Source organism: Melopsittacus undulatus, chromosome 1 (assembly GCF_012275295.1).
Source record: "Melopsittacus undulatus isolate bMelUnd1 chromosome 1, bMelUnd1.mat.Z, whole genome shotgun sequence".
Lineage (NCBI taxonomy): Eukaryota > Metazoa > Chordata > Aves > Psittaciformes > Psittaculidae > Melopsittacus > Melopsittacus undulatus.
This window is the reverse complement of record NC_047527.1, coordinates 18,524,393-18,792,743: the sequence shown is the minus strand read 5'-3', so window position 1 is coordinate 18,792,743 and position 268,351 is coordinate 18,524,393. Positions and strand designations below refer to the sequence as shown.

Sequence of the window (268,351 nt, the reverse complement as noted above, 5' to 3'; positions counted from 1 at the left end):
TCTCTTTTCCTAGGAGACCTTTGTAATTTTTAGTTTTCATTTCAAATTCAAATAGAAGCAAATGTCAAACCCTCTGGCAGTGGGTTTTCTTGTCTTTGTCCAGTTCTGTTTGCAAGCACCAAGAGATTTTTTTAGGCTGCACTGTGAGAATATAGCATTTTCTTTGGCAATCTGTTAACCACAACCAAGATATTGTCTTTGTAGATATCAGTTTAGATGCCTACAATTTCAAACTACAGTGTGTTTCAAACATATGTCTGCTACAGAGATGCCAGTTCAATATATATAATTCCTTTGGGATTTATTGTTATTTGCAAAGTACTTTTACAAGAAGCACATGAAAAGAAGGCTGAATAAGAGTGAAATGAACGAACTGTGGAGAACTGGATATATTAACTGAAACACAGAGAGCTAACTCTAAAATACAAGAATGTTTTACAGACTAAGGCCTTTGCAGAAATGTGGTGCATGTTAATCAAATCTTATGGACACTTCTCATGTAACTAATTGTGAAGATTTTTTTTTTTCTGTATGAGTATAAAACACCTGTCATTAAATTTGCATACAGCTGTACAGGTGCAGCTGTACCAAGAAAGTGCAAACTGCTAAGGTCTGAAATCAATCCTGTCCTCAGGAATTTTTTCTACTCTAATAAGATTAATGCAAATCCCATTTTTCAGCATAAGTGTAAATTTAATTTTGTTTCTTTACACTCTAGATAGCAGGAGATTCAGTTATGGATTGGAAGTGCATAATTGTTTTTCTAATCTACTAGTTTTATGTTTTGATATTATTGAATATGCTTATTAAGAAAGAAAAAGAAATTAAATGGGGAAAAATTCAGATTAGTGTTAGTTTTATTTTAAGAATAAAAAATTATCATCTCTCTTTTCAAGCTCTAAAATTTTTAAAGGTAGAGCCTTATATTATTGGGAAATCAAAATCATAGAAATTTGAGTTTTCTTAAAATTTATATAATTATTCCAGAATTTTAATAAAAATGTAATAGTATTGAAAGGTAAAGCTGGTGAGTTGCACCAGCTCCCAACACTGTTCTCTTTCTGCCAATAAAGTTGAAGTGCTGTGAGTTCCTCCTTTCTTTTCTGTACTCATAAAGATGCACATTTATCATTTATTTATCCAGTCAAAGGAAGGAATAATTTAAGCCTGGTGTCCTGAGCTACTCTTTGAATTAAACCTCCCACTCCACATCTGCCTGGGTGACATAAACTCTGCTACAAATAGTGCCAATTCTGAGCGCAGCAATCTAGAAACAATATCCTGTTTTTCAGAGTTCCTTAGCAAGTCTGGGAAAGAGTGATGACTCCTTTACAGGGCAGTGACACTTTTTTTCCCCTGGAGTACTCCTTTCCACCTCAGAAGATATTTTTCATGCTCTAAAGTATGCCTTGCCATAATTTCCTGGAAGTCTGCCATATCTAACAGGTTAAAACCTTTAAAGATTGTCCCATCTGCAGGATTTTTTAAAGAGTAGGAATAGCTCAAGTATGATGTGAGTCCAAATACAGAGTTTAAAATACTAGAGATATCTAAATATAGTGCTTAACAGCAGCAGAGAAATGTTCCTGTGCCTCCTTAATCTCCAGATTCACCATGGGATACCAGACACTGGTGATTTGTGTGCATGTAACAATTGAATAGGTATTAGAACAGATCTTCGTGGGAAGAAATGATTTGGACAAACCAGTAAAACGATAGCTATTGGTCTGGTGTAAAACCTAATCCACCAGGAGAAAGACAGTGCAGACCTACTCACAGATCAGGGAATGCAGAATTATGAAAATATTCTTACTGCTTCTTTTTGTATGTAGAAGCTTTTCATACCAGGTCTACACTATCATTTATAGTAACACACTGTACAGAGACTCAACTGGCATGATAGGAACAGGTTTGTGGAGATGGCATCCTGTACTGTCATCTTCTATGCCTATACCTTATTTTTCTTCTACTTAGTACTAGGTTAAAAGTACCACTTGCTGTTGGCCATTGCTAGCAGTGCTTCCTTTTTTTCTCCTCAATTTACTCCCCATGTCTTGCACATTCCTCTCAGTTTCTCTCCAGTAGCCAGGTTTGACACTGTTTCTATATTGCAGCATTCTTGGGAAGCTTTTAGTCTGACATGCCTTATAAATCACAAGAATATGGTCATACAAATTTCTCTGGCTCCACTGTAGGTTAAAGAGTTTCCACTACTGCAGTTAGAGAGCAGGAATGAGAAGAAAGTTCTTAACTTTGGTGCAGCAGTTGTGTAAGACCCTGTTGAAATGCTGGGCTACCTCAGTACTAAATTTATCTAAATATCAGTCTAATTAAGAAAGTATACACTCCCAAGGCCTCTCAAGACATAATTTTCATTAGCTGTTACTTATAGCTTGATTTGATGGAAAGCAATGAGCCAGATTTTCTCTAAACCATCTGTTAGATAATAATGATGAGGTATCATGACATATGGCCATTTAGTGAATATATTCCCAATATTAGAGCTATGTAATGAGAAAGAATCCCTTGACATAAAAAAATCTTCTTTCAAGGAGGTCCTGGGAAAGACTCCAGACACAGACAGATTCACAGATGGAGTGTCACAGTGTATCATATATTTGTTTCAGTAAGACAGTTAAAGAAATAAAGCACAGCCATTTGAAGTAATGTTTGCAAAGTTCCAGCGCTCTCATTGCTCTCTATCTGAAAACAGGTTAATCATGTCCATGCATTTCATCCAACCATTACCTATCTCTATTACAGGGGAGACGCAGTAGACAGAAACAATAAACACTACTAATTGTAAGTTTAGCTTGTGCTATATATTTTCCTTACTTCATGCCAGGTTCCATGTCCTATTCATTCATACTTCATACAAGCTGAAAATAAATAACATGCATCTCACACAAAGAAGAAACACAAATTTTTATTCTTGTTCAGATATCACTAGCACAGTAGCACTAAAATACATTGATCATTATGTTCTAATAGATGAGCATCTCAGCATTTAGCACTTAAATACTCAGGTTTAAACACTTCAAAAGGAAACAATTTTTTATGTATCTCATATGTTTGTTAGATAATTCTAAATATCTGTTAGAAGTAGCATTAAATCCTTCAGAAGATGTTCAGTAATGCATAATTAATCTGTTTGTAAAAAAGTAAAATCAATCAGCCTCCTATTTCAGAGGAGACTCCCCCACGTATTTTCATATGGTTTTTAATAGCAACTAAAACCTATTTCTTATCCTACCAAGTACTGCTGAGGCAGTTGCAGAGAGACAGTGAAAGGCTGTTTGTAGAAAGAGCAGATTATTTTTCTTTCTCTGGCTAATATAACATTTTAATTCCTTTAGCCCTCAAAGTTATTTTTGGTGGAACCAATAGAACCAGACACTGTTACAAAGTCTCATTTCACAGTCCTCCACTGTTGTAAAGGTTAGCCCCAGTTTTCATCTTCCGTAAAAATGTTAATTAAAAAATTTTCCCTAAAAAAACTTATCCCCACTCATCTATTCCCATTGCTATCCAGATGTTGAATTTTCTACACACCTCAAAGCCATTCTTTGCATGAATAACTAAGAAATCTTAATCACCGTAAAAATTATGAAAACAGGGAACTGATCTCTCATCATTCACTGATTAATCACATTCATGTTTCTCTCACATCTGCACTTCTGGGGTCTAGGAAGAGGCATACCTGTAAGTTCCCTGAAAGCAAGGAAAAAGCCATTGGAGGGGGCATACCATAATCATAGTAAATCAAAATAGAGTAAGTGCAGTTTACTACCTGAACATCAGTCATTAGAAGTGAATTGCTATATTTTGGGTGACAGCCAGAGTCTGTAATTTTTTTGAGTAATAATTGTGAAGTTCACAGCAACATTCCTTGCATCTGGCAAAACCTGCTCAGCCCAGCCCTCCCAAGATGCTCGCAGAAAGGCACACAGCCATGTCCACCTCCATTAGCTTGCAGCACTAATCAGATTACAAAGTGCATCTCTGGGCGTACATATGTGACTCCATGTATGGAGACTCGTGGCAATGGAATGGAAATGTTAAATCAAGGCTTCTAAAATAGTTACATCAGTGTGCTGTTTCAAGACAAGCACAGTTAGTAGTGATGGATATTTATAATGCTGCCAAGATTCAGCTGGGACAGGTTCTTAAAAAGGACAGAAGGATAGATTATGTTTTCTTCTACTGAAATTGAGCTCCCATCTACATTGCTACAAACCTCAGACAGCTGACATTTCAAAATGTAACAAGACTGTTGATTTTAAGGTGGAATATGTTTTGAAAGGGTTAAGAAAACTGAAGAGCACCATGAAGTCGCTCTTCTTTACTAATATGTTACCCTTTTAGTGCTGAGGACCAGAGGCATGAATAAAATATTGTTGAATTTACATAAAATCTTGAAGGTGTTAATTTATTTTTACAAAATCTCTGTGAAGAACATTATATATCATGAGGTGTTTATTGAAACAGAAATAACAGATAGCTTAGAACCTAAACAGAAATAATCAGAACAGTATCCTTCTTTCCAATGGTGTAATGCAAATATATTGCTCCACTTAATGATGGCTACATTGGTTATGCAAAATGAAAGATGTTTTCTCAGAGCAAGTGGAGCCTGTAGTGTACAGAAGTTCCACTGACATAAGGAAGCACTAGATCACACATTTAAGACCAGTAAGTTTTGACTTCTGTTACTGATGTAAAGATGTTTCAACATTCAGGCTCAATAAATGATTGAATATGTTTCTTTTTTAACTTTTCCCCTTTAAAAACAAGCAAATCTCTGCTGCCTGCAACAAGTAGGGGGTACATTATCATCACTGAAGTGTGACAAAAGTATTTACTAGTACATCCTAAAGCAATGACAAGAGTAAAAGCAGGGATAACTAACGGCAGTATAGAAACACACAATAAGAAAATATGTATTTCTATACATCTATAATATTACAAGAACTAAAACTCTCTTGGAATAGAGAGATGGACATTGAGTGTTTATCATATATGAAATGTAGATAAAACATTAACTTGATTTCTTTCTTTAATACTAAGCCTGATGCCATTTTTTAAGCATTGTCCAGAACCTCAGCTTTAACAGTATAATTATTAACTAAAAGACTAGGAGGAGTAAAAATGATAACATTTGGTTTTAAACAGTAGGATACCTGTGTAAACCAGTGAATTACCTAATTTTGAAGAAGAGTGATCCTGAAAGGATTACACTTGCATTAAAGAAGATCCCAAAGGCTTGAAATCTTAGCACCACTCAAAATGCAGAGACCTAAGTGACTGAAACAAAAATGTTTTACTGTTAAACACACCTCCTGTAATGAATCACACACAAATCTGACTCTGCCTAGGCAAAATATTTTCACTTCAGAGACTACTTGAAGTGAATAAAATAACTTCATAGTAGTGCAAATACATTCCGATGCAAGCAAAATGTATATTTATTGGATATACCTTCCATGTTACACTTTTGTAAAGTGATTAATCTGAAATACTATTAAGACTGTAGTGATGGCAAAACAGTAGTCAGGAAAGCCCTCTATTGTGTTAGACCTTCTCACCACTGTATGAAAATCTCAGGTTTTGGAACACAGAACCATTCGGGTGACACTGGCTTTATGCTGTCCATAATTTTCTTTTGATGAAAAAAAGCAATCTGATGTTTTCAGTGAAATAGGTAGGAAACACAGAGACAAGCATACTCTACCTGTCATATGGTGTCTACTAGCTCAGCTAATATATAGCTCCATGCTGTAAAGCTCTTAATTGATTGACATAAATGGGCAGAATTACATAAATAAAGTAATAACCTTGTAAGTTTACACTTTCAGTGCTCATTTTCCCTCTTGAGAGTTGTGAAACACTATATAAACACAAGAAGAGAGAATATAAAACCTCAGTCTAACCTTATAGAATCACACTAAAGGTGCAGAAAAAGCACTAGGAGGTTTAGTGACTGGCCAAACATTCGTTATCAAAGCTGTGACAGTGCCAAGAACAAAACACCAAACTTCAGGTTTTAAATCTTTGGTTTTAACAATTAACATCTTCCTGAGAAGTCTTCGTTACACCTTTAACTGTATCACATCTATGTTGGGTATAAAGTCAATACAAATCATTCTGATTTAAGCAGTTTGCGGTCTTGTTAATGTGATTATATTCATGTCGTTGAATGATACCTTAATGAAAAGTAAAACTACCAAATGTACTGAATCAGTATTGTGTTGAATCCTTGAAAATATATGTTAGAGGGCAAATTTTTAACTCTTACTCCTATGAGACCATATGTTTAGCTGGGTCATGTTGGTGGTTGGGCCTTGGGTGAATCAAATGGCACTCTGTTACTCGCACACATAAACACACATGCGTGCACATCCCATTTTTTTCAATGCAAGTAAGTTCATCAAGTATGATTCACCCCACTGAAGCACAAAAAACCTGGATGAAGAACCATAGCATTACTGGGATTCCTTTTGCAGAACCAGATATGGGTGAGTCATGCCCTGATAATATACAACCTTTTATAAAGCCATAGCAACGGATCATTTCATATCTTGGTTTCTTTTTAAAAGTTTAAGGGATTTAGCAGGGTTATCCCTGAATACATATTTCTAAAAAGACTCAGGTGCTTTACTGAACTTGGATCCAAAATACAAAAAGATATGGGTTTTATATCAATGTTGGAAAAAAGCAATTTTTATTTACACTTTAGAAATTAAATGTCTAAATAGTGAGAAGAATATTTTTTCTTAATCAAAATCTGAATGTCCAGTAAATTTCACAAAGGACCACAGTCAGCTAGGAAGACAGATAGATTCTTCATTGAACCTTGCATCCTCCCAAAGGCAATCTCTCTTAAATGGTCAAAAATTATCTACTTACATATGTATCAGCAGGTAGTTTTCTTGAGGGTTTTTGCATGCCTAAGGATCCAGAGTAACAACGCCTGAAATATAGAGTATAAAAGACTATTATACATCAGTCTAGAATACTGAATATCATGATACTATCTCAGAGCTGCCTGTTTTGCTGCTGTTAAATAAAACAGGGAAAGAACTTTATTTATTGTTCCCCACTATAGTTTTCATAGTCTCTGTAGGTTTTGGGATCATTCACAAGTCTGCCCAACTATCACAAGCTGCAGAAAGCAATTTTGTCTTTGGCTGGTCCAAATAGTTGTTAGCAAACTAGTTTATTTATGCAGCTATTCAGTTTCCTCTCAGTCAAAAAGCAAAGGACTAAAGGAAAGTCCTCATTTTTCTTCACACTGAGTTACCATAAAACAATCAATGGTTTGTTTTCTCCCCAGCTACAACATTCAGAGGAGCTGCACATCACAGCCCGTAACTGCATCCTGTCAGCTCTCAGTAACAAGGCTTTCATAATGTGGACTTTGAGGGACTATAATGGCATCTGACCTTGGAAAACAAGGCATCAGAGAAGCTGTTCTGCAGCTATTTCAACCCATCACTGGTGTTTCAACTGAGACAGCTACACATTAGAAATATTTGCTGAAATTAGCTGATTTGTCACCTCAATTTCCTTCCTCCTTCTTCCCATGAAAGCTATTTACAAACTCAAAAAACAGCTCACAAAATTAAGCACACTAAGAAGCCTTACAAAATACACTTAAAAACAAAAATATGCTTGGACTTGAAAGCACTCCAACTGAGAGCTAGCAGCAGTGCACAATTCATCCTACCACTGATTTTACTGAACCTGCCTTGTACCTCTCTTAAGAATAATATGTACATTTCAGATGCAGTCCCTTTTATAACACAAAATTCATTCTAGAATATAAGTGAAAGAAATGAGGAAATACAGAATTTGGAGCTGAATTAATTCTGTCCCTGGGAAAGAATTTCTACCCAGAAGCATTGGTTTATATATAAATATTTGATAGGTAATGACAAACTACCTAATGATTAGAGAAGCTGTCAACACCATAGATTTGTCAACAATAGAAAGCATCTGGAGCCTTATGTGGAAATAAGTGCCACAAAACCAGATTTTAAAATTAAATGTGCCAACCATGCTTACCTCATTGCATAAATTCTTGTTGCACTTCTGAAATAATCTCATATTTATGTTTTAAAAGATAGGAAAGTGATACAACTCAAGAGCTGCCATCCTAAAACAATGACCAAACAACAGAGTGTGAGAACTTTAACAAGCAATGATAAGTCACTTATAGAATGTTCTCTAAATAATATCACTCACAAGTGTACTGAAAAAAGTGGTAATAATGCATGAAAGACAGGAATGTACTTTGTAATTTCAGAACAACTTTATATGTCAGACTACCAGATAAATATTTACAACACACTCCAACATAGCTGAACTTATATGACTTCAATCAGGGGAAACTGCTTCCAGACACGAAGGTCATGAAATGTGTTATCAACTTTCCAGAGCCTCCCTTCAAAATCACATTGAAAGTGGAGAGCCACACGGCTGTCTAGTGTTATGCAGACTTAGAAACACTGATAAAGAAAAGATTGTACTGCTATCACACTATTTAATAAAACTAAGGAAGATTGTTCTTTATGTATGATCCTTATAACTATGCCTGGGAACACCGACCTGTGACATAGGAAGTCATGTAGATTGCTGAGACTGAACATGGATGGTAAGAATCACTCTGACAAGTGAGAACAAATGCATAGAAAGGCTGTGCAGCAGGCACGTAGCCAGATCTGCAGTGTTTAATTGTCTTCTTTTAAAAGAAATGTTACTAGTGCTATGCAAGAATTGAAAGGGAAAGCATAGCAGTTAGAAAAGACTGTGAATGAAGCCAGAGACCAGCCAAAGTTCTCACTTAACAGCCACAGTCACAACTGGCAACAAATTATTTGATGTGAAAATCTTTTAGATCATGAAGAAAATGTGAAGAATAAACAGTGTTTCTAAGGAATGTCACATTCTACTTGACATCATTATTATTCTCTTATTAATAGGTTAATTCATTGTATAAAATTAGCATGTAAAGGACCTTTTACCCTGCTAAACTGAAGACAGAGAGAAGAAACCTATTCCAGGTATGACAGAAGCTTGCAATTTAGGCATTAGGTCACATACAACAAATTCTTCAAATTGCAGTTAAAAGGAGCATTGTGGTGTCAATTACTATTTTGAAGCAATACTAACAGTGCTGAGAATTGAAAAAAATCCCAGTCAGGAATCATTTCTCTAATTAAAATGTTCAGTTTCTTTCTATATGCTTTCAGTTTTCAGAACCTTAGGCACATCAAAAATACTATTTTCTAGTTTTTTCAAATGATAAGGAAAGCTAGAAATTACTTTTGCTTCATTTATTTGGACTTTTTTTTTGTTAAAGTAGAAATTACAATACTAATTTTCTACATTTGCTTCATCAGAAATTTTTGCTCATCTGGAAAAAGCAGAAGGAAAGGATTAGTCTCTTAACTATTTTCTTGCAACACTGGTGAATTTATTACTTCTTTCATACGCAATATTACCTCTTGCTGCTCCTGATGTACACAGAATTACAGAATGGTTTGGGTTGGAAGGGACCTTAAAGATCATCCAGGTTCAACTCCCTGCCATAGGTAGGGACACCTTCCACTAGACCAGGTTGCTCAAAGCCCCATCCAACCTGGCCTTGGACGCTGTCAGGGATGGGGCAGCCACAGCTTCTCTGGGCAACCTGTGCAAGTGCCTCAGCACCCTCACAGAGAAAAATTTCTTCCCAACATCCAATCTAAATCTCCCTTCTTTCAGCCTAAAGCTTTTTCCCCTTGTCCTATCCCTAACATGCTCTTGTAAGAAGTCCCTCTCCAGATATCTTGCTGGCCCCTTCAGGTACTGGAAGCTGCGCTAAGGTCTCCCTGGAGTCCAGGCTGAACAGGCTAAATAAGGTTCCTGTTGGATTCACCTGCATGCACTGAAATATTCATAGATATCAATTTGCACACACTACAGAATACTGTTAAATACTTCTATTACTATTAGATAGTAAAGTTGATACTGAAAGAAAGACTGTAAAACATACCAAAAAAGTATTAATACCTAGTATTTTCTTGGCCAGTTCTCACAGGAAGTAAGAAATACCATTAACATCACCATATGTATGATGCATGCACAAATCAATGAGTTTAGATATGTTCATGTGACAGCTTAGTTTTACCCTACTGATGATGTGTTGTTGCAATAGTAATCCTGCTCAGTATGAGCAGAAACACAGGTTCAGACGCCTCGTGCATGCACTTGGCTGAGGAGCCACTGGCACAAGGCTATCATCTGTGGGTTTATGACTGAATGCCTCTAAGTCAGAATCCCACCTAGACGTTTGATGTTGTGCTTTTGCATCATCGGTCGCATGAGATTGACACAGGAGATGTCAGTCTTGTTCAGAATGTGTGGGTTAAAGCCCTTCCCGAATCTCCATTAAAGAATACAGGCCCTCCTTATAGGAGAAGGAAAACTCCTATCCTCAGACCCAGGCTGATGGATCTTGTCTACCCTTGTATGGTCTTCCATGTAAGAGAAAGACACTCTTACAAAACCTAGGACCTGCGGACTTTGCTGTCACCATCCTAGCTCATTAGGCTGTTGCAGTTAAACCTCAGGTGTAAAGGGCGAGGCCAGTTCTGCACAACCTGCGCCTCACCTAAAAAATCCACTGGGCAGGCTGGAAGCGCTTGCTCTCACTTGTCAGTATGGACAGGCAAGGATCAAAATGGCAGGTGACAAGGTGAATGGGAAGCTGCAGATCCAGTCTCACATGCGGACGGATCAAGGCACTGGTCACTCGAGATTGCCCCAGGAGTTGACAGTCCTGGTCGGAAACTTCCTGATTGCCTAAGCAGCCTTTTTTCCAACCAGATTTGCCTATCCCACGTTGCCCTTAGTCATTGTGCTTGCAGTAAGCATGGGTAAAGCCCTTCCCAAATCTTCGCTAGCAAAGCCAAGCCATCAATCGATGTGAAATTTGCTCACCATGTCCTACAATAATAATGTGGACTATCAATACAGTGAATATGTTAGTTCTCAGCACATATGACAATGCATGCAGTATACATAAAGGAAAGAAGCAAGAAAATGCAGACCCACAGAGTATTCCCCCACTTTGGTGAACTTTCTGTCCCTAAATACTTTTAAATAAAGCAGAAGCATTGTGTATGTTGTCCACAGCAGGCTTATGAAACCTTTGCCAATATTCAGCCCATGGATCTGAGAAATACAGATTAAGATGACTGCAATTTAGACCTCCAGGTGAGACCCAGACTGAGTTCTGAAATGCTGCTGCTGATGCACAGTATGAGAAGCAGCAGATAGGTGACAAGAAGGGCTAAATGTATCCTTTTTCAGAGGTGACACAGGAAAGATTTTCCATCTGTATTAGACTCATGAATCACATCCTTGGCCTAATGAAAGCATGGCCAAGTTGTGATATTTAGCCAGCTCATTAGGCAATTTTCTTGACATTCCTACTTGGCTCTCACATAAATTAAATTGACTGATTTAACTTACAACATTCCAAAGAAAAGGACAGGGGAGGTACTTCAAATTCATGGGGAAAATCTGCATGTTCTTTTTTCCAAAAACAGTCCTGAGAACACAAGACAACATATGTAGTCTAAATCTCCGCAACAGCAGTTCAATGATCTTCACTATTATTTAAGCAGGAGCTTATCACCGAAGCTAAATGCACTTACCATGTCATTAATCAGTTTTAGAATCAGTTTAGTTTGAGTTTGCTATAGTCACATCTACAGAGCAGCCACAGAGATCTGACAATTTTTTAACATTTGAATTTCTATGTCCTGTAACATGTTTTATTTTAACACAAACTGTCAGAAGAACAAGATACTGTGAAACCCTATTGCTGTCCCTTACTGGGGAGATAATCGATGTTGCAGGCCTGTTGCTCTTATCTTTGGGGAGTGTTTAACAGCATGATGGGAGTTCCATTTGATTTGTGACTGTTTCAGCTGGGTGGCCCAAGCATCCTGTAGAAGGTGTGAACAAGCAGACAGCTGCTGTTTTTATAAAGTGAAGAGTTTGTACTGAATGTTAGGTTTTATTTTTGAGGCAAGCAGAATGGGAATTACAGTAAGATCTTGCGATCAAGCTGTTGTGTACACATCTGATAATATGAGATTAACACATGCAAAATCAAGTCTGTCTGGAACTAGTTCATCTAAAGAATAATACCAAAAAGGAAGCACTAGAAGATGTACTTCCTCTTGTAGCCTAAGCAGCATACCATATGCTGGATCATGGGGTATTCCAATGGCACTTCACAATTCAAAGCAAAAAGAAATTTTCAGATGTTTGGCCTCTCTCAAACCTCTTTTTAAAATGTTTGCCTTTCAAGCATGGCATCAGTCACTGTTGCTTGTAATGTAATGATGTGAAAAATGCAATTAAAAGAATACCTGTTTATATAACAGGCCTTAGGTTACTGAAATATTTCAGGCACAATGTTATGTTTAAATGAGTTCAGACATATTGAAGAAGGTGGCAAGAAAATTACCGTTAGGAAGCTCCTCTGGATCTAGAAAGGCATCACGTCTACTGGTTGTTTAAAAAGATATGTGCAACCCTAACATCATTTATTGTTTTCTACTAAAAAGAGAAACAAGTTATGTCTGGTTTTGATTGTTGGGGCCATTATTTGATTAAGTGTATTTCAGCTGAAGGCTTTAAGCTGCAAGATAGTTAGAAAAGTTGGTGACCTACACGAATATGTAGAGTATGCATGGTGCTGAAAGGCAAGAGAGTGAAGTTTGACTCTATTAAGATGGATGTGGAGTGATTGATAACATGTGTGAGAATGTAGATAGGAGTCTTGAACACGGAAGCAGAGGAGACAGGGAGTGTATTTTTACTCATTTCTAAAACTTCATTTCTAGAGTCAGAAGGGACAATATGCAGATTATTTGTACTCTCCTTCAGTTTGCTGTGGTAAACATGATTTTTTTAAAATCTGTGGAATCACAACTAAAAATAGAACACTGTAAACCTTATGAGTCGAAGAAACATTGGGCAATCACAAGGTCTTCCTATTTGGTCTATGAATTGTGTTCCTATTGCACACAACCACAAAAAAGCTCTCAACATCCATTAAGAATATTACTTGAAACATAAACACTCATGAGTGCTCTTTTGCTTTTTACAGAACTATCCTTTAATTTTCTGTGCAGCTTGAGAACTGAGGAAGTAAGCTGAAAAGCCTGACATAAGCACCCTTATAAAAAACTGACTATCTCCCTTCTAAACTTCAAAGTGGTGCTTAGAAATACTTCTGTAACTACTCCTTAAGTGTGAGTTGTGCCATTTAAAAATGTTGGGTCTTCTGCTCATAAATAAGTCACGTTATACATGTTTATCCTAAACCCACTGGTTTTAATTTATTGCAATTAGTAGACTCTCAATCACTACTCAATGATGATTTAACTATTTTAAACATTAAAAGTCATATAAGAAAATATAATCTATGCAATCCAAGTCAGTCAAACATTCTCAAACTTCTATTTATTATAGCAACCCATTTTCTGGACTTAATTTTTCAATGCACTATTAAAGCTTTCATGTCAGTTGTTACCCCTTTTCTTCATTATCTTTATTTTTTCAGTAACATGCCTTTCCCTATGAGCATTTCCAAAATTCACCAATATGTCTTGAAACAGCAGTCTTGTAGCTAGGATGTCCTAAAGCAATGATGACTCTAACATATTTCAGCACACAGACATACTCACCATTTCAGCTACTTTTCCTGTTCCCTTGCATTGTGACAGCATGTACACAAGCAGGCTGCACTTATGACAAGAGAAAAATAAGATGCAGAAAAATCTTTCTGCATCTTACTGATAGTTACAGAGTGGATGCTGTTATTCAAAAGGGAAGAGAGGATAATCACCTAAAACCAGGCATTCATCCTTAAGCACCATGATCTTCCACTCAGTGCTGCCTCTAAACAAATCTGTTATTTTTAATTACTCTTAATGTTTTCCTCCAAGTCATAAATTGACAGTAAAAGAAATAGATTCATAAATAGGTTTCAGCAACTTTTTGCATTTCACACCATGAAAAAAAAATCTCTGGAAAATGTCTTACAACCATTTCCCTGCTTTGTTCAGACGGGTCATCCAGCAGTTCTCAAGATCTCACCCAGTATTTTCCATTTTATAACTACTGCTCCCAGTGAAAATGTACTTTAATCTGCTTTCCATACATCAGGAACTTTTCTTTGAAAGTTAGTAAATATTATCTCTATTAAGCAAATGCAAAGAAGAGAAGAATCAATAGCTTTGTGAGCTATTTTTACACATCTAACTTCAGACACACTGTGGAAGTGAAAAGAGCAGTGATCCATTTGTCTGAAAAATCAAACTTTTTAAATTTGACATTGAATAGCCTGAGTTTGGGGATCACTTCGAGTGTAAACTCAACACTTTCAGGTGTCTTCCATATTATTTTTTAACAGTTTAAGTGTGAGTTTAGTAAAAAGGAGCTCCAGATTCTGTCCCCTCATTTATTAAGACTTGAGGAAACCTGTTCTTTAAACTTTTTTTTATTATTACTTTTTTTTTTAATGTTTAAAATGCTTATCTATCACTGTCCTTATTTTGAGGTGAGTGGTTTTGATATTGCAGGAAAGGGCAGCTTGATATGCTCACACTTGTCATCTCACCGCTACCGCTCATCTCTCTCTGCTCATTGCTGGGCCTTCACCAACCCTTCACTTTCCAGCTTCTTTCAGCAAACTGAAGAAAGCACCATACATCTCACAATAAAGGCCAGCACACAAGCATTACCCCGGGACAGTTTCTAGCTCACTGTGATTACATTCATCATCTTTGGGGTATGTTTAGATTTGATAGTGTTTACTTCTTTCCCTTAATATGATCATTTAACAATGAAGCTATGCCATGTTTACATGTGCAAAATATTGACTTGTTATACATGAACAGGCCTCTAATTTGTTGCCTTCATCTTGACACATGATTGTAGATCCGTGAAAACACTTCTTGTTTGGTCCTCATGAATTCTTCCCCATCTGAACATTATTTTTATGCTTTTTCATGTTTGGCTTAAGTCATAGTACATTATGTTAAAAACTTTTGGCTCCCTTTCATAACATTGAAGCAGAAAGGCTCATAATAAATTGATTTATGATCTGTAAAAAAACCTTACAGAATGTTCAAGTCCTTGCCCTCATTTCAGTGTGCATATACAAGAGAATATATGCATGTATGTGCATTTTTATGTACACGTATTTTGTATATACGTGTATAAGTTATTATTACAGTGTGGCAAGTGTCCAGTATCTGAAGGTTTCCAGCTATGTTATGGTTTAGATCCTTAGCCAAAATAGAGTGATACCATGTATATCAATAGCACGGTCAGTAGAAACACACTTTGCAGTAAATGCCTCTTACCTCTGATAATATACAGATATTTCCTAGTAGAACTTATGTGCGGCACTACCTTGCTGAAAGAGAGAAACAAGGGGGGTGGAAAAGACAAGTAGAAGGAAAACTGCATGGTGTTCCATCTAAGCAAATCACTACAGAACTCACTACTGATTCTCACAGATTTCACTAATCTTTTTAGAGGAGAAAACAGTTGGCACATATTTGTCAGGGTGAAATAAACAGAGCGTTATTTTAAGGAAAGAGTATATACATATTTTTAAAACCCCTTGGCATGATGAGGAATGGGACATTGGGGAATTAGAAGTGTCTGTTCTTTGTACAGTTCCTCTGGTTCCTACAGAGATCCTCTCTGCCTACAAAGGTTTACAAGAGAAAAGAAAATATAATGAATTGTCTCATAACTGCTTAGGCCTCAGAGACCAGTTTCTGTAAGTATGTCCTGATTCTTAGATAAGGTACAATGTTTTTTTTTTTTTTGCCTAGAACCAGAAGGACTTACTTCATGAAAAGTAAACGACAAATTTGACTAAAAATAAGTAGAAAGCGTTAGGACTCAGATATATTACTTTTCCCCCAGATGTAGCATTTAAGTTTAGTTGTAGAGGACCTGAATGTTACTTTGTTTATCTGAAATTTTTGCTGCCCTGTGTTTATAAAATTGTGGGAAAACTGGATGATAACTTTGTTTTTCACATATTTTGAGTGAGGATTTTAGAGCAGTGATATTGCTTTTCTAATGTAAAGCTCTTTGTGCCTTTTACTCAATCAAGTCCAGCCTTTATCCCTGCTTTCTATACCTTTCCTTCTTCAGTTTTACCATTCTTCAAAACCTTTTAGAAGGTGGCTAACCCTATGTTCAGTTTTACATGTAAGAATGCAAAAAGTTCAAGATTACAGACCACTCAGTCTCACCTCTGTGCCTGGCAAAACCTTGGAGCAGATTCTCCTGGAAGGCATGCTAGAGCCTTGGATGATACAGTTTAGTGTGAGGTGTCCTTGCCCATGGCAGGGGGGTTGGAACTAGATGATCTTAAAGTCCTTTCCAACCCTAACTATTCTATGATTCTACTGTTAGGTTTGTGAGGTGCTGGAATGGTTTGGCCAGGGAAGTTGTGAATGCTCCATCCCTGGCACTGTTCAAGACCAGGCTGGACAAAGCATTGGGTGGTATGGTTTAGTGTGAGGTGTCCCTGCCCATGGCAGAGTGGTTGGAACTGGATGATCTTGAGGTCCTTTCTAACCCTAACTATTCTATGATTCTATTACAGTAGCTGCTCATTTTTTGCAACAAGCAGAGAATGGTTTAATATCTGTCCCAGATTACATTTTAATTATTTGAAGGAGATAAATCTGATACATTCCAGCTATTACCAAAATTACACTGTAATGATGGCTTTGAAATCTATATCTGAATATTTATTATACTGTAATGCTCAGGACAGAATATAGAAAAATAAACTATTCCTGGGATAGTCAAAACATCTTAAGGCTCTAGGGATTTTAGCCTGAATTTTGGAATAAGCTTCATTTAGAAGTGCCATTTTGATTGGACTTAATGGTAAACCAGCATCTGTTATTAAATCTTTTATATTTCTGAATTAGGCCTCTATGTATGATTATTTTTGACAGACATGAGTCTATAATCCCTGTAGTTGTAGGTAATTACAGTGCTAGCTCTGTTAGTAGATCTTCTGTATTTATTTTATGCATTCCCAAGGAAGTATTGATAATCTGAAATGTAGAACCAGTTAAAGTTGACGAGGCAGAGCTTACTTTCATTACCAAAGCTGGAGCTGAACTTAAAAGTCTGGGAGGAAGCTAACTAGGAGTTCACTGCTCTCCTGAGAAAGTTTGTGAGTTTCCATCAAAGGATGAAACAATAAGTACACAGATTAAAAGTACTTTTTTTCATACAGGCAATCTACACATGTGCCTGCATTGGTAAAACTACCCATGATTAATGGACAAGTATATGTCCATGGGGTAACTTAAAACCATGTAAAGCACAAAAAAGATTTTGAAATATAGTTTTGTTTAAAATTGTTCTGGCTCTTCCCCTCCTCTCCATAAATAATGAGACTTTTTTTCCTGAAATCTTTGTGTACATTTGTCTCAATCAACTATGACTAGGTTTGATAATGAGGACAACTGTACCAACCAACCTAAATCTCTGGTAGAATTGGGTTTGTCAGAGATAGGTGTGCTGGGTACTAAATTTGAAAAAGATTATACTCTGGCAATGCAAATGTTCTAACAACAGCCTTGGCACAGCCACACACATCATTAATTTAACTTGTCAGGCTCATCATGAAGTAAACTGCATGCATTTTATTTTAATTGAGTATGTTGCCTATAGAAAGCAAGACCAATTCTACATGAGAAACAGACAAAAGAATGGGGTAAAGCACAGTTGCATCATCAGTCACTTGGTTTGAGATTGCAGCCCACACATTTCCCCACCCGCTGCTTGCAAGGATAGGCAGTAAAAAGGATCCAATTTACTATGACAGAAAAAACAGGTAGGATTCTGCTCAAGCAATTGCATTTGCTCAAGGTTAATGCTTAAGCAACAAGAAAGGGGGTTCAAGTCCTATTGAAATATGGATGTCCTACATACAGACTTCTGTGTGATTTCTGTAACCTATGTCCATGGACTCCATAGAAATCATTTCAGTGGATATATACCACTAGGTTTTATCCATTGATCATTTTCTGACAGCAGTGTCATGGAGACTTCATACTAACCTCTAGGAATTATTTAATCACTTAAACCAGGATTTATGTGCCCTAATTTGGCCATGTGTATATAGATATGGAAGCATGACATCTACAGGATCCCATTATATAGACATAGATCAAAATAAGCACTTTTACCACATCATTTCATGTTGAGATACCTTTGCCGAAAGATGTCTCCCCACCACCCTACTGTTTAAAGTCTTCATTCCTGCAGTACCTCTAAGAAGTATAGAAACACATTCAGCAGTAGGGCAGAAAGATGCTGCAGGTAATGTTCACAAAGGTATTTAGACAACTGCTCTTAATCAGGTACCTAATTTCTTCTGAAATTCACCAACAGTTTGCATTTACATAAGGTTAAGCTGTAAACCATAATCATCTTGTAATACCTGGCTTTAGCAGTTTGCCTGTGGTCATATACAAAATTTTTGGCAGAGCAGGAAAGCAACATGACTTTGGCAAATTTAGACCACCATTAAAGCTACCAAGTTATCTGCCCTCTACATTATCTCTCAGATTTGTCTAGCTCGTGCTCCTTCCTCAGTGTTTATTCATCTAGTTTTTGTCTCTGTATCTCACTGAACTCACTCCAGAAATTGCCGTATATATTATCCTTAACAAAATCGTTCCTACAGCAAAGAAGTTGTTAGGAAAGAAGTATAGATATCCCGAAAGAGGATTAGCAGAGCCTTCTTACAGCAAGCTGACATGCTCTCCTTTGTTTCCTAGTCTCTTCTTCCCTGGCACCACAATCCTTGCTGAATTCAGACACCCTAGAAGTATCAACACTCATCAACATGAGGGGGTGCCAGCTTCACAGATAAAAATCCTGAAGCAGGAGGCATCCAGGTAAATGTCAAAGCAGACCAGTCTCAAAAATTAAAAAAAATAAATTAAAAAATATATATATATATATAGCTTGTTCCATTTTAAGAGAGAAGCAGCTGATAAATGAACAGACCATTCCCAAACCTCACACTCGTATCCCAATCAGCCTGCTAAGTGCTCTGAGGAAAGAGCAGGGAATTGAGGAATAACTCATACCATAGTCTTCAGTTCTCTATGTCGCAAGATTGATATGAATTGCCCATCAGATGAGACATCTCTGGTTTAGAGCTGAATAGATGTGATACTGCAACAAGCAAATATGTTTGTGTTCTGAGTGGAGCTTGTTAGCTCCAAAATGTGGTGTGCAGCTAGCTATGTGCTACCTGAAATGGCTGCTTTGTGTCTGACTTGGCGCACAGGTAAAATTTTCCTGCATTTACAGACACCAACCAGTAAACACTTTTCCATGGGCTAGTCACTTCCTGTGTCAGTCCAACTGGCTGTTGCCCTACAGAACAGCAGACGTGTGAGGGGTCAGGTCCAACAGACCTGCTGCACTTCCCAAAACCTGAGAGGAAGAGAAGGCTCAGCCATACTTCCTAGTGCTCACACTTAGGATTCATGAAGCCAGTAGCCCATGAGAGGGACAAAAGATCTATCAAACTGTCTCACACCTCTATGTGGCCAAGTGAAGATTTAGTTGCTCAGAAATAAAAACCAAGTTGCAGAGACTCTGTGTCAACAATGATGTGTACAGAGGCTTCAGGTATATATATACATAAAAGGTGAGAAACATTTGAACTCAGAACTTTATGAAGCATAAGCAGCTATTTGGAGTCCAAGTACTGGTTTAGCGACTATTGATACATTTCCTGATACCATATATTCAGAGAAAGACATTTCCTGTTTTTCTAACAGGATTATCCATTCTGTCAGAAAAAAATGCCAAACAGCTGCTTATCCTTTAAACCTGGATGGATACTTTCCCTGTTCTGCAAGAATAACTATTTGAAATTAGTTATAATGACATTATAAAAGCACACAGTGTTTTATAATTAACTGCTAATGGGTAGCTACATGATTTGAAAAGGTTTAATAGATTTATTTAACCTACTTAAACATTTACATTGCTTTAATCAAGTGCTAGGAAACGAGCATGATACCTGGCTTTAGGATTAATTTCAGAAAACTGTTATGAATTTAAATAGCCTTTAGGTTGAAAGCTATGTATTTATTAGTAAGTGTAAAAGGTGAATGCTTGCACACCTTATTCCTTAGGAAATGAGTGTGGTTTCTTTAGATGTTTACAATAAATGAAGTAAGCTCCTGCCTGGCGAGAGTTTTACAGAAACTGTAGTGTATTGAACTTGTATGTTTAATTTATATGTTTAAATTTTTATTATTATTATCTACCACAATTACACTTAACAACAGGTCAGGTTATACCGGGTGCTGTTAAAGAGCTGCACAATCAAACAAGATTTTCCATGCCTGAACCTGGGGACTTAACTTTTGGCCATATACCACGTCTTCAGTAAGCAACTGAAGAATAACTAGTTTCAGAAACTGGCCTATGACAGAGTAGGAATTTTGAAGAATTGACTGAAAAAAAGTAAAGTAAATTCAAAGTTAAAAAATGACTGAATATTCAGAATTACTCATGATTCACTTCATTTGTCTTTAGGTAGAACCATGCAGTGTGTGTGGTCTTAGCAGGCTTTGATGGGTTTACCAGAGGGTTACTGTTAGAAGAAGTATATGATAGAGAGATTTTAAATACAAATTTAAAAACAATTACATCAACTAAAAGGAAAAAACTCTTTAGAACTAGATAATATAATAAAACATTTTATATGGATAAGCCAAGACATTTCTACCTGTCAGCTGCTTTGAACCTATACTGTTTCATATTAATAAGTGTATTTTGTACCACAGTGCTAAATTTAAACCAGGCATCATACAAGTTGTTATGCAAGCACCCCCATTCAGCTTTGCCAGCAAATGTCAGCACTGACCCCACAACACCCCATGCCTAGGGCCTCTCTATCACAGAGAATGCCAATTGTACTGAACTGTGGGAGCACTTGTACTGTGAAGAACAGAGGCTAAAACAAGACCCACCAAACTTATTTTCACTTGAGATCAAAGACAGAATGTGAGTTCAACTCTCCAGACATCAAAGACCAGCACAGAAGCCCACTGTGCCACTTCGACCTGAAATTATGCCCTTATTATGTACAGTGGAAAGTTTACAGCTTTTATCTCAAAGTGCAATGCAAGAAATTCAGTTAGTTAAAAATAAAAGATCAATGTAAATAATAATAACAGTGGTAATCACCACCATCAACATCACCATCGTCAGGACTTGATTGGTAAGAATACTGCTAATTAAAAGACTTGTTTCTAGTCTGCCAACATTTCACATTAATTAGACTATGAATATGATTGAGTAGAAAGACCTTATCCACATACAATGAAATCAATATAATTTCCTTTCTAATAGAATTTGTTTACACTCTGACTTAAGCGTCTCATGGTTTTGCTTTGTTTCATGAACAAAGACATCAGAGCTGGCTTCTAGTTAAACCTCTCTTACTAAATTGGAGATCATTAGCCACTGCAGTTCTGTTTCCATACCCTTTGAAACCATCAGAAAGGCCACCTGCTGCTTCAGGAAAGTGGGGAAGCAGAAGGTTCCATTGATGTAGGTAAGGTTAGTTCTGTTGAACATTCACATGTTCTTATAGGTGAGCACATTGGTAACAATTAGTGTGAAGACTTCACTAGTGCCACCAAGGCAGATGAGTGTTAGATTTGCGATGCTTTGTTGTTCAGTAAAGAAACAGAGAAGAGATTATATAGACAGATAGTTTCCTAAGTTCCAGTAGGTAGCAAAGGTAGCTTGTTATGTACTTGTGGATTGTGACTAAAGTTGTGGATTTTGACTAAAGTTGTGAAAGGTAAGCCTAGACTAGATGGCAGGCACGCAGGGGTTATGGACCCTTACAAGTACATACAAAGGATCTGGTCAGAGCAAGTTACATCTTTCCAGGGAGCAACTTGAGCTTCCTTCTGTGGAAACAAGGGTGTACAGGGGAGACAAGGTGTGCAGCACCTACTGAGGTCCAACAAGAGTGTGGTGTGTGGAAGTGCTCCAAAACCCTGAGGCCTAAGCCTAGTGACACGATTGTCTCTCTCCATCTGCAAAAGCTTTTCACTTGTTAACTGTACAATAAAGTTTTGTGAAATATCAGCAAAGTAAAACTAGTGTACCTGTAGCACTGTAACAATAGTAGCACCATAGCAGAAAGCCCATACATGAACTGAAATTTTTGATTCCGGAAAAGCTGCAAAACAGAAGACATAGTAAACACAAATACATTTACACTCTTGATCACGGTAAATCTGTGCTACAACATGTCAGCTTCTTTTCTGACATTGTAAGCTGATGGTGCAAGAGTCTACTCGCCTTGTGTACACCTGGCCAGTCAGTATTGATTGCTCTTGACTGACCACTCATCCATCATCCTGCACCCAGGTTTGAACCAAGGCCATAAATCAATGCCCTTAGCTCAGCTCCTGTTGAACAAGTGAACACACAGTGCAGTGTGACAAACACTTGTAGCTAATAAAAGATATAGGACTAAATAAGCATAAAAATTTAATTGTCCTTTGACCAAATAGGAGTGTAGCTTCCCAAGCTGTGAGTGAGGAATGTTTGCTATCACATGATGCCCACCCACATTTTATCTAGACCCTGAACATATTTATATATTAAGAAAAAATTATTTGAGCGTTCTACTATATAAATTTATAAATACAGAAGGAAACAGTATCTTCGATATATTCTAAAGTACTAGAATTTCAAAAAGAAATTATTCAGCCTCAGTTTTGGCTTCAGGATGTTTCTATTATTGTATTTTATTAAATTTTTATATTGCAATATGCTTAGAAAACTAAATATTTATAAGAAGGTGCCAGTGAATAAAGACTCCACACAGAATTTCATTTAAAATCTTTGTGTTTTTCCTGTCCTATAAAAATAAATAACCTTTTCTTCAACTGACCAAAACACAGTCATTTTGAATAAGAGTACAATTCATCATCCATCCAACTTGCTCTTTAACAGTACCTTTTCTCTCTCTGATATAAATCTGTATTCATTGTTTTTTGAAAATTTCCACTCTTAAAAGCCTGTAAAATTAAAAACATGTACTGAAAATACTTCGGATGTTTCTTCAAAAATACATCTCAAAGAATAATGAGACTTAATTTCAAAATAGCTGTTTAATAACCACAGGGTTCTAAATATTCAGCCTGAAAGTCTTGAGAAGTTTTAAAAGGTAAGGGCATAACTTCAGTGTGAGCTGCGTTATGCAGTTTGAGCAGACCTATATTCCACATTGGATCACAGACTAGCTAGGCACTGTCACCGTCAATCATGGCTCTCAAGACTACAGCTAGTGTAGACCCTCTGGATATTCAAGGCAAGATAATGGAGCAACTGGGTTTCTTGGGGAAAAGGACAGCCTGTCAGATCCCTGTTGACACTGCTTTTTGGGGCAGTGGTAAGGAGCAGAAACTGATCTTGCAGTTACCATGTAGCGTGGTGTTTCTTCCCACCACAGTGGAAGGCAGTTCTAGGCAGTCACCATCAAGACATATGACTCAGAAATAGAGCATAAAAAGGTTTACATGTATAAAACCTGTATCTGCAGCTAACAGCAGGTAAGACAGACTGAAGTTAGATAAATTGTACCAAAGTCAACTGGACATACCAGCAAATAACTTCCCATCAGAGAATTGTTAGGTGACAGTAACACACAATATAGACAAGACTGCCAGAAGCTCAGCTAGAATAAACACAGTGGGACAACAACAGATTAGCTGTGGTCATAGCACCTTTGCTAGCTTAAAACACAAAAAGCCAAACAGGCCTGGAGTAGCTCATTCTGAGCACATTTATAAAGTGGGTGTAAGAATTCTTGGTGGTCATAATGACTACAACTTCAACAAATGAAAGCAAAGTTATTTTAATCTCTCACGTTAATCCCTCACTCAGTTTTGCTTTCTAAGTAATATTATTTTAACATTTGTGCCAATAGAAGCCTTGCCAATATTTTCACAGAATGTTGATAGGTTTTGCCAATATTATATTAAGAAGGACATCTAAGAAATGCAAACATTTAGTAGACTTTTATGAAAAGTGATGTCTGTCCAGTATCTCATACCACTGGATAAAAAAGAAAACAAACTCAGAACTAGACCTCTGGAATACATTTGTATCTCATATGACCAAAAGACATACTCTTTGTCCTGTCTTTATTATGAAACTCTAACAGCCTACAAGACAACAATGAAGATATATGAATATACAGAAAAGGAGAAATAAAGAAAGAAAAAAAATGGGTGATGATACTGAGGTCATGAGACTTGATTTCTCCAGATTTTCATTAGTATTAATCACAACAATAGGTAGGTTGATTCTTATATTTATAGCAAATTATATAAAAGTATTTGGTTGAAAAAAAATAATAAAATCATAGAATCATAGAATCAGTTAGGTTGGAAAAGACCTTTAAGATCATCAAGACCAACCATTATCCCAGGACTGCCAAGTCCACCACCAAACTGTAACAGCCTCGTCTACATGGTTTTTTAATGCTTCCAGGGACAGTGATTCCACCACTTCCCTGGGCAGCCTCTTCCAACACCTGACCATCCTTTTGGTGAAGAATTTTTTTTCTAATATCCAATCTAAACTTCCCCTGGCGTAGCTTGAGGCCATTACCTTTTGTGCCATCACTTGTTACTTTGGAGACCAGCCACGTGGTAACAAGCTGATGAGGAGAGACACTGGCAGAAAAGGCATGGATTTACAAGCTCAGAATCAGTCAAGAAATAGCAAGGGTTTCAATTAAGTGCCATTCAATAGAAGAGAGGCACTTTGTGTTTTGTGCCAAGAGAAGGGGAAACTACAAAATAAGAAGGTGTAAAATGTATTACAGACCAAGTTCTGTGTAACAGCACCATCTTAAATGATGTAAATTGAAAGTTTCAGAGCTATGATAGTTAAGATTTGCTTCTACATGGATAAAAAGGAAAGATTAGTCCCAAAGATGGGACCTATAGCTCTGGAAAGTAGGTTGAAGTTGACACAATCCCCATCTTTCAGGCATCAGGCCCAGGGAGTACAGTGATGATTCCATGGCAAAGATAACAAAAAATGTAAGTATCACTGAGAAGACAGAAAAAGAATGAATTTAACTTGGAGTGGAGGAATAAACCTGTCAGCCACTGGCATACAGATGACAGCTGGTGTTATGTTTGTAAAGAAGATCCACAGAGGGGAAAAGCGAAGTAGGATAAAGGATGAATCCCATGAAACCTCAGAGAAACTTAGAAGGCATGCAGGCTCCCCAGGAAAACAGCAACAGCAAATGTTCTTTGCACTTATTATTGTAACTTGTGTTTGAAAATTCATACTTTTGTTTACAGAAATGCAATTAAATACAGCTAAATAGAAATAAGCTCTATTATATAGTGACAGGAGGATGATTTCCAAGTTATAAAGGATGGCTTTTGTCAAATAAATTTGGTGCAGTATCTGTATCAGGCTATGAGCAACAAGGCAATCGCTGCTGCCAAGTACTCATGATATTTAATATTACACAGGTTCTTTTCTCTTGGGTTCTCATATCATGTCTTCTGGTGTCTCACTGTCTCTTAAATGTATTTGTACTTTTTTCACTAAATTTAATAAAGCATAATAACACTTTCAACAAAGTTTAGACAAAGACTGTACAACTTCCTTAAACTGAGTATGTTATTTCAAAAACTCTACAATAGCAAGTAATGCAGAATTTATACTCATGTCTGTGGAGGTAAACAGAGATTTATAAGACATGGTCAAGAAATGTCTATAAAAATTGATAACAGTTCTAGATATTATACTAGTTTTACCCTTCCTTTAATTCCAGGATATTTCCATAGGATTTTATTCTTTCTGTGGTGCCATTTCTCCATCTATACTTCATAGAATCATAGAATGGTTTGTGTTGGAAGGGACCTTAAATATCATTTTCCACCTATTTGCAAAATTTATTTTGCAAATGACAGACTATTCTGTGTATGGGAATCTGAGTACATTGTGATTTTTTTATTGAGATCTCACAGTCAATTGACCTAGAATGAAAAGTTCAGTTTGTACTGACAAATATAGAAATATATATATTAAATACTGAGATTATTTATTATTAATTTAATGAGCCTTTAACTGGTAGTAACATTTAAACCCCCAGATTTACAGAATCTCAAACTGGAGAAAGTTAGGATAGTCATGTTTAGGTTGCCCTCTACTGTTTAAGATTATCAAGACAAGGCGTGTTTTTACAGGACTAAAAGTTTGGGCGAGGAAGGTAGTTCTGGGACTAGAATACGAAAATAAAGGCTTGCACAGAGGATTTGTATCTTTATTAAAAAATACATTCATTTTAAAAGGTAACATCAGAGGAACTCTCTGAAAAGGAGTTCATGAAAGAGCAAATGCAGAAAGTTCAGTAATGTAACTTGATTTCTGTGAGATTGTAAAACTCTTACTTTTCCTGGAGAACCGCCAACTATAGGAACAAATCCTGCAGTTGTAACACAATTTCCCATTAAAATCAATGCCACAAATCTAATTCTTAGAAGTTTGATCACTCAGCTGAAATTCCTGGCTTAGAGATTTTGACCTGTGAATGTGGCAAGAAACACTGATTTTTTTTTACATCTGCATTGAGGTACTATTTTTCAGCATCATATATATCAATTTGGAAAATACAGGGGTTCTGATACCCAAATAATTAAGCCAAACTGGATCCAGGTGCTTCCTGAGCTTCAGCAAAGTTCAGTGCTAAAGCACTTGAAGGGTGGCCCTGGAATGACAAGCCTTTCAAGAAATCAAAGTAAAGATTTACTGGACAGTGAAGAAGCCCTCCATTCTAGACAAATAAAATCATGGCTTTCCTTACAAAATCATCATGTCCATCCCTTATATAGGGCTTTCTTCACTAGCTTTTCTCAAAATAGGACAAAAGACAGCTGTAGCATCTAAGTAGATACCCACATTCCACTATGACTTTGAGAAAGACAGGGGTAATGGCAACCCATAAGAGCTTCACAGATTTTTGCTTGCTTGCTAATTCAGCTGATCTTTAGCAGTGCAACAAGGGCAAATCAGATTTATTTGGTCCAAAATGAAGAGAGGCTGGATGAGCTTGATTTAACCGGAGCAGGAGGGTAAGTAGGTTTGTTGCTTGGCAGTGGCTGTCAGGCATGAGGTAGGCCCAACTGCTGGCCCAGTAAAGTGACTGTTGACCTTTAGAATGTGCTTTTGCTCTGGGCAGGTGAAGAAGTTTCCAAATAAAGGAGGTTTCTTGTTCAGTAATGCTCACAGGAAAATGCAGTGGTGTTTGCTTTGGATGCTTTATATGGACATGCTGATCTGCTGATTATGCTGTTTGTTTCTTTCCTTCATGAACATATAAAACAGTCAAATTTTTGTCTAAACAGAGAAGGTAACGAGAGAGGGTATAGTGTCCATTGGAAATGGAGGAGTAACGGGAAAAAACTTTGGTAATTTGGATGATTCAGTTCTGCTGGATGGAACCATTAAAGGGAGCACATTTCTTTAAAAGAGTTTAAGCATATGAGGGCTGCTATGAAAAAATCTAATTATTGCCATATGGCATCACTATGGAATATGGCAGGAGTAGGGGGAGGAGGGTTGGTGGGGACTTTAATGTCTTTCCTGTGCATTTTCTGCATCAAATCCATCTAGGTTTCTTACATGGCTCTGTATTTGTTCTTCATGCCCTTTGGATATCTTTATTACTCCAAATTATAGCTGTATCTTGTGACCTTAACTTGAGTTTAGCATAGTTTTTGTCAAGGTTTGTGTATATTTAGGGTCACTACCAATTAACTTCTATATAACGTTGAATTCACATAATAAATTCAAGAGAATACAGTGTGTAGAGAGCTCTCATTGCCTTTAGGGACAAGATTTTCTGTCTGTAAAAAAACACACTGAACTGACCCAGATGTGCAAGAACAATACTCACTGACTACACAGAACAGGTTCCGGGGTCCTTTGATCTTAACCTACCCATTTCTTTTCTAAACATCTTCAAAGGGCAGCCTTTCTGAAAAGAAGTTCACTCGTCCTTATTTGCAGACTGAACAGGAAGGGCACGTGAAAGCTTTTTTTATTTTATTGTTTGATTTATTTAAAAAACAAATGTAAAAGGTCTGACATATGTGACATTTGGATCCAGCACTCATCAACACACAGCTCAGCTCTGTATCATGACAAATCCAGGGGAGTAAATAACTACAGAGACACACAAGGATTATTTAAGCGAGTCAGTGTGAAAGTGAGTGTTTTTACCATTTACACACTAGTCTAATGCTACAGAATTTCAACATGGTTAAAGCCTGTCTCAAGTGTCCCTGTCATTTACAAAAATATGAAATACAGACAGATCTTGGAATATAGAAATGTTCTTGTTCATCAGAAATGGCAGTTCTCTGATTTTTTAATTCAGACTATTTGATAAACTGAAGGAAAGTATAAGTAAGTGGCTTCTTTAGTATTAGTTATAGACTGACTGACTCAGATCTCTCAAACAACATTGGGTTTATTATTTAACTCTAACAAGTAGATAAGAAAACAATTATTTAGACCATTTCTCCAAAACTGACAGAGTAGAAATCAGTACCAAGACTGAAGTATGAAGCAGGATCACTACTCTATGTACTTCTTAAAATAGTTCAAAGCAGATGTGGTCATATTTTTATGGTGTAAGGCAGTCCAGAGACTATTTCATTAATACTTTAGAGTGCATCTATTTCTGCCACACCAGAATCCTAGAAATATTAGTAATTATTTCAATTGATTCTCTGTATTTTCAATTCTTTTATGAATAGGGAGACATGAACTTCTCCATCTTCCAAGGTGAGGACAGAAGAAATAAGCTTTGAAATATGCCTCAGAGATATTAAAAAACAGATTATAGCTGTCTAACTATGCTACCTTTCTGATTCTCAGAAGGGTAAATAAATATCATGACAATGGCAATTCTCAGAAATAAGTTTCTGGAAGTTCAAGTTTCATATGAAAGCAAATCCCATTGATTTGTGAAGTTTCTAAATATGGGGACTTCTGAAATAAGACTTAATTACCTAAATACAGAATAAAGTGGATGTCTTTATCATCTGTCCAATAGTTTCTCCACACCTGGAGTACTGTGTCTGATTTGGAGATCCTCAGTACAAGAATGCTGCTGACACACTGGAGCATGTTTGGTGAGGAGCACTAAGCCGATGGGCCAGAGAACATGATGTGTGAGGAGAGGCTGAGTGAACTGGGCCTGTTCAGCCTTAAGAGAAGATTAAGGGAAGATCTTAGAGTTGTCTACAGCTACATGATTAGAGGACAGATATAATTAAAACAGAACAAGACTCTTGCAAATACACAGTCACAGGAAGAAAGGCAAGAGACACAAATTAGGAACATGGAAAAATCTGATTAGAGCTTAGAAATCTTGCTTTTTCCGTTAAATACTGGAACAGGTCAGCCAGAGAGGCTGTAGCATCTCCATCCTTGGAGATACTCCACATAAAGCCCTGAGCAAGCTGCTTTAAGTAGACCTGCTCTGGATGATCTCTGGAGGTCACTTCCTACGTAAATTGTGCGACTGTGTGAATCAGTGAGTGATGTTCTTCCCCCACTAATGTCACTGTCTGAGAACCTAGGTATATTCTTGTGGATTTCAATCCTAACAGGCTGGAAAAGCATCTTGATTGTATGACTCCTACTTTCTGGCAAGAGCTCCAACTGCTTTAATATTACACAGAAGTCAGAAAATACACTGTCCACACAACATCTTGTCTCTAAATTGGAGAAACACCAATTTGATAGGCGGACCACTCGGTGGATAAAGAACTGGCTGGATGGTCGCACTCAAAGAGTTGTGGTCAACGGTTCAATGTCCGGCTGGAGACCAGTAATGAGTGGTGTCCCTCAGGGATCGGTGTTGGGACTGGTCTTGTTTAACATCTTTGTCGCTGACATGGACAGTGGGATTGAGTGTGCCCTCACCAAGTTTGCCGATGACACCAAGCTGTGTGGTTCTGTTGATACGCTAGAGGGAATGAATGCCATTCAGAGGGACCTTGACACACTTGTGAGGTGGACTCATGCCAACCTCATAAAGTTTAACGATGCCAAGTGCAAGGTCCTCCAGCTGGGTCAGAGCAATCCCAGGCACAGCTACAGGTTGGGCAGAGAAGAGATTCAGAGCAGCCCAGTGGAGAAGGACCTGGGGGTGTTGGTTGATTAACATGAGCCGGCTTCAGTGTGCACTTGCAGCCCAGAAAGCCAACTGTATCCTGGGCTGCATCAAAAGGAGCGGGACCAGCAGGTCGAAGGAGGTGATCCTGCCCCTCTACTCTGCTCTTGTGAGACCTCACTTGGAGTATTGTGTGCAGTTCTGGTGTTCTCAACATAAACAGGACATGGAACTGTTGGAACAAGTGCAGAGGAGGGCCATGAAGCTGATCAGGGGACTGGAGCACCTCCCATATGAAGACAGGCTGAGAAAGTTGGGGCTGTTTAGCCTGGAGAAGAGAAGGCTGCATGAAGACCTTGTAGCAGCCTCCTAGTATCCGAAGGGGGTCTATAAGGATGCTGGAGAGGGACTATTCATTAGGGACTGTAGTGACAGGACAAGGTGTAATGGGTTAAAACTTAAACAGAGGAAGTTTTGATTGGATATAAGGAAGAAATTCTTTACTGTGAGGGTGGTGAGGTGCTGGAATGGGTTGCACAGGGAGGTTGTTAATGCTCCTCGCCTGGCGGTGTTCAAGGCCAGGTTGGATGAAGCTTTGCATGACATGTTTTAGTGTGAGTTGTCCCTGCCCATGGCAGGGGGGTTGGAACTAGATGATCTTAAGGTCCTTTCCAACTCTATCTATTCTATGATTCTAATAAATCCTCTACTGTCTGTTCTGCAATAAATTAAACTCTACTGTCTTCTGTCAAAGAAGAGATATATAATCTCAGGAACTTCACATTCTGGCTCCTAAATAGACAAAAATGCCTGTCTATAACCATTATAAAAATCTATGCAAGTGCTGCCAATCAATAGTTCCTCAAAACTCAAGGTTTCTTAACCATCTTTTATAAGATCTGACCTTCATTTACCACAATTTGCCCTCTTTGCCTTAGACTGGTATTATGGACAGAACATACAACTCTTCATATTGTTTAATTACTAACAAGGTTTCTGCTATTTTTCTTTTTTCATGTCAAAGCGTACCCTCTCAGACAACATGAGAAAACAGTTTGGGGATGGCAAAGAGTATAGGAAAAAGAACATTTAGCTATAAAGACATAATCTGTGGCATGACAAATTCCCTAATGTCCCATTTTAATTGCATTCACTGATTCAAAGAAGCATTCTAACTCTGAGGCTTTTGGCTCCTTTCTTGGATATAGCTTGTCATCCAAATTACTTACCCATACAAAAAGCAGTGAAATTACTTTCCAAACTCTACCTAAGTGTTTATCCATCTCTCTCTTTTACTCCAGAAAGCAGAACTTAGAAGAAACTAGTCAAATTCTCTGAGAATACCATCCCAATGCAAAATGCCACAGCAGCCTACTTACACCATACAACCATCAGAAGGGTCCTAGTGCAACACCCCCTACAGACAGCAGAAAAATTTCTACATTGCTAGACACTGGATTAAGTTCAAAAAAAAGCAAGAGAAGATTCAAACTAACTATATATATACATGGAATTCAAGAAATATCATTCAGGAATAAAGCAAGCAGTGATGATACTAGAAGCATGCATCTAGATAGGAAGCTTGTCAAAGGCACTTGAGTAGAAATTCCTCAACAAAACTTTAGTTGAGAGCCAAAGAATGTGGATTTATTTCACTAATGATGACAAGTTCAAGGCATTTACAGAAAAATAAGACAAGTGCTGAAAGATGAACTGACACAAGCTGTGCACTTCATTGGAGGAGTGCAGATACTGTTCTTACAGGAGGATAGAATCATTCAGAGCACAAAATTATTATAGACAGAACAATGACTGTTGTAATGAAATGATGTACAACAGGTCAGAGGCATACAAAAGCTCTTTCTTTCAAGGGGTTACTTGAAGGCTTTTTCTAGTTTAGAACTGATAATAAAATTTTCCATATTGAGAAACAGCTGAGAATTCCCAAGCACAGTTTTGTTATGCATTTTATCAGTTCCTTCACCACTGAAGAGAAGAATGTTGCAGATAGATAGAAAAAGTTCCCCTTGCACAGGTTTATTTTCAACTTAACATCGTTTCCCTCACTGTATATAAATAGTGTTCATCTTTCTGTGTTTAGAAACTGTATTAGTTAAATTCACTAGGGAAGTGAAGTGTTTCCAATTGGAAGCATAGGAAATTCCACAACTTCAAGATAAAAGTAAGCACTATTATGCACTAAATATCCATTTATAAACTGCTAGATGGCTTCAGCTTTCCATCTGGCCTTCCAAACAAAGGCCTGATATGAGACATTTGGACACTGAGACAAGAAAAATTCATGTCATGAAGGGAGCAGGAAAGAGTTCTACTTGTCAACAATAGCTTTGGTTTTTATTTTGTAGATAAAAATGTAGCTATATCTGGAAATGTTCTTTAGATTTAAATGTACTTGTATAGCTATAGGGAATAAAAGTCATTAAAGAACTCTGTAAACCAAAACTATCAGGGAGTAAACTGACCTAATGAAGATCTAGTTCTTACAGGCATGTTACACTGGCTTAGTGAAATGAGATCTTAAAAGGCAACTTTATCATTATCATTTTGTTTTAATGATGGTTTCTTTCACTTTAGGTTTAGGTCACACTTAACCTTAAAGAAAACTGATTTCTTTTGGAGGCATGCTTTTCCAAATGTACAAAAAAGCCAAAACAAGGCAAAACAAACCAAAGGCTGTTCAGCCTGGAGAAGAGAAGGCTGTGTGGAGACCTCATAGCACCCTTCAAGTATTGGAAGGGGGCCTACGGGGATGCTGGGGAGGACTCTTCATTAGGGACTGTAGTAATAGGACAAGGGGTAACAGGTTAAAACTTAAACAGGGGAAGTTTAGGTTGGATATAAGGAAGAAATTCTTCACTGTGAGGGTGGTGAGGTACTGGAATTAGTTAGCCAGGGAGGTTGCGAATGCTCCATCCCTGGCAGTGTTCAAGACCAGACTGGATGAAGCCTTGGGTGATATGTTTTAGTGTGAGGTGACCCTGCCCATGGCAGGGGGGTTGGAACTAGATGATCTTGAGGTCCTTTCCAACCCTAACTATTCTATGATTCTAGAATCACAGCCAGGGATGGAGCATTTGCAACCTCCCTGAGTAAACCATTCCAGTGCCTCACCACCCTAAACAGGAAAGAATTTCTTCCTTATATCCAATCTAAATTTCCCAAGTTTTAACCCGTTACCCCCTGTCCTGTCACTACAGTCCCTAATGAATAGTCCCTCAACAGCATCCCTGTAGGCCCCCTTCAAATACTGGAAGGCTGCTATGAGGTCTCCACGCAGCCTTCTCTTCTCCAGGCTGAACAGCCCCAACTTTCTCAGCCGATCTTCATACGGGAGGTGCTCCAGTGCCCTGATCATCCTCGTGGCCCTCCTCTGGACTTGTTCTAACAGTTCCATGTCTTTTCTGTGTTGAGGACACCAGAACTGCACACAATACTCCAAGTGAGGTCTCACAAGAGCAGAGTCCTTCAACCTGCTGGTCACACTCCTTTTGATGCAGCCCAGGATACAGTTGGCTTTCTGGGCTGTAAGCGCACACTACCAGCTCATGTTAATTTTCTCATTGACCAACACCCCCAAGTCCTTCTCCACAGGGCTGCACTGAATTTCCTTTTTGTCCAACCTGTAGCTGTGCCTGGGATTGCTCCGATCCAGGTGTAGGACCTTGCACTTGGCATGGCTAAACTTCATGAGGTTGGCATCAGCCCACCTCACAAGCGTGTCAAGGTCCCTCTGGATGGCATTCCTTCCCTCCAGCGTATCAACCAAACCACACAGCTTGGTGTCATCGGCAAACTTGCTGAGGGCACACTCAGTCTTCCAGTTTGCTATAGTTTTGGTTTTATGCCGAACGCCCACAGAACATGACTTCTCTTACCATATCCACTCAGCTATAGCCATTTACAAACATTAACTTAAGATTTTTACGTTAAAACTTGCACTACGTATATTGACAGATATCTGGGATAAAAAGCAATCTAAACCTAAGAAAAACTATTTAACCAATACCATTTCTTTGATATATTTGAACACTAACTATAAAAAAAGAGAAAAAAACTTAATCAGTGTGAAGAATATTCTAGTCTTTTACTATTTAGACTAGAGATGGAACAAGGATGAAAGACATGCAATATTATGGTCACGTAGTCCATGAAATCTTGTATCATGCCAGATCTGTAACACTACATTTAATTTCATATTCTTAATCCCATTTCCATACAACGGAGGAACATAGATAGATATATACACAGAGAAAACAAAACCGTTTTACACAGCCAGCCATCCTGATGAAGTAGGTCCATCTGCTTATTTTATGAACCATCTGAAAGCTTGTCTAGATTAAGTCTCTAAATGTTAAATTTAACCCCACAGAGGGAGATTCAAAAACTCAGCAGGGCAAAGGAATTTTGTGCACAAGAGTGTATACATTAAAGATGTTTTGTAGACAAGATGGAAATCCAAGCCTAAGTTTAGAATGTTTTATAGCCCTTCATAACTAAAGAAAGCCCATTTACCTGAAAGTGCCATAGTAGCAGCCCACTTCATGGAAGTGTACTCCTGTTATTAGTAACAGGCAAATATGGTACTTAAGAGCAACTATCAAGCTAAAGGGGTTCAGAAAGTGTCATCAGCTGAGAAGGTTTAAGTAGGATGAAATCCTCACATGGGATAGTCCTATTGAGATAGACTGAAGTATCTGATAGTCTGATCTTTTTTTCTTTCATTTCCATTCGTTGAACAACATTGCCTATTCTGTTGTGTTGGGTGACAATAAACTTATTTTTGAATTTTAGACTAGTTTAATAAGAAGTACAGGAAAACAAGCATTAGAAATGTCTTCTTTCGTTATCAGGAACAAGCTTTCAGACTAAGAGGAGGACATACACATTAAGTTGATGCAGAAAAATACCAGGTTAAAAAAGCATTCAGTAATGCATTTACTTAAAAACAAATAATAATTACATTAGTAAAAATTATAGCCTTAAATCTCATGTACTCTACTATATTAAAAATAAATAAACACATGGTAAAACCAATTTACAAATGGAAGTTGGGGCTCTTAAATCATCCCTTGCTGAGAAAAGGGAAGCTGAATATTTAAAAAAAAAACATGGAAATATTAAAAAATGAAGGACAGAGAAAAAAAACACAGTGTGTTTAATGAAATCGTAAGAGACACAGATATGTATTATTTATGCTTACTCAGGAAAAAAACAATAAAATACAATATTAATGTTTTTGTTTACATAAGCAAACACTTAGTGGAATGAGACAGCTTGAAAGAATATATGGAATATACTTTGAAACCTCACTAATATATTTATACTTTGTGTTTCTTTAATTAAATTCTTACTTATTTTCCAGTTCTGGAGCCTTACCTCACCCTTAAAAATATTGTACCTAGGTAGTAAAGTAATATGAATAAATGACTTTGGTGCAGTCATTGAAACATCAGCAATATACGACAATGACTCATAGGATTAACTTCCTATGCAGCTGTTTGTAAAACATGCTTAAATCTTTAGAAGAACTACTGGAGAAATACAAAATATTATTATTAGAAGATGTTACAACAGATGTTCCCCAACAATTTGCCACAAAAACTTAAATTATTTTAGAAAGAACCTTTGGTGTTTCAACAGTCTTTGAAGTACAGAATAACATTTTCTAAGAGCTGTGATTTACAGGCATACTGTTTTATTTGGATTTTTTTGTAAATCATGTGGTGTTTTTTTCTCCTCTTATAATGTGACAGCTTAACTCCTCTCTTATGTCAAAACAAAATGAAAAAAATTCCATAAACAAAGGAAAATCTCTTGGGACTTGTAATTCATAAAGTGTACTTTGTCATGATACATATCAGAAGAAAGCTGTAGGCAATTTCACACTTGCTTTCCATTTCAAAGCCGGATGACTGGAATTTTATGACTTTGTCAGAAGGATCATACATCTCGTTTACACTAAACTTAAATTAAACATTGGAATGTGTTTACTCTTGATATCTAACGGAACACGATACACTTACATTACACAAAAATTGTCCTAGAAGTCATTATGTGGTCCTGCATTGGCTAGAGGCACAACCCAGACAATTAACAGTGGTTGAGTAAGTTTGAGAGCCAGTCCTCCTGACACCTCTGAGTCTAGAAGCAGAGGATAAGAAGTAGGATAAGTTTTCTGAGATGAACACAGGTATCTCTCTAACACGCTGCAACATCCACTCTGGACATACCTATAGCTCCTGAATCATGTTCATTCTTCTTGAGCATTTCCCCTCTTGGTGAACCATAATATGCTATAGCAGCACTAGAACTAAATAGCTTTTTAGTAGCATAGCGTTCCTCATGCCAATAAGAAAAATCATTTGTCTCATATTGGAAATACAGGAAAAGTGCTCCAAAAAGATTGCCTATTCTTAATATTTATATTTTGTAATATGTACTTTGACTATTTTTATTACTATTAAAAATTGCTTTAACTGTTGAAAATCCCCATGATATTTTTTTATTCACAACATTGACCGATTCTTAGAATTAAACTTTTAAATAAACTTAGAATTGGGCTGCTTCTCAAAATTGTTATATTTTGTCCCCAAACATGACGTTTATTCACAGAGCTCTCATTAACAAGGTCTGAGTTGAACATATGCAGTGAATTATATAATAAATACACCATTTACCAGAATTAGTAAAATCTGTGGTAAATCTCATGTCTTTTCCATCCCCAGTTCCCTTAATTTGTAAAAGAGAAAAATACAGATGACTGAGCAAAATATTTGTTTTCATGAGTAACATAAAACAGCTTAACCATATCTTTACAGAATTACTTGAGCATTTTCTCAGCTTTTACAGTATTTTTTTTAAAAATGGTTGAAGATAGTACTGTATCTTGTATTGAACAGGTCCCTGCATTGCTCCTGAAGTATGGATCAGCAATTTGTGCTGCAAAGTTACCAGAGTAATTTGGATTATTTCTATCAAGCAGAAGTCATGAGCCCTAACAAGCAATGATAAACAAAATCTTGGTCTGCTGCTCTGTAAACCAAAGAAAGAGCACAACTCTTTTAATGACTTAGCGGTCAGTGGAGATCACAATATTAATACCTGTCAGTAGCTAATTAAATGAATAGGAATACAGAAAAGGCTGAAGATCTGTATTTGCTGAAAGCTTCACATAGCTGTACAAAACTAATCTTATTTAGGCAGGTACCTACAGAACCACTAGTTATTCAGAAGCTGGGAAGTTGTGAGAGGGAAAAAGTTTCTAAGTGCAGGAGAAAGGCTCTAAGTGCATTTCATGCTCATGCACTGTTCTGAATTCAGAATACACTAATCTGGAAAATATGTCTAGAAACCCAAATGGCTGACTACATTCATGTGTGTCTGTCTCTCTGAGAAAGTTCATTAACATCAGGGAGGAATATAAGAAGACCAGAATGTGTTTAGATGCAATATTGTTCAACATCTAGTTTAAGTTGTAAGGGTGCACCAGTATATGCCTGAAAAGGATTAACTTTCTTAAGACCTGTAAGAAACGTTGAACAAAACTGTAACTGGAAGATCCCAAGCCAACTGCTGACAGATTTAACCCTGAAAACCAAAATGCTGAAATATGTTTGGTGATTTTATGAGTAATCATAAAACTGTTGCTGTGTTTTACATTCTTAAATACTACTTGTTTAAAGGGTCATTTAAAATATACACACAATGAATTGTACCACTAATAGAGATCTCCTGTGTCAGTCTAAAATTCATTCTAAATTGTACTCTTTCCTTTCTAGGGGCTTTCCCTCCAAAAAGCATGTTTCTTACAATTCTCAATGTTGCTTTAAATGAGTCAAGTATATGTGCATGTTCCAGTTTGATCTGTACATCTGGGATTTCTTTAATCACTAATTTTCCTGTTTGGCCAGGTGGAGAAATTATACGCTTGCTCACAGAATTTTGCATCAAAAAGAATGCATGCATTTGCTTGATGAAGAGAATTAAAAGAGTCTAGGAGGTTGGAGTTAACTGTATGCGCTGGTTACTTGAGGCTTAACAGTTCTTGTTATTCACAGCTGTCAGTATTGCACATAAGTGTTAGATTCCATGTTGTCTCTCAACTTTAGGACTTTTTGTAAGATTAAAACTGCTTGAAGAATTATGTAAGACATGCATCTGGTAATCAACAATCTACCATTAAAGCAGTTTCAAAATGTGCTGGATATTCTAATCCCTTTAATTTTCCATTTGTATAAAAATTTGTCTTCTTTTTTTCCCCTATGGAGTTTAAAGTTCTAATCTAAGAAAAGAAGAAGCAGATCCATTTCTTCATTAGAAGTTTCCATGCACTTTAATAGTAAATCTGAGGTTGGAATCATTTGGCCAAGTATTAGCTGGTGCATAGGGAATGAGGAAATTGCCCAAACGACTCTCAAACAACTGCTGCTTTGAAATATCCATTCCCTACCCTTGAACATCAGCATCACTTTCCAAAGAGAGAATGGCAAAAGAAAAGGTGGAGGGTCCTGCATATGGAGGAGACATTGGGGCATAATGGAGACCTGAGCATTTTTTTCTCACAGTATCAGTTTGAGGATAAAAGGGAAAAACAGAGATTCCAACCAGCATTCATTAGCAGGCGTCCTTCTCCAAATTGTCAGACTTCATCCTGGAATGAATTAGTGGGTGGGTGGACAGATGGATGGATTTTTTCAACAGAAGTCTGTAATAGAAATATCAAAAAACTAGCTAAGCTCTAATTCCATGGTAAACAAAGATGAGAAGTGACAGCAGCTTGATTTAACTTACTCCGTTGTCCGGTCTGAAATTCTGATAATGAGTTTGAATTGTAGGATAATAAGTTTTGGCACAATATATTGTTTTCCAGTGTTCCATATTATGCTCTAGAAGAATAATAGTTTTTTCTTTAAAAAAATAAAATTTAACCCCTGTAATGAGAAAGATTGCTGCATATTGTTCATCAGATTTTTGATGCATTATCTGCCAGTGTTTGAAGTCCCAGAAGATAGTCTGAAGCATATGACTTTTCCCATTTGGGTATTAGATAATTCACAGAAGTCAGGAAAGAAACCCCTTGTAGCAAATAATTGCATATATTTATATTTTCCCTTAAAGCTAACAAGGAGAAATAGGAGGAAAAAGTGTGTAACTGTTCCTTTAACCACTGCAAAAATGTCAAATGCTTTTCATTTAGCATGTGACATTTCCAGCTTTTTCCACTGTTAAACAAATTACCTAAGAAAAAAAAGATTTTCTATGAGTAACATCTCATTAAAGTGAGTCCTTGAGAATTCCTGACTTTTATAAATGAGAAAAAAAAAAAGAAGGAAAAAGGAAGCAAATTACCAAAGCTGAACACAATCCCAAGCTAGAAAAGCCAGACCCCAACAGACCAGCAAGAGATTTGAGCTCTGAAAGTCAGCATGTCAATAAGGACTCACAAAAACCTTCATGTAGAGCTGTCAGAGCACACCACTGCAAATGGGTCTTACATCACTTGTGCAAGAGCTATATTATAACCCAGTACTTGCACTGGGGCTGGAACATTAGAAATATCACTTCATTCCTATGTTCATTTGGTCTCCACTCCATTATCTCTGATCCCCAATTATATTATAAGTACAATATTGGTCATGTGAAAATTATTTCATACCTTGAAGGCCTATTGAAGAGCACAATTTTTTATTTTCATTTACTCCTATAAACACAAAAATTAGAGTCAGCTGTCAGTTTAATTGAAATTAAAAGGGTAAATATTACTTTAAAGTTAAAATTGAAATCAGATTACTTTTTAAGCAGCAAGATATGCATTGAAGAGTTTGTAGATTTATTGCAAATATGAAAACCAAAATAGTTTAATACAACCACAGCTAAGATGCAGTATATATTGTTGTATTTTTCATACAGCTAATTCTGACAGATACTAATTACCCCATCCCAAACCAGCACATGTATTTAATTATCACTTTGTCTCTAAAGCTGTTTTAAATACCAGTAATGTAACATAATCTAAACCAATTTAAATATATTGCATTAGTACTGGGAATTACACTTTTTCTTCATTTTGTGTTTAAAATATAATTTGACTGTTCTTACCATTTATTCTGAGATTGTCTTGCTTGTCTTGATTTTTCCCTCAAGAAAAGGACAGCTTAGTACTGTTTTGTGAGAGCAGGTGCACTATTAAACTGGAAACACAGTAGAATGCAAAACTGATTGAAGTCAATGAAAACAAAATTAGACAAAACAAATGCAGTTTGTTTCAGCTGACATTGAGTAGGATGCTGCCTCCTCTGCATGTAGCTACAACATTGAGAATCTATTTGCGAGTAAAATCTGGTAGCAATAGACTGCACCAATGCTAGCTGCATTCTAGAAATGCAGTAATCTTTCTAAAGCACTTATCACCCTGCTGTCAACAAGGCCACACCTGCAGCAGTATCTTCCTTACTCGGCTTTGTAAGGGCTCTCTAGCCTGCTAGGCTTCGGAGTTTTCACACATACCTACTGCAATGACCTCAGATAATCCTACTCTCACCACATAACTTGTCTTTCTTCTCGTAACTTCCAGCTGTGTGCTATTTTATGCTTTGCAGGTATGGCTGTTTCTCTAAGTGGCAGAATGACAGCATGTAGCTGCCAACTGAAGAGTTCTGGTGAAGTATGACAGGAGGGATGCTGCCTGCTGCAGGAAAAGATCTTCCCCTGCTGTGTGGTACCTGACTCTGTTATAGTCTACAGGGTACTCCATAGGGTGCTCCTGAGCCATTCATCAGTATGATGTGCTTCCTGGAAGTGATCTCTTCGAGGTTTCTGGAATATTTCAGAGAACTGCCTGTGTAAGGGAGATGAACCAAGCACAATACTCAATGGTCTACAAACCTGCCAATGATTTTATTATGGTCAGTTTGCAGGAGAGTGTCCCAAACTGTAGAAGCATCCTATAATTCTGGTGAATAACAGGGAGCTGGGGATCTTTGTTTCCTTTCTCTTACAACATTTTAGCCTTTAGCACAAAGAGTCTGCAGGACATCTACTCTGATTACAGAGTCAGGTTGCATTGCCCATTGCTGTCCTATGAAGTTTGTCTCCTGTATTCCTGACAGCAAGAAAGGGACAAAGACCCTGTCTTACTCTTCTAATGGATGTCTTCCTGAAAGTTCAGTGCTCTGCGACTCTCACCTGCCTGTAACTAATGGAAAGGTATTACCTGAGAGTCCAACCTGTCTCTCATTTGTCTCAGCCACCCTTCTAGCAGAGCTAGGAAGCACTTGTCAATCTATAAGAATAACAATATTATAAAGAGGGAAAGAATGGTCATATCTGTACTTTCTAATGGGAGATGGGTGAAGGGCTCTGTTGTGACTCCATTTCCTTGAAATGAGGAAGCTAGCCAGTGTACCTACAGACATTTGCTTGACATGAGACATGGACCAAAATGTGCAGGAAATGCAGCTTCCATTTTTCAAAATGTTTCTTTGTGTGCTGAAAAGAGAGATTAACAATGTCCTCTGATTTTGCACCTTGGTGCAATTTATCAGCCAACTGCTTCTCTCTCAAAATATCACATCCCATGAACTATGTGACTATAAGAATTCCCAGGTTTGACCAGTGTCTTCTCATTCAGGTTATACATAAGCTTGTCTCTGAAGTAGATGGTGTATTTGGAACATTTATTTTATCCTAACCTCTAAGAAATCCTGTTTTGAATCCTGAATCTTAACATTTAAGTGTACCGCCCTTCTCTTGGTAGCTGCCTGCTTGGAACAATGTTGTCTCTCTCTTCTCTAATAGTTACAGCCCCTCTGCTCCCCACCTCTTTGGCACTTCACTGTAGCAAATTTCCACATCTCTGGAAAATCCCTGTTGTTTTCTGAGACTTTGGTAACAATCTCCTTGTCCAGCTGTTCTTAGACTCCTGATCTCCCTGGGTTCTGGCTTTTTATTTCTGTCTCTGGCATGAGATGGGAGGAATTATCTTCTCTCCTCAACTTTATATAAGATTTTGAAAAGGAAAATGTGAAAGAAGCATTCTTAAAGTTTTTTTCATTGTCTGCAGCCAGCCTTTCCCTCCTCTCCTCAATGACTTTCTTATGTCCTTGACATTAAAAAAAAAGAGAGGATAGAAAGGAATTTTTTAACTTCCTTCTGGCACTTTTCTACTACCTGAAGTACATTTATACGTGCTTGTCCAGGCAAAAGGAAACAAATCTGATCAGTATGAACTAAAACTTCAACTTTCCTGTTCTCCACTGGTACATCATTGCATATCACAATTATTTCCAGCTACTTAGAGCAGTCAAATCTGCCTGTTCTGGCCTAAGTTGAGAGAACAAATTTATCTAGTGTGTATGTATATGTGTATATATATATATAAAACATGTATATGTATATATATATATAAAACATGCGTCCCCTCTGGACTCACCCTGAGTTACTGCTATGAACAAACCGCAGGTTTTGGTACTAGTCAAGAGCGTAGAAAGTGAGGTAAAGTATCAACTTCAGCTTTCCATTGACAGCTCTCAGTGTCAGGCTGCCAATAGTAAACAGCACTTTAAAGGGAAAGGCAATCTTTTTTTCTTTTACATCTTTATTGGGGGTTTGACTTTTGATATGAAATTGAGATTTAAGTAAATAGGGGTGTAAAATTATACAAAAGGAGTCCTTCATCCATCATTTACCATGGAGGTAATTTGTTTTCCTTTAATATAATGGTCTCATTAGCTAGAACTAGGATATCTGGACTGCAGGTGAATCACAGATCTTAAGCTAGACGGATCCTGAACAAAAAAAGGAAATATTACTAGTTTGGTACCATACATTTGTCCAAAAACCAGCATAAGATCCATCTTCTCTAGTGTGTTTTGTTTCCATAGAAGAGAGATCAAAGTATAAAGCAGGATCACACAATGTAATATCACAAGCCTGGACTTCATGAGAGCAAACATTGGCCTTTTCAGGGATCTGCTTGGAGATATCCCATTTGATACTGTCCCAGAGGGAAAAGGAGTCCAGGATAGCTGATTATTTTCAGGAATCACCTCTTCCAAGCTAATGGATCATCCTCATGCACAAGAAATCAAGCAAAAGCAGTTTATAGAAGTCCTGCATGAAAGAACAAGAAGGTCCTGACAAAACTCAAGCATAAAAGGAAATCATACAGGAGGTGGAATATAAAAACTGTCTGAGCAAACAGGGATGTAAAAGACAAATCCCTCTGGCCTTACATCTTGTGAGATATGTGAAGATAATGAGAAAGGATTGGCAACTTGTGTTAAAGACACGTAGCTAAACTGAAAACAGGCAAAGAAAGGAAGTTATGCTTAATTTATATATTTTATATATATATTTATATATAAGTATGCCAAATTTATATTGTATTTTTGAAAAAAAAAAACCTGAATTTAGCTATAGGGCTTTTTTTCCCACACAGTAATGTAGGCAAAAAAAATTAACTGCACTACTTTGAGGCATGACAAAGACACTCCCTTTGTCTTTGATAATGAAATGTATCAGAATGGACCTACATATAATTATAGATTAAACAATGGGCAAGATTTGGAGGGCCTTATATTTTTCATTAAATATTGTCGTCCCCCCCCGAAAAAAAAATCCCTGCCAAGTATTGGTATTCATCTATTTTATCTATTGCACTCATGATATTTGTGCATATAAATATGACAGGCAACATCAGCAGGGCAAAAATAGAGTGTATATGACAAAGCCATATCTGTACATCCAGAGAAGCTGTGACCATCCTATGTCAGATGAATCTTAATATGCTAGTTCCCATTTGTCTATAATATTAAGAGGAAGAAAAGTCAGAAAAGTCAAAGTTAAGACTGGGAATGGATCTCCTGCTTGAATCCAATGTGAACTCAGATTAAAATATATCCATTTACCTTCCAAAGAATATTAAACTCAGTTCAGCCTTTTAGGCTGGTTTTGCTTTCCCAACAGAACACAAAAGAACAGCAGACCCACGACCTTTTCGCATCCCCGCATAAAGATTTCACCGGGATAGTAAGGGATGAAAACCCTCCGTCAGGCTGATTCCGCAGGAAGTCGCTGACAGCGCGATTGCGGATTGCCCTGCGAGGCTCTCGCCGCGACAGCAGCAGCAGCAGCCGCAGCCGCAGCCCTCCTCCGCGGCCTCGGGGCGGCACTCGTGCTCCGCGGCCGGCAGCAAGAGGGCTCCCTGGATCTGGAGCTTTTACTCCTACCCGGCAAGGGCATTTCCCATAAGAAACTAATCCCGTTTTCTTAGAACTACCCCTAGAAAACTAAAGGTGAGCTATGCGGTGTCTGTGCAATAACTCTCACGCTTGGCTCTGGCCAAAGTGGAAGTTCCAAGAGAACAGCAGCCCCTAATAACTCAGTGTTTCCAATTCTGGGTGAGAATATTAAAAGAAACACACACACACATATTACTGTTCTGATTTTGTTCAGAGATAAATCTGAAGGATCAGGCTCCTTTTTATTAAAAATGCTCTTACTCTAATCCACAGGAAAAAAAAAATAGTAGAAGGCATGAACGTGCAATTTGAGTTTTTTTTGTTTGATTTCTTGGATAAAATTCCTTAGATGAGGTTTCTTGGGTTTTTTGTTCAGGCAATAAACCAAAAATCTGTTCAGATTTCTTTGAGAACTTTTCCAGGTTTAGTGGATCTGTGTCAGAACGGTTTTGGAAGTGAGACACTTTTTTGTTACTAAAAGCTATGATAGCAAAATCTATCACTTCTATTTAAGCTGCACACCATTTTTCTTCAGTCAAATAGTACCTAATTAGCAAGGTAATGTTTAATATGAGGGAAGATAAACTTTCCTTTATTTTGTGCATAAAATGAATCTGAATTAGCAAAACATCCAAGTCTAAACCACGTTTGGGATATTTAGCAGCTGTCTTTAAAATATCTTTTATAATGTGATAAACAAGGAAAGAAGTGTTCTGTACTTATCATTACTTGCACATTAAGTGCCTTTTCTGCTGTGAATTTAGGCAGAATTAAGTACTTTAAATTCTTTATTAATAGATAGATTTTCATAAAAAATATCAACCTCGCTGCCTCCAGAAGATGCCTTTTACCCAGAAATCTTCATTTGATTACTTTCAAAGGAGGCAGTGGTCAATTTTGATGAATTGTCTTACATTCAGAAAGTGTTTATTTTGGTTCTTGCTCCTTTGAGGAGATGTTTTGAAGATTTGTGTGATGTGGGTTCTTTGTGAAATCTAATCTGTTAATCTTCTTATGCAAAACTGTTAAGCTGTTAGCAAGAAGTCATACATGAACATAATAGTTGGTAGATAATAGGGTTCTATGAAATCCTGCTGAATATTGACAGACTGTTTAGAGATTACAGATGAGATGAAAATGATAAAGCAATTGACTCCTCTTGACTAAGCCTGAAAGAATAGAAAAACCAGTACTAGTGTCTTCGTCCACAGTGCTGCTAGTCTTGATATATTGCTGTGGAGGATAACAGCAAATCAGCACAGTGGATCTGGGGAGAAACTGATCAGAAAAATGTATGAAGAAAGGGTATATAGAGAAGCAGAGGAGTTAAATGAAAATGAACAGGACAGTACTATATCTAATAACATGGTATTTCAAGAGCAATGTAGAGCTGGCATTAGAGCCCAAGTCTACATGGCATGGACACAAGCCACTTTAGGCAACCTTGAAGATATTCCAGAAAAAGAAAAGTTGGTAAGCTTTGTCCTTCAGCAAACACCTGTAAGTGCATAAAGCACAATGTGTAGAAGAAAGTTTATCACTGTATCTTCCATCTATGCTTGAATAAAACTACATGGCAGGCAAATAACAGGAGGTGCCCTGTCAAAAAAAGAACCCTTACTAGGATGTAACAGCAACCAAGCTAACAAGTCATAAATGCCAATGTATACATGTCCTAGATCCTGATGATCTCACATTTTGGTGTGGGCCAGAAAATTGCCTGATATTCTTTTGTCCCTTTGTCCAGTGTACAGTGTTGGCAAAATCTAAGTTTACTGTTACGATGATCATAAATATTAGCACATCACAGTTCCTGCTCTGTGATACCCAGTTTCCACAGGAAACTTAGGCAAGGCAGTGGAACATTTTGTCTCTTTGTGCAATGGTCAGAAAAACATTGGAGCTATTAATGGGTAATGATAATATTTTATGAAGAGATAATATGTTTCTAAATAAGAGCCTTGTATGATAGACAGATACAGCAGTATTTTTCACAGGGCTTGAGACAAAGGAAGAAATCCCAGGCAATCAAAAATACTGAGTGTTTTCCTACATAAGCAGAGGTGACTATGTGTAAGGAACATACTGTATGGAATATCCTTGCTCAGACTGGAAAATAATAGTAAGATGTTGAACTTTTCAAACTGTTCTTTCAGCAATAGAATACTATTGCATTAATACAATACTGGCAGGCAACTGATTATTCTTGAAACAAAAGAGCGATAATTAAAGTTATGGTAAAATTTAAGATTAGAGGAAGTGAGGCACAGTCAGACAAAGAGGTATTCAGAAAATCCTAGGAGGTGAAGTGCTCAAAGCAGTCCTTTTCTCCATCTCTCTGAAGGCAACAGGGGAGAATGTTATGGTGAACACTGTTATTAAAAATGAATCATTTTCCATGTTTCTTGGAGGCACCATTTGACATTTGCAACAGAAAGGGCTCCAGCACAGCTCTTTGCTGCTACACTATGTGCATCATGCCCCAGTCAAGTCACATGCTCCACCAAAGTCCCTGGACAATTTGTGGCCTTCTGCAGGGATGAGGCTGAAGCCTCTGTTCCCTTTCCAGTTTTCTTTCAAGACTTGTCAGCCGCTCTCTGGGTAACAGTTCCCTTCTTCATATGGGCTGTAGCTCTGCTGTTGCTAAGGGAAATGATAAAAAGCCCAAGAACATGTTGGGCTGCTCTTAGTTTTCATGCTAAGAAGGATGAAAATGTTTCTGATCACAGTTTTGGAATGCTGCTGCCCTCCCTCTCCTCTGGGGTGGCTTCTCTTTCAAGGGGCTTGTCCAGAAAGGTCTGGACAAACTAGAAAGAAATGAAGTGCTGCTGTTCACTTGGCAACATCTACTACAGGCATGGAGGGCAAACAACAGTCAGTCAAGCCCTCTAAGCGCTGCTTTGACTTCCAATTTATACAAAAAAAAAAAGAAAAATATCTTCTTTGGCTTCTATTCAGTTTTATAATACACAGAAATCTGCATAAAGTTAATGTAAATTTTAGCATTTGCATTGCCAAACTCTGTTCAACAAAACACTCCATAGTTCCCCAAAGCTTTATACAGTTTGAGCCATCTCTGTGGCTTGATTTAAATATTTACCTCTTGAAGGTTCAGCTTTACTTAACATTAAATTTATTAATGCACTGTTGAACTAATATATCTTTGTTATTGTTTTAGTTGCAGTCTTGGTACCTTCCATCATCATAAACATTTTTGTTGTGCCATGCCTGAATATTTCCACTGGTTTTGTGCAGAGAGCTTGAGTTAAAGGACAGCATGAGGTAGGAGGATTTTATGAACAGACAGCTAGTCAGGAAAAATGCATGAAGGCAACAAACATGAGCTGTAATTTAGGACTTCATGCAAAGCCTGAAAATTTCAAAAATCTTAAATTCTTTGTAGTTGATAGCTTCTTGAATATGTGGCACTAATCCTAAGGAAGGATCCCAGCTTTACTAAGTATTGCATCAACCTGCTGATATCCAGAAAAGGGTAATTTTGATGTCTCCTGTGCAGAAGTAAACAGAACAAAGGATTCCTTCTGCAGCACTTCCATAGTGTCTGAACTCCTGGTGCCCAAGTGGCAGGCTCCTCAAACGTACCTTGTTGCTTCAGTAAGTGTCATCCTGTCTAGATCTCCAGATCTCATGGAAGAGAGAGGTAGAGATTCAGTTATGAAAATCACTGCCTGGGACATTTTGATGACCTTCCACTTCCCCTTCACAGACATGCAAGAATACACTCCAGTTTATCCTTGCGTGGGAAGACAGCAGCATGACCAGAGGTCTTGATCTGGTTTTTTCTCTTGAAGGCATTGCTGCCAGTGATCCTTTCATTTGATTTAGTATTGAGGACAATTTTGTCTCTGCCTTTTCTCTTTGCAAGTGCATGGCAAAAAAGTGTCATGATGATCTTAAAGGCCTTTACCAACCTGGTTGATTCTATGATTCTATGTAGATATGGGCATTCTCTGACAGTTCTCCAGCTAGAGTTGAACTTGTGTCTCTCCCTCAAAGGCACTAGGCTAAAGATCTCAGAAGGGTTCCCCACAGAAGTAGCAGAAGGCAAGGGAATGGTTGCAACACTATTTGTGTGATGTTAGGATTTCTTAACATCAAGAAGAGAAAAACTTATGTCTTCTCACCAGTTTTTAATCAGAATGATGACATCTAGTCAAAGTGATCCACACACAGAGGTCAAGCAAGCAGTTGGAAGAGTGCTAGAGAACAATGCTTGGGACGCAGCCATGTGAATCCGTAGGCCCCTTCTTCTGGGTTTTTTTTTTTTCAAAATCTCCCCCACAGGGCAGAGGAAGAAAGCCAATTGTGAAAATCTTGATGGGAAAACCACTTTCCCCTCATATGTTTCCCTCTACTGACACACCTCTCACTAACTGCTTTCTAATGGAGACGGTTAAACAAAATGCCACCTCTATGCAAACAGGATTCCCTGCAGAACACCATGGCCTCAGTGCATACTCGAGTGGCTTATTTTTGAGAAGAGGATTAACACTGCAATACCCCACAGCTGTCACAAGTTAAAATAATTCCTACTTGTTGAGCCAGCAAAACCTGAACTATCAACTCATCTTCAAATGACTGCCCGCTGACTGCAGAAGCACTGATTTGGACTAGCTCTGCTGTTCTGTATGCCTCAAGTACATCATGTTCAGTCAAGGGCCCCCTAAAAACCCAGGCTTATAGGTTAAATGGATTTGAATTGACTCTTACCTAAGAGACAGAAGGTTAACATTAGAGATTCTGTAACACGGGGCATTTGAGAACACCAATTTTGTGAAGTGAACCATCTGTTTCTATTCTAGGCCTCCATTACTGTCTGCAAAAAATATTACTAGCTACCGCTTGACACAAAGTATGAGACAATGAAATGGAACCACTAAGCAAGTTCCTTATTAAGACTACTCTAATTCTTCTCTTTTTAAAGTGTTGCTGTTACAGTTCCAATCAGAGCTTGAAACTAATTTTTTTCTGCAGCACTCTTGCTAAGTGCATCCATTTAGACAGTATATTACCTGGCAATATTTGCACACAACCTCTGATACGATTTCAAGGAAGCAAACAACAAAAATAAATGTTAAGCTGCTGACAAACCCAACAGAGTTCATTTCCTTTACTCCTTCCTTATAAAGTTCTAATGTGTTCAGGACCAATTTATTACTTCTCTAACCTGAATGCTGTTAACAGTTCTGTCAAGTTGGCACTGTTTCTCATGCCAAACATCTGAGGACAGGGAGGCTTTTTTAAATTAAACTTGCAGTTGTGCTCAGTTCATTTGAAATCTGACTAAAACATTCCACAGTGATTCTCTCCGTAGCATCATAGTGTTAGCTCATCTTGCCTTATTTCTCCTGCTGAAGACTTTTTGATATATATTTCTGTTTCTTTGATCTTAAGTGAGAGACCATGCACTACAGGATCATTCCCAAAAGTTCTTCCAGGCTGACACAACACCACAAGCCAGAGGTTTATGAATCTTTTTTCATCTCATAGGCACTAATTGTTCTACATAGACTGCCTTCATCATTTCCCAACAGGACTCCACAAATGTGAAAAATAGTTTTCATGGATATTACAAAACAAATACTGCATAAAGAAGAACTTTGCCTGTGAAATTTGGACCTCAGCACTACCAGCTCTATCGGTCTACTTCAGCCGGCACTGTTGTGGGCAAAGCAATCTGGCTTTGAGGAAATTTGCTGGAGTGCCAACAAAAAAAATCTCCACTTAACAGGTTTGGCATTGAGAAGAACACACACACACACAAATCTACCTTCATATAAATCCCTATCCTCCTCCATCTTCAGTCTCTATTTTAATTTTTTCTGCTGTGGATTACACAAAATCCATCAAAACCCATCCAGTGAGACAGTAAGCCACAGATCCCATGCATCAGTCACCCACAGCTGCAGTCTCTCAGAGGTGTATGGACCCCCAAGTAGACCGCCCACAGACCCATCAGCATGTTCATACCCCCTTCAACATGGAACACCTCCCGCTCCAAGGGTGTGTCTCCAGACCACAGTAGTTGCCATTGTCCTTCTAGAACATTTTTGAGTAGCAGCACTGGGGGTTTCTGGGTTCAGCTAAGGATCAGGGATGGGTTTTCCTGCTGTTGACAACACTTGTTTCAGAGCCAGCTGGAAGCAGCTGTGTCCACCACAAGGTAGTTCATGGCCTCTCTACACTGGTCCCCACTGCCTCCCCCTGAGACTTGAAACCTGTAACTTTTGTACACTATGCCACCATAACAAATAAAACTTCAGAAAATAAATAGTGTGTGCTGAAAAACAAAAAGGTTGCCTTTGACAAGGTATTGTGAAAATAGAACTGAATTTCTAATACCTCAGATATTTATGTTGTACTCTTATGCTTCATACCACCAAATATCTCTCCCCAAAAGAATCCTTTGAACTTATTATTTGTATGTAAAGTAGGCATTTAAGGTTTGGGTTTTTTTTATTTAACAAGTAGTTTTGCCAATTGACAGGTACCATTCATCCCTCAATTCTGGTTAGCAATGTGCAGTCATCTCCCTTTGAATCATTTACTGAAATAAACAAATGATTTTTTTTTTCTCCAAACAAAAGAGCATTTTCTGGCATTGAATATGCAAGACATTGGGTCCAAGCCAATAGCTCTCCATGTTGTTGAGAAGTTCATATTTGCACACATGCTTTCTATCTCTCTGAGGATACAGAGATACCAGAGTTGGTTAAAATAATACTCTTGGAAGAATGAGGGCATTTTCAGAATTTTGAGAGCTTATTAAGCTTATACAAGTCTTTTAGTTATTGCTCTCCCTCACTGATGAAAAACTGCCTTTGCAGTCATACTTTTTCATGAAGACCAGAAAAATTATATTCTCCGGAAGGCAAGAGGTTTGGCTACACACACTGAATGGGAAGAGGTAAAGAAGGTCTTACCTATAAGGCTGGTTTTTAAAAATTAAATCGTATTTTTGTGTTCCCATTTACAAAAAAAAAAAAAATACTGCCCAGATTCATCCATGTATCAGATCTTCACTACTTAACCAAATGTGTCATATGCTATCCCATGTGGCATATAGTTTTGAACAGCTCTACAGCTGGTCATAGCCTCTGAGGTGACCTCCTTTCCTCTTAAGATCTGAGTCTTGTGCATCTGCCATTTTTTAGTTTAATATATACATATACACAATATCATGTCTTTATTACTGCTGTTAACAGTTATTAAAGGTATACATACAACAAACATTTTAGACATACTTTGCTTTGAAAGCCTGAAACTGAATAATATCTACCCATGAACAGACTTCACAGCAAATAGCTTTTGTGAGCCTATGTTTCTGATTGCATCTGATGCAAAATTGCAGAAAGTTTAAGGGTAGTATTCTTGCTAATTTAAGATTACCCTGCTCTTCATCTTGGGCAGCGAATTTCTGGAATGTGCTTGGTTTTGTTTTTATCTGCATCTGACTCAAACCAACATGAATTTTCTCAAAAACAAACAACAAAAAAAAAGGGTGACATTTTAAACACTAGCCAAGTCTGTATTTGTACAGATCTGTGCCTGCTCAAACTCGTGGTGATGCACTTAAGTCTTTATGGGCCTTCTGGAGGCTCACAAACAAGAGGAAAACAGTTGTGTCTGACAGCTCAGCAAGACCTACAAATTCAGCTGCAAGGTCTAGTGAAGCTCCAGCACCTACATGTTTGTCTCAGCTCCACTCTGAAAATTAATGCAACATAGCAGTATATTACAATGCAGAATTCTTGTTTCTGGGTAGTTGTAATTTATAAATTCCTAAATGCAGATACATTTCCATCTCTTTCAATTTAGATGAATATGCATGTTCTTAACAAATATAGCTGAGAAGAAGGCTGGTGATGATGACCCCTGTCAGTCAGGTGGGAACTCCAAAGTGCCTGGCTACCACAGCTAAGTTAAGGAAGGCTTGAGAATCCTCAGCAGTACCACCTCAACCATACAGACATGTTTATACAAGAATTAAAAATCAGTTACTGGCTGTGCACTGCCCTTCTCTCTGGCCGTATGCACATCTAGTCCTTCAGAACCACAAATGCATGCAGAGCTATCACATACTCTTTCGAGGTAGCTATTCTCCCTTACAAATGGCTTAACACGCACTTAGTTGGGTTTATATGTCCAAGAGATGGAAAAAGTGCTAACAGGGTAGGCCAGGCTAAGCAAAGCTTTAACAAATTGGGATTGTATATATATGGATCTTCTATTAAGTCTCACTTGGACACGTATTCCTCATCTCATACAGAAGCAACTGGATAACTTTAAGGTTTTAAACTACAATTTGCAAATCTAGGTGCACTTTGCATAACAGATGCCATGTGGAAAACATATTGGTGTCATATTTAGAACATTTCGGTGCTGTGTGAGATCTTTCGTCAACAAAACTTTCAGTGAAACTTTTCTTCAGTGAATGCTTAAGCAAAAACATTTTAACAAACAAAAGATGGCAAAGAGCAACATCGGAGAACTTTCAGTTAGTGTGAGGGAAGTGAACTAGAATAGCACACAACGAACAGAGCAGAGGATGCATGAGCTTAGCGTTGAATCTAAATTATAAATGAAAAAGAAGGCCACTAAAACTAACACCACCTCTGCCAAATTTAGAATCTTGGTCACTCCAGGTTTCTCCAGACATTTCAATCTGTACACACAACACCATGTACAAAAAAGACCCCTTTGCTGTCAGTCAGCCTCAGGACTACTGCAGTCTGGATCATGATCGTAGAATCATAGAATCCTAGAACAGTTAGGGTTGGAAAGAACTTTAAGATCATCTAGTTCCAACCCCCTGCCAAGGGCAGGGAAACCTCACGCTAAACCATATCACCCAAGGCTTCATCCAACCTGGCCTTGAACACAGCCAGGGATGGAGCATTCACAACCTCCCTGGGTAACCCATTCCAGTTCCTCACCACCCTCACAGTAAAGAACTTCTTCCTTATATCCAACCTAAACTTCCCCTGTTTAAGTTTTAACCCGTTACCCCTTGTACTATCACTACAGTCTCTAATGAATAGTCCCTCTCCAGCATCCTTATAGCCCCCTTTTGGATACTGAGAGGCTGCTATGAGGTCTCCACGCAGCCTTCTCTTCTCCAGGATGAACAGCACCAACTTTCTCAGCCTATCTTCATATGGGAGGTGCTCCAGTCCCCTCATTATCCTTGTGGCCCTCATCTCAACTTGTTCCAACAGCTCAATGTCTTTTTTATATTGAGGACACCAGAACTGCACACAATACTCCAAGTGAGGTCTGACGAGAGCAGAGTAGAGGGGCAGGATCACCTGAATGCAGCCCAGGATACGGTTGGCTTTCTGGGCTGTAAGCACACACTGAAGTCGGTTCATGTTCATTTTCTCATCAACCAACACCCCCAAGACTTTCTCCACAGGGCTGCTCATTCAAAATGGGCTATAGCTGGTGGACAGTTTTGTTGCTGGAATAATTAGGCAGGTGAAAGAAGGCATGCCCACCAGAAGCTTGATGTGGAGAGAATGAATGGCTTGGGTTTTTTTTGAGAGCAACTCAGATGGAGGAAAACAAACACTTCATGAATTGCGTTCTACAATCTGTTATATTCCAGAGAAGAAATTCTGCTTAGGAATCAAAATTGTTCTATTCTAGGTTTCAAGTCTTACTCCATATCTTAAAAATATATTCTGGGTTTGGAGACTGGTCTTGAATAATGCCTTGTTTATATAATAATCCAGGCTGAAATGCACACTACAACTTCATTGTTAGTACAGGGTTCATCAGCCTTCAATGACCTCTATCTGCTTAAGAAGCCTTCATTTATATTTAGAATCACAGAATAATAGAATAGTTAGGGTTGGAAAGGACCTTAAGATCACCTAGTTCCAATCCCCCTGCCATGGGCAGGGACACCTCACACTAAACCATGTCACCCATTTATATCTATTAATTATCCATTTTAAGGGGGAAAAGGTAATTTGGATTTATGATAAGGTTATTTGGGGCAGGAAGTTCTTTTGTACAGCTGAGTACTCCACCTCCTCTGTATATTCAGCACAGTATTATTAACATTCTTTTTAAAAACACACCAATCTTCTTTAGTGGTAACATGATCAAAGATCTCACTTTTCTAAGAAAGAAGTGGGTTTGGAGGCTGCCCTTTCTTTTTGCATCACACCTCAGAAAATGAAGCTGACCAGAGAAATAGTAAGAATTAGTATATTTCTCCAGACTGCATGTTCTACTTACTTCTCTCTCTGAATAACATCTGGATTTTCTTCAGAGTGGCTGGCTGTGTAACTTGGAAATGAGTGCCAAAACATCTGCAAGCCAGCTACATATTGCAAAGCATCTGCAGTTTAGAGCTCGTGGGAATTCCTTGAATTATGGTATAGGGAGCACCAGCAAGCTGGAGGGAAGGGGAAGAAAGACTAAGCAAAAAACCCAAATCCTTGTGCTGCACTGTTTGCATGAAGAAAAAATTATAAAAAAATGAGAGTAAGAATGAAGACTGATTGTCTCATTCAAGTAATCAGCATGCAGAGCTGTAACCTATTTATAATCAGAAGAAATACAATTTCAGTCATCTCAGTACAGATTTCATAAATGCTATCATTCAGCCTTCATGCATCATCCTCATAACTGCCTACAAAACTCAGATGGAAAATATTTCTTCTACATTTGTTCTTATTGTTGCTCATCTTCTATGAACTTTGCCATAAAGTAGAAAATCCTGCATGTTTTTTTTAAGGTCAAGTATACCTTTAGGTGATAAGAACCTTCCATCTTCCCCACCAAAGTCAATGACTGTCTTTATCAACTGTCCCACCAATATTGATCAAAGACTTTGATTCTGAACAATCTCATTGAGCTGGGATTGAGCCAATACGAACATACAAATTCATAATGAATGCATGATGAATTAAAAAAAAAAAAGGTAGAAAAACTGTCATCTAAACTTTCATATAAAAATCTAAAAACAGGCTCTTATGAGTCAAACCAACAGTTCAATATTCTGCATCCAGCAGTGGCAATGGGCAGTGCTGTGTAAGGTGAGCATGAGCCATTTTCTGCATTTCATTCACCTCATACTCCCTCAGTAGCTGCAATCATTGGATCAGGGATGGTCATTATACTTGCCTCTATACTTACCTATTCCTGGTTTAGATGATGGATGTGACAGGATACATACTTACCTTTTTCTCTCATCCATCATCTGTTTATAGACCTTCAGTCCATGAACTTCTATTTAACTCTCTAGTGAGAAAATATTTGATCACTAAATAAATTACTAGGATTAGCCTTAGAGTTTGAATCCACATGCCGTAGACAAGAGAACAAGCAAACTAGAAGACATTTGTGGTAGAATGGTTGTTGACTGCTCCTGCCGAAGCCAGGCCACAGCATAACAAGGAGCACAAGGATGGAAGGAGAGTACCAAACTGTGACAGAGAAATCCTGTCCCTCCATGTCCCTGAGATTTTTTGTGTTTATCACCAGACAGCAACTAAACAAAAGACCAAATCAATCTCGGAGCAAAGATCAGGAGTCCGTCTGCAGAAGGGCCTTGGCTTCTGTAGATGGCAACAAATACCTTCAAGTCCACTTAGAAAGAGAAAGCAAACATAATCTCTTCCCAGTTTCTGATAAAAAGAGGACTTCAGGGTTAAAAAAAAAACAAACCCACCACAACTTTTATCTTTCCCATAAAGCCCCCCCAAAATCAGGGAAGCTAAGACATAGTTGCAAGCCAAGACATATTCTCTGTTTGCCCTTTTGAGCTGAATTTCTGTTTCAAAAAGTGACTGGGGAAAAACAAAACCATCTCAGTTTCAGTGTTTATTCATTTGTGGTCTATGAGCTATTAGTTAGTTTCATTGGTATTGCCCAGTTAAAATCAACAAGATTACATGAGTGTTACTGATGACACAACTTGAAAACAAGGATGCTGGGTAGCTCTTTCACAGCTGGCATGACTACAGATACACTACTGGACAGTTTAAGTAAGGATCCAAGTGCACTGGGGTTGAGGACATATATTCATTAGTCATAAACAGAGATAATTTGCATTAAAAAAAACCCAAACAACAGTTGAGATCTTAGAAGAGTTAGACAGCAGGCTAAAGGCTGGCCTCAGTTTGTATGCTCTTTCTAGTCCTAGTTTCCTTATAGCATTTTTCACTCCTGAGAGGAATTGTACTTCAAACACTGCCCTTCTCTCAGTGATCTCCCTGATCTCTTCAGATGAGGCTGTTCTAACACTTCCAGATTTTATGTCCCTTCCTTGCCCCTGGATAGAGGCTTCTCATGAAGGAGACAATACTAGGGTTCAGTGCAGAGCTTTTGGTAAAACACTAAACAAAAAGCTGACAGCGGTTTGTGGGTTGCACTTTCAGAAGGGTACATTTTGTTCTTGTTGGTGTCAGGCCAAAATAATATCACTCTAAAGTTTACTGGAATTTATGCTGGCTTACACCATCGGAAGCGAAAGTGAACTAGTGTCAAGAGATTAATACATTTTGGTGGTGAAGGAAAAGAGATGTGCAATTTGAAGTAAAAAATATCTCATACCCTCTGGTAAGTGGTAGCATCAGTCTTCAGTAGCATCACCCACTTAAAAAACATGGCACTTATTTTTATTCTGTATTCTATTTCATCAGCATAACAAAGCTGAAACACTAGCTTTGATCTTAATCTGTCTGAAAAATTCTTCTCAATTTATAGGCTTTATAAGTTTTCAGTCAAGATTTTTTACTAATATATTTTATGTTCATTGAAAAGAAAAAATAAAGTGAACATGGCATTTAATTGATTTTTGCTTTACTATTAGCTAACTCAAATGAAAATCTATTTCTTTTTCTGCTCTGCAGTTTTCTGTAATAAAAACTCATACTAATAAAGGGAGCATACTAATAAAAACATGCTCAAACAACATATACATTGTGAAAGTATTCATTTTTCTTTCATAGGCATCACTATGTCAAGCACATAGGTATAAGAACACTTTCTTAATACTGAGATTAGTAATATGGAAGGTTTGCATTGCCATAATGTGGAATGTGATTGTTTCCCCTCTCCTCCCCCTCAGGAATAAGGAAAGAGACATGTCACAATAATTTCTTACTAGCAAGAACACATGAGATGTAGTAAAGACCAGTCAGCCAGTAAATAATTGTTTTAAACTTGTATCTGGGTTTTGAGGGGGATTATTTAATTTAAAGAGAGAGATGCTAGGAGGTCAGGATAAGGTAAAGTATACTGAGAATAGAGAGATCCTAAATGCAGAACAGGGTTATGCAATTGTGTCTTCTGGGACAGGTGATAAGATATAAAGGAACATACAATGTCCAAAGAGAAGTCTCTGTGCATCATAGCAATGTAACAGTTGTTTAACCAATGATTACAGCATGAAAAGTTTTTTATTCTACTAACCTAAATCTTTTCTGTTTTTAAACCGATTTCCAATAGCAGATCATTAAACTAGGATTATATAAACCTTGTGAACACAGAAGTGTCGCTGCTCTGAATTTTTCCACTGTTTGAGAGAAACAAAAAAATGTCAGCTCTGAAAGGGAAAAAGGTGGCATCTCCACCTGGTCAGCTGCTTATCGAAAAGGTCACATTTAAAAGAAATAAGAGGCAGTGGGAGTGTTTTTTTGTGATACCCAGCTTTGAAAACATGATCTGCACTTTACCAAGTAACAGTATCTGTTTGAAGATCCTGAAACAGTAACAGATTTAATATAACTTCAAGGTTAACCCACTGTCAAGCAAAGATTTGGACTAGCTGATCTCCCAACATCACAGAATCATAGTGTATCTAAAATTAGAAGGGACCCATAAGGATCATCAAGTCCAACTCCCTGCTCCTCAGATGACTACCTAAAACTAAACCATATGACTAAGAGCATTGTCCAGATGCTCCTTGAACTCGGTGTTGTGACTATTTCCCTGGAGAGCCTGTTCCAGTGACCAATCACCCTCTCAGTTAAGAACCTTTCCCTATGTCCAAATGGTCCTTTCTAACCTCAGAATTATGATCCTATAAAACCACCAGTGCTATGAATATACTGATAGGACACACCACACAAAGCCAGGATGAAAACAGATGTCTAGGACAAAGAAGAAACTACACATGAGGGCACTTGCTACTAAGAGGTAGCTTGCTTGTACCTACACTCTCAAGTAAACTCTTTAACAAAGGTGACTGGGACAGGAGAAATCAATGTATATTGAATGTACAGTGCCTTTGCAAACATGTTGTAATTATCAACAAAACAGATGTTTGGAAAACCCTCAAATTTTCCTCTCCAGTGGGAGAAAATCTGCATCCACACACCAACTCTAATTCTTATGCACATATGCTTATCTAAAGGAATACATTCTTTGAATTAACAAGGACTGAAAATATTTTACTCAGAATCTTGTGACATAATTTTATTGTATTTTGTAGCAATCTTTTCATGACATGCCTAATACAACACTTGTAACCACTACTAGAAGGATTGTATGAGGGCATTCACTGAATTTACAGCCAAATTTGATGACCAGTAAGCGAACAGGCAGCTACAGTTCTTACTGTCGTTTGTTTGGTTTTTTTCTAAGTGAATATTTAAGGTCCAAAATAGCAGCCCAGGATCAGAACAATTTTACTGTCCTTAACATTACTATGTTCTAGTTAAATATGAACATATCCTAAATGAAAGATGGCTAAGTGAAAGTCCACAAGTGTCTTCATGGAACACTCATACATGCCTAACCACTGCATATTTTCATAGCAACACTTGTCGTAGCTAAACATGGATATAGTTGTGCTTATAGATGCTGCAGTTCCCCAGTTTATATGTGAAGCACATAACCCATAAAACCAAGACTTGTGGGATTTTTTTGGTATATGCCAAGAAGAGTTTTGTAAGGTTCTGGGGCCAGCTTTACCTTTTCCTTACTTTGTGTAGGTCAAATGCAAGTTTTAGTCCTAGAACAGGAATAATGTATCTGACACCATAAATGACAGCTATTTTAGTGTGGGCTTTTCCCAGCAGATATTCAAAACCTTCTTTGAATCCAAGTCCAATAACGCTAGATTACCAAATTACACATCCTGAGTCATTTTGACTTTGTACAAAGAAAATCGTCTCCACCTCTCCCTCCCAAACCCAAACGCCAGATGCAGATTAAATTTGCTGAACTTCTACAGATAATTGGCAATACTGGGACACTGATGTTTGCTATGCTTTTGAATGACTGAACTCGCATAGCTGTTTCTTGTGGTATTTCCCTATTCAGGTATTTGTTTGCTGTATCTGACTGGATGAGGGCTAAAAGATATAAAATAGTGTGCATTCTTATACTTGGAAAAAAAAAAAACTGCACATACAATCTTAGATACCAAGAAATTCCCATATAATTTCTCTCCTGACACTCAAAACATCTATTGTCATTGTGCCCCATCTTAAAAAAGAAGTTACACTTCTTTTTCTGAGACAATATACACCAGGACTAAGATAGGAGAACAGAGGAGTGGAAAAGATTTGCTCTTTACTAGTCTGGCACGCCTACTTCAGAGCTGACACTCCATTGAGAGAGTCACTACAAGGTAGTTTAGCCATCTGAATGGGCTTTACAGATCAGAAAGAAAATCCAGTTCGTAACTGTTGAGAAATATGAGAAGATACTTAAAACATAGTAAAAAGTAAACATTTACTAGATTATTTTAAAGTGTATTACTAGAACCAACAGGACATAACTTTAAACATGTATAAAGTATTATACATAAAAATGCATAGATGTACAGTAAATATGTTCATTTATATGTAGACAGAGTAATATGTACACAAAGAGTCTGTTGTGCTTCTGTAAGTCTAAGCAGTAATTCCCATGTTATGTTGTCTTAAAGCAGTTTTATTACACAACTGTTTCAATGTAGCAGGTGCTGAGAACAGTGTACATTAACACTAAGTAGGTAAGTCATATCTATTTACTCTTGAAATGTTCAAATATAGGAAACAAAGGCCATAAATGCAAGAGTACCTACACCTTCAAGACTTCCTTCTTTTTTTATTTAAATATGCACAAGTCCGCCTAATGGTGATACATAGGTTTCTTTCCTGCATCCGTTCTGTGTCAACATGTTGACCAGGCATCCAGGACAAAATCTCTGATGCCCTTCAGCACCACTTCCACTGATTCAACTCAGTGTGCTCCTGACCTTGAAGTCTTCAGGTCAAAAATTACAAGAAAAAATAAAATAAAAAATATATAAATAAAACAAAGAAGCTTGTGGACTTTTTTTACTTTTTCACAAGGTATTTGCCACCAATACTGTCAAAGCAGCTGAATCGTAGTGCATCCATGGGCAGGAGCATATAGCAGCTTTTGTGCGCTTTGCAAAAAAAGTATATTAAAGAAAATCAAGTCTCTACTGGCTTGTTTTATCTGTTGCTAAAAAGATGCTGTGCTGCTTCTGAGCTCTTTCCATTAAGTTCTTTTTCTTCTTTTTCTTGTCCTTTGTTTTTGTTGGCCTCTTCCCTAAAAAAAAGAAAAGAAAATAGTATCAATGAGATAACTAAGTAAAGAATACAGAAGTGACATTAGACTGTAGTTGAAAAACTCAGTGGCATAGATATTATCGATGCGGACTGCAAAGGTAATCCTGGCTAATGAGCTTCGATCATCTGTGAAAACAGAAGTTTTCAATGTGATACAAGAGGAAGCAGGATCCCCAACTGTCATCACTTTTCTACAGGCACATTTCATTGGTATGAGTAACCATGTTGATGTAGGTCTCACTTTCGGCAGAGTAACTCACGCAAGCAACGTTATGCAAGTGCCTCTGGCCTGGAGCCAAGCAAGTACATAGACTCCTAACTCACTGAAAGCTGGATATGTGCCTTAGACCCTTGCGTAAACTTGCTTGAATGAGTAATCCTATTTAAGTCAAGTCCAATACATCCGTGATTTCAATAAGAAATCAAGCATTACAGACCACGTATTTGGTTGGATGTCATCCTACATGCTTTGGCTGAAACAGTGCTGCCTCTGCGAATAACTGTTGTTACTGCTTCTTATTGCACTCTGCCTAATTCTCACAGCATATTACTGTGCAAAAATAAAAAATTTCCTTACACACTTCTTACTATTGGAAGTTCACTGAAAAATAAACAAAATTGGGAAATCAGGATCAATGCAGGGAAAAGAAATTCTCAGGCTCCTGGGATGGGAAATGTTTTATTTCTGTCCAGTTTCAACAATAATTCCTCACCTTTTGCAACTCTCAGCAAAGATATGCTAAATACAAAGGCCCTTATTCAGTAACTCATTACCTTTTAAGTATATGCTTAAATACTAGCAAGTCTAGTAGGATTTAAGGAGATGACTGAATGCTGTCTGGAGTGAGAACAGCGTGAGTTTTCTTGGCACTATCATATATTGAAATATGTGATCAATGGCAAAAAAAAATAAGATTATTAATCTCTAGAGCTGCTAACTTCATAAACTTTCAGGAGAACTAAATGAATATAATAAGACAGTGAAAGGAAATTCAAGTAGCAGACAACATAAAAATGTGAAAATGCATTTTTCATCTGCATTTTCAGTACATTATTAACTGGGGGAAATGTTTGCCAGAGTGGCTTTCTCTTAATTCCATATTGTTTCTTAATTAAAAAGGCCCAAACCAGTATGAAGCATTTATCTCTATTTGATAATAGTACTGAATAAATCAGATTCTAAAAGTATCAAATAGTATGATTAATTAAAAATGTAGGGTAATATATTTCAGATTATATATCTGAATATGCCATCCAGGCTACAATTTGTTAGGAATTAATAGAATATTTGTATATAAAATAGGACAGGACATTAAGGTAATGAGCACATGAGTTTAGTCCATATTAAAATCATAAGGGTCCTTAGAGTTTACTTCTGCTTCTCATTAAAGTCTGGAAGTAATGCTACTATGGCATTTTGCCATTTTTAAATCTAGTTAATCCTACACAGTAAAACCTCAGTCCAACCAATCATTAATCAAAGCAGCTTTTAAGTTAAAACTCTTTAGTAACACTGTATCTAATGACTAGGCACACGTAATGAGGTCAGAAGGAAGGAATACTTGACACAAAATAGCATTACAACAAGATGATTTGAATTATAGAGATTCCCATTATTTTCTCATTTGTTTTTTTTTTTTCTCTGACATGATTCTACTATTTGGGACATTGTAAGGCAGAGAACTGGGATGAATGTATAATTCAACACTGAATTCTAACTTGCACTTTAAATATCATTTTTTTAACCCAAAACTTCAAAATACTTACTGAGAAAGGAGTAGATGAGGAGAAACAATTTGAAACAAGTGACCAATGCTGCTGGTCAATTGATTGTCAGAAGACCAGCAGAATGAATCAGAGCTTCACTGGAGGTTTGCTCAGTGCTCTTATTTTCTGAGGTTTTTCACCATACAAACTCCAGTCAGTGCTCCTTTTAGTTTTCTCTACAACCTCCTCCAGAGAACTACATTAACTGCTTACTGTAAGTTTGAGGCAGTGAAAGATCCTATTATTTTTCCTTAAAAACTTTGAGACGCACAAATAAAATGGCCCACAACCCACTTGGTATTTTTGTCTAGGCTTCACAAAATAGCTTCTGTAACACAAGCATCAAATCAAATAGTCAACCCCCCCATACAATATCATTAAAATAGACATGAACTGGACTAGATCTCAGTGATTTGACACATGCTATGAACACATTATGGTGCTTCTGCTGCTCTGCAGCAATTGTCTCTATACCTGCTTTTGCCCCAAGGCACACCAAAGACAAATTACCTTCTTATACATATGCCATGGAGTAGTAACCTGAGGCAGTACCACCAAACTGCTGATATCTGGTAATTTGTTCCCTTGTGAGTAAGTATTTTGGCTGCTCACTATATTTCCAAGTCCCCTGCTGTACAGAATAAGTTTCATTATTTTCAGGACAATATTAAACCACGCAGAGAAAATCCAGATGGCTGGTGATGCTGAGTCCTAAATTCCAACTGTTATTTTAACCAGAAAACTGGATATAAAAGGTATTTTTTGGCTAGCCATTGATTCCTACATAGTTACTAGAATGCATCAGAGATTAGAGATTAGCAAGAAAAAAGTGACTGTAAAGATTAGAGAGTTCAAAGTATGCTGCTGAAGTCCACACTCCTGAGAATTTTAATTAAATACAGATTTCAATTACAGTGCTTATTTTGTCAGCAGAAGCACAGTGAACAGAAGTAACTTCTGAATATCTTGCTACAGATGTCTTTTGAAGACCAAGATGTTTATGACACAGAGAGTAGATCCTCAGAGAGGATCTGGGAGCCAAACTCTCCCAGTTTCCCAGCTGGAGGACAGTGGGGTAAGAACAGGCAATGGAGGAGATGCTGCCCTGGGGATGAGATGGCAGTGGCTTCCTCTGCTTTGTGCCATAGGCTGGATGGGGAGAACCTCATCTGCAGGGAGCCTTGCATGGCCTCCCACACACCTCAACATGCTCGATGCTCCAGAGAGCAAGAGCCCTGACTTCAAACCCTTCTCTGCATAGGAAGAAGCACGACTCTGACATGCTGTAAGGTTGTGTGCATACATTGCAATATATAGGGCCCAAGAAAGACCTGAAACTTAGCTGGATTGAGTGTTCAATTATCCAGCAGATAAAAACCTTAAAAGCTTATTTATCATTCTTTACCTCATATTTCTGCACAGGTTACTTTTCACAAGCAAGACTGGCAAAGCCATTCATTCGAACCCTTTATTGCAATATTATAAAATTCAGGTTTCCTATTTGCTTCAGAAATTACCAATGAGTTAGTCCTAATTTTCTAAGTAACTTATCACAGTTTTTGGTAACTTTACAGTGTTATTCATTAAACTTTTGTTTGGAACACTTGGTTCTGATAGGTGTGTGGGCAACTAATATGGTATGCTATGAAATCTTCTCATTATTGAACAGTGTACCACAACTTCTGAGGGCATGATTACATATAGGTAATGGTATGGTAGCATATAGGCATGCAGTTCCAACATGAACTCCTGAAAAAACATCATGATAATATACACAGACATTTTCTGTGGACAAGAGTAACAGCTACAAAAATAATTATTTAACTTGGCTTATTTAATTTAACTTATTCTTCCTTGTTTGTTGTTTTTGCACTATTTGACCAGTGTTGTTCCTACAGCTGCTGTGTGCTGGCATATTAGAGACTTGGGCTCAGTTTGATGATTGTCTCATTCCCTGAGCATGTGTTTGGAAATACTGCATGCTCCTTCTGGATGGATCCACTTGGTCCAGTCATGATATGCATTACCTGGTTCAGAAGGAGCCCTCATCACCTTCTGTCAGATGCAAAGGCAGCTTTCTACAGACAGACCTTGGGCAGCAGATTCCTAACACTCAAGGCACTCCTGGTTATTTGGAACTAAAATGCAGCAAGTATATTCACAGGGACTCCCAGCTACATTGCTTGAGATCCTTGGCTCAGATAGACAGGTCGAGTTCAAAATCTGAAATGTCCTTCACCTGCTGCGTAAACACTGGTGTATGTACTACTCTTCTAACAAAATCTGCCCATTGCAAATTTCAGCAGATGGGGAAAACCCAGTATACATCCACACGAGGGCAGCAAGGATTTAACTTAAAACATTTCATTCAGGAAAAAAAAGGCAAAAACTATTTGCAGCTTTATTTCACAGTGCAATCACCTTGGAAATTTTTGGTGTTCTTACACACAAATTATTGCCTTAGAGACATCAGAATGTTTAATATCCCCTTCTTTTTTAAGCATTTTTCTCTTCTAGTGATGATTACTGAATAATGGGGCTTAAATGTCCTGCCCCTTCCCTGGATTTTCATATGCAGAACTTTCACTGCAAGCAGTGAAGGCATCATGGTTCCTGGGACAATGGCATGGTTCTTTGCTAAATACACCTTTTAATATTTTCTTCCCTTTCATTTGTCCTTTTAGGAGCTAAGTGTTGTATGCCTGTACATCAGTCTGTGGCTGCAGTTCTACCATAGGCCCTGCGCGTGGCAGAATCCCATCTTCATGGTAAAATAAAAAAGTTATTACACTCAAGTCACATCACTGAAGGATGGGAGACACCAGGGAACTAATGATAGCAATGCAAAGATGACAGAGATACTCAATGATTAACTAGCTAGATCAACTCAGGAGAAAGATGGCAGATGTAAGCTGCTGGAGGAGCTCTCTCTGACAGGATAGCTTCTATACTACTCAGACCGACGGGTGCCTCATCATTTACTCCCCATTTACACCACACATCAAACTACACATAAACAGTGACTGCAAAAAAAACCCAACAACCAACCAAACAAAATATTCAGTTCAGAAATTACTCCCCAGAGGTAATTTATTTCCTGGGGCTTTCAGTCAGATTTAAAATTTTAGAAACTGAAACTTCCAGAGAAATGTACAAATTGCTCAGAAATCTTATGAACTCAATGAAAGAAAAAAATTCCCCAGTTCTACAAAGTCAGCTTCTTCCTAAAGTGTGATTTACGAACCAGCACTGACAAGTGGCCCACAGGAAGAGGATGCAAAGAGCTTCAATAACTTAGAAAATACCATGCTGTGGGCATCTCTACCAATGTTACCACAGCTTTCCTGAGTTAGTTTGCATGGAATTTTTAAACAACATTAAATTAAGGCTGAAATTGGCTATGCTCAATGTTAGCTACAGGAGGAATGTGACTTGGGGGAAATCGGCCATAGTAAAAGAACATTTTGGACAGGGAGTCAAAGACATCAGGACTTGGATGGTGATGCTGGCAAAGAAGTAATAAGGTTGAGGAGATGCAACAGAAAGGGCCAAGTGTCAGAAACCAGTTCCTCATTTTCCTGGGTAAATTTCTGATGTCATTTGAAGAAGTTCCGCGAACAAGTTTTTGCCTCTGAAAACAGCAGAAGTGATGGTATAATCACATAGAGTACATCAGCTGCCCACAATACTATTTCAACTCCCAAAATACCAGAAGTTGTAAAGGTGGGTTAATTAGTGTTTGTAAAGCACTGAAACACAGTAACAACAGAGATCATAGAAAAGTAATGAATTATTTTATCATTCTTTCATTTGCAAAGATTGAATAATGTTGAACAAACAAGGTCTTAGAACAATTACTGAATAAAAACAGGGAAAAAAGCATACCATAATTATAGATTTTCTCACAACTGATATGAGGAAGAAGCAAAGGAAAGCACTTATTCAGCTTTGAAGTGCTGGAGTTTGCAAATTTACTGGTCTTTTGTACTGTTTGGTGCAATACTAACAGCTAATGGTACAAATTATATGTATTCTCAGCCTACTGAAATTAATAATAGACTGAGAAAATTAGTTCCCTTATGTAAATGCAGTCTGATGTTTTCACACATTCTTGTCTATTTCATGTCAGCTTTCCTGATGAAGATCAGGGAAATTTCTGTCTTGAGTAAAACTTTGTAATTTCTATATAAATAATTGCAAAAGCACTGGTACTGCAAAACTAACTTGCATGATACCATATTCAGTTCCTGAGGCCCAGAACCCTGATACTTTATTTTCAACTTAATAATTTCACATCTCTGGGTAAATTATTACATCTCAACCAATAACATTGTGATTATTTGGTGTTTATGTACACCAGACATCAGCTACTGAGATGAAAGCTGAGTTGAAAGAATCAAAGAATACTCCTCAACTAACAGAAATATCAAATTATCTCGTTTCTGAATCTTAATGCCACTGGCTTTTTTTGCTTTGACACATCCACTAAGAAATAAAAGGCTTTACTATTCAGGGCAAAGTGAGGTACTCTTTTTCGCTCAAAGTTCACATCTACTTTTCACCTGGCCTGAATACAAGCTAACGAAGCAATACTAAAATCTGATGTTCTTTCCTTCTGGAAAATATTAAGTATCATCAGATATTGTCATCTGTTTAATAAATTCTGATTCCTCCACCAAGAATGAAATTTACATGTCATAGCTTATTGAGAGTTCAGTGGATTTATTCGTCAACTTTAGGGCAAATTCACTGGGAAAACCAGTCATCTTACACTGCTGAAATGCAGTGCATTTCCCACAGTGTAGTTTTCCAATGTATACAGTAGATGGCAGTGAGATGTTAACTGAAAACTGGTTTCCATTTCCATCATTTCAAAGAATATGTAGTACCCATTATTCTGCTAGAACATAAGCTATTCTATTAATTAATAAATATAATAAGTACAAAAAATATTCGTACATATGGATGCAGAGAAGAAAGAGGGAGAAAGGACACTAAAGGAAGTGGAAAATTAGCAAATTCAAGTCGACATGGAAACACAAAACTGATAGAAGACCTACTTTTACCTGAATGGTATAGATTTTAAAATGTTAGGTCCCATTATACTTTCAGTCATAGTGGTGTAAAAACAGGTGGGTCTCCATTGCAGTCAAAATGTTTATAATCTAATGTAGATCTAGCTCAGAATTCAAAAGATATGAATATCAGTTGCATGCAGAGTACTCACTCATCTTAATCAACACCGTGTCAGATCAGATGCTTTGCAAGCAGAGCCAAACAAAATATTTCCAGTGAAAAGTCTGGGTTTGTTTATTTTCCTCTTTCACAGTGCATGTAAAGCAAATTTCAAAATAACACAAAAATATTTATAGTCAAAAGCTCACATACACATGTAAATATATTTTAACTCTGTGGGCAACAATAACAGCTAAAAACTAATTGACTTTGAACTTCTCTAGGTTTGACTGGACATTAATCTGACTTAAAACTCCCTCTGTCCAGTTTTCAAACCATATTCTTTATTTTCTTCCATTTCTCCTTTTTCTAGCCAATTTAATTAATTTTATCTCATCATATAGGGAATAGAAAATAAATTCTATTGAGACAGTATTTATCTGTAGCACCCACAAGGTTTAATTTCATGCTAGAAATTGCATTTTGTTAGTGGGTGTCTTACAGAGAGAGACATAATACTCTGTAGTTTATTGTTTTTATAGAGATTATTTTCTTCTGTAAAACACTATTTAGTCCTGTTATAAAGGATTTGTCTTTTAAATTCCCCTTAGGGATTCTGGTTAAGAATGGAGGAACAATTTTGTTCTAGGTCCTTCTTTTTTTTTTTTCTTTTAACAGAAATAGCTTAAAATATAGCTTCAATTATCACTTCTACCTCTCTTCAGGTACTGCATAGTTAATATTACTGAAGTTCAGTATGAAAAGAGGCAAAAGTGGACACCTGACAAAAGAATAAAGTACAATCCAGCAGCAACACTCCTACTGAATAACAACTGAAAGTGAAGATGAATGTATTATTTCTAATAATATGATGTATGTTGATTACCCTCAGCACATGCATCAGGAATGGTGTAGCAGAATAACAGCAGCACCTGCATTGCTCGCTGTTATTCATTTGGTTTATACTCAGGAAGGTGCTGAAACAGAAGGTATCCACACTGCTTATCTAAATTTGGTCAGGTTACTCTCTGTTTATTCATAACTACTTTGGTGTATACTGTGTACACTTTTCCCTTCTCTATTTTTCTCATGCATGCAGTGTGATGTACACACACTTGTTTTCTTCACCAAACTCACAATCAGAACTGCACTCCATCCATTATAGCTTCTATTATCTATGCTCTGGTCATGATGGAGTTACTTCCTTGGTTTTCTAGTTAGGAGATTATCTTTTCTGACATTTTCCCTCTGCTGATGGAGGGCAACACAGTCTTCATATCTAATGATCTAAACTTAGCTTTCCAGACTTCCCTTTACCTGTACATCCCACTTACACGCTATGGCCACAGACTTCTCCAGAGTTTCTGCATTACTAAATTAAACAGAATTAGAGAATATCCTTCAATCATCGGTCATATTTTCACCTGGCGCAGCCCCTGCCTTTCGAGGGAAACAGCACAGGCCATTGCTGCTCCTGCAGCTATGTCCCTGGCATGGGAGCTCTGAGGAGAGCAATTAACAGTGCCAGATGTTTAGTTAGCAACTATAAAGACAGTCACTGTCTTTGTGCTGTGGCCAGTCAGGATTTAAAAGATGTCCTGAGTTACATGGTTTTATCCATAAATGTATAACAGTAGCTTTCTTGCTGGCTTAAAGAGAAGCACTTTCCAAGACTGCCTCTGAGGACCTTATATGCATGCCAAGCTGTAACCACCCAGTGCCACTCCATATAGTAGCTACAGGAAGCTTATTCACTGTTAGAAGCTGGAGAGAGGGCACTTCTCATACTAAATCTTATTTGTTTCCTAGTAGTCACACAGCAGTTTTTCATTGATATTAATATTGCACAGCCATTTGTAGAGATATACAGTACCCAGTATGGCATTTTACCTTGCTAAAGCTTCTGTTTGTGCACTTGTATCATCAAACCACTGTCAAAACTGTAGAAATAGCTTTATGTAACTCTTTTGGAAGTCTGTTGAGTCTACTTTAAGATGAAATAAGCAACATAAAATGACCCAACCAGCTTCTGTTAACTATGATCCGGACCAACTTTTGAAGCTCTGTTGCTATCTTTGGAAAAGGAGTGCATAAGGAGTTCTGCAAGGAAGCTAAAAGACATCAGGATGATGGTTCTCATGCTGCACCTGAGCCTGCCCACTGACTCGGCAGGAACTCGCAGCATAGCTCTCCCAGGATGTTAAAGCTGTTTTTTCTCCACTGCAAACATGCCATGGAGAGAGCAGTAGAAAGGAACAGCTAGACTAAAAGGTGAGTTTCTACTCTTCAGGGAAAAGCACAGTTTCCTCCCTACCCCAAAGCTGGTATTCAAACAGGTACACAACTACCATTTATTCATCAGTACACTGTGTAATTTTGGTTTTAAAGGAGACCTATTCAGACTAAAATATCAGATACCGACTGTTTCATGCTGTCAGACTTGGCCTGGAACATGAAAGAAAAGCAAGTTGTATGACCATCAGCTCTTTGTAGTTTTGTCTATTTTATTTCAGAAGGAAGTACTGTTAACCCTATTTTCATTTTCATGTACCATGCACCTAGAGCTTTGCTGTACTCTAGCTCCAACCCTGGCCATGATTCTGGCACACACAGATCTTTAACTCTGGACCACGAAACTGTAAAAACTGTCACCATTAATTTAAAACTACCAAATGAATTTCCTTCAAACTTCCTCATGGACTTTTTTTCTGAGTGTTTTAGCAATGTTTCGTTCAACTCTCTGCGTAATGCTTGACACAGAAAAAACTTTGCACCCTCATCCACACAACACCCCTCAAAAGCAGCTCCTCCTGATGTTGCTCTAAAGTGTTAACTAAACTTTTCTGACCAACAGGCAATAAAGGCTTAAACATGAGTTGGTGGAGGACAGGAGGAAATATTAGTAAATTGGGATAAAGGACCTAAGATAAATTGAGTTGAAAGCATTTCTTTTTGGCTTTCTTCAAAGCAACTCATAACCAGACCATGGGGTCACCTAACTTCCCCCCCACTCTTGCCCTCAGGCACTAAATGGGTGTGTACCACTCATCAATTTTTTGTTCCATGGAAAAATAATTTTGCTTTAAAAATATGATAGTTCACAGGTTTCAGTGAATGTGTTGCAAAATATTTAATTTATTTGCTTTTGGTATTGAAGATATTGAGTTATTGATTGGCAAATTTTTCTTTAATATTAATCAGAATATAAACAGCCAAAAGCAGAAAATTCAGCCTGGCATGTTTGGAGATTTTCAAAGTGAAAAAGTCACATGTGAAGACAACAAATGAGGTGGTTTCAAAGTCATGATTCTTTAAAATGGAAATTCATGTAGAAGCAAGCAATTTACACTGTACTTTCTTTATGTTCTACAACGATTCCTAACAAATTGAAGTCTGCATCAGATATAATGTATCCTATATTAAATTTTACTGCAGATGCACATGGGATCATAGTAATGACAAACCAGAAGGCAAACAATCTGTGATTTCTTGAAGTTTATTACTAGATTTAATAACATAAACTGTCTTGTTTGCCTTGAAGCCAGCTGAAGCAGTTATCCAAAATTAACTGTATCAAGATTTTGTCAAACTGGTATTCTTTTTCGAAGTTTATAGATTAAATAATAAATATAAGACAGTAAAATTAGATAGTGCATGTCTCTAAGAATATTTACACTTTATATTAATATCACTGAAAACATGTTTTATTCCTTAAAACTGGAGATGATACAGTGATTACAAGTGAGAAGTGGGGGTCAACAGAACCTCCAGTGAGATCTCCTACATACATATCAGAAACAAAACATTATTCTCTGCTGCTGAGGCTACTAACTTGCTGCAGAAAGAAATCTGGTCTAGATCTGAAGGCAAGAGGAGACAGAGGATCCACCACTTCCTCTGGTAATTTTCCCAGCAGTTAATCATTCCACCACCAGAAATGTCTGCCCAATTCCTAACTTAAATTATAATATCCAGTTAGTTTTTCTCATTGAGCCTTTCTACCCTAAATCAGACAATTCTCTTCATGCATTGTAGATAAATCTTTTCTTGCCCATCTTTCTGAGAAGTTAAACATATGGCAGTCTTTGTGCACCTTTCTTTAAAGTTACCTTGTAGTCTTCAAATACAGTTTTTGAATCTTATCTGCAGTTTCCATCTGAACTGTTTAATCCAGTATCTTCTATAAAATATAGGTCTCAGACTGGATGTCAGAGTTCTTCTCATACATAGGGTAACGTTGTTTTCTTGTGCTTTTTCCTTCCAAAGTTATATAGCCAAGAATTACATTTGAAAATTTTCTTTCTACATTGTAGTGGACTCATGTGACTTGTTCTGAGAAACACTGCTTTTTAGATACCATTCCTCATCCTGCAGGTAAACACTCCTTGTTCTGTAACTAGAATCATAGAATAATTAGGGTTGGAAAGGACCTTAAGATCATCAAGTTCCAACCCCCCTGCCATGGGCAGGGACACCTCACACTAAACCATATCACCCAAGGCTTCATCCAACCTGGCCTTGAACACTGCCAGGGATGGAGCATTCACAACCTCCCTGGGTAACCCATTCTAGTTCCTCACCACCCTAAACAGGAAAGAATTTCTTCCTTATATCCAACATAAACCTCTGCTGTTTAAGTTTCAACCCGTTACCCCTTGTCCTATCACTACAGCCCCTAATGAATAGTCCCTCTCCAGTATCCTTATAGACCCCCTTCGGATACTGAGAGGCTGCTATGCGGTCTCCACGCAGCCTTCTCTTCTCCAGGATGAACAGCTCCAACTTTCTCAGCCTGTCTTCATACCGGAGGTGCTCCAGTCCCCTGATCATCCTCGTGGCCCTCCTCTGGACTTGTTCCAACAGTTCCATGTCCTTTTTATGTTGAGAACACCAGAAATGCACACAACACTTCAAGTGAGGTCTCACGAGAGTAGAGTAGAGGGGCAGGATCACCTCCTTTGACCTGCTGGTCATGCTCCTTTTGATGCAGCCCAGAATACAGTTGGCTTTCTGGGCTGCAGGTGCAAACTGAAGCCGGCTCATGTTCATTTCCTCATTGACTAACACCCCCAAGTCCTTCTCTGCAGGACTACCATGAATTTCCTTTTTGCCCAACCTGTAGCTGTGCCTGGGATTGCTCTGACCCAGCTGGAGGACCTTGCACTTGGCATGATTAAACTTCATGAGGTTGGCATCAGCCCACCTGACAAGCGTGTCAAGGTCCCTCTGGATGGCATTCCTTCCCTCCAGCGTATCAACTGAACCACACAGCTTGGTGTCATCAGCAAACTTGCTGAGGGTGCACTCAATTTCATTGTCCATGTCAACGACAAAGATGTTAAACAAGACCGGTACCAACACTGATCCCTGAGGGACACCACTCATTACTGATCTCCAGCTGGACATTGAACCGTTGACCATAACTCTTTGCATGCGGCCATCCAGCCAGTTCTTTATCCACCGAGTGGTCCACCTATCAAACTGATGTCTCTCCAATTTAGAGACAAGGATGTCATGTGGGACAGTGTCGAACGCTTTGCACAAGTCCAGGTAGATGACGTCAACTGCTCCACCCCTGTCCATCATCTTTGTAGCCCCGTCATAGAAAGCCACCAAATTGGTCAGGCAGGATCTCCCCCTAATGAAGCCATGCTGGCTGTCACCAAGTGCCTTGTTGTTTTTCATGTGCCCTAGCATGCCTTCCAGGAGAATCTGCTCCCACTCTTCAATCCTCCAGGATAACTTTACATTTAATGAAAATTAATTGTGTTTGAGTGGGACCGCTTTACAAAGCAGCCTGAATTTTTCTTTTGCTCTATAGTATTGCTTACCTTTATCCTCAGATTATTTTTTTTGGAAAAAAAAAATAAAAATATATATGTATAATTGACTGAAACAAATAGCAATGCTTACAGAACTCAATATTAAGACCATCACCACTTTTTCCTAGACATTCAGCAGCTTTGTGCTTTGATTTTATATGTGGTGAAAACTTTATAGATCTGTAAAAGTTCCAAGTCTGAACATTTTCGAGTCTGGTAGCTAGTCCTGGCCATGACTTCTGTGACAGTTCTTTTACCTTCATCTCTACAGCTGTAAATACTAATCCAAAAGGAAATGACTTTTCACATACGACCTAAAGAACAACAACAAACATACTTTTTCCCCTCCCAGAGGTTAGTGACACTGGTTTGTTAGGGAATTAATGCTCTGCAGCATCTCTCTTATACCAGCCTGTTGCTGCAGGTGGTCTTAGCCCACAAGGGCTGTCCTACCCCCTCATCTACGCAGCAGCTGGAAACAGCCTTGGCATCACGTGATGTAAGAAGCAATATAACATGATATCTAATAATACACGTGTAGTGGACAAATTAGGTTGTCTTCTTATCCTGATACACATCTGCAAGAAAGACATCACTAAAATCTCCCCCATCAGTTTAAACAGTCTAAATCAACTTGAAAACTAAAGTTTCTTCCTGCATAAAAGTTTTAAAGTATGCATTCACTGATAAAGTTGATGAAAAATGTGTAGGTTCTTTCTTAAAGAGAAAAGGAAAAAGAATATGTAAAACAAACACAGCATGTAGCTTAAAGACTACTTGCCATAAAAGGCTTTTCCTGACTGGAAGTTACAGTTGTACTTAAAAAACAGATGTACATCAAAGACTATTGATTAGAAGCACAGAGAAGTAATTATCAGGTTTTTTGTTGGGTTGTTTTTTTTTTCTTTCAAAAAAGAAATTCTTTATTTTAATACCAATAAAAGCTTAGTATGTACAGAATGATTCTATGGATTTAATTAACCACATAAAAATATAAATGTATGTGCTATTCCTGCTCCACATCACCACATTCTTATGGCTACTTTGGGTGAGCTTCTGATGGGTATGAGATCTTGGCTTTGTTATTTTGTAATAGTATTAAAGTCATTGCATAACTGAAATTGTTCAAGATCTATTTATTTTTTCTTAGAAGTGCCTGATGTTAATTCTTTGTGGGACAGAGGTATTTCTACCAGTAGATATTGAGGCTGGCAGTCATAGTCCATCCAACTGTATGGTACTGTGGGTACAGTAGCACACACCACAGACCTAGCTAAACTGGTGGCCAGCGGAAAGGGCTACATTTCATTAACAAAATACAAAGAGCCAGAGCACAGGTTTGAATAGTGCCTTGAAACAACAGCAGGTTTCCTGGCATACTTCTGGCTTTTACCAACTAGTACTCCCAGGAATGGCACACTGCTGTCTGTGCATTCTTTGCAGAAGATCAAAAGATGATAAAAGAAATATTTACCCAGAACCTTTGGGCCTCACTGATTTCAAATTAGCAGCTGTTTTTCAAACTGGATAATTTTTACAATCCTGATTTTAGATATTTATGTGATAAGCCCCTGGGCTGGAATAGATGGTCCTAAAACCCATTCAAGTTGCTATGGTTTCACCTGGTAGGCAGCTGAACACCACACAGCCCTGGCTACCCCCTAAGGGATGGGGGAGAGAACTGGGAAAAAAAGTAAAACTCATGGACACAAATGTATAAACTTGGCAACATACATGAACTGGCTGATACTTTTTTGAATGTTGAACTATTTATTTGAACCACGCTAAGCTAAGTGATTATCAGCTTCTCACACTGAAGTATAGTTGATCTCTACTGAATGTTAATTATTTCATTATGTTAGCAAGTACTCATTTCTTGGCCAGTGCCTTCATCGCAATCTATTCCATGTGTGGATTTAAATTGTCCTATAAGATTAATAGGGGGTGACAACTGGATCATTTAGGGTGTGACATACTGATCAAATTAGTTACCAGTATCCATTCAATTGTTTATTTTCTCTACTGAGACAATTAATCCACTATTACAGCCACTTCCCTTCTAACTCAGATTGAAAGGTAGCATTTTCTTCTTGATATTTGCTGGCTTTAACAGATTCCTTTCAAAATCCTGTTTGAATTTATTCTTCTTCCAGTTATGCTTAACATCTTCCAGTTTCCTTCTGTGTAGCCAAATAATTACTTTCTCCCTAACACTATCCAGTTATTCTTCTTTAACCCTCTTTCCATGCATACAGGCTTTGAACATATGATTTCTGTTGTTACTTTCTGTGTAAATAAACTTCAATAGTTCTTTCCCCAAACCTGATTCCAAAAAGAAACATAAAGCACTAATATGCGGTCAAGAACAACTGTTTGTAATACAGAATAAACATTTCTCCGTGGGTTACCTTATTTTAATTAACAATACATTATTATATTAATAATATTAGTTATGCAGATAATTAAAATCTGCACACTTACATAGATTATTTGTTAGAACTCAACAGTGTTATAGTTTGTCTTTATCACAACTATGGAAACATCCTAGGTAAGAGTCACAAAGTAGACAGACTAATTTCTCTGTGATGAACATTCATAAAGTGCATTAATCGTTATTTGCTATTAGTCAACTAAATGGAAGAATACTGCCAACTACAAAATTTTTATATTTTATATGTTATAAAAAAAGTTTTAAAATGTACATTAGAATGTAATATTGATATCATCAGTTAGAATTTATACAGTTAAATTTTCATTGAATTTTCATTGATACACAGTTAGCTTTTCAAAGAAAAACAGCTTAGCTCTTTGAATATTTGTAGAATACCAAAAATAATGTGACCAATTTAAACTACTGCAGTTTCTGCATGGATCTACCCAACAGGAAAAACACACAGAAGCATTTAAGAGTGATTTGTGAGGTAACAGCAATAAAGCAATTATTCATTGTCAGGAAATGTGTCTATTTAGATTAAGTGATCATAATATTACTTGTTTCCAACAAATACAATTCTATGATCTTGAAACAATACATTATTTTGAAATACCTCCAACTTCATAAATTAGATGACTGATTTATTTTTGAAAATCTGGATAAATATATAAGCAAAATCGTTGTGAATCAAGACTTTCCATGCCAAGTCTCAACTGTGAGGGATTTTTTAAGGCTTAAGTATGAATTCCTGGAAAACATGGTTTATCATAGAAAAACTAGCAAAACTTTCACAGCATCTGCTCTAACAGGCGCCACTGTAATGTGCTACAGATCTGTGAATAGGCCAAGAACAGAAGCTAAAGCTAACACTGAACAATACAGTATGTTACAAACTGGGAAGATAGGTCTTTTCTTGTCTAAATTATAACAGATGGGATTGATTTCAATCCGTAATTTATATAGTGAAGAACTTCACTGGCCCAATCTCATAATTTCTCAAAGCATTATTTTTTGATTAGCGATTCTGTTCAGAAATTTCATCCGGAAATGAAAATACGGTCATCTTTGAAGAAATTATTTATTCCTTTACATGCAAGAATTAATGCTTGGGAACATAACTGAGCTTTAAAGCAATAGATCAGATATAAGTTACTATTGCTAGTAGTATTTTGTTCATTCCATGCTGGCTGTAAGTCATGTACAATACACTGACCATCAAATTTTGCAGACCCTTAAAAACCTATGTATATAATGTTACAGGCTGAGATAGTCAGCTGGTAGCATGAGAATACAAAAACATGAAAGTGGCTGCTCTGGGTCATCCAAGGATCCATGAACACCACTACTGTAACTGTAGCCTAAAACTAACATGCCAGTAACAGTTCAAGAGTAGGACAAAACTTTATGGTTCCCTTAACAAGAAACTTCGCTACCATGCATCAGCCCTGGCATGTACATGGACATAAGGAGGCATTGAATGTGGGGGAAGGTCTTGCAAAGAAGGTTTTTTCTGGGGAATGTATTTTCTGGTAGAAGCAAAAGCCCCACTGCCCTCCTGCCATCCAATAACTTCTTCGCCACCTTATGATCCTAACCACAGAATCATAGAATGGTTTGCTTTAAGTTTAAACCCATTACCCTTGTCCTATCACTACAATCCCTAACGAAGAGTCCCTAGGTTTAGTACTATAGAAAAAGTGATGAGTATTTCTGCATATGGCTTCAAATTATTCACAGTTCCAAAAGACTGGTCCAGAATGGTAGTTACGAAAGATGAGGAAAACCTAATTTCTGATAAAATGACTGATTAAGATTCCTTCTCTTTTAACTACATCAGACAACACTCTGAAATAAAAGCTATATCATTTTTGGGAAAGGAAACAGAAAATTGTTTTCCTGTCCTTATATGGGGCCAGATAAGAGGAAGGTACCTGTTAATAAATTGAGTTGAAGAAAGCTTGTTCAGCCAACTATTGTCCTAATGCAAATCCTAATAGTTGCAGATTTGTAGCTGAATATAACGCATCGAAATCATCTGACTTTTTGCAGTAAGAAAGTACACACAGAAGATGGTGGTGAGTTCAATAAGCATTTGAAAGAATACATTAAGCACAATAACTTCCTGCCAATGCTCCCACCTCAACCACCAAAACTGCAAACTTCCAGTTGTAAATTTTATTTTGAGAAAGTTAAGATGCAGGGTGACTCAGAAATGAAAGAACAAGTGGCTAATGGATTTCAGACTTTAATATTGACATTTTGTTTTAGTTTCTACAGCCACTTATACTGATGATGATGATTATTAGTGTAGAAATACTGACAGGAGACCAGGGTAAGTATTTTAGGATAGTACAGGAGACAAAAATGGTGCTAGTGTTTCAGCTTTCAGGAAAGAACATGTACAGTGAAACAAAGAATTATGTTCTACCTCCAAATACACCTTCAAATACACTGGCATTACTATATCTTAGGTAAGTTGTCAATTTTTTATTTCCATAGCGCTCCAAGGGTGTCAGAAATTTTCTCCACAATCACCCTCAGTGTTCCAGTGAGGTATAGTTTCTCATCACTTGTCTAGCCACAGAAATTGCTCTTCCCAATATGGCAATGTCCATACCTGAACTAAAACATATGGTGTTCTAAGGTACAAAGCACAAAGGCACATGTTGCTGGCATCATTCTTGCTTTTAAAGACAAATAGTATAATTATTTACGGTTACTTCAAATCCCTTTTTGAAATCAAATTATGCATATCAGAGAATGATTGAAGTTGGAAAGAACCTCTGGAGGTCAACTGGTTTAAGCTGTCCTGCTCGAGGATGACCACGTGGACTATGTCCCAGTGGCTTTTGACTATCACCAAGGCGGGAGGCTCCATAGCCTCTCTGGGCAAGATGTGACAGTGTTTGGTGTGGTTTTCAATATGCACTATGCAAGCACGTATGCAAGAGTGGATCTACTTTTGTAAAAACATCCTGAGTGCAGTCACTCCATCAAACAAGAATATCAAATCTCATCTCAATACAGGACTGACAAGCATAAGATTTGAACTGAATATTGTCATGGTTTAAGCCCAGCCAGCAACCCAGAACCACACAGATGCTTGCTCACTCCCCTTCGTTCCTCCCCCAGCTCTCAGAAGGATGGGAAGGAGAATCAAAAGAATGTAACTTCCATGGGTTGAGATAAGAACAGTCCAGTAACTAAGGTATAACACAAATCACTACTGCTACCACCAATAATAATAATGATAAGGGAAATAACAAGGGATGAGAATACAACTGCTCACCACCTGCTGACCGACACCCAGCCTGACCCGAGCAGCAATCTAGCCCTTCCAGGTAACTGCCCTCAGTTCATATACCAGGCATGAAATGCTGTGGTATGGAATACCTCTTTCACTAGTTTGGGTCAGATGTCCTGTCTCTGCTTCCTCCTGGCTTCCCCTCCTCCCTGGCAGAGCATGAGACATCAGTGTTATCAGCACTGTTCCCAGGCTGAAAGGCAAAAACACAGCACTGTACCAGCTACTAAGAAGGAGAAAAATGACTGCTACTACTGAACCCAGGACAAATACTGTGAAATATTATCAGACTCCTTTTTTTCCTCAAGTGACTTAAAAAAAGAAAAAAAATATTTTTTGTGTCTATGTTAGAGAACAAAGTAAAATAAAAACCAATCACCCCAGAAGTAGAAATGTCACAGCAAAAATTGCAGTGTGTACAACAGCTATGTCTCCTCTCCAGACTCCATTGCGTCATTGAAAATCATTTAATGTAGTATGTAGTAAGCATGAAAAAGAGTTTTAAGTTTATTTACTAGCCACAATTTGACATTTAGAAAAAGAGCTGTATATCAAGTAACACAATTATACACAGTACAATAGCAATATAATCATACAAAACAAAACACAATCCATTAATCACAATTTGAATATTTTCATATGTTTCTGCAATTCCTACTTTTAGCCAGTACTGGAAGCAGCAAAATCTGTTCTTATGGCATTGTTTCAAGGAGAGATTTTACACCCCTTTTTAAGGGTAAGATAAATTTAATAATGGTCAAGAATTTCTGCAATGATATGGAAAGCTAAATATTCTTGAGGTCATGGGTAGTATTCTAGGGATGTGGGTTAATAATCACACTGTATTCAAAGACACACTGTGCTACCATTATTCCAAACTAATAAGTAATTCACAGGTAGCTACATTGAAGAAATCCCTGACCCTCATTCTTTATTTCATTATTGCACCCCTTGAATGAGATCTTGTAAACATAAGTTATTAAAAACTAGAAAATAAATTTAGTATATTTTTATTGATACCACACAATTCCAAGAATAGTGCAAAAAATAAAAAAAAGAATATTGCTAAAGTGTTTCAAACTCAATTTCTAAACCCAAGTTGGGGGTGGGGGGTCCCTGAGGAGTGTTCAGCAAATATGATCACTAGATTATTTTGTCACATTTGAGAGCAGATGTGTAACTGCAATGTAGCCAAATATTTCATAGATCAGGTCACTGCTTCTGACCATTTATAATCTAGCATTTTACAGTCTTGAATTTTAGTATAGAGAAATGTAAGACTACAAGAAACCTATAGCATGCTCTACAATACCATTACTTTGGGTAGAAAAGACTAACTTTATGATGGACATTTTCACAACGAGGGTTTCAGGACATCAAGTGCAACTACAAGTCAGTAAGGCATTTTGAAAAAAGATGAAGGAATCTCTTGAAACACGCTCATCATTTTGAAAGAACACACTTCAGCAAATGTTCAAAAGTGCTCAGCACTCAGTAGGACCTGCAATTGTCATGGAACAAAGTTTTGAAAAAACGAATAATTACAAATAATTACATTTGTAATTATTCCACTTACTAAAGACTCAAGTTATTCTAGATGCAAGTATCTTCTAGATTTAGCAAATACTAGCAAGTCTGGAAGCCTACAAACAATTTATTTCTATGTGTATATACAAACATGTTAATATTTGTATTATATATAAGCAAACAACTATTATCTCAATTTCTCTAACGTGGAGCATTAGCTTTTGGGGATAACATTGTAACCTTTAGGTATAAATGAAAAGCCTATTTGGAAAAAAATTAAGCACATGCAAAATCTAGGTTTCCATATCTTAGCCAAATAGGTTGAGAGTTATAAAAATCAAAACAGAATAATAAATCTTGGCTCTTGAGCTACAGTAACTCAAACAAAAATGTTTCCAAATTTTAACACAATATACATGATTAAATACATAATTTCCTGCTATTTTTCCACTGAAATAAAGTTAGGCTGTAATAAACACTGTATGAAGCTTCAGGTAGGGAAGATATTGAACAGATTATTAATTTTTTTAAGTTTTACAAAAGAAGACCCCAAAACTTACAAATTAGAAAAGTACCTCTTGCACTTAAACTTCAGAACTGTAAGAACACTATGGTACATTTTAGCTCCTTTTTAACAGGAAAATATGCTTATTAGGGAAAATGACATTATGGAGCTTGTTTAGTATTAACTTCAGACAAGCATAAACAATTTTTCTCTGAGTTCTCTGAGTCATGTGGCTAATGGCAGTAACTATTATTACTTCATTTAATATAAAATGGCTTAGGCTTGAAACCTCCCATACTTTTCCACTGCAGCTCCTCTGGACTGTTAAACAATCAGAAAATTCTTGCTTTCAAAATCTAATGCATGTGATAGCATGGTGACATCACTATCAGTCAACGGCCTTTCAAAATGTACTTTTTTACTTTAAATTTGGCTCAGCTAAACACCATATTCACAGGAACACTAATGTAAATAGGAAACCTTCAGTCAACTCAACTTTGAGGATCACAAGTGACACATTTTTTAAAGAAAGCTACTTTTTACCAGCAAAATGCAAATAAAACCAAAGTATTTTTATCTGCAGCAGGAAATTGCTGAGCTTAATAAAGGATTTGGAAAGTCTGCCTGTATCATAACCCTGTTTAGTGCAATCTCTTTGAGGACACACAATTATACCTATTCAACACAAATGAAACTGCTGACAGGAACCAAGGAAGTAAATTACAAGCTATTATTTTGCTAGGTCACAATGGTTTGCATTAGTTCATTTTTCAGAGCCTAAACTAGAATATGAATTTTTATCTTCTCAAATTAGCATGTTAGATCATTGCATTGAAATGCTCCTTCATTAATAACACTTGATTTTTTGCTGCTGACTAGGTTTTATGTAAATACCATGAAAGCAAGCTCTTTGGAAATATACCAAATATATAGCTCTACACAACAACATTCTCTTCTTCAGAAATTATATGCCAAATGTTTTCATACTAAAATATATCAGAGTTTTCACATGAATAACTGAGGCACAGCATTTTAGCAGACACTGAAAACTCTAAATATGTTCCTTTTGGGGTTGGATGCTGGGTACAAGTTTGACAACCAAGTTAATCATGAGCCAGTCACAAGTAAAATTCAAAACCACTAGATTTTAAAGCAATAATTAAATTCCAGTGCTTTTTATTTAATTTATGGTGTTGAATCATTCAGGGTGTCCATGTTTTCAGATTATTGCCTGCAGCTAACAAAGACTTGAAAAACAGCTAAAACATGAAAACTGTTATGTGCTGGTTCCAGCAGCTTAGCTTTAAGAAATCAGAAAACTGGTGACAAAAATCATGTGAGAAAACAATACAGGGAGCTCTCAATGCCCTAATTACTACACTACTCTCTTCACTGAATCATTTTAGCAAGTAATAGGTAAAGCCCTTCTATAAGAGTTCCTGCAAGTGATGCATAGTAACTTCACAGTTCAAAGAGTTCTGCTGAAAGAGGAACCTGAACATTCTCCAAGTGTCCACAGGAGAAGAATACTCTTACAGATTTCAGGTATCTATACCTTTCCTTCTTTTTGCAGATAAAGCATTGCCATGCTGAAAGTATCAGAGTTATACTTCCTGAAGATGTGTCTTTCCAAAATGTTCCATTTTTGATTCAGGGAGAAGCCCAAAGGTTCCACATAACTCTCTTCTCAGTAGAAAGGCCTTTCCCTGTTCTCTTCTTCACTATTGTCTTAGAATAAAACCAGTATAAAAAATTAGTGTAAGTGGTAAAAAGGTAGACAAAATCAATTACTAGTGACCTGACATGATGTCTTAACCACACACGGAGCAGTTACAGAGAGTTTACACAGTTGACTGTGTAATTAGATTACATTTTGGTTTACACAGAAAAATAAATCATAGCCCTATCAATAGATCTGCACCCTGTTTTAATAGCCCTGAAAGATGATATGGAGATGCTGGCTTGGCCAACTGTTAATAAATAAATAAATAAAAATTAAGTGGTTCTTTTGCAACATGTTGCTCCCAGCTTTGAAGTGTACGCACTGATGCAACCAGTTACAACTCCAAGTTCAGCAACACCATTTGAATTCTCATTCTACACTCAGCTGTTTGGGGAAAGTGCATCTGTCTTCTCCCCCACCCCTTTTATTTTTTTTCTCTCTTTTTAATAATTTCTTCTTTATTTTTTATTAGGACAACCTTCCCTCAATTAGAGAGAGGTTCCAACACCGTTCCATGAAGAAGGAGGACTGTAGTTATATCCTGGCTCCTATTTTCGTTCATTTTTAAGTTCTAAAATCCTAATATTTTGTGGAACAAGTAACAACTACAATAGAGCCAGATTTGCTTCTCATTTAAACCAATCAATCAATGAAATTTTACTGGCTTCGGCAGAAATTCTGACTTTCAGCAGTAACTATCAAGAAGCTCATGCTCATCAACGCTATAAAAGACCAACAGGAACATATCTATAGAACACTGACATACTCCAGATAAGTATCACACCCAAAGAACTAGGATGTGAATGTTTTATAAGCTTGAGTCACAGTGTGAGATACTGTAAGACTATGACACGGTCATAAAAATGGGCATGAGGGGAAGTTCCCCTCCCAAAAAATGGAATTCTTTTTAACATCCTGAACAAATCATTCAGATGGTTGGAAGAAAAGTAAGAGAAAGTAATACATTATTCTTTCCCAACATACTCCACCCAGAAAACATTATTCTGGAAAAGACATATGAATCAACTTTTTTTAAAGCTTGAAACTTTAAGGACAATTACTTCTTTAATAAAACCACTCCAGTTGAAAGAAATATTCAGCATGTTATAAAACTTCTTACGAAACACTTCACTGATTTTTGGGCCACCTCTATTACTGAGTTCTGCAGAGATGATAAATCCCTCTTTTTTTCCTTGCCACAGCTGCAAGAATAAAATGAACCTTATCTCCCAGGATTTTTCCATTTCTGTGTTTAGGACTCATGTTCCACTGGCTTCCCCTGCACTCAAGAGGTATTACTGCAGCCTACACTCAAGCTGGCATCAGGCTGCAGAGCTGATTAAGAAAGTCTGGTGGCAGAATAGTCACGTACTGAGTGCAGTGAATTACAGCTGATAGCATATATTCATAAGTCCTACAGAGAATATATGTTTAATCACCTTCAATGATTATGAAAAACTGATTCTGACCATTCATCAGAATGTCAGTATTACAGCTTATAAAACTGACAGTGTCTGAAATGATCTTAAAGCCAACTTGTTTTTTCTTCCAGAATTACCCCCTGTATTCTGTTATGGCACTTTCTTTAAGCTAGAAATCTTCCATCAGCTATTCTAGTTTCCTAACCAGAGCAATGATTTGAAGCCTGACACAGGACTTGCTCAGTAGATATTTTTCATCTGTGGAGTTTTTATGGTCCAGAAATTTCTTCAGCCACCGGTTATCAAATGCAATCTGTTTTCTTCTGTTGTAAATATACGCAAATAATCCTACTCATATATCACTCCTAGAGCTATCTGGCAGAGTTGTGCACTGATTGTTAGTGCATCTCTCCTGCACAATCTTTTGCAATGCTTAAAATTTATTCTCTCTATTCAGCCAAACTGTGGGTTTTCTTTACTAGGCCTCACAAAAGTTGTTTCTTCTAGTTTAGATGTTATAAGGAACAGATGGTAAATCAGGAGCTAACAAAATAATCTGGTCCATAAATTCAGAGTAAAAGCACAAAGCTGGAATTTAACCATCTTTGTAGCAGTTTTTACCTATCTTCGTTTTAGGAACCCTTTAGGCATTTGTCATTTCAACTAGCAGATAAATGTGGCACTTTTTTCAGTATTGAAGATACTGTAGCATTAAAGCTAAATGCAATCTAGCTTCAAGATAGCTACGCTCCATCTGATCAAAGCTGCTTGGCACTTGGATCTAGTCAACAGCTAAGGTTTCATTGTGCAAATTTAAAAGCAATGAATTAATAAAAAGCATTTGACAGTTTTTACAGTACTATTTCTACTGTGCTGAACTCTTTGTATAGGAAGAGTTGGCAATCTATTCAAGATGTTCACATTTGTATCTGACACAGAAACAGCATGATTTTAACAGCTGGCTGTCATTTTCACAAGGAGCTCACTCTAATGTGTGCCATGGTGTTATCATGGGATATTAATGCCATTTGAAATACCTGTGATTTTTATGAAACATTACAGTGCAATTCGAACATGGGTGCTTGAAAGTCATGCCCCTTGTTTGAACTTCCCAAACAAAGTTCTTAACAAATCTGACATGCTGTAAAGCACCTGCTCTCATTGGTGTCCTACTGCAGTGGCTCTTTGCAGCTAGATACCTGCACGATTCTCTGCTCTCCAGCAGTTTGACTTGGTACCAGGTTCACAGAAATCATCAGACTTAAGTGTCTGATTAGTTAAGAATGCCAAGGAATGCTCATGGGAAACCAATTAAATTAGAATTTGAGTAAAAAGGCTTAAAATGCACAAATATATGAACAGCCAAGCTAATTAAGTTCTACAAGAAAAATCTCAAAAGAATAGTCTTAAAAGATGAGCTAATAGTTCGCTACTGTGCCTGCAGTATTTATACGCACTAAATAGATGTGCATGACACAAGGTTAAAGTGTCAAACTTGGAGGTGATATGCAAAGCTGTATAAACTCAGCCTTTATTTGAACTCAAATAGCCTTCTTCCTCATTCACATTCTACAAAGAAACATAAACTGATAAACTCTCAAATTAAATGGCAAAGATGATAGAGGATTCTAATTCAGTGGAAGACACTTCACATTAGATTTTTGGGGCCTGTTCAGAATTTAAGCTGTGCCAGTATAGAAACACAAAATAAATACTCTTAAGGATGAAGATTTATTGCATAAAAAGAGCCCATCTGGGAACCAAACATTGGTGCAGTAGTGTGTCTATCCTAATTAATGCTGCTCTTATGCTTGATCATTTGGTGCAGAATGTCATACTGACACAGGTACTTGATTACCTCTGTAGGATTGCATTGCTATTTTACATGTTACTACTCATTTTAGGTTAATTTATTATTAAGACAGTGCCCTGAAAAATATCAAATTACTCATTTTTAATGTGAGGCTATAACACCATATAAAAATCTGTGCACAGAAGGACTGCCCTGTTCAACATGAGCCATTCTTGCTTTGTATTGGTCTTATTCTCTGCTCATGTTCTCACTCCTTTTCCAAACATCTGCAGTCATGTTTGAATTTCTTCAAAATGAATCTGAGATTCAGACTGTTCAAGAGTAAGTTCTTTTCATTCACCTCTGAGGTGCAAAGCAAAAAGAATGATGAGAATCAGATCAAGCTTTCCAATCTGAGGTAAAATTATCTCAAATTATTTCAAAAAGCTTTAATAAAATACCACACAAGCAAAACCAAGCAACAATAACAAAAAGAAGCGTATCTTTTCCCCCATTCCCCTCTTCCTGTGCTGCTCATGACATGTAAAGATATAGACATGTCTAGAAACTCTCTATGAAGGATTTCCAAAGCACATCCTTAAAAAAAGTGTTGTTGACTCCAGCCTAGTTCTAACACTGGCAGCGACTCAAAGTGAGAGCATCCATAGAGCAAACCACAGTTCTTTACCACAAACATAGCACCTCATGGCCTGCGCAGGACTGAGCCAAATCTAATAAATCCTGTCTCTCAGCAGGGGTAACTAACTTGTGTACAACATTATACTGACAGTGAGCTACCTTGCGCAGCACCAGCTTGAAAACCTCTCACTGCATCACTGTAGACACGTCTGTTGGGTGTCAGATTTTAAAAGACACTAGAAACCAGTCAGTGAAGCAGCTTGACCTTTTGCAGCCTGCTAACAAAGCCATTAATGGGGACCCAAATACCGCTATACATGTTTTTTCTGTCTAAAGAGCCAAACAACGGAAGAAGCCATAACTGTCTGTTTCCCCAGATTCTTTCTTCTCTCCTCCTCTTCACTGGATTCTTTACTCTCCAGATTTGCACCATCTGGCTGTGGGATAGAGGCAAACTATTTTGGCTGAATTCAGCCCAAATTCATGAGGCTCCTCTCTTAGGCTTCCTTAGGTTACCAGTACGTATCTAGCAAGCAAGCTGCAGAACATTCAAAATGATGCTCCAGCAGTAAGCAGTTATAGAGGGTTTGGACAATTCATCACAATCAATCACGCTACAGCAGTCTAATGAGTTCCTAGCTTAACAAACAAGCAGCTGTAATTAGAGGGTGATGCAGACTTAGACAATTTACTTTCATTGGTACTGGGCAAGGAGTATGCATCCAGTTATGTCTGAAAAACTTTATCTACTTAAACTGATAATTTAACTGTTGGAAATCACATGTGCATCCAAGGAATCTAATTTCTGTCATGGCTGGTTAGAAATCACCAAGCCAGTCCTGCATAGCAAGGCCCAACATTCATTCATACACATTTTCTTACGGTATCCTTAAGGGTGATGAGGGGGACAGAACCTAAGTATTGCATACAAATACTGCATATTTTCTAAATATTATAGTATGGTGAAGTATTTCTACTTCAGTCACAGTCACCATTATTTATAGAGTAACTCCCAAGATCCAAACACTGCCATTGTTGGTTCATGTTCTGCTGGAAAGATGAACAGTACAAAATCTGAGGAGTATCAGAACCCAACCAAAAATTCTGCCAGGAGTATGTCAGGATGCATTAACCTTGTAAAAACAAACAATGTCTGTATAGCCTAATAGGTTTATTACTTTAAAAAGAGATTTCTGTGCAAGGAAAGTCTTAGTGAATCCTTAAAAATGAGCAAGGCTGATTGCTTTCTAGTCATGCCATACCTGAAGCAGATGGGTCTGCAGACCTGCCGTTACTTAGGCCTGTGGTATGGGAGAGGATATCCATAGAAATGTGCCTTACTGATTGATCCTCAGGGAAGAAAACATAACCTCAGGTAGGAAAGTGTTTGCTGGTTTCTCTGCTGTGACTGAAATGGCTGACTAGAATGTGACAAAAATATCTCTCCAGTTGAGAAACAGAAATGAGTAAAGATATGGCTTTTCCTCCAAGTGAGTTGTAGTTACAGAATGAACAAAAGACAAAAACCAATAGAAGTTACTTCATAAGGGTATCACAATAAAATTTGTCAAGTACCTTTTATGGACAAATTCAATTTATGCGCTTGGATCAACTACAGCACTCTTCGGTATTTGTATGTCCTTGTGGATTAGCAGCTGGCTCTCCTTCAGCATTTTTAAACAACCCTGAACTGTATAATTGCCATGGGACAGTTATAACTCACGCTGGTCATTTATGAGGATTTACATGCTGGTACACTTGGTTATTCATTAAAAAAGATTACTCCCATAGGAGATACTGCCTCACATGATACTCATGCTACTTCTCAAATACAATATACTTAAGAAAAAACACATGTTGAAAGTACTTATCTGGTCTAAGATATAATAATGGCAATAAATATATTGTGCATAGAACCTTTTAATGCTTGGAAAAACTGTGTGAAAGACTTCACAAGAAAATATTTCCTGTTACTTTAGCTAAAAAGGAGGCTTGAAGGATAATTTATAATCAGAAGGAAAGGAAAAACGTGCTTTAGTTGGCTCTTTTGCACTGCAGCAATTCCCTGATAATCTTTTCTAATAAGTTGAAAATGTATCATATGATAAAACAATACATAGAATTCCACAGACTAAATTGTCATGATAAGATACGTAGAGCTAAACCCTTGCACTTGGGAATACATAGTCCACGACAAGATGTGCTTTGGGCTGTTGTCCTGAAGAAGGAAAACTAAAACAAATCAGATGACAACAACTCTTTTCCATGAAAGTATTTTGCTCATGTCATAAAAGGTACATTCTAAAGGTCATTTTAGAGAGATCTTATTTCTAGTCTTAAAAAGAACATGCATTTTTGAATTCTCCTGAAGTCAAAGAGAACTAAGCCTCTTAAAATCCTTCGAAAACCTGACCCATCAGTTAAATAAACAAACCAAAACCACACTTCACTACAACAGCACTCCAAGGAAATTTAGGCTACTTATACCTATCCAAGCTAAGTTACCGGTTTCAATATAAGTAATGTATTATTTCACCATATTCACACACCCCACAAATGTTAATAACCATGATTATAACCCACAGTAATATTTATCTGGAATGAAAGAGCAAAAAAAGTTTTGTAGAAGTATTGTGACTTAATATCAAGCTGCCTCAAGTCCCATGCATGATCCACCATACCAGTTTCAAGGAAAATACCAACCCAAATATTGAACCGTTACCTACAGAAGCTAAATATTGAAAGGATTATTTTCAATACGTGTTGATATTTTTCAGAGCACTTAATTGCTTAGCTGCTTAATTTCACCTGCTTATTTCAAACACATAGAATATGCAGGAGTACGAGTCAACAGCAATGCCTTGTTCACAGAGCTTTGAGAGACATCTAAATCATCAAGCAGTTTAGTGACAGAGCAATCATTCCCGTTAAATATGCAATGGAAACCTGAAAGTTGGTCCTTGACAGATAGCACTTGGCTTTAAATTTAACTGCTACTCAAGCTGATGTACAAGTTTATATAGCTTATAAAAACTATTTCTAAATACTTTTCAGATAAGAGTCTAATTGGATTGCATTTTCCCTTTAGAAAATGACTAAAGAATGGATCACTTCCAATAGTGTAATATAAAAAAAGCCAGCATTTTTTTAAAAGTCACATTAAGTTTATAGTTGAACTAGTTTTAATGAATATGAATAAAATGCATGCATAATACAGCTATTTTGTCTCTTAGCTCATATGTGTAGGCATTTTCTTTTCTGCATTTATGCAGGGGTATTTCTTGCTCGGGTGTTTTTTTTTAAAAAACAAAAAAAAATGAAACCAAAATAAACAAAACAAAAAAAAACCCACTAAAATAAAATAGAATAAAAAACAAACAACAATAAAAATAACAAGGACTGCAACACTAATTCAGTTGAAACATTTAGTGTGCAAGGGAAGTTTCAGAACAGGATTTCATAGATTCATTCAATCCCATATTTCCTCATTCATATGACCAAATAACACACAAATCACATGAAAAAAATATTTACATGAATCATGCTGTATCTCTGTTCTATATGTATGAACATCAACATGTCATACTTGGTTGTGAGGACCTAACAGATTTGTTATTCGTCAACCTTTAGAAAAGAACATATCTGCTCACATTTCATCATTAACACACCTTCATTTTCTTTACTGCTTTGATATGAAAATATGGAGAAAAATGCTCCTCCATCAACAGATTCCTAATTTGCTTATCCCTGTTACAGGAAGGAAAAAGAAGATAATACACACCTGTATTATCAGTACATTTTTTTTTGCTTCTAAGAAAAAAAAATAGTAAAATACTATGTTTTAATGCAGAAATAAGTATATAAGGAGGAACAGAGCTACGTCCAAAAAAGGGAAAATATTTAATCTCTGAGAATTGCTATTGTTAATCCTGTTTTTCTCACAGCTGACCTGATTTGAGCAGGAGGCTGGACTAGAGGACCTTCTGAGGTCCTTTCCAAGCTGAGCTACTTATGATTCAATTTTTCTTTTTATTATTATTATTATTATTATTATTATTATTATTATTATTATTATTATTATTATTACTGTTATTATCACCAAATAGAGATTACAACCTTTGTGCTTTTTTAAGGAGCTGGCACAAACTGATTGCATATTGATAATATAACTACATTTCTTGCCTACACCCCTTAATTTAGACTAGGGACTTAAAGTCTAGTTGCAGGCACTCTTATTGAAATGAGCAGGATTAGGAATTTCATTTTCCAGCGGGTTTAGATTTCCTTTACTATTAGTTTTCGCCTGCAGCCGTCCCTTATAAATGCAATCAGCTAAAGGGTGGGAAAAAAACAAAACCCCAAACATTTTAACACTCTCAGCACAACATTCCCTGTGTGAAAGCACATGTTGACAACCCAGGTGAGCAGATTCTGCAGCTGACAAAAGCTTGTTTCCTGAGCAAACATACTAATAAGCATGCCAGGCTCCAAGTGTTAAGCCATACTCCAAGCTATGTTCATCTTGTCCTTTCCTGTTCCCAACTGCTAACTCCTTCACTAAATGTGCAAAATGGCCATCAACTAAAATACTCACAAAAATACTTGCTCTATTACTATTGCTATTACTATTACTTTCCCAACCTGCACTGTGCACAGTGTCTTTGGTGGAGCTTACTTCTTGCCAGCTCTCTGCTGATGCTGAAAGGGTTTTTCCTTTTTTCCTGCAGAAGCTTTGAGTTATGCTTTGTAACTGAAAATTACCAGTTGTATTTTCAGACATGCTAAAGCCAAGCCTTCTTGGTCTGAGGTTAATTGGTGGTCGCAAAATACAGCAAAGAAGGCAAGCCTGCTTAGTGATACCAGTATTCTAGCAGAGCCAGCTCATTAAGTGGAGCTACACTTAATGCAGTTTCTACCTGTATGCTGAGTGTGAAAAAAAGGGCAGATTTGGTCCAATGCCACTGCAATGTTAACAGAAAGCTGCACCAGGTAAATGACAGTAAAACTAAATTCTATGTACTACAGTCCACATACTCATTAGCTTTCTGTATCTAATTATAAATTCTTTTCTCTTTTAGTCTTTTTAGTCATAATTTCCAAATATTAATAATGAAAATCCGATTGGGTCATTTTACTGTTAGATAAATATTACTGCACAAAAAACCCAATCAACCAACATGACGTCTATCCAATTACATGCTGGAGTCAAGGCGAGAAGTCCCTCCCACTATAGCCTTATGACCTGTCCTGCTGCCTTCCCCCTTTTGAGCTCAGGAAATTAACGCATACATATACGACATCTTCATCTCTCTTGATTCATGTCTTAAATAAACATTCAGAAATAGCATCATGATTTATACTAGAATTAATGAGTTTGGCATAGAGTAATATTAATGTATTACTTAATACAAAATGAGAGTAATTTGCAAGTTTCTCAAAAGTAAAAATGAAAGAGGAGTAACTACGGAGGTGAACGTTGGGACCATATAAAAATAAGAGGTAAAAAGAGAATACCTGTAGTAAATCTATGGAAAACTTCAAGACCAGAAGATTTATCAGTCCACTGAACATTTTTGCTGCTAATTTCCCCATTGTAACACAACCACTTTTTTTCAAAAAAGACTTGGGTTTTTTTTTGTTGTTGTTTTGTTTTGGGTTTGAGATGAAGGGGAGAAAAATTCTTATCAGGAAGAGACCAGCACGGGTAGGAGGTGGCCTGAACAATCAAACTAATCTTTTTCTAAGTCCAGCCTCTCATAGTATGAGTCATGTTACACCCAAGCCACAGGGTAACATACATAACAGGAACAGATACACAGATGTCACATTCCCACCTGATAACAACAGTTAAATCAATTAGTACTGACAATAAGAAAATATCACACAGTAATATATTTGACACCGAGTATCCTCTTAACGTTGCTGGCTTAAGTAGGAAAGAAGTGAAATCATCTTTCACTTGTATTCCAGGTTGTATCTCTACAACTCTGCAAATACTGGGAAAGTGACAAGGAATTCTTCTTCATCACTAGATTTGTGCTACAGAACCATTGCCAGATGGGTAACATCTCAATCCCTGATACATATGAAACTGAAGTACTTCATAGGAAAACTGAATTTAACTCCAATTCTGCAAATCTGCAAAAATCTCTTTCGGAAGTTTTTCTGTAGTGTGGACTATAAATAGTAATTGTAAACTGCACAGAAACAGAAAAGCATGTGACAAAAGCACTGTGTTTGACCCTGTTATACCAAAAATAACCTTACTGCCTATGCTCGGTTTAATCCATCACAATCTACAACTCTTTTAGCTTTATGATCCAATACTTATCCTACACATTTGTGTAAGTTCATATACTGAGAACATTAGGAAGAAAGCATTTATTAACAGCCTCTCAACTGGTATTTACAGGGAGTATGGTTCCTCAGTCCCCCAGTAGTGCTAATCTTGCATTTTTCTCTTATTTCCCCCGTTTAAAAGTTCAATTGCAAAATTTCTAACATGAAGAAAACACCATATTTTAGGAGGTAGGATCTGCTTGACTTGAGTTTCCCTGTAACCAGTGTCTCTGCCTCCTGCCGTTTTACAGTGATTAAATAAGCAACAAAACACTTTGCGTGTCTAATGTAGCAACTTGCTATCTAAATTAAATATGATAAAGGAGCCGGATCTTAGACCAGCCATGTGTATAATCATAATTAAAACATACTATGAAGCAGGCATTACAAACAGGACAATGCCTATGCCTTTCTCACCTGCAGAGATAACCAGACCAGGCAATGACATACCCTAGATACTTAAAACACCACTAACACAACTCTCTCACAGCAGTTTCTAAGGAGGGAGAAGAGAGTTTATACTCTGGACAGTGTTTTATATGATGGCACAGAAGCATTATTAAGCATCAGTGTGAGGAGTTCAAACCTGCAGTTTCATATAAATCTATTTTTATCTCCAAAAACACAGGCAGGGAATCCATACTGTAAATGGACAGGAGAGGACTGAAATATTTAGGATTTACAGGAGATGGTACTTTTGAGAGTACTTCAAACCTTTCACACTGAATTTTTATTCGATGTCTTTCCTGATACTTAGTAAAAAATTGCAGAGATTTGATCAATGATCTTGATATAGTCTAGGCAACAAATTTCCTAACTCTTAAGAAATTTACCTGTGGTAACTATCATAAGCTGGTCTTCTGATTAAAAGCTTCATATAGATCACTGTTCTGCAAATATCACATCTATTGAAGTTTGGCCCTGATCTACAATATTCAGAACAAGCAACATTCCAGCTAACAATGCCATGTGTAACTAACTTCACTAAATTTAAATCCCCATCACACCAGCACTGGATGTGTCACTTGCAGAAAAATTTAGAATCATAATCTTTCCTGCCATGTGCAAAGCAATTAGCTATTCTACCATCACTATTGTTTTCATGCTGAAGCTCAAACTGCAACCTATTATAGTTCTTCCATGGGGCACCTCTTTGAAAAAGCCTCATCACCACACCAGGAAAAACAGTTTCACAGTATACTGAGACCAATCAAGCTGAACCTTTCCCTTGAGCCTTGCTGCACAAATTAGGACTGCCGCAGTACAGCCTTTCAGCCTTAGCTGGCAGAGTAGGGACAGGATTTCGCCTTCGGCTGGGATGAAATAGGTCTTTTCAAGTTAGAAATAGGATTTCAGTTAAAAGAAAGCTCATACAGATTTTTATGGCATGGATTACACTTACACGTACCTCCTGGACAATGCCTCATGGCCATTTTACACCGTCTGGATTCTGCAATGGTTGGGCACGGTATTGTGTCTTTTGCTGGCTTCTTCACAATTTGTCTTGTTCTCGTTTCCAGGCCCCACTTAAATCCACATGTTTTGTTATTTCTGCTGCAAGTTCCCCACTCACTCCACTGACCTACTTCACAGCCTTCTGATAAAGCAAAAGAAAACATGAGTAAGCAATTATTTTGTTTTTAATTTTTTGTTGGCTTTTTTTTTTTTGAATACAATATCATAAATCATCACTTGAAAGTTTTACTGTTAACAGGCAAAACCTTCCAAACAAAATTAAATTCTTTTACAGAAGATCTCTGAAAATCTTTTCAGCCAGCATCAACTTGAGCATAAAACCATCTATCAGTCTGAATGTAGAGACATCATGTTAGCCCCAAATATTCAAAAAGCCTTCTAAAATCACAGTTTATTAATATTTTTTTAATAAACAAATCTTATTTGGTTGTCACCAGGATTTGCAAAGTGTAAGAGTTCACATTTCGAGGTCTTAGCCATCATGAAATGTAAAGAATACTCTTGAAAGACAATCTGTTCTGGCACAATTCCAAGGCTTCAAGCTAAAACACCAAATTGTGAGACTTGATTGTGAGAACTGCCAATGCTGGTTGGAGTTATATAGTAATTCCTAGCAAAAAAACCCTCACCCTTATTTGGTGGTTTATATTTGTTACTTCCCTTGGAAAAGGGAGAGGCTGCAGAGAAACTGAAAGTGAATATGAAATCCAGATGTTACAGGAATGCAACCTGCCCTGCCCCTAGGTTCTGGCCTTGGTAAAAGGCCAAATGAGCAGGTAGTTTTATGAGGGCAAGAATCCAACAAGTACATCACCAATTTACAGTTCTAATGCAAAAAGCTGGCCTTCCTAAAATCTTGTAAGTTCTGAATTGTAAATCCTCATACAAGGTGATTTACAATTGAAAGGACAGAACTTTCTGATGCAGAACAGAGTGTCCTTCCCATTAACGCAGTATTTCAAAGTCTGTGGAAAAAAAAGTCATTATTATTGATAAAAAAATGCAGATCCAATTCAGTAGTCAGTATTTCTTCACAGGAAATGTTGAGCATCAGCTCAAAAACAGTGCCATATTTGAACTTGCCAACTGGCAAAAGAGCTGCTTTAGCAGCACTGCTGTGCTAGAAGACTCACCCACACATTCCATAAGCTCTTCCAAAGCTGCAAATCCAGGGGGGCATCCTCGGAAGCAGCGACCTCTGTGCGAGTAAAAGCCAGTTTTGCATTTGGTACAAAAGTCTCTGCTAAAGCAGGAGTCGCAGTTTTCTATTCTGCATCCTGAATTGAAAGGATCATAAGGAACAGTGAAACAGCTAAGTTAGGGTCAGACTAAAAATGGAAGGACTTTCATAAAGCAATAAACCAGCAAAAATAGAAGTACTCTAATGAGGAATATCGTCATCCTGAAATTCATCTGCTCTGTAAGAGAAATTAACCGTAACTATTTACCACATTTCCCCCTACATCCTTTTAATAATATTTTTTTAAGTCAAACCTATAGCTAAAATCTGAGCTAATTACATCTTTTTGGAGGAAAAATGTTCACTGTAAATTATTTTTGTGTGTAACTAATTTTGAGCTAACTAAGATGCAAAAGTTTTGGGAAGTATGCATGTATTGTATGCACTGTCTTCAGTTTACTATTTGCCATCAAAAGCATGATATGGTTTTGTTTTTTTTTCATGAGTTGACCCTGAAAATAGTTGAATGAATGCTTTCATGTATTATATCTGATGTCCATATCTACCAGGTATGTGCTACCATGCAAAAAGCCTAAATTTTTCTGGATGTAACTCCTCTCTGTTATTAAGGCAGTTAACCCATAAAAAAAAACAAACCCCAACATTAAGTTATTAAAAACCATAAATTATAAACACTAGAAAAAAAAAATCCCCAAACATTAAATACACTATTGTCTTTTGAAATACTGTATTTCTCTGAAAATTTAAGAGAATAGATAGACTACATCCACGATAGACTACAGACTCAGAGGCAGACTGTTCAGAAACATCCTAATTCCATACTAAAACATGGCAACTTGGAAATGAACTAGATACCAATATTCATATGCACACCTGAGAAGTGGAAATACTTACATGGAGGCTTATGAAAGTCAGTCACACATGCCTAAAAAAAAAATGCCAGGGAAAAATGTTCCCAAGATTAAAAAGTAAAAACGATTTTACTTGGAAAAGTAATAAACACTTCAAAATTATTTTAAAAGAATCTTAATTTATAGTTAACTATCCTGTCTTCAGGTATCTGAAGTCACAGAAGGAAACATTTGTTACTCAGGTCATGCAACAATATACTAATATTTTTGGTCAGTTAATTATTTTTTTTTCTAAAGAAAAAAAATACAAATCATAAGGACTTCTGAAATGGCTGTTGGTAAATATACCCTTCCCTTAGCAACATTTCAAATTTAGGTAATCCTTATAAAACAGATTTTAGTATTTATTCCTGAACTTCAACATGCGTAAGTAAGGCACAACATAACAGTTAAACTGGGTGGTGGTGGAAAATTATTCTTTGTTAGTAATTAAGGCAATATGAGGCTTTATAGATCAGATTTCTTGTGGCATTGGACAACAAATCAGGCATATTGCATGGAAAAAAATATAATAATCAAATGCTGGTACTCCTTTCTTTGGTTAGAAGGAATGCAAACATCAGTTTGAAGTCTTGCACTGCCAAAGATAAGCTCTGCAGGCTCTGTTTAGACACAACCACACATAACCTGTGTGCTACCGACTCCTGTGTCCAGCATCACTCAAAGGGGCTTTAAGAACTTGTGTTCACATAAGCAGTACAAGCTGGGCTTCTTATTCAGTTTACTTTATAGGAAATTCCCAAGAATAAGAGTTGAACCACTCTCCAAAGAAGAGAAGATCACTGCCTAAACAATAACCCTGCAAGCTCCATCCCTGGCAGTGTTCAAGACTAGGTTGGATGAAGCCTTGGGTGATATGGTTTAGTATGAGGTGTCCCTGCCCATGGCAGGGGGGTTGGAGCTAGATGACCTTAAGGTCCTTTCCAACCCTAACTATTCTATGATTCTATGATTCTAACATCACTTCCCTAGATTAATTTGACTGCACAAATGACATGGTGTCTTGCGCAGGAGATGTACTGCAATAGTTAATTGCAATTTATTTTATTACATTTGAGATTTGTTATCTACTCAAGATGTATTATGCAAGTACTTTATTACTTGCAATGCTTGAATCAAAGATACAGTGTGTGTAAATATTCTGAAAAGAATGTCTGCCTCTTGCCCACCCACACAAGACAGTTTGAAAAGACGTCAAGGATTTTCCAGATCTTGTAGTTCAATGATGAGGTGCAGAACAGAACATTAAAAGAAAAATTAGCATCATTTGACCCTCCCTCACATCCAAGTGACACAAGTATATTTTCTGAAATAAATACCATTTTAACTATTGCTTTGAAAACATGTTGGGGAGTTACAAGTTTAAAGTTAATCCATTTGAACTTTTTTGGGTGGAAGAGGGATTAAATGAGAAACTTTTTGACATAAGTTGCCTTTTTATAACATGCTTAGCAGGCAAAAGCCTGGCTCACCTTTGCTTAGAATACTCTCCATAAAACTACTGCTATTTAAACTGCTATTGTGTATTGCTAGTATACCTGTGAATACCTCATATTTAAACATTAAATTAATGAATGAATAAATCTTTAAAAAAATATAGAAAATTATGCCCACTAGAGGTTTCCAGATAGACAAGGGTGCCTGGGAGACTTGAGAAGCAGTAAGGAGCCTAGAACTCTGGGGGGCACAGGGAATGATAAGATTGGCTTAAAGGGGAGAAAGAGTTGACAAATTCAGTCCTGCAGAAGAACCCCAAAGAGCAATCACTTACTTTAGGCAGGTCTACCATATTTTCAGGGCAACAATAACAGAATTAGACACCTAAACTTCAAAACCTGATAGTAAAGAAGCAAAGGGTGCTTCATTGCTGCTGCTCCCATTTAGCTAGCAACAGGAGGTCTGTAGGTTAGTGGCAGACGCTTGAGTCCCTGCTCAGTTTGCAGCATCTCACCAAGGGTCTGCTTTCAACTAGACCTCAAATCTCTCCTGTTCCTAATCGGCATCATGTCTCCTTATATCCCCCTGGCTCTACTGCCCTCTATTCATAACCAGGACCTCTCAGACATCATAACACTCACTGAAACTCTTCTAGCACAGTCTCATATATTTTTTACAGTGCTTCTATTCTGAGAAAGCCAGAAAGTGAAATACTTGCTTCCATCCTTTCACTTGAAAGGTATAAAGCACCACTGAAAGCCACTCCCGTGTGAAGACCATACATCTTTCTTCCTACCATTCGCATATAACGGGACTTCGAAAAGCACTCAGGGAGACCCACAGAAATCTGCTGATATGCTTGATTAGCTACACCATTTCTAAACAGATGACACTTTTTAAAATGTCACACCATACTGCCCACAAGAGTAAATGCCAAAATAAAAACATTCTGACCTCGCCAAAATCCATGGCAAAGGTCCTAATCACTTCAGCAAAGGCAGTTTTAAACTTGAAACTTTCTTATTCCATCAAATTGACCAGACCCCACTGCAATTACTTTAATGGAAAAAATAATATTAGAAACAATAAAGAGCATGATGTTTCATGATAAAAACATACTTATAAAGTGGAAAGTGAGAACTGGAAAAGAGCAGTACTCCAAAAGTTAGAAAAACTTTCTAGTAGATTACTTTCAATCACAAGCTGTCCCAGAAGTGGTTATAAATTCACAGCTCCATGACTTCACCCCCCTGGGGAAAGGGTGGAAGAGAAGTCACTACTCTGGTGACGCTGAGCTGGGCTGAAATCAGACAGAAGTGCTTTCCTCAACTGTCTTTAGTGTTAAAACAAAACAAAGCAAAACAGAAACTAATCTCTTCAAGAGTTTTAAAATGCTTATATATGGACAAGATACATAACTTTTCCATTGGAAAAATCTATTGATACTGCGCAATCTCTTAACTTAGGCTGACAGAAGGGTAAAAATGGGAATGACTGACATTTCAGTAGAGCCCAAGGGTACATTATAGTATGTAAAAGTGCTCCCATGCCTGAGAGTAGTTGCAGAATACGCTCAAGAAAGAAACTTAACTCCATAAGCTAGTATTGCACTGCTCAGTCAACAGGCAAGAAATCTACCAAACTGAAGGACTTCTTTGGTTCTAGAGAGGAGAAAAAGGAAAAAAAGAAGAAGGATAATATCATCTCCTTTAAAATAGGCCATTGTCAGAAAAGAATTCAAAGACAGAAATTTAAACCCTCTTTGACTTTGACTGAAACAGAGTGGCAAAAGAGAAGTTATGTACAGAACTTGTGAGTCCAAGTCCCCTTTTCCTTGATTACAAGTGAGCTCTAACACCGCATGACACCTCAGAAATAACTTTTTTCTGAAGTATTTTGCACGTGCACCAGATATTTCGAAAAAAGTAAAAGCTTTGAGCCATTTTTGAGTCAAGGTTAGGGCAACAATTAAATATGTAAGAATTCTATTTAGCTAGCCAGGAATAGTAAGTTTGCATTCAGGCTTTATAATCTCATTTATGTTGACCCACATATATTTGTATAAATATCACAAAAAACCCAAATCTTATTGATGTGGATGAAAATATTTATAGAAAACTACATAAATAGTGCATTGAAGAACTCTGGAAGGAGAAAGCCCAGATTACAAGTCATGTCTAAGTTAGACATACATTTTAAGCAGATAAGCCACAGTAATATTAAAAGATTTTTGTGACCTGTTTCTGCTTCCTGACAGTCATGATAAGCCAGTCCTACTCATTCTTCTTTTAAAATGAGCATTAAAGAATTGACAGGCTTACATTTTAGAGATGGAAACAAAAGCCCAGGAGTTCAAAATACAAATTCAGATATTGAATTAAATATAGACTAAGGTACATATGCCTTTATTGTAAAAAACTAATACATGCTCCTGTAAACATCATCTCTTTGTATCAAAATTACAGAGAGCATAACACTACCAAAACAAATACCATACTTCCATTGTAAATTTATCACCATCTTATAAGGTGATGCAGAATAAGATGAACTGTAGGGAAAGATATGCCTTTGAATACATGCCTCAAAATAAAGCAAAGTATCCATATAGAGATGCATGTGCTTCATATTTTAACATACCTTAAAAAGGTTTATTATATAGTTTTCTTATGCGAAGTACAACATGATGAATTTTAAGGTCAAAAAAATGTCTACCTCGGCTATAAAAAGTAGTGATTCATTTGTACTTATGCATAAACTTGAAAATTTTACATGAGCCTTATTTTGTCTTTGTGAAAGATCAGATTCTGTAGCGTTACCATTGCAATATGGTCCCTTTCTAAACATAATAAATGTGATTGACTATCCATCCATAACTTCTGTCATAACAAAGATATTTTGAGGTACACATAGTGGAAAAGATAGATGATCAATTCCTAGTAATGTCAATAACAACAACAATTCTCAGTAAGATCTGCTCCACATGAATCTTAGAATCATAGAATCATAAAATAGTTAGGGTTGGAAAGGACCTTAAGATCATCAAGTTCCAGCCCCCCTGCCATGGCCAGGGACACCTGCCAGTAAGCCATGTCACCCAAGGGTCTGTGAACCCAGCCTTGCCCACCACCAAGGGACGGAGCATTCACAACTTCTTTGGGCAACCCATTCCAGTACCTCACCACCCTCACAGTAAAGAATTTCTTCCTTATATCCAATCTAAACTTGCTCTGTTTAAATTTGAACCCGTTACCCCTTGTCCTGTCACTACAGTCCCTAATGAAGAGTCCCTCACCAGCATCCTTATAGGCCCCCTTCAGATACTGGAAGGCTGCGATGAGGTCTCCACGCAGCCTTCTCTTCTCCAGGCTGAACAGCCCCAACTTTCTCAGCCTGTCTTCATATGAAAGGTGCTCCAGTCCCCTCATTATCCTCGTGGCCCTCATCTCGACTTGTTCCAACAGCTCAATGTCCTTCTTATGTTGAGGACACCAGAACTGCACACAATACTCCAAGTGAGGTCTGACAAGAGCAGAGTAGAGGGGCAGGATCACCTCCTTTGACCTGCTGGTCACGCTCCTTTTGATGCAGCCCAGGATACAGTTGGTTTTCTGGGCTGCAAGCACACACTGCTGGCTCATGTTCATTTTCTCATCAACCAATTTTGGACACCAGTAAAGAAAAGTTGACTATGTAAAAGGAAAGTGAGAACATACAAGGGGATCTGCATGAGTGGAAACCAGCAACCATCAGTGTAAGAAAGAGAACTTCACTGAACACCTTCAAGGTGGAGAGATAATGATCATACTTTGCAAAGAGAAGCTGCTGACTGAAGCTATGTGTGGAAGGAAACATGGCATTCCTCAGTTGAAGGACTTGGTAATCTTTGCTTGAGGCATTCTTTCATATTTAAGAAGTCAAAGTAACCAATGATGATTCACTGCAGTTAGTGTTTTACTTCTGGAGATCAAACTCAGTCTTTAAGGCAGCATTCCAAAGGAGCCTCTGGGCCCATAACTTGTGAGGTTGGTTATCCTGGGGAGTGACAAATGTTGCTTGATCAAAAGTATTAAATACTTGAGTCTTTCATGTGAACTCTGACTCACAGCCCCCACTCTTCTTTTCTCAGATCTCTGCCTCTTCTACCCCAGAACCTCCTAATTTCACCTATCCCCAGACCATCCCCATGCCCATCACACTCATTCCTTCCAACTCCTGTTCCCATCCTTCTGATGGTCAGTAAAACTGCATTGGTGCTACGGACTTCACGCTGCCATCCTGATGTGTGCCTTGGCACTCCACACCAATCTATCATGATCAAGCACCACCTTCCATGCTAATCCTCTCCAGAATTTCTTGAGCTGAGAGATATTTCAAAAATCCAGACAGACTACAGGTTCTGTAGCTCATCTTGCAGACACAAGGGCACATGAGGGGCAGACTGTGTTAGTGCTAACAAAAGAGGGAGACACATGCAAGATGCTGAATAAAGCTATGATGCAAGAAGTGCTTAAAGTGGATGGAGTATCATTTGTACAGCCAATGGAAAGAGAGATCAAAACTTTCAGGAAAGTCCCTGAGGAAACAGTAAGGAGAGAAGAAAAAACATAAGTAAAAGAGCTTTAGCCTACAGGGGAGTATCTATATTAGATATTTAACCTCCTAAGCAGCTATAGCGTAGGTAGTTACAGGTTTATTGCTATTATTATTACACAAATAAAGATTTTTCAGCTACAGGGCTGGGGCCAAACATGAGTTCTAGAGAATGACACACACAGTCACTTGACCACAAAAGGTCCTGAAGTTTACCATAGGTAAACTTTCATAGAAAGCAATGCTTGGAATACAACATACTAATTATAAAATATTATACTGAGGATATTTTTTAAATTAAATTCACTTAATAAAGACTTAGTGATACATCTCCAGTAAGTTCTAATCTCAATTCATTATTAGTTGAGATCTTTTAAATAAATGCCAAACCACCGTGTTTTCAATTATTACTTTAAAAATATACAATTGCCTTATTAAAACTAAATTAACTACAGATTTAATAAATCTTAATTCAAATCACTGTAATGATTTTTGTTGCCAGACAGATGAAATAAAACTTTTTCATCAAAGCACAAAGGCCAAAATTACAAATAAATAAATAAACAAATCCAAATTAAACAGAAATTTAGAACAATTTGAAGGAAGAAAAGATAATGAAAGAGAGAAGGAAAATATAAAAGCCCATAAAATATTGACAGGTAGACCTCAATTTCTGGCCATTCAACTTAACTTTCAAAATCCCAAATGTTATATTAAGTTTGTTTTAAAGAGGTAATGCCATATTGGAAGGAAACAAACACAAAAATAATGAAAACTATTTCTAAAAAGTCAGAAAAAATATCTAAAGCAAACAGTGCTGTCCCTGTGGTAATTTAACCCCTTAGCAGACCATTACAATTGCATTAACTACAATAGCCTCAGACAGTCATATGCTCAGCTGTACTACATTAGAAATAGTCAAGCCATGATATATTAATTATGCCTTGCTATTTTGTAACAAAGTTTAAAAAAAAAAATAAGAACTTCCTTAATGCAGTGAATTTTATACAGGTACTTAATAAATGCACAATTTATTTAAAAGCTTCTCTTTATCTTGATTTTACTGAAAGCACATGGAAGGGGAAACTACACTTTTAGCAATGTCAAGCCCTCCTGTGAAGAAAAAAGGTGAACCTAAACAAATGGAGTAGCCAATGAAAGCTGAAGGGAGCTGTAATTTCTCAACACTGAGTGCTTCCTCCCCCTAAAATTGTAGAAGTTACTTTGGATACAGACTAAGTTGAAAGGTTCAAGATAGGCTTGATCCATTAATCAGACCAACGTTAAACCAACCACCCAGGTGACAGATTTCATCTTACTCTTTAATTCAGTTTTGTTTTTTTTTCTCATGAGATTATTTCTTTTTGGAGCAGTTCAGTTCAAAGTCAGTAATTATTAAAATTTCTTGGAAAACTAACAAAGTGTAGCTTTTCTCTTGGGTATTCTTCTACAGAAGAGACTCAACACTTTCCAATTTCATGTCCAAATGTACTACATTCTCATACTGCAGTGCTAGAGATGAAATATACCTCCAGCAGGAAACTCTACATCGATTTCTAGAGACAAGCAGTCTCAAATTACATGATTCACTGTTACTAGAAAAACAGCCTAGAAAACCTTAGCAAATTCAAGACACACACATACAGCTTACATGTAGAAAAGAAAGCTAGTCTTGAAATTCAAAATTTCCATCATTTTAGAGTTGCTGCACTTGGCTGTTGCATTTATTGTGTTACATTTGGCACTAAACATGTTTGGATTTTAAAATCATGTCAACATTTTCCACAAAGATGTGTTCTATCACTTGTCTAACAAAAATGGGCAGGCATTCCAGTAATAAAATATTAAGCAGCTTTTGTGCCTATGAAGATATTAATAAGGCAGAAGTAATTTTAACTTATGTAATTCAAGCTCTATAACTCCCAGAAGGATTTTTAAACTGCCAGAATTTTTCTTATTTTTAGCTAAGACAGTATTATCTGACCAATGGAGTCTGTAACTAAGCATACCTAAAAATATCTAACATCAAGTAGGAAGAAACCTATTCTACTTCTTGAGAATGTTTATTTTAACTCAACTTCAATCCACACTCAAAATGTCTGTGTGTCCACAATGCAATGTATGTGCCATGCAAGATTACCAAACCAAATCAAAAAAAAGATGTGATTTATAAATACACCAGTTGGCAGTTACACTAAAATAAAAATATACGATACAAAAATCATTGGAGGAGAACCAAAACTGGTCAGTAAATGCAACTGCATCATTATTCTCACAGGGGGAAACTGTCAAAGGCATGAGGGTGAGTTAAGTATCCGGTGCTCAACACGTGCCAACATGGGTTGGATACAATTCACATTTATGCTTTTCAAAACTAATCCTGTAATTCAGGGAAAAGGACACTTTCAGCAAGTGGTAAAAATGAAAAAAGTTATATTGAATTCACCATCCACCTTCTGCAAATAATCTTTTGGTTTTGTTTGTTTGTTTGTTTTAAAAAGTAAAGAAAGACTTGCCAGTACAGACTACTTTTCCTATTTCATAAGCACAGTAATACAGATAAATTAATCTATTTCCCAAAGTTGTAACTATATTCAGAAACATTTTTACATGGGCAAGTTTTTACAGCACGGTTTTGAAAGGCTTAAAGTGGACAAGTTGCTGAATTCATAAACATGTTATGAAAATGAAGGCCAAAATCCTAAACTAATTTACAGAAAGGATACATAAACCATATACTGGTCTCATTTAATTTTTCATCAAAACCTAGCCACCTGGTATAGATTAGGCAGCACTTGGCAATATTACATAGCAGCTGGGAACGCAACCTGAATACCATATCTATGGAGCCTGCACAGGGAATGGGGAAAGAGAGGCAGGATGTCATTCCATGGGCTGGGACAGGTCCAAGCATGGCTATGAGTCCTCATCATCCAGCTCAGATTGCCGTGGACTGACCTCACACAGGTCTGAAGACCATATGTGATGTGAAAGCCAGCACCCACTTTCTCACAATGTAGTGAGACGAGCCCAGTGACATGTCACAATACTGAGGGGGACAATGTCATTCATGGAACAGACACTTGATTATTCCAGGAAGCAAAGTAAAGCTATTTCTCACTTCAGGTTCCTAGGTTTAGTGACCTAATTCTGGTTAGACTATCACACACACACATATACAAAAAAAACCCCATAAATATGAATTAGAGGTAATAACGATTAATAATCCATATGGGTAATACTGCATATATGAGCATATGGAAAACTCGATATGAATCAGCACAACCGCCAGACAGCAATGAAATAATGTGCAGAGATACCAGAGCACTCGTTGATTTTAACAGTTGTGCTTCTAGGCACAAACATGCAAACAGGGAATCTTGTTGCACATTAGCAGGTTGTAAATTTCCAAATAAAATGCAGTACTAAAAGTGAAAGGTTGTTTGTTTTGTTTTAATAGTACATCTGTTTTATTAAAATAGCAACACTTACATATTAAAGTATGTCTGGTGCGAGGTTTCTGGTCACATGAAATTTGTGTGGGAACACAAAGCATGACAAGAAGCCCACCCATATATTAGTGTATGTACTGGCTAGTACCTACATGAGGCACTGTTCAATTAATGCTTAATCCTTTTTTTTTCATATAGTGGGAATCTGTTTGTTAAAATTAGGAGTATCTGCTTAGATCATCATTCTTTCCTCAACTTCCCTTCTAACTAAAGCAATAAAACCAATAAGAATAACCACAACAATAAAAACTAGGCTAATGCATCATCTATTTAATCTGCTGAATGTTACATATCTTGGAATGAGTTGGGATGTTCTTTAGCAAAGAAGTTTTATAATGATCTTGAGACATCTGTGAAAATATCACTATGTTCCACAACATATCATTTTAAAAACTGAGCATGAGTTATGGCCTTCCTACAACAGTGAATATAAGGGTTCAAAAAAAAACCAACTCACTTGAACATCTGTTCATATCTGGCGTTCGGAGTCCGTAGTACCCCGATGGGCAGGAATGCAAGCATTCACCATACTGTCTCATTCCTTCTCTTCGCAGGAAGAAGAATAACTTGTGTTGGCATCTGATGCACCCATTATCCTTTGAACAAGATAAACAACCTTTGCAAATTGGATTTGGTCCATAGCTAGCTGCAAAATAAGAAGATAAATTGCACTTTGAGATCATTTGGAAATTATTTTGGCTAGAGGTCCTTTTCTCTCTAAAGTGTTACTTATCTACCACATGGTTACAAATAGTTTTGAGAGGAAGTTTCTGAAAGTGCACTTCATTCTCATACATCTGCACTGGCAAGCGAATAAAGAGAAATGCAATCTCTACATTTTTTTATTGTACATAGGGCAATTTAATGAATTTAGACACGTTGAAAATAAAAGTACCAGCAAGCAGAGACCAAGCTATATAAATTTCACCAGTATAACTTAAGTAAAACCCAGGTGCTGAATTCTAGTTTGAAGCTGGGAACATAAGCACACAGCAACAAAATATATGAACAAGAGCACACTGATACATGCACCTGGAATTATATGTTCATGGAAATCCGGCAACCACACTACTGTAGTTTCTGACTTGTGAAGAAAGCAATATTAAGAGTAGAGAATTCTCTGCAGAACAGGTACAGCACTAGCAATGCTGTCCCATAGCTCTCAGGGTCCAGTCCTAGAACAACTCTCACAACTTTTTCTTGATCTTTCTAATGAGAACATAAAGACAATTATTTCCAAGAAAAGAGTAACAGTTTTAACTTCCAGGAGCCTTTTTCTATATGTTTTTACCAGAATGGGCTGAAAACAATAAGCACAGACATTACTGAAGGAGATTGCCATTTTAGGTCACCAGTTGCTGTGACTTAAATTCTATTCTCAAGTTCTGGTTTTCTTTCCCCACTTTTGTTCTTTTTTAATTACTCGGCTGATAACTACAACACAAACCTCAGCTGCATTACTTTTGCCCTTATGAGCTTTTATTATCCTGCCTTTCCAGAGTTACCAAACACTGCCTTGTCCCCATAGGCTGTCAACTGCTCAAGCACTGAGTCAGCACAGCAGGTTAGTAGAGGGAGGATGGCTCATGACATTCCTGAAAACAGCATAACTTAACAGGTCTGGTTTAAATATTAAATTGGCTACAGGACTTCACAAAAATTTGCCAGTTCAAACTCTGTTTACTGGAAACAAAACAAAAAATACCATGCAACAGAAGGAAAGTGTCTTTGGGGTCTCAAGAGCTTTTTAACAGAGCAGCTGGCCAAAAGAACAAGGACTATGTCTAATGGTTATATTTTTAAAAACTTAGAAGTATTCACACCCTAACATAGTACCCTGGTACTTTTATCTTGTATGGATGGATAATTGAGGTTGTTCAATGGAAGACTTCGCCAGCAGAGCCAGGAAAAGAAAAAGCCCACCACTCTCTGGAACTGGTAGCTGATAAGCTTTACTCTCACCTTCACACATCTGCACACCACATTCCCACTCCCTCTCTGTTCCCGTCCCCCACACATGCCTCACCAACTTCAGCCTAACAGCATTCAACTCTGATCTTGTACAAAATAATCCTAGTGGGTGGCACACAGGACAAAAAATGCAAGCAGTCAGTATGAAACAGCTCAGCCAGTGGGACACTTTGAGTACTGGAGTCCTCTGGCACCAGGCTCACACAGTGAGAACTGCTTGATGGGAATTGCATCGTTAGCCTCCAGGGTATATGTACGATTCTTTGCCTCTCTGGTAACCCTTATGTAACAAGGCTTCCTATCAGACCAACTGCCTTATACTCCTAAACCAGTTCCCATCTCCTGTTGCCCACAAGACTTCATATATAACTTTTTCCTCCACTTCATGTTGCTACTATTCTCATTCACAATCCACATCTTCAAAGACATATAAGATGAGAAACAAACAAATGATGAGCTAGGCCTGGATACATCCCTCATCTCACTGTCAGCAGGGAATTGCCTATCTGTAACCACATCAAATAATGTGACTATTTACTCCAAAACAATTGTTGCTTAACACATGGTGGGCAATCCTGTAGTCTTCTGAATCCCTTTTTAGTCTCCTTGGATCTCACTCTTAGTAAATCTGTACCTCCAGCTTGTTCAAGATTTCTCAGAGAAGCCTGTACTATACAAAAGAAATAAATAGAACAAAGCAGTGAAGATGCAAGATGCCTAATTTTATTTGTCACTCAACACTTTTCTTTGGAGTTTCTATCAACTGAAGTCAGATCTTATATACAGCATGTGCACGATTATGACTCTAGGGCCAGGCCAACCACTGAACAGAATGGTTACAGCTAAAGGCTATATATATACATGAATATATATATACACAGATATAACTAAAAGCTATACAACAGCAGGCCTGCTGGCAACAGACAAGGTACCAGGGTACACCTGTCTCAAAGGGATAAAAAGATCTTTGCACAGGACTTAGCAGGGCTCACTGAAAGAGCTTTAAATTGGATTTGAAGGGGGAAAAGGATAAAACCAGGCTCACTAGAGATAAGTATGGAGGCAGCACACCAATGTTTATGGGATGGTGTGCTAGCCGAGGTCCTTCAGTGTACCACCATCTCAATGGAGGTAAGGGATGGAGACCCATGAGGCAGCAGAGAAGCAAGACTTAATGATGTGTTAGAAATCACAAAAGTGCCTGAGAATGATCACATAGCAATTATGACTTCTCCCCCCAAAACAGTGGCAGAGTCGATAGCCCAACTGAAGTGCATCCACACCAATGCACGCAGTGTGGTAAGCAAACAGGAAAAGCTGGAAGCCACTGTGCCCCAGGAAAATCATTACATAGTTGCCATCATGGAAACATGGTGAGATGACTCAAACAACTGGAGTGCTGTGATGGATAGCTATAAACTCTTCAGAAGGGATAGGCAAGGACAGAGAGGCAGTCGTGGAGCCCTGTATGTTAAGGAGTGTTTTGATAGTCTAGAGCTTGATGATGACAATAGGGTTGAGTGTTTCTGGGTAAGAATCAGGGGAAGGCCAACAAGGCAGATATCATGGTGAGAGTCTGTTATAGAACACCCAACCAGGATGAAGAGGCAGACAAAATATTCTGTAAGCAGCTGGGAGAGGTCTCTCAATCACTAGCCCTTGTTCTCATGGGGGACTTCAACTTACCAGATGTGTGCTGGAAATACAATACAGTAGAGGTGAAACAAACTAGGAGGTTCCTGGAGCGTGTGGAAGATAACTCACAGCTGGTGAGTGAGCCAACTCTGGAAGGCAACCCACTGGACTTGTTGTTTACGAATAGAGAAGGATTTGTGGGTAATGTGATGTCTAGAGGCCATCTTGACCATGGCAATCACAAAATGATAGACTTTTCAACTCTTGGAGAAGTAAAGAGGGGGGCCAGCAGAACTGCTACTTTGGATTTTCAGAGGGCAGTTTCTGGCCTGTTCAGAAGTCTGGTTAACAGAGTCCCCTGGGAGGCACTCCTGATGGGCAAAAGGGTCCAGGAAGGCTGAACATTTTTCAAGAAGTAAATCTTAAAGGTGGAAGAGCAGGTTGTCCTCATGTGCCAAAAAAGAAGCCAGCAGGGAAGACAACCAACTCGCCAGGTCCTGAACTTGGGTCGCAACAACCCCATGCAATGCTGCAGTCCTGGGGAAGAATGTCTGGAAAGCTGCTCAGTGGAAAAGGACCTGGGGGTGTTGCAGACGAATTTAATTACACTGATTTCTCTGAGCTTCATCCATAACTTTGTCCTAGCATACTCTCACATGAAAAGGAGCTAACAGCATAAAACGATCCTCCATTATCCCCATTATCCTGTGTTATCCTTTTTTTGGAGATGGATGGCACATATTTCACAGCTTAGGGTCAACAAAAGATATATGAAGGAGCTGAATAATAGAGTAATTTTGTAAGTTGTATACATTTATTCCAAAATTTTCACGTGTGTGGAGGTTCCCCAAACCGTGACATCTACACTCTCTTCTTTATCTCCTGACCAGCCTTAAAAAACTATTTGTATTTTCTATGCTTGCTTTTTTTTCCCCTCTTACAGAAATAGTGGGAGATTCAGTTCATCAGAACTTTAACTCACTTATTGACTTTGAATAATAGAGTTCAACATGGTCACACAGTTAATGGTCACATAATGATGACTTTCCTTGTTGCTCTCCTAGTTGATTAAGTTATAACAAAAAACTAAAAATGCATCAGATATTTTTAAATCACACTAAGGAAAAAAAAACACTAGAGAATTATACAATGATAAGGGTGTAAGGGGAAATAATATGATTTATATGATGCAATGCAGCCAGTGGACTTTATGAAATAATCTGAAAACTTCCCATTGTGCTGCTTAAGCATGACATTGAAAAATTTCCAAGTATTTTGCATACAGTAAGTTACTGTGAAGTATATCACAGAATTGGTAGTATTCCACATTGTTCTTGCCTATATTCTTTTCAGACGTTCATGGGAAGCATACTGACTTCTGTGACAGTTCAACATGACTCAATGCAGGGAAAATCATGGTATGATCTACTACTACATTACTTGGATACTGAACAAATGCTTTAACAAATCAAGTATCACAGCACTAGTTTCAGTGTCACATCAGCAAGCCATCTTGAAGATACCAATTTAACTTTCTCTCTTTGCCCCTACATACACAGGCTATCATTAAATCCTACTGAATCCCCCCTGCCCCAAACCCATCTTGGTTTCTTAACATAGCAAACACAATGCATTCTTATCACATAGAGTTTCTTCAATTCTCATATAATTCCTCTTTGAAGGAGGAAGCCAGTGCCTGTTTTCAACATAAACACCTATACACTTCCTTTAAAATTTCTTCATAACTTTCTTTTTCTTTCTGTATTAGACTGTAAGAAAAAATAAAAAACTCACAAAACATGGTCAATCACATTCCAAGTATCCAGCTGCAACACATGCAATGTAGAACATCACACCGCTCATCCCTCTTTCAACCCTGCCTGTAACACCCTCCTCCCTCAACTCTATGTGCCAGGCAGAGAGGTTTCCTCCAACAAAATCCCTCATGGAAACTCACTCCTTCCACAGAGCCTACAAATGCTAACCAGCATCAGAGCGCTGCTGTCGTCACATCATAAAACTGAAAATGCACACATGCTCCAAGTCAGCACCATCCTCTGGGTCTCACAGTACATGACTGCCCTGGCTGTCTGTTAAGATTGTAAGGTCTTTGCAGAAGGATTAATGCTTTGCACAGCCACGTAAATATGTGCACGGGTGCGAACACGACACAAACGCACACCTTTATACAGACAACACATTTTTCTATTCCTTCTGACTGCTGCTTCTACAACTAAATATCTGGAGTATAAAGAAAAACCATTTACAGGCTAGATTTGCTATGGTGCTTTTCTATTTTAGGTCTAGGATTAAAGCTGCCAAGTTTGAAAAGGTTACTTGAGAACACAGACTAGTACCCAAACACTGAATGAACTCTAAGGGTGTTCAAAGTTTCATGGTTTGGAACTGTACCAAGTAAAATCAAATGTCAGCTAATTACTTTAACTCTTGTCTGGATCAAATGTATTTAAGCTATATTGCTGAAGCATTTTTAACTGAATTGTTATGACTCTTTGAAATCACAAGAGAATCAATAGTACAAAATTAGTCTAGCCTGTTCCCCACAAGAATACAAGTTGTTCTCTAAGCAAGAGATCTAATAGTACTTGATTTTCTGTGATCTTACTGTCTTGCAGCCCATATCACAACAACTGCTACTAATTTGTGTCTTTCTTGTATACCCACTTTTTAGGTGTCACAAACATCTTTTCAACCTGGTGCTTCAGTTCACCACAAGAATCTGGTATTTTTATACTTTCATAAAATCCTGACTGAAATGGACAAATGAATCCAAAACCAATTAGAGAAAGAGGAGGGCATGGCAGAGAAACAAGCAATAGAAAACATCGTTATCTAAACATAATTTCTTAAGAGGGACAGGCTAATGTGCTCTTTAGGTGCCCAATATCCGTCATTGCCTGGTCTCTGTGTCACTTTGGCAATCTTTGGTCTTTCAAACTCTCTGAAGTCAGAAGCTGGGTTTACTGATACAATGGCCAGCTTAATGGCACACTTGCCCTAACTGGAATTGCAGCTACATAAATGCTGGTACTTGGATTTTAGTTCATATCTATCAGTAATGCCTCTAAGACGTTCATCACTGTAAACATTAGGTGTGCAGACAGGACTCAGAGGAGGGAAGCATCTAAAAGACTACTGCAAGCTGCACTTTTTGTAGAAAGAATTCACTTAGTATTATAAATACATCCCACGCATCTCAATAAAACCAAATAAAATATGCTTGGCATATATCTTCAGGGTACCAAAGAATGGAAAAAAGAATACAACCTTACAGGTACACCAATATTACACAGTGCACCAATGTATTAACACTGTAAGACTGCAAGGTCATTAGAGTTAAAAACCATCTGACAGGCTATGAACAGATGCTGGCCAAAAAAAAAACCTATTTGTCATTAGAGCTGTGTAAAAGCAAAAAAAAAGTAAGTTTTGGACAGAAAACTTCTATAACAACAAAAAAAGAAGGGGGATGGACTTATTAGCTTGACTCTAGTCATTGTCTTCAAGAGAATTAAGAGAATCAAGGTCAAAGGGCATCCTCATGAACAATTAGCCCAATGTCCTATATAAAGAAGCCACAGAACTTGCATTTTACTAAAACATATAATTTAAGACACCATTCAATCTTGATTTTTAAACTGTCAGTGGTAGGAAACCACCATAACTTTTGTTAAGATATCACAGGGCTAATCACTCTCACTGTTGAAAATCTGTTGTGGAATTTTGAACTTCAAATAGCAACCACGGGACCTTTTTCTATCTTTGCCTGCCAAATTGTTAACAGTTTTTCAATGTTTTTTTTTTCTCCAACGCAGACACTGATCAGGTCAAGCCTTAGACTTCTCATGGGTAAGATAAACAGAGCAAGATTCCAGAATGTCTCACCACAAGGCAAAGTATCCAGTCCTTTGATTGATCCCTTACCATTTTATGAATAGGCTTATGGGCACCAAAATAACTGCTCGGCAGGGGAAAAGCTATTGTATCAGTGCCAAAGACAGAAGTGATACAACTTCTCTACTTTTCCTAGATACTACTCTCAAAAACATTCATGTGTTATAGAAGTTTTTTTTTTTTACCACAAAGACACCATTTCCCAAGTACCATGCTGGTCTGGATATGAAGCCATCATTTTTTGGAGTTACACAGATAACTCAGTGCTATCTTTATCAAGATGTTGGGCCTTAACCACTCAGAATTAATTTTCTCTGAAGTTCCCCACAAGTCAGAAAATCCACATGTTTCCCACCATTCTTCTGGAGACAGACTAAGTGTAGAGTGGCATTTCACTTCAATTAATTTGGTATAAATCTCACTAAATTTATGCTCGTAAATTACTGATTTTGCCTACCTATTATGAAACCATTTCTTCACTTCCTTTAGAAGTTTTAATTGCATTCTCAATATCATAATTTTATGCTTAAACTACTCCCATTTTTCAGCTCATTTCATTCTGTCACTATAGATATATGTCCTTCTGATTATTCTAATCTAGGCCTCAGAAGATTTATCTTCATTCCATCTATATTCAAAAGATGGTGAACTTTTTTGACTTTTATTCCACTCCTAAATCAAAACATTCCACTTTTCGTACGTGGGTATCCCATTGAATACTTTCAGAATTTTCTGTACTGTTTTACCCACTACCATGGTAGGGAGAATCACTGTGAAAATCAGGTAGATGTTATTCTCCTCCAGCACCATGGCAAGTCTCAAGAAATCACCTACATGTTGAGATATTTTGCAATATTTAGTAAGTACATGTATTATCAGCACTGCATACTGACTACCAAATTCAGAAGCCTATTTTATCAGGAAAATGGCATGCATGTTGGTTTCAGGATGCCTTGGTTGCTTAGTTATTTTGAGAACATTACTGACTTTCTTTTCAGCTGGGCTGAACTTCCAGAGAGGAAGTTCAAAGATCTCAGGCACCCTTCTTCATCCAACTGTCTGGAGCTTTTAAAGGCATCTCTCAGTTACTTTCTGGATACCTGCTATCAACTGGAAACATTTAACTCCCATTGTCCTCTTCTGTCTGCTGTTCACAGCCTACCAGTCCTTACTTGACCTCAACTCCACTCAGTGCTGCTTCCTCCTGATGTGAAACTTCCTCCACATTTTCCCTCTTTTCAGTTCCTTGGGGGACACTTTCTCTGTCCCTGAAAATGGAGCAGCACTGCTTTTTCAGTCTGGTTGCTCTTTTCACCAGTGACAATAGTCGTCCTTTCAGTTCAGAAACCCAGTACTGTCAACAATTTGCATGTTATGCTCAAGAAGCGTTTTCTGACTACCAGATGGAAAAAGAAAATATGGAACATTTGTTGCAGATTACAAACACCACTCCAGCACCTGCCATCCTAAAACTCAAGTACAGAAATAGACACAGAGAGGGAAGTGTCCTACTCCCTTCTCAAATATCCTAGGAAATGTTAGCTTTTACTGCTGTTCATAGATTCACCAGTCTTACACTGGATCTTCCTGCTTCCACTGACAGAATAATTTAACACCAACACTTGAAACAAGGGAGAAAAGGTCCAAACATCACAAGCAGAGACAAACAAAAAGTTAAAATAAAATATACTATTAAAAAATCCTCTTCCCTCTTGCTCATGCATATGGGTCAGCTACATAGCCTGTTCATAAAAAAAAACCCAACAAATCTAATCAAGTCTTATCAACCAACAGATTCACAGGTCATCTACCTTGAAGCCTAGCTCCCAAAAAAACATTTTTACATTTGTTGTTCACAAGTCTTGGATACAAAATGCACATTCATATGCACATTGCTAATCCCACTACTGAGCTATTATTTATAAGCCAATTCATTTCAGCCACAGTAAGAAATCACATTACACCAACAAATGGACCAGCCATTTCCTTTAATCCATTCAAAAGTTGATTCGTAAAAGAGGCTGCTTCAGTTGTTATCACACTGAAAAGAGTCCCTCCAAGGTGACCTCTGTTTCATCTGCGTATGAAATGCTAGAATGATTCTCTTTTAAGAACACTTTATTCTAGCAGCACCAAAACATGGCCAATACATCGCTGTACTGTTTGCACAGCTGTGGGCAGTTTTGTCTACTCCAAATCTCAAAATTCTTTATCTTTTCTGGCATCTTCAGTCTCTGTAAAATTATCCATGATGTAAGCTTTCAAGAAACTTGCATCAGGTAGCTTTATTATTTAGGGTACATTATATGCCCCCGGGAATTTGATTAAATGATGGTAGTTTCATATACAGCAAACTCAAGAAACTCCAAACACAAAACCCAGGAGGATTTTTGACACGTATTAGTTTTGAAAAATAAACTGTCTTCCAATTTTTCTTATTTAGATGTTATATTAATTAGACTTTCATCTTTCTGCAGGTCTGTAGAGTAAAATGTAGAAAACCCCCAAAGCCGCTACTTAAAAAAAGAAAACAATCATATCTGAGATTCTGGGCTGTTCCGCAAACTCCAGCAATTCAGACATGAAGGCAAACACCACAAGTCAGTATCTTTGGCAAGAGCACATTGATTATATCTGATGAAAACTGCATAAATCAGTTGATGGGACAGAGACCAGACGCCCAGTCTGCTCTATCCCTAGGACCAAACCCAATGTCCATTTCTCTCTGGCCTGCTTTTCATGCAGAGGAGGGGCTCTTTTGCCTTAGTGGCACAGCAGGCTGGTTTCAAAGAAGGGACATCTACAGCTCTCTCCACCAGGCCATCTCTCTGTGACCAGTCACAGTTCTCCAGCAGACACTCAAGTCCAAAACAGTATGAGCTCTCTGCAGCCTCTGCGTCTGCACAGAGCCAACTTTAAACCATCTACAGCAGGAACAGGGAACTTTACAATTTCCTGACACACCAATTGCTGTGTCCTCCCAAACATGCTATTGAAAAATCACTCTTCAGCTAAGGTTTTATCTCTTCTTCACTTATATCTCCTTTATCTCATCCATATATGAGACACCAGAGTGCCTTCTAGAATTTGTATGTAGGAAGAAGTAAGCAGAAAAGACAGCTCATGACAACCTTCACATTTCCCAGCGCATTTCAGGTGGGAAGTTTATTTGCCTTCCATTAAAAATAAATTCCACTGGAAAGCATGAGCAGATGCTCAAACAGAGCCTGGTAGTTCCAGAAATATTCGTGGCACTTACAGATATTCACTACCTGAGACCAACTCTTTATATATGGTGTTAATGCGGAAACTGCAAAGAGAAACAAAAATTAAAGAAGAAACACTCCTTGACTTTCCTCATAACACCATACTGGTGGAGAGGCCTGGCCAGTGGAGTCTACAAGGCAGTGTACTTCCACCTCTCAAGTGATTAAAAGTCTCTTAACCACCAGTCTCAGACCTCTGTTTCATGCTATAGTCTCCCAGAAGTGCACAGGCTGTCGCAGCCTATTTCTTAATTACAAAACAGCACAGAAATAGACAGAAATGCATCTTCCCCATGTACATACTCTGTGTGCCACTGTCTGATAGCACATACAACAGCAAACTTTATCCAGCATATTGCTGCTGCAAATCAACATCTGGGACACAAATCCTATTGGAACAAAGGCCCAGGTTTTAAACAAATTCATTTTTTTCCAAGCCTTTTAATATCTAGACTATTTCAGCTGGCTGCTGTAAGATTCTTCTCTAGCATGCAGGTGAATAAACAGAGATTTAACTTTTTCCCTTTTGATGGTGTGTTTACTTTGTCTTCTATTGTAAGTTACAAGTTTTCCAAGCATTGAAAACTGCAGGGATCCAACATACTGGATTTTCAAACCAAAACACAGTTCCAAACCCAGATCCACCCAAACCACTGAAGACAAAACGTTATTGGAAGCACTAAAGCTAAAGAGATGAAGATCCAGGACACTCTATTTAAGACACAAAGTACAATGACATACAAGAAGACTTTATGCATGTTGCATGATATTTCACGTTGCTTTTTCATACTTTTAATAAACAATTTCTAAAAAGGTAAAAAAGATTGAGGAACAGAGAAAAAGCGGTTAGAGAAGGAGCTCAAGTATGTCTTTTCAGTTCCTGGAAGACTAAATTCAATACATGATAAAGTAATAAGTATCAAATCTGGACTCTGAAGCTAGATAATCGATACAGCAATTCCAACAGAAATAAAGGCAAAGACGATATAGTTATTTTCATTGATATATTAGGCACCACTAAACTAATGGCTACACACTTAACTATTGGTTACTATCACGTTTTATAGTATAACAGGAGCTGGTATGCAAAGGAAATTACAAACAAATAAATATTTGACTGTGATTGTAAATCTGTAACAGTGTGAAGAACATGCCTTATTTCTCCAGTTTATAAAGCAGTGAACACACTGGTTTGGTGTTTCATAAATACCAAACTTCTGACAATACAGAACAGCATTAAAATGGATTATTCTGCCTGTAAAGAAAAAAAAAAAAATCTTAAATTGAAAGGTAGAGAAAGTCCTACCGCATAAGAATGAGGAAATGCAAGGTTTTAGACAATTGAGAAGAGTCTGGAAGATGTAATTGCCTCAAATACAAGGAGCTGAGTAGGAAACTTTAAAAATGCATGTAAGGTTATATCACAGTGCCATGTTTTGCACAAGAAATGTTGTACAAGTCTGTCATTAAGCAAAAGCTAGTTCTGAACAAAGCTTCAGTGGGGGTCTGTACAAGCAGATCTGCCATATGTCCAAGCCTGACAGAGCAACCTGAGTTTCAGGTTAGGCATTAGGTTAAGAATGAAGCTTAGACCACACAGAAATAAAACCGCTCCCCACAGCCTTGCAGAGGAGTAGGCTGGTATCAGGTACATGCAACAAGCCTGTAGAGAAGCTCATTTGGGTAGTGTGTAGACACAGCTCAGCATTCCTTCAGCTACAGCAGCTGACAGAATAGTGAATGATTATGTTTGCGCTAGAATACTAGTAGCACTTACAAGGTCCCAGATGGGGTACTTGGGATGAATCTATTTTAGTGCTATTGAATCACTAGGCAGAGAGAAGATAATGTTTTCTCCTTGCCCAGAAGGAAAAAGTCAAAGCAAGATGGACAGTGCGGTTACTCCAACAGCTACCCATTTTCAGTAAGCCCAAGAATCCAAGTGATACCACAAGACTCCTGAACAAGTAAAGGAATACACAGCCATTTCAGGCTCTGAGTAACTTGGTCTGGCCTTACACCTGACTCTTCTTTGAGCAGCATCTCGTGCTTGGGAGGTCTCTTGCAGACTGACTTACCCTGTGGTCCTATGACCTGCATCTGAAGTAGTACTTCCTGCTTGAAGGAAGCAGCAGCTTAAGCTACATACATGATGTGCAATGCACTTCTGATGGAGGAGGCACAGGTAACAAAGCACACAGGAATACAGAAAGTTTTCTGGATGTCCAGATATATCCCTTTTCACAGGAGATCCCATGGAGGGAGGCAACGAGTATCAATGAATGAAATGGAAACAATGCATTTTGGAAACGTGCTGTTATTGCAGATAAGGGATCCTAAAGGATAAATTTACAGCTGGAAGTATCCTTTCCCACACAAAGTGAGCTCTCTTAAGAGAAAATAGCTCACCAGAGGAAAAGACCTATAGGAAGCAATGCAGCTCAACTCAAATGAGATAATTCAGGAAAGCACAAGATGACATCCACCGCTTGCCTAAACCCCATGGAAGTGCTCTCCAGTGATACTCTTGATTTGAAAAGAGTAGAGATGCTCCACAAGGACAGGTGAATTTGGATATGGATACCCACTTTGCTTTATCAAGACTGAGAAAAGGCTGTATGTCCAAACACTGAAAATACAACCCATGCCCCTCATTCTGGGAGGTGAGACTCTGATAAGCTGTGACAGGGGTAGTATTCTCCATCAGACAGACAACTACCCTTCAGTGTCACACACACAGAAGCATAGAAACTCCATGGCCTATAAACCTCACTCACAACACTAAAATGTTAGTACTGGTGTACCTCCAGCCTTCCAAAGACACCAGGATAAATTCTTCCTTAGCCATCAGCTATCATTAAAGAAAAATGGCATCCCGGAAACTTTGACACTGAAAAAATACAATATATGTCAGATATTAGCATTTAAAGAACATTACCTAAAGTTTCTTTAATAAAGTAGGGTCTTTCTGTATTTATAAAGGGCACCACCTTAGTGGGTTTATTATGGCACAATTCAAAGTTAGATTAAATTTTAAGACAAAAAACAGATAACTGCTGATCAAAAATTAGCAGTTGACAATGTACCTGTGGGTTTTAGACTGGCTTTATTTCCACCATACAAGCGGCACACAGCATGAACCAGAAATGTGATTATTTGAAACTTCGCAAGCTCCAGATTTGCCACGTTTACATTACTTGTTGTCGTGGTTTAAACCAAGTCCCCCTACTCCCGGAGAGTTAGGAAGGAGAATCCAAAGAATGTAGCCCCCACGGATTGAGATAAGAACGGTTTAATTGCTAAGGCATAACACAAAACCCCTACTGCCATTTACTACTACAAATAATAATGATACAGCAAACAGCAAGTGAAAAGAATACAACACCCCACCAGCCACCGACCCATAACTCACTCCACCCTGCCCGGCCGAGCACCATGTGCTCCCTCCTCCATTTTTCTCCACAGCTCTACCCCTCCAGCCTTCTCTTTCCCAGTATGCATCCTGGGCATCACGTGCTATGGTATGGAATACCTCATTGACTAGCCTGAGTCAGGTGCCCTGTCTCTGCTTCCTCCCAGACTCCCCCTGGCTGGAAAAAAAAAACCTTGAACAAAAACACCCTCAAAACATGCTCAAACCATGACATTATCCACCCCTTATTCCATACCATTCACGTCATGCCCAGATCCCACATTTTCAATACACCATCACTCTTAAGTCCACCCCTCGATCATGAGACATCTACATGTTGCATCTCTGGACTGATAGCCTGAAGTATCTGGGCCCACCAAAATCATTCACCGTCCCCTTCAGCAGTTCTACAGCTTGCTGCTGGGGACTCCATACAGCTGCCTTCCACCTCCAATGCTTCCAAAGCACTGGAGGGGTCCAGTGGATCAGATACCCGGCTATACTGTCCCACATGCCCTGCCACTCATGACTGTCCAGACTTGGGGACAGTCTCCTGGTGCTCCTATATCCTTGTCTAACCCTAGACAAGACCCAAACCTGACTCTGCTTAACTTTTGGGATCAGACAAAATGGCCGTGGGTAGAACACACTCTGTGTGTGTGCCACCATGCCGATCACCATTACAATCAGCAGGCAGGTCCCAAGGGCACCCAAAAGCCATTCAAAACCATCAGAACTCTCAGATGCTGCTGCTGCACTTGTCACTGGGGCTGATGTAGCTGCCGTGCTTGCCAGTTCTCCCACTATCAGCTTCTCTTCTCCCGAGTCTGGATCCTCCTCCTCTGCCTTGCTGGGAAGTGCCACGTGGTCTCCTGCATCCTGCTGGGGCTTGGCGGGTGACTCCCGGGGAATATTCTCGGCCGCTGCGGGGTTCGGAACGGCGGCAGGACTCGGTTCCTCCTCTGCCTTGCTGGGAAGTGCTGCGTAGTCTCCTGCATCCTGCTGGGAGTCGGCGGGCGACTTCCGGGGGACACTCTCGGCCGTCGGAGGGTCGGGAACGGCCGCAGGACTCACCCTCCCGGCTGCCTGATCCCCCTGCTCAGCTACCGCCCTGCTCCGCTCCTCCCCTGCCTGCTCCCGCTGCTCTGCCACAGCCGTTTGGCTCCCCGTGCCGCTCTCCCTGGCAGCCTCAGCTGCCGGCAGCTCCCGGGGCCGCTCCTTCCTGGCTTCATGCAGCTCCACACAGACGACGACGAGGATAAGGACAAGGACGGCGAAGAGCAGCGGGACGGCCTGGTACAAGTCCAAGTCCACGGCCACGTCCATCCCCCCCTGCTGCTGGAGCCCCACCGTATTACAAGCCTCCGACACAAACACAAACACATCCAATCCATACACCAAGTACCCGGTAAAATCCCGAAACAGCGAGATCCAGAGAAAAACCTCTAAGAGCCAATAAATCAGCATTGTGACAAGAGACCATAAATCCGCTCAGATCTGTTCTTTTCTCAATCCCTCGGGCCCCACGTTGGGCGCCAAAAATGTCGTGGTTTAAACCAAGTCCCCCTACTCCCGGAGAGTTAGGAAGGAGAATCCAAAGAATGTAGCCCCCACGGATTGAGATAAGAACGGTTTAATTGCTAAGGCATAACACAAAACCCCTACTGCCATTTACTACTACAAATAATAATGATACAGCAAACAGCAAGTGAAAAGAATACAACACCCCACCAGCCACCGACCCATAACTCACTCCACCCTGCCCGGCCGAGCACCATGTGCTCCCTCCTCCATTTTTCTCCACAGCTCTACCCCTCCAGCCTTCTCTTTCCCAGTATGCATCCTGGGCATCACGTGCTATGGTATGGAATACCTCATTGACTAGCCTGAGTCAGGTGCCCTGTCTCTGCTTCCTCCCAGACTCCCCCTGGCTGGAAAAAAAAAACCTTGAACAAAAACACCCTCAAAACATGCTCAAACCATGACACTTGTTAGTGTAATTGACTGGAAAGAGAAATCAGATGTTGGAAAGAGCTAAAATTTGTAATTGTTTAAGGATATTCTGTTGGATGAAGAAAACCATCATTCCAACTAAAAGCAAAAATAAATTAAAAAATATGAAAGTGGTATTAAAGCAGAGCTTCAAAGAATGGAAAACCAAAACGGAAATAGCAAACTATGACAGTTAGGAAAAAAAAATGAGATAATAGACAGATAACCTAAAGGGAAAACAAAACAAAAACCAAATAAAACAACACACACAGAAAAAAAACCTCCCTAAACCTTCAAATCTCAAAACTCAACAGTGAATGGAGACCAGAATAATAAACCCTATTTCTAACACTTAAAATAATAGAAAGCAAAAGAGCTCATCAGTTACATCTTGTGCTTGGATGTCTCCACCCAATGTGGTAACAGTTCTAATCAAAACTTTGCCATCCATACAAGAGGAAGCTACACAAGACCATTTGCCAAAGAGGATAAGGATTAAGCAGCTACCACTCCCAGCCAATTGCTAAATGCATTAACTTAATGTTTCCCTCTAGAACATTTTTTTTATTTTTAATAAATGCTTGAAGATTGAAGAAATCCAACAGCTTTAACAAAGTGTTTCATCATGGAGAATTAGAGACTAAATATACACACGTATCTATGTAACAGACTAAGCAAGGGTTTAGATCAAAATTAACTGTTATTCACTATGAGCATGGAAGAAAACTGTTGGTGAGTTATACCTAAATTTCATCAACTCATTTGTCTTATTACATGCCATTTTGATTTTAAAGCCCAGATCATGGACTAATCTCTAAATGTACACTGTATTCAGAAAGAACCAATGCTTACCAAAAAAGCCGCAAAGAATACACAAAATCTTTCCTGGCACAATCTCCAGATGACAAAACCCGAAGAGGTAAAAAGTCATCAGTAGAAACCATTACTGGCATAGGGTCACCTCAAGTCTTGACTAACCATTTACAACCTAAGAAATGTAGTTGAACAAAGGTAAAAAACAAGTACCCAGGAAAAGAGAAGGAGGGAGGAGGTCAACCTTGCTGATGATGACTGGAAACTGAAGTTAGGCTTGAACCTAGGTTTACCAGGTTTACCAGGTTAGGTTTACCAGGATATGTCCACCCTGTAATCAGATATTGGAATATCCTATCTATAAGATGGAAATGGGGACAGAAGGGAATGTGAAGAGGTTTGGACAGGCTGGAAGCCCTTGCTAGGGAGCTTATCCCTCTCTTCCGAAGTTATATGCTTTAATGGCATTTGTGGTATAAAGTATTTGGCTGTTGTCCCTGGAGGTGTCATGCAAGAACTTCAGAATACATGACTCGTGTCTGCCACAGTTTGGGTCATCAGTGTGCTTTTACATCAGGAATCCAAACCATCAGCTAAAGACTGAGCTTTGCTCTACAACCTGGAGCAATCTTGAAGCTGCATTTCCTTCAAATTAACCTCAACTGGAAAACATGCTCCAAAAGTATACCTAACATTCTTCAGGAAGTAGTACGCACCCATTTCACAGGACCAAATTAGAGCTAGCCCAAATTAAAACCCTGAAATACGTAAAGCACGGGCATGAGGTCCCCCAGTACTAGTTGTTTAGTTCTACAACTGCACCTCCCTGGACCTTATTTCCTGCTGTTGTAGACATAGCCAGTGAGTCTCTCCTGATCCCAGATAGAACACAAAGGCCCATATTTCTCTCAGTAGTCCCATGCCTGTTAACACATCAGTTATAGATGGCATACAGTGTCACAGTTGAGGGCCCAGCCAGTAACTGAAAATTTACCAACTTCAGTGTGCAACTGGCAGATCTAGTTTCCCAAGAATGAGGGAAAATTGTTTTTCTTCCTTGGAATGATCAGAGAGTGGCCATATCTAGGTGCGAATGATATGCTAGATCAAAACTAGCGTCTAGTTTGTATATGCCTCCCATATACTCAGAGTCAACCTAGTTATTATATTCCATTCAGAAAGGAATTTTCCCCCATCAGAGCAGCATAGACTTGCAGCATGTGGCACAGTTGACTGCTGGGACTTTCTGGGCAATTTTCATTTAATGTCTTGCCTTTCCAAGGACCTGAAGTGTTTTGCAGCTGCTTGATCACTGTTGTGGTCTATGAAACATAGCTGAGTAACCTGTGGATTTAACTGGTTTATGCCAATTTGAGTCTTTAGACAACATACATCTGAGTAAAAGGTAATAAGTCTTGGCAATATATTATAAAACCAGTCCTTCCTGGTCTTAAAAAGTGAACGAAGATATGCTGAATAAAACAGTTTAATTTTTATTCCCTTTTAATAGAAAGGCTGAACCTCTGAGAGGAGGAATGAAGTACTCAGGGGAGTCCTCAGCTTAAGGTAAGGTGCACCCAGGTTCAAGGAACAAGTCAGCTACTGTTGATTTCATGACTTCAGCAAATACCTTAGCCTTTCATACTCTGAATTCCTCATTCTTAAAATTGAGATTATTGCATTTCACTGTCTAAGAATAAAAGGTGTGTCAATGCCTTGAAGAAGTTACATGGGCCTTTATCACACTTCAAAAAGAGAGAAAAAAAGATCAATGCCATTGATACAATGTAAAACTTCATTTCTGGAGTATTTCGTAAAGTAGAAATTATTTTTCCAAAGTTCTCCCCTCAGCTCTTAAAACACTTCATTCTAGAGACCACCGGAAGTAAAAACTGCATAAGCCACTGAAAAAAACAGCTTCAGAAAAATACAGACCAGTACTTTCAAATGAGGCACTTGAAACCTGGCAGCTAAATCAATACTTTGATACTGGAACAGGGCTTTGTTTTTTACACTGCTGTAATTAACACTCTAATAATTTCAAGTAAGTCAGCAGGAGCCAGAACCATTCCAGTTATGGGCTTCCTGGTACAGTTTTCTGAATGATAAATATTTGTTGGTAGTTTCCCAGAAAGAATGGACTGTGCAGTACAGCCTTGCTCCAACTGTGACCTTTAACACAGCCTGCTAATCCACACCATGATTACAACTCTCACTACTGGATATTTGACTTGAAGAAAGAAAATGTATCTTTCCACTGGGAATAAATGATGTTAGTTTTCTGTAAAGATAGGCAAAAGGTCTTTAAGTATTGGACTTTTAGGAAAGCCCATGGTGAGCCCAAAACCCATCATCCAAACAAAAAAATCCTAACCACACTGTCATTTAACAAAAGCCACCTTCAAACTTAGCAGTACTAAGCATGCTGGCACATATATTTATCCAGAGTCACATATGAGGACCTGAAAAATTAAAAAAAATAAAACCTTCATTCACGTAAATATCTGTAAATAAAGTCTTGGTGCGGACAGGTCTGGGATCTAAAAACATAGGTGAAAATGACCGAGAACAAATTTTCTTCATTGCATACACTCATGCAAGCTTGTGCACTGAGGAGAGTGTCCTCAAATGATGGCCTAGTACACCTGCTTTCTTCACACAGCACTTTCACAGGAAGAAAGTAAATTCTTTAAATGCACATTTTACTTTGTATCTCAGATTTACTAGAGTTTGCAGTTCCTTAAGATTCTGAGGAGGTGTTTGTGACACAAACCTGCAGCTGAGAATCATAAGCATGTTTTCATGTCTACCACCAGAGGCAAATTTTTAGGAAGTTATGACAATTACTTCTGCCTCTGAAAAAAAATACCATTAAACACATTGATATTTAAATTTATGTTTAGATACTTAACTACTTAAACTGAAATCTCAAGTTACTCACATAATCTCTATGGTGCTGGGTTTTTTGTTTATATATTATTTTCTGGCATTGTAAAGCATACAGAAAACATGCTATCCTGACCTGAAATAGTTTTTAAAAACCGAATAAATTATGCAGTTTGAATATTCTTCCAAGTACCTCTCCTCTCCAAAATATGACTTCTAAACCAGCACTGTGGTGTTCCACAGTTGTACCTTAAGGACTGCCAGAACAGTTTGCACAAGTTATGAGCTGCACACGTAAATGTGTACATCCACACATATACATAAGCATACATGTTCCATGCCAAAACCAAGCCTAGATAAAAACTAATTAAATTCTGTCAAGGAAGGTGCTTGTATTGCCCTCAAAGATTTTGTACTCATTATGCTTTCTATTAACCCACATAAAAGTCATGGCCTTCATACTTAAAAGGAGACGTAAATAAAGGCCAGTGTAATTTTATTTCATTATTCTAAGAGTACAAGCGGGAATCAAAAGCATTTTTTGTCACAGCACTGGCTTTGCAAAGCCAAGGCAAACAAGAAGTGTTTAACTCTATGAAGCAAGAATGATAGAGAATGCATGCAAGGCAGTCCCAGAGAAAAGACTTAATTTGATAAAAGATTTTTTTAATATTTTGAAGATTATTTTATTTTTTAATTCAAAATATAATCATGTCTCAATATAGTCCTATTAACTGTTGCTTAATTTTCATTTGCTAATATTGCAATCATCCAGATATAGGAGCTTCTAATTTTAGTGTCCTCTTATGCCTATTAAGCAACAACAGAGTCTCCTTACTTTTAGGGTCATTGGACAAGACATAATGGTCCAGTGCACTCAGATGAAGGACCTAATATCACCTCCATGAAGGGAGGATGGGAGCACCAAGCCCTGTACCTACAGCAACTGCCAGCACCTCTGTATGGAGCTGTAAACTCCTGGCTTACCACAGCTGCCTACATGCTGGTCACCACAGGCAGCCTGTGATGGCAAGTTTGTGACTGCAGTCAACCCTTTATAGTAGGCCTGCCTCTAGTTATTCCTTCTTTCCACCTGAGCAGTAGCAGTAGCCTGTGTGACTGAGCCTGAACTCGGGCCACCACCAAAAAGCAAGGTGATGTTAACTTTGTGGCTGTCTGCCTTTAAAAAATTTGTCTTTCATCTGCCTGAATGTAAACTCAAGCAGGTAAGTAGCCAATCAAGCCAAAAGTTAAATAGATGATTAAGAACTGCCATGGAAAATGCAAGATAAATAATCACATGTGATTATCAGACTTACGTATTTCATTGCAGCCAGAGGGGAAGACTGGATCTTGGGAACAGCTTCCCCTCTCTGCGGGCTTTCTGCAAAAACTGTTTGATGATGCAGTCGCAAAAAAAGATATAAAATAGCCTGCAAAGAGGGAATGAAAGGGGAGGGGGGAAAGGGATATATATATCTATATAATGGCACCTTCCTATGCGCATTCTCTCCTCCTGCACTCCTCATATATCACCAATCTCACCATTCCCCATGGAGCTATTAAACTCAACATATAGCCCCTTACAATTACTATAACCATCTGATTTTTATAACTTCCCACTCCAGGCTTTCATTAACCCCAGTCTCACTCAATGCCAAGTCTTCCTTCCTGGAGCACCAAGGCTATGTGTGGAGTCCAGCTGGCGAGTCAGGGAGACGTCGTAAATTGGAAGAGTGTGCTGGAGCTACTTAAAGTTGTGGTGAACCAGAGGAAAAGGACCAATTGCACAAAAGACTTAGGAAATGGATAGAAGGTGTGAAAATACCCATCAAGAACATAATTTGTGAAACAACATCGAAAGCATAACAAAGCCTAACACTAAAGACATCTACACAAATCAAAATCATCCATGCAGACCTGACACTGCACAGAGTGACCTGTAAAAGCAGACTCCAAACAGCAACCATGCACTTATTGTCGTATGTTTCCTGACTTCTGGGAGTGCAGCACAGTCAGAAAGCAGCAGATTTCCCAGCCTTGTTGATGTGTCTGTAATTTCAAAGCTGCCAGACTTTAATTGCTTTTCAGCAACGACCTCACATGGCATGCTTTGGCTGAGAACATATTTTTATAGACAGTTACAGCTCTCTCTCTCCAAATGGAAACACTGACAGGTTTGTAACTCCAGAAATATTAGCAGGAACCATAACAACACAAGACTGATTTAAAACACAACCTGTGACCTGAGAAGTAATTTTTAACACTTTCTGGTTTAACATTTTGTGTGCCTTTTTAGGGCTGGTTAAATGTGAAAATTAGAAATTGACAAAGAATCCTAAGTGCAAAAAAATGCACAGATTTCCCTTAGTCTCCACTATGGTTCTTGTTGAACATCTGTCTCCATCTCCAAAGATGGAGAGAAAAAAATAATTGTGCCACAACCTACATTAAGACATTGTGCTATGCTTTGCTCTGCTTTACTGCAACCACTGTAAAGCATATTCATTTTATTTTAGCTTTCAAAAATCAGCTAATTCATATTCGGAGAAAAGACAGAAGGATGCATGAATACACTCAGAGAACCATATGATCATTTGGGTTGGAAGGGACCTTTAAGTCATCTAGTCAAACCCCTCTGCAATGAGCAGGGACATATATAAGTCTTATATATGTTATATATCTCATATATATATGTTATATATATATATGTGATATATATATGTGTTATACATATATGTTAGATATAACATATATGTATAACATATATATATGTTATATCTCATCAGTTATTATGAGATAACTTCTATAAAATAAAAGGAATTTTATATGCCATGCTATACTTTCTCAGCACTCAATCTGTGATGACTTTCTGAATACAAGTTTTTAAGGTACTCTGTTCTCTAACTCTGTAAATTTCTATCTGAATCTATTTAATAATTCAAAACCCTGTAGTACAGGATTTGGTCCTTCTCATTTGCAGAGATGTACAGAAAAATATAATCCCACTTTACAGTAAATCTTGCTGTTTCAGAAATCAGTCTTAATTCCAGACCAGAATAAATTGCAAATAAATATTTCAAAGATACGCCAAGTTCTGATGCTGCCCAACTAACAAGAGCATTTCCCTGAGCTGGGAGCAGGAACACAGGCAGTGGGGAACCGGCATTCCCAAGGCTTCCCAAGTACTCATGTGCCTCCAAATCATTATACATAGTGTGCACGTCTACGGGTATATGATACAACAGGCACCACAGAAACATGGTGGGATGGCTCCTATGTCTGGAGTGTTGGAATGGAAGGTTACAGGCTCTTTAGAAATGACAGGCCTGGCAGACGAGGAGGGGGAGCTGCTATTTATGTTAGGGATAGGCTGGAGAGTATGGAACTCTGTCTAGGGACAGGCGAGCAGTCAACAAAGAGTTTGTGGGTCAGGGTTAAAGGGAGAACAGCAGTGGGAGACATTACTGTGGGATCTGTCACAGACTGCCTGATCAAGAGGAACATGCAGATGAAGCATTCTACAGACAGATAGGAGCAGCCTCATGCTCACAGGCCCTTGTTCTCATGGGGGACTTCAACCATCCTGATATCTGTTGGAGCGATGGCACAGCCTGGCACAAGCAATCCAGGAGGTTCCTCAGTTGTGTGGAAGACAACTTCCTTCTGCTAGTAATAGAGGAGCTAACAAGGAGAGGTGCCCTGCTTGACCTCGTGTTCACTAACAGGGAAGGGCTGGTTGGAAATGTGATGCTCCAGGACAGCCTTGGTTGCAGCAATCACGAGATGGTCAAATTCAAGATCCTCAGTACAGTGAGAAGAGCATGCAGTAAGCTCACTGCCCTGGACTTCAAGGGAGCAGACTTTGTCCTCTTCAGGAATCTGCTTAGCAAGATTCCATGGGATATAGCCCTAGAGGGCAGGGGTAGGGGCAAGACCCTTGGTTGATATTCAAGGATCATCCACTACAAGCTCAGGAGTGTTGCATCCCAACTAAAAGGAGGTGCAGCAGGAGGGCCAGGAGACCGCCTTGGATGGATAAGGAGCTGATGAGGAAACTTAGAGGGAAAAAAAAGCATACAAAAGGTGGAAGCAAGGACAGGCGGCCTGAGAAGAATACAGGGATGCTGTCTGGGAAGCTAGGGACCAGGTTAGGAAAGCTAAGGCCCAGTTAGAATTAAACTTTTCTACGGATGTTAAAGATAACAGGAAGGGATTCTACAGGTAAATTGCAAATAAAAGACAGGCTAGGGACAACATGGGCCCTCTCCGGAAGCTATTGGGAGAACTGGCTGCCCTGGATTTGGAGAAGGCTGAGGTTCTGAATGACTTCTTTGCCTCAGCCTTCACTGGCAAAGGCTCTGACCACACCACCCAAGTCTTGGAAGGCAGATGCAGGGACTGTGAGAATGAGGACATTTGGCCCACTGTAGGAGAGGACCTGGTTTGAGACCATCTTAAAAACCTGAACATACACAAGTCCATGGGACCTGATGAAATCCATCTGCGGGTCCTGAAGGAGCAGGCAAATGAAGTTGCAAAGCCACTGGCCATCATATTTAAAAAATCATGGCAGTCAGGTGAAGTTCCCGACAACGAGAAAAAGGGAAATATAACCCCCATTTTCAAGAAGGGAAAAATGGATGACACAGGGTATTAGAGACCAGTCAGTCTCACCTCTGTGCCTGGAAAAATCTTGGAGCAGAGTCCACTGGAAGGCATGCTAGGGCACATGAAAAACAACAAGGTGCTTGGTGACAGCCAGCATGGCTTCACTAGGGGGAAATCCTGCCTGACCAATTTAGTGGCCTTCTAAGATGGGGCTACGGAACTGATGGACAGGGGTAGAGCAGTTGATGTCATCTACCTGGATTTGTGCAAAGTGTCTGACACTGTCCCACACAACATCCTTGTATTTAAACTGGAGAGACATCAATTTGATAGGTGGACCACTCGGTGGATAAAGAACTGGCTGGATGGCCACATACAAAGAGCTGTGGTGAATGGTTCAATACCCAGATGGAGACCAGTAACGAGTGGTGTCCCTCAGGGATCGGTGTTGGGACTGGTCTTGTTTAACATCTTTGTCGCTGACATGGACAGTGGGATTGAGTGTGCCCTCACCAAGTTTGTTGATGACACCAAGCTGTGTGGTTTTGTTGATACGCTGGAGGGAAGGAATGCCATCCAGAGGGACCTTGACACGCTTGTGAGGTGGGCTGATGCCAACCTCATGAAGTTTAACCATGCCAAGTGCAAGGTCCTACACCTGGGTTGGAGCATTCCCAGGCACAGCTACAGGCTGGACAGAAAAGAGATTCAGAGCAGCCATGTGGAGAAGGACTTGGGGGTGTTGGTCAATGAGAAAATGAACATGAGCCAGCTTCAGTGTGCGCTTGCAGCCCAGAAAGCCAGCCGTATTCTGGGCTGCATAAAAAGGAGCATGACCAGCAGGTCGAAGGAGGTGATCCTGCCCCTCTACTCTGCTCTCCTCAGACCTCACTTAGAGTATTGTGTGCAGTTCTGGCGTCCTCAACATAAAAAAGACATGGAACTGTTAGAACAAGTGCAGAGGAGGGTCACGAGGATGGTCAGGGGACTGGAGCACTTCCCATATGAAGACAGGCTGAGAAAGTTGGAGCTGTTAATCCTGGAGAAGAGAAGGCTGCGTGGAGACGTCATAGCAGCCTTCCAGTATCTGAAGGGGACCTACAAGGATGATGGGGATGGACTCTTCATTAGGAACTGTAGTGACAGGACAAGGGGTAATGGGTTAAAACTTAAACAAGGGAAGTTTAGATTGGATATAAGGAAGAAGTTCTTTACTGTTAGGGTGGTGAGGCACAGGAATGGGTTGCCCAAAGATGTTGTGAATGCTCCATCCCTGGCGGTGTGCAAGGCTCGGTTGGACAGAGCCTTGGGTGACATGGCTTACTGGCAGGTGTCCCTGCTCATGGCATGGCGGTTGGAACTTGATGATCTTAAGGTCCTTTCCAACTCTAACTGTTCTATGATTTAGTGGTCTAAAAGGAAGCCCCCCATAACCAGCAGTGAGACTTGCCTGTCTGTCTCTCCCCACAGTGTCTGGGCAGCTACAGTGGCAGCCAAAATCCTGGCAGCACTGGAACGTTGTTGTAAATTGAGAGCCCCAGAGCTCATACTGCAGCAAACACCACTCCCAGCTTCAGCCTCCACAGCATCTTTCCTGGCTACAAAATACTGTCCTAGGGAAGCCCAACAGACTAAGAGGGATTTATATGCCAGTGGTTTCTTCAGTGATTCCAATATGGTCTAGACTTGGTTGCATATAATGACCTGCTGACTGGCAACACTAATGTGCACCCACATTTATTTTACAACTAACAGTCTTCCTGCTATTGTATTCAGCAGTGTCTCCCTGGTTCTCTGGAAGCAAACAGGGTACAAGAGAATGTATGCAAATACATACACATTGCAGTGACTGAGAATCAGCTTACTTTTTAACCATTTTCAGTAAATTTTACTTTGTTCTACACCTTTCTCTCTCAGCAGAAGATATAACATACATGATTGAAAAATCCCGATTTACAATCTGAAGAAACTATCACTATTACCAGATAAATCATTTTAGAGATGAAACAGTACACTGGGAAACACAAGAAGTTACTTAGGATATATTCTGCTTAACTTACTGGTTGAGGACTAGACAACATCCATCTATCAATACATATAAGTTCAATAGAAAAAAATTACCACCTCCTTTTAAGAGCTGCCTGAACTCTGTTTCCTTAAGGAAACAGAGTCTTGCCAGCCTTAATTATAGTTTCCTCCAACTGTAACATTCATAGCTCTTAAATCCTTAGTTTTATAGCCAGTAATTAGAGAGTGTATGGTTTCTGTCCAAAAGGTTGAAATGTTTTAAAATATTAAGAACTTTGTCAAGAAAATGAAGTACTTTGGTATTGCCAAATGACCATTTCACTCTCCCCCTTTTACTTCCCCTCACTCTATTTTGCTGAATTAATTTTGGAACATAACACATATCATGCTTGGATTTGTCCCAGACAAATGAACTTGAAATCATTATTTATCATTTACAATGCCTTTTCTAAACACATTTGGCAATCAAATCCCAGCCAGATCCCTTTTTACCAGAGACTTTGTTTGAGCAAGCAGGGCTTTAGAAAACAATTTGTACCAAGAGAGTATTTAACCCAAACTTTCAGTCCTGAATATATTCTGCGGAAATAAGTGCACTTTCAGAATATAAGTGATAAAATAGACGACTAAAATGTGTAATCAGTATTTTGATAACTAGAGGCTAGAAAGAACATATAGGTTAAACAGCCTTGTAAAGTAGTGGAGTGGGCACACATACCACAGAACATATGCTGTAGCAATCTTCTGCTGTATGAGCCAACTAATGACACATGCTTTGCATCCAAGTATCGTTAAAGGAACACGAACAAACAGCACACAGCAAAGCAAGGCTGTAAAACTGGACGCAGACTCTGCAATGTTATATCACTTATAAAACAAAATCTTTGAACTAGAAACTGTTCTACAGCCACTGCTACCTTAGGAAGCTGAAGTTTGCTGCTTGGAACACTTCATTCTTGTATTATTTTTAGGAACATGGACATCTAAATAAAATTTTGTAGGCACACAAGGTTATCTCAGGGTAAAACAGTGTATCATATTCAAAAATACAAAAGAAAAGGAATGCAGAACTATATGTGTTTACTGGGGCAGTCTTTTTGGAGAATGTCGTGATTAGGAGAGAAAGAAAAGACTTGTCATAATGCTTTCAGTCCAAGTTGTGCTCTTAGAAATCTGCACCTCCACAAGGCTCAGGAGGCATCTCAGATAAAAAGATGGTACTTTCGATACCACTTCTTTTCAAGAATTAATTTCTTTCCCATAAACAGCTCCTGGGGAAGCAAAGAGTACCTTGGTAATGTGTCAGCTAAAGTCCGAGTTCATCCAGCTGATTGTGATCAAGCTGGTATCTCCTTTTTCCTCTCTATTTAAAGAAAAATGTGATCTTTCTCATAGCTTTGTTCCTACAGATGGCAGAGGTAACACTAGAGTTTGCTGCATGGACAAAGACCTCTAAGACCCTCAACCGGTCCATCAGAAAACTCTTTGTTGTACCACCATCAGCTTGTGCTTTTCATTTCCTCATACAGGGAAGCTCCAGACTAATGCCTTTCTACCAGAACCTCCTACAGAACCTGAACATCCACCTAGCATGACATGGATCCCCATGGAAAAACCTGGATTCTCTTATTAGATGCAGAGAGAATTAGGAACACCTCAGTTACTAATCCAGATAATCAATTATTTATATGCCCAACTATCTAATTACATGTTTTCTGTTGCTGGAGAGATCACACATCAAATTTTTATCCCAGAGGGCCACAAGATTCGCTGCTCTGAGGGCATGTAGGAACATTAACGACATACAGAAGCAATTTCTACAAGTTTGCAAGGAGATTTGTGTGCAACACAGTTTTACAGGGGAAGAACACATGTGGGGGAAGAATAGACAGGAAAAAGTTCAAAAGGGAAAATCAGTCCATCACATTCACAGCATTTTCATGTTATTCAACCTCTTATCAGAGGAAAAGTACCACAAGAAACCTTGCTCCAGGACAGGATGCATTTGACTTCAGCTCTTTACTTCAGTTCTTTACTGTATACACTTTTTGAGATGCATATTAACAACCAGAAGCAGAGATACAGCAACAAGGAAGCCTAGGTTACATTCCAACACAGAAATTCTGTATGCTCATCTAGGTTTCACATCCTTATTTCTAGTTGACAGCAAAATGGCAATTAGTTTTGAGTAGCAAGATTCTTAAAACGTTCCTACTATCTTTTTTTACCACACACCCTCCATTCTTTTTGCTTGCCTCCACAGCCCAAGTTTGGTTGTCAGAAAGGCTGCAGGTTTCACATTTAGCCTGTACTGAACCACTGGAACATTTAGGAGCATTCAGCTGATTTAGTCATTTCAACTATAGGAATTTTATATACTTTGGGGATTGCCTTTCTGCTGTTCATGTTTTAGCAACTGTGCTATTCCCACCCCCATTGATCCCACTGTGTGCAGGAAGTCACGCTCCTTTTCTAACAATGGGATGTTGCACTTGTGTATGTCTGCATGCATGCATCTGTATCCAGTGTTAAACCACTTCCTTGGGCTTCAAGGAAAGGTTCTTGGAGGAGGTGTTATGCAGAGGAGTGGATGTAGAACAAAGCTCTTGTGGGAAAAGGAAAGGAAAATAAACACCAAGATAAAGCTAGCAAAGAAAATAAAATTGTCTTAATTTCAAGTCCTACGTATCCCAGTTGTAAAACTGACAACTGATTATTGGATAAATTCTGCATCCTATGAAAGTCCAGTCAATACTTTAGGAGACGCTTCAAATTTCTTATATTCTCTAACAGTTTACTGTTCCATGCTTATCTCCTAGATGTCAGCTGCCAGTTCTGCATGCTGCTGGGACAGACCAGCTAGTAAGATCCAGCTGGAAGTTAACAAGCAGAGTCTGGCCCACTATCTTTTCCCAGGAGGAGGCAAACCAGCCAGCACAGCACAGCCAGATGCTGCTCACACAGCTGGGCTGGGAGCATCTGCTGCCCCGCAACATCATGGCCTTGGAGAAACCTGAGTGCTGCAGCTTTCTTCAAGTGTGGAAGAAAGAAGAGTCAGCAGAACTGCAAGACTCTGTTGACCAGAAGGGGGAAAGGAGATGGGAGCGGAAGAGGATGGCTTCCAGCACAGCTCAGGCTGTTCACATGCCCAGTGGTTAAGACGGGACCACCTTAGGCTAAATAAGAGCCTACCCATCAGCTCTCCTGTGGTATGATACCTGAAAAGTCTTCAAAATAGAACACAAAAAAAAGAAAAATCATGAAAAACCCAAACACAAACCCTGTTTTGGAACCAGATCAGAAAGGCTAAAACTGTTAACCACAAATGCACTAATTCCAAACCTTTCCTCTTGCTTGGCAGTAGGAATCATCAATTTGATGTACATGAAAGGGACATATCACACTTAGGGCTTGGAGAAGTCTTGGAGGTTTTTCATCCCTGTAAAGATTCCTGTGGAAGCACTCAGTTGGAAAGGCAGGGAATTGCCAGGCTCCTTTGGGGGAAGAAATGTTAACTGACGTCCTTCTGGGAAGCTGTAATATCTCTGCCCATTCATCAGCTTTTCCTCAAAGGCTCCTGCAGCTCAGGAAATCTCCCTTCTAATACCCTTTTCTGCATACATTGTCCAGGCAACAGAAACTAATGGATATGCTGAAGTAGGATTTACAACAGGAAAAATGAAGTTAGATATTCTGAAAGCCTCTGAGAAGGTCACCTTTCATAAAGAGGAGTTATCATTGGGTCAAATTGCCCTTTTTTAATTGTTCTCCACCTACTGGTAGGAACGTAATGCAATTACGTTGAATTGCAGGATACTGCAGTTCAAGAGAGTATGAGGAAAAGTACCTGTCCTTAGAAGCAGGAATTAATACAGATTTCAGAAAACAATGCTCAGAAAGGAAAGTTTACACACACACATGCAATCTCTGTAGCTGAGTGGCTCCACCATTTGCTATCAGAGAAGTGCTCTTCTAAGAAAAGAAATGACCATGACTCAGCAAGACAAAAAAAAATAAAAGAATTTAAAAATTTAGACTGACATTGACTCCCACTGCAATTCCCAAAATCAATTCTCAAATTTCCCTCTCTCAAATAGAGATGCTGATTAAATAAAGATGCATTTATTAAAATAAGGAGAAAGGTAACCATATGATTTTAGTAACAAAGCAGTTTGGATATTCTAAGAACAACTACTGTATCAGTTTATCTCTGAGTTGCTTAAACTGAGAATTAGTCTCATCTCCTTCTGCTGCTGCTCTTGCAGACAGATGTGATCTCAAAATATCATGTGTCAAAACAAACAAATAAAAATGCATCCAAAAGTGGAAAAGCTCATCCAAGTGTATCTAAGCATCTTTGGCAACACTAGGCATAAATACATGAGAGAACAGACTGGGGTTTGGTCAACTGACACATCAACTTCTTACTGCATCCAGAAAGTGTGCAAATGTAAGATTCTGGCATACAGCTGGAGGAAAAAAAAATACGTTAATCTTCATAAACCGCAAAATAACATCTGCTTACAAATGTGGTGCAGTTTCAAGTATGTTCCTGTGAGATCTCCCTGGTGCAGTTTCAAGTATGTTCTTGTGAGATGTCCCATCTTTACATACTTACTGTGCAGAGTATTTCATAGACTTAACAGAACCTTTCTGAAGGTGACACCATCATGGAGAGATGAGGCTGAATTCTGCTCAGCTCCACTTGAAGCAATAGGAATCCATTACCAGCTTAATCAACTGCATTAAGTAATTGTATAAAAACAGTTGCACCATTGTCAAAATAGAAAGTATACTGATATTCCTGACTTCCAGTGGTCTTGAAATCAGCCAATTTGACTAGATAGTTAAAATCAGGTACATCTGTTCAAATTTGAATTTGGAAACATGAGTATGGAAAGTAACTTTCAAATTGAAATGATAGGGGAATCTAGACAATACATGGTACTGAACAAACACACTTCAACAATAAATCAGTCAATCAAGCCATGTCCATGAGATCCAGGGATCAAGTACTATTCTTCCACTTAACATTAAATAACAAGTACCTGTTCTCTCCTTGCCAACTGAAGCAGCACAGCAGAATACCCTAACCTGTCCCTAGATGCAGTGAGTCTAGTCTAATAGTAATAATAGGTGTTTGTGGAACTGGAATAAAAGACACTTAGAGGGGAAAAACATGAAAAAAAAAAATGACTCTAATGAGGTGTTAGACATTGCAAGACCATGCCTACCACTCTAAAAATCCTACTTTAAATTACAGGTGCATACAAGTATTTCCACCTGCATGTAGCCAGTAAATTTACCATGAGAAAACTTACAAACTTACTTATAAGGCATGAGAGCATAAAATGGGAATTCTGTTTTCTACTTAGATAAGACATAAATATGATAGGAAACCGCTATTTTTTTGCAGTAGGGAGGGAAAAATAAAATCTAACAGTCAAGAAACTGAATTCAGATTCCTTGTAGAAATTAGAATTAATTTGCTGAACATATTCTCAATAAATCCCTCAAACCCATGAAACATGAGTCAGACCAACTCTTAAAGCACTTTTAAAAAGCACTTTACAAACTCCCTTTGATCGACACCAGAGACATAAAACCCACCTACAAGGTCAGCTGTAGCAAATATCGAGAAAAGCAGGGCCACACAGAAGCACTTGCCTACACAGACAAAACAAATACAATACATATAAGATTTCAACACATTTTCAAGTCTTTTTAGAGTTGGCAGAAAATGCATGTTCCCTTGAGTCTCATTGAAACCATAAACTTCACCCAGGTCTCCGCTTCAAGAGTCTGTTGAAACAACTATGTTTTCCACAGTGTATTTTGTGTTGACTACAAATGTTGGGGAAAAAAAAAGTGCATATACTTTTTCCTTTCTGGTTTTTTCCTTTCTTCTCTTTGCTCTCCAAGTCAGTAAGTGAGCATATGAGATCATACAAAGAACAAATGGTAGCATGTTGTGGAAACTCTAAAACAAACACATCACCACAAACATAAATATTAGAGATAAAGATCAGTAACTACAATGAAAAGACAAAAAATATTCAGGAACTAAACAGAAGGCAGAAGCCAGTCAAGCACCAGTGCCAAAAGGCAAAACAATTCAAGAGGCAAACCACTGCTCCACCACCCCACCAAACAAAAAACAAAAAAAAACCCCAACCAAAAACAAAGAAAAAAAAGCCCAGGATGGCAACTATGCAGAGCCAGACAGGAACCAGAGGAAAACAATAACCCATTTACACATACAGAATACTACAGAGTTTAATATTGCTATTCAAGTGAACATACAAAGATTAGGAGCTTGGCAGAACATCCTAACGTGCTTTCTAGGCAATCCTAAAACAAAGTACTATGGCAAGATTCTTCACAAACACTACTGCAGAAGAAATTTGAACTTTTAAGTTGCTTTAACAGCATTAGAGACAAGCAGATTTCTTTATTTGGTATTTGCATCAGTTCGTTGATACTTGCGAGCAAAAGGACGTCACCCATAAGAACTGTGCTAGCTTTGTGCACATGAAGGTTTGCTGTATGTGTTTACTCCAATCTATTTTTATGAAGTCAAGGTTTTGAAAATATAGGAATAAGGAATAGGAAAGGACCTGTGCAGGTTGTAAAATGTGAAATAATTGTCATAATTCTTCTAAGCTTCATCTAAAAAGCATTTTTCTACTGTAATCCACCCCACCATCATTTCATAATGGAATGATGTTTCAAAAAAAATTCACTGAAACTTCAGTCTTCAGGCTCCACCAGAACTCCCCAGACTGAAGCCCACCTGCAGGGATTCCAAGTCTTGACAAAGGTATTTCTTTTCACAGATTCACAATTCAAAATGTGTTTTTACTCAACTACATTAAAGCAAATGCTCTGCTTTACTAAGTACATAACAAGTGTTTTTTAATTTCCACCACAGACATCCTGGATCATTTTCAAGTCATAAGCAAATATAACCCAGTAACAAGCTACAATATTTAGCAAGCTAGGGCTGAAATTCACCTCAACTAACTTCACCAGCTAAAACATTAAGGGTTCACTCTTAGGGTTAGCCCCTTGGGATAAGATCAATTACTTTCTGGAGATGTTCATCGTCTTCCACTGACTACAGAAAAACCTAAAAGCTAAGTGGGCTGAGCATCCCTGCTGAGATGCTCAATCCCTTTTCACTAACAACTAGGTCAGACTGAATCTAACTTTCAGATGGCTAAAACTATGGGAAATGGGTCCCTCTAAACTTTAACCTAGGACATTCTTGTACTCTATTTGCTGTAACAATCAGCATGATGCAAGGGTCCTGCACTTCTGGGGTAGGCAGACAGATGCTTGTCAGTAGTACCTGTTTATTAGGCAGCAGCTCCAAAAAATATATCATTTACATAAATAGGTAACAGAAAAAATTAAGAAGCTTTAGTAAAATGAGGGTTATTTTACCTATTATTTCACAAGAAGCTTGAAAATATCTTTTTGCTGACCATTTGGTTGTGAACTACAGTCACTCAATGCACATAAATTCATACCATCTCCTTGAAGTTGCCTCTGAAAGACCCTTTCTATTGCAGTTTATTGATTCCATTTAAAACTCCTTAACCGTGTAAGAAAATTACTTGTGGCTTAAATTTCAGTAAAATTACCTTTCAGTGGCTGAATTTCCAGCTCTGAGATTTAAGGGGATTTTCTGGGTTGTTGGTTTGGTTTTTTTTTTTTTTTACATATCTGCATTTAGCATTACTGTACTGTTATGTTATAGGAAATGAGGCACTCCTACTTACAGAACACCAGCTTCTTGTTAAATTCAACCAGCACACAAACAACTGTGTCTTTGTCACAGAAGCCCAAGTTCAAATGCATAAGGATCAGATAATGAGGAAAAAAGAAATAAAATCTTGTATGACACAATATGCTTTCACTTTATTTAAGAAGTGAATGCACAAGTATCTAACTCAAATGCTCTGGAACCAAAGCAGTTTAAATGAATGCATTTAGAAGCCTAAAATATGCTTAAGCAGTTGGATGTTATAGCAGCATATACCACATTGAAATTAAGTTAAAATCAGACTTTCTGGTAGTCTTAAATGTTAAAGAGAAAAAACCCAAACCAAAACAAAAACACAAACAAATGGCCTTAAGCTTCAGAAATGCTTTTACAATTTGGAGGAAGAGGGGTTAAAAAAAAATCAGACTTCATTTTCAGACACAAATTACCATCTCAACATCCTTGTCTTTTAAGTTCTGAATATATAACAGGAAGTGGGAATTATCAGAGGTATGTATAACTATGCCTAAATTATAGCTATAAAGCCAGCTAGCCTAAATCTTAGAGAACTTCTAGTTAGAACCTACTCAGATTACATGCAGATAATAAAAAGAATTAAGCTAGGAAGCTGAAGAGTTTTTTTGCCCACACATTATTTAAACATGAATCCAATTACTGAAGTTTCATGGAACTGCTGTCTTACTCCACTCAGTTTCCTCTAAAACAAAGATGATATAGCTGTATCGCAGTGTTGAAAAATCCTGAATTAATTTGGGCAAATGAAAACCCTTCTACAATATTATTCTGCTGTGGGAGGGGGTATGGAGGGATCCCTTTTAGCATAGTAAAAATGATGGTGATATAATGAATAATTATTATGGGATTTTATAGCTGGAAGGCATGGTAGTTATTTCAAAGCTATTTGTAACCAACAGCCTTATAAAAAGCTAGAATGTATTACATATGTGCAGAAGGTAACGGCAAGAATGTATTAAAACCCAGCATCTGAACTAATGAACAAATGTTTGTTTCTACAGTAACTACCTCTTTAGCAAAAAATATGGGCTGACAAGCAACTAAATTAATTAATTATCAGCCTTTTAAGAAAGCAGAAATGAGCATTTAAAAATCAGCTGCCATGAGTTGAAAGCTCTCCTTTCCTTCTCTGACAGCTATATGATTCCCTTCCTTGCAGCAGCAATTTAGTTTCCTGTTGAAGAGCAGAGCCTCTGAAAGGTGGCATTGACAATACTGAAGATGCGCAAGAATGGGATCCCAAATACCCAGGTCCCAGATTCCTGTGATAACTTTAAAAACAGCAAACTATGGGATTTCTTTCTACTCTTCTTAAGGTAAAAACAAAACCAAACAAAACCAAACAAAATAAAGGACTGACAGAAGCAGTGGTGTCTGTCCAAGTTTGAAGTCAGGTTTGTATACATCCTTGAAATCCATGAACTGCTTTACAGACCATGAAGATGTTAATTTTGTGCTTTATCTCCCTTGCGATATAGAAATATCAGTAATTCCAATCAGTTTTGAGGAAACTATTTTACTTCATTATCATAAGGTGATTCTGTGATACTGTTCAAGATGATGGTCCATATGCCTTCTGTCTCTCTAGGAGTTAGAAACAGATCCCACTGCTGTTACTCTCATATAGCAAAAGATCGTTTAGGTTGGTAAGGGATATCCCTGTCTTTATCTCAACCCATGAGATTTTTCATCTTCTTTCTCCCCATCTTGTTGGAAAGCAGGAGTGAGAGTGGCTAGGTGGGTATCTATCTAGCAGCCAACCAAGGTCATCCCACCCCACTTAGACACTTGCAACAATCCTGACATGAAGTGTGAATATCCCTGTGGACTATGGATACAGGAGATCTACCTGAATGTGGGTCTGTTCCTTTGGACAGACAGACTAACTGCCTGAATGTGACTTTGAGGGAGTCACCTACAAGTAGTAAAACAGTTCTTTCAAAGTCAGTCTAAATTTTTAAGAAAAGCTAAACAACTCATCCAATTACTAATTCAATATTAAAAAATAAAAAAGAAAGTAATAGGTTGAAATTTATTAGGTTTTCAGAGAGCCTTGGAAAAGACCATTTTAACATGCTTTTTTATTTCTTTTTTTTTTTATTTTTGGCACCTAGATAGAACATAGTGAGAACTTCAGCAGTATGAAGTAATTTCCCTCTATGTGCTCCCATGCAGGAATGCACACACTTAACACACATTTTTGTGAAAAGTACAAGTCATTTTAAGATATCTAATGAAAAAAAAAATAGATTAGAATCCTACCTGTACCCTTTTAATAGAACCATGGTTTTTGTGTTTTACCAAAACATGCTTGTCTCATTAATGCACTGTTAAATGTTCAGAATTCCCATTTCAGGGTCCATCACGAGCTTGTGTCTCCCCTTGCAGTGTCATGCGACACTCTATGGCTTTGATCCCTGCAGAAGCAGACCCAGCTTGGTCTGAATGGTGAAGCAGCACATCCCCTGACACGGTGAATGTACGCACGTTCCTCACCAGCCAATGCCTAAGAGGCAGAAGCGAAGGAGGGATTGCTAAGGACTTTAACATGTGTCATGGTTTGAGCATCTTTTGAGGTTGTTTTTGTTCAAGGTTTTTTCCAGCCAGGTGGAGGAGGGGAGGCCGGAAGGAAGGAGAGACAGGGCACCTGACCCAGGCTAGTCAATGAGGTATTCCATACCATAGCACGTGATGCCCAGGATGCATACTGGGAAAGGGAGAGCTGGAGGGGTGGAGCTCTGGGGGAAAATGGAGGAGGGAGCACGCGGTGCTTGGCCGGGCAGGGTGGAGTGAGTTATGGGTTGGTGGCTGGTGGGGTGTTGTATTCTCTTCACTTGTTGTTTGCTGTATCATTATTATTTGTAGTGGTAATGGCAGTGGTGATTCTGTGTTATGCTTTAGCTATTAAACCGTTCTTATCTCAATCCATGGGGGCTACATTCTTTGGATTTTCCTTCCTAACTCTCTGGGAGTTGGGGGACTTGGTTTAAACCACGACAACATGCTTCCCACAGGACTGCTGATATAGAATCCTGTGATCCAATTCTCACTACAAAAGGAGCAGCTAGGCCAGGCAGCACACTTTTAGGGTTATGGGCTGGGAACTACTCCCAAGTGTAAGTGCTGTTTTGGGGTGGGCAGGTGAAGGATGAGGCAGGGATCAGACCACTAGCATAGTGTGGCTCTAAGCTGGCTAACTACTCATTAGTACCCAAGCTCTATGTTTCTTAAAAATTATACATAGAGCTGCTTTATTTAAATGTTTAGCCATAAAACAACTTTTAAGGACTAGTTATTAACATTCCTGCATAAAAAATTATCCCTGATGCAGAAAGACTGCATCCCATATCCATGTTTTCCTATATACATCTATTCTTTTAGTCTTTATTCTGAAAGGTCATAAGCTAAGGTATGCATTAAAACAATTGTTCTAAAATGCAAGTGATGTACTTGAAAAGCAGCTGCTTGTTCAAAATCAGTTTTTCCTCAAGAGCAGGGATATTTCATTTCAGTTTTCAGGAATGTAAAGGGACAATACAACCAACACTGATGCCTGATTATTGCAACAGTATAAACCATAATACTGTTGGCTTGAATCCATTAATGAATTAATCTTCCTCAGAAGAGTGTCTATAAAGAAGGTTCTTAAAAGACCCCAAGGACATTATAGTACTGATGGTTTACCATTATGTGGTATAGCAAAGTTTTACTCAAACAGTTCTAAAAGCAGACATATGGAGTCCATTAAACCCCTCTCTTTTTTGTGGTGTAATTCTGAATGGATGTATTATGCTACTTATTTAAAATATGGATTGTAACTTCCACCACCAATTAATAAGAGTTCTATACATTGCATGCAATTTATAAGATGCACAAACTTTGGCATCAGCACCTAAAACTGAAACAATGTCAAGGACTCTATTCCAGCAAACTGTAACAAATAGAAGATTAATATGATGAGCAATGAATACCTTTGACACTAATTAAGTCAGGGACACACAGTTTAGATGCTGTTAAATTCAATGAAAAGGTGCTTCTCCTGTTAATCTCCTGATATTTTGAACGGACTGGTTTTTAATGTATACATTGCTATCCTCTGTCACACATGCATAACCACACACAATAGTCTCAAGTAAGGAACTTATATTTAATTTTATAAACAAATGTTTTAAGAAAGAATCCCACACATGAAACTAATCAACTCAGCTGATCTCCATTCCACAATAAAACTGCCTTCACTGTTCTTTCCCCTTGCTGCTACATTTTGCCCTGTAACACCAGCATCTTCTTTTCCCACCTTACTTTATTTATGTTCTTTTGGACTTCCTGATCAAAGCAGTTTGGACTTAGTCTTACAAGTGGTTCCTGAATTCAGTGAAATTTATTACAAACCTACAAAATCCCTTGCATATACCTTACTTCAAGATTAGAGCTGCAGTAAAAGATCGTAAGAGACATGGACTAGGGTACATACTCAGGGTTCAAGGGACTATCTTCTTGCAAAGCATCCTACCCAAATAACAAGGAAGTAAAGCTTAAGGAGTATTTAGAAAAACATAGGTGCACTGCTTTTGCAGAAATACTTATGCATATATGGATTGTCACTTCACAGCAAAGACTTAATAATGAAAGAAAACAACACAGGGAAACTCATTTATCTTTACTCATCCCTCTTTTGCTGGGAAATGCAGTTAAAACGCAAGAAACCTACCAGGTTTAGTGAAGCTCAAGTAGTTAAGCAGAAAGATCTTCAAAGACACAAATGTGAGTAAAGGAATTTCATTCTCTTACTGAAAACTTCAACTTGTTAAGTCCATATAACCACCACATTCAGTTTAGCATAACAACACCTAGTACAAAAGTAAATGTGAGCTTTTGCCACAAGTACTAGGGCAGCTTGGGAGTCTACAAATACTCATCAGGCCATTAGAACTAAATAGAGTGAAGGAAATCGAAAGCAAGAAAGTGCCATTCACTTGAGACTTCTCACATGCCAGCCTTTAGCCTGTTAAGTATTACACAGCTATGAAGTTAAGGAAGTACAAGGTTCTTCGTTGAGCAGACCTGTGTCTTACTAAGTCCATCACAGGCTTGGCTCAACTCAGGTGACCAAGAGATTATGAGATCCTGGAAGATGTTGGCAGTTAATACTTATCAGCAACTGTTGTATATTACAAAGCTGAAGTGGGACTTAAGTGAATGTAAGGGTCCCAATTAAATGCTTTAATCAAGAATCTACTATCACCTGCAACTTCACAGTAATACTATTGCAGCTTTTTCATTCCTATTTTGGCCTCATGGGCCTTATTCTGAATGGAAAAGAGAAACATCATCTCTGTGTGAACCCAAGAAAAGGCTTTTCCTTTGAAAACTAGCTGCTACACTTATTTCCTTTCATAGTTATAAAACCCTAAATAATTCAAACAGCAATCATATAACCAAAAATTGACAAGCAAATATAACACAGCAAATGTTCTCAGATGAGTCACTGTACTCTTTATATTCTTGATTTGTTGGCTTCTTTGCCAAGCAATCATCAGCTAATTACTGGACTAACTATAGCACACCAAAATCACTGCATCTGCTCAGACATGGCTGTTATGGCAAAAAAAAAAAAAAAAGGATTTCTTGTTTCATATTAGAGTTAAAATAAATGTGTACATAATGATGGTTTTCAAGTGATCTCATTACAGCTTTGCTTCAGCTATTCACCATTTTTCACATCAGTATGTCCTTTATGTTTCTGAGAGGGCTGCACAGCTATATTATCTAGAACCAGAACCCTACCATCAGAGTACCTTCCCAGGTCTTGTAATACATTTGAGCAAATATGGGTTCAATAGCTGTAGAATTCCAGTAGATCAGGTAACATTAGAAAAACAGAAAACCTTTCTACAGAACACGGTGTATTTTTTTCGCCCGTTGCTTTTCGATCACACACAATGAACAAGAAGCAATATCAAATACTACTGCAAAAGGGTTTACGGATCTTTTAACCAATATGAAAGTCAACACAGTAGACAAGAGTTGCCCACTGTACAGTGCTTTGGGATTCGCAATATGCAGTTCATAGCAAGGGCCTCTGTATCCAGGAATGTTTCTGGAATGTCCTCCACTGCATCAGTGACCTGTTAAAATCATCACTGTATCCACACAGAAATGGGCCTCTCCCTACCAACAGTTGTTCTACTGGCAAAGTACTTGCCAAAAGAGGACTGGCTTTTGTTCAAAGAAAACAATGCAACATGGACAACAGGCAGCTAAGCTGTAACAGCAGCTTCTTAAAGTAGCAGGAAAGAAAAATAAAGAAAACCAAACAATTTTTTCTGAGGGATCGCTTTTTAAGAAACTGTTAAGAGGAGTGGCTACTACTGTTACAGATACAGGTACCACTGCTGGTAGATATTAAGTTTCCAATTATTTGTTATAGCACAGCTGAGAGCGATTAGACAGTTTACATATGACTGCTAGTAGGCCAGTGCACATTATGTGGGCCATCAGGTCCTGCAGCCTAAACACAGTTCTTGATTTAATGGATAAATGAATTTTGCTAAACCACTTCAAATACAGGAATGTTTTCTGAATCTGTGCACAGGCTGTTAGTATATTTCCATGAAATCTCATTTCAAACAGATCAAAACACATTTTGTCAGACCCAATAAAAACTGCACCCCAAAATCCCATACCAATGAATTCGGTATTGTTTTCTATGGCTGCTTGAAAGCTTCTACATTGATATTTTGTTTAGCTTTTATTTTTTTGCTTTTTACTAAGTGACACTTTCTTTGAAAGTTGTCTGCTTTTCCATAAAAAGGGGTTTTTCTCCCTATTTCTCTGCCTAAATTCTGCCACCAATTTCCACCAACTACAGTGGTTCCTTTGCTTTTTTTCCACATTAGCATCTCTGTGCTGTGGGAGCAATGATCTCCATCCTAAAAGAAAGGTCTGAAACATAAGAAAAAGACAAAGTAAGGCTATAAAATTGTCTTTCACTGAATCTTCTAATGCTCAGTTGCCAGTGCTGTGGAACATGACTTGTTCTTAAAAATGCCATTATTGAAGAACTGAAATTTCTGCTATGCTGTCTTTAAGAAGAAAAAAGAAGTAATATTGCAGCACACTAATGCAATACCAGAATTTTGCAGCATTATTAGATAATTAAGTAAGCATTAATTAGGTGGTCTCAAACGAATGTCTCTTTATTTATAAAGGGACTGTCCACTACACAAATGCATTGAAAGTCTGTCTAACTGGGAAGCCAACACACTAAAATATCTTCAGGACAAACTCCATGGGGAAGAAAGTTAAACTTTATAAAAAACAAAATAAAACAAAAGATGCTGACTTTCAATATAAACACTGTAATAATCTAAAATACATAGTGGGTCCATTTCTGGAATTACAAACCTCAAAAATGTTTTAAATATCACAGTGAAGGCCTTAATATTCTGCCCTTCACAAATGTCAAGCAGAAGTCTAATACCTCATGGAAATACTTCGTGAAAAAATAAAACTGTATTCAAAGATTTCAAGTTTCCTTTCCACATGCATGTTCCCACAGATGAGCTACAGGTAAGATACACAGGCTGTTCACTAGAAGATACTTTCCAGTTTGGAGGTCAATTTTACCCCACTGAGTAGCATCAACTAATTAACTGATCGTATGGCCACTGAGAACATTATGATCATCAGTTCTAAGATTCTTGTAGTACATGCTATGGTATTAATAGGAATTTATTCTTTCCCACTTCTTAAGTGAGTAACTCTAAGAGTAACTCTTAGATTACATTTGGGAAGAAAAAACAGTGCCAAATATAAAAAAAAAAAAAAAGAAAAAAAGGTAAACCAGCTTGGATTTACTGCTTCATTAACTTGATTATTAATATCGTTATCATTCCCAAAGTAAAAATTTAACCATTTGGATAACTGAGGAGTCTTTTTTTATTCCGTAAGACTTATTGAAGAACACTTCATGTACTCTTTGCCTTGTTTCTGGACTCAATGAAAAGTACTGAGCTGAAGGTAATAAAGCTACTAGTCCTATCTATTTAAGCTATGTCCAGCAAGATGTGATAGACATCAAAGTAGAATGTCAAACAGTTAAAATTTCTTAAGTTTTTTTGCTCTTAAACCCAAAATAAACCAACAGCAGATGAACCTTGTCAATAATTTGATAGTTGCTTAGTAGATTCTGACTACCATGTTCTAGAATGCATATTATATATCTGGTTGGCATTAAAGTGCATAATGAAGAACATATTTACAACCTGTATTTTTCCAATCTTATTCACTGTATTACAGGATTAATGGACCTAAAGTTCATGTCATGAGCCAAATTGTTCTAATAAAATATAAAGCGTTTATTTAGTAAGAGGCTGGAAATGGCACTGGTTGTTCATTGCAAACGCTGAAACAAAACGAACAAAGGAATACATTACTTAATCTCATCCATGCCCATAAGATTTTACATTTTAATACTATGCTGAGTAAATAAAATTCACAAGTCTAAAGGAAATCCTGTTCTCCTATTTTTATTGGGCATTAGTAGCAAGCTTGGCCCTCTACTGGAAACAGCCTACTTTCCAGCTCACTTCAACTACTTCTAAGGTACCCAAGCCTCTGTTATAATCTACATAAAACATGTACTGGGCAAATAAGCAAAGGAACACACTCCTACTAGATCCCAGGAAAAGCACTGGGTAAGAAAAGTTAATTCACAGACATATCCAACTGTCACAACATTTCTTTGGTACTGGTGAACCAACAGCGATATTCTCATTCCATTCAAATCAATGAATTCTAAACCATTCATTTCACAGGGAGAGAATTCTCCCTTTATCTTTGCCCTGAAAAACTCACAGAGCAGTTTAAGTGAATAGAAGTACACTACTCTAAACTCCAGACATGAGGTTTAGACCATCAAGGTGCTGGTTAAGGAGAAAGCTTCCAAGGAGCATGTGGGATAAAGGCACTAAAAACTGAAGATAAAGGATGCTAAGGAACAGGTCTTCCCAACTATAAACCTCAGAACAAAAAAGGTTTCTAGCCCATTGAAATCAGAAACAGATGATCACAAAATCATACAATGGTTTGTGCTGAAAGGGACCTTTGAGATCATCTACCTCCAACCCCCTGCCACAGGCAGGGACACTTTCCACTAGACCAGGTTGCTCAAAGACCTGTCCAACCTGGCTTGGAAGAGTACCAAGGATGGGGTAGCCACAACTTCTCTGGGCAACCTGCACCAGTGTCTCACCACCCTCACAGTGAAGAATTTTTTCCTAATATCTAATCTAAATCTCCCCTCTGTCAGTTTAAAGCTATTCCCTCTTGCCCTATCCCTTCATGCCCTTGTAAAAAGTTTCTCTCCAGATTTCTTGTAGGCTCTGTGAGACTGCCATCAGGCCTCCCCAAATCCTTTCCTCCAGGCTAAACAACCCCAGCTCTCCTTTGTCTACACAGCAGAGGTGCTCCAGCCCTCTGACCGTCTTTGCAGCCTCCTCTAGACTTGCTCCAACAGATGCACCTCCCTCTTCTTTGGGGGCTCCAGAGCTGAATGCAGTACTGCAGGTGGGGTCTCACAAGAGCAGAGTAGAGGGGCAGGATCACCTCACTTGACCTGCTGGTCACGCTTCTTTTGATGTAGCCCAGGATACGGTTGGCTTTCTGGGCTTCAAGCACACACTGAAGCCAGCTCATGTTGAGCTTCTCACCAACCAACACCTCCAAGTCCTTCTCCTCGGGACTGTTCTCAATCCATTCTCCACCCACCCTGTATTTATGCTTGGCACTTGGCCTTGTTGAACTTCATGAGGTTCACACTGACCCACTCCTACAGCCTGCAAGGTCCCTCTGGATGGCATCCCTTCCCTCCAGCATGTCGACCACACCACATAGCTTCGTGTCATCAGCAAACTTGCTGAGGGTGCACTCAATACCATTGTCCATGTCACTGACAAAGATGTAGTTCCAATACCAGCCCCGGAGGAATACCACTTAATGACCTCCACTTGAATATCAAGCTGTTGACTATAATTCTAAGCACAGCTACCCAACCAATTTCTTACCCCTCGAGTGGTCCATTTGTCAAATCCATGCCTCTCCACTTTAGAGGCAAGGACAGTGTCAAATGCTTTGCATAAGACCGGGTAGATGGCATTACTTGCTTTTCTCTATCCACTGATGCTGTAACCCCATTGTAGAAGTTCACCATATTTGACCTTTAGTGAAGCCATGGTTGTCACCAATCACCTCTGTATTTTCTACGGACTTAGCACAGTTTCCAGGAAGACGTTTTCCATGATCTTGTCAGGTCCAGAGGTAAGACTGACTGGCGTGCAGTTCCCCAGGTCATCCTTTTTCCCTTTCTAATAATGGGGTTATTTTTCTCCTCTTCCAGCCAGTAGGAACTTCACCAGACTATCACAATTCTCTGATATTATAGATAGTGGCTTAGCTATTTCATCTGCCAGTTTCCTCAGGGCCCATGGATGCATCTCACCAGCTCCCATAGACTTGTGCACCTTCAGTTCCCAAGTTCTTCCTGATGTTAACATGAAACCTCCTATGCTCCAGTTTACACCCGTTGTAATGAAAAAAACAACAATAATTTCTGCACACTATAGAGCAGTGATGCTGTCACACAGGTTTTGCTGTCTCATCTCTGACAGATATGAGAATGCAGAAAACTTCCCCATCAAATAGTGCCAGTATCTTCTAAGTCTCTTAGATCACTGTCATGGATGTAATGTTCTGCATGAAGGTGTGTACCCTGTCAATAAACTCAGAGGCAGGAAGCTTACTGATGTGCTTATTATCCTTCATAATAACTATATACATGCCTAGAGATCAACACACTAGGACCTCTTAAGCATGCAAGTCACTGATACAATTAAAATTGCACTGTCATAATGCAGAAGCAAAAGAAAGATTTACAGTGACTTCTTAAGCTATGAGTGCTCAAGATTTATAAGAAAAAGGGAGAGGAAAACCTACTTTGCAGACACAAATGCAGGAATCCATTATGGGGATGGGGGGGGGTAGAGGAATCTGGTTTTAAACATACTGACCAGCTCTGCTGGTAAGAGAACCAGGCACCTTGGATTCAAATTTCATGCTCTCACCACAAAACCACAATCCCTGCAGAGCATTTAAGTAAAGCAGTAAAATGAAACATCAAACAGCAAATGCAAAGCTCTAGGATGTACTCGAATACTATCAAGAGCATTCAGCTAATCATATTCCTCCTTAGCTCAACATATGTAAACAAAAGAGATATTATTCCATGCAGTAGAATATCATGGGGATCTCTACATGGTTACTATACGGAGAGAGGAGATAGTGTTTCTGTTACAAGCTAAGCATGAATGACGAAATTCAAGAAATGAATTAACACAGTAATGAGCAATGATGAAAAACAAGTCAACTATGCTTGTGACCAAACAAAATGGTTAACTCTCAGTCACAATCTCATAAGTTAGCACTGTGAGATGTAAATGCAAAAGAAGGATAACACCAAGTAGTTCTGACGTTAAATAATTTCAAAATAAGTCTCTTTCATAGCATGGCATTTCATTGTGTGCTTTTTTTCATATCTGCCAGGCTCAACTCTGGGTATTTTTAAGATTAACCAATCCCAGAAAGACACGTGCTAGGCTGAGCCTCAAAAAGATCTAGAATCAATTACCATTTTCTGTAGAAACAGAAAATTTGTAATGAAAATTTCACATGGAAATGGATATACTAACTAAAGGCATTGCTCACTCCAGCAGCAGTCAATAATGCTTTCGAGAAAGGTCCAAGAAACCTCTTGGTAATAAAGCAAATTCATCTCCACATTAAGAGTACTCTCACTCTAAGATAATCAAGTCTAAACATAGAAGCATGAGATGAAGCAGTTCCTCTGTGTCCTGGTTTTGGCTGGGATAGAGTCCATTTTTTTCCCTAGCAGCTGGTGCAGTGCTGTGTTTCAGCTTTAGTCTGAGAACAGTGCTGATAACACACCAATGTTTTAGTTGTTGCTAAATAATGCTTACTCCAATCAAGGACTTTTTCAGTCTCATGCTCTGCCAGTGAGGAGGGGCACAAGAAGCTAGGAGGGAGCAGAGACAGGACACCTGGCCCAAAGTAGCCAAAGGGATGTTCCATACAACAGCACATCGTGCCCAGTATATAAGGTGGGGGGAGTTACCCGGAAAGGACAGATTGCTGCGTGGAAGGGGCTGGGAATTGGTCAGCAGGTGGTGAGCAATCTTTTGCCTTGTGGAAGAACTCAGGACTTTATAATCCCAGAGACTAGACTTCTACACCTGTAAGAGATATCTCTCACTTCAGAGAGGTGCACGGGAAGTATCCTGGGCCCTCCAAAACTCAATCACAAACAGAAGAAAAAATTACTTTCAAAAACAACATCACAGTAGGCACGTTAGTAAGGATATGAGATTGTTGGGTTTGCTAACCCCACACAATCAGAAAACAAAGACAATAGTGGAGGAAGTACCATTGCTAATAACCATTCCACTGACTCTTATCCTGGATTTTGAAGTGTCAATGCATGCACTTTTTGAAGTTGTCCGCATTTAAGGATATGAACTACACGTGTAGCTGTTTATCAGCTAGAGTACATACACTGAGATCCCAGCAAGGATAAAAGTAACAAGATGTAGATGAAAAAAAAATGTTAAGACTTTGGTAATTAGCAAAAGCCAGCTGCAGCTAATAAGGAGAAGGAATGTTAAACTGGGATTTGATTTTTTTTTTCTTTTTAAAGAAAAAACACCACTTTACTGCAGCTGAGACACAGAAGCCAAGTAAATCACTGGACTTTTTCACTATACAACTGCTAGGAGAAAACTGCATGGAAAAACTACTGCAGCTGAACTGGTAGGAACACAAGCCCTAAATGGAGGTCTTCATTCAGGTCAAGCTTTGGCAAATTCTAATCCTTCTCAGGTGACATTACTTGAATTTGACCACATTCAGTTGATCTCTTCAAATATTTTCCTTCCTCTCCTCCTTAAGCCTTCCAGAGTGTGTGTTTAAGTAGCACAGACTAATGTTATTTTACCCAATGAGCCTCATATTACACCAGGCTCAATATGCAGTAGTTTCACTTAGTGGCTGCTTGGAAAGCTATTAAGAGAAAACAATATGAAACCAAGTCTGTCTTCAGATTCAAGTTTAATAGAGTCACATTTCAACCCTTTTCCAAAAGCTGAAAAAACCCTACACACTGATGCCATTACTAATGTTACAATAACTGAAATAAAAGTTGGAAGTGCCAAGACTTTTTCCAGGAGCCTGATGGAAAGAACTAAAAGTAATGTAAAAGAGTTCTCAATACAGCATTAGCAAAGTGAACTATAGCTCTTAAAAATTAGAGAAGTGCCTGACTTTGAGACTTTCTGTATGATCTGATAGTAATATTGCATGAGACAACGATGTACCAGAGCAAGCACCACTTCAGAAATATACACTATGCCTGAGACAGATTGACATTGGCCCCAGATTTACAGCAAAATGAGTGAGACCAGACTTGTATCCAGTATCTTAATCATTACATTCACAAAGCACTCCTTGGTATTTGGAAATTAAAAAAAAAAAAAAAAAAAAAAGAAATGGGGGAGCAAGAAACTCATAGGATGTAAAAGTGGTGCAATGCAGAGTCCTGTTTTTACAGTAACTTTAAATGGATCAGATCACCCAGACAAACATAGTTTTTTGTCTTCCCTTTGATTTCACCTTTCATTTCCACTGTGCATCATCAGTAGTTTTTGCATGGAAGTATAAAGGAGAGAAGGGAAGTAAGAGGTGGAGCAGATGCAATTGCAAGACTTCTACTAGACTGGGAGTCTTGTTGAAGGGAAGTGACAGAGCTGGGCAGTTCTGTGTCACTGCTAAATACCAGAAAGCTTCTCTGGGTTGATCTCAGTACTCCAACAAATTTAGGGTGATGGCAACCGCACATGATTCAGCCACGTATTCCAAGGATTCCTAAAGGGAATGGAATCTCCATGTTTCCTCTCCACAGCTGACTATTACTAAAAGCCAACCAAGACACAAGCTAGGCACCTGCTACATTTCCTAACCACCTTTTATAGCATGGCTGAGGTTGGAAGGGACCTCTGGAGGTCATTTGGTCAAATCACCCTGTTCAAGCACTGACACCTAGATGCAGTTGCCCAGAACCAAGTCTGGATAGCTTTTAAGTATCTCCAAGGAGAGGGACTCTACAACCTCCATGGCAACCTATGCCAGTGCTTGGTCACCCTCACAGTAAAAAAGTATTTCCTGATGTTCAGAGGGAACCTCCTGTGGCCCAGTCTGTGGCCACCGCTTCTTTTCCTGTCACTGCACACCACTGGAAAGAGCCTGGCTTTGTCTTCTTTGCACCCTTTCTTCAGCTACATTAATGAGATCCCCCTTGAGTCTTCTCCATGCTGAACATTCCCATCTTTCCACCTTTTCTGACAGGAGAGATGCTCTAGTCCCTGAGTTATCTGTTTGACCCTTTGCTGAACTCTCCCCAGTATGTCCATTTATCTGTATTGTGGAGCCCAGAGATAGAAACATTACACCAGGTGTGGCTTCCTCAGTGCTGACTAGAGGGGAAGTACCACTTGCTGGCAACCCAGAGCATCAGTAGCCTTCACTGCAGCAAGGGCACATTGCTGGCTCATGTTCAACAGAGCATCCACCACAACTCTCGGGACCCTTCCGAGATGCGTGGTCCCCAGCACATACTGATGCATGGGGTTGTTCTGTTCGTGGGTGCAGGACTTTGACCTTCTTTTTGAACTTCATGAGGTTTATTTCAATTTCTTCAGCTTGTTGAGGTCCCCCTGCATGGGGTGGGGGGTGCTTTCCAGAATACTGCTGGCAAAAGATGCAAGTAACAAGACATTTTTAGCAGAACAGACAACATCCTCCTCTTCCTGTACCCAAAGTAGAGTAAAACTATATTCTCTTTGACACAGTATAGAAATGTCTCTATTGGGTTACAGAGACTATGCAAAAGAGCATGTGCAGAACAAACACGGGAACATAACAGTTAAACTGTTAGCTTCTTGCTGACAGAGTTACAGATGAGGCTGAAGTCTGCTATCTGAAATGAAAGAAATACCCTTTTTGTGTGTGTGCTAGTACATGCTCTCAACACAGAGGTGATACATAACCCAGTTAACACGGACAAGTGAGTCAAAACTGGAGATCAAATACCCAACTTCATCCCAAACTCTTAATCACCAGATTATTCTGTGCCTCCTCTTCCTCTTCTACCCTGAGGCAGTTTTGCTCACCTGAAACCTTCAAAAGTATTTTTACAAGTACACATCTGTAAGCAGTAGACATACACACTGTGTAGCACTAGGTGGCCTGCAGGCTCTGTTCACCTAAATAGAGTTTGAAGAGGATTCGCTTCTCAGTTTCACAGCACACATACTGTATTCAAGCAGTTCTTAGTTTTCAGTTTCTACAACAACCTATTTAAAAAAAAAGAAAAACAACAAACCCTCACAAACATAACACAGTAAACTCAAATCAAAGTTAGCTTTATAGAAAAATATTACTTCAAACACTACAAAGATGTTGGGGATATTTCTCATTTTACTTCCCAACTACAACTGCAAGTGTTTCCTAAAGCTCAATTCTCCCCTCCAGAAATAACCCCAAACAACTCTGAAGGCCAAAGACAAAAGATGAAGTTCAGCAAAATCTGGGGCTGAATAAAAGTTATGGTAAGCACTTGCAATTCTGAAGTTTCATTAGCTAAAGTGCAGCCTCTGAACTCTACTATACTGCAGTAGTGCTGTGAGAAACACAGCTGGTGCTTTGAGACAGGTGCTTTAGCTTCCATTTCAATTACACGCTTCCATAATTAACTCCCATACAGCCATATTAACACTTGACACTGAAATTTCACACACACGCCACTTAGCATTTACACAAAAAGAAGGATTTATTCTCTACTACCATTGCCATTGGCACAGATATGTATAAGCAAAAGTTTTACATGCGGAAAGAGTAGTAATGCAAGCAATCCCTCAAACTTCTCAAAGGTACCCTCTCACCAGGAGGGCAGACTTCCCTGCGCTGAACCATGACAGGAAGACAACACCAACACAAAACAGGTGATCATCCCATGTGCAATGAATATTTACAGAAGATCATAAAATCACCAAGGACTCATACAGGCCAGCTATATTTTTGATGGCCAAAGCAAGGTGCATAAGTTGAAGAAATGCCCTGTCATCAGCTGTAGCTACAGCAGTAGACCACAACAGCAAAGGAACAAAACTGTCCTACTCCAAAATGTGCCTTCCCTCTGATGTTCCTCAGAAAAACAGCTTTCCTCACAAGTGACCATTCAACAAAGCAGGGGAGAGAAGACTGGCTATTTTGGAGAGGAGGGGACATTAAATTTAGAAGTAAAACCACCTCCTGAGAATGCTCTTAATGAAAGTATTAAAGCATATAATTCAATGAGGATGAAGCGCTCTTTTGGTTTAGATCCCTTGCAAGAGTGAAGCATTGCATATTTGTAAGTATTTTACACTATTTAACAATAGGTCTGAGCAAGCTAAAAACAAGTAGCTGCTGTGGTGTTGTGCTGTGAACACAACCTAACACACCTTGGGTGCACTGCAGTGATCCTGTCAAGACACAATTACTCTTGCAGTGTCAAAAATGAATCCATGTCATAGAATCATAGCATCAGCTAGGTTGGAAAAGACCTTAAAGGTCATCAGGTCCAACCATTACCCGAGGACTGCCAAGTCCACCACTAAACCATGTCACTGAGGGCCTCACCACACTGTAATCCTTGAAAATCAACCATCTTTCTCAGACACCTCTCCAGAGCTGTAACCCATGGGATTCTTTAAGGAAGATCCCTAAACAAAGTCTGCTTTTCTGAAGAGTGAGGTGGTTTTTACATTCCTGCTTTCTCTCAGGAAGTTACATCAGGTTGTCCTCTCTTTTCTGGACTTCACTTTGACAGTAATGGCTGATGATGTAAGCTAATTTTATTCAGAAATAAAACATATAAGACTTACTCTCTCACCCCTTGATGGGCTACAATAGCCACCATGTTATTGGCTCGCACTGTGTAAAGTGAGACCTAAACCAGCCCTGAACCAGCTCTAATGAAAGGCCAAGAACATTTCTGATAGTGGAGGGTAATCTGGGACAGATTCTGCTCTGGCAACCTTAATTCAAATGTTATTGTCTAAGCAGGGCCAGCATTACTGGACCTCACCTCAGTTTGGATTCTTAAGTACCACCTCAATATAGATAAAGTGAAAGATGATGAAGCTTTAACTCCCATTCTAATGAGCTGTAGCTACATGCTTGGAGTGGAATCTCTTGGGAAGTTGGTAGTTTTAAAATCAAAACATATCATATCAACTTCCATTTTTTTTTTAATTGAGTAATCCAAGAAAGAAGCAACTAACACCCATCTTTGCCAAGCACAGTTGCTGTTTCAGTGGTTCCCAAGTTGCCCAGCACATTTCAGTGTGGATACAGTGGGTGTTGTCAGCGCTGCTATACATGTGCAGATTAATCTGTGCATGCACAACAGCCATGTGTCTGATACGGCTTGATGTGGCTAGTTTGGGGGCTTTTTGGTATTTCAAAGGTGGCAACCATACGGCTGAAGAGACCGTACATTAGTACAGAGTATTTGTTTGTGTGTAACATATTTCAGCCAGCATTTCAACCTGAAAAAGAAAGTAATATCTCTTCAGGAAGTTTTTATTTTGTTGCACCACTGTAACACCCTAACAGAAATACTGCTGTCCCTTTGCAGTGTAAGAGAGTACAAGTCTCTCCCAGTATATAAGAAGGCACAAACTTTGTCATCATTGCTGCACAAGGCCTCCTTGGGAGTTAGTGTTCATGCAACTGCCCACTGATTAAAAAAGCACCAATTTAGGCTGTACCTAAAAGCCAACATCACAAACACTATTTATCTTTTAGGCCCCTTCCTCCGCCTCACTACATTTATGTTTGGGTCTGGTTTTCATCAAGATGGAGAAAATCTTGACAATTCTCAAAAAAAAGGCAAAAGTTTCTGTGAGGTAAATTTGAGACTCATACTCCCTAAACCATATGTTCTGGATTATTTTCAGATTTACATTTTTTAAATCCTAGAGAGCAAAAACTAGGTTTTTTTCTGTTTGTTTTTTTTTTAACAGAAAATCATGCTAGAAAGATTTTTATAATGTTCTGGATCTATGTTAACCATACATGAGATTTGCTATTACCCTCATCAAATAACATTCATAATTCAATTAGAAGTGTTTATTTTGAAATGTAATTACAGAGCTGCATGCCTCTTCTAAATATTACCTGTAATTACTTACACTTGCCTTGTTACAGTCATGCAAACATCCCATAAAAACAAAAGAAAGGAATGAAAGCAGATAGCATAAATTCCATTCTCTCATACAAGGACAAAGTCTTACAGATACATCAAGTACTTGGCTCTACTTAAATTTGCATTTCAAAAGGAAATACATAACTGCTTAATTACTGGATGCCAAGATCTGCAAACTGCCCACTATCAAAAGATATTTCTCCTATTACAATGAAACAAAGAGCATTAACCTTTTTTGCACTGCTCACCAGATCTTAACAGATGGAATCTTGAAAACCTTCCCTTGATCACACAAGCAAGGTACCTCAAACGCTACTCATTTTTCTGCTTTCCCTAAAAAATAAAAGAAATTTTAACTACAGTTTTAATCCTTTTTTTTTCTTTTTGCTCTTCAGTTTGTACATTCAATTCCATAAACAAGAAGAAAGGTCAGAAAATTTAATCACCAATCTTCTGCACGCTACTACCTAAAAATAAATTTTAAGTAACAACTTTGCGTTTAAGCAATAAGCAGTTGCATCAAAATAGAATAAGATTAAAGCAAAGCTATATAAATTAATTGGAGCATTGCATTCAAGAATATTTATGTACAAACACAAGGATGAAACAGGGTGACCTGCACACATCCAGAAAATGCTAGCACCTGCTCCATGATGCACAGTTTGATAGATAAAGGTCAGAGATGTGTTAATCAGGGTGCTAAAATGGAGCAATGTCAAATAAAGAGATACAGTTATGGTCTTAAACCCTTGCAGTCTCAGAGGATTATATACAGAGGAAAGTATTCTGATATGCCACCATTTTAGGCGAGTTACAGTTCTCATCTCCAGCCCATGTTCAGAACATCGATATTCACATCAATTAAGTATTTTGAAATAGGATTACATACAAACACCAACTCCATGGAATTTCTCCTCCTACCACCTCAATGCAGAAACTGCACTGCAAGAGTGACATTAGAATGTCTGACAGACTCATTCTTTCACTCTTGCTTCTCCTGTGTTTGACATCGTGTTACATAATTTTCTGCTTTTGGGGGCACACACCGGAGGGGCAATCCCTTTTGATTTCATTTCTCCTCAGAGTCTTGAAAAGGCATTAGTGAAGATGAACAGGGCAGTGCATCTCATGTTAAACCCTGTGAGAGCTGGAAGAACCAGAGAATGAAGTGATGCAGGCAGGTTTCAAGTCAGGTTTACAAACTACACTATTGACCACAAATACACACACTTCAACAAGTGTAATGCTAAACCCTGGTCAGCAAGTGGCCTTTATGTATGGATCTAGCTGGACAAATCCATCATGTAGATAGGTGAAACAGCTGTATGATCCAAACTCTTCATCTGCCTGCCAGAGCTCAGAGACAAGGTCCCCTTGATACTTCACTTCCCAAGATGTTTTAGTCAGAATCCAGATATCAAAAAGTCATACTAGAAGTCTATTCCATGCTCTGCACCTAAAATTACTTGGGAATAGGCTTTAAACTCAACACTACTGTCCCAAAAAAGTGACAAGACTTACTCTGCATGCACCAAGTGGCTTTGCAGCATGCGACTGATGCTTTCCAAAGCACTGCATCTGCTAAACGAGTACTACAATGAGTATGAAAACCATGGCAGCCCCTAATTTTGGTGTCTAAAAGAGCCCATGATGAAAGGATCAAGCTGTTGCATTTGTGCATTATCAACAGCCAACACATATGAAGTCATGCTCCATGACTTCAAGGATTAGCAAACACTTGGAGCCTAGACAAATACAGAAAGTTCTCCAACTGTGACAAAACAAAACTTTAAGGTGAAAAGAAAAAGAGAAGGCATGTCTGAGGAATCTAATTTAGTCCTTACAAAATACCTGAAGCTAAATGAATCCCTAATACAAGAGAAAGTATCACTTTCAGGGACCTTATCTGTTAAACAGCTGCACCAACACACAATTTTAATATAGGTCATAAGATTGGATGTGGTGATTCCCTTCACATTTGGGGCTCATTTCAGTTTATTACAGGGGCTAACAGTAAAGTGTAGTTCAGGTGTACACATCTTCAGTTATAGATAGAGGTAGTCAAGTCATCTTACTGAGTTTGCGGTATGCTTTATCTTATCAAAAGCAAGCACCAATTATACGATGAGTTAAAATGTACCAACAGCTCCATGGACTGTACCAACTAGCATTATATCAAGTATTAAAGAAAACATATTCATATTGCAAATAATTACAGGAATCCCACCTCTGGAGTTTATAATCAAGGATTCATTTTTGGAAAGGAATTTTATGGTCAGCTGTATGCTTCAGAGTTTGATGTAAAGTGCTGGGAGAAAAGCCTGCAGCCTTTGATGGTCTGCAGGTTTAACTGACAGTCCCCTTTAATGCATGGTTAGCTAAGGGTTTTGGGTACTGGAAAATGGCTAAGTGATCAGAAATTAAATGCAGACCTCCATAGGATAGTCAGACTCTTGGCAGAAATAGCAAGAGAAATTAAAAAAAAAAAAAAAAAACACAAAACAAACCAAAATACATCTTACAGAAAGACCATTTTTTATTTCTTTATGCCTTGAGTTTTGATAATCAACACCTCTTCCACTTTCTAGCTTTTAAATAGCATATTTTTCATTAAAAGCAGCTTATCTAAACACTACCATGCAAACACACTTTGTCATAGTAATTATGCTGTATGCTGGCCTGTGTATTGTAAATGACACATTGAAGTGAGAAACTGCGTTCTTGCTGTTAGGATCTTAGCTTCCTTACATTAGTGTACAAACTCACTTTTGGTATATGTCATGCATTTTAAGCTGCTCTAGTAACAGATTTCAGCCAAATTCTTCATCACAATGTAAATCATGCTGCAGTTTTTAAAACAAAAAGCATATAAGCATGTGGCAGGGGTGTTGGAATTAGACCATCTTAAGGTCCTTTCCAACCCAAACCGTTCTATGATTCCATAAGCATAGACTTCAAGGTCTACAGCCACCGAGTCCAGCATCTTGACCCTAAGTGGCGCAGAATGGAGGCTGTAAGGATGGATACAGGCAAGGGAAAGCATACACACAGCAACACTGTGCCAGCACACACTCCCAACTTTTAGTTTCTACTATAACAGGCCTCCTTGAGACACCTGTCAGGTGCATACAAGTTGCTCCAGGGTACCCTGCCTGAATGCCACTTGCTCAGGATCACATACATGCCAAGCCCAGAAGGTTGTGTTTTAAATATCACAAGCAGAACTAGAAACCTACTTCAGGAAACTGAACCAAGCCCCTAACCTCAGGTGTCTGTTTTCATGGTGAATCCTGCTCTTGGTGTTTTGATCATCTCTTTTACAAACCTTCACAATCCACTTGAGCATTGACTGTTCTTAGTAACTGCACCATTACCTAGTTTGGTGCTCAGTCATTGACACACAAGTTCTGATTTCTGCTAGCATTTCAATGTAAGAAACTTTCTCAGACTTAACAGATCATGGGGTGTAGCCAAAAAGTTTAAAAGCTTTTACTTTTCAGTGGTTACAGTGTTACCATATTCTTGCTGCTGTAGTAATCATGTAGATGTAAAGAATGCTTAATTACTACCTACCCTAAGTAGTAAAGGGCTGAGGTACAGAAGCTACCCTCCAAAGCCTTACTACTCATCACAAGTACCTGGGAAATTACTCCAGGAAGTGTTAATATGTCTGTACTTTTACAAAATCTGTTACAAGTATTTAATGTAATACCTGAGGAAAACAGATATCTCAAAGTACAGCTTCCTCATAAGATCTTAAGGCTTAACCCACGGACAAAAAGTTAACTATCCTCCAAATGTAAAACATGTTTCAAGTTCAAAGGGAAAAAGAATAGGTAAAATATTTGAACACTGTTGGACAATTCAAAAATATTCTTTGTCTTATGATGTTAGGTTTGGGGGTTTTGAGATTGCAAATTACTCTTTTGGAGGTAATACAGTTGCTATAAAAGCAGATGTGATGTTTACTCCAGTTGAGTACTTCCAACATAGATTCCTTTTTCCCAGTGCTCAAATCATCAGTATTTCCAAAGGCCTGGCTGCACAATCCAACAGAGACAGTTTCTAAGATTCTCATCATCTCATTAAGTATCTAGTCAGAAAAGGTAAATCAGTTCCCAATATCTGAACAGTTTTTTTTCCTAGCTGAAAATCCGTGTAACAGCCTATATATAATATTAATAACTGGTTTGTGGTCAAGTTTTCCATCTTACATAAAGGTGATACAGATTTCATTTACATAATTTTGATTCCAGCTAACATGTTCCTCCATACATGTATATACTGCTAGGAGTGCCATACACAGAGCTCCGAAAAACACCTGGGTAAAACTTCCCCAGGTATTCCCGCTATTTTCACCTGTGGATATTTTGCCATGGCCACTGTCACATACTATTCACCCATTGCAAGAGATAGTACCCCTTTCTTTAGGTACATCTAATACTGAGTGAGAGCATAGAACCTTAGAATAGCATCCAGAAGACAAGTATGCACCCTTATGACACTCCTTGAACATGAGCTAAATAGGAAGACAAGTATTCAATACGCACAGTTTTTCTTTGAGTTCTTCGATATAGGTAACTTCCAATTTCTCAGTGTTAATGCGTTCCATTCAGATCTCTCATTATTCCAGAGCTGGTTTCATCAACCCCATAGTCTCACTGGAAGTACTACAGTTGAATCTTCCCATCAATCCAGGCACTGTTGTCACATTGACTTTTTTATCCCCAGGGAATTCTGTTAACATCTAAATTTTGACAGCTATTTACAGTGAACCCTATGTACTTTTCCATGTTATACCGATTGCTAAAGAGAAATCTGAAGGAAATTTTAATTGAAATGAAAAATTGAGTAGGTATCCACGAGAAATTAAAAAATAAAGTTGTACAATTGGACAAGAAAGAGAAAGGAGGTGCTTTGATATCAGGTGTGAGATTACACCACTGACATTCAAGCTATGTAAGTAACCCTTAGATCCATTTTAGAATAGGTTCTGCAGGAAAAGCAAATAATTATAATTACCTCCTCAGGACAGAGACTTGCAGAGGGAGAGTTTGCTGGCGTGTTTCAAGGGAATCAAGGTTCTGAGTCAGCTAGGCATAGCAATATTGTAATGAGTTGCAAAAGTAACTAAAAGCAGCAGTGGAGTTAGAATCTGTTGATTATAATGCATTTACCAAATAATGTTTAATGAAATAACATTGACTAACAAAACACAAATCAATGCCAGGTAGAAACCACACTCTAAACCTCAATTTTTCATTCCGCTTCTACTGCAAAGTTGCATGCCTTGGTTTGGGAACGGGTTGAAGATGACTGGGAACATCACCTCACATTTACTAGATTCTTGTTCACTAGAATATCCTACATCACATACAAATCCACTCAAACTCCAATACATGCATATATACTTGAAGCTTACTGTACATTTAGATGCTTAAAGAAGTCAGCTACACATGGTATTTGCTCACAGTTCCACTGAATACAATTGATTTCTACCTCACAGGAGACTTGCTCTATGCCAAAAGTTTTATTTCATTAAGAAAATGATATTATGGAGCATCTGAGATCATGTAACAGACAAAAACAGAATGCCAGAGAAATTTTAACTGCCAGTACCCCACAGTGAATGCCTGATTATTTGCAGATGGGATATGGAAAAATTGTGAAATTATTGGAATTTTGGGTCCTGTACGAAAGCATTATTTCAGACTGCATGTGTCATAGCAAACGTGTATTATAATTTGAATACATTCTTAGGGTTTGCTTTCAGTGCTCAGAACTGGCTATGCTTACTTCTTTAGACTTATTAGCTGAAAAAGACTGCATTCTTCAAAGCGCAAAACAGAATCCTTAGGTGATAGCATAAAACAGCGCCAGTAAGTCAACTGTCAATACTGATGGTATTTATCCAATAACGAAACTAAAACCCAATTTAAATCAATCTCCTTTGGAAAAGCCAACTGTTCAACAAGCGCAACAATCGGCCTAAGATCAATCAGCGAACATGAGATCAATTAAAACCAGCTTAAGTTTTTGTAGGAGGACAATTCACACAACTAAAGTTGGATGTCTATTCATTTCAGTACTCTCACAATGCAATCCTTAAGCTCTGTTGTAAAGCAGAAATACCACTATCACCCTCCGCAGTCTAGCCAGCACTCTAAGTAGTTCCACATTTAATTAAAGACACAGTATACCCTTTGTTAGCACAGATAGTCTGGTCACTTTAAAGGACTGCTAGAGTTCTAGCCACACACAAAAATTAAATTCCGGAAACCATCTGTTGAAAAAACACCAAAATTAAACTGCTTTGCAATTTTATTTGTACGTACTCCATCTGCATAAAAGTGCAAACCATTGCCCTTTCACACTTTTAGTTCTATATGTACCAGCTTAATACAGGAGATATTTGCTTCTTCCCCTTCCAAATAACTTCACCAGAAGTCCAGTTCTTTCAGAAACAGGAACTTCTCAGCAGCTGAGACACCTGATAACCTCAACTAACTTTAGAAATGGGAAGACATGGAGGAGAAAATAATAGGAAAGGGGCTAGCAAAATATTTGGATGATAAAGATATTCATACTGAAGGTGTAAGCCCAAAAACAGGAGGGAGGGGGGAAAGGAAAAAAAAAAGAAAAGAAAAGAGAAGGAAAAAAGGAAAGAAGCAGAAAAGCCCACCAGACGGCCCTGTCAGCTGGGAGAGCTGCAGTAACCTTTTCGTCCACATGGGTGCTGTACTGGCACATCTCACCGCTCCGACTCCTGAACTCCAGTAATCCCGACACCAGCATTTTAGGAAAAACAGATTAAACTCTAACGCACCGTTTCTCTTTTTAATTCAAATGGATCTTCCCGCTTTAGCCAAAGTTGGCGGCACAGGCAGCCCTTGGCGCTGGGAGAGGCGCGGTTCGCTGCGCCTTAGCGGCAAACCCGAGCTGAGCCGCCGAGAACAGCGGGAGCGGCGGGGTCGGGACTGGGACCGGGCGGGCAGGGGAGAACCCGCCTTCCTGCCTCGGAAACACGGTCACCCCAAGGGTGCTGCACGGGATGCTCTTCAAAGCCAGCCGCATGGGCACACGAGGGGCGCAGGCGAACAGCGAGCCTCAAGCCGCCGTGAGCTACGACGGCGGGACCGGCCGCTTCCACGGCTCACGGCGGCCGAGGGGCCGGCAGCTCCCGGAGATATCCCGGCTCTGGCAGCCCCGAGGGAGAAGGACTACACGTCCGAAAGGGTTGGAGTGGCGGGGGACTGCACACACCGCTCGGCGACCCCGGCAGCGCCCGCGGAGCAGCCTTCCCATCGGGAAAGGGGCCACGCCGCTCTGCCCACTCCGGCCTCCCAGCGGGAGGGCGGGCAGGAGCCCCGCGGAAGGGTCCCTATGCCTGTACAGCCCCGCGCCCCCGCTCGCCGTGCCTGCGCGGAGCGGACACAGCTCACCTGCCGGTGCTGCCCCTGCACGGAAGGAGGGGACGGGCACACGCAGTCCCGGTGCCCCCCTGGCACCACTGCCCCGGGCGGGCGTCCCGGGCGAGCGGCGGCGCTACTCACCTCTCTTGCTGCGTCTCCAGCGGCCGGCTTGGCAGTGGCCGTAATCCATACAGTTCAGTATGATCAGGGCAAAGGAGAAGAGGCGAAACTGCATCCTGGGCTGCGGGGTGGGCAGCCTGCTCCGGCAGCAACGAGGGGCGGCGGGGACCTATTCCGTACGAGGGCTACGAGCGTCCGCCAGCCGCGGGGACCAGCAGGCGCTCACACGGCTCTTGCCGCACTTCTCGGGCGCTGCAAACTCGCAGCCGCTTCCAGCATCTCCCGTGCGCCGCAGGCAGGGAGAAGGGAAAAGAGCCTGGCTCCGGCTCCGCCGGCCCGCCCCCTGCTCCGGCTATCCCCGAGAAACAAAACGAGACGCAGCACGGCCGCGGGACGCACACCGCCCGCGGAGCGCAGCTACCGCCCGCTCGGCGGTCAGCGGTGCCGCTCGGGCCGGGCTGTCAGCCGCGGCACAGCGCTATTTATCGCGGCGCAGGGCGCACCCCGCCCACACGCGCTCAGGTCGCGGGCACGGCGGGGCGCAGCCGCTCCCCCCCCAACCCGACCTTCCGCGGCGCGGCCCCGGACACCGGCTCCGCGCCACGGGGCAGCCCCCCGCGGGCTCGGCTCGGCGGGGCGGGCGGCGGCCGCATGCAGGCGGTGTCCGCACCGCCCCCCCCCCCCCCGCTCCAGCTCCTCCGGGGCCGCGGGGCCGCGGTCCATTGGTAGCGCTGCTGCCGCCGGGGACCACCCTCCCCCGCCCGGCCCTAGCGCCGCCCGCCGCCGCCGCCGCGCCCGCGACCCTGCCTCCGCTGGGCCCTAACGTCCGCCCGCCCGCCCCCCGCCCCGGCAGCTGCTGAGACCTTTGCCTCGCTCTGCGCGCTTCTCCCTCTCCCGCAAAGCCTCCTCGCCGCCTCCTTGCACTGCTCATAGCCCCGGGAAACCCGGTCCTCAGCACTGCTCTCACGCTTTCTTTATTCCTTTTTTTATTTTAGTTGTCTTCCCGCAGTGTTTGGTAATTAACTCTGTTTCCTTCTTTCATCCCTGGCTTTAAAACCTTTATCCATTTATTTTCCCCTCCTTTTTTTTCTGGCTTCTTAGAATCTGAGCTCGTACTTTCCAAATGAAATGCCACTTTCATTGTCCTGGGAACATGGCTCTTGTATTCCTAAAGTACAAGGGTTTTTTAGCTGTTTTTAGCCACACCACTACTTGGCAAAGATACTGTGGAGCTAGTAAAGCAGGAACCCCAGTAGTGCACATAAGAGAGGATGAAACAAGTGACCACTCAAGAGGTTCCAGGTGAACTTAGCTCTGACGAAGGAGGGCCTGTTAATTCTCACAGCATCTCTTACACTGATCCCACAGAGCTATCTGATTTCTCTGCTCCTCGCTCACAGCCTGTAACCCAGCACTGCAGGTATCAACAAACCATGGCTCCTTGTTTGCAGTGCTGAGCATAATGAGCCCCAGAAGATCTGGGACACCACAGAGAAGGTGTGGAAGCTGGGAAGGCAGCTTGGGTCTGTCACAGCTGGCAGGTCTCATAAACCCAGCTGGATCCAGACTGGCTCTGAGCTGGGTGTTTCTGCTCCTTTCCACCCACTAACAATTCTCATTCTGGGCATGTGCTGCCAAAGTACCTGAGCTGCCTCGCGATGGAGCCAGCTAGGTTCTCACCAGAGCAGATGTATGCTTTCCAGAACAGAGCTGACTCTAGAAGGAGCGTAACTGTGTTCACATGGCACTGTGCCCGAGCTAATAAATCATGTTAGACCCCAGCTGGCTTTTCATCTGTGGCCCAGACAATGTGACCACAGAGAAATGATGTCTGACTGTATTGTGCTTACCATCCCATCCTGAGACCCCAGAAATTTTGACTATGTTTATTAGTATAATATCCCTCTGCAGCACAGAAGCATCAGTACCCTCAGTTTCCAGAGAGAAGACTGAGTTACAAAGACACTAAATAACTCCCCTGAAATAAAAAAGGATATATGACACAGCATCAAAACTTAGTCCTGAGTTTCCCAAGTTCTCAGACACCACTATAAATAACCCCTGGGCTGCCCTGTTTTACACTTATTTACTGTACAATAGTAGTGATGTACAGGTTTAATCGCTAGTATGAAATGTAAACATTTTGTAAAGTCACATTACAGCATCTTCGGATGTCAAGTCTTTATTATAACTGTCATTATGGGGTTACAGTGTACGAGATCCCACAGAGCTACACAGAGCACCTGTACCTCTTAGTGTTGTCATAACCTAAGAATTTCAGAGATGTGACCTGTCAAATAATTAACACAGACCTAAGAACTGGGTCAGCCACGGTCAGTCTAGCTCAGTGTCACTGGTCTCTGAGTGGATTTGGAGTGGATGCTATGGGAAAGAGTGCAAAAACAAAGGCATGTCTAAATGTGGTTTGTGGTCTTTACTTCCCCTATCTACTTACACCGTGAAACTTTACAATATATCTTGTTGCAACAGAGGCCATAATTTATTTTAGTGGAGGATGTTTACTGGCAACCGGAGCTCTCCAAGACATGTAGTCCCCATATCCACTCCAGCTTCACGTGACAGGTTGTGCGCCACAGGCACCTGCGACTGACACTTTTTGCACGCAGTATCTTTAGAGCACATGGTTACAATTTTCTGACCAGAAGTAAAAAGCATACAACCACCCTAGAGATCCCGCCAAGCTGCAGTGCAAGGGAGAGAGACATCAGACTACAAGAAGAAGGGGAAATCAGAGGGGTTAACCACAGCTTTGTGAGTACTCCAGGAAGTTATCTCCTTTACTGTTTTCAGGTCTACAAACCAATACTCATGGGGCTTTGAGTCTACCACAGTTACCTGGAGATGTGTCTTAGAGTCCTTTTGTAAACAGTGATAACAAGACCTCCCCATGAACACAGCGCCATTTCTGGATGTGTCTGAAATGCATAGAAATACAAATGGACTTTCAGAAAGGTGCCCTGCTGACACTGATGTTGTCTTAAGTCCCTCAATATGTAATACTGGGTTTCAGGGGAAACAGGTCTCAGACATTGCCCCATTTCTTAAGGAGGAAGCCTGTCACCCTTCTCCCCCCTGGGCTCCAAGAGCTGGAAAAGTAGATACAAGGAAGGTATCTCCAAGTCTTAGATTCTAAGAGCAGGAGTAAGCCTCAGCACTGAGATTTTCCTGTGTGCAATCGGGGAGGCAGTAGCTCAGGTAGAAGCCAGCTCTGTGGAGGAAGCTGCAGTGCCTCAGGAGCTGCTTGGATTTCAGCATCCAGGCTAGATCACCCACAGGCAGCCCCTGTTATGCCTGGCATGGCTAGCCATGGGATAGCATCCTATCACGACACATAAATACAGGACATAGCTACTTCCTTGGGACTGTTTCATGTGATTTACACCAAGGGACAGCAAGCAGGGAACATCTGCAGACAGTGAGACACTGTTGGTCTGTAACAGACAGGCGTCTGAGCTGGAGTGGCATTTTCAGCCCTTTGGTAGGAAATACAACTATGACAACTTTAAAGGAATATACTTATTTGTTTATTTTAAAAGTATCTATCAAGAGATCTTTCTAGGCATGTTGGACTGTTAAGGAGACAGAATGAAAGCACTTGTATGGAAGATCCAGAGTCTGAGTGGTGGACACCTGCATCCTGGATCAAATGGTGATTGGAGGTGAACTCTTAATACTGCATGAGGTATGATAGGCAAGCAGAGCTTTCAAAGAGAAGCCAAGCAGCTTATGCTTCCTATTATGAGGAAGAATCAGTGGAAGTATACAAGAAAATTTATTACAATCAAAGTTAATGGCTAAGAACACAAAGCTAGACAGACAGCAATCTAAATTGGATTTAAATTTACAGAATATAATGTTGCAAAAAGCAAGATATTTGGCAGTAAGAATCTGGATCACAGTTTTGACAGTACAGTGGATGGAAAATTAATGTTTTAAAATAGGTTGCATGGAAAGAATCTTCTTTCTAGATACAGATTAGATATAGTTTGGTTCTTAAATCTGCAGGTAGGTCTCAGATGATTAGTCACCATTACAGAAATAGTATCTGAACTTGTGTTCTCAGGGAAGACTACCCAGAGGTAGAGGGTAGAAGGAGATAAAAGAGAACATTGAAGTACCAGTCAGCCCCTGTCAGGCAGCTGTAAAGTGGGTGAGGATCACCAGAGCATCCCTTTTGGGTGAGCTTCCGAAGGAATGATAAGAGGAAACAAAAGCTGAAGAGAACAAGAACTAATGTGGAAAAAGAATTTGAGCACATAGGTAGCTGTTTAGGATGGTCAATATATCAAGAAGAATGAAAGTAATTTTGAGGTATAATTAAGAAACAGTCCTTAAAAATCTTGAGAAGAATGGTGCCAGTGGCTCAGAAGCCAAATCAGAGTCTGCAGAGCCCAGAATATGTTTATGGTCACAAGGGAAAGAGTGAGTGGGCTTGAGCAGACAAGGAAAAAGCACTGGGATGAGTTCCATAGGATGTGGTATGCCTTTGTGCCTGTAGTCCTCCTGAAATCAACAGAGAGGAATTCACCATAGGCATGGCACAGCGTGTGTACTGTCATGCAGCACGGGGGGCACTAATGAACACTGCATGCATTCTAGGGGGGAATTTGTCCAAGTGAAGAACTAGGAAAACTGCCTGAGCAATAGTGTGTTCATTAAACATGACCATAGAAAGAAAGCATTAGTCAAGGCCCAAGAAGATGATGTGGCAATGATTGAAATACCAGATGATGAGAGTCTGGGCAACAGCTTTAGCTGTGGGGATAGCTCAGAAGAGGTGTATTTTACATAGTCTATTTGAAAGTCTCAACAACCAAATTAATGTACTTGAGCAGTGCTGAGATGATTCATTACACTGTACAAAAATCAAAATATTTTATAGAACTAGAGTTCTGTTCATTGAAAATTCAGTTTCATGTGTTGTGCTCCTCAGAGGTTTCACTGACTGTAAAAGACCTTACTTTCTACACTTTAGCTGTATTAAAGCCAAAGTACTGCTGCTTTTGCAATATAAAGTAATTGAACCTTTCCATTCTTTATTGGGTTCCATATGATGTGATCTGTAAGTATCCTAACTTCATCACATAGCAGAGAAAGATCTTAAAATGAACAATACCAACGTTTATTTTAAAAGAGAGTTCTCCTTATTCCTGTAGCTGGGCAACTCATCTCCTTTACACTGAAGTCACGATCTTTCCTAAGGCCAGTTTCAGCAATAATATGTAAGTCTTTACACTGCAGTAGAAGAGATGTATCTTTCTTTTCAGTGGAAGAAATGAGTAATCCTGACAAGTTTTACATATAAACTTAAAAAAGAAATAAATTTATACACAGTCCAGCTTCCAGCTCCTTATTTCCAAGATAATCTTTACCTCCTTTAAATTGTCTAAATACATGTTATTCATTAATTCTTTGAAAAGTGGTCAAAAATAATAAATAACAATAATGGAACATTGTGCCCAGTTTTGGGTCTCCCAAAACTGGAGCAAGACCAATGAAGAGCCACCATGTTTGGTGGCTGGAGTACTATGTGAGGGAAGGCTGAGGGACCTGAGCTTTTTCACTCTGAGGAAGGGAAGTGTTGTAGTTTAACCTCAGACAATAACTAAGTACCACACAGCAGCTTGCTCGCTTCCCCCCCATCTGCAGTGCAATGAGGAAGAGAACTGGGAAAAAAAAAGGTAAAAACCCCACAGGTTGAGATAAGAACAGTTTAATAATTGAAATAAACTAAAATTTAATAACAATAGGAAATACATAGAGAGAGGAAAAAGATAAATAAACACCCCCAAGTGCTGCACAGTACAAGTGTTCACTTGTACTGCTGACCAATACCCAGCCCGACGCGAGCAGTGACCAGCCCCTTCTGGGTGACTCTCCCCAGTTTATATACCGGGCATGAGGTGCTGTGGCATGGAATACCCCTTTGTCTAGTTTGGGTCAGGGGTCCTGTCTCTGCTCTTATGGCTTCTTGTACCCCTCCTCACTGGCAGAGCATGAGAGACTGAACAGTCCTTGATCAGGGTAAGTGCTACTGAGCAATGACTGAAACATCGATGTGTTATCAGCATTGTTCTCAGACTGAAGCCAAAACACAGCACTGCAGCAGCTACTAGAGAAAGAATTAACTCTATCCTAGCAAAAACCAGGAAAAGAGGATTTGAGGGAGGCATAAAAGCTCCTTCGTATACCTATGAGGAGATTACTGAGCAGGTGGAACTATACTATAGAAGACAATAATTTTCCTTGTGAGGATGAATAATCACCGGTCCAAGTTGTGGACTTGCTTTCCTTGGACAAGGTTTTGAGCAACCTGGTCTGGACTACTTCTGATCCTGCTTTAAGCAAGAGGTTGCACAGGGGCCTTCCCCAGGTCCCTGCCAACCTGGATGACTTGGCAATCCTATAAAAACCATGAGCTCGCAAAACAGATTGCCCAATGCACCTTTTAGGCACTCACAGAGCTTCCCTTCAAACACTACCTAGCCACCAGGTATCTCTGCCACATCCACAGTGCACAAAAAACCCTCAAACTCTTATAAAATCCTCTATAGTTTGAAGAAATAAAATGATTGAAGTGATCAGTCTGGTTTTAATGTTAAGCTACAATGTTCTTTAAAAGTTGTCATCTGTGTAAGCCAGAGAATTCACTATCTTGAATTCTTCTGTCTACAGAGATTTCAAACTAGGCTAATTTTTAAAAAGGTCTTAGCAAACATACCCAATGTCTTATGGAGGATGAATGTAGTTATTAAGAGACTGTGTCTGGAAGCAAATCTAAATTCTCTTACATATTGAGTAGGAGATAAAAGACTGTCTTCCTTCTAACTCTCATTCCTCCGTGAAACACAATCGAACTCCTAGTTTTTCACAGGCTTGTGCAGGCTTTGCTCATGCAACACTGCCAGCAGTATCCATGAGCATTTTGGCTGGAGAAGAAAAAAGTCATTAAAGCTGGAGGTTTTCATTAAGAGCTCAGACAAGCAAATGGAAAGAAGGGGTAGCATCTCTAAAATAACTTTTGTAGATCTCTTGAGTTTAATTTCAAGGTTTTTTTTCTGTAGGAAAAAAAAAAAAGGAACACAGAAAAAGTAATGAGAAGGGTATGCCAGAAATTATGTGTATCCTCCTCTCCCCATTTGGACCAGCACAAGTCAATCAGTTCCTGCCTGCCAGCGGTGGACACAATATTTCTCTTGGAGTGTGCAAGAGCCAGTGTGCTCTTTTGTGGATATCACATTCTGAAGGTGAAGTTCAAATTCCATTTCGTCAGCTGCAGATAATTCACTTCTTTTGGAGAATGGTGATTTCAGTTTGCCATCATTTATACCAGAAAATTACTGAAAAACTAATGTATACCAGGCCAGTTCAGGCTTTCTGGTTTGCAGCACTTTTCATTGCACTCTAACCATAGAGTAGAGGTTTGCAACATGTATATGAGTTCAAATTTGCTCTAGTATGGCCTCAGAAAAATGGCTTTACAAGGACATGTGGAATGCAAAGATGAAATGTGAATTGTTTTTTGCATAAGTTTTTACATCCTCATACCTAGATTTTACATCTTGTGCCCTAAGCTGTACACAATCACTGCTTTATCTCTGATACACATATAAACCCACCAGCAGAAGATCATAGAGTAACTGATCTTGGACAGGACCTCGAAATACTGTCTGTTTAACTTCTTGCTCAAAGCAGAGCTAACTTCAGAGTGAGGTCAGATTGCTGAGGGCCTTCTTCAGCTGAGTTTTGAGATTCCACAGCCCCTCTGGGTGCCCTATTCCAGTGCTTGTCCATCCTCATGGCAAAAATTTGTTCCATATATTCAGAGAGAACTCTCTTCACAAGCTGTGACCATTGCACCTTGGTTTTTCTCTGTGCACTCCATCTTCTTATAAGCTCCCTTTTATATCTAAATATATTTATATGTTTGGTTGTATGCATCTCTTTACATATTGAATTATATGTTGATGATATATTCTGTTTTAAACATATGTTTAGGTTTTATTTCTACCTTGCACTTCCTCTGTTTCTTTACCACCTATAAATCAGACAATAGAGAAAATATTTAAGATATTTTTTTAAAAAGACATCCTTAAGATCAAGGATGTCTTTTTTAAAGGATGTCTCTTTCAGACATCTGTTTTAAGGATATCTCTTCAGGACATCTACCTTGTTTTCCCACTGTTTCTGTTGAATAAATCTATGGAAAAAATTCGTCTTTGTGAGGGTGGTGAGACACTGGCACAGGTTGCCCAGAGAAGCTGTGGCTGTCCCATCCCTGGCAGTGTTCAAAGCCAGGTTGGACAGAGCTTGGAGCAACCTGATTTAGTGGAAAGTGTCCTTGCCTGTGGCAAAGAGGGGGTTGGAACTGGATGAGCTTTAAGGACCCTTCCAGCCCAAACCATTCCATGATTCATTTTATGAGCATCTTTTCTGAATAACCTTCTAATTTAGTAACTGGCTTTGGAGATGTCTTCCAAGTAAAATTTAGAGACCTTTACTAGTTAATGTTAATAAAGGCTAAGTGTTAAATATTGTGAGGCTAAGCACACGCTTTCTTCAGCATATCTATATAGCAATAAAGTGATTACAATATTTGTTGGATTATACAAGAAGTATCTCTGCCAAATGATAATATAGAAGTGAGTTTTAAAAGAATTTTGGACAGTTAAGAATCCCTAGATAAAATCCTACAATTTGTGTAGTTAATCTACAGTGAGTTTCAGAAGTAAAATTGCATCTATTAATATAAAATCATATGTTCAAGAAACTTTCATAATCTGCAGAATATTATACTTTTCCACTGTCACATCATTGATTACCCCTTGTCATACATATCTAACAAAAAAAGCAAATTAAAAGACAACACATGAGCATTCTCTCCAAAATACTGTGAACTCCTTTAGCCCAGCTCAGAATAAAGCTTGGAGCTGTAGATAATCCTACAGCAAAGGATCAGTAGATAGTGACACAAATAGGAAATGGGTATATGATCTCACTGCGCTCAGGATGCCAGCCCTTCACATGTTGTTGTGACAAATACCTGAGCCCAGAAATGAAGGTTTCCGGTGAAGGGGCAAGAAAAGAGTTTACATCCCGTTCTGTCAGAAGAACTGCACAGATATACCCAAGGACATATTTTCAGAACTTGAGAGCCACAAAATACAGCTTTTAATTTTAAAAAGTGCATAAACCACATTAGAATCCTGCTTTGTTTGGGCTCTATGCCCTCCTAATCACCATGGAAGCTGAATGCCGGCTTTTGCTTCATTGCATGTTTTGGAAAGGTGTATCATACCTTTCTTCTGGAACAAAAATTTGACTCATATCTGTCCTTATAGTAAGAGAGAGCTAAGCCATAAGCAGAAAAAAAGTGCAAATTTAGGATAACCATTCTTCAGAGTAAAATTAAATTAGAAAATAGGGCAGAGAAACTGTGATGTCTGCCATTCCAACAACATCCCAAGGGCTGAGAAGCCCTTGCTGGAGCCAAAAACATGAACCACAGTACATAAGTAGCTGTAGTCTTTAACCATACCTATCTTCTGTTGATCAGCAGAAAAACCTATAAATCATGCTCCTTATGGACAGAAAGACTTAAATAAGTATTAAAGAACTCAGTCGTGCACTAGCAGAATGAAACGTCTGATAATTTAGATGGTGTCTGCCTTTAATTTCTACTTTCGTTTGGAAGCTTTTTTTTTCCTCCACTGAGCCCTTTAAAACAGGCGAATATGTGAGGCCATGCCAAATGCAGATATTTCACTTTGCGTTCCCTGAACTTAACACTGAAGTTTTTATCATCGCTTTAATGGATATTTTCAGCTCAGTTGGACCTCAGTGATGATTTTCATTATTTAATGTCATCTTCTTTCCTTGGGGAAAATGCAAGGTTTGGGGTTTAAGCCAGCATGACAATTAACAAATGAAATATTACATATCACATGCCCCAGTCTAAAAACAGCTACTGATCATCTGCAGTGCCTTCATGACACTCCCAAACCTTCCTTCACCCCAGTTCTGGTTTGGCCCACAGCTGGCAGTTGAATACTTTCTGACTGATAGCTGGCTTGGTGAATGCAACTAATAATAACACTGGGCCTGAGTCCACTCCTCACTGTTTAGTCCTTCTGGGGAACAGCCTCTTGCACAGTAACCAATTGTTCCAGTATCAAAATCCACATTTTATCTGCTCAGTGTGAAGGACGCAGAGGGATGTGTCTGGGAAAGCTTCAGGCAAGGGATTTTTGAAAGTGAATTCATCTTACGCTATTGCTGTGTCCTCACCAAAGGGTCACCTTCAAAACTTAAGATGTTTTTTCAGTATTAGGAAAAGATAAGATACTGTATCTTATTCCATATATATATGTATGTGGGATAGAAACTAGGGGCTAAATTATAGAATCATAGAATGGTTTGGGTTAGAAAGGACCTTAAAATCATCTAGTTTCAACCCCCCTGCATGGGCAGGGACACCTCCCACTAAACCATGTCACCCAAGGCTCTGTACAGCCTGGCTTTTAACACTGCCAGGAATGGAGCATTCACAACTACTTAAGGATCAGTCAAATAGAACATTTTTTAATGTCTGCAACTAAATCTCACTTGAGTCAATGCACCTAAATCCAAAATGGAAATAACAATAATTTAAAACCCCCCTTTTTTTAGCTCGCTTCTCATCTAGAGGCTTTGAATTCGGTGGCACCATTTAGCCCGATTTCAAAGATTCTAGACTAACAAAGCTTTGCTTCTGCCTCAAACCAGCAAATGTGGAAAGCTGAGGGCCTCATTGACACGAGCATTCTCAAACCTTAAATGCAAAATGTGTATCAATGACTTGGGTCTATCTCCCTAGCCATGACCCTGTGATTTATCAGACACATTCTGAGAAAATCTCTCGGAATGGTTTCCCTGGAAAACCCAACTGTGGTGACTTCTGGGTCCCTTTAGCTTGGAGGAGACTGAGGGGTGACCTCATCAGTGTTTACAAATATGTAAAGGGTGGGTGTCAGGATGATGGAGCTAGGCTTTTTTCAGTGATATCCAGTGGTAGGACAAGGGGCAATGGGTGTAAACTGGAGCATAGGAGGTTCCACGTTAACATCAGGAAGAACTTCTTTACTGTGAGAGTGACAGAACACTGGAACAGGTTGCCCAGGGGGGCTGTGGAGTCTCCTACATTGGAGATATTCAAGGCCCGCCTGGACAAGTTCCTGTGTGATGTACTCTAGGTTACCCTGCTCTTGCAGGGGGTTGGACTAGATGATCTTTTGAGGTCCCTTCCAACCCTTGGGATTCTGTGATTCTTTGCAAAGACACAAACAGCAACAATATGCTCATAACCACACAATAACAATTTTCCCTCTTTTGCCCAATTATATGAAAATTTTCATCTCCGAATGTGTCCTAAGTAATTAGAACTGAAAGGCAGGGTGGGGTGGAGACGATCTATACCATCCCTATGGTGTCTGGGCCCCTATGCAGGAAGGAAATCAGGATTTGTTAAATTAGAAAGAAGCAGGAGAAAGGAACCCACAGCCTAGGAAAGAGCCATGCTTGGATTTCAGGTTTCTGCCCCCCAAAAGATGCACATATACATTCATCAAGCCACAGAAACATTTCGGAACTGGAGGCTGAGAGCCCACAGCTATATAGCTCATTTGGAGCAATCATCCCATGACATACTCTGTCCATGATCATAGAGTCCCAGAGTGGTTTGCATTGGAAAGGAACTTAAAGCTTGTCTAGTTCCAACCGCCCTGCCACAAGGACACCTGCCACAAGCAGGGACGTCTTCCAGTAGAACAGGGGCTCAAAGCCCTGTCCAACCTGGCGTTGAATAATGATGAAGTTGCTGTGAGTGAAGGAAGCAATGCATCTCTTGCTGGTTTCCAGTTAGGAAAACACATGGCTTTGTCCAGGAAATGCTGATGTAACTTAATACAGAGGATAAAGATGGGTTTGAGTACCCATCTGTCACTCTCTGGCTGAATGGTCAAGCCTGTAAATTACTGCACAGAATGATAGAATCGTGGAATCAACTGGATTGGAAAAGACCTTTAAGATCATGAAGTCCAACTGTTCTCCAAAAGAAAGACATGAACTTTCCAGGCTTCATTTAAAATAAAATGGTGAATGTTGGCCTGTTCTTTGACAGAGTGGATGCAGGTAAGGGCACATGGTGACCATACTTTTCCAAACCCTTTGCTGGTGGGGGAAGTATCTCCCTTAAGGTGGCTCTTTGGAGAGCAGCTGGGACACTGCACTGCCACCTCAATACCTTTGCTTAGGATGCAGTAACTGTAACCTGCAGTGGGACTCCTTCAACAGTTTCCCGAGCAGCTCCATGGAACAAACACGGTCAGCTTTTGGGCATTTTTGGGGGAAGCAGAGGCCTCTGCATCACTGGCTTTAGAGCTACCTGTTGTTTCATGATTTTTAAAAAATGTTCTTTACAAGTCAATGATGAGGAAAGCTCAAAAAGAGAACACTCACCAATGTCTTTGCTGAGCTTCACTCACCCGCTAGCATGAATCTTAGGCAACCTTCAGACTACAGTGTAACACCCTAGAGCATGAAAATCACCCAAGCTAAAGGAATCCCAGACCAAGATGCTTTGTATTGGTATTTGCTTCATTTGAAACACTGATACAGTAAAGTGACTCCTTGCTGTGTGAGGTTGGAAGGCAGCAAATCATCTTTCTTACCAGTGGTAGTAATAGCAATAGAGTACAAGCATGAAACTGCTGGCAAGACTTAAAGCAGACTTCTCCATACCACTGATGATTTTCTCACTCATTCACTCTGCTCATATGTCATTCTTACATTATGCTTCCCTGCCGAGAGCTGTAAAACCCAACTATCTTTGAATGAAGATGACTCCTCCAGAACCCCTTCCATTCATGTTAGTGCCCAGGGTATGACTTAGATGTTTACAATAGAAGCAGATTCTCCTCTGCTTCCAGACCTTTATCAGAGCTCATCATGTTGCTGTGCCACATGTTGGCCACATTCATGTTGCAGTTGCTGTGAGCAACTTATTTTGACATTCCAAACTATTGTCCTTGTGTGGATGGTTTGTACGAGTGGAGATCTTGGACCTCCATCCACAGCAAGAAGAGAGTATCATGCCAATCTTGGAGAATACACTCCTAGCACGTTCTCAGGGCTGACTTTAGCTCTGCCATAGCTGCATGGCCATGCTATACTTTTTATTAAATGTAGGCACGTTGCACTCTTTGGCATTGGCATGTTTCCATTCAGCAGTCTCATGTACAAGGGCACTATGACAGAATCACGGTGTGGCTGAGGTTGGAAGGGACATCTGGAAGTCATCTACTCCAACCGCCCTGCTCAAGCAGGGACACCTGGAGCTGATTGCTGAGATGGCTTTTGAATATCTCCAAGGAGGGAGAATCCGAAAACTCTCCAGACAACCTGTGACAGTGTTTCATCATCCTCAGTGTAAAAACTAGGGGGGGTTGTGTTCAGATTTAATTTAATGGTTTTTAACTTGTGATCATTTCCTCTCACCCTGTCACTGCACACCATTGAGAAGACTGGCTCCCTCTTCTTCATTCCCTACAACCAGGTACTTGTTTTCACACATGGATAAAATCTCCCTAAGCCCTTTTTTCTCCGTGCTGAGCAGTCTCAGATCCCCCAGCCTCTCCTCATATGCAAGATGCTCCCCAGTCTCTGAATCATCTTTGTGGTGCTTCAGTGTTACCCCAGTAAAAAGCCAAGTGAGACAGACACAGGCCTAAAACTGCTTAAGAAGCCTGAGGACAGAAGATCCCGGCCTGGCTTTGGACAATCTAACTGGGCTGATTATCTGTTGTGAACGTACAATCCAAGATCCAGCAGAACAGAGGCCATATCAAAATTACATGGCAAATGTTATTTTTACTATCTAACCTGGTAGAATCTGTTTATACTAGGACAGAAATTTGGCTGAGATAGCTACAGTGTGTTTAATTAAATCCCAAATTGTCTGCAACTGGTTTTGCATCTGACACTGCAATACATACAATACTGACTGAGACATTTATTGATTTCTATGATTCACTTTTTCAGTCTTCCAGTAAGATACTCTGAAAGCAGAGAGCTTTCACAAAAGCAAGTAGTAGCTTAACAGGCAAAACATTCCAGAGCAGCTAAAATAATTTAATATTTTAGGCAAATATATATGCATATATTTAAAGCCCATATGTCATACGTGTCCAGCATGAGACCTGGATATATAAGAAAAATTCTGTAATACTGTGTAAATTGTTCAAACAAATAGTAGAAGAAAGCACCCTTTGAGCCAACCACCTGAGGTTAGCAATTAGCATAGCTATGCTAAGAATGATTCCCATTGCAGATATCTCATATGTCTCAGATATCACTAGCTGATACCCCAGTCAAAAGAAATCCACTTTGTCACTCTGTTTACACTGGTGGAGAGTTCTGGTTAAACCAAAACCTTCCCATAAACTGCACTGTTTTGTATACAAGGTATAGAAAATATTTGTGTTTGGGTTTCTGGCTTCTCAGTCAATAGCCTGCTTCTTTTTCTTTGAGATAGCTGGTTTGCTTTGAATAAAGCACTTAAATGTTGATTATAAGGGAGCAAATCTCAAGCTTGCTGGGGCAGACCTGCTCAAAAAATCATTCAGGAAGTGTAAAAACAGGAGAAGGAAGTCACCCTAGTGCTTTCTGGAGAGGTGAGATGCTGAGGTTCAAATCCTTGTCCTAAATCAGGAATCAGAGAGACACAACCCTGTCACTGCATGTCTCGGGCCTGGGCTCAAGCTATCAGAAGACATCCCTCTGTCATTTTTGTTTTCCTGCTGTGCCAGCTCTCACAGATATGTTCAGAGAGAGCCCACCATGCAGGATGGACTCCAGGTGAAAGAACACAGCTCTTGTAAAGCTCAGCAGCCATGTGGGGAATTCAGAAGGCTCAAGGGTTAGATTGCAGCTTTGGAAGGCATCACAGGTTTAAATTCGTATGTAGGCACCTGCACATGAAAGGAGGATTTCCTATTACTAATTCATCGTGTAGGGTCACACAAGGACACTACTGGTGACAAATGGCGTGATGGTTACCGAAGTCATTCCCCAATTACTATGATCCCACCACCTGGCTGGAGAAAGGTGGTTGAATACTGGCTGTTCGTTTCTGCCTGTTAAACTAACACAACCTCCTGTGTTAATGAATACATCTCCTCCTGCTAGTTTCTTTCTTTATCAGTAGAATAATGGTTGAAAACTAAGATTAAAAATGAACACTATACACTGTGTCTTGGTGATCTGAGTAAACACTGCAGCAAACCTCCCACAGACTTGATGCCAGATGTAAAAGCGCAGTTAGCTATGCTGTTCTGAAAGCCAGTTTGGGAATACATAGTGTGGTGAGGACAATATTGCTGTAAGAGCAACATTAATGTCCTTACTTCTTGATATTTACAGGGCAATCCTACCATTGCTATAGTGTGGGGGATTTTTAGCACATAGATTAAGTCTGTGCTGCAAGTGAAACTGCAAGTGTAAGCCAGCAGAGATAGCTGGTTTGCTCTGAACAAAGCACTTAAAGGACTCTCAAACGTGGTTTGGTTTTCACTGTGGACTCAGACCTGCCTGAGATCCTTCATCTGCACTGAGTCCTGTAACGCAGCATCCTCATTGCTACTAGTTTCTTTATCAGGTAACTTCAGGCTGGCATGTCTACACCCTGATACGCGATAGTCACACCTCTGCTCTTTCAAGTACATACTTCACTCCATGAATGCTTTAGATTGTCCAAGCCCTGTTCACACACAGCTGTTTACTAAATTTTTTAAGGGCAGATCAGGTGGATGTAAAGAATAGGCTTAAGTCTCTAATTCTTCAATGAACTTTGTATCTTCTCCATCTGCCAGTTAGACAGATGCATCTGGAAGGGAGCTTGTGGAAGGATCTGAAAAGCAGATCTGGGGTTGGAAACTCCTGACTAACACAACACCTACCTTTCTGGTTCCATATTCCAGGCCATTTGACAGCACCAAGACACACAAGCCACCTACAGTGCTTGGAACAACTATGCTCTGTGATTTTTTTTATCCTCATTTTAGATCAATCTAGCAATAATAAACTGATTCCTACGGTTCCTGGCAGCCTGCCCCAGAATGAGAAGCATCCTCTCCCTTGTTTAAAAGAAGGATTGTTCAGCCAGATTTCTCGTCTAGCTCTGGGAAGTTTGGACTGTGGTGACTTCTTGCTCCCAGCCACCCCCACATCATGTTATTTATTTGTGGCAGTTTGCATAAGAGTTCCTATGCAAATTATAGTTTGGAGCCTTTGTCTGACAGATAGCAAGAGCTGCACTGTGCCGTTCCCCCAGTGACAAGCCTGCTTCAGTGTCACTTAATAAATCACCATTCCGAACACAGCAGAAAAAAATATAAGCATGATGGAAATTTCAAATTGGATCTTTAGTGTCATTCTTCTCTCATCACAAGTAAACCAAAAAGAAAAGGAAGACGCTTGTGGTACTAGAAGCCTTTGGATTGTTATAAGAACTAACCAAAACCTCCGATAAGCTGCCAACCAGACTACTTTCCTCAAGCTTATTATTCCATTTCTGTTTCTGCCATTTAACTCCTCAACTGTAATATTTCCATGCAAACAGTATGGTGTGCACAAAATATCTTATCTTACATTAGAGAGAAAACAAAAGTTTTCAGAGAGGATACTCTATCTCTTTTCCCCCACATGGCTGCAACTATGCAAAACCAAAATGGTTTCTCTCTTGGCAGCAGGTGGGATTCCTAATGAGCCAACACACAGAAAACAGATAAAATTAAGAGACAAACACCAGTGCTTATTTTATCCTCTTTCTTCCCCGTTGTACTTTGTCCAGATCTTCCATCCCCATTATTATCCCTAACTACAGCTGACAGGAATTGCTTAATTGGCTGATGAGCCCCATACACTGAAACAAATTTAACACTTCTTCCCCATATTCATGGCATGGAATATTTACTTTGTATCTCTGCTCTAATTTCCTCCTAACTTTGCCTAGTACTTTTGATTCTTCTTATTGAAATCCGTCTTACTTAACAGATTCTTTTTTCTCTTTCTTCCATAACATGCTCTTTACCCTGTCTTTGAATACTTTCCTGAAGTTTTTCCTGTACTTGTTTCTTTGGACATTCCTTTCAAGCCTGGAGTGGAGACTTCCTTCTCATCCTTTACATTTAAATAGGTGGATCCTACCAGCTGATAGATACCCTTTTATATCATAGAATCATAGAATAGTTAGGGTTGGAAATGACCTTAAGGTCTTCAAGTTCCAACCCCCCTGCCATGGGCAGGGACACCTCACACTAAACCATGTCACCCATTTACTTTTCTCACAGTGTAGAGAGTTAACACATAGAGGAACTGAAAGAGAGGAAGGACATCTCTACGGGATCAACCTTTAGAGCAAGTGAAGATAAAGAGAATGTGGTGGGGTACTGGGATATGTGGGCTTAAACTAACACAAACTATACGTTTTTATGGATCCCTGTGCCTACACGTTTAACAGTTCACTGAGGCTGGCTCTATACATGAGATAGCCCATTAATAATGTTTAATATATAATTTTGCTTTTATTTTCCCCTCAGGAAAAAATGTCAGTATTTTATCACTTGCAGTTCTGCTGACTTCTAACAAGCCTTTTGGGGAATATTTTTTTTCCTGAGCTGGTTTTGGTGGTGAGTGGGAGTGAAGAAATTCAGTAAGTCTGCAGGCAATTGCTGTACTGGCATTGTACATTGCTTTTCATTTTGGAATTGGCATGAAGGCCCTCCAAGTAACACAAGCTCTCCTTTTTGACAGAATTGACAGATAAATGATATAACATGATGCAGTCGGACAGTTTCTTTGGGGGGATGAGGACTGAGTGAGGTCAAAATGGAAAACTCCTTTCACATCAGGGGTATTCCCTCACTGTACTGTTAAAACACCTTTGAATGCAAAAGGCTTCTATGCCACTTTACAAAATGTAGCCAAGATCTGAGGTAACACAGCTGTCTAAATCAGGTTCTTCAATCTATAGACAGACATACAGTAACTACTCAATAATCAGAAGTGTTTGACCTCTCACAAATTCTGTCTACTTGGCCAGGCAGGGACACAGCAAATTATTAGTACCTTTAATCTGTGCAAGTAATTCAGCTGAAACTGTATATTTTTTAAAAACACTGATTGAATTTGTACAAGAAACTAGTATCTAACTATGTTGAAATCAAAAATAGATGAGTGTCTTTGCTTCTTCTAACTTAATTTGAACCCCACAAATTCTCGGACATTTCCCATTCTTGGTAATGCTTGCTTTGTATTCAAATCATACAGCATATTGGACTCTATTTCTCATATAATTTCCAATAAATGTTTTCAAAGCTTTGGAAGCTGACTGCCCTGAGTGAGTTTCAGAACCTTTGGGGAGATTTATGAGGCGGTATGAAGTGAAGGAATGGGGAGGAAAAGAACTTTGCAATACAGCTTTTTCCACATACACAGAAAGAAAGGCATAGAATCATAGAACCATAGATTGTAAACAAATACTCCGAGTTAGGTCAAGAATAAACCTGCAGAAAAAAAAAAAACAAACAGATTGCTCTCTATATACTGTTCAAACCTCTAAATTTCCTGTATTGCAAACAAAAATTCTTTGTTCTTTTCAAAAAATCATTAGGAAAAAGGGTTTTTACACTAAGGAAATAATACAACACAAAGTTCATTTAAGTCAGATGGATAAACTGCAGTTTGGTGTAGGATAAACTCTTACTGTCTAAATGTCATCTTTCTGCCCCTTCACATCAACCTGGCATCATGGGAGGCAGAATGCTCCTTAAAGCAGTAGTAATAGGGGGGAAAACAATAACTTAAGCATCATCTAAACAATTATTATCAAAGAACACACTGCATTTCTGTGGCCCTCATACAAGGATATGAAAACACACTGAAATAATTTCATTATTAACATCCCAGCACTTGTTACTTTAACGTCTAATTCCTAAGTGCAGACACAAAGATGATGCTTCCTTTTTTGAGTTTAAAAGAAAGCTGTGTCCAAGCCATGTGTAGAATCTTGATCATTCCACAACCAGCCTCATCATTCCACCACAAGGTTGACACCTTGTGACATGCTCAATAAATGCCTTTTTGGCACAGCACAATTTTTTCCTTAAATACCGTAACCTCTGACCACTGTGGCACAATTAAATGTTCTCAATGTGGATATAAAAGGATCCTTGTCTTAAATAGTTGCTTCCACATACCTTGCCCAGGGTCCTTGTTAGAGGAATATAATCTGCATGTTCCCACCTCTTAAAAGCTCACTTAGTGCAGCTTCCAGGCCATGGCCATTTCAGCCAAGGCAGCTGTAGCTGAGCAGCACAGCCAGTGCCTTTCTGCACTTCTATTGCAGTGTGTGAAGGCTCTCGCAAGAATCCAGTGTTTATGACAAATTCTTCCATGTATGGTCACTTGAACAAGCTCAACTTACTGAAACAAGCTTAAACTTTCATGTTGTTTGCATTTAAAATTCTCTTTGTGGCTTACTTAGTAAATACTTAAGTGTATTCAGGGCTGGTTCCTCCAGAAAGACAAGCTCCAACATCATGATCAGCTAATTCATGCATGTTTTCAAACTCCTTACGCTATGGAATATATTTACACTGCATTATGATTTTATCTGATACTAAAGTGCAAATTTGTCCAGTGGCCATAATGCACGTGTAAGTGCAAACCTTCACAGAGAAGATACTTTGGGACACAATGGCTGGAGACATTCAGTTCATACCATCAGTGCAGCATGGATGGGTGAGGTGTGCTGTGCCTGGTCTAGGCTACCCTAATGTAGCCTACTCTTTTACAAGGGGAAGTAGGGATTGAATGTCCTCCTGCCACTGAGGATGTACTGAGCAAGAAACAAATATAGTACTTATAAAGATGTTTGTGGAGTGGCTGAGATGTGGCTTACTCCTTTGCTGAGCCTGCTGAGAAACCATAGCCATCCTCTACTTGAACAACTTAACAAATCTTTGGATAGCTATACAGCAATGACAGCTCTGTTCTTTGCAAAGCATTGCTCATTCTCATACAAAATGAAAACATTCATTTGGAGGTTTGCAGATTTGCATTTTCACATCTTTAAATTATAGTTTAATCAGGACTGCATTATACAAGTAAAGAAGGACATTAGTTTACAGCCTGTCAGCTGGCTGGACAGTCATAGTAATGAATGATTTTCACAACCCTGCTGCTGCTGGCAGCTGTCATCCTTTCTAAGGATACAGAAGTAATGGCTCCAGCTGCAGGAGCTTATGCACAGCTCCTGCACAGTGCACTGGCACTCTGTCCTCAGTACTAACCATGCAGCCATGCTGTCACATGAAGTCTTTCCTGCATTATTTACCTGTAAGGAGGTAGGTATCTGTTACCATCTTGTTTACAGTGAATATAGTACATACACCACATTCTCTGCCAACACGTAGAAAAGGATTGAGGAAAGCCAGGTCCATGGCTCAGGAATGCTGTGTTCTCAGTGCTTTCCACTGACCTCCTTTGGTCACTTATTCCTGCTCCTGACTCATCACCCTTCCAGCAGCCAGCACTTTCTGTTGGCAGCACCGTCTTAGGCCATAAAGCCTAGTGAGAACTTGGAGTAGAGAATCATGTGTCTTTCCAAGCTGCTGGTGGGATTTTTTTTAAACCTTTATTTTAATATACAGCTCACAGGCATCTGATTTTGTTTTTCTCTTGGATATTAAAGATTACGTAATTAATCATCAGCTAATTGCAGGGAAGATTAGGAGTTCCTCACACTGTTCTTCCACTTGCATATGCTGTAAAAGGAACCCATTACCAGCAGCAGAAGTATTCCCTGTACCACCACCCTGCTGCTCTTTTAATTGAAAATCCTTGAATGGGTGTTCAGATTTCATTTCTGACGGCATTTCTACAATGAGAACTGAGAAGGCATTTATTGAAACCATTAAAAATTTTATTCAGAAATTACAAACATGACATCTTCTCTAAGTAAAATCAGAAATGAACCATTTTAATGCCATGAGACTCATAGCTTTATGTGCTACACTTGTATAAAGAGAAAAAGGCAATCATTATTTTCTACACATGAAGGAAAACTTGGCAATGTAACTTTGAAACTGCTCAATGAATTCACTGGAAGAAAAAAATCAAACTTTGCTTGAAAAGGTCCCTTGCAGTAGGGGGAAATACACGATTTCCTCATCTTCTGCTTTTCTTCCCAAAGAAGGGAAGGGGAGGGAAATCTTACACTGGTCTTCCTCTCCCCTTTCCAAGGGCTTCTTTTAGCAGTTACTACAAATATTTTTGTAAAAGCCAAGCCAAAACATGAGGCACAAAGTGGACCTTACCTTCATGTCATTTAAAGAGAACAACTATTCTTAGATGTTTATAAAATGTTGCTACTACTGAGATTGCTGAACCTTAGTCAATGGAAAGTTATGACAGAATTTGCAATTGTCATGCTTGAAGTCTCATCTACTGCCAACCTACTGCAAGCCCCTGCTCTGGCCAGCTGTGTCCTCTGGCTGAGGACATGCTTTCTGCCGTCTTTTGCTCAGTCCCTGTGTAATTCAATCATACCTCAGTTATTTTGTGACTCCTGACTCGCTCTGTGAGGAAGACAGCATGTTATCAATACCTATGTGACAAGCTATGCTGAGCACATATTTAGACATACGGAGAAGACGTATGTCTAAATACGGCTAATCCGCATTTAGATGTACAGAGAAGCAGCAGTGGAGAGCATTATTACAGTGATTTTGGTTCAGCAAAGCTTTCCTCTCTGAGTAGAAGGGGAGACACACAGAAAAAAACAAAATTCCTACTAGGTCACTAGAAGCACCCAGTGGGTTTATTTCACCAAGATTCACTCAGAACTACAGCCCTTCACAGCAAACAGGACACCCTGAATGAAGCATTCCCCTTTCACTATCAAACCAAGGCGAAATCCATGCCATTTAAGAGAATCATTTTAGCAACATTACCCTGACTGCGTAACAGCAGATAGACTTTTAGAACACTCCTCTCCATCACATAACTACCTTTATGCTTTGGTTTTTATTTCGAAGACTGACATGAACTTTCCACTTCTCCTAGGCACAGACAATGTCAGGTGACTGACAGAATAAAAAAAGTAATAATATTTTTTTAAAAAAACCCTTCACATTAAATCAGAATAGCAGAAAATTGGAAATGTTACTTACAACATTCTTACAGGTACCTAAGTATCACCAGTGATTATGGCTTGCTCTGAATTTTAGATTACTTTTACGATATCAATTTTAGTGAACTGTCTGGCAATTGTCTCATTTTGAACTCCTGTGCTGAAGCCCACCTGACTGCATGCAGTGACTGACTGACTCCAGTTGTGTCAGTGATCACTGCACCAGAATTTAAATGCTAATATAAAACCAAAACACTCCTTGCCCGCCACTCCCTCCAAAATATAAAAATCATCCCACAAAAGCATCAGTTTTACATCTGCAAGAAGCTGCAGAAACTGCACCCTTTCAGTTTCATTAAAGGGACCACCACCCATTCCCCCAAAAGTTATTATAATTTACTGCATATGAACATAGATTTGCTTTGTGAGCTGGACGGACCCTTTCATGGGAGACCCTTTAAGATGAATTCCTGCACCAACACGCTACTGTACAAGTGTGGGGCTGACAAAGTATGTTGATGCACAATACATTTACAGCAGGTACTTTCATAATTTCAAACTGAAGCTTTCCTTAAAGATTTACACATGAAAACAATTCTTAAGCTTCAAAATTGTTCATGTAACTGATGTTTCATTCAGTATCCTCCACAAGGATTTGAAGCAGTGCTCCTATCTGCAGGTACCTTTTGTATAAAGGCACACCTGCTACATAAAAGGCCAGATAAAAAACCCCAGTAAAAGCCAGGACAACAGTTTTGTGCTCCTGAGATGAGATGATTTTAAAACTCAGATTATTTAAGTAAATTCTTCCTGTCAAAAGGAAAGCTGCATGTGGGCCATGTGCCTGCTGTTTACAAAAAACATTCCAATTTTATCTCATTTAAAAATTCTTTAATTGTTACACAACAGCACTTTTGTGATTGTGTTATCAAACAGGGAACACGGCTATTACACAATCTGGATTGTTCTAAAGTGAGTGTTTTGGGGCTGTAACGATATAGAATGAAATTGACTAAATTGCAAGCTGTAATCTCACGAGAAAACTTGAGGAGCAATAAGAAACTTGGCATAAAGAGCATGCTTAGCCTTAGGAAATATTGCTGTCAAAAGGCAACTTGCTACTTTCAGCCCCAATTCAGGCTTTTCATCTTCATAAAAACCAATCCTATTCATAAAGTGAATCCTTATGCTCCACACCAGCTTCCTGCATTGATGTATATATATAGTCCAGCAGAAATCTACCTTTAACTGCTTATTTTCACCACTTCTTAAATTCCCCCTGCTACCCACAACTGCTTTGACTGTCGTAAGGTAAAAGATGTAATTCAGCACAATAAACAATGTTTATTACAGCTAGATCAGTTCTTCTGATAATATTCTGATGCATTAAAGTATGTTTTGAAATAAGTTACTAGTATGCATATTAATAAATAGAAGTCATAAAATCATTTAGACTGTAAAGAACCTCTGGAGGTCAACTGAATCCAACTCCCTACTCAAAGCAAGTCTAAGTCTTTCAGGATGGAGAGGTAATTCACTTGACCATCTCCAAGGGCTGAGATTCTTTGACATCTCTGGTTTCAGTACTTGATCTTCTTCATAGTAAAACCCCCAAATAATCATTTTAACCCCTTAAATCTAACTGGAATTACCCTATTTGTGTCCACTGACACTGATCCCGTTTCACGTACCTTCAAGATCAGTCTTTCAGAGAATCCTCCCTCTGAAAGGACAAAAAGCAACAATAAGATCTGGTCTTAGCCTGGCCATTAAAGCCCAGAAAGGACACTATGGCTCTGCTATGGTCATGTCGCTTTCCACAGGGCCACTTGCTGCTTGTGTTCACCTTGCTGTCCACCATGTCTTCAAGCCCTTTCCCGGAAAGCAGCTTTCTGTTCAGTTCAGGACCCCTGCCTGCACTGCTACATGAGGCTATTCCATCCCAGATGCAGGGCTTGACACTTGGCTTTGCTGAACTTCAAGATGTTTCCATCACCCAATTACTCCAGCCTGCTGCACTTCCCCTGAATTGCAACCCTGCCCTCCAGCATACAGACTGCTCCCCTCCCAGACTGGTATGGCACAGGATTAGGCATGGAAGAGTAAAGATACTAGTCTGTCTTGAGAATCACTTCTAAAGAAAGAAACCTGCCATCCTGATGGACAAATCAGTTCCTGTGACAGTTACCCAACCAAAAGTTTAACTGTGGACAGTAAGCAGGAGGGTTGGCAAGTTACAGCAACTTTCCACATGTAGATGAATTCCAGAACTTTGGGAGCAAAGAGAAAAAGGTACGTGGATGGAATAAGGTGAAGGCGAGTCATTAATTTTTCCCTTCAACCTTAAATGCAAAACTGTATAAAGAGATAAGTGTCTGTTTCTTTCCAATATTCACATTCAGCTCACTCATCAGTCACTACACAGAACCCTGAAAAGGATCTTTAATTTTCTTAGAGATGCTATGATATATTCTGCAGTGCAAATGTGTTAAGGGAACAGAGGGAAGTGTGAAACCCTAGCTGAAAAACCCAGAAACTTAAGAAACCCTTCAAACTACAACAGCTGAACACCACAGGGTTTTGTTACTTCATGTTTGCATCATTAATCTCAAGAACTTCAAGATTTCAAAATCTAAGCTTTAAACCATACACAGCTCATTAGTTACACCTTTTGAAAGGCTTTTCCCCTCCTTGAATCAAAAAGCTCTACTCCAGAAAGTTTCAAACACTGAGCAAGATTAAAAAGGAGATTTAGGACAGGAAAAAATGTGAAGCATGAACACATAGGTCTACCCAAATTATTCTGTGTGTAGGTGAAGTTAGGTTTCATAAAAGGTGTAGGCTATATATGCTTTCACTCCACCAAGCTCCTGTGACACACAAACAAAAAGCTGGAAGTGCAGAAAGATTCCTGTTTGGCCAAACATTCAGTGGGAATCCATTTGTTTGTACCATCCACTTTTCAGTTTTTAAATGCAACAATTGCAATAGTAACTATACTTTTCCACTTCCAAATTCAAACAGATCTGACAGCAACTTCATTCCTCAGGACAAATCTAACAGAACCAATGTTGTAAATTTTACAGACTGTGGTCCTAAATGTTTCAGACCACCATTACGCTAAAAAGCCCCTATACAACATAATTATCTATTTAAGTTAGAGAAATGCAGAGACTGCTAAAATTGGCCAATTTTATTCAAACAATGTTAGATGAACACATGATTACCTTCTCAAAAAAGTTACATATTCATGTGCTTTTTATTTAAGTGAAAACTGATTTTCCCCCCTCTGCAGGAGTATTTCAATAGAAGCCAGAGTCTTGAGTAGCCCAGTTGGGTGCCTAAAAAATAAATAAAGATTAGTAAAAAAGAAATTACTATATTATGAAAAATTATAAAAAAATACTGATACATAGCTATGAAGTGGCAATATTGTTAATTAGGGAAGGATATCCTACAAGTTTAAAGCAAATGTAAATACAGCAGAAATAAATACTGCAATTAAGTTACACAGTCTCAGCCCTCCAAGCTGGTAGCTTCAAATAGGAAAAATTCTAAATGAGTCTAAACGGAACTCGTAAAAGTGACAGATATATTTTATTGAAGACAATAATATCATGTAAGTTTCACATTACTTCCCTTCAATGGAATAAACTAATGCACCACTCCCTGTTCAACTTCCATCAATATTTCAGACAAGCAATGAGGAAGCCCAATAAAACTTTTAATACTTTCCAAATTCTTTTAATGTGTGGTTTGGTTTTTGGGTGTTTTTGAGTATATATGGCTGGGTCCTTAGTAGACCTCAGAGTTATCCACCTTACACTGTTGTTCATCTTTACAACAAAGCTGCCTATGTTTTAAGGCAGACAGAGGCAAAACCAGATGATCTCGCCAACTTCTTCACTTTCACTAGTTCTACTTAAACCTCTGGCTGACCTAATTATATTCTCTAGTATTTCATGAAATGGGTTTAACAGTTAGGGTTTTGCACAACTCCTCCTTCATGTTCCAGTCTTAAGTCTCATACATACACCTCCAGATAACTTAAATACAACCCACTTGAAAAAAGTAATAAAACTACTTTCACAAATAACAGCCTTCAAAATTAGCCCTTTTCAGGTAGTGAAGGAAACCATTTAAAGGAAGTAGAGAAGCACATGGTGACAGAAATACACTCATTTATGCAAGAGTAAAAGGAATACTTAGTGATTAAGGACAGGCGAGAACAAGAATCACTGCCTAATGCCCACCATAAGGAAAAAAAGTTTTCCAATTTGATTCCTAGTGCCAGATCTAGAAGTAGGTACATTTGATGAATTAAAGAACAGGCTAAGAATTATTCTTCAGTATATCTCACAAAAAAAAAGATTTCAGCAATTCAGAAAAATATAACTTATACCAACCTCAGATCTACCACTCTGATTCAATTTCTTCTCAATGTTCATAGCCAACATTTGACTACGGAAAGACAGGCTTTTGGTCTTTTCAATCACTTGTTGATAAGGTGAGACTGCATTGTTGCCCATGACTACGTGACCCTAAAACACAGCAAAGATAGAACAATTAAACAATCACTCAGAATGCTAAGCCTTTAATAGAATGTTCTGCTTTCAAAGCTTTCACAGTTCATCTTACACACAGGATCAAAACAGAATACATGAGTCACTTTACACTTTATGGGCAAAGAAAAACAAACAGCAGAAATCAGAACTCTGTTCTTGAATACAGTAAAAGGAATTTAATGAAAAACTCAACAAATTCACTTGGATCCATGTGTACACTCTTACCAGCTTTGAATCCAGTTTGGCATCTAGTCGTGCATTTCGAATTAAATTGACAATCCATCTTTCTGCTTCTTCAGGAGTCATATTTAGTTTATCTGCCAACATACTAAAGATAACAGACTTATCAGATTGTGAATTAGAGTCCCCCTGATGTTGGTAAACACTTACTAGGGACTGTGGAATATAAGTTAAACTAACACAAAATTGACACAGCCCTAGACTTGTATTCAATAAATACCACAAATCTGGGATGCACAGTCATTCATCTGAAATGACTTTAAAGTTTACATACATGCACTCCTGCCCCATCTCCCACCCCACTGCTTTACACTGGGACAGTGTGAATAAGGAATTCACAACCTTAAGTATATACTTACTCTGAACTACGTCATCTTGTACTTAATTTTAACCTGCACTATTTTTCTATATTCCTATTAAACCATAGCTACATGAACATTCTTTGGAAAAATGTCAATGAAGTAATTTAACCACAAGCTAGCAACCACCATTGTAACAAGAACAATTGAACTGATTTTCTTCTTACTTAAATCCAGCCAGCAGTCACGAAAGTTTAGACCAATTAGTCCAGAAAAGTGTTTATCAATAAACTTCACATTGAAGCTTCAGGAGACAGAACCATGAAACAGAGTTTAGTACAGAAAATGTGACAGATAAAAATGTGAGAAGCTTGAGCATAGTGTAAGGAGGGAAAGTGGGGGAGGACAGAGAAAGGGAAATTCTTAATGGAACAAACACTCTTATCCAGGAGTAATTCCTTCTGATGGCATTTCCTGTGGCTTTCCAGCCAACTCCTTTAGCTTCCTGCTGGCAGTTGGCTCATACAGGACATTTCTAACGCTCATTCTTCTATCAGCTTTCTGACTAAGGTAAACATGAGGTAAGAGCTACAGACATGACCAAAAAGCCTTCTGGCTACGCTGAGTAATGACACACTCAGATTTACAAATACACATTAACACCATTAGTACTAAGGAATGGAAGCATGAGAAGTTGTACTCTAGATGACCATTGTTTATAAAGATCCCCACTGTAATGCAACAGAAATTACCAAATAATAATGCAGTGATTTTATTAATGTTTCAAGAATACTGGTCTCTCATGTGAAGTTACAGGTGATTTCAAAGGGTACTTTCAAAAGCAGTTCTTGACATTATTTCTGTCCCTATGTCTTAAAAGGGGATTCACTTATTTAGGTCATGATTTAAGTTTCCTTTGATTAAAGGACAAGTTTACCAAATTCCACACATCTTTGTACATAAAATAAAGCCTATCTTGTACTGCACAATACATTAAAAAAAATGAAACATATTCAGGTCTTCAATTAAAAGAAGAAATTAAATTAAAAGCATATCAAACTAACCAAAATACATTCTGAATTATTTTCACCCATTACTCCCTGTTAAACATGGTATTTCAAACAGTAAATTAACTGCAGGATGATTTGGGATGTATAAATTCTACATTACAACTGATAAAGCAACTACATCCTCTGAAAGTGTCAGCTGCTTAACAGATGTAAGTAGGAAAAAAAATAATTATATGAGCCATTTATTTTGCACTGAACATGAAGAATAGCAGATTTCCCACTAATTGCTTTCAAATTTGTTCTGAATAGTTAAACAGTACTTATCAAACACTGTGGTACAACCAACTAGTTCTCAGCTCCAAGAATAGCAGTGAAAAATCACTTGTGGACAAAGAAATGCAAGAACCATGCCTCAGTCATTTAATTAAAAGCATTCTCACTGGCTAATTTCTTCAAAACCAAGTCTAAAATGCACCAAGAAATACTGAAGCACCCCACCTAATAATCCATATCTAATGATTGTTAAAGCTTGGCGAAATTCAAGGCTTATGTGCTTATGTCCATTATTTGAAACACAATGACTTACTGAAAGGAATCTCACAGTAATTACCTGAAGCGATACATGGTAAGAATATCCATGTCAATCTGAGATGTGTCTGTCTCAATTCAAAGTCCATCATTCACCTCAGAGAACACTATAATGCTTATAAAATTATGACACTGCTGCCTGTATTTATGAATCACACATAAGGAGAGCCAACTACAGCATTTTCTATCCTATTTGAAGTTGAAATACCATATACAGCACAAAAAACACGAACTATAAAGTAAGTGAACACTAAATGAATGACAACCATCTACCATAAACCTGGATTTGCTAAACAGAGCTTGCTATTTCTGTTGTAAGAAATCACTAGTGTGTTACACACACTTTATCAGTATTTTTTGACAGACTGGAAGCATATTTAGGATATATCCTCCACATTCTTTGCTAATACATTGGAGCCAGATCAGAGAAGCAGACTTCTCATGACAACATCTAGTCTTTAGTTCAAAAAGCTTAAGCATCCAATTTCTTTTAAAACTTGTGCTTAAATATGCACAAGATTCACAGTACTAAAAAAAAAAAATAAATTATAGGAAATAGCAAGAAACGATCAGGAAGAACTATATTTGCATTTGTTCTTCCAAACACTTATTCAAAGACCCCTTATCCCTAAGTGTGTAGTACTCAAAGTGATTTAACCTAAAGTATTAGCCTCCTTATAAAGTGAACATTAAAGTTAGGTGCAAGAATTCAACTTTGAAATCTGACTGTTGTAATTTAAGTACATGACACTAGAGCTATAAAGTTAAAAAGCCAACTATCCAATTAGACTTTAGTTTGTGATTTTATCTGATGACTGACTAGTCTAGTACTGAAGTTCACACTGTCAAATTGTCATCCAAGACTGATTTTTCTGAACTGCCAAATTAAAAAGTGATCTTACCCAATGCTGATACATTGATGGATGCGACAAAAAGTTTCAAATATAAAGAGACGGGCATTCTCAATGAAGTCCTCAAGGCATGCCACTAGGAAAAAATCATTCACCAGCACCTGGAGTGTAAGGAGAAAGAGAACACTGAGGACAAACATAGAAGTAGCAATTTATTTGTACCATCAATATCAGTGAACAGTTAATCGAAGCACAGTTCTTGGTATATTCTAAAATGTGAATGAAAAGCTACAGACTTAGAGGTTTTCATTGTTGTGCAACCTGCTAAACTAAAATTGCATGCTAACATGATTACTGAGGTCTGACTCAAGATGAGAACAAAGGTCCCTGCAACACAAAATTTAGCACCCTGCTCATACTGTAGGATTCTTCTCCCACTCCACTTTGCAATTTGATCAGCATTCTCCTTACCATACAAACCAGCTTCCTTAGCAGTGTAAGTGCGCCTATGAAGTTTAGATTACAGGACCAGTAGCCCTATGTAGTGAAGATTATTACAAAACACCTGATTTCCAGTTAGGCGACTAATACTAATGAAAGAAAAGCCAAACCCGAGGCTGTAAGAAACAGTACTAATGGTCAGCTATTGGGAATACTGACTTTCACATAAGTCAACCCAAGTGTTAGATATCTCCTACTGTTCACAGTATATTAACTAAGAGTTTTCCAAGAATATGTACCTAACTATCTTAATGTTACTGCCATTACTTTCTACCACTACAATTCCAGGATGCAGTATCTTTCAATACGAAAGGAAAATCCAAGCTTTTCTTTGAGCATTTTTACAGCACTAATGAAAAAGCTGAAGCTCAGCCAAATGCATGATTACCTATCACTACTTCTAGAACTGCTAAAACATAATTTTAAAGCTATATCCTTACCAGTATGTCTTGTTTAAGTTTACAAAATGAGTTGCCAAAAATCCACCTTCCCAGCAAACCCAACTCCAAACATTTGTGAATTAAAGCTCATCAGAAAATATTGACAATAGAATCAAACACCACTCCAAACAAAATTAGCTGTTCATTATGAATTTGAGAGATCTTTACTTAAAGGAAAGATAGTATTATAATCCTTACTGTTTCGCACTCCCTCAGCTTCTTCTGTGCACCATCAAAATCAAAATTAACATACAAGCATTCCACAAACTCTGTGATAGGGTCCCTGTACGTGTAGGACTCCTGTAAAAATTAGGAATAATATTAGGAATCAAAGCCACAAGATAACTCAAGTATTCCTTGTATTCTTCAACCATAATTTAATACTAGAAACAAGTCCATTATCATAGAATCAACCAGGTTGGAAAAGAACCTTAAGATCATCAAGTCCAACACTTACTCCAGCACTGCCAAGGCCACCCCTAATCCATGGCACTGAGGGCCTCATCTACAAGGTGTGTGAATACTTTCAGGGACAGTGACTCCAGCACTGCCCTGGGAAGCCTGTTCTAATGCCTGAGCACCCTCTGGGGAAGGAATTATCCCTCATCTCCATCTAAACCTCTCCTGGTGCAGCTTGAGGCCATTTTCTCTTGTCCTGTCCCTTTTTCCTTGGGAGCAGAGACCAGACCCTTCCTGGCTCCATCCTCCTGTCAGGCAGTTGTAGGGAGCGATTAGGTCCCCACTGAGCTTTCTCTTCTCCAGATTAAACCCCCAGGTCCCACAGCCATTCCCCACCACACCTGTGCTCCAGGCCCTGCACCAGCTACGTTGACCTTCTCTGGCCTCACTCCAGCACCTCAATGACCCCCATTAACCACCTTGAAGAATAATAACTAAGTTAAACTTCCCAATTCCTCTTTTAAAAGCAGCGTAACTGTATTCTCCCCTCTCACAACAGCCTGTATAAACAACCAGAAGTGTAGTTTCATGTTCAGCTTTTAGTGCTGCAGTGTTTGGGTTTGAAAAATGTTACAGACTAGAGCTAGCTCTAACTCAAACCTCCGAATTTCTTAATATATGGAAGAACAGACTGACAGACAGACACTCTTCCTAAATTCTTATTTGAAATAGTAGTCCAAGATGAGATGCTTCATATTTCAAACTGAAGGACTGTTTGACTCAAACAGACAACATAGCTATCAAATAATGCTACTTTATATATATAAAATACTTGCATTTATTTTGGCATTACAAAAATTATTCAACTTTCAACTACAAGGCAGATCTATATACATCCAAGTAAATTAAGATGTAATTAAACATCCTGTGATACATCTTTAATGTACATTTTAAGACAGGTTAACTCAGTATCTGTCAATATCTGTTTCAGTATGCAATAAGATCAACTAATTATAGTTATTAATAGATTTATCTAAATCAAAGTTGTTTTTTCTTCCTCAAAGAACTGTATTTACAGTCTTATTATCTAGGTTTAATATTCAGATTTATAGGTAGAGGAGTCTTCATATCACAGCTGTCCTTGTTAACCACATAATTAACATCCACTGTGCAAAACAGCCTTGGATTGATCATGTTCTAAAATTAACAGATGAGCAAACTGCTTACCTGTTGGCTAAATATTTGCAAAGATTTTGCCAGTATTATCAATCTCTAATTGCTAATAATCACCCTACCCTATGACATTTGACAAATCACTTAATTCGATGCTTTTTCTTATGTACGTAAGTCACTAGTTATCCCATCTAATCTACATTAAAAAGTATAAACCCTCTGCATTTCGTGATTTAATGTAATGAACCATACAGACTAGAAGAGTACTAAAAAAAATAAACCTCTTATCAGGTATTTCAAAATCAAATTCAACAAAATTGGTGTTTTCAAAAGGAAAACTCCAGCATTTTTTTTATTCATACCAATTGTAGAAGATAAAACAGAAGCAAAAGAAGTTGCAAAATGCTACTTCAAATATTAGAATTTCAATGCTAAAATTAGGGTTTATGACAGAAGACAAGTCTTAACACTTCAACTACTTTACAGTTTCTTATGCTACTTTTGTGAACATTAATGCTTAGATTAAGATACACTCAGAAGTTGATCTTTGCATTGACTGTGCTTTGTATAGGTATTTAAACATCAATGCTTGAAGCGGATATAATTGATAGCTACCCTGTAATAACTTCACTGTCACTCATATACCATAGTTATTATTCACTATATTGTTATAATTACAAGTGTTTAGAATAAAAACCTGTTGCCATAAGCTCCACTGCTATCAAACACAATTCTTTTATTGTTCTTGTCCACATCTACATCCTCATAACACTGACAGAATAATTTTTAAGAAAATGCAAATAAACACAAAACAATACACTTCAGTCATCTTGAAATGCAAGCAAGATCCAACAAGACCCCTTGTTCACAGAATTACTTTGAGGAATGGCTGAAACACAAGAATCAGATCCAAAGCCATTTCACACATTGTGCTGAACTTTCTGCATTTAAACATAAAAAGAAAGCAAAACCAAGAGCATACTCTACTTATTACTTGTTGACATCAAGGGAGGAAAAATAATCATTCTATCCTCCCACGGATTAATATGTATTTTACTTCACGGTGAAAAACTGTTCAATGGAAGAAAAAATACAGAAGTCCTAACCCAGGCATATTATTAGAAGAAAGTTATGAAGAAATTTCAATAAAAATGATGAAAAACAATTAAAGGATTTCAGTCCTTACCTGCTGAATAACCTTGACTAGATCTTTCAGAACTTGCCTACGTTTTCGAACATCCTTATTTGTTATGACTGCAGTAGTCAAATATCTGAGAATATGTGGGCACATTGTCTGAATTGCATTGAGATACCTAGAAAGAAATACAGATCAATTTATGATAAATGGCTTAGACACTTTTTATGTAATTCAATACCAGGGCTTATGACTGACCACTAATTCAAATACAAAAGAACAATTTATTTTTGTCAATCTTTCTGGGGCACAGGGAGGAGGGAGGAAAGTAAGGGGTAAGAGAAGGCAGCAGTGCACTAGGGAAAGAAGGGGCTAGTACTGCAGAACAATGGTTGATATGCTATGTTCAGGTCAACGCTGGCCTTGGCTGTCAGCTACAAAAATTTCACAAGGGTTTGGACAAGCACACAGAACCACAGGAAGTCATTTTCTGAACTGTCATCTGAACCTGCAACTTTCCTATTCAGCTGTCCAATGAATTACCCCATAATTACATGTGAGAAATTAAAAACCACCCATAGCAACACATACATTATGAAACAAAAAGGAAACAAAAATGCCCACCACAAATTACCATCCCACTACAATCATCATGCAAAAAAATCAACTGCCTTTTTTTTTAATTATTATTTTTATTATTCCCATTGTAGTATGTCACCTCCAACTAGGTACTACTTGTAGTTTAAGTTCTCAGTGTTCAGCTGTTCTTGACTTGAAGATAGACATACAAGTCAGTCGTCTCACAAACGGCTATAGCATTTCAGCCTTAATTTTTATTCTCAGATTTTTCTCAAGTTGCCTTCTTAAAAAAGTTTTGTAAAAATCAAAATAGAATAATACCTTCCCCTAGAGTCTTAAAATATGTGATGGGGTTGGCAGTCTAGCAAAATCCTTTATTCCATCCCCTCAAAGCACCAGAATAAAGAGTAGCTTCCTACTTCCACACTGCTTCCCCCTGAAGCAGGAGTATAACCATAAGGAAAAGCCAATTATAAACACATCAAAAAACCCAAAATAAAATGAGAAGACAAGCATGGCAAAAGAAAGGCTTGGAAAAAAATATTCTAATTGTTACTATCATTAGAGCTTCTGAAACAGCTTCAGGCTAAAAATGTTTGGCAATCTTGCATATTCATCATCTGCCTTAATTTTAAATACCAGAACACGGCACAACTTACTGTGGTTGATAGAGAAAAAGGTCAATGATATTGTCTCTCCCTTTAGGATGATTAAAAAACACAAACAGAGACCAGTGAATGAGCCACGTTCTTTGCTGAAGAGACTGCAGCGGGGAACTGACAGACTAAAAGAAAACAACATTGATTTAATTCAAACAGAACACAATTTGCATGAATACTCATGCATGGAAACCTGTAATTGTTCAAAAGTTTGTGATTTTCTCTAGCTCCCTTTAGCTGTTAGCACTGCCAGGCTGAATTTGACCTCTAGCTTTTTAACCTTTCATCTGTTTAAGATAAATCTGCTGAACAGATAAACTTTCAACTATTATATTCTAAATTGTTTGCCAAATTTGTAATCTGTTAATGGCAACAGCACAGATTTTAGTTCTCCTAAGACCACCACACTAACTTCAGTTACTCCTTCCCTTTCTAATCCTGAATTGTTTCTTGCATTCCCTCTTCAGATGTGATCTGAAGAACTACTTGGCTTCTCCAGCTTTTCAGTTTTACTTCCTTTCAAAAGATTCAAGAGGTTTTTTGCTGTACACTCTCAGACAATGATGAAACACTATAATCACTTTCAGCCAAGAATGTAATTATGTTCATTTAAGCCAGCTGATAATGACACATAAGGAATCAGCACTAAGTATCTGTATTAGCTCCAGATTTCAGCAGTACTTCAAATAGATTGCAAAGCAACATTTTGAGAATGAACTCACACAGCAAATAATCACTCTAAAGACAATGACAAGTAACTACTATGATTCTATTCTAAAAAAATCTTGGATACTAACGAGTAAGTCAAATTAAATAATCTAGTTTCATAAGGAGAGAAAATTACAGAAAAATAAAAAACTATTAACATTACTTATCCGCTACAAAGAACAATTCTGGGGAGAAAAACAACAGACAAAAGCCAGTCACAAAAAGCAATCAACCACCAAACACCTTTTCAAGATTCCAGTTCAGGAGAATAAGACTTCCATGTTTCATATATGGTCATTGAAGCCTCATGAGTAGAGGGGAAACACTGAAAGGTCCTTAATTAATCTAGTTGCTCTGAATTAGCACTGCAGTCTCACTCTTTCCCTTTATGTTTTTAGGGCACACTGAACTCAGGAGCTGACAAGAAAGCTAAACTGGTTGAAAACTATTTCCAAAACCAAGTTGTCTTGCACTTTGTGTCAAAAGTGTGCTTTCATGTGAGAAGAGTGAAGTTTAGTTACATGCATTTCATTCATTTCAGAAAGTTATTAGTACAACTATCTGAAAGTTAAGCAGGTATTTCATACAATGATACTTTGCCCTCAAGATCATCTTTGAGGATAGGTTTTTCTGGTCATTGGAAATACTTTAAGAGTTCCCAGCTACATTTTCAAATGTGACAAGAGGTAAGCAAATAACTTGAAAAGGAAGCTCCATTAGTTCTTTACAAGTAGACTTTGACTCTACCACCATTAAGAAAATATGTAGTGAAAAGCTGGTAAACTACTCTGAAACAAAACTACAAGCAATTCATAATAAAACTCGAATGCTAACACCTCTAATCTCTCGCCTTAATGACATGACCAAGATTTTACTTACATTATTATCTATCGTCTCCTTTAGTCGTGTGAGATCCTCCATGGCTGCATCCCAATTCTGCATCAGAATTTCAGATGCCAGTTTTCCCCACAGAGAACTCAAAGCATTTCTGTCTGTTGCTGGAACCTGTTTTCAACAGCAGCAAAAAATAAAAAAAAAGAAAAAAATAAAAATCATACTCTCAGTAATTTTTCTAAATTATTATTTACTTTTAAAAAAGAAAAATATTTCTGGCAGTATTTTTAATTTATAAGACTTGCAGGGTCCTATCTTGCCAATTTAAGTGCTTCTGAAGTACTAAAACACTGTTCGAACAAAGCAGTCTCCTAAGGAACTTATTACAGTAGGTAACCACCTTAAAAAAAGCTAGTACTCATATGTTCCTTCTGCTAACGAGTGCCAAGAAGCATATTTCTTAAAGAAATGTCCAGTAAACCTGTGATTTCGTTGTAGTGAATATGTTTCCTGGAAGGGTACTCCTAAGATCAAGCAGTGTTTTATACAAAAATAAATTACAGGAGGCTACTCACAGCATCAAATTCTGTTCTCAGATCAGTTACAGCAGTTATTTCATAGGATACATTTCATCACACAGAACTTTAAACAAATCTTCTTATATCAGAATTAGTAATGCAAGTCTTACACCAAGCTTTAGGAAATTAGCTATTTGACATACAAGAGTATAATGCGAAGCCCAGAATTAAGAATGAAGAATTAAGGACAGCTGCTCACAAACCTACATACATGACTTATTTTTTCTATCAGTATACGGAATATATCCATAACACTGACTGAGCTTTATAATCAAAACTTCAAGTAAGAATTCAATTTGTTGCTGCTTTAAACCCCACTCTGATTAAAATACGTATTTCCCAATTTTTCTTCTTTAATTATAGTCAATTACAGAAATTATTATTTACTCTAGCAGTATTTCAGAAAGTTAAGGATATTTTTAATGGGGCTAGAAATCAGCAAGAAACAAACCTCAACATATGAACCACTATGTATCTTCAGCAATTGCACCACATACCCATGGACTGTGAAATTTACAGTTCAAAAGCCATTATTTTCAAGGTAAAAAAAGTGCCAATTTAGCCAATACTTTTAGTTGAGAATGTTCACACACACTCTGCTGGTTCCAAATCACGCACTAATAGAAGTTAGCTATTCAAGGTAACTTGCTTTAGATACTGCAGCTGCTCTAGCTACAGTACGTGGATTTTCAAGCAGTTACCTTAAACCTCCATTTGTCAGTAAAATGGCACATTCACTGACGACCAATAATAAATTTACTGTGTTGAAATTCTTAGCAGACACCAAATCTTCATTCTCAAAATTCACTCCCACCACAAACTGTATGAATTACAGCAATATGAAAAGCATTGCTTCAGAGACTGTAATCTAGTTCTACAATTCTCATTTAAGCTGTTTACATCTCCTAGGCAAATGACTTATACTCTTAATTCTATCACAAAATTCAAAACAAGACAGATGACAGCTCAGATGATAAGGTGATAGTTCATTACCAGTTACACTCAGTCTACCTACAAGCTTTTCACTACTGTGGATTACATCTGTGCACAAAACACGCGCTCCATTTGCTACTAGTATTTGGTTTGGGGTTTGGTTTTTTTTTTTAAATGTATTTTTCAGGATGCATTTGCAGTGAGGGAAGTATTTCATATTTATATGTTACCACAAGATCTAAAAATTAAGTTCTAAATTCAACATGAAAATAAAAGATTTGGTGGGCAATTGGTTAGTGATAATTATTAACAATTAAACTTTTCTGTGATGCACAGTAGTTATCTCAAAAAAGGACAAAAGTATTAAATTTTAATTATTAATATAGACACCTACTGGTCTAAGTATTTCAGTAAAACAAATAAACCACAACTTCCCCTTCTTCCCCACGCCAACTAACACACCAAACTTACCAGAACCCTGAAGAAGTAGAGATACTCTGCAGCTCCTGAGTAATTACCACATTCATACTGGAATTTTGCATACCTGTAGAGTGTATCTAGGTACTCCTGCCTAAACTGAAAAGGAACACAGAGCTTTTTTTCACTAGGAAGAAAAGAAACACACTGATGCAAACCAATTTTAATAGTAAGTTAACCTTCAAAGTCTTCAGATTCTTAGAAAGATGCTGTACACAGGAAAGACAATATTAAACTATTATTCTCTTAATCAATGACACCAAATGAAAGATTATACCAATACTGGAAAAACTGTGAAATTATGCATTACAAAGTAAAACACATCTTATAAGCATGCAGCTAACATTAACTTACAGCTTTATTTTTATTTGTATAAAAATTAAAAGCTCAAAGGCACTGAAGTAAAATACATTAGCATACGGAATTCTGCCTATTTACAACATTGATATCAAACAGGGCAAAATACTAATCCGTAATTGCTCAGTGCTGTTGGTTGTGAGGGATTTTGGGTGGAGATATTTAGTCAAATTTAAACAGATAAAAAAAATTAACACACTTACACCATGCTTCTCAGCTAAATAGTCAAACAGCATCCGACCATCCCTGTAATGAAAAAACAAAACCACTGTTTTTGCAAAACAAACCGATTATCACCATGCAACACACTACACAACACAAACTTCAGCTCTTAGAAAATATCCAAAGAGAATATGAATTTAAATGATACTCCTCCACTTGTGCAAAAGCAACTGCAGAAACAGCAGGCCAATTACTCTTAAAGTGTCATGAAAAAGTTTAAAAATCTTAAAATTACTGTAATTTTAAATAAAGAATGCCACCTGCAACAATAACCGGAGTTAAAAAACGGTGAGCCTGGTTTAACTTCAATGGTATAATGAGGTTTCAGCATTTAAGTTAACTTCTGACTTAAAAGAGTTTCTAATTCCACACCAGTTTCACAGTCTGAACGTTAACAGGAGACAGGGAAAAAAAAGTGCAAAAACTCAAAACAGAATGACAAATTTATCCCAGTGTTAGCATTGGGCATAGCGGTTAGCAAGAATACTGCATATGCCTGCAGAATGCAAAGCTACCAAAAAAAAAAAATACTTGGTAAGTTCTAAACATCTAATTTATACATGATCACATTTCTGAAGCCTCTTTTTTAGCCAATATAGATAATAGAAGGCCAAGCAGCATTACCTAGATCAAAAGGAAGTTGAACCCTCCAGTAGGCAAGCCTGACATTAGGTACCACCAGTAAGTCTCACATTAATGACCCCAGGAATTTAGATAGACATTTTTAAGCAATAGTTAACTTAGTAAGCATTTTCTTCTCCAGTTTCTGCAACAAATCTCTATCAGCTCAGAGTGAAATTTTAGCACACCAGCTTTTCAATGCAATAAGAATTCCATTCAAACCCTGCTGCAATCATCTGGCAACAAGAACCATAGCTGAATTCACATTCATAAATGAAAGCCAAGTATTTTCAATTTGGCACTTCGATTGTATTGACTGCCTTTCTCCAATACAGAAAGAATTCATGTCATTTTTAATTTTCTCCAAACCCCCACTCCCCAGACACACATCTACACCTGCAGCTCCCCCCTGCCTTCACCTCTTTTGTACATTCACACTTCAACCAATTAATGAAGCTACTATATTTGACAGAACATGTAACCAAGATTTAACTGAAAATGTGAACATGAAGCTAGAAGTTCTTCTTGGGGGAAAAAAAACCCAACCCCAAACCCCACAAACTAACCATATATTCTGCCCCTCCATTCCTCCCCTTCCTCCCAGCAAAAAAAGGGGGCAAAACAAAAAAATCCCCCAAAGCCAACCAACCAAAACAAACCAAGCAAAAAAAAAAAAAACACAAAAAAAATCAAAGAACACAAAACCCTAAAGAAAATTACCCATAAACCAGTAAAAGTTTATGCATTGGAAAATTTCCTCAGTTACTGTGAGATCGACTGACTGCAAAGCTGTGAGCTTTCTTTAGAACTCATGATACAAAATTCTACAAGGAAATGGCACACTGCCAAAGTAGCCAAGAATGACAATCTTCAATAAAACCTGTGGAAGCAATGAAATAATCTCATGGGTTTCTTCCAGTGGAACATACTTCAAGCATGAGGAATACTGACGATTCCTCTATAATTTTAAAGTTAATGTCCTCCAACAGCTGCATATGAAAAAGAACGTGAAATATTTTTGGCTTACTCTTGAAAGAACTTCCACTTGCAAAGTCTCCTTTACACATCATCTTCTATCATTTCCCAGACTTTGATGTTCCAAACAGCACTGCCATGGAGCAAAGGCTGTGATCTAAAACCCTGATAATATGGAGCTCTAAATTTGATAGAGATTCCAAATCACCAGCAAAAATTCACAACAACAGCCAAAGAATCAAGAGTTGCTTTCTACTATCTAAAGCATGCTCCTCAGGGTCTAGACAGATTGACGCCTTTCAGCCTAATTGCCCCCATTACTGTACAACCCCAACAATCTGGACAAGAACTTTTATTGAGCCAGTAACTATATTGTTTCTGAACTGTTAAGTTTTCAGATATTTTATAAACAAAAACGATGTACCAGTTCCAATACAAAACTTGCTGCATATGAGAAGTAATAGAGTTGTGATAGCATCAAGTCTTTTTTTTTTTTTTTGTATTTAAAACAGTCCCAGTCAGCAGCTTCAAGGTGGTGGATAATGGCAACTGAGTCTTTTGTTTTCAAAGCTGTATTTCCAAAGGCTGTAGAGTGGCTTCGCATAACCACTCAAGTCATAAGCAAATGTAATTCCTTCTCATACAGTTATCTGACATAAATACCCAAGTTGAAATCAGAGTTCTGATCCTGCACCTAACAGTGCTTTCCTACAACAGAAGCTTAAGTACACTCTGGTGATATCAAAACAGAAAATGGAAGCCTTTTCTGAAGTGCTAGAAAGCCAAAAGATTTCATTATTTCTACGGACATCTTGTTTCATGTGTGCATCAAGACCCAATACACTGCACCTCGCCATTTCTGTACTGAGTTCTACATTAGACTGTAACAAGTTCTGAAAGCAATGTGCAGAGGGGTGGAGGGACAGAGAGGAGAAGGGAGTGAGTGAACAGCTGCATAGTACTTAGCTGCTGACTGGGGTAAAACCACAATAGTGAAGAAAACGTAGGCCAAAAGGGTAGATTAGGTTTATTTGCAAATTGGGCAAAGATGGGAAAGGAAAAAAGGATGCTCATCTGCACTTGAAACAAGGAGCAAAGTCTAATCAAGTTCCTCCCCCTTCAGGGACCCATTTTCTTCAGAGAGGTTGTTCTCAAACACAGGTACACCTTGTCAAGATTTCTGCAGGCTCAAAGGAAGAGTTTATGCATTCAATACTTTTCTATGAAAATTCCAAAGCAATGTTAGTCTGCCATATCAGTAGATGCATAAAGCTTGCCAACAATAAATCCAAGTACAGGTTTCACCTTCAAATTCACATCAAAGTGCTCTATCTAATGTGGTATGCTCTATTTGAAAACTTAAAAAATGTAAGGCTGAGGAAGGGATCTAATTACTTTTCCAGAGTTGGTTAGACACACTGACAACAATAGTAGCAACTCTTCCTATGTAAAGACAAGAAGTTGTAATCTACACTAAACACCTACCCATCCCTCCTTTGAATTCTACTTCCTGAAAGACTACAGTTGAGCTCTTTCCTATAGGGCCAAATTCAGACTTAACCATAAGAAAACTTTTATATTCTGCAGATATGATGTGCAAATTCAATCCACTTTAATTGCTCCCGTAAGCAAAGTGAAGAGAAAGTGGGCGAGTCTTAAAGATAACTAGCACACCAACAAGTTAGCCAGTTTGGGGGGTGAGGGAAGGACAGGACTCCTGAAGAGTATAAGCTGTGAGGCTGAAAGGCTGCTTATCCACTGGGCCTCCCAGGCTAATGGCACACCATAACCCTTTGTGGAAGGTAGAGAAAAGAGAGGGGGCAGATGGTCTCCCAGAAAAAGAGCATCTGAATTGTTTCAGCCCATATTTCCCCTCAAAACAACAACCAAAAACCACCTCCAACCTACCCCAAACCAATCCTGGCTGTAATTTGACTGCACTGAATGACTGTCACTCATCCAGAGTTGAGTCATGAACATTAAGAGAGATGCCTTATGCACAACAGGTAGAAGTATTGAAAAGACTGAATCATGTCCAGCAATTTCAATTACCTGACCACAAGCACTACTTATATTTGTCTGGAAATAAAAACATCTTTTTTTTGCAGCTGCTACACATAGAGCATTCCTATCATCAACACCTAAGAGGTACCAAGAAGCCATCTTGATAAATAACAGAGAAATTACCTGGTGGACTGCATTTGCCTTGTAGTCTCTGGGTCCTCAAACATCTTGACAATAGGTTCAGTTTCAGCTTGAAGCTGCTTCAGCTGTGCAACCACAGTTGTTCTCTTTTCACGCAAAGCTAAACACACAAACAAAAAAGATCTGTGTGATGCTTAAGTTTTTATAGACACCAACCTGTAAGTACATGGTGCTGACAGCACATTTGAACACATGTTCCCAATTCCTATCTCAACTGTCCTCTTAGTCAAGTCACAAAACCAGAGGTAACTAACAATTCAGTAACTTAAGAAAAGCTGGTAACAGTTGGTTTCTTTCTTCCTGTGCAGAGTTCTAATCAAGCCACTGAAGAGCAGGTATAGCTGCAGCAGTCTGTATTAGACAAGCTATTTTCAGGCTTCCACTAATGCAGAAACAACCTTTTAAGTAAGTGCATTTATTCTAAATAAACTTGGAAAGAAGTAAACAGTGCTATGACACAAATAATGTTAATTTTCCTTTAACTGACCAGGTTCTGAAAGCACATTTTTATAAAACTTCAATGACGACTGACAGGAAGAACTTAAAGCAGCTTAACCTGCAAAATTACAATTTGAAACACTATGCATGCTTAATTAGAACATTAAACCTGTTATGAAAAAAAAGGTGAGGAAACAGAACTAATGGCTTTATGGTGATTGTTTTATAGAACCAAACTTCCCCACCAGCTGCTACCAGTGCAATAAAAATGAACACTTAAGTAAAGCTCAGAAAACCATATATGCCTAAAAAAAAAAAACCAACCCAAACCAAACCCCTAAAAAGACCCAAACAGTAGCCTGAGACTGGCTATATGAGTCACGAAGCATACAGGATCAGAGAAGCCAAGACCATACCCCAAAAGAGTACAGTATGCAGGAAACTGAAAGTGACCCATACACCAGGACGCTCAGTGACTCAGTGAACCTATTAGACATCTCTTTTGTGATTTGACTACCTACATGTATTTGAAAAAGAGACTCCAAAGTGACTAACACCATAATGGTGACCCAACCTAAACTTAAGAATGACTTGCCTGATATGAAATTTTCCAGTATGGAGAAATTATCTCCAACTTCAGATGAATCTTGCAATTATAAAAGGAAAGGCAAATAAATGACAGAAAATGCATTCATTTAAGAGGACAAAAATGTTTTCCTGTGACATCTCCTGGCTGCATAATTCTAAGTTGTTCTCAAGGAAAACAAGATAAAAGCAACTATAAATTGTGCTGGGACGTTTCTATGTATAATATCATAAATGAACTCAGCTTTGAGTACTTAAATCAGTGAGGTCTTAAAAAAAAAAGTGTAAAATTCTAAGGAAGCCAGCAGTTCCCACAAGTCAGAAACACCTGTCTGTACACATATTCTGGTGTTGATGCATGAATACATGTCAGAAAGATCTCAGAGCAAGTTATGATCTTCTCATAGAAACTTGTACAAGCACCTGGAACATCTGACTGCCTGTGCAAGTACTACCGTTGCTTGTGTTAATTTTACATCGTTAACTAAGAGCCACAGATTAAATAGAAAATCATACGAAAAAAAATTTGCCGATCTGATGTAAAACCTTAGAGATATTTGAAACTAGCATCACAAAAACATTACAAGCGTGGAAATTGTTTGACTGCATGAAGGCAGCGCTCTTCCAGTGACCAAATTCATTCAACTTATCTTCAGCTATGGCCTTATGAAACACACTTAGCAATCTGCTTAAGTGGCTGTAATCAGGACAGTGAAGACATTAGACAAGTTACTTTGTGAAAGTGTGCTAGGTCTATCTTTTGTGCCGTTTAGTATTTTAACATTTTACTACTGATAACATTAACATTCTTACAGTTCAGAGAGGCTGAAAAAAGGAAAGAAAGAAGAAAACCTATTCAGTTTTGAGATTCTTACAGCCCTGAAATGGTCTTTTTTTGATCACTAGAACTGTTAAGTAAATCTAAGGGTGAAGCTATCATTACAACTGTTTTAGATTACAAAAGTGAAAACCTCCAATTCTAATTATTTGTTATCAGTCCCACGCACCGTTACATATGCACCCATAGACAACATCTAATTGTAGCATATCAAAGATTTGGTCACACATTGAATCCAATATCCATAAATCTATCACTCCTCTTCATGTATTTCCAAAGAGGCTACCTGCCAACTCTCCAGTTTCAAGTGCGTGAAAAGAGTAAGACCCAGAAGCAAAACAACTGTTGCATCTTGTACCGGACTATGCAAAAGCAATCAGATCTCTTCCTTTTAAGCTGCAGGCAAAACAGACTGTAGTCCCACTGATTTAGAAAAAGGAAAGGAATTCCACAAAATGGAAAAAAAAAAATAAAAAAAGAATAGGAATAAAATTGGTATTTAAAGACTAGGGTTAGGAACAGGAAAAAAAAAACACCCGACACACCAAGAAACAAACAAAAAAACAACCAACAAAAAATCAATAGGAAAAACACAAATGAACAAAAGATCTCCCACCCACCCCTCCAAAACAAACAAACCACAAACCCAAAAAAAGGCAAAACAGAACAAAACAAGTAATACCAAGAAAACCCCAAAATCAAACATGAAGGATAGAATTTAGCAAAAGCAAGTTATTAAAATTTCTCCCCTCTTCCCCAACCACTCCTCAGGAAAAAAAGGAACTTAAGTAATTAATGAGAAAGTCTCCAAAACCATGTAGAAGACAGTAAGGGATTTAACTTCTGTATTCACTGTAATTGTAAATATTAATTGAGAAACAGTAGTTTATACACAAAGCAAGGAAAATGTGTTTTCAAAAACATATGTATCACCACAAAGTCTAGAAATCATTCATGGACAGACTGATTAATAGAATTACTGACAACGGAAATCCAGCCTCAGTATACTGGACGCTTTAAAGAAAAAAGTCTAGTAACTCCAAATCATTGTGCAACGTTTAACTTGCAGATGAGAGCAAAGTGTGACTCTCTTAGGCTACACCTTTAAAGTGCTAGAAATTAAAATTCAAATACTTCAGACATAACTCAAATACTAAGATCCTATTAGACCAACAAACCCAAACATGGGATTAGGGGATTCCACTTGTTTCAGTATTGCACTTCTTTTCACTAAGGCCAAAGTTAAATGAGTTTTTGTACTGCACTAGGTTTTTGCAGTGCAACAAGCAAGCTACCACTACATGTTTATTTTAGACAGAATGGCTGTAAAACAGATTTTACTTCTAAATGAACAGCTTACCATGTGGAATTTCATCAGAATAAAGATTTTTGTACACATCCATAGCAAAATCGACCATGTTGGTATCACTAAGGAGATCCAGCTTTCCTTGGAGTAGCTCTTTTTCATTGTAGATCTGAAATAGGATGAAAAGATTTCTTTGAATGCTATTAAATAATTTCCAGTTCATTTTATGCTTATGGAACAGTTTATGGATTATTTTTTGTCCCAATTAAATAATTCTCAAGATCAAAATTCACAGCTTTGCCAGATCTCACAGCTCTACCATTCAGGGTGCTCACTACACAGCCTCTCCATATTTCTGATGTTGTTAAGATACCAGTACAAGCAGCGAATACAAATGATTTGAAGTGAAACCTTAAGAGATACTCAAGATCAAACTTTTAATTGCAGCACAGACTAATCTAACGTATGTTGTTAGGTCTATAGCATAAGAGCTAGTCTAGCTTGTTTAATTGGATGGTCAAATTGTCTTTTAAAGCTCCTTCCCCATAATTTAGCCATGAGCTGTAAACTGCTGTCAGGTCTTGAAGATGTAGGTAGAGGCCTAAACTAGAGTACACCTCAAAATTACATTTGCATGAAGGTTGTACTATAATTCACCACATCACATTCACAAATTTCTCAGATACAGAACCTACAAAAGTTTAGTTCAGCTCTCACCAGCATGTTGGGAGAGATTTATAAAACCAACTCTATTTAACTTGAGCCAAAATATTAAAAATGCCCCTGAGATGACAGACATCAAGCAAAGTCCATACACTACACATGGAAAAGTTCACACAGTCACGTTGTCCCAATGTATACATGCTTAATTGGTTCATTTCTAAAGTCTACTTATTTTAAATTCAAAGCTTTTGTAACTTTACACATTTTATTCCCATTTTAAAATGGATCAGATGAATTCTTCAGATACTTCAGACTACGCTCTCATCAGTGTAAATTATCTCCTGCATTACCGTGCTCTCTGCAGTATTATAATTAAAATTATGTATATAAAAAGACCAAGATAGGACACCCTAGAAAAGACTTGCCCTTGGCTTAAACACAAATTCGTAATGACAACGGTTTAGAATCAAAACTATTTATCAACACTGCCTATACTGCTGCAACCCGCACACCGCCCTGCAGCTCCACGGCTAAGGGGCAGCACGGTGACAAGGGCCGCAGGCAAGGCTCAGGGCTACCGGGCTGTCTCACGTTGTCGGGAAGCAGCAGAAGACGAACCGCGGCTGTAGGAGGGAACAGTCGCTTCTCCCACGCCGAAGATGAGAAAGGAAAAGAAACGACATCAAATGCGAGGAAGGGGAAGAAGTTTCCCTCCCTCAAGCCTCCTCTCATCTCTCATGAAGAAGGCCCACACATCTGACCTGAACTCCTCCCTTCAGCAGCCAGCTCCAACACGCCTCACGGGCCGGGTTCAGGCCGCGCACGCCCTGAAGACGGAGACGGCGGCGGAGCGCCCAGGCCCACACCGGCAGCTGGAGGTAGCACCTGACGCTCTCCCGCTCCCCGTGCTGCTGGGCCAGCTCTACCCGGTCTGGGAGAGCCACATACCTCCTTGACGGAGAGGAACTCCAGCAGCGGGAAGACCAGGTGCCGGTCCAAGAAGTGCGCGATCTTCGTAGTCAGATCGTACTCCGCCATCTTGGCGACAGGGAAGAAAGCGAGAGGCGGGGCCCAGCGACGCGCGGAGAGGTGGGAGGCAGCAGCGGCACTTATGGGCTGTGCGCCTGCGCGGCTCCTGTGCATGCGCATTCTGCTCTCCCTCACAGGCTGGAGGGCGTGTGGTGGAGTGCGCCTGAGCAGTGGTGTGATCGGGGCTGAGTGCGGCTGTAGGAGTGGATGGCGTGGCCCGGCCCGGCCCGGCCCGGCCCGGCTGGCGGAGGGGTGCGGACGGGACTTCGGCAGGGAGCTGAGACTTTGCTGTGTCTGTGCGGAGGGAATGGCGGAGCTGGGTCCTGGCCTCGTTTCTGCTTGAGGCGATTGTAGGACCTGTCCGGGTGCGCGGAGTGGTGGGTGCGGGGCCTGCGTCCGCCTCGGGCTGGGTGAAGAAGTTAGTACAGCGCGTTAACGAGTGCTCAGTAGAGATAATTTGTCTCTTGTGGTATCAGCTGAATAGAGTTTGATGTCTGAAGTGGTGAATTTCTCCAGAAGTGTTGCGGAGTAGCTTTGAAGTGCGAGTCCCACCGCTCTGTGCTTGGTGTGGGAACTTTGCTTAGTTTAATCTGATACAGAGGAGCTGGAAAAGGACCTAAAATGTTTTTGGCACCAAGTGAAATATTTTAAGTATTGATTTATGTTGGCCATTTTTCTGAGCTCTTCGTGGTGATCAGAGATCACTTCATGACAGATCAGAGGCAATAAGAAGGGTGGAGAGCTAGTTGTCAATGACTTACAGTGAAATCCAACCAAGGATGGAAATGTAGAGATGAGGAACAGAAACAGGGGAATCAGTAATATGGCTGATGACTTGAGTATTTCTTGTAGCCAGAGTAAGGAAGCATTGGAACAGGCTGCTCAGGGAAGTGGTGAAGTCACTGTCTGTGGAGATATTTAAAAGGTGTGTAGATGTGATGCTTAGAGACATGCTTTAGTGATGACCTTGGCAGTGCAAGGGTAACAGTTAGACTTAGTAGAATCTTAGAATGGTTTGGGTTGGAAAGGACCTTAAGATCATCTACTTCCAACCCTTCTGCCATGAGCAGGGACACCTGACACTAGACCAAGTTATTAAGGCCCTGGCCAACCTGGATCATTTTAAAGGTCTTTTCAAATGTAAACAATTCTGTGATTCATCATGACGTTAACTCGCCAGAACACTGACATATCTAAAAGGTACTTTTTGCTTTTATACTGTGTAAGTTTTCTGTTTATTTTTGTCAGAACATAAGAGTTGATTTTAGTGAGTCAAGTCTCATCTCTTCACAAAAACCATGACATCAACCTTTGTCACAGGGAGACTTTTCCATCCCAAGCAGAGGCATAAAGAATTTGCTTAGTGAATCATGTAGCTACAGACTATATCTATGGCAGTTTCAGAGGCTGAAGAGTGAGTTAGTATAGTTGTTAGTACACATTAGAGTTGGCTGGTTGATTTTAACTGTAAATGGGAAACAAGAAATAAGGACACGGTACATTTACAAAGCCATTCATGACAAGACAGGCTGGTTTTTGGAGGTAAGTTTTCAGAGTAGCTAAGTGATTACAATGGTAGAAGGTGTCCCATAAGGGGAAAAAAAGGAAGTATGCAGGATGAATGAAGTTAGTTTTTTACGTGACCCTGAGTTACTGACTCTTTAATATGAATCTGTGGTGTGTGAAGTTTTGTATTAGTAACACTCAGAATATCACCTGTGGAAGAGAATCTCTTTTTATCTGCAAGACAACCTTACATTTTCCATAGTAATTGTAGATAGTACTTTGTTTTAATGGTACCTATGTGTTACCTACATATCGCTGATGGTATATGTCATCTCCAATGGTAAAAGCTGTCTGTCTCTAATACTTTTCCCATAACTGTGGGTTTCACCAGGGCCTGTTCAGAGTTGCTGTTGATTGTTCTCCTTATGGCAGTTAGGGTACGGAGTTGTCACAGTGGAAGGCCCTCAGCAGTACAAAAGGCTAAAGCATTCAAGGCACTGTGCAGTACTCAGTTCTGTTTGGTGAGTGACTATCTGCAAGAAACAAGTCCAGTAATAAGTGAAAAGGTGTAAAGAACTAGCTGGGGAGACCCTTTTAGCAGAAAGACTCTTACAACAATACTGTACCAAAAGGAGCTGTCCCAGAGTGGAATATACTCTGAGGACTACTGTTCTGCGAAAAGACAAGTTTGTCTGTTTTAACTGTATCATTTAGTGAAATAGCTATAACTCCCTTGGTAAAAATTTTACTCAAATATATCTAAGCTTTCATGGCAAAACAGTCTGAGCTAGTCTTAACTGATTAACTGGAATTTGCAGCTTATTGTGAACTCTTGCACAAACACCTGACTGGAGAATTACAAGGCGTAGTAACGTCTAAGCCAAATTTTTTACGTAGACCAGACTTGAACCTGAAGTGCTTCAACCTAGTGGAATGCTTCCCTTACGGAATTTCAGTCCACTGTCTATAAGATTCTTAAAGATTGCTAGTTTGATTCATGAAATAAAAACCATCTGGGGGGAATTACCTAAAAAAATATCTTCAGAAAATCATCAGGAATGTTTCTTGCTCTGGTCTTTTGATTTTGTAATTCTTAAATGGGAGGAAATTTTGTCTAAAGTATTGATTTACGTAATTGGTTGCCATTCATCTTGCTGTTAACGCAGCAGTGAGATCCAACATTCTTTGAATTGTTAGAACTAAATTATCACTAGGAAATCATACTAAAATGTTTTTCTGTCTCACATTATCAAAGGGAAAAGGAACATATTAACCTTTTCCACAACCTTGACACAGAAGATACAGTTCACATCTTATGAAACTTGTTTATTTTTTTTCGTTTTGTATGTATTAATAATTCTGAAATTACATTTGTCTTTTTTCTTTTTTTTTAACTTTTTTTAATCTAAAAAAATGTAATTCCTGCATTCCATAAATATTTTTACACTTGTTAAAATCAAAAGTGTGACATCTTGAATTCACTGCTGTCAGCTGTTCTTGGTAGCAGTCAAATTTACACTAACTGTATCTCATAATTTAGCTAAATCATCATAAAACAAAAGATTGCCATGTTGATGTGCTATTTAAAGTATTTGGAGGAAAAAAAAGGAGGAGACATAAGGGTTCAAAATAGAAGTAGCATGTTAAAACCTTATTTGATGCTCTTTTTCTGATGCGCAGATATTAGTAAAGAATTTGTCTCACAGCATGATAATTAAATTAGTGGAGCTACTCTGTATTTGTACTAGTGGAACTTGTATAAGCAGGTTTTCATCACTTGAAAGGATGACTGTATTAACAAGCTGAAAGCAGGAATGCTTACCAGGGTACACTTTACTAACAAATGGTGTTAGGCTCTACCTTCAACTTTCAGTGTGACATTTTTTTTATTTTTGGAAATAGTTATTAAAAAAAATGATTTATGGAACTCTGTGTTGAAAGCTTCAGCAATCATTTGAATAGAGAAGTGAACATTTGAGTAGAAGTTAGTTTTAATACATTCTCTCTCAAGGTTTCGACCAAAGTAGGTGTTTGTAAAACAAGTAAATAAAATACTTCCTCCCCTTCCGCAAAGGTGAGATAATTGTATTATAAGGAAAAGAGATATTATGTGACCATTCCACTTGTGGGGAAAAATATTCCCTTTCCTCATAGGTTCCAAATGTAGGATACCTGTCAGAGTAAAGGCTTAAAAGTTAAATCTTATGCATATAGATGTTTTTGTAGGCTGACATCCTCTTAAAGGATACATGATATATCATAATACACTGATACATACTAAGGTTAAAATTATAATTGCAAGGAAAACCATGTGACTTGAGGCTTTGAGCCTGTTCCTAGTCTACTGCTTTGCTTTATAGAGAAAATACAGCGTGTCAAAGGAATGGAGGGAAAACCTTTTACACACAAATAGTCTTTTATCTTTCCATCCTGTGGTAGGATTTTGTTTGTCCAGGTAACAATGCAAGTTAGGAAAAAGTATAATTTGATTTGAAAATAACAAATGCATTTTCAGTGTTACCAGCTTGTCCAATTCTATGCTTTCAAGAGAAATTTGAAAGGCCTGTTAGGAGGCAGAACTAGATCTGGGAATTACAGAAGTCTTCAGTGAGCTTACTTGGATTGCTACAGAATAAATGAGTTTGGCTCTGTAAGTATGACATAGTATACTTTAAATACACAAAACAAGGTAAAGGAAATTATAAGTAAATCTTTTCATCCCAGAGCATTGGAATCAGTGAGGAAGGGCATAATTTAATCTCAAATCTTTGTTATTGGTAATGATGAATTAGCATGAGAGAAACCAGCTTTGCTTTCCACTCCCAAGTTGTTTGCAGGAGTGGGGTTTGGAGAAAAAATGTTGGAATTCAAGTATACTTGATTGGGAGATCAGAGAAACAAATGAGGCTTTTCAGAATAATCATGTTCTAAAGTTATTTTTCAAAATAGCATTATATGTTAAAGGATACAATAAAGCATATGTTAAGAAACTTGAAGTTGTTGCTCCTTTGATTTATTAAAAAAAGGGAAAAAAAAGGAAATAAAGTGGAGCAGGGGGAAAGAAGGATTTTCCTAGTGGGAAATACTTTTAAATGTTATATACCCAGGAAGTATTCAGGGAAACATAATAGGTTAGTATGAAAAAGTTCCAATATAATTGGTGTATGTACAATGACTTGCAGTGAATATTATTTTATAAGTTTACATACACAAGCAAGCAGCTCCTATTGTATATTCTTTCTCTGTTCTTGACTGCTACATCAGTTTAGGCTCAGTTATGAAAAATTAAAATATTTGTGGAATGATTTACATCAGAATCTGAGTTGAAGGTGATACAGATATTTACATCACTAGGCTTTTTGAAGCGATCATTTGAAAACCATCTGAATTTGATGCAAACCTGGTTGTAGCCATGAATTTCATGACCTTTGTTCCTGTTATATGGTCATTTTGATTTTGTTTTTTTTTTTTTTTTTTTTGTCTCAGGTGTATTTTCTGGCTGTGGCTTTAAAAATTTGCTCCCCTCTTCATTGTTCAAGAGACAGGGCTAGAAACTCTTCTAGCTTAAGATGTTTACCTCCAAGTTTTAGTATTTTAAAATGTTTTTAAAATCTTTTAATGAGTATAAAATAGAGTATTTGTTTCACAAGGTCTTCAGTGTAAAGGTTGCAAACTTTAAGCAAATGTGTGCATTTCTTGAAACAGAATAGTTTGGAAAATGGTGGTGGTGAATGCTTGCAGGTAGTGCCAGATGTCTTTGCTGTGGGTGCCCTCTGTGGTATATAGTGTAGATTTAAGGGCAGTCTGGAGTTGTATAAATATAGGCAGGATATTTCAGCTTTAAATGCCTTTATTGTACCTGTCTTCAGGATGACATTGTAGTGATCACAGTCACCATGGCAAACCCTGCAAGAAAGCAGGTTTCATACATTCACGGCCTTGTGCCTCTGTGTCAAACAGATGGCATTTGTTCAGAAAGGATGGGACTGTTACAGGCTGCAGGATTACCTTGTAATGTTCATGGGGCAGGCAGAGTAACCAACAGCCCACAGTGGATCTAGGTACTTGGGTTTATTCGAGAACCAACTGGATTAGAGCTTTTACCCTACTAGATTATCTCACATGAACTTGCTCCCCTGCAGAATTATGGTCAGTAGGTCTTGGCTTCCCTTCCCAGCGGGAGGTCACTGGTGGTCTGGGAATGCTGGATGTTGGGTTATAGTGTGCTGCTGCTCCCAGTTACTGGCTTGAAGTGTTACAGACCAAGGTCCCTGAGCACCCCCTGCCAGTCATTTCCGTACATACCCCTTGATCTCTAGGATCATTTCTTCAGCTGGGATTTTCACTGCCTTCTTTCCAGGCCCCTTTCTTGTCTCAAAAACCACATCATTTTTTTTCAGGGAATCATTCTTTGAGGCCCCTAGCCTCCCATTTTCTCAAGTACTTTATGTGTAGAAACACAATGCCTGATCAGCCTCCTAATTGGGGGTTCTGTCCCTGAATTAATTGGAGGAGTTGGGATGTGCCACTCTTCATGGTTTTATCAAACTTCATAGCCAGACCATACGGGTTGACTGTAGGAAGCAGCAGTCTTCCTGAGAGTTCAAAAGTTCAGTTTCAGACATTCACACAGGTGTAACCCGGTTATCACCTGCCTGCTACTGTTTAACTGTTTAACACTGTTTAGTGTTTTTCCCTACAACAGTAGAGCACCAAAGATGCATGAAAATACAAAAAGAAACCATTGCTGTTCTCGGGCTTTGTCCATGGGAAGTGGACTGAGTCACCATGCTAACTACAAGAAAAACATTCCAGTCTTAGTGTTCCCTGTACTCATCTCAAATTAACTTCTCCAGGAGGGATAACATTGTAGGCGCATTTGTTGAGGAGGAAAATTGAAGCAGGGAGATGATAAAGACTTACTCAGAGCTAGCACAATAGATTGGTGGCAGGACCATGGAAAGAGGAAAAGATCTGACCTCACTCTGGTCTCTTGCAGTACTTAATTGTTGTAGGGGCCTCCAGTCGGTAATGAGTCTAAGACAGTGGAAAGCAGAATTTCTCACGGGGGCGGGGGTTGTGGTGAAGATGTTCATTTCTCTTCTTTTGTTTGAGAGCTGTATTTGAAGGCATTGTTCTTCCACAGCTGCAGTAGCCTACATTCATTGTGATAATTGTGGGACAATATGTAGAACGGGTGATTGATACATGAGATAAAGTTGTGCAAGAATATTACTAGAAGATCATATGAACATAATAAAATACACAAAGGCAGCTCCAAGAAATAAACTAAGGACATTTTTTTGTGGGGTACAGTGTGGGAGATGATACAGCAGATCCAAGTAAGGATGAAAAATGGGTAAGAGAAGCAACAACTAAAACATAAGTTGGAATAAGTCGTATAACAGGACTGTGTTGAAGCATTACAAATAGGGAAGGCAGAAAAAAATACAGTAAACAGCTTATGGACAGAAAAGAAAACATAATCTATATGTTCATGAATAGTTCTGTACCTCCTATGGAGCCTGTCATCTTTTTTCCATACTGAAGAGCACTTTTTTCCTGTGATATAGAATCCAGGTGTACAAGCAGGGTTTGGATATTTGGGAGGCTGGGCCCAAGAGACACCACAGAGCTTGCAGAGCCATCTGAGCACATCCAGAGAGGCAGGAAGTTGTAACAGTAGAGAGACTGCTGCTCTACAAAATGTGAGCTGAACTCAATGCATTCGAAGCAGAGCACATGTGGGTAGGAGGTACTCCTTTACACTCCTGAAGGCTGTAGGATATAGGCAGCAGTGAGCTGGCAAAGTTTGATTTGGGTTTGATTTATTTTTTCCCTGAGACACCCTTTATAGATTTGTTACCAACTCTGTGCTAAGGGTTTTGAGAGCCAGCTATTCTTATGTTTTCAAGCTCTTCTGTTCTCACAGTTAATCAGTTGTACTGTGTGGCCTGGACAGTTTGAACTCTTGACAAATTTAGTTTTAAGATAATCTTGAAAGATTTTATAACAAGGAAGTTAAGTGGATTAAAAAAGGGAAGATGCAGTCTGCAGTGAGGAGAATGAAGGAGTGGCTAAAGTAAAGATATGAACTTGTTATTAACAGCCATCTACTGAGTCCACCACTTAAGGTTTTTAGCAGATGCTCTAATGAACATGGCTACTTTAGGCACAAGCAGTGTAAAGGGGAATGCTGACAGACACTCCTGTAAAAGTATCAAATTCACCCTGTGGATATGGGTTTCTCTCTGACAGTAAAGGGAGATTAACTACTGACTAAGATGCTGCCATTGGCTCTTCTGGTACGAACTGCTTCAGAATCTGTGTTCTATATGCAGCCACAGCCAGGAAAGTATAGAGAAAGCTAACTTTCCTTTCTCACTGGTGTACACATAATACAATATTGATCTACACAATTTGTACTAGTGTTTTCAGTCAACAGAATATAATGTCTTAGACCTCAATAATTATTCCTTTCTTGCTGAAGAAGACTAGTATATCTAAATGTCCAGTATCATTTCCTTGTAGAGAAGTCTGCTGGGGCAATATATAATCTTAGGAAGTTTTATCCAAACCGATTGAAGACAGTGGGAAGGATCAATTGATTTCAGTGAATTTTAGAAGGTCAGAGGCAGATACAGGATTGAGACCAGGGCATTAGTGTAATAGGTAATGTTATTCCCTGCAGCAGCACACCATTTTCTCTACTATATTAAATCACTTTAAGTCCAATTTTCCTTTCCCTTCCCAAAATACTGAAAGCATTTCAGTTGCCTGTGCTAATTCTTTACAGTATTGTTATTCCAAAAATACAGGCACCATAAGCTACATAGAGGCACAGAATGTTATGAAACTGTGATACGTTTTAAGTTGTTGAAACAATGTTTGTTCATGATGTGTGTTAAGTTTCATCCCATAGGGAATGTGTATGTGGGTGTTTTAAGTTTTTTTGGTTTGTTATTTTTTCAAGCTGAAATATTAGGCCCTGAAAAATGGAAGTGCTGATACAATCTGAAATAGTATTTCCTGAATGACCATATTAAAGCAATATTCTAGGAGTCTAATAAGCCCCACTGTGAATGTCATTTGTCATTTTATACCCACAGTCAAATTTGTAAAGGTTAGCGCAGGTTATTTGTCAAAGTTAAACACTGCTTAAAATTTTGTTTCCAAAGTACAGGTAGTTTGTAAATATGGCCAGTTGTCCATTTCAGTTTATTCTGGTAAAAATAGTTTTGAATAGGATAGATTTAGTATTATTATTTTTCCCTAGGCAATAGAGGAATTGCCATGATAGTAAAGTAGTAATTCCATTAGCTTCCTGTCTAAGCTATGTCTGTGTCTTTGCTAAAGACAAAAGCCCTCGTGTGCTTGCTCATTATTGAGAAGTAATAGGATAATGCTGTGCAGTTAAATATGAAAAGTTTTATTCTTACATCAACCACAATAAGTATAACATTAGCCTGTTCACATAATGAAGTCTTTAAAATAATTCTTCTACTTCCAATGTTTATAGAAGTTTTACAGAGAAGTCTCTTTTTTAAGTCCAGATCATAGCCAAAAGGTGGCAGTATTCTATTCAATATTCATTTGCAAAACAGTATAAAAATGCATTTATTTATTGACATTTTGGTTCTTATGCCAGATCAAAGTGGATGGTTGTATCTTGAAAATAATGTTCGTCTATGAAAAACACTTACGTAGAATGAAATCAGAAATTAAAATTCTTGCTTATACCTGAAAGGTTGTGAAAAAATAATCTGTTACATAAAGGTTAAATATTAGGTGTGTAGTGTTTCACACAATACCTACATTGACACATTACTTTGGGGTCTGGATGTTCTTGTGGAGTGCTTAAGAGCGTCAGAACTTTACTTCTGTTGGCAGAGTGAACTCATTTTACCTTCAAAAAGAGAGAAATTAATCTCCACATGCTTTTAATATGAGCCAAAGCTGCTGCATTAAAAGCAATTTGTTTTATACACCCTGGAGATGTTGTAATATTTTTCATAAAGTGGGTATGGGCTTTTTTGTGCTGAGACAACAATAAGTTGAAGAATTGTTGAAATGCTGCTTTGCCTGCCTGCCAAGTTGTTTAGCTATACATCAGTGGTTTGTCTTGGAATACTTTGAGGTAGAAGTTTAAATATTAGTGGGAGAGAATGCTTGTAAGTGCAGTTATGTTCAAGAAAATATTTTCATGTAAATTTTGATCCATAGTTACATCAGATGTGAATATGAAATTATGGTAGTTACAGCATAAGTCTAAGTCCACTTGAGTAAAAAAGTATTTTCTTTTAATATGAAATACTCTTAAAAATAACTTTTTGTTACAGACTTTCAGAAGTATTTAAGAATCAAAGACCTATTCCCCAAATATTGGCCAGTCTGTTTTCCTGTGACTATATTTCATCCTTTTCAGTGATGAAAAGTTTTGATAAACATTACATGTGAGATAAAAGAAAACTTAATTCAGAGGCCAGGATCTGGGAAATCCAGTGGAAATGGTAGTGCTTTTTAATATGCTTCCATATTCACCTCCAGTAGAGTATAATTCACACCTATCTGTCTTTTGTAATGTCAAGCAAAATGTGTTCCTGAGGGAACTGGAATTAATAGGCCTTGAGATTCTTCAATGACTTCTGTCTTTTGCCACTTTATTTTCTGGAATAGCCCACTCACTACATCTCTAAGGACTGTTCTTTCAAAAAAGGACAAGAGACAATGTTGTTTTTTGAAGAATCATTTGGGTGTTTTCACCTGACGAGAACGTGATGTGAAATATAATTCTTTATTTAGTCAAATGAGGCAGAGCATTGTATCACTAGCAGAAATTCATGTAGCACCATGAAGGTAAGCAGGATGCAGATGTCGGGCAAATACAGTTCGGTGCCACAGATACAACTAGGAGACTGTTCAGAAGACCAAAATGGATGATGTTAGTTTTTCAGCAATAAATCTTCACTTTTTAACATGAGGAAAAGTCCTAAGGAAGTACAAGTGTGTAAATACTGACTTCGCTAATAATCTGTTTCCTGCCGGGCTCTAATGTTAGTGATCCATCTGCTTCTAGAGTCTATCCCCAAAGAGTATTTTAGGAAAGCTTACTTACACGGAAAGGCCCAGAAATTTCCTAAAATTATTCTGGGAACAAATCCAGAGGATAGTGAAAACTCTGGGACATATGGCTGTATATGGATATCAAAAAGAACTATTGCTTGGGGCAATATGTTCCCAAGATATTTGATATATCCCTGGCGGACGGGGGGAAGTCTTCTCACTGTATGCATCACATTTTAAGGAAATTTGGTCAGGAATCACAGCATGACTACATCAACAATACGCTTACATGACATTTCAAATACTGCAAGCACATCCAAATCTAAAGGCAATGGCATATATTTTAAATAAAATATAATTTTCATAGCTGTCACCATATAGGTTAAAGATACTTTGTGTGCAGTTACATAAGCGAGAGCAAATGATGCTCAGTTTTCATCTTGTAATTAATCTAGGGGTGTATGCATTCAGGTATTACTCTTAACAGCAAACCACTTTGTGATCATATGTAAGTAGAGCATTAAGTTTTGTCTGCTAAAAGAAGGATGAGCTCCCTGAGCAAAGCAGAACAAATGTGGGAAGTATTTGGAAGGTTTTTGCATTTGTGTGGGAGGAGGTTTGCATCTGTTGGATGTATGTGTGCTCTGTACCATAGATTTGCTGCTGTGGATGGCCTGTGCTTATGCACTTGTTTCTAAGGGTTGCTATCACTGCTCTTTAGAGAGGCTGTGGTTTCCTCTTTAACTTCTGCCTCTGCCAACACCCTCTGTTTTGTCTTGATGCCATATGCAGCAGTAGGCGGATGGGGGAGGCTATGCACATGTACTGAAATGCATGTGCTGCATTACGTATTGCTCATTGGGTGAGACTACACTCTTGAGGCCCTTGTGAGTTAATCCCTATGTCTTGCTGATATGTCAGTAAAAATACAACTGGCTTGCATATTTTGTTCTCTGTGTTCCTCCAAGAAGAGCTTGCAATGTGCAATAAATCAGCCTTTATTACTTACATGCTACAGTGTTTTGACCTGTCCGTATTAACTGTGGAAATTAATGGGACATTTGCTTTCTCCCACTTGGTAGGAATTCTGGCTTTTTGGTGGCTTTTTCTTTAGTAGACCTTTTAGTAGCTAGCCTTCCTAGCAGTGTTTCCAAACTTCAGTTTTGATTGAACATACTTGTTTTACTTTAAAAAAGATTAATAAACATTTAACTGATGGGCAACACTTGCCAAAACCTAGTTCATTGCATTTGCACACCACTACTCTGGATTGTTTTTGTTGAATAAAGGCAAGGCAGAAGGTAGGTTCTAGGAAATTTTGAGTCTCTTAGGGGTTTTGGTAGTATTTAAATTGGGCATAAAATGCAAATCAGTTTATAAGGGAAATATAATTCATATAAACCTGTGCCCAGATCTTTTGGAACTCATAAAAAGATGTTTCAGGGGCTGAAATGAAGTTGAGTAGGCCAGCATCTCCTTTAATGATATTGTTAATGATGACATTGCTAAAGAACGCAAAGACAGTGGGACTGACCCTATGCTCTTTGTGTGCTCTGAAGCTGCTGTGAAATAATAGAGACTGCAGGTTTTTGCTAACATTTCTTTGTGGCACTCATGGTTACTGTGCACATATCTTAACATGGCACACAAACAAGCACAACACACACATTCAAGCACAAGAAACTGCTCCTTCTGTTGCTGATTATTGGGAGATAATAGTCTAGATTGTGTAGCACTAGTATCTTCTGCTCCCACTTTTTAACATACCTAAGCTCACACGTTCTAAGTATTACATGTGGTGACTGTCATCATACATGTACATATATTTCTCTACAGGCTTTGGTGGCTTTATTTTAAGGGCTGTTTTTCATTTTGTAATATGCATTATTATAATTTTTTAATTTTTTTTTTTCTAAAATTTAGAACCTTTTTAGGAGAATTTTCTATTTTAGGAGAAATTCATGATTTATACATTTCAGTAACACTGTACAGGGGATAAACATCTTGTTCTATTCATCACACTCTTCCTTCAGATATGAATAAGGAGGCCTTGAAGGAGGATTTTTCAAGTGTATAAGGTTATTCCTTGCCAGAGCTTTGAACTGACATCCCATCAGGGAGCTTTGTGCAGTTGGCTTCACTGGCTTCAGAGGATTTGAAGTAGGGAATTTGTGAGGTAGTTAGATGAGGACAAGTGGATTGTTGAAAAACTTGGAGCCACCTCCTTTTGCCTCCTATAAGAATGATCTGGTAAAATCTTAGCTTATGTGCTCAGATGAATGCTTATTCTTTGCATTCAACAGCCATTGCTGCATGTGTAGTAACTTGAGAGGTGCAGGTTGTTTTTTGACCCAGTTCACTGAGAAAATAAGGCTTCTACAGTCATGTCACAGGTACCTCTGTTAGTCCTTTTGTAACCTGTAGGGCATTTCCGTCAACTTTAGAAGTAGAGATCCTAGAAGGGAAAATCTTCTGCAGTACTTCAGGGGCTGAAGACAGGCCCTGAACCTATTTGTTCATCTACCAGGGGGTGAGAGACTTGATTTTCATCTAGATTTCGTGGCAGCCAAGTAGATCCAACACTTTCAGGTTCTCCAGTCCATCAGGTGTGTGTCCAGCTGCAAAATGTAGAGTGTTACATCTCTTGTCCAGCAGAAAACAAATAGAACTAGAAAAGGAAATCTTGAAGATAGAGTTGCAAAACACAGTGTGTGTGTTGAGGGGCAGGAGGGGGCTGTTGGTGTTACTCTTCAGCCATGAGACACAAAGACAAAACCAGCTTCCTCAAGAAATGTTTAATTGCAGCTAATTACGTGTGCAACAAACCTTAAACTGTTTTAAAAATAATTGCATATTAATGTATCTACAGTTGAAAATATCACACAGGTTAAAGAAAACTAACATCAAAGAACTTGGCAGTTTTGGACAGTTACTGTCAGTTTCTTGCTCAGACTCATAATCATCCTAAATTTATCTGAAATTATTAGAAATTCTGCTTAATATAGTAGAACTTCAAAATGCTGAAAATCCTCAGGGGGAAAAGTATGTCCTCTAAAAAGACAAGGCACATCCATATGGTTGATGAAGCTTAAAATACCTTATTTGATCTTTCTGGCAACCAGCTTATAATCAGTCTGTAACAGGACCTTTCTATGTATCAGACTTTAGGAACTGCTGAAATCATGAGAAATACAAAAGCAGAAGTGAACTTGTTCATACTTCTTTTCCCATAGTGATGAAATAAAGATCTAGTGCACAACTGAGGGGAAAGGTGTGGGTAGTGTTGCTTGCAATCACAATCCTAAGGGCCTTGCTCTTTTGGGTTTAGGTCAAGATTGTAGCAGAGCTGGTGTTTTCTGCTCCCTTAAAAGGATGTGTATGTTGCTGTATGCAGCCCCTTGGAAGCGTGAGTATTTACTCAAAGGAAAATGCTTGTCCTCCCATTGGCAAAATATGTATAGGAATCACAGCTGTTACTACAAATACTGAGAATATCTTCAATAGCTGTATACTCAGAGCTCAAATAAAAACTGTCTCTAGCTATTGCTGTTTTAGAAGATTTCTTATCTGTGTGTTACTCTACCTTGCCTGAGGATAACAGGAAGTAGATTTTTGAAACATTCAACTGTATATATAGGTACAAAATTTAATGATATCTCTCAGTGAAAATGTTCAAACTCATTTGTGCAATGTTGACATAAATGGAAGGACTGTCTGTTTTTCATAGAAAACCCAATAAGGTGACTGGCTGCCTGTTGATAAGAGAAGCTCATATGAAACAGCTCAAAGCAGAACATTTTGCAGATAGTAGGGTTCCAGAGTTTACAATACACATTATTTTGCAAACTACAAAACACCAATAGGCTGACTTACACAGTGTCTTCATATTTGCATGCATATTACTGGCTATTCTGACCCTTCATAATTCAGTATACTTTTAAGCTTTGCTAAGAGAAATGTAATTATATACTGCTTGGGCAACTCTTAAAACTGAAGGCTTGCATATAAGGGATGATTCAATATGCTGCCTTATAATCAACAACATAGTTCACTAAAATAATATTCACTTTTCCAGATTTTAATCACAGACTTCAAATTAGCTTGGAATACAATTCTGTGTTTCTATTTCAGATTTCCCTGCTCATAGCATGGTATATTTTCCCATTTACATTAGTTACACTTAGCTTGAAAGAGAGACAGGTACAGGCTCTGGATCAGGATATAACTGAAACATTAGCTGGTTCATAAATTTTAATAGAACTACTCACTGAACAAGTGTGAACACAACTGATTAATGCACAGTTAAATCCACCAAGACAATTCCTCCTATGGACAGAACTATGGAAGCTATTATGGGAACTATGGACAAAATCAAGCAGGTTATAGACAAGATTCCCAGGGATACAATGATGAATCCTGTTATGAAAATCAGAATCAGAGCTCATACAACCAGCAGTCTTATGGCAGTCAGGGGCAGCAGAAAGGATCATCGAGAGGTGGAAGTGGCTCTTATGAATTAAATGTGATAGTCTGACAAATTGACAAAGAAAATTATACTGAGAAAAGTCTTTCTGTTGGTGCAGATCTTTGTAACAGTGTTGCAAATGAGAAGTAACTAACTTCAGGGTATGCTAATTAAGGATTGAAATGTTCCTGATGTATTTCAAGTCATGTAAAAAGGAATTGTGTGGTAGGTTGAGAGAAGAAAGCACACACAAAAAAATCATACACAAAATATGCTTTTACTCATTTTTTGTGCCAACTCCATATATCTGTAAGCAGCTCTAATAGTGCCAGGCATATAATTCTATGCTATACTTTTGCAAGACTTTGTCATGTTATATTTGATTGGTACTGCTTGTAGAAAAGCAGAAATATTTATATAAGGAGCACTTAACAGTATTTCAGAAAGCCTGACAGAACTCTTGAGGTAAAGCAGTAGATCTAACACTCTGTAAAACGTTGCAGTGTTCGAGCATCTTGGAGATGAGCATCTCATCTCCTAGAGATCCCAACTCTTTAGCACAGGGCTTACAGCAATCCTCTCACACAGTCGCCCCAATCGAAAGAGAAGACGGAATCATCTTGAGGTTCACTTTTTCTCTAATTTTGGAAGCTCTTTGTCTTTGCTTCTCCACACGTGTTTTGAGGTGTCTTACTTCTTATTTTCAGACCAGTATATATCCTGGCATAGGTTAACTTTTTCCAAAGCAGCACTAATATTTGTCCTCTAATCGGTGATTTGTCAGAATGTAATTTTGATCTTAGGGCAAATTGCAAAGAAGCTCTTACTTGCTTCAAGTACAACTTAGCTGCAACTTAACTGTGGAAACATGGGTGAGCAGTACTGAATCCGGTTCATCTTAGAATCATAGAATAGTTAGGGTTGGAAAGGACCTTAAGATCATCAAGTTGCAACCCCCCTGCCATGGGCAGGGACACCTCACACTAAACCATGCCGCCCAAGGCTCTGTCCAACATGGCCTTGAGCACTGCCAGGGACGGAGCATTCACAACCTCCCTGGGCAACCCATTCCAGCACCTCACCACCCTCACAGTAAAGAATTTCTTCCTTATATGCAGTCTAAACTTCCCCTGTTTAAGTTTTAACCCATTACTCCTTGTCCTATCACTGCAGTAAATCTATCACTACACTACATCTCGTCCATCCTTTATGAGTTTAAATTCTCTAATCAGCCATTATCAAGGTTGTTGGCACTATCACTATGGTGGTTTTTATTAGTGAAAGAACACCAAATCGTAGAATCATAGAATGGTTTATGTTTGGAAGGACCTTAAAGATCATCTACTTCCAGCCCCCTGCCATAGGAAGGGATACCTTCCACTAGACCAGATTGCTCCAAGCCCTGTCCAGCCTGTCCTTGAACACTTCTAGGGATGGGGCATCCATATCTTCTCTGGGCAACCTGTTCCAGGGCCTCACCACCCTCATAGTGAAGAATTTCTTCCTAATATATAATCTAAATCTACCTTCTTTCAGTTTAAAGACATTCACACTTGTCCTATCACTATTTGCTGTTATAGGAAGTCCCTCTCCAGATTTCTTGTAGGCCCCCTTTAGGTACTGGAAGGTTGCTATAAAGTCTTCCCTGAGTTTTCTCCAGGGTGAATGAATGAGTTCCAACAAAGCCTTGGACCTGAACTTGAGGATTAGTAGCTGACTATGAAACCCAGTTTAATGTGCCACAACATCCTGAGTTTGACCTGAAGCCTAACTTCTCTCAAAAGAGAGGTTTTTAGACATGCTTTTTCTAATGTTACCATTGAGCCTGGAGTAGAAAAAAATGGTAATTGTTTTAGTAGGACAGAAAGTCAAATGACTTCTTGTCCCCATTCACTAGTCCTTCAGATCTTTCTGGACAGCAGTAAGAATTTTGCCTGAAGGAATTAGTTCTTAGCAGCTTAGATTTAGAATTATTTGTGACACAGAATGGTAAAACTTCTGTAAATAAATATTAAGTTGAGGGATTTAATTCACTGAAGTGCAGAGAATGCAGGTAAGAATTGTTTTAACTATTACTGCGTAACTAAAAGAAAACGTGAACGATAGGTGAAATAAAGAATAGGAAATGGCAGCTTTCAATTCACTTTGCAAGTAAAATCACCTAATTTTCTCTTTTGTTTTAATCTGCATTTCATTTTACATTGTATTGTTCCAAAGAGGCATCATTAATCTTTCCAGTTATTCTGCTATCATCCCTGTGTCCCCCATGGCTTTAGGCTGCAGATAATAATTATTTTGAAAGTTCCTGGTGTCAGTACATCTGTGCAATACTGTGATCGGAAAGAGAAAAATCTGTGGTGATGCTCCAAGTTGTCCCTAAGAGAAAAGTTGGCAAAACAAATGGTTTTCTGGGGCCTTAGGCTGCAAGTCCCATTAAACAGTTTGCCAAATGTACATAACGAAACTGGAAACTGGTGAATTCTCATTGGCTGCACTGAAAAGCAAATTTTTCTTAAAGGCCCTGTAGGCAACGTGGATGGGAAGATTCATTACAATTTACTGTAACTAAGTCTCCGTATCCCCTAAACTTTTCTTTACATGGGTAGTTAAACATTGTCAGAAGTCTGGCATGGTTCACAAGCAGGATTCCTTCTGTCGTCCACTCATCAGTTGCTGGCTCTTACGAGGTGCTGCCAGGAGAGAAGGAAATTACTTGCAGTCTGTGCAAAAGCACACTGGCCCCGGAGCCTGGCCCATGCAGACAGACATGGGAGAAGTATGCCTGTATGGGGGGATGAATTGCTTGTGTAGAGCTCTTCTGTCCTCTTCTCAATGACAGGTCTGTGTTTTCACACAGCTTTCTGTCAAGCTTTGAAATTGAACCAACTTTTGGAGTTAAGGGCTTGCTCAACCCAGGAGGATATGGTTCCAGTAACCAGTGAAGCCTGTTTTAAAATCTACTGGTAAAATCTTGACTGTGAGCAATCAGTGCAAGGTTTGAAGGCAGGTTACCATTGACTTGAGCAGGATTGGACTTATGCTTGTGGACATATACATGACTTACAAGTTTCCAGTTCCTTTTAAAGATGCTGAAAACGTGCAGTGCTCAGTGACCTCTGTAGGACCTTGATTGGATGTTCACATTTAAAAAGACAAACTTTTTTAATCTGCTAACTTAGATAAGAATTTAGGAGCAATTTTACACTTTTAAACTTGATCTTTCAGCTACTCCGTTAGCTTACAGAAAGCAATAGTAGCTGTCCTCTACTAAAATGAGCACACGGAAACCCTACAACATTGTACAGCCATCTAACACTTTCCTAAAAGTGAGAATGTTCTCTCTTGCTTACCAGTGAGCTATCAGCTGGGGTTTCCTTTTGTGTGTGCTATATTATTCCCTGCTTTCTTTTGACCTTGCTGGTAGTAAAAAGCTGAATGTAAAAATAAACCAGTGAAAATCAGAACTGACGTATGGATATGGCATTCGAGAGTTTTTTGCCATTTTTATAACAGAAAAGTAATATATAATATAACCCGTATGTATTACAGCTCTGTGGGCTTACAGAAACAGTGAATGTTTCTGTGTCTTGCAATAAACTACATGGTCATACTTCTGGCTTTTGTGATCCCAGAATCTTAACACTACCTCCCAGCCAGTGACCCTGTAATGAATGTTATATTATCAAATCTCATCACCATATGTCTGTGCATGCCATGGGGCTCGGAGCAGTTGAAGACTGCTGTAGTTAGGTCTGTGAAATGAAATGAAACACAACTCCAAATGTTAGATGAAGAAGTTCTACAAAGGTGTTGCTTAATAATAAAGATGCTGAGGGAAAACTGATTGGAACTTGATTCTTCATAAGGAAATTTGCTCAATGCTGACAGAGAGAAAGGCTATATTTTTGTAAGTATAAACACGGTGAACACTGGCAGATAGCTGTACAGGTAAAGAGATTTCTGTTAACTGCCAGTGTCCATTCTTTTCAATAAAACTGGCCATAGGCGCTTTGAGGAGATAGTTCAGACTGGTTTTCCTTAGAATGATTGGTGCCAAAGGAGATACAACCAGACACTCAGGCTGACTTTGAGGATGAGTCATTTAGATACAAATGTTAAGTAAACCCAATTATTTTCATTGTAGTTCTCTGAAATGATAGTTTGATATAGAGCCCAGCAGTGACAAATTTTTGGTCTAACACCTACAGTATCCTTTTTGAACCTTAAGGGTTTCCATTTTGATATTTTGTAATGGTTTAAACCTAGCTGGTAACTCAATACCATGCAGCTGCTTACTAATTCCCCTTCTCCCCCTCCCCAAGCAGGAGGGGAGGAGATCAAAAGAATGTAAAGCCCACAGGTTTAGATTAAGAACAGTTTAATAATTGAAATTAAGTAAAATATAATGATAATAGAAATAATACCAAGAATAACAATACTGATAATAATAGGAAACAACCCAAAAAGAAGGGAAAGCTCAGAAAACACCAGTGATAAACAATACAGTTGCTCACCACCTGCTAACCAATACCCAGGCCAACCTGAACAGCAATCAGTCCTTTCAGGGTGACTTCCCCCCAGTTTACATACTGGGTGTGACATGCTGTGGCATGGGATACTTCTTTAGCTAGTTTGGGTCAGGTATCTTGGCTCCGCTTCTGCCCAACTTCTTTTGCCTTTCCTCACTGGCAGAGCATGAGACACTGAGATGTCCTTGATCGGGGTAAGTGCTATTGAGCAGCGACTGAAGCATCAGTGTGTTATCAGCATTGTTCTCAGACTAAAGCCAAAACACAGCACTGCAGCAGCTACTAGGGAGAAAAATAGCTCTATCCCAGCTGAAACCAGGACACATTTTTTTCATATCTTAAAAAGACTTAATGAAGGAGGTTTTAATTTAGAAACTGTTTTATATTTTCATAAACTTCTGTATATTAAGTATGCATATTTGCTCCCATGAAGAGAGGAATAACAAGGAACCATCTCTGTATATCATCTACCAATTCTCCTGAAAATACCTAATTATTCACTATAAAATGCCTTGCCTGCAGGGTAATTTATTATATATTCACAGATGCTTTGTCAAGTGAGGTTTGAAAGGTTTCGAGGGATGACATTTCCATCACTTTCTTTGGAAGACTTGGTTAATCAGACATGAACATCCGTAGGAACTTTTTCCTTGATTTACGGCCTACTTTCAATCTCTTTTAAGCCATTCTTATAAGGGAAGACAAATTACTTGATTATACTGCTCTTCTGTTCATCCATCCATCTGCCTGTCTGACAGTCTTCTAGTAATTTCTGAACCTGTTAGCCAATTTCAACCAAATTTCACTGAGGATTAGAGGTCTCAGAACTATTAAGGTCTTACACATTTCAGGAAAATTGATACTAAAAGAGAGACTCGCATCAGCACCTACTGAGTAAAGCTCAGGTCACAGCTTGCCACAGGGAATCTGCGTAACTGATTGCAAGTTCACACTAGGGAAGTTAAACAAGTGTAAGTACTGGCTAGCTCAAGCCTTGATCTTGTAGTGAACAACAATGTTGTTCTTTAAAGTTTCTGCAAAAACAGTTTTATTGTTCTCTTTGCATTTGTCCCTCCCTTGCCTCTTCTTAGCAACTGAAGAGTGAAGAAGGTACAAAGGGGTTTTTAAAGCTGCCCTAGAATAGGTGTCTGCTGAATTTCAGACACTTTTAAAGTAGAAAACTATATGTTAAGCTCTATATGTTCAGGGGTAAATAGCAGATCATATTTGGTGAGTAGCTGTGAAGAATCTGGAGAAGTTATGGTCTGGATCATTTTCATTTTAGATTGATCATTAAAACTTTTATTGTAGGACTGATAAAATTTGTTACAGAAGGAATTAACAAAATCCCTTCTGGTACCACAATAGAGTGATTAAGGTTTGTTATTATGGTAGTATATGTTGCTCTAAATATTTTCAACATGGTTTAATTTCATTTCCTGCCAAATAATGGTCTTGTTTTCACAGCAGCTGCCATCGTTACCTGTAAAAGTGCATGGTAATGTAGCTTGGAGTCCATCATTACTCAGGCAGATGTCCCAGTCATTTCAGAATTAAACTTGTTAATGATAATGGGTTTAATCTTAGTCCTCAGTGGGAATACAGACATAAATATTTGAATAAATCACTTTACTATATCATTTGTTCTGTTGTAGTTGAAACATTTAACACGTTGTCACACAAAAGGTGTCAGTAGACCTGATAGATGTACACTTTACGTCTACTGTGGGAAGGAGTATTCTTCACCCTGTATTCACAGGCTTCCAGACTTGTACCCTCAATATTTTTTACCCGGTATTCACAGGCTTCCAGGCTGGTATCATGCTGCTAGCGATGACAATTTATAGCTACCTGGCACCAGAATCATTGCTGTGATACGTAGCTTAGCTTACTAGACGTTGGCACATCACTGTATGGCTGATGTTCCTCTACACAGGAGACCTCTATATATGAGACCTCTGTAGGAGTTCTCTCTACAGTAACTCGGGTTCAAGGGGCTACCTAAGCAGTCCATTGACAGGCATGTACTGGTTCTCTAGGAAGCTGGCTAGCTTATCTGGAAGTGACTCTTCTGTCTCCTTGCACTGCTGTGCCTATTGACATAGCCATTAAATAGCCTTCACTTTCCTCCACTGAGACTTCTGATCCAAGCTTAATCCATCTAGCTCTCCTCACATAACTTCTCTGGTACCAAGGATTTTTCTGTAAAGAAACTAAGATGCTCTTGGTACATTTATGCTGTAAATATACTGTGAAATGTGTCTGCTATCCATCTGGTGAGTGGTGGTCACATCCATGTTTTTTAGGGCTACTGTACTCTGAAACAGACCAGTCACATCTATAGCATTTGACTTTTGTGAGCCTCACATGGTGGCCCTGCAAGTTGTTATTTTTTATGTGTTTTTCCGATAATGCCTGGGTTGTACTTCAGGCTGCTCGAGTGGTGATTTCATTACATGAATCTTAAGGTATGTGCTCCAGGCTCTGGGATATGACAGAAAGAAACGTGTGGTTATTTGCAGTAGTGTTGTAGGACTACACTAAGCAGGACCCAGAATGTAGACTAGCCCATCCTGTCTTTTGGGAACAGTTGCTAATCAACTATCCACAGAGCTGCCCTCATGTTTTGATCTGAAGGGCTCTAGCTGATTTTTCTCCAAAGGAAAGCTGCAGAATAAGGTAGCCAGGTGACCACTACATCAGAGTTCCAAGGAGGTAAGCACAGTGTAGACATGTGCATGAGGTCCCCATATGATGTAGTTCATCTGCTGAAAGGTATGATGTCATACTGGGGTATTGCATGATATGAAGCAGAATACCCAGCTCCTGGGGCAGTCATGTGGAGTAGTTAGTGTTTCCACTATAAATCACCAGATTTCACCAGATCTGGATGTTGCAACCTTTGCTGTTTTCATGGCCTTGATTGTGAGCCTACCCATAAGGAAAACACCGCATGGCCTAAGGCAGCACAAGAAATTTAACTTTTTGCTTAGCTTGATATAACCTTTTTTTAAAACATTGCTTTGCTTCATCACTTTGGGTTATTTTCACACTTTTTCCACTTTTGTGATTTGTAATATTGTACTTCACTATTGATTTAAGACAAAACTCCATTTTTAATTGTTGAATGAAACTTGTTTCAGATGGTAAAAATAAGATCCATTTGGTATTTGAATGCTTCTGGATACTAAAACATTTTCTGTCATCACTCCCTAAGCACAGGACTTGTGATGAAGCATCATACCACTGAGTCATAAAGGACTATAAGTACTGTCTGAATTCATATGCACTTCTTTGGAAGCATTTCCACAATTCTGTCTTGAAGCTTTCCCAGTTGTAGGTGCATTAATCTGTCCACACAGTGAGAGAAGTGAGAACTGGGTGCTTTTTCTAAAGTTTATTCTTTTACTTTTGAGAAATATGTAGCAGTCATAGTTCATCAACTTAAGTCATCTTTCCTCTCCTTCACAGTGCATGTCTGTGTTAACATTTTAGTGCAAATAAAGAGTACTTGGAAACAAAACTCCCAATTGTCCCTACTGACTGTGCTTTGCTTCTCAGTCTGGGGTAGTTTTGGAGCATACGGCTAGATTCCTTTGGATGAAATTAAATTGGAATATCGGCTCCCAAAGCACACTTAATGCACTGCTCCTAAGGCAGGGCATTTAGTCTGTGTGACCAGCATATAGTTCAGAAGTCTCTAAAATCACCAAGATAAAAGCAAAAAGAGCCTTAATATGTGCTTACTATGCGTGTCAGGTCTTACACACCAAGTGTTCTGCTCTACCAATTCCGTCCTCTTGTTTGTTCGTTGATGTAGAAACCACAGCACGCAATGCAGATGTTACATGCTCTTGAAGAATTTAATTATCTTGAAGTTGTGAGAATGGTACACCCAGTTGTCCACCTTTCTCCTTTATCTCTTCAGAAATTGTTTAGTTTCCTGATGCTTGGAAGGATGTGCAGGCACTATACTGTCTTGTGTTAGGTACCTGGTTAGCCACTACAGCACTGAACTTTGGACAAATACTTCTAATGTATGTTGCTCTTCACAAAGAATTAAAATCATCAGCTTTTATGTGTATAGGTGAGGATGGGGAAAGTAGAAAGGCTTTCAGATGTGTATCAGTTTGTTCTTGAATTGATTTCACATTTGTTTCAGAGGAGTTACTCTAGAGTTGCACTGAGAATGAGTGAGAAAACAATGAGAAAATAAAGGGCCGTTGCTTGCTGTCCCTATTTTATTTATGTGTCCCAAAATACCTTGGAGATTATTCAAATAAATGAACTTCATTCCGTTTTCTAGACTGGCTGATGGCTTAATCATGCAAATAAATGTGTGGATGATATTTATTTGACTGTCTGTCTCTTTGACTGTATGCTAAAGCATACTTTCTTTTTCCCCAAAGAAAAAAATTAAATTAAATGTAAAAAAAACCCCACCATGTTGTAATGCTACAGTTGAGATTTTAAACACACAAAAAGTCAGGACATTCAGAGTTATGACTCCCTGGAGCTTGTAGTTCAGTTGTATTGTACATGTGGTGCAGATTAAAGCAGTGTTTTCTTCTCCTTTCTGTACTCCTTTCTCTTCTGGATCTTATCCTCTTTTTCTTTTTGCTCTTTCAAACTGTGATGGAGCTCTGCCATGGAATGGGTGATCCTGTAAAGGCCTCAGTGGACAGGTTGCCCAAAGAAGTGATAAATGCTCCATCCCTGACAATGTTCAAGGCCAGGCTGGACAGAGCCTTAGGCAACATGGTCTAGTGTGAGGTGTCCCTGCTCATGTCAGGGGGGTTGGAACTTGATGATCTTAAGATCTTTTCCAACCCAAACCATGCTATGATTCTGTGGTTCTATGATTCTACTTTTTATATTCTGTATTACTGCCTAATGTGAATAAAGTATGACATACTCTTTAATGTGGTTACTCTTTCTTTGCTGGTATTGCAAATAACTTCTTATTTTTTTCTGACTTGGCCTCATAGAACTCGTAAAGATCCGCCTCAACAATATAGATTTCTGGAGGCTGATAGGTATAAATTGCTCTGAAGAGATGCTAGTTTGTTTACACTCTTCTAGGCCAAATCCTGTAATGGAAGAGCTCCTCTGCCGACCTGCTTTCAAACGTGTATCATACCAGTCTCTGGATCTTCCAAATAAAAAAATAGAAGTATTTGAGACTGTAATTATTAATAGCTTAAAGTTCCTGCTTTTTCAATGCTATAAACATTAGGATAATTAAAATATTATTCTAAATCCTTTTGAAATAATAGTTTTGGTTTAGTTATTGCATGTCAAGCACTGACTGTAGTAAAAATAAACACATTTCTATTTCAACTTATACAAGCAGGATATTATTTCCAAGCTCCTCAGGGCAGGGATTGTACTTACCCTTGTAGCTGCAAATTCTTTATTGGAAGAGGGGCCCTATTCTCCATACAGCTTCAGCATTAATATTAAGTGATGATTTTCATATGGAAAATATTGAATCTGAATACACAAATTTTTGTAAGTAGCAGCAGCCCATTGTACAGTCATAACAGCACTTGTCTTTTTTAGTTTCTCATATTTCTCTTGTTGGTTCTTCTGCATCTCTTTGTTTAATTGACTAGAGAGGAACAAAACAGAAAAGCCAGACTCTAAAGTTAATATCTGAAATGCAGTTGCTCTGAAAAGTCATTTTCTGTTTTTCTGTAAGATGGCTGAAGGATTCATGTCCAGGTATATTGAGTGTGATGAGGACAGGGGTTACTGGTTTAAGGAGGAATTCTGTCTCAGGTCTAAATCTTCCCACTGCTTCATTGACTAGTCTCCAGTATGTGCCAGCCATGCTCACATCCTCTCTTGAGAGCAGCATTTCCAGTGCCGTGGGTCTGCTGTGCTTGTGACTAGCTCACGCTGTGTTTCTGCTGCCCCTCCCCAGTTAGCCAGTTGGCCAGTCATGATCAGCTCTGAATTAGGGATGCCTCTTTCTGACAGGTTTGTGTTATTGGGTTCAATTTCACCTTCTTGTTAAAGATGCCTCTTCCCTCAGACACGTAAGAAAAGTTAGTCCAGACATAAAATCCTTAACAGCTGATACTGCGACAGTGTTAATAGACCAGCTACTATTTAGCAATACTAGTCAATAACTGTGAAAGTAAACCATCTGTAACTGCTATAGTCTAGCTGTCCCACACAGTGGCTTCATGTAGGTGTTGTGCTAGGGTGCCTTGCATGACAGCATGCTCAGAGGGAACCTCATCACATCCGTGTCAACCCCTCAGACAGTATCTTCGGAGCCTTCCAGATGAACTCTGCCTGTTCCTGCAGGTTAATAGCTTTATCCCTTGCAAAATTCTTGCTTACTTGGTACGTGGAGCTGAAATCTGAGCAAGGTTGAAGAAGTCCAAGAAATAAAAGCAGATGCAAAGGAATTGGTTTGGATATGTGGTTTTACTCAGTGTTGCCAGTTCAGTTTCTGTTTTACAACAAGCTTTAACAATAGATACATGTAGTATTTTTAGAAAAAGCAAATACTTGCTAGTACAAAAGAAAGTGTATTCCAAGATTTAGTGGGAATTATACTGCCTTTTCTTCCTTGGTCTGAAGAGAGAAATAAACCAAACTTATTCAGGCCTGGTTTTGATAAAGTAAGAGGAGAAATTCCGGGCAATCACAAAATCGGAGAAAGTAACAGACGTTATGAGAAAATATTGGATGGAGCAACAGTCATTGCCAGCATTATACTATAATTGAATGTACGGGTTATTTGGGTTTTTTTAATGAAATGCTGTAAAAGACAGTACCTTTTGTCCCTGCTTAAATATTTACAGATTATATTTGGAAGCTGTTATCAGAGTTAAATTAAAAGATCCTACTATTTGTATCTTGTATGTTTGCATAAACCCTACCAGTTCATGTTTAATAAGATTTGCTATTAAGAGAACCACAAACTGTTTAATTTCACAACATCTGCAGCTTTTTCCCATTTTTAGGGGGTTTATGTCTGAGTAGATTTATTTCACTCAAATAAGGAATTATGGAAACAATTAAATTTCTCCCTATTTTTGTATCACTGACAGGCTTCCAGTTCGGCTTTACAATATGGTGTTTCTTTTCATGCAGCTAAAATAAGACATTCCACAGGAACAGAAAAATTGCCATTTTTGTTGCCACCACAAGCATATGATATCTGCCATCAACAGCTGGGAAAGTTTCCATTTAAATAAATATTAGAGAAAAACATATTTCAAAAAACTTTTAAGCTAAGTCCCAGTAGGTCTGTGTTGCGTGAGCACACACCAGTGCAACTCAAGGTTATATTTTCATTTTTGTCATTCACTGGGGTAAGTCTGCCTTAGATCATTATAGTCACATATTTACAGGAAACTGCTTCAGTTATACACAATGTACCTGCCATTAAAAGTTATAGTTTGGATTTGTACTTGCTTATGAAAGAGAGAATAAAAAGCAACACATTTCAACCTGCAAAGTGTTGTCAAAGATGCATCTTACAAAGGGTTCCCCACTGACTCATTCTTTGTGGACTATTGTTATAAATGTGAGGCTCTTCTGTCCCACAGCAAGGATCAGTCTGGCAAGCCAGGTTATTTTCAAAAGCAATAAATGACATGCATGATAAGAAGAATTATTTGATACTTCACTGTGTCCTTCCTGCTCCTAATGAAAGGTTGTTCAATGCAACATATTTTGCATGACTTCACCCATCCACTTTTTAATAACTCATGGGATGCTGATTCTTTATACTTTCCTGCTGAAGTCCACTCTTGTGTACATCTAGTTATTACAGTCTTTTGTGTGGATTATTTTTTCCCCCTAAGAGAATTTCTCTCTTCTTTGTTACATGCTCTTGTAATGCCCTCCACAACTTTTCCCACTGGTAGGGGCTTTGAGTGCTTGTCACTGTTATGACTTAAGAAGAATTTACATTCCTCTAACCTGTGTAAGAGGAACTAGTCCTTTGTAGGCTCTGTGTGTCCAGCTGGAGCCAGTTAAACTTTAGAGCCCCAGTTTTGCACCCAGCTCAGATCAGCTGGGAAAAGGGAGAAAGGAGAAAGCTTGTCCCCTTTTTCCCCTCTCAGCAGCACAGGGCAGCGTATTAGAAATGCAACAAAGCAAGAATATTTGAAGCTTAGCATGAATCCATCAATAGAAGGTAGTAAGTGCTCAATTTTTTCTTAGCAGTTATAAAATGAATGCTCTCCTTTCTTTTATGCCTTGTGGTTTGCTACTAACCTGAGGGTTCTGGAGGTGACTGAAAGCAGAAGCTGAGTGAGGTTTGTATCTAAATGTGATACTACTTCAGATCCTTATGTATTTCTCAGACCAGTATATAGCCTATAAGGACACAGGTTACATCTTTTGTTCTTACGGTTTCTTCTACATTATTGCTGTGAGCTATGAAATGATCAGAAATACCTGAATGAATTCATTGCTCTCTTTATACATTGTTGTTCAGTAATTAGTATTTATTATTAAGCAGCTTACTGAGGAAAAAACTAACTGTAAAGCTGTTCAATCCTTAGTTTAGTAAATGTCAAAAAAACAGGTGTGAAACAGAGGAACTCTCATACCTGTTATATCATTATGCTACTTATCACTGTGCTTCTATCAGCCCGTATGGAAAAAACTGCACTATCATCCTGATCCACGTGGGAGAACTACTACACTATCTCAGCTACAGTGAAGAGAGAAAAACAGAAAATAAACTAGTTTTGATTTTGGTCAAGTTGTTAATATTTGTAGTACTGATGTGGTGGTGTTCTGTGCTGTGAATGTGCACATTGCCAGTGTCAGTCAGCTCACCGAGATGGGATTTACAGCAAGAAGATGTGGAATAGGAGAAATGTATTCCTGTGCACATCTGTATTGTACATGTCTGACCTGGACATCCATGATGGCATACATTTCTCCAGCTATCCTCATCCTATAGAGCTAGATGTAAGATAGACTATAAGACTATTGTCTATAAAATAATGCCTATGACTAGGCTATAAAATAATGCAATTCAGAGGTGGTAAGGGAATTCAAGACCACCACAAGTGGTAAGACTCCAAACCTATCCAATCTACTTACTAATTGTCTTCAACACCACTGACCTGTGATTAATGTGAACATCCATCTCAGCCTTGGGAGTGGCATGAAAATTTAAGAACAGCCAAAATACAAGGGCAGCTGAATGTCTTGTTTTCCATTGCCTTGAAAACTACTGATAATCCTTAAGCAAGTTAAGGTCTGCCCAGTGCTCTGGGACAGTAGGAGGTTACTATTCTGTATGTCTGACCATGGGCCAGTTTGAGCAGTTTTTGGAAGCTGGAGAAACTTGAAAGGCTTGGTCCCTCCACCCCTGCTGCTGGACCTGACAGACACATGCACCAGCACTGGGAAGCCATGGGAGGACTGTCGGGTCAGATCGCTCCCCTCCTTCAGCCTGGAAAAGTACAAAGACACATCCTGCTTGAGACTGTTCAGAGACAGGTTTGCTCCGGAGGAACCATCTCTGAATTAAAACATACTTGTTCCCACCTGTGAGAAATTACCTTTTTTTTCCTAATGGAGCTTGTTCTAACTCCCTCTGTCAATCCCTCATTGTGCTGAGGGGAGAGCAGAGATGACAGTCTGCTGTAGGCAGAGCTGAAGAAAATTGCCTTTGTAGCTGAAACTAACAGTGATCTCAGCTCTGGAGACCCTGGTGCAAAACTGGTATGATGACAGTGACTATCATATATCTTTGCATGAGGAGTTTGCCATCTTTGACAGACACTGCAGAGGAGCTGCTGCAGCCAGTAGGAAGTGCCAGTACCCTCCTTTCAGCCTGAGCAGCACAAGGGTGACACGCTGTCAGGGCATCAGAGCTTCTCTGCATCCTCAGCAGTGAGTGAGATCAGGTTAAAAGAGCTTTATAACTCTTTTTAAGAGTAGATTTTCCTATTGGGTTTTTTTTTGTGTTTCGATTGAGACCCAGCAGTTTTGTGTCTGAAATGCCTCCTGCCAGCCACAGAGCCATGTGTGAGTGGAGCTGTACCTCAAGCTCATCTGTCTGCTCAAGCAACTGAGAGCAATCGTTTTGCTTCAGCACAGTGGAATGAGGTTTTATAATGAAACCAGTTCTGACAGTGCAGAGCAACAGTTGGCACAGGTTTCTCAATTTTCCACTCCTTCTGTTCACAGTTGAGTTGCAATCAAAATCAAAGCTGATTTAGCCATGTTTAAAAGACATTGTTCCCAAGCCAGTTAAAATTAAGGGGAGTTTTCTATTGATTTTGGTAATTCATATTGTTTGGGAGGAACACTTCCCAGCAGCTCAGATCAAAGCAGAAGATAAGAGAATATAAATTTGCAGGGTTTTCTAAAATCCTGGAGAAGGAGAAAGCCAATGTATCAGTGCAGAGCATCTGAGCCTCTCGCAGCACAGTCGCTTCCTGAATCTTCAGGCTAACTGTGCTTGCAGTCAGTCTTGCATTAGGTTTTCAGGTGTACATGCACTTGAAACTCAAAGCAACAGGGGAAGGGCCAAACCTTAACATGATTGATGTTTCCTTCACAAACAGGAAGTGGACTTCTTAGCCTGCATTAAAAACCCTTTGTCAGGCTGCAGACTCTCTTGAAGCGCAAACCCAGATGAGGTTTCTATCATTATGCATAATTACTAATTAGGAAGAGTAATCTCTAGACGTACAGCTCAACTGTGGTTCTTAAGCCTGTAGTCTCTTGTATCAGTACATTTCCCAGAGTAATTACCAGATGTGTGAAGGAGTCGTTCTCTTTCTACATGCAAATTTAACTTGTGAAAGTTTCATGGAGATGAGATGAAAGATGCAGAAAAGCAAAGAGTTTCTGTCCTACAACCCCAAAGGGGGATAACACTGTAACAGTAAGAGCTGGAGAATCTGTAGTAGTTTTTAAACCATTTAACTTCAGGGGAGATGAAAGCTTCCAGAAAGAATCTTTTATTTATTTATTTTTAATTTCAGAGCAAAATATTTGAGTGAGAAAAGTATCTTATGTGGTTACTTACATATTTAAAGGGACCTGCATTATAGAATAATGAGTAATAGATTGAAATTTGTTTAGCACATGTAATACTACTATAGATATGAAATAAGTTATTATATATTTGCAAGGCAAATTCCCCTTTTTCAGCTGTTATAGCTGACATCCCTTGCTTAATTTTCAGCCTGTTTTCTCCTTTATGTCTGTTCCTATTATGCTTTTTTTTGGTCTCTAGGAGTTCCAGTTCTGCTCAGGGTTCTGCAGATGTCACGAGTTGATATTAGAAACAAATGAATGTCACATTGGCAACACTTATGTGACTTTTTCGAAGACATAGAGAAATTAGAACTACTAAGAAAATTGTTGGTTTTTTTCCTGTTTATACAACAAATACAACCTGAAGGAACAGAAGTGATGTATTTCTGCAAATGAGGATTTTGTATTTCAGAATATTATAGTCTTCAAAATGAGGGAAGGCTTTCATCTTGCCAATTGCTTTGAGTGAGTTATTCCTGTCAATTGACCTACCTAATCCATTAAAATCTCTTCTTTGAATATAATTGGAAATTGGATTTCACTTGCTGTGGCCAGCCACTTCTCATTACAAAAGAGATGATCTTGAAGCAAACCCTTACCCTGGTATATAGCTCTCCAGGATCCAGACAGCATGGCTCATCTTTGCTCAGGAGGGATTCAGAACTGTTGTTTTCATTTTCTTCACAATACAGTAGTGAACTGGGGACCAGAGTCTGAGGTGAACCTGTAGTTCAGCCCTGGCTCTTGGTGCATGCACACTGTGGTCTTGTTTTGATGGTTTGTTCTCAAGGGTTAATTGAGATATGGCAGCACAGTGTATGCATTGCTCTGAAGAATGATCTAATGCTCAGGAGTTGGGTGTTTTGTAGAATATTTCCTGGTCCTGAAAAAGGGAACTTTTTCTTTCTTCTCTTTTTCTGGGGAATGTTTTTCCCCAAGGTATCTGAAGAAAAAGTGATGATTACAATAAGAGAAATTGCAAGAGATTTTCTATATCTAGGGGCAGTGGTGACATCCTCATAAATCATGGGTAACCGTAACAAAGACAGTCTTAAAGAGGCTTAGTTGTCATACATAGGTAGGATGTTCCCATCATATTTATCTTTCACTCTACAGCTTATAGAAACCAAATTTCTGTCATCAACAATTATTAATCATCCATTTACCCTGTTGAGACATCTAATAAGGCATCAAGTACAGAGCTTGAACACGAGAGAGGAGAGAAAATGTAATCCAAATTTTCAAAAGTATAGCAAGAAAAATTTCACATCTGTGCACCACATGTTCATAAATTACACTGGCCTGTGAACATTTCTTCTCTCATCTATATGTCACACAGATTTAATAGTTCATAATTTCATGAAAAACAACATTATTATGCACCATGCTTACGAAGACGTGTGATCAGCTCTCCAGCAGCACTGCTGTCAGCTGCTCCCACTGAGGGCAAGCTGGTGGTGGTTTAGCATCTTGTGGTGTCTCAGTCTTTGCATGCAAAGCTCCTTCTTGGTGGCCAGACTGAAGGAAGCACCATCCAACTGCTACTCAGGGGTGCTGGCCTGAATGGGATAACCTTTGGCTGCCCAAGGAAATTAACACTTTATGCTCTGACCACCAAAAAATGTTGTTGGAGTTTGAGGGGTTGCTGAGAGCTGCCTTTTAGATTAGGCATCAGGAATAAGTTCTTTCCCATGAGGGTGATGAGGCGCTGGCACAAGGTGCCCAGAGAAGCTGTGGCTGCCCCACCCCTGGCAGTGTTCAAGGCCAGGTAGGATGGGGCTTGGAGCAACCTGGTCTAGGGTTGTCCCTGCACATGGCAAGGTGTTGGAACTGAATGATCTTTAAGATCCCTTCCAACCCAAACCATTCTGTGATTGTTTCCATCAGCAGTGCCTTATAGCTTTTTTTTTTTAGCTTGAATGAGAAAATGAACACATTCTGTGTTGCACAGTTAGGATGTTTTACAAAATTTTTACCCACCACTAAATTGTAGATGCTAATCTAAGTATGTGTGCTTCTATCTACTAAACCAAGACAAGGCAATGGTGAACAAAGGAATACACAGATAACCACATTTGCTCTTGCCTTTTATTTCTGATGTAATTTATCCATCTCTGCATAAAATCTGTGTGCCATTAAGGCCCAGGTTTTGGGCTGACTCTGCATGCCCATGAAGGAAGTTCAAGTGTTGTGTCTTGTAAACACTTATTCCAAGATGTGGAGGAGAGTGATGATTTAGGTGAAGAGCTACAAGCAGAAGAGTGAAGGAGAAAGACAATTGTGGTGAAAGGAATTTGTATTATCTCCCATTTTTAAAATAACATTCTGTATGTCATCTTAAAGAAGAGATAGAGCTTATAAACATACTAGGGGTTTTGCCACATAGATATGGCTAATAATATAAAAATTAATAAAGAAAAGAAAAACAAAGAAAATATAAGCCATGGATTCCAATATACAAGAAGCAAAAGCAGTATCTTCAGAAAACACAGTTGCAACAAACAGCTTGGAGATTACAGTCATTCCAGGAGCTGTGTGCTAAACACACTCAACATTTAGGCTCCTTACAGCCTAAAACTTAGTCTAAAAATTAAGTAAAAACTTAAATTTTATTGTAATATACACCTTTAGCATCTTGTTTAAGAAAAATACATCCTGGAAACAGTTTCTATTGTAAGAATTTTCTATCATCTCACTTTTTCTGCAGATGATAGTTCTGATTTAGGGAATCAGAATGCTATAGAAGGTGTAAGGAGCTGCAAACCCAATTTGAAGCATTTCAGATTATTATCCTAAAGAAGAGCTCACAGTTGCTGTCTTCCTCTGCTGAAGTCTTCATTTAACAGAGTGCTTAAACACAAGCTTATAGATTGATTTAAGTAGAAGTTCTGTCAAATTCGGTAGGAAACTTTGTTGCAGTTATCAAATCCTAGCAAGAGATTGATTTCTGACTAATCAAATTGCTTTGTTAAATGAAAGCCTCACATTTCTCTTCTGGGCTCTTTAGACAGGGACTGAATTTTGCCAAAGGCCATTAACAGTGCAGAGCAGGCAGAGCCCACTTGGCAGAAGGGATTACTTACCCTGGCTATCTTCTCCAAAGGAGATCTGAACCTGCCAAAGAACTGCGTGCAAACCCCATGGACCTGTGCAGGCATCACCAGCTCATGGGATAAGCCCCCCCAACCAGGTAAAAATTAGTCAAACATTGGAACCAACCTGTTGAAAACTGCCTTTGCCATGAGTGCCGTGGAATAATTCCAGTTATTCCAAGCACATGTGTGTAATTCACTTTTGCATAGGAATTGAGGAAAGCTGTGAAGCCGGAATGCCTTAGCAGCTGAAATGTTAGGTTTAAATATCATTACCATCAGAACAAATAATAACTTTTTTTGTTCATTTTTATATTTTACATAGAAAGAAAATCCTATAGAATCATTGAACAGTTGAGGTAGGAATGGACCTTAAAGCTCGTCCAGTTCCAACCCCCAGCCAAGGGCAGGGACACCTTCCACAAGACCAGGTTGCTCCAAGCTCCATCCAACCTGGGCTTGAACACTGCCAGGGATGGGGCAGCCACAGCTTCTCTGAGCACTCACAACCCTCAAAAGACAGTGGCAGTTTGAAGTCTTTGTGGGCTGCAGCTGCATGACCCAGTGTCCTGCTTTGAGCAGTAGCAGATATTTTTCTCCTTCTTGGTAGCTGGTGCAGTGCTGTGTTTTGACTTTCGGGCTGAGAATGGTTGCTGATAGCAAGCATGTTTTGAGTTACTGCTCAAATGTTTGGTTTGTACAAGGCCTTTTCTGAGCTCATGCTCTGCCAGGAAGGAGGGGAGGCCAGGAGGAAGGAGAGACAGGACACCTGACCCAGGCTAGCCAAAGATGTATTCCATACTGTAGCAAGTCATACCCAGGATGTAACCGGGAGAGACCCAGAAGGGCTGGAGCGCTGGGGGGATGGAGGAGGTATCGGTCGGTGCTCAGTCGGGCAGGGTGGGGTGAGTTATGGGTCGGTGGCTGGTGAGATGTTGTATTCTCTTCACTTGTTATTGACTTTATCATTATTATTTGTAGTAGTAATGGCAGTAGTCATTTGTGTTGTGCCTTAGCTATTAAACTGTGCTTATCTCAACCCGTGAGGGCCACATACTTTGGATTCTCCTTCCTAACTCTCCGGGAGTCGGGGGAGCAAGGGGGGAGTGAGTGAACGAACTGTGCGGATTTGGTTTAAACCACGGCACCCAGCCAGGAGAAAGAACATGCCATCTCCTGGCTTGTGCTCTGCTGGGCACTAAAAAAGTTACAGATGTAGTCACAAGTGGCCAGATCAAAAAACAGTTTGAGGGAGGCATTTAGTCCATTCTGTAAAAGGATGTTTCTCTGCAGCAACAGAAATGAAACTGAGGATCAGATTAATACCTGGGCACTAGCACCCTAAGCTAAAGTTCATAAAGAAATCAGTGTTTCATTGCACCTCTGTAAAATGAGACGGGGAGATAAGTGATCAGCACTGAGGGCTCAGCTCCCCAGTGGGGCAGAAACCAATGATCCATCGAATGGAAGTTACAACTTTAACTTTGCAGCAGGGGAAAACAGCATGTTGGCATATCGGTGGAATTTTGAGTTTGTTGTATCCCAAACACATAAAAGGAGTTTTCCAGAGGAAATATAATAAAAGCTGTCCACATTTCTGTATCTTTTTCAAACACCAGAAATTACAGACTGTAGGGTTTTGGAAAAAGGTGTTAGTAAGTTGAGATATTTCCTTCAGTTTTACCTTATAATATTATTCATTTGAATATATTTTATAATTTTATACCCTTTTACAGGAGGTAACAGTGAGTAGTGTCAGTTTTCAGGAATTCATATTTCCAGATAAATAATAAAAGAGAAGTGGATATTTTTATCTCCTAATTTGGGGATTAATAGTTAAGCTTATTGCCTTATTTCTGATCACTCCCTATAAAAGTTAGAAATTTTTAATAAAAAAAATTTATGAAAATGTTGCTTTTGATTATATTGAAATATTTCCTTTAAATTTTCTTTTGATGAAAAGTATATTGAAGGTATTCTAAAATTTAATGTAGATTTTAAAAATATTATTTGCATTGTATTATATTAGTTCTCATTTTTTGTGTAACTTTCACTTTGGCTTTATTCAGGCATGGTGATGGTAATGTATATTATGCACATGTAATATCCATGTGTCCAGCTGTCTCATTATCAAACACAAGGTCTTTTGGCTTAGGAAGGAAATAAAAATTGTGTAAGTGAAAATTATATGTGAGCTTAATGATCATATCTTTATTCTGAAAAGGTAAAGCAACACTTTTAACAAGACATGATAAAATAATGTAAAATAAAATACCAAATATAGCATCAGCAAGTACTATCTTGAAACCCTCTAAATGACAACTTTCCAGAATAATATCAATTCATTTTGAAATACGGGTTTTGTGGATTTTGTCCAATTGAGATTCTCCCAGGCATGTCAGTTTCAACTACACAGCATTTAGCTCCACATGGGTTTAATAGACAAGTTTATTTCTGAAATTCTATATAGAAATTGGTCTTTTTAGGTAGTTTAGAAAAACAACTTATCTTTGCCTCTTGTGAATTAACTGCTTGAACTTCCCATCAAAGCAACTGCAGCACTACTGAATTTGACAGTGCTGCAGGTCGAATGAGAATTTGGAGGTTAAGAGAACTGCTATGGCGGCTAGCAGCACACAGCACTAGGGTGAATGTGTTTTCCTAGAACACAACAGCTTTACCTGGGAAAGAGGGCACACCTGAAGAAAACAAGACTCAGATTTTGAGGACATTTCATCCAGGACTTCACCTGATTTTACTGTTCATCCTGCATTCTTTGCTTATATTTTTTTTAGGTCTTCCACTGATCTTAATGAAATGAAGTTTAAAGCATATAGACATATCTACCTATGGGTTGCAGCGGTGTCCCAGTTAATGTAACTGTACCTTTTTGGGAGCTATGAGTGGTTATGGTGTGTGAAGATGGCTCAAGGGGAATGACAGAGGTGCCTGCAGTCTTGAATTTTACAATTTAGTGAATGTGTGCTAAATACAGCAATGGAGGGGGATCAGATTGGTTTGTGCCTTGGTCATGTGTGTGTTAGTTTCAAACATTTGTGTCCATTTGGAGTGGGTTTGGGAAAAGGGCTCTGGAAAATGCCAGGTTGGTTGGAGTCTTGGGTGACATAGTTTAGTGTGAGGTGTCCCTGCCCATGGCACGGGAGTTGGAACTGGATGATCTTAAGGTCCTTTCCAACCCCAGTTATTCTATGAGTCTATGATTCTAAGTGCGCAGCAGCAGCAGCAGACAGAAGTCAAAGCCTGAAGCTGTCATGTTTGAGCTGGTACTTTCTGCTGGTGATACCTCCCATGCATGGCTGTCTGCTTCATCTCTCAGGGACAAAGTCTGGTGCGCACCAAAGATGAGTTTCCTCATCTGCCTTTTGTGTGCAGGCGCATGCTAAAGGTAGGAGCAGGGTTTTGCTGCGACAACAGATGCACATGTGTAGATAATTTCTGTTCTTGTATCTAACTCTTCACTGCAAAACAACAGTGGTGAGTGGCAGTAACTCAAAAAGACAAAAATAGAAGCTAACATAGTAGAAACAGTGAAGATGATAGATTAATCTAATTTTGTACGACAATAGTTATGGTCAAGTTACTGTCACAGGGTAGTTTTGCCTTGTGAAAATGTTTTTCTTCTCAGCTCTCTTATTGTCTGGTTGCTTTTCAGATCAAGAAGACACTGGAGTTTGCAGTGCACAGATTGTTACATGTATGGAATTGAGAACAGGGATATAAAATGTAGATAAAATGATAAAAAAGTTGAGAATGGGTGTGAGCAAAGACCTGCTTGTGAGCCTTCACCTTGAAGGCATGGGCATGCTCATCAGAGGAGTGAAAGGAATCCCATGGAGAAGGCTGGTATGGCAAGAAGCTCCATTGAATCCCTGGACATCCAGCACACAAATCCCTGAAAAAGCCAGGATTTCTGCAGGATGATACTTTCTTTCATTAGTTTTCACAGTCAATAGAGGAGCTGTGAATATGGAAGAAGACAGGTGGCTATGGTGGCAGGCTCAGAAATCATGCTGTAAGTTTGTTACAACTTTTTCCTTACTTTTTAGGTTTGTCCTGAGGATGAGTTAGCTACTGAAGAGAAATAAAAGCAGAAAGAGGCCACACCTAAAATCATGGAGTGAGACTTTTTCTTCTCATTGATATTTAATGCTTTTGTATTTAAATATTTATTGATATTTATTTGGATCCTCAAATCTTTGTTCCAGACTTTGACTCTATGGCAAATAACCATATCAAGGGAAGAAAGATTTATGTGACTGTTAAGTGCAGGCAAAACTGTGTGTATCTGATGCATAAAAAGGTTTCTGGATTTTAAGGTCTACTAAATCAGTTGGGTTTTATTGCAATATGTTTTTGTGGTTCATTTGTTCAGGAAGAGAGCCTATATTAAATATGAAGATCATATATATAGGAAAATTATGATCTTTTTAGTTAATAAAGCAAGAAAAAGTACGTAATGCCTAATATTCCTTTAATGTGCTTACTCAGTGCTAGTGTAATAGATCTTCCTCCTTTGACTAGTCTTCAAAATGAATGAAAGTCCCACTAAATGAATGAGGCCCTCTGCTCACTTTTTAAAGGTTAAGTTGTCCAACAAAGACTAAAAATAATGATAGTGACTCAGGTAGACAACAGAATTCTAAATTTCAAGTATTAAATGAATGCTGTCGTTCATGTAAATTGTACCATAAATTGACTTCTTCATTTTAAGACAAAAAAAGAATGCAAAACAAATTTATAGCACTTGCTACGAAGAAAACTTGCAGTCAGAGAAAAGGCTGAGTTGATTGAATAAATAATATGCCCATACCTCTTAATATATAATACATCAATGCAATATATCTTCATATTGATCTGCTACCAGACAGCCATGACGACTTTATTACTTTTGTGTAAAGAGCAGGCTTTTAGAGCATCAGCTGACATTCTTTCTCCTTATTGCCAGTTTGGTTGGACCGTGCTCACGATGTGCAGACATTAAATATTCAGTTGAAATGCACTGAAAAGAGCTAAAAATCTTTCCAGATTTCCTAACTTTCAAAAACTCCCATCTCCTATTAAGGATGTGCAAAAGCACACTTCTAATGAGTATCCCTGGGTGACTTGTTGTCACATCAAGATTTCATATAAAAATGAATTAGTAGAAACTTTGGCCAAACTTTTCGGTAATCTATGTTTTTTACATTTAGCATTTCATGTGAATCAGATGTTGAACACCAATTCTATCTCATACTACCTGTATGCTTTTCAGTTACATCTTGCTTCCAATTGCTGTTGTATAGCTACCGAACACCAAACCATGAAGCTCCCAGGGGCTGTGTAACCTGTTTACAAGAGGTGCGCTGATTCCTGTGGTTTCACAAGTTCCTTGGAAAGATGTCTGAAGAGGCTTTCTGTCACAGACATGAACAGAGACAGGCTTCCCAAGGTCTTTCCCATGGCTACAGAAATGATCCAGAGGTTTTCCCATGCAGGAATTCATGGTAGAGGCAGAGATTGGAGAGTTTCATGGGAAGAAGTTGCTGGCAGGGCTCCCGAGCTTGGGTCCACTGCAAATGGCAGGTGAGGAACAAACGCTTGCAGCAGTGCAGTGCAGTGGCATCTCTGTGTCCCTCAGAGAATGCCTGGGCATGGAGGAGGGCTGTGGGAGGACACACCTGCCTGTCCCTCCAAGCTGTGTTTGGTGCTAAGCCACATGGAGCTGTCATTTGGTTGGTGTTGTGTACTCACAAATACTGCTGCTCTCTGTGCTGGATTTAATTTTGGGAGGATTGAAAGGAAGTACCTTGGGAAGGGTTGTACAAGAAAAAGACACATAAACCTTTTTTCATGACTCAACTTTGTTATTTCCACAAATGCGGAACACATTTGGTCTGGCATCCCATTGTTTACTGCTATTGTGTCCCACATTTGCAGAGGCTTTCCAAACAGAGATACTTCTCTCATCTAGCCAGTCCCTTCCTATTGCACAGAAACCTCAGTATAGGTGGGTGGAGTACATGTCCAGGGCATTTGGGTGGGCTGTGGAGGGGAACACAGTGAACTGTTGGTATAACCTGGGCTGTATTTCAAGCTTGCTTGTGGTTCAAGTGTAGAAATTACAGGACTTGTTTGGGAAATGATGTTAGGCAATATCAGCTATCAGCCCCTACCTTGGTTGCACACAGCTTGCTCTTTACGTGATCCGCCCCTGGATGTGGAATATTATAGCACTGTTACGAATGATTCAGTCTGCGTGCTTTGGAAAGTATGCACCATGGCACGTTTTCAAACATCACTTTTGTTATAAATATGAGTGGCTCCTACATTGACCTGAAACTAGTCAGGTAGAATTTAAAAGAGCAAAGAATTTCACAGGTGGCTGATTTGTTGCTTCATTGTGGTGTGTGTAAATAGTGCTGTGCTTCAAAACAGATATCACATCCCAGCCCCCGACCCCCTCGCAACGTTGCGTTCTAGATAAGACTGCTACCACCTTTTCATACAACCTTAACTCCCGGGTTAGATGGGATGTATCTGAGTTAAATCAAACTGAAAGAAGGAACAAACTCGTTCTCTCAGCCCAGCCTTTTTCCAGCCAGAGCCTTCTTTCTAACCACCGTGTCAGCTGGCCCTGCCTTTTTCAGATATGCTGGGAATGAAGCACTAGCTCCACTGTTCCTGTCACCTGGCATATCTGCCAGAAGGTTGGGAGATCTAAAAAGGGTAAGTTTTTTCTGCATATGTGCTGAGGCTTGTTATATAAACACTGTCACACTGCAGCCTTTCAGAAATGCATTGGCTTCACTTAAACACCTTCGTAATGGCCCGTGCAAAGAGAGTTTTCCCCAGAAGCAGTTACCTGCATGCATCATTCTTGGCAGTATCTGCAAATAAACTTCTTGTAATTGATTTAATAATTTTCAAATAAAAAAATTATCATAGCTGCAGACAGCTATAAATAACAGAAATGAAACACATTATTTGCACGGTGCCTTCACATGCACTTGTTTAGCTCTTTTTGCTGTTAAGTTAAAACATCTGTTTCTATGGAAGTGGAGCATTCCATGCAACAAACACAGCACTGGAAGTGACCCACATATTAAATGACAACATTTGACAAATTCTAGCAGTTGATTACAGGGGAGGAGTAGACTGTGGTTATAATCACAGTAAACCAAAAAAATGTGTACCTTTATAAACCTAGAGTTTAAATGAAACATCTGTACTAAATCATGTTTGTAGAACAGCACTGTAGCCAACTACCAGACCATATGATAATGGGGTGTTTTTAACAATCCCTATTCCATCGCCATCCTCCAAATAAGATCCAGACTCTGCCCAGTGGCATGAATTCTGCCTGAAACCAACTGGAATAGCGTCAGGCTACAGTGGATGCTGTCAGTTTAAGATACAGATACCCATAAAAAGTTAGTGATTCCAATACCTTATAGAGATTATAAGCACAGGTAGGAACTCCATGAATATTGGGGTGCTTTGTAGACAACAGACTTTTCCAGGCATATTTTAACTGAGATTTACACACTGGAAAAAGGTGCCTATGGAGGGGGGTTGGAACTAGATGATCTTAAGGTCCTGTCCAACCCAAACCATTCTATGATTCTATGATTTGCTGAAGTGACCATGGAATCTTATTCTTAAGGAACTGTGAGTTTGTAGCAAGAAAGTGGATATTAGAATTGCGGCAGCAGCTCAGCTGGTGATAAACTGAAAGTGCTCAGGCAGGCAACAAACCCAGGTTTGGCAGCTCATTTAAGTACAATTCTTTTGGTCTGTGAAACTGGCATACAAAAGTCAAGTAAGTACAATGTTCTTTGAGTGTTTCCTATTGTTGTTAATTGGATACAAAGCAAATGAAAACTAGTTTAGTCCACCTTTTATGTATATTCTTGAACTGATATTCATTAGTATAACCTGAACAGGCCAATTTTCTTGTTACTGTAGAATATTCTCAAAATTAATTTAAAAACCAAATAAATGCCCAAACCTTGTGTTAGCTTTACACAGTCACTACATTCTTTCAAAAACATAAAAGGCAAACCCACCCTGCAAAAACATTGTTAGTTTTAGATGACCTATCATAAAAAAGTTGCCATCGTAATTGGAAAACCTGCGCAGAATTCCTTGACCAACATGAGTGACACCCAATAAAAACTGTAATATTGAATGAGTGAAATATTACTTGAGTGACACTCAGGAAATCATAGTTATTTTGGACAGGGTAAGTTCTCACTCTGAAGAGGTAGATGCGTGCCATTTGGCAGGAATTAAAGGACAGGCTGCATTACAGGGAACAGATAATATCATGAGTGGTAGTGTCAACAACTACAGTTATAGGTTAGCAGGACATACCTAAAATACTATAATAATGAAATTATCCCATTACTTAGAGCTCACTAGCAGAGCGTTATGTCTATGAGAAGTTAATAAGATTCTTATTTAAAAACAAGGAACAAGTTTTTAAGATAACATGAAAGTTGTACAATTAGGAGGTAGGGAAAAATCTATACAGTATTCATCTTACATTGTGATGTATTTTGATGATCCAATATTTTGTTTTAAACATTCTGTTGAAGTTTACAAATAATATAAAACAAGCTTAAATAGTTGCACCACCACCGTAATAGAACTTGTGACTGGTAGGTTACTGAATCCAAGAATAACAACAGCAAAGTGGGCTACCTGTGCAACCAGTGTGCTTAAATGTAGAAGAAAATTTGAAATAAAAAGCTGAAGTGCTTTGGGATAAACACAAAATGGAAGGCAGAGAACGTTAAAGCTCAAAAGACTTAGAAATACAAGATCATCTTTGGTCTTATGTTTTATTAAAACTTTTTTGTAGATTTATAGATGTTATTGTCACAAGGGACTATTAGATCATCTGGCCTGACTTGATCTTATATAAAAGCAATGTCTAGCGAGTCCTCTGAGAGGGCTCTTCCTCAATTTATTTTATATCATATAACTGATAACTTACAGTGCTATTAGACAAAATGAAACCCTTTGTCATCTAGATCTTTAATGAAATAATTTTCACAATATATTCCTGAATACCCATTTTTATGATGACATTTACTCCAAAATCCGATGCAAAATTCCTAGTATTTACCTGAGTTTCAAGTTGCTTGCTTCTGGTGTCATAGCATCCAACAAATAAAACCACTTGATGGGAATCATGTAAATTTTCCTTATTCTTTGGCTTCTTTCAGTGTCAGGCCATTCGTATATATTTCAGTATATTACTTCCTGAGTTATTTAAAATGGCACAGATGAACTGTTGTATAAAGTTGAAAAAATACCTCTGAAACTGCCAACATCAGTGTCTAGTTTCTTAAGACTAACCTTTTGGTTTGGAAGAGTTTTACAATGGTTGTATGTCTCACTAATGAAAGTTGTCAGCTTAATCTATTTCATCAAATACACTACTCACTAAAATTCTACTTCTATTTAGGAGGAGTGTTAGTAATTGATGAAATAATTCCAAATTCTGTAACAGCAGTTTCAGAAGGTTTTTTTACACCACGACATGAAGGCCACCAGTTACACTCTATACCTCATCACTCATGAACAGAATAGCTTTATATGCACAGTAAATAACAGCTAAATTAAATGGAACAAGTATTTTAGACAAGTTGAGAGTTGAGATAAATTTTAGGCCATCTTTCTTAAAATACCTTGGGCAGGTAAATTTATTCTCCTCTCAAGAAATGCAGTTACCTCTTAACCTCATGATTTTCAAAACTGTCTGGTGTTAAACTCACTCCAGCAGAGAAATGTTGAATTCTGTAACATCAGGGAGCATGACCACCACCATTTTGTAATTCTATTGTATTTTTCTTTTCATATCATGTACCATTATTTAATTCCATTTTGCCATTCCTATGTCATGTGGGATTCTGCCTGCATGGCATGACAGTTGAAAGTCTGGTGCACATTCTTGACAGCTGTTTTGAAGTGAAGGCTGCAATGCGTGCTACATCTGGAGGTGCTGAGGTTTGAGTGCAGACAGTGGAAAAGTCCAATTTCTCTTTAGGGATGACTGGGATAGATTTACAATATCTAAGCTCTCATTCAGGAAGGGGACTCCATAAGGATCTACTCAGGCAGATGCTGTTGCAAAATGAAAGCCAAAGATTCTGTGGCACATTTTGCGATACTACAAAATAAGTTAAATTAAAACAAGTCAAACATTGAGTTAGAGGACTCATGAACATTGCCTATGCTATCCTGAAATGGCAGCCAAAAGATATCTATTTTCTGTCTGATTTCCTTCTAATTTTTAAGATATGGTTTTGTTTATATGTTGTATAGGAAAGCAAAGTTGGATCTAGGCTTCATAGCAGACTTTATGGATGACAGGAGAATTGCTAAAATGGTAATACTATCAATGTCAAGAAATCCAAACTGAATTAATTAAGATGCAATGTGTCTTATTAAAAGTGGATTGGAAGGGAAGGGGGTTGGCAAGTCATGTTTTTAAACTTGATCGGTTAACATTTTGTTCTGGGAAAAAGATGATCCTTTATTAATGGTTTCATGTTCTGTCTATTCAAAAACTCTTAATTCACACATTTGTTTCACACAAAACCAGTGCATTCTTCTAGTAATGAGACATCTTTTAGTGTCATATAAAAATACAATCAATATTGCTTAATTTCAGAGCAAACCAGAAATTCACTTCAGAAATTCATTTGTGCCCTTGCATGTTTGAAAAATAAAGCTGGCCAAGCTCTTATACACACTGTAGCACTCCAGGTCTGATGCATTTTTGGAACTGCGGGGTTTCCTCCTGAAAAATTTATTCTTGAGAGTAGTACTTTCCAAATATTTCAGGTTTCTATTTATCAATCCAGAATGTTCCTCCTAAAATAGAAATATCCCAAGTATTTTATAATGCATAAGGAAGTTGACTGGTTTGGTTACTGACATTTTCTTGGGTTTTTTTCTAATTATTTTCATCCTCCTTGCTTTTGGAGACACAGTGCCAGCCGTGAATGCTGGATATGTCCCTGAAGCAAAAAGGGTCAGTGTGAAGATGAGGATCTCTTGTGTTCCCACTACATTATATCCATCTTCAGAGCTGTGTTGTGCTACATAACAACAGTTTGACCTCACTGACCACATCGTTTGAGGCCCGGATGGAGTTTCCCAACTCTGCCCAGTTCCACAAATCTCCTTTGCAGCAGAAGAGCTGCCAAGGTGTTGAGATGTCCCTTTCTCCTCCAGCAGTGGTACATCAATGCTCAGGACAGTGAAGTTCCACAGGGTATGGAAGAAAGAACAGAACATTGGATAAAGCCAGTCTGGGATGCACTTGGGATGTACTTAGATGCTTTGGTAGTGGTTATTACAAAAAATCCAGACCTGTCTTCACCTTTGTGCTTAAACTGGAGATTCCCACTGAGTGCTTTATCCTGTGGCTTCACCAGAGTATATTCTTGTTAAAGCATGGCACTGTGCTCATTCTTCACTTCTAGTTTCACAGAATCTTAGAATCAAGTAGGTTGGAAAAGACCTTTAAGATCATCAAATCCAACCATTACCCCAGAACTGCCAAGTCCACCACTAAACCATGTCACTGAGGTTTCAAGACTGTATTTGCATTTGAAGCCAATGGCATTGTTTCATGGAAATGCAGGAGTCCTTGCCAACTCAGAATAAGGTGGTCATCAAAATAAACTTCCACTCTGGTCATATTTCAAGAGATTCTGTAGAGCCTAGGACAGAATGACAGCACTGCTTCTCCTTGTTGAAGGCCCTGTAGCACATAGAAATACAAAATGTAAGTGTTCAGATTTTTGGGGTGAAATTCTATCCAAATCATTCCAGTGCACAGAAATATGCAACCTCAACAGAAAGGGTTTCTCCAGCTGAAATAAAATATTAGTGCTGCTGTTGATGTAGTCACTTACCCCAAGCAAGCGCCATCATCATATGGTCCTAATTGAGTTCTGACACTCAGTCTAATCAATGTTTATTAAAAAAAAAAAAAGCAAAAGAACTTGACTTTAGTTTTGGGAAAATTACATATTTAAAGGATTTGTGTGTCAGCCATGGAGTGATTTTACATTAAGTGAAAGCTGCTGTTAGGAAAAGAAGATTGAGAAAATCTCAAATCTACTCAGCTCCATTCACTGTACATTTTAAGAAGAGAAACCTTATTGATCATAAATATATTATTGTTTGTTAAATGAGAGACCTGTATATTCCCTGCATGTTATTTTTAATAAACCTTGCTTCTTATCCACATAAACAACAGGGAGCATTCAAATTACTATTTTACCTCTTTGAAAAGTTCATTTTCTGTTTTCCCCAATCAAGAATAACTTTGAAAAACTGTGTAGTACTTCAGACTTCTATAAGCTGGTGAGGTTTTACTTGTAGAACCAATGGCCAAACGATGGTTGGATGGTCTAAAGTTTACTCAGCACCCACATGTTACATGGTTTCCAGGACTTCTGTGGTAGAATTTGAATATTTAACTTTTTCTCATTCTGTGCAATAAGTCATTATTTCAAATTATTCAGGGAGTAATGGAAAACTGTTAGATTCAGCGTGATATAATAATATATTGAAAGCCTGAATTATTTCTCTGACATTTAAGATGTTGTTATGTATATTTTAAATTATTTATACATTATGCAGTCATAAATACTTACACTTCTTTGTGGCAACCAGATCTCTTCAAAATCATTGGTTATTCATCATGGATGTCCACATCCTCGACCTTCTGCATCCCCATGGAAAAATAAGTCTTTTGTCCTTTACGTTTCCTATCAATAAGCTTTTCCAGGGTTTTTTGTTTGTTTGTAAGTATTTTTTAGAGCTGTATCTTAGCTTCGTGTTGCCTAAATTTATCTATCTGTATGAAAATTAAAGTGATGAAAGGCAGATTGCAAAGAAAACATTGGATTCTTATATTATGTCTGAACTAAACTATCAGTTATCTTCGGTTTCAAATATGCAGTTCCAGGAGGCCCTGGGGGCCCCAGTGGTGGAAGCCATCTGCTCCAGAGGCTTCAGTGTCTTAGGGACTCAGAGTAGAAGTTTCAAAACCAATCAAGGATTTCTTTCTACATGATCTGTTAATTTTTAACTTTCTATTACTTCTCATTCTGTATAGAAAAACAATGCAGAGAAATAGCATTCCAGTCCTTTTTAGTTTTAATTATCTGGTAGCAAACATTAGCAAACTGCAGTGGAATCTTCTGTACTTAGTGAATCTGGCCAAGATATATTTCACTTGCTATCGCACCTAGCCATTTGTCTAAGCTTAGACATTGGTGTTGGCCAAACTTAAAAAATCAGGTTGACTGTAGTGTTACCAACCCTAGCCATGCCATCTTTCTTACCTCAGTATAACGCACAGAGCTATTAGGAGCACATGAAAGAACTCCTAGCAATCCGAAAACTGAACCGAAAAAAACAGTGAGAAACTCCAGAGCCAAGATGTAGCTAAAGTTTTTCCCATCATCCCAGACTTGGTTGTATGACTTGCTGCTCTGAGAAGGAGAGCCACAATACAAATGCAGTTGGTAAGGCAACCCTTAGGTTCTGCCTAACAGCTTGTTGGTCAAAGCACAGCAAAAATAAAGGCCATTTTTACATATAATAGCTGGGCAGTTGGGATACGTGTCATGAAAGTTGGATACCTAAGTGCAGGTCCAGCCCTGTCTATTGGTGTCACGTCTGCATCTCGCATCTCAAAGTATTCCCTGGGTTAGGTTAAAAAGAGCTAAGCATTTCTTCTCCTCATAAAGATGGACTATTGTGCAGCAAACTGCAATATAAAGGCTCTGAGAATTTGGTAGGCAAAGGGTAAACTGAAGGAGAAAGAGGCAACAATTTTCTAAAGATTATATACTTCCGGGTCATGGGTGGGTTTGAAACACTGCTCCCAGTAGATGCTGTTACTAGCATCTATATTTTTTATATCATCTGTGTATTTCCTGGTTTTTCTTTAAGACTTCTTTTCTAGAAATCAGCTGTGAAGAACAGTCAGATATAACACTGCTTACCTTGCTGTTATGCTCCAAACTTTATAAAGCACATTATTTGTGGTTTCACTCTTTTACTCAGTAGTGCCTACAACATCAGCCCCAACACCAACAATCCCTTGATTATTCATTTCAGCTTCCAGGAGGCCTGCTGCCACTGCTGGTACTGAGTCATAGATATTAGACTTTATTAGGCTTGAGAACACATGATGCCTTGCTTGGCATAGTCACATCTGTGTCATGAAAAAATATTTTAAGATCATTTATTGATTCACCAGTTTAACTCATTCAAGCATCTCTCTTCTTTCATATTCTGTGTCATTTTCCCTAGTTATGCAGAACCAAGCAGCTTTGCAGAAATACTTGAGCCAATCTCTGGCTCTGATTTTACAGGAATTTCTATATGCATAGGTAATTGGAGAGTCCCATAAATAAATAAGGGACTTAGATACTGTAAACCCTTCCCAACAGTCCCAAAAGAGAAATTGCTATTTTCCACCATACTTTTCCATTCCGACCTCACCAGATGTAGTATACATCATATTCGTAGTTTCAAAACAGCTGTCAACAGTGAGTGCCAGAATCACAGTTGCCTTGGCATTCAAATGGTATTTCACATGACACACAAGTGGCAATATCAAATTAAAAGAATAATGGCAGACAGCACTGCAGAAATATCAAATGGATTGTTGGAGGAGTAAATCAGATTGCAGGCGTCTTTAGTGACACGCTTTTCCATTTACCCGCTCAGCTGAAGTACTTATGTCTAGGACTACTTTTCCCACAAATGTCTTTCTTCTTATGATTTTGGCATTGTTATATACTCCTATTCTCTTGGTTCTGGTGTCACATTATGTTTATTCCTTCAATTCCTGTTGCAGAAGTTGTATCCAATGCAGGATTCTTTCTTCAGTCATCTACTAAAATTAGCTTCTTCCTGCCTTCCCAGAAACTTGTCACATTGGTGAAAATATTAACATTGAGATAACCTGTTTGTTACGCATCTGAAGTGTTTGGTCCTCCTGCTTCATGTTTGTTACATGTTGTGGATAGTCTGCTTTCAGTCTGTTGTCTCTCTCCCCCTCACTGCTTTTTCGATGTCAACCAGAAGCCAGCTGGCTGGTCCATCATCCTTCAGTTCAAAGTTACTTTGGTGAGTACCAGAATAATACGGTACTCCCTCCAAAGGCCTGGTTGCTACCTTTCTCCAATCAGGCTTACAGGCCCTGCCAAAGAATTCAAAGCATCTTCTTATTGGGGAATTTAAGTCAGTTCTAAGAGCAGCTGAAAAGGGACATTCATAAAGAAGGAGCAAAGATGTCTGTTATCATGAGTCCCAGCTTTTCTGCTAGATGTTCTTTTCTCCAGCATTATTCTCATGATTGAAGCAGCAACAGGATCAAAATAACCCACTGTCCAGTTTCCAATATGCTTAATATGATCTTTAGACTGGACAGGCTAGTTTATGGCCCAGTACAGCCTGGTGTGGCTTCAGGGAAGTGCCCAGGAAGGTCTAGTCCTTTCCCACCACATACTTGGTTCCAGGATTCAACAGATAATGTAACACTATTCTGTTACAGCTGCAAATGGAAGATATTTTATGATTGCTGGTTGTACTTACTTTGAAAAAGGTATTTTAAGAGGACAAATGTCTAAGATGTGTTGTAGCTGATGGACTTTTTGGCTTTTGTTTGTGAAAAGAGAGGGTTGTTCTCAGCCTAGAGCCATGGGCCAGAAAGTTCCTTATCCAATAAATTCAGGACAAGGCTGAACATCAGCAGAAGCAGAGATGAGCACGCACTCAGAAAAGCAATTAAATACACCTTCTGCAGTGAACTGTTTTCTCAGGTCTACTGTGAAACATTTAGACTTCTTTCTCTTTTTTCCTCAGAGAAAACCTTTACATAGGTTTTAAGCAGTGAATAAATAGCACACTTGCCACGATGCCTTAGTCTTGATTGATTCCTATGTGTATTGTATGTGGTATGTTATATGCTGGTTTTCTGGCACTGGTTTCCTGTCATTTGTCAAACATCATTTCATCTGGAGCAATGGCTGAATTTCCAGATGAAAAGTAAGGACTCTGATAAAAAGGACAATCACATTTTCACATTGGTGAAAATCAGGAGGAAATTCATTCCAGTATAGCTGCCTTGGGTTTGTATCAGTGTCACTTAATGTAGAATGTAATGCTCTATACAAAGCTAGGTACAAAGTGCATTTTTTTAATGTGATAATTTTGCACACTAATTGCCAGAAATGGAACAACTGAGAAGTCATGTGTTAAATGGGGATGATCATGAATCAGTTCTTCTAGTTTTGTACGAGCTAGTTTTTTAAATTCTTAGAAAATAAATTCTCTCTGATCTTCTACATGGATTGGTAGAGAAAACAGCAAAGAATGATACCTGGGACCTCTTGGTGCTAAGAGGTGTGGAACAACATTTGGACTGGAGATTGTGAAAGATAGTGTCAGAAATGCTTAGAGGTATGGAAAAAAACACATATGGAATATTTGTCTGAACACATTAATAAATCTAATGGCCTTAGCCCTTTAATATAGTGGTAAGAGGCAAGGATCTACTTAGAAGCATTTGTTTAAACACAATCCTTCTTGCCAGATATAATGAGTGTCATATACACAGAAATGGGAGTGCTTGCTACGAGGACACTAGGGTGATGGCACTGAAAGACTCATTTTACTTTCCCATCTGGCACAGGGCTCTAAAGGATTAAATACACATCTCTGCTAAGCCCAGTTCTACCCTGTCTGTGACAGTAACAGCTTTGGTCTGATCAGACTGTCAGTGGTTGTGGTGTTACAGTCACATTCCAGTGTTGTCATCCTGCACTGAAGAGCAAACTGTTGACAGAAGTCATAGGAGGAAAGGAATATGAGAGGATTGAGTCTGATTTGACTGCAGGGACTTCGTATTTGGTGGGTTTTATTCTATTTTAAAACTTTCTGTGTTTTGCTGAAAAGCAAAAGGATAAATCAGATTCTGTGCATGAACTATTTACTGGGGAGATTGAAATCCCTCCTGCTGGGATTACCTGTTACAACAGATACAGATCCTGCAGTAAGCCTTCTCAAAAATTACCCAAGCCCAGGCATCTCAGGGAGCAGGGCAGCATATGTGCAGTAAGGGTTAATATAGTTTGGCACAGCTAGAACAGTAATTAAAGAATAAGACATTACAGGCTATGGCTCCTGATGAGATACTCCTTTCCTGGGGTGTGCTGGAAGTCACAAGACCAAAGGCCAAGTGACTTCATGCTTCTCAGAAGAGGCCATGACACATATCCTGGAGTGGCACATGGAAATTTCAGAAACATCTCACATAGACAGAGGCCTCCAACAAACACCAGTGTGAGCCCTGGGACATTTTTCACTTATGATTGTTAACATAATAACCCAGTGCATCTCTCTGAACAGCTGGGGACAGATACTCAGCTACTGTGGATTACGCCAGTACAATCACACAATTTCTTGTCTGCCTCCCTACAGCCTTTTTAAATCATCAAAATTGGCTTTTTTACCCATTGATAGGGTTTGGAGTGCCAGCCTGTAGAAGCTCAAGTCTGATTCTTGATAAATATGCACATCTCTTTTTCATGAAGGAAGATCTTTCCTTAGAAGTGATGTTTTAAGGATTAAGTTACAGAAAAACTGCAGTTCATATGGACAAAGTAAGTAAAACCAAACACGGCCCAAAGTGTAATAATATCAGAAGAGCAGTAATTTGAAATGAGGTGGCTTGTTACGAACTGCAGCCTGTTTTGAACTGGAGTATAGTCCAACTGCTTTCTCCCAAGGCTTGGAAGAGTCACAGCCTCGACTAGTTACACTCTGTACAGTGCTGTGAGATCCTCATGTAGTGCTCTGTAAAAAAGCAAGTCTTCCATTTTCTGCTTCAGAATGGTATATTAATGCTTGTCTGAAGAACAGAAATTGGTAGCTAATGGCAAAGGTGAGATGGACATCTAGGAGCTGGGGTGTTGGTTAAGGTCAATGAGTAATGAGTAAATAGTTATGTCTCCTGTAGCATACCTCCACTTACAGTGAAAACAAGGTAGTGTAGCAAATCGTCAACATTACTGGAGTTATGCCACTTTGTACCAATAGAGGATGATGGCCATTCTGCCACCTTATAAAAAAACATGCCTTGTAAATTCAAAATATGTTTATTTCTAGGAAAAAGAAATTTATTTGGTTTTTTCAAAGTCTTTCTGTCAGTAGTATGAAAATCACATCACACAAAAATAATTACCTAAACAGTAAATTGTTAGAAAGTAATACATATACATCTATAGGAATATTAAAAAATTAAGAAAAAAAGAAAGCAGTACAGTACAAGGCTCCATCAAGTCCATGAGGATCTTCATTATAATAACTGATGAGCTTTGGAAAGCACTGCAGTCCATGCAAATTAAAAGGTCCCTCTTGACTAAATCTCTGCCCTTTTTTTTACAAAACTTTATGAAAAAGATATGGCCTAAATTTTCTTCTGATTAGTAGCCAGCTAATGACGGGTTTGTATAAATCCATTTTCTGTTCTGCCAGTGCCAAGTGTACTCGCTTGCTTGTGAGTGCCCTGAAGCTATAGCCCACAGTGTTCAAAGGAGGCTCTCTTTCTGGAGGACAGGCAGCTGTGAAGTGGGAGACATCCTTGTGAAGGGCAAATCTCAGAGCCCCTCTGGGTCTTTGGTTTGGAAATCTCACATTGGGGTGTGCCACAATGGGGACTCAAGCACCAGCTGTGTGGGGCTGGGGACTCCTCTTCCTGGCTGAATAGTACAAGGAAACTAAACTCTCACTGCAAAACTATTCCTTAGCTCTGGAATGCCTGGTGGTTTTTTTGTTTGTTTGTGTTGGGTTGTTTGTTTTTTTATTTTATTTATGTGTGTATTGTGCTACATTCTTCAGAAATGCAAGAAATGCAGCATCTATGGATAATGAGTGTGGTGTCTTGTGTTATGCAGATTTTGATGCTGTGTAAGACTTGCAATAAGATGGGAAAATAGGGTGAGAAAATTACGTTGCTCTCCTAGAAGAAAAGTTTGGGCAAGTCTGTCATAAAGCAGCATTTCCAGAAATACTAAAAGCATTTGTTTTGCCTTGCTCCTGAAGCAGGAGCCCAGGCGTGAAGAGCTAAGGGGAATCCTCAACCACTCTCAGCTGTAACGTTTCGGTGAATTCAATAACAATACAAGGCAGCTGAGGGATAACCAGATCGGTCCTTGCTCCCTGCTCTGCTACTGACTTCCTGTATTGACAATCTCAATTTACTAATCTGTGAAGAAATGGCTGCAGCAGCATTGACCAACTTGCAGTGCTTTTTTCATGATTAATCAGCAGTTCACAAAATACTTGAACATCATGTGGAATAAAGCACTAATAGTCCAGGGCAGTTTTTATGTGGTATGAAATCAGGATGTTAATGCTTCTGTTTCAGATCAGCCTTACAGTTAAAATGAAAAGAATGTGCATTACCATCCTTCCTCTTAGGACAGTCAAATGTGTTCACCTCCACTTAGAGAAAAAGGCCATGAAATAACCATAAATTGCTTCAGCAAATTACAGTCTAGACTTGCTGATTTGTTTTAACAACACAAGATATCAAACCCATATGCAAGCGTTATTGTAAACTGCTGTTTCTAGATGCCTGTGAAAGCATTGTCCTGTAGACTAAGTATCACTCCAGCCAAGTAATTACTTAGAGTTAATGCGGAATTTAACAGGAAAGGAGTATTCGCTGTGTCACTTGTAGTAGTCTGTTTTTTTTCTTCCCCTGACATCTTTAGACAGAGTGGCTGGGTCATCACTATCATTTGACAGCAATGCAGCTTGCAGAAGATGAGAAGGCTGTTTGTGGTTAGGTAACACTGACACAGACAGTGAGCTGTGTACCTCCAAAAGGAAACAGGAGTCAGGCTGCATTTAATTTTTAATGCTTTTCTGTGGCTGTCCAAGTTTATCTTTATAATTCAGAGTACCTACAATATGTACTCATTTCCTTTACAACAGCAGCTGTGGAACTCATGGAGGATTACCCTTGTGGCTTTCCACAGCTAAGCTTTGCCTCCTTCTAGGAGGTCATGGAAGCTGCCATTGACTACAGTGGTCTCTTTTACTTTGACAGGCTGCAGTGTTCAGCCAAGCACATGCACATCAAGTATGGGACAGTCACATATTCACAATCATTTCCAATGAAAA

At 38.7% G+C, this 268,351-nt stretch overlaps 2 protein-coding genes across 3 annotated transcripts; both read right to left on the bottom strand.

Annotated features, from left to right (window-relative positions):
* Nucleotides 1-60,287: 60,287 nt before the first annotated feature.
* Nucleotides 60,288-167,098, bottom strand: RSPO2 (R-spondin 2). 2 transcript variants are annotated; one of them, XM_005150921.3, is made up of 6 exons: nt 166,992-167,098; nt 107,187-107,375; nt 96,212-96,355; nt 95,011-95,199; nt 86,383-86,389; nt 60,288-61,127 (listed from the first exon to the last, which is right to left on the bottom strand). In XM_005150921.3, the coding sequence occupies exons 1-6, from the start codon at nt 167,083-167,085 to the stop codon at nt 61,025-61,027; spliced, it is 726 nt and encodes a 241-aa protein (XP_005150978.1). In that variant the 5' UTR covers nt 167,086-167,098; the 3' UTR covers nt 60,288-61,024. The 2 variants fall into 2 exon arrangements, with proteins under 2 accessions (XP_005150978.1, XP_005150979.1); XM_005150922.3 differs by lacking the exon at nt 86,383-86,389 and having other exon boundaries at nt 60,894-61,134; nt 166,992-167,085.
* Nucleotides 167,099-192,394: 25,296 nt separating this feature from the next.
* On the bottom strand, nt 192,395-214,484 carry EIF3E (eukaryotic translation initiation factor 3 subunit E). The gene is made up of 13 exons (XM_005150923.4): nt 214,347-214,484; nt 212,790-212,904; nt 209,551-209,668; nt 205,749-205,791; nt 205,183-205,287; nt 203,246-203,371; nt 201,659-201,783; nt 200,472-200,598; nt 197,912-198,013; nt 196,824-196,933; nt 194,010-194,112; nt 193,626-193,760; nt 192,395-192,560 (listed from the first exon to the last, which is right to left on the bottom strand). Exons 1-13 carry the CDS (start codon nt 214,434-214,436, stop codon nt 192,522-192,524), a joined length of 1,338 nt encoding a protein of 445 aa, XP_005150980.1. The 5' UTR covers nt 214,437-214,484; the 3' UTR covers nt 192,395-192,521.
* Nucleotides 214,485-268,351: the final 53,867 nt, after the last annotated feature.

What these genes read in the sequence shown, in the direction of transcription:
- RSPO2 (XM_005150921.3), bottom strand. Translation starts at nt 167,085, where the DNA reads ATGCAGTTTCGCCTCTTCTCCTTTGCCCTGATCATACTGAACTGTATG. An exon ending in AGATATGAACAGATGTTCAA is followed by an intron (nt 96,356 to 107,186) that starts GTGAGTTGGTTT and finishes CTTTCAATTCAG; the next exon opens with GATGCAGAATAGAAAACTGC. An exon ending in AGAGCTTATGGAATGTGTGG is followed by an intron (nt 95,200 to 96,211) that starts GTGAGTCTTCTA and finishes TTGCTTTATCAG; the next exon opens with AAGGCTGTGAAGTAGGTCAG.
- EIF3E (XM_005150923.4), bottom strand. Translation starts at nt 214,436, where the DNA reads ATGGCGGAGTACGATCTGACTACGAAGATCGCGCACTTCTTGGACCGG. An exon ending in TCTACTTCTTCAGGGTTCTG is followed by an intron (nt 203,372 to 205,182) that starts GTAAGTTTGGTG and finishes TGTTGAAAACAG; the next exon opens with GTTCCAGCAACAGACAGAAA. An exon ending in AGGAGACGATAGATAATAAT is followed by an intron (nt 201,784 to 203,245) that starts GTAAGTAAAATC and finishes GTTTTCTTTTAG; the next exon opens with TCTGTCAGTTCCCCGCTGCA.